Source organism: Oncorhynchus tshawytscha, linkage group LG15, assembly GCF_018296145.1.
Source record: "Oncorhynchus tshawytscha isolate Ot180627B linkage group LG15, Otsh_v2.0, whole genome shotgun sequence".
In the NCBI taxonomy this organism is placed as follows: domain Eukaryota; kingdom Metazoa; phylum Chordata; class Actinopteri; order Salmoniformes; family Salmonidae; genus Oncorhynchus; species Oncorhynchus tshawytscha.
Genome location: NC_056443.1, coordinates 25,819,552 through 26,107,909, shown reverse-complemented (window position 1 = coordinate 26,107,909; position 288,358 = coordinate 25,819,552). Strand labels below are relative to the sequence as shown.

Sequence of the window (288,358 nt, the reverse complement as noted above, 5' to 3'; positions counted from 1 at the left end):
CAGCAAGCCGAAGAACACCATCCCAACTGTGAAGCACGGGGGTGGCAGCATCATGTTGTGGGTGGGCTTTGCTGCAGGAGGGACTGGTGCACTTCACAAAATAGATGGCATCATGAGGTAGGAAAATTATGTGGATATATTGAAGCAACATCTCAAGGCATCAGTCAGGAAGTTAAAGCTTGATCGCAAATGGGTCTTCCAAATGGACAATGACCCCAAGCATACTTCCAAAGTTGTGGCAAAATTGCTTAAGGACAACAAAGTCAAGGTATTGGAGTGGCCATCACAAAGCCCTAGCCTCAATCGCATAGAAAATGTGTGGGCAGAGCTGAAAAAGCGTGTGCGAGCAAGGAGGCCTACAAACCTGACTCAGTTACACCAGCTCTATCAGGAGGAATGGGTCAAAATTCACCCAACTTATTGTGGGAAGCTTGTGGAAGGCTACCCCAAACGTTTGACCCGAGTTAAACAATTTAAAGGCAATGCTACCTAATACTAATTGAGTGTATGTAAACTTCTGACCCACTGGGAATGTGATGAAAGAAATAAAAGCTGAAATAAATCATTCTGTCTACTACTTTTCTGACATTTCACATTCTTAAAATAAAGTGGGGATCCTAACTGACATAAAACAAGGAATTTTTACTAGGATTAAATGTCAGGAATTGTGAAAAACTGAGTTTAAATGTATTTGGCTAAGGTGTATGTATGTAAACTTCCGACTTCAACTGTATGTTCTACAAAAAAAAGTCAATTATCATTTTTTTGTCTTAGTTAAGAACAAATTGTCATCCAATAGGCTTTGATTAAATTTCCAACAGTCGTGTCCACGTGGAAATTCTGTAAGAGTTAAATGGAGGCCATTTAGATGGTGGTCCGTTCACATTCGGACTTATATCAACACTTTTTAAAAACTTTTGATGCAAGCCAGAATGAAACTAGGAAGTAAATCAAGATGGCTAGTTTGATGAAGCCTCCATGTATATCTCACTAGGTCAGGGTTTTTCAACCTCCATATATCCACTAGTTTTATTGTATCCATGATCTTTGTGATCTCCTTGTGTGCGTGAGCGTGGTAGTTTGTAGAATGATTTCCTTTACGATCCATTGAGGTACTTAAAACCGTATTATAATCTCCCACCATATTAATAGATTATTTTGTTGCTTGTGATCTCAATAGATTATTATATTTATTTTCGAAAAAGTGTGGATCATCATTATTTGGCTCATATAGATTAATTAGCCAGATCTGTTTTTAGTCCAATAGTATACTTAAACTATTCCATCAAATATTTGACTTTACTTGATTTAATGTGATTTGGATAGGTATATTGTAAAGTCAGTCTGGCCAAAGATGGCTTGGTTCGGTTTGGCATTTCTCTGGACTTCCTGTATTGAGGGACCAATGAGGAGTTGATGCTAATTCATGGAGCTTTGGTTTGGCACCATGACCTCTGCCCCCTGCAATTGGTCACCTTTTTGTCCTCGCCTCCATTCTAGTGAAATTAAGAGCTTTCAGACCTGATCTGATCTTCAATAAAGTAATTGTTACCACTTGAACAATAATTAATGCGTTCAAGCAGCAGCAACATCAAGTTGCCACAGCAATGAGAGTAAAAACATTCGTTTTTCAACGGGGGAATGATGAACAGTTGGCAAATCCAACACTTCTTAGGTCCATATGGTGAGGTCTTTATTTTGCTGCTGGCACAACTGAAGAGCACACACCCATTGAAAGAAAGTGGAAACTGACACCTTGCATTCATTGATTTCTCAGTCAGAAATTGTATTTAACTCATTCAGATCATAGGTATGATACGAATTTGTGGGCTATTTGGAGTATAGTTCAAAATCAAGGTGTTTATTTACTTGGTTGTCACATTATGGGGGGAGATGATGGAATGGGCGTTATAGGAGGGGATGCTCAAATAAAACATGAATAGTTATCTATTTTGGGGCTCATAATATGTTGTTCGATTTGATAAGAATGGTGTATGAATCATCATGTTGACTCAATTACTATTTGGGGTAATGTTTGAATATATTGACATCCAGTTGTAGGCTAATTGATACTTTAAAAAACACCATCTAATAGCAGACTGTTTATCATGTTGGATATTTGGATAATGTTACAGTATCGAGTGCTCCACTCAAGTAAATGTATGTTGACTGTTCATGCTGGGAGCTGGGTCTAGTCATCAATGGTTTGAAGGCATGGGGTAATTATCCCTTGCCTATGTGGGGAAGTTGTGAGGTGGTTTTACTCGAGTCCATGCATTGGTTCTCTGCGCGTGTGCGTTGTCTCATTGGTTCTCTTCCCTCTGCTATGTCTGTCTCTTGTCAGTGCACAAAACAGCGCATGCGTCTTACTTTGCTCCTCAGTCTGAAACTCGGGGGTTGAGTTCAATTAGGAGAGACCATGTCCGCCATCAGCCATTTGCACTCCTATATCTTCTCATTTAGAACAAATTCTCGATGAAATAGCGGTTGCACGCGGCCTCAAGAATGGCCACGTCGGTGAGTACACTGCTCGCGACCATGCTTAGGCAGGGTGTGTTCTAGCGTATTGTTTTCTTTGCTCGAAGAAGGCGGTATTGCCCGGTGCGTCTGAGCCGAAGATGTCCAGCCATATTTATATTGATATTCAAGTACAGTAGAACTAACGTTAGTTGAGTAGCGAGGCGCGTCTAGAATGTAGCATATCTCACGTATAAAGTATGTTTGTGAAAGTGATGCTTGGATAGTAAAATCCTGAAAAAGTCTACCCTGGCAAATTACAGTCTCCTTGTAATAGTTTTTCGGCGTTGTTCAAAATTATTTGCCGTTTGTAGCCTAGGCTACTTCATGAACATAAATACATGACTGTCTTTATAGTGTAGGGAAGGCTATAGACACCTTGCTTTCTTTGCTGAAATGCAAAGCAGGATAGAGTGCAAGTGATTATGAGTAGACTTATCAAATCGAAACATGTTAACGTGTGTTTTATTTAATTTATTCCGCGCATTGAGGCTGGTACGGGTGTCTTGAGACAATGTATGGTTTTACTCGTGGATAGATTTAGGTAGGTTGTACAGCATGCAATGATGCCAGCCTCCGATTGGCAACAATATGTGATATGATTTTGGATGTTCTAGGGTGCTGTTCAGGTGAAACTAGAACTCGGACATCGTGCCCAGGTCAGAAAGAAACCCACCGTTGAAGGCTTTACGCACGACTGGATGGTGTTTGTCCGAGGACCAGAGCACAGCAACATTCAGCACTTTGTGGAAAAAGTCGTTTTTCACCTGCACGAAAGCTTCCCAAGACCAAAACGAGGTAGGCATATAATTTACCCTGCTTTTTGAGTTTTACTGTCATAAAATAATAGACTGCTTGATTTGTAAAGCAAAGCTTATAGCAATAGCCTACCACTCCGGACAAATTAAGCCTATTGAATTGTGTGCGCGACTATCCTTGGCGGTTCATTGAAAATATATATATTTTTTGTAATAGCCTTCACTTTGCAAAGTTTGTAAATGGACCCCCCCCCCAAAAAAATAAATAAATAAATAAATAAATAAACTTGCTTAATTCATGTGAACATGCCCACCTGTAGCGCATGCACAATTAATTAGATGCGCTATTGGATAAGTTATACTGTGAACATCTTTGATGGTCATAGGATAGAGTTCCCCTTATGTGTATCTCTACAATTAAAACTTAACCCGAGAGGTTAGATTAAAGTATTATTCTTTTAGTTTTTTTTGTAAACCAGCTTTAGTAGAATAGTTGACTAATTCCACCCTACGAGTTTTATAAAAGATTGGTCAACCAAAATGAAGGTGAGCTAAACTACAAACCGTAACAACGTTGCTAGGTGTGGCATTAAGAACTAGAAAGGCTAAATGTGACCACTACCCAGCATTTGGTGATGGTAAACATAAGAGGGCTTGTTCAAACAGTGGAGAGCATAGTGGTTGTTTAAACTTCTGGCATGGCTGGAAGGGATCAATTATAGTATTTGTTGGTTTGGTATTTTTACCTCCTTTCCTGCTGGTGTGTTTGAGTGTTGTTTGGTGTGACAAATGCAGGGAAATGTGCCAAAGTCGATGCCTTGGAGAGACCCTGTCATATTAATTACATGCGACTCAGATTACCAGGGAACATTTGCACTTTATTGGGAACAGTTGTAAGATCATGCTATTGTTTAACCATTCATTATTTACTCTCCTTTTTAAAACGATAACCCCAAACTACTATCAACAGTCTGAAGAATAGTCATTGCATCAAGAAAAATATGCATTATGCAATGTACAAAATGGGTCTAATACCAACGAGTTCATAGCCTACTGAGGTGCAGGAGAACCACTATCTGTTACTATATAAATAAAGTATTTTAAGTAGGCTATTCTTTAAAACTCTTATACTTTTATGCTTTCACCCCTATATATAGTATAAATATTAGTGACTTGATTGTCCATTTTTGTAGGCTGTTAAACATAACCTGCCAATGTCTTCTAGTATCACACAGTGATGTTGTTGCATGGGCAGTTGGACTAAATAGCCATCTCATAGGCTACACATCACATACCTGTTATGTTATCCAGGGAGTTTTACAGTTCACAACATGGTGTCATTGTGATGTTTACCAGTATCACCTGTCAGTGTCTGACGCGTTCCGTTGACAGCTGGCCCCTGTGTGCTTTCATGATGTTACCAATACCCTATAGAAGCATAGTGATATGATTTTTCACTCCTATTTCTAAAATTCAAAAATGTCACAGGAATTGTCAGTTTGACTGGATGAATGACAGCCTATTACAATATTCATTAAAAGGCTGGTAGATTTGAACACAAGACAACCATAGAACCAGCCAGCTACCACCATAAGGTTGTTTTGCTGGTGCTGCATATGCTTGGTCTCTGTTCACTGGTGCAGGTAGGCTACAGTCTGTCGTACATGGTTGACTGTACAAACCCCTCTGCCACCCCCCTCCACACACACACACACACACACAACCCACCAAAGGCTGCTTTTGAGTCTGCTCTTTGTGGTGCAAAGAGACAGAACAGCCTGCTAGACTAGTGCCAAGGAACGAGGTTGAAATCGGTTAAAAGAGAAGCTTTGTTTCTTTCACTGCGTTAATACTGAAAAAACAATGTAATTGTAAGTTGTCTTGCTACTGGACTTTTGAATACAAAGAAACAGTTGCTGGTAAATGTTGAGTTATTTTGTCATAACACCAATGTCATGTACTGTTTCATCTGTAATAGCTGAGCTACAGAGCTTCATTTGAACATGGTGGCAAGTGAAATAGAAATGTATGATGTACTTCATATGATGTGTTTGGTTACGAATCCACCTTGACCATCAGTTTCCTGCTAAGTCATTTAGCAAATCTGTGTTCTGTCAATAAACTGGAAAGTCTGTCCATTTACATGCGTGTTGAAAAGAGAACTTATTTTTCCCATTTCAACGGGCATAAATCTATAGTGTGTAAATAGAGGAGAGGGGGTCAAGGCAAGGGCTAGTATACAAAGTGTTGCTTGTACTTGACGCTCCAATGTGCTGCTGCTTGCATGCTTCAATGCATGCAGTGAATTCTTGAGGCGTATGCAACGGATCTCTTCCCTAGTCTGAACACCTGACTGGAGAGGAGAGTTTGTGGGTAGCGAAAGTACTTTATCATCCACTACTCTGATTTATAGCATAGGAATAGATGCATTTCAAAGCTCATGAGAACAGATGAGGTGTTTATTTCTACCGGTGTGTGTGAACTTCAAGCTAAACGCATTCCTGATATGGAAACGGCGCTGCGTGAGTGGTATGTTCTAGAGGTCGACCGATTAATCGGAATAGCCATTTAATTAGGGCCGATTTGAAGTTTTCATTTACAATCGGAAATCGGTATTTTTGGACACCGATTTTTGCAGTTTAAAATTATTATTATTATTTTTGTTACACCTTTCTTTAATCTTTATTTAACTAGGCAAGTCCGTTAAGAACACATTCTTATTTTCAATGACGGCCTAGGAACGGTGGGTTAACTTCCTCGTTCAGGGGCAGAAGGACATTTTCACCTTGTCAGCTCGGGGGATTCAGTCTTGCAACCTTAGTTAACTAGTACAATTCAATAACGACCTGCCTCTTGTTGCACTCCACAAGGAGACTGCCTGTTACGCGAATGCAGTAAGCCAAGGTAAGTTGCTAGCTAGCATTAAACTTATCTTATAAAAAACATCAATCAATCACTAGTTAACTACACATGGTTGATATTACTAGATATTATCTAGCGTGTCATGCGTTGCGTATAATTTGACTGTGCATACAAGTATCTGACTGAGCGGTGGTAGGCAGAAGCAGGTGCGTAAACATTCATTCAAACAGCACTTTCCTGCGTTTTGCCAGCAACTCTTCGTTGTGCGTCAAGCATTGCGCTGTTTATGACTTCAAGCATTGCAACTCCCGAGATGAGGCTGGTGTAACCGAAGTGAAATGGCTGGCTAGTTAGCGCGCGCTAATAGCGTTTCAAATGTCCCTCGCTCGCTCTGAGCCTTGGAGTGGTTGTTTCCCTTGCTCTGCATGGGTAACGCTGCTTCGAGGGTGGCTGTTGTCATTGTGTTCCCGGTTGGAGCACAGGGAGGAGCAGGAGAGTTCTTCCAGCCTGGCTTAAACTTGTGTTAAAATGAAAGCACATTTGGATGTTGTTTGCAAGGATGATGTATTTGCAGCTTATCACTGAATTTGACCAATTGGCACTCTCCTTTTAGGCTGAAACCTGCCTTGGCAAGTTCATGCTGTATCATGGTTAGCAAACTACCGTCTCACAGGTCTTGTTCTGAAACTTGGTGGTGTTTACCTGTGTTTTAATAGTACACCTACATTTGACAACAGTAGAAAGATACTCTTATGTTATGACAGGATACATTTAGCATATGTAGAATTGAATGAATCGAGCTTGAAGACTCTTCAGGAGCAGTGTGGCATCGTCACCCTCTCTCTGTTCTGTTGGGTACAAGAGACATCCACAAGCCGGCTGAAGCCCCCCACCCCTACCCCTCCGGTACCTTTGATCAACATTGGGCCCCTGACGGGAGAAGCCAAAGGAATTGAGGGGAAACCTTGTAGCATAGACAAGCATGTGTTTGACAGTTTTAATACTAACAGTCTCGCAGAGTGGTCTCATAAGGGCGCAGCTGCCTGCCCCTACTCCTGCAGAGACGCACAGACACTCCTTCCAAGGAGGTGCAGCTCGGCATTAGGTCAAGAATGTGCAGCTCTGCATTAGGTCACTCTTTCTTCCCTATTTCTTTCTCACTTCTCTCTTTTTTTGTGAGGCGGCTAAACGCTGGCTATACTGTTTTAATATAGTCCGTCTTGCAGCTGTTGTGGATTACACCGGTGCCTTTTCACTTGAAAGGGAATCTTTTCACTCACCTTGCTTTGAAAAATGTATTGTGGACGGTTATACTTTTTAGCCATCCTAAATGTGGCAAAAATGTAGAGTAAGGCAGGCTATATGTGAATTAGGAAGAAAAATAAAATGACTAACATTTGTCACAACAGGAGTGGTCACTTACTGTCCCCATTCTCCACTGTGCAGCTCTCCCGGTTAAAGCTTCCAATTTGGAGTTTTATGGCCAGCAAGACATTTAAACGGACCTGAAGAAAATGGCTATGATTGGCTGCCATGCTGTGTAGCCTTGGAAACCTGATATTCGGTGCTGTGGGAAGGAGTGTAAGACCAACCCCCCCCCCATAATAAATGGACTGGAACATGGTTTGGTCGGCCATTTTTACATTGGACTTCACCTGTCAAAGCATACATGACTTGATTCTGTCATTTGTATACTTCTCTGAACAAAATCATGGTAAAGTAGTCTATTTTTGCATAAAGAATGATAGGTCGGTGCGTCATGTAGGCATATTCATGATATTCATATTCAGAATGACGAGGGATTAATTTCTTTCACTGGCCATTTTGCCTGTCATTTCAGGTTCTGAAATGAGCACTTACTCTTATGCAGTGTTTGCTGTAAGGGTGCTCTCACCTGCTTCAAAGCCAGTGGGGAATAGCTGGCCTTTTCCCATTACTCCTCAGTCATAATCGTAATTCAAACCTCAGTGACAGTTTTAAGGCCTGATAGTAATATATCATGACTGTTGGCTCTATGAAAAGTTTGATTTATTGATTTTAGGGAGCTGAGCGGGTCACATTTGTGTCACTCTCTAAATATATTTCCCTGTGAAAAGATTCCAGTGAACTGATGGTTCACACTGGCAGAGATGTCAACAAGGTATTGGTCAAAACAGGCTCTCGGAGCGTTGTTCCGTATCTTAAATCTTATCCTCTGCTCCTATTTTTTTGCTTCACCAGCCTTTCATTTTCTACTTGTTTGGACGGTTCTAGCTCACATCACTTTTACTCCCCTGGCCATGATGTGGTGCTTAGGAAGCGAACGGGAGACTTTGCTGTAGCTCTCCTCTCACGTTCCCCCACAGCTGTACTGATTTTCAGTTTCTGTCCAGGAGGGGAAGCTGTGTCTTCTCAACACATTAAAATTAATGATGCAACAGTCTGTAAAGTCACAGTGCCGCTTCATTATCGCCGGCAGTTGGGTCCTGGCGTTCAGGTGTTGCCGTGGCGACGGTCGCTGCGAATGGCATCGCTGTCTTCTCGGTGGAGCTCACCAACCTCGAAGTTGGGTCTGGACTGGAACCGAGAATGGGCTATTTTTGTACTGCGACCCAATGTCACTCCATTTGGCACTAGCACTCTATTTTGTGCCATTTAATCAAATACATTTAGTCATGCTTTGTAAAAAAAAACGGTATTGACTAACAGTGACATGATTATTTACCGGTCCTTTTTCAACAATTCAGAGTTAAAGATGAGAGAAAATACACAACGAATAACAAGTAAAAATAACATGGCGATATATAGTGTACCAGTACCGAGTCAATATGCAGGGGTATGAGGTAGCTGTGTGTGTGTGTGTGTGTGTGTGTGTGTAGGGGTAAATTTGATTTGGTACAATAATGGGTCAATGCAATTTTATTGCGTTTTGAGATCATAAGATGTGCAGGTAATATTTAATGAATAGTGTCACTTAAAAGGGATACTTTGGGATTATGAAAATGAGGCCCTTCCTCAGAATCAGATGAACTTTTGGATACCATTTATTATGTCTCCGTCAAGTATGCAGGAAGTTAGAGGTGGTTTCACAAGCCAATTCTAACTAGCGTTACCCATAGACTTCATGTCAGAATGCTATCTGAAAGCAGATACCCATAGACTTCCAGACATTATGCTCACGCCAGTTTGCAATTGCGCTAGAGCTAGTTAGCAACTTGCTTCAAACTGCATGCAGAGGCATAAAAATGGTATCCACGAGTTCATCTGACTCTGGGGAAGAAGATAAAAGGCCTTTCGGCATTACGGGGGCAGAATGGGGAAGTTGACAGAAGCGTTAATGGGTCTTTCTGTGGAAACAGACTGACAGTGAAGGGCTCTTTTCAGGCTCTTTGTTATTATCCTGTAAAAGAAGCTCTCCGATAACCAGATTAAATAAACTAAGCGCACACACCTGCCCTATTCCCTCCATAGTGGTGGCTTAGCTAAATGATTGGGTCAGTATGTTGGCCCCTTGGGCCTCTCCTGAGCCCCTGAAGTTGTAGCATGAAGCCTTCACTTTCCACATCCTCTCTTTGTGTTTCCCCATCATTCTTTTGTGGCTTGTGTGTGTGCACATACCACAAGTCAAGTCTCTGGAGTAACTCATACATGATCTCCTCAGACTAAAACATGTCTTAGATGTTGCGTTCCTTTCCTCTCTTTGCTGAGGGTTCCCGAATGTGATCTTGTCTGGCTTTGATATTGATGGCCATATTGTCTTTGTCTGCAACATAGAACATTCTGATTTCGTTTAGGGGAGTCTGGCTTTGGAGATTGTGGTAGCCTAGATGTATGGTTCAATTTGTAGTCTAATTTAAATGTTCAAGTTTGTCAGGATATTGGGAGTGAGGGTGAATGTGTGCGTGACTATGCCTTTTTTACTACTGGTAATGACTTTCTGAAGGGGTATTACGAGACATGATTTTCAAAAGTGTTAATGGATGTTAACCCTCTAGAGTCTAAGCCGGGTGTTCAGTGGTATACTAAGCTAACATATGGAATTGTTTTAAGATGGTCATACCAAGGATAATTTAGATTAGATTTTTTTTTACCGCTTAAGGTATGAAATATATAATTATTTGATGAAACATTGAACCATACATCTAGGCTACCACAATCTCCAAAGCCAGACTCCCCTAAACGACTCAGAATGTTCTACGTTGCAGACTGCGTGGCCACGCACGCCTCCAACTCAATCATCAAGTTTGCGGACGACACAACAGCGGTAGGCTTGATTACCAACAACGACGAGACGGCCTACAGGGAGGAGGTGAGGGCCCTCGGAGTGTGGTGTCAGGAAAATAACCTCACACTCAACGTCAACAAAACTAAGGAGATGATTGTGGACTTCAGGAAACAGCAGAGGGAACACCCCCTATCCAAATCGATGGAACAGTAGTGGAGAGGGTAGCAAGTTTTAAGTTCCTCGGCATACACATCACAGACACACTGAATTGGTCCACTCACACAGACAGCATCGTGAAGAAGGCGCAGCAGCGCCTCTTCAACCTCAGGAGGCTGAAGAAATTCGGCTTGTCACCAAAAGTACTCACAAACTTCTACAGATGCACAATCGAGAGCATCCTGGCGGGCTGTATCACCGCCTGGTACGGCAACTGCTCCGCCCACAACCGTAAGGCTCTCCAGTGGGTAGTGAGGTCTGCACAACGCATCACCGGGGGCAAACTACCTGCCCTCCAGGACACCTACACCACCCGATGTTACAGGAAGGCCATAAAGATCATCAAGGACATCAACCACCCGAGCCACTGCCTGTTCACCCCGCTATCATCCAGAAGGCGAGGTCAGTACAGGTGCATCAAAGCTGGGACCGAGAGACTGAAAAACAGCTTCTATCTCAAGGCCATCAGACTGTTAAACAGCCATCACTAACATTGAGTGGCTGCTGCCAACACACTGACACTGACACAACTCCAGCCACTTTAATAATGGGAATTGATGGGAAATGTAAATATATCACTAGCCACTTTAAACAATGCTACCTTATATAATGTTACTTACCCTACATTATTCATCTCATATGCATACGTATATACTGTACTCTATATCATCGACTGCATCCTTATGTAATACATGTATCACTAGCCACTTTGTTTACATACTCATCTCATATGTATATACTGTACTCGATACCATCTACTGTATCTTGCCTATGCTGCTCTGTACCATCACTCATTCATATATCCTTATGTACATATTCTTTATCCCCTTACACTGTGTATAAGACAGTAGTTTTTTGGAATTGTTAGTTAGATTACTTGTTGGTTATTACTGCATTGTCGGAACTAGAAGCACAAGCATTTCGCTACACTCGCATTAACATCTGCTAACCATGTGTATGTGACAAATAAAATTTGATTTGATTTGAATTTGGCCTTACTGCTATTAGCCCATAAACGCATTGAATAACAGATTCATACATGGATATGCATATGGTAAAAAAAATTTTTTTTATATATATATATATATATATATATATAAGTTTGTTTTGAAGAGTCTGTCCTCTATCTGAGAGAGATGAGTTCAGTAAACAATTTATTTTTGACACCTGATTACCCCCCCCCCCTTTTTTTTAGGCGTTAAACTACTTCCATATACTTTTTACTCATACCGGGTTACCTTCAGGCGAGGCTTGTGGGCATCCATGTATGTGTTCGAGAGAGACTTCCCTTTCCATAGAGGGGTCATATGTGACTGAGCGGCTCGATTCGGTCTTATGTAGCAACATAAAAATGAAAAAAAATCACATTGGATGAAAGCTAGGAAATTGTATATCATACACTATAGTTGAGGAATAATGGGAAAGTAATTCTGCTTTGAAAGTTGATAACCTCACTTTTGAGAAAATGGCCCTTGGTACACCTACTGGAGAGCTCTTCTTTGTCTACAGTACACCCATTCAGCATCGTTCACACCCTCTTAAGCCTTAGCCCCACCCATCTCTTTAACTTCTTAAGGCTGAAATCAACCAGTGAAAGTGCAGGGCGCCAAATTCAAACAGAAATCTCATAATTAAATTTCCTCAAACATACAAGTATTTTACACCATTTTAAAGATAAACTTGTTGTTAATCCCACCACAGTGGCCGATTTCAAAAAGGCTTTACGACGAAAGCACACCAAACGATTGTCAGGTCAGTACCTAGTCACAGAAAAACACAGCCATTTTTCCAGCCAAAGAGAGGAGTCACAAAAAGCAGAAATAGTGATTAATTTTCTCTAACCTTTGATCTTCATCAGATGACACTCATAGGACTTCATGTTACAGAATACATGGATGTTTTGTTAGGTAAAGTTCAAATTTACATCCACAAATCTCAGTTTACATTGGCACGGTATGTTCAGTAATGTTTTGCTTCCAAAACATCCGGTGATTTTGCAGAGAGCCACATCAATTTACAGAAATACTCATAATAAACATTGATAAAAGATACAAGTGTTATGCATGGAATTACAGATCCACTTCTCCTTAATGCAACCACTGTGTCAGATTTCAAAAAAACTTTACGGAAAAAGCATACCATGCAATCTTGAGTACGGCGCTCAGACACAAAAACAAGCCATACAGATACCCGCCATGTTGTGGAGTCTACAGAAGTCAGAAATAGCATTATAAATATTCACTTACCTTTTGATCTTCATCAGAATGCACTCCCAGGAATCCCAGTTCCACAATAAATGTTTGTTTTGTTCGATGAAGTCCATTTATGTCCAAATACCTCCTTTTGTTCGAGTGTTTAGTTCACAAATCCAAATTCACGACACGCAGGCCAGACAAAGTAAAAAGAGTTCCGTTACAGTTCGTAGAAACATGACAAACGATGTATAGAATCAATCTTTAGGATGTTTTTAACATAAATCTTCAATAATGTTTCAACCGGAGAATTCCTTTGTCTTTAGAAATGCAATGGAACGCAGCTACCTCTCTCGGGCGCTCGCCTGACTGAGCTCATGGCACTCTGCCAGACCTCTGGTTGAAACAGCTCTCATTCTCTCCCCCTTCACATTAGAAGCCTCAAACAAGGTTCTAAAGACTGTTGACATCTAGTGGAAGCCTTAGGAAGTGCAATCGGACAAAATTTACACTCTTGGATCGGCAAAGAGTTGGAAAAACTACAAACCTCACATTTCCCACTTCCTGGTTGGATTTTTTTCTCAGGTTTTTGCCTGCCATATGAGTTTTGTTATACTCAGACATCATTCAAACAGTTTTAGAAACTTCAGTGTTTTCTATCCAAATCTACTAGCCATAAGAAGTTAAGGATTCACATGTGAGGCCATGTACTAAACAACCAAAATTTCAAGACTAAAAGCTGGTCTACTATGGGTCTGTTTTTATAAATTAAATCTGGAGTGCCAGAGTGTGCTCGGAGCATTTGTAAACTCTGTTGTCAGATTGTCTGTATGTAAATTTGGAGCGTTTCGCTCTCGGAGTGTTCATAGCGCGCACTGGACTCTCTGGCCGAGGAGTAGGGTTGATCCAGAGTGTTCTGACCTTTACAACGGGAGTCAAGCACCCAAGCTAACATTGGCTAGCTACTTCCAGAGAAGTAGAACAGTTGACTCTGACCATTTTACTCACCCTAGCAGTGCTGGTTAGACTGTTTTATGTTATCCAGAGCGTTGGTGATTGCAACTGCTGCTGGCAACATTTTAATGATGCTTTTTTGCCAACGTTTACTGACACTGGCCATATTCAATGGGTGTTGCACGTTTGTGAATTTGTCAGTTATTCTGCGCTCTGGTACACTCAAGACCAGAGTGCTCTGAAATCTGAGTAGATGGTCAGAGCAAATTTACCAGCTACGTCCATCTACAGTTGTCGCAGTGACATCCATGAATGTTCTATTGAAATGGTTACTTGCATAGTGGAGTCTTTTTTTGTTTAGACTAACCAACCAGGTTCAATGTTGGCTAGCTATTAGGCTATAACTAGCAATGCAAATAACTGAGATATGAATAATATTACTACGCAGATTATACACGTAACATTAGCTAGCGAGCCATCCAGCTAACGTTAGTTTGGTAGCTAACAGTATGCTTTAACTTGAAATGAAAACGACTTTCTGACAAAACAAAACGTGTAATATCTGCAAATGTAGCTAGCTAGACTACCTTACCCATATACATGCAAGGATGCTATTCTCTCTCACAGATGCCATGGTTGCCCTTAGTTTGAAGATGTAATCTGGAGACGGGTGTTTTATACCACAGCCTTTGTTCTCTTTTCTTTTTTGAATTTTACCCCTTTTTCTCCCCAATTTTGTGGTATCCAATTGTTTTAGTAGCTACTATCTTGTCTCATTGCTACAACTCCCGTAACGGGCTCGGGAGAGACGGAGGTTGAAAGTCATGCGTCCTCCGATACACAACCCAACCAAGCCGCACTGCTTCTTAACACAGCGCCATCCAACCCGGAAGCCAGCCGCACCAATGTGTCGGAGGAAACACCGTGCACCTGGCAACCTTGGTTAGTGTGCACTGCGCCCGGCCCGCCACAGGAGTCGCTGGTGCGCGACGAGACAAGGATTTCCCTACCTCCCATAAAGTGGAGAGCAACACTTTTCCAGTTCTACTATGAGAGATCTTTCAAAATAGCCACATTAGAAAGGATTACCTACACATACTGACCAGCTCATGTTAGACAGAAGCGGCTATTATCTCAGTCAGTCATGGCTAGCGGGAAGATTCCTGTCTTCATCCGTGGCTAAACCAAGTAGGCTCGTATTTAAAAAATATATATTTGTATTTGCATATGGCATACTAACTTGTTATTAAGGCACGTGAAAGTTCATATGTTCCATACAGCATTTCTGCCAAGAAACACATTTTGACAAAACCTCTCTTTCATATCGTCTGAGATCCCCAAGGATTGGAAAGCTGCCGCAGTCATCCCCCTCTTCAAAGGGGGAGACGCCCTGGACCCAAACTTTTACAGACTTATATCCATCCTGCCCTGCCTTGCCTATCTAAGGTCTTCAAAAACCAAGTCAACAAACAGGTCACTGACCATCTCGAATCCCACCGTACCTTCTCCGCTGTGCAATCTGGTTTCTGAGCCGGTCACGGGTGCACCTCAGCCACGCTCAAGGTACTAAACAATATCATAACCGCCATCGATAAAAGACAGTACTGTGCAGCCGTCTTCATCGACCTTGCCAAGGCTTTCGACTCTGTCAATCACCATATGCTTATCGGCAGACTCAGTAGCCTCGGTTTTTCTGATGACTGCCTTGCCTGGTTCACCAACTACTTTGCAGACAGAATTCAGTGTGTCAAATCGGAGGGCATGCTGTCCGGTCCTCTGGCAGTCTCTATGGGGGTGCCACAGGGTTCAATTCTCAGGCCGACTCTTTTCTCTGTATATATCAATGATGTTGCTCTTGCTGCGGGCGATTCCCTGATCCACCTCTACGCAGACGACACCATTCTGTATACTTCCGGCCCTTCCTTGGACACTGTGCTATCTAACCTCCAAACGGGCTTCAATGCCATACAACACTCCTTTCGTGGCCTCCAACTGCTCTTAAACGCTAGTAAAACCAAATGCATGCTTTTCAACCGTTCGCTGCCTGCACCCGCACGCCCGACTAGCATCACCACCCTGGATGGTTCCGTCCTAGAATATGTGTACATCTATAAGTACCTAGGTGTCTGGCTAGACTGAACTCTCCTTCCAGACTCCTATCAAACATCTCCAATCGAAAATCAAATCAAGAGTCGGCTTTCTATTCCGCAACAAAGGATCCTTCACTCACGCCGCCAAACTTACCCTAGTAAAACTGACTATCTTACCAATCCTCGACTTCGGCATCTACAAAATAGCTTCCAACACTCTACTCAGCAAACTGGATGCAGTTTATCACAGTGCCATCCGTTTTGTTACTAAAGCACCTTATACCACCCACCACTGCGACCTGTATGCTCTAGTCGGCTGGCCCTCGCTACATATTCGTCGCCAGACCCACTGGCTCCAGGTCATCTACAAGTCCATGCGAGGTAAAGCTCCGCCTTATCTCAGTTCACTGGTCACGATGGCAACACCCACCCGTAGCACGTGCTCCAGCAGGTGTATCTCACTGATCATCCCTAAAGCCAACACCTCATTTGGCCGCCTTTCGTTCCAGTTCTCTGCTGCCTGTGACTGGAACGAATTGCAAAAATTGCTGAAGTTGGAGACTTATTTCCCAAACCAACTTTAAACATCTGCTATCTGAGCAGCTAACCGATCGCTGCAGCTGTACATAGTCTATCGGTAAATAGCCCACCCAATTTTACCTACCTCATCCCCATACTGTTTATATTTATTTACTTTTATGCTCTTTTGCACACCAATATCTCTACTTGTACATGACCTTCTGATCATTTCACTCCAGTGTTAATCTGCAAAATTGTAATTATCCGCCTACCTCCTCATGCCTTTTGCACACAATGTATATAGACTTTTAAACAATTTTCTACTGTGTTATTGACTTGTTAATTGTTTACTCCATGTGTAACTCTGTTGTCTGTTCACACTGCTATGCTTTATCTTGGCCAGGTCGCAGTTGCAAATGAGAACTTGTTCTCAACTAGCCTACCTGGTTAAATAAAGGTGAAATAAAAATAAAAATAAAAACAAGGTTACATTTAAATGGCTCTCCTGTGAAGAAGTGATGCGCAACAAACACCTAGTTTCCTGAAACGAGACGCATAAGTGGTTGGACGTTACAGACTGAAGTTGGCAGATTGGCGGTACCGACTTCAGACCAGTCCCGTGACTTGTGGGAGTCATAGAGCGAAACCACTGACCTACTACCGTTCAACTTTTAACACCTACTCTTTCAAGGATTTTTCTTTATTTTCTACATTGTAGACTAAAAGTGAAGCCATCAACACTGAAATAATACATGGAATCATGTAGTAACCAAAAAGTGTTAAACAAATCAAAATATATTTTGTTTGAGGTTCTTCAAATAGCCACCATTTGCCTTGACAGCTTTGCACGGCATTCTCTCAACCAGCTTCATGAGGTAGTCACCTGGAATGGATTTCAATTAACAGGTGTGCCTTGTTAAAAGGTAATTTGTAGAATTTCTTTCCTTAATGTGTTTTGAGGCAATCCGTTGTTACACACAAGATGGCCCTTTTTGGTATAAGACCAAGCCCATATTATGGCAAGAACAGCTCAAATAAGCAAAAAGAAACGACAGTCCATTACTTTAAGATATTTAGGTCAATTAATACGGGAAATATCAAGTACTTTGAAAGTTTCTTCATGTGCAGTCGCAAAAAACATCAAGCGCTATGATGAATCTGGCTTTCGTGAGGACCTCCACAGGACTGAAAGACCCAGAGTTGCCTCTACTGCAGAGGATAAGTTCATTAGATACCAGCCCAAATAAATGCTTCTGAGTTCAACAGACACACCCCAACATCAACTGTTCAGAGGAGACTGCGTGAATCAGGCCTTCATGGTCGAATTGCTGCTAAGAAACCACTGAAGGACACCAATAAGAAGAATAGACTTGCTTAGGCCAAGAAACATGCGCAATGGACATTAGACCGGTGGAAATGTGTCCTTTGCTTTGGAGTCCAAATTTGTGTCTTTGTCTTTGTGAGACGCGGTGTGGGTGAACGGATGGTCTCCGCATGTGTATTTCCCACCGTGAAGCAGTGGTGTTATGGTGTGGGAGTGCTTTACTGATGACACTGTCAGTGATTTTATTTAGAATTTAAGACACACTTAACCAGCATGGTTACCACAGCATTCAGCAGCGATACACCATCTCATCTGGTTTGCGCTTGGTGGGACTATCATTTGGGAAACTCCTTCAAGACTGTTGGAAAAGCATTCCAGGTGAAGCTGGTTGAGAGAATGCAAAATAGTGTGCAAAGCTGTCATCATGGCAAAAGGTGGCTATTTGAAGAATCTCAAATATAAACTGTATTTTGATTTAACACGTTCTGGTTACTACATGATTCCATGTGTTATTTCATAGTTTTGATATCTTCGCTGTTCTACAAAGTAGAAAAGAAGTAAAAAAATAAAGAACACCTACTCATTCAAGGGTTTAACTTTTCTCCGGTAGTGTACGTGTTCGTAAAGTTCACCTTTCCATAGAGGTGTGATAATAGTTCATAGGCCAGACGTTTTCGTGATAAGATCGATTTTCGAGATGTCTCATGGTCTGACAAACACCACTGTAGCTCCGCCATCTTGTCCCACCAATGTGGAAAGCCGACATCGGGGGATGCAGTGGAATGAGACTCGGGCCATGCAAAAAAAAACAAAAACAGATTTCCTGCTTAAAACGACAGATTTTTATGGTGATAAAAATAAAATAAAAAGTTTTATCTGCGGGTCCGGTATGAGCTGAATCAGGAAGAAGTTTTAATCACTCAGCAAGCAGCGTGATGTCTTTTAAGCTAGTCTTTCCCATACAGGTATGGGATGCACACGCACACGAAGTATTCAGACCCCTCGACTTTTTCCACGTTTTATGTTACAACCTTATTTCAGAATTGATGAGGAAAAACTATTTAATCCATCTACACGCAATAGCCCACAATGACAAAGCAAAGACAGGTTTTTAGAAATGTTGACATATCAGTGTTTTTTTATTTACCTAAGTATTAAGACCCTTTACTCTGTCGAAGCACCTTTGGCAGCGATTACATCTTCGTCTTCTTTGGTATGGCGTTACAAGCTTGGCACACCTATATTTGGGGAGTTTCTCACATTATTCTCTGCAGATCCTCTCAAGCTCTGTCAGGTTGGATAGCTGCACAGCTATTTTTAGATCTCCAGAGATGTTCAATCGGGTTAAAGACTGGGCTCTGGCTGAGCCACTCAAGGACATTCAGAGACTTGTCCCGAAGACACTCCTGTGTTGTTTTGGTTGTGTGCTTAGGGTCTTTGTTCTTTTCGAAGGTGAACCTTCACCCCAGTCTGAGGTCCTGAGCATTCTGGAGCAGGTTTTCATCAACAATCTCTCAGTACTTTGCCTCTGTACTGACTAGTCTCCCAGTTTCTTCTGCTGAAAAACATTCCCACAGCATAATGCTGCCACCACCATGCTTCATTGTAGGGATGGTGCCAGGTTTCCTCTAGACGTGACACTTTCTTGGTTTCATCAGACCAGAGAATCGCATGGTCTGAGAGGCATTTAGATACCTTTTTAGAATAAGGTGCCTTTTTAGAATGTTAGAATAAGGATGTAATGTAACAATGTGGGGACGGGGTCTGAATACTTTTCGAATGCACTGTACACACCAACATTGCTGGTGCGCGCACACACTTTGCACACTATTTCTACACACACAATTCTACACACAACACATCTCAGCTGAGGTAATTGGGTCTCCAGCCCTGGGGCTTGACATGACATTCTTGGCCTCAGACTGATTATTTCCTATTTCCTATTGGAGATGTGCAGAGTGTAAACCATTGCGCTCCTCCCGATTTCCCCCTCATGATTTGGGAGGTCTGTCAGCAACACCCTCCCCTGCCAAAGCCTGTTTTCGTTTTCCCCTCTTCTCTGCCTGTATCCTTACCTCAGCGTCACCCCAAGACCACAGTCATGCCAGAAAGGCATACATTCTTCCCTCCTGCCAGCTAGCTGACTTTTGGCTCCACAGATTTGAGTTCATTTAGTTTAAGGGGGCACGAAGTTGTGATATGAGAGACAGGCTTTTGGCGAAGTTGAGAAACCGCAGAGAATACAGTGGTGTCAGCTGTAGTTTGGCAATTGACATCGGTCCTTCTTGGGTTTCGAGTGTCAACTGTTTGGATTTGAGGCAATATACCTTTTTCGGCATTGAACCCCTCTTTACTTTTTAAAGAGGTTGTATACATTTTACAATCCAAGAATGTTTCATAGTAAAGGTGTTTTATTAATCGGCAAGAGACAGGAAGTTGGTCAACGGTACTGGGCATTTGAAGACTGCTAGAGGTTAGCAACTGCTCATGTTTTGTTGGGACCTTCAGTTCATTCTGGAGGTCGACCGATTAATCGGAATGGCCGATTAATTAGGGCCGATTTCAAGTTTTCATAACAATCTGAAATCGGTATTTTTGGACGCAATTTAAAAAAAAAACTTATTTAATTTTAAAAATATATATTTTTTTTATACCTTTTTTTTATTTAACTAGGCAAGTCAGTTAAGAACACATTCTTATTTTCAATGGCGGCCTAGGAACGGTGGTTTTAACTGCCTCGTTCAGGGGCAGAAGGACATATTTTCACCTTGTCAGCTCGGGGGATTCAGTCTTGCAACCTTACAGTTAACTATTCCAACGCAATAACGACCTGCCTCTTGTTGCACTCCACAAGGAGACTGCCTGTTACGCGAATGCAGTAAGCCAAGGTAAGTTGCTAGGTAGCATTAAACTTATCTTATAAAATCAATCATAATCACTAGTTAACTACACATGGTTGATGATATTACTAGATATTATCGAGTATCCTAATAGCGCTTCAAACGTCACTCGCTCTGAGCCTTCTAGTAGTTGTTCCCCTTGCTCTGCATGGGTAACGCTGCTTCGAGGGTGGCTGTTGTCATTGTGTTGCTGTTTCGAGCCCAGGGAGGAGCGAGGAGAGGGACAAGCTATACTGTTACACTGGCAATACTAAAGTGCCTATTAGAACATCCAATAGTCAAAGGTTGAATGAATGAATGAATGAATGAATGAAATACAAATGGTATAGAGGGAAATAGTCCTATAATTCCTATAATAACTACAACCTAAAACATCTTACCTGGGAATATTGAAGACTCATGTTAAAAGGAACCACCAGCTTTCATATACTCATGTTCTGAGCAAGGAACTGAAACGTTAGCTTTCTTACATGGCAAATATTGCACTTTTACTTTCTTCTCCAACACTTTGTTTTTGCATTATTTAAATCAAATTGAACATGTTTCATGATTTACTTGAGGCCAAATTGATTTAGATTTATATTAAGTTAAAAAAGTGTTCATTCAGTATTGTTGTAATTGTCATTATTACCAATATTATAATTTTTTAAAATCGGACGATTTTAAATCTGTATCGGCTTTTCTGCTCCTCCAATAATAGGTATCGGCGCTGAAAAATCATAATCGGTCGACCTCTAGTTCATTCTACTGTTTCCTAATGACCATGGGATCTGCACTGTCACAAAGATCCAGTATTCCTTGATGTTCCCAGCGCTGGACAAAGCCCCCTCTGCCGCTACTTCCTTGTGCCCCCCCCCGCCCCTTACTGTATAGCAGAGGTACCATCAGCCGCCCCATGGCCCTTCCTCCTCCTCTTCGCCCCCTCCAGCCTCTGGCCAGAAATCAAAGAGCTGCAGGAATTTGCCAGTAATTGTTTTACGACTCGGCAGAAATCCTACCTACTTGTATAGGTGGAGCACAAAGGTCCCGGGCCGTGAAACTGCAGGCTGCCTGCCGCTGCTGCCGTTCTTGCTGGCATGAAAGGATTGGGAAAGAGGAGGAGGTGGTGGGGATGGAGAGGGGGGCAGCCGCCTGAAAAACAGGAACTGAGCCGTAAATGCTCACTCTCCCCTGGTTTTGTCAATGAAAGCGAGGGTGGCGGAAGTGCTTTATGGAAGCATAGTTTAAGGGCTGTCTGTTGGCAGGTCTTTCACTCTTGCTCCCTGCTCATGCTACATTTTTTTTATTTTTTTACAGCACCTCCAGAAACTAAAGCTGGAACATTTTAGTCCAGACTTGCTGCTGTTAGTGATTGCTTCTCATTTTCAATAATGAGCCAAATTGCTTGGCTGAACTGGGATATGAGCACAAGGAGTAATTTTAATTAGTGTGAGATTAATACACTCCTGCCATACTCTTATGGCAATTTGTTATTCTTGGGTACTGTCTTGATTGACTAAACTGATTAATTGTTTGAGAGTGGGGTCTAAACGAGTTTCCTCACGAGAAACGTTGATATGAAAATGGTTTCGGTTCCATTTTGGCTTCCAGGTTTCCATCAAAGACGAGGTTTTTCACAAGATGATTCCAAAGGCGTGCAATGTATAATAATCAAGAGGGGTGAGGGACTTGATATGTGGTGGGCACAGCAAGGGCAGAAATGCGACCCCGCTGCTTAAACAACGGGGAATCCTTCAGTGGCCGTTGTCAGTTTGGCAAGCAGTGAGAAGCTTAACTCTAAACATGGCTGGGAACTCAACTCCACTCAAATTGTTATAAATCCCACAAACTGCAGGCTCAATAATAATGTCAGAGGAAAAAGAAATAAGATGTTTCTTTTTAGTTTAACAGTTGCATTTTTGGCCAGAAAAGGGGTTTTCCCTCTCATATTTTTTTGCAATCGGTCACTTTTTCAAAGACCGGCCTGTCACTGCCTTTTTAAAATAGGTTTTATAAACGATTAGTCTGGGTGTTTTTTGCCAGTCCGTATTGAAGTCATCTTTTGTCATGCTCCTTTTTTCCATTCAGAACGGTTGGAAAGACTGTTTTTACTTGTAAAATATGAGAAGTGTACAAGTTGTCAGTTGGAAGTGTTTTCACACAGCAACTTGTGCCTAATTTATGAAGCTTTAATAATGAGTAGTCTTTTTTATAAAGGCATGTATAAAAAGACAATTGAAGATTCTTCTCTTATTTTATGCTTTGTTCGACTAGGTCTATCATGAGTAGGGCTGAGAATTAATACCAGTATCGCGACACTCGTTAGTATCGTGGCAAAGAAAAAAAACACGAAGCGGATTTAACTTCTTTCGGGAAACAGACCTAATGTTGTAAACAAACATTATGTTGTCATCCAAAGTCACACTTATTTTCCAAGCTATAGCACACTATTTTACACATAGGAGGTTTTTAAAGGAACAAAGAGTTTGGTCTGCTTTGTGATTTATTTTTTTGGCATCAAAAAAGATTGCGATACTGGTATAGTCCCAGCCCTAATCATGAGCATGACCACCTTGTCATTTGCTTTAATCAATCCCCATATGTATGCAGTGTAGGCCAATTAATCTTCCCCACCTGCACCGCAGGGGCCTTTTCTCAATTAGCTCAACTCCTTCGTCTTCACTGAAAAAAGTCCAAGGTAATCGAGGAGAGCGATGAAAATGAGCTTGTATGAAATGGGACTCTCCTTCGCCACTTGCGCGTCATCAGACAAATTACTTGTTACAAGGGGTGGTTCCCAAAATTAAATGTGATTAAAAACAAAGTTAGTTGTGCAAGGTATTTTATAGAACAATAAGTAGCATAGTTTTTTTAACGTGTGCATGCTTTTCTCAGAGGACAAAACAAAGCAGATTTCAAAACTCTTCGGTGAAGGACTCAGGTAGGATACATGACTATCCTCGATGAAAGGTGACTGTTGAGGTGGGGATGACACTTCCGTTCGCCTACTAACCAATTGTCATCTCCGCGACCACTTATCGGTTTCTGGGTCACTGAGGAGGAGAGCGGGTGGAGGATGGACTTTTATCCAAATGAGGAAAGGCCAGGGAGTTGAAGGTGAGTGGGAAATACTTCCTGGTCCAGAGAAGTTTGGGGGTAATCCTAAGGCAGGGTCCCCCAGAGAGCAGGCCTGAATGGAGGCAGCAATGCTAAACAGGTGATGCAACACCGGCTTTGTTCCATTTCACACGATGGCGATTGTCAACGTTTCCTAATAGCTTTGTTGTCCTTCCATGTAATGTCTTTTTAAAGGACAGTTCACCCTAATTACAGAATTATGTATTGGTTTCCTTACCCTGTAAGAAGTCTATGGACAGGGTATAACAGCAATCCATGCTTAGCTTTAGTTTCCCTGTTATTATCATGTTCAAGTCATCTAAGTGACTTTGAGCTTCACAATCAATTTTAGATACATCCGGATGATTCGGACATGGTGTGCAAAAAATGCTAATATCGGTCCAATGACAAATGCTAAAATGTAAGCATTTGGAAACTGTGCCAGAGAAATAAAACCAAAGCATGTATTGCTGTCAGTGTAAAGAAACTGATGTGTCATTTTGTAATTTGGGTGAACTATACCTTTAACCTCGATGACAATTTAGCCTTCAAAGAAGTTGCAGAATGGATGGCTATTTTAGAGGAAAATTGTAACATTCAAAAGCAGATTTTACGAGAATCCCCCAAAAATTGAAGATATTTATGAAATCTCCCATCATACCTTGGCTATTCCAGTGGGACCATACAGGACCAAGGTCAGTGGTTGTATAAAACCCACTGCATTTGAAGAAACTGAACACATGTGGAAGTCAATGGGATGGTGAAACAGAGGGCCAGAGGTTGAAGAAAGAAACATCCTTGTCTGAGAGTGCTTTGAAGGCTGGGGGAGCAGATTGAACTTGGAGAGTGATGGAGCAACCACCAACAGCCTTGCTGACTGATGGCCAGCTGGTGCGCTGACAGCATAGCACCCTGGGTAAAATATGGCAGAGGGGGGATTTTGTGTTCTTAAACCTTTTACAAGCTGGGGAGCTCAGTGAGTTGCACTGAAAACAATCCTGTACAGGAAATTAAATCACCTTGCAAGGAAGTGAGAATGGTCAGCGAGGCCACCATGAATGGGCTTTAATTAGAACCATAATGGAATTCTACCCAGCAACTGATCACCCTAGTATGGTGCCAATTACAGGATGTGAGTGCCCTGTTCCTAATAAATATCTTGCTGTAATTTGTTGATTGGGGATGGGGTCGATGTTGGGGGTTTTGCGAAAAAGGAATGTGGGGGTTTTGCGAAAAAGGAATGTGTCTCCTTACCATCTCCGCTCCTAATGGTCCCAGTGACCTGGGATGGCTGCTGGCATCGGAGAGATCACAAATCGAAGAGGTGCTTGGTGGGGCTATACCTAGTTCAGTCCAGGTCCCATGCAGACTGACTAACCCAATCTGTTTGCCCAGTAACATGCCATTGTTAGCGCAACGACATGCTGGTGGTGTTGCACACAAACTTCCATTCACAGTAAGACAATGCATTTAAGTGATTTTGAAAACATTTGAGAAATAATAATTGTTGTTTTTAATGATTGTAGTCTTTCCAATATTGATAGAAAACAAAAAAAAAGCTATTTTTTGGGGGGCTTACTTTGATAAGGTCAGCCATGGACTGTTAAGCAATCTCAACCACACTGCACACTGCCCTAACCCATCTGGACAAGAGGAATACCTATGTGAGAATGCTGTTCATCGACTACAGCTCGGCATTCAACACCATAGTACCCTCCAAGCTCGTCATCAAGCTCGAGACCCTGGGTCTCGACCCCGCCCTGTGCAACTGGGTACTGGACTTCCTGACGGGCCGCCCCCAGGTGGTGAGGGTAGGCAACAACATCTCCTCCCCGCTGATCCTCAACACTGGGGCCCCACAAGGGTGCGTTCTGAGCCCTCTCCTGTACTCCCTGTTCACCCACGACTGCGTGGCCATGCACGCCTCCAACTCAATCATCAAGTTTGCGGACGACACAACAGTGGTAGGCTTGATTACCAACAACGACGAGACGGCCTACAGGGAGGAGGTGAGGGCCCTCGGAGTGTGGTGTCAGGAAAATAACCTCACACTCAACGTCAACAAAACTAAGGAGATGATTGTGGACTTCAGGAAACAGCAGAGGGAACACCCCCATCCACATCGATGGAACAGTAGTGGAGAGGGTAGCAAGTTTTAAGTTCCTCGGCATACACATCACAGACAAACTGAATTGGTCCACTCACACAGACAGCATCGTGAGGAAGGCGCAGCAGCGCCTCTTCAACCTCAGGAGGCTGAAGAAATTCGGCTTGTCACCAAAAGCACTCACAAACTTCTACAGATGCACAATCGAGAGCATCCTGGCGGGCTGTATCACCGCCTGGTATGGCAACTGCACCGCCCTCAACCGTAAGGCTCTCCAGAGGGTAGTGAGGTCTGCACAACGCATCACCGGGGGCAAACTACCTGCCCTCCAGGACACCTACACCACCCGATGCTACAGGAAGGCCATAAAGATCATCAAGGACATCAACCACCCGAGCCACTGCCTGTTCACCCCGCTGCCATCCAGAAGGCGAGGTCAGTACAGGTGCATCAAAGCTGGGACCGAGAGACTGAAAAACAGCTTCTATCTCAAGGCCATCAGACTGTTAAACAGCCACCACTAACATTGAGTGGCTACTGCCAACACACTGTCAATGACACTGACTCTACATCAGCCACTTTAATCATGGGAATCGATGGGAAATGATGTAAATATATCACTAGCCACTTTAAACAATGCTACCTTATATAATGTTACTTACCCTACATTGTTCATCTCATATGCATACGTTGATACTGTACTCTATATCAGACTGCATCCTTATGTAATACATGTATCACTAGCCACTTTAACTATGACACTTGGTTTACATACTTATCTCATATGTATATACTGTACTCGATATCATCTACTGTATCTAGCCTATGCTGCTCTGTACCATCACTCATTCATATATCCTTATGTACATATTTTTTATCCCCTTACACTGTGTATGACCGTAGTTTTTTTGGAATTGTTAGTTAGATTACTTGCTCGTTATTACTGCATTGTCGGAACTAGAAGCACAAGCATTTCGCTACACTCGCATTAACATCTGCTAACCATGTGTATGTGACAAATAAAATTTGATTTGATTTGAAGCTTATTGTTAGGAGAGCATTTTTGCCCAGTGCTCGGCTGTGGTTGGTGGATGAGGATATGTGTTCACTGTTCACCCCTCTACATCAGCGTTGGCCTGGCCGCTGAATCGTCATTCAGTACGCTCCCATTCAGCGGTTTTGGATCAGTAGAGGGGTGTATGGGACTAGAAGTTGCACCTTCAAGATCTAGGCTAGAGATCAGTGGTCTATTTCTGAACCGGGGGGTCGGGTATAGGTGAAGGAACCATGGGGAAACAAAGGCAGGAGGGGGAACTTTTTTTAATGCTGTAGTCATGGAGTAGGCCAGCCTATTCTCATGAGAGCTCCAACCATCATGCCCCTAAAATACTCTCCTCACACCGTGCCCTTACTATAATCAGGTAGAATAGTGACTTGTGATTTTGTAGCGCTCGGGCTGTAAACCGAAAAATGATCGACATTGATCACTTATCGCAGGCATATTGCTGATTTCGCTCATTACGATGAGTAGCCTATAGGTCTACTACAGAAATTAGACATTTTAAATTAATGGGTTTTCTAATATGGGTGATTGTTAATGGGACAATTGATGGGTACAACTATCAAAGTAGTAGTTTAAAGGCTCATTTTAAAAACAATGGCGGTGCACATTAATGGTAAACTTATCATTATCGCATCAATTCAGGCGATTTTTATTTTTATCGCGATATGGATTTTTGTCCAAATCAACCAACTCTGATGCTGTAAGGGATGCTTGGGGAAGTCGTCCAGTGAATCTGAGTGGCAGATGTTTATGATTTGGTTACGAGGTTTGTATTGTTCATGTACTCCCCCTGAGAGCTGCTGCCATGACATCCTGAAGCTTCAGGGACACCACCCCCTCCCTGTCTTTGGTGTCTTCCCATGTGGTAGGCAGATTTACACCTTTGTGTTAGAGTTCCCACCCCCCATATGGTGAGGTGTGCTTTGTGGAAGGAAGTGCTCTCATCCCTGGATCTCCCCCTCTTTCTTGTTTTCCCTCTCCTCATTGCTTGTTTGTCTGAGGAGTGTGCCATTTGAGTGTCTCTCCACTAATCCAAACATCCACATTGGCAAATAGGAGCAAATTGCCTATAGAAAGAGTTGGGCACCGACCGGAGTCAGGAAGGAAACTGGGATGACTGGCTGAAATTGCTTTGATTAGCGCATGAGTTGCCAGGTCAGGATTGGTGGTGGTAGTATTTGTATACAGCGCTTTTCATTACAAACTAGAATCCCAAAGTCACTTGGTAGTAGAGGTCAAAACTACAAGTAGTAGTCAATCAAGTGGTTGAAAGAGTGGACAAAACTACAAACAGTTCTGGCTTAAACTAAAAGGTAAACTTTGACAAGGGTTGGCATGCTGCTGATGACTGTCAGATATTTGTGTAGCCACCTGCATGAGGAATTACACTGGTGTTTGATCCAAGCATAGATGATGATGATAGATATAGTCCTAGATGAATGTTAATGCCTATTCTTTTCAGATCACAATAGCGATATTCTACTTCCCTCGTCTTTTTTGATTGGACAGACAAATAGGTTGTGGCCATGAAGTCCTATTGAAAATGCTTAGATTTTCCTGTAATCAGTCTTGGGCTGCTCGTGGGCTTGTACAGCAGGCTGCAGTGCAGCCAGTCATATAGGTCAATAGTGCAAAAGAAAAAAGGCTGGAGCGAGAGCGTTGGGGCTGTGGTAATTAAGTAGTCCATGCCTGGGACCAATTATCGGCAAACCGATTTTGTAAATGGCTTGTTATTTCAGGTTGGCCACAGATCGGCCAAATGAAAATGAATGAGCAGATTTGAAGGCCTGACCACACTCCCCCGATGCACTTGAGCGTTGTACAATTCTGTCTGCACTCTTCAGTCAACTCCTTTGAGGCCATAACCTTCCACCTTCTGATGTTTGGCCCCGTGGCCCTTGCTTGATGAGGGGGATATCCTGGATGACACCTTTTTTGCAGTGTGTGCTGATCCTAAGCGCTTAGCGTATGGCCCCCTGCGTATTGATTCCCTTGCTAACTCGATTAGTCCAAAGAGGAGCAGGTGACCTCTCCTCGGGGGGGCCCCACTGGATCCTGTGTGGGGCACCATGACCCCTGTGTTCATTAGCGGATTGAGGTCTCACCCCTGCAGAGCGTCTAATCATTACTCTCCATAGGTTGAGCAACTCACACCCCTACTAAATCGTCTCGATGGAAGCAGACTCGCTGTTCCGCCACTGAAGTTTGTTTTTAGGAGATAAGCGGTGTTCCTTTTCACAACTTGTCTCTGTCGTGGGAGTTCACCATTTGGCATACAACCATTTGGACTCTTTGAGCAAAACATAACTTGTAGCCACGTGAAACAAAGCTTTTGTCAACACTTGTTGTGAGTATTGTTTATTGTAGCAAGTTCAAAAAGACCTATTGGAATGACAACCTGAAAGTTGCCTTGGAGGCATCTAAAACAAATATTCTGTGCTACCCCTTCCAGTTGGGAAGACGCTTGACCTTAAAGCATACATACCTTGCAATGTAATATTGTGGTATTATACACTTTTGTATTGTAAATGTGTAGTGATGTAATTGTTTACATCTTGTTTGGACCCCAGGAAGAGTAGATGCTGCCAATGGCGATCCAAATAAGTACTGCACGGTCTGTCATTCAAGACCTCGCGGCTGGGTCTTTTCAATTAAAAAAAATGGACATTGTTCACTGTGGCTTGATGGCCTTTTTCAGACACTAGAGTCTAGATGTTCTACTTAAACGACGCAGCACACAGTTAGTGCACCTATTATGTTTGTTTAAAGGCGACGCTGCTGAGTCATGGATAATGCAGTGTTTCAGCTGAGTCACAGACCAAATGTCGTCAACATGAAAGGGTCATACTGAAGACTAGCTGTAAAACGACTTGGGTTTTTAAACTGTTAGCTTTATTATTGTTGAATAAAGCTTGAAATTGAATTTTACCAGCATGTACCTGTTCCATCAATGGAGGCTACTCCCTTTTCTATTGTTCCTTAGGTAGACAGAGGTCCTGTCTGAGCTAGAAGCTCCCCTTTACCGTATTATGTACCATATGGAGTTTGACAGCATGTTTATGACAGTGTTTTATTCAGCTGCTTTGACCGATCGACTTGACAGATTTTAAAAATATATTTTCTCTTGAAAGAGCCTTAGGGTAAAGTCTTGCATAGTTTAAGTGGATAACTATTAGAATACAGTTGATCTTAAGATGTTAAGTGCATCTGTTAGAACTCAATTGCATGCAGATTCTAATCCCAAGTACAATACAGTAAGGGCACGTTAAGTTAATAAACGCTCACCATTCAAGGTGAAGGGGCGCAAATAGGGGAGGGCAGGGGTTTATAGGGAAATCAAAGATTTCATGGGCGGAAGGAGCTGTTGGCGAAGTAGACGCAAGACATTTTCTTGACGCTTTTATTTTTCCAACCTTTTTCTTTTACGGTTCAGTTGTGTGTCATCCAACTCTGGCTCATTACAACTCCGTCTCTGGGGAAAGGACAAATGCATTGTTCTTTGATTGGCATCTCAGCTTGATCTGCAGAGGGAAAAAGTGAGTGCCTCGGGCTTGCTCAATAAAAAGGCTCTCCCTTCCAAAACTTTGCTGTAATCGTTGGCAACGTTCCTGTTACAGGTCAATGAGTGTATTGTGCACCTCGCTCTTCCAGTCGCTCCTTTGCATGTACAGTGACCTTTTCAACTTTGACTAGGGAAACGTAGCCAAGATGGTACCGCAAAGCCAACTCCCCCCAGCCTTTCCTGTCTGATGTGACGCACACAGAGAGGGTAAGAGCCAATACATCGGCTTTCTCATGAAATTGATGAGTTCCTTCTAGGGTCACTTGTTTCTAGTATGTTGTAGGAGCACACTGCTTATAATGGTGCTCTACATTGCACAGGTTGCTGTCCAGTTTAGTTGCCACATGAGACTTACCATGCAACAGGGATCCTGCATTGAAATACTGATGTCTACTGATTTAGACTTCGAGAGCAAGTACACCATAACGGAAGGCCAAGTACACCATAACGGAAGGCCAAGTACACCATAACGGAAGGCCAAGTACACCATAACGGAAGGCCAAGTACACCATAACGGAAGGCCAAGTACACCATAACGGAAGGCCAAGTACACCATAACGGAAGGCCAAGTACACCATAACGGAAGGCCAAGTACACCATAACGGAAGGCCAAGTACACCATAACGGAAGGCCAAGTACATCAAGCGATAGGACGGCCACCTGCTGCTTTTAGCGGTTCGTCGTCGTGTGTTGGTGCCGTAATACTTTTTTAGTGGGTGATAAATGAGTTGATGAAATGGTTTCAAAACATTGGGGTTGTGGTGATTTAACAAAGCCTACAGAGTGAGTGGTTTGATTTGAAATGTTAGAAACCCCAACTGCTGCAATACAATAGGCAGGCTGTTCATTGGTTGATTGATCCATAAAATGTAAATTACAGCTTCCAATGGCTCTAGGGGATTTCAAGACTGGTGGATGGATTGTTGAGTTGTGCTGTGTTAAATGATTGGGGAGAACCTGCTTGGGCAATGAGGAGGGAGACACCAGGTGTTTGACGCTAGCTAACCCACCGAGGAACCACCCTCCAGACGGTCTCACAGGTCCACACACCTGCTTCTTCACTTGCTTCACACCCACACAGGAAAAGGAGCTAGAGGCTAAAAGAAGAGAATTGCTCAACACTATCCTACAGTGTGTCTGGGTGGTGTAGCTCATCTTGTCAACCCAGGTTCTACATAAATAAGGCCAGTTGGTTACTGTGAATGGAATCTTTTGGCCGCATGTAATTGAATCTGACCTGACCGCACAATTAATCATAACCCACAATATTTGCTTAGTGTTATTTAGTTCTTGGGCAGCACGTACCCCAGCGGTGAGGTCGACCCCCGTACCCCAGCGGTGAGGTCGACCTCTGTCTAGCCATCCGAGCAGTCAGTCATTCGGAGCTGGTGTAATGTGAGCAACTGGCTTCCTGTCTGTCACTGCAGTTTGGCTCCTTAGCTTTCTGTTTCTAGGCTACTTCCAGCCAAGACTCTTTAGGGGACGAGTGCTGTTTTGACCATTATGACAATGTTTTTATATTTACATTTTGTCTGGTTTTCTATGGGATTTGGCACATTTGAATGGTTGGCATACACTGGTGGAGAATGCAGTCATTTTTAAAACCCCTGTTTTGTTTATCCTTGTTGGTTGTCCATGTCATGCTGTGCCCTGCCATTTTACTGCCTTTAGTAGACTGTCTGACCTTGACAGTTTGACTGAAATGACAATGGCAAGCCCCAAATTGTTTATTTATATATATATGTATTGAAAGAAGTTCATTATCCAGGTGTTATACATGCATTATGATTGTAATATTATAAATACAAGTTCAATCTGTACTTCAATGCACATATGGTGAACTAGAGGTCGACCGATTATGATTTTCCAACGTTTATACCGATGAAAATATATATATATTTTATTTGTAATAATGACAATTACAATACTGAATGAACACTTATTTTAATATAATACATCAATCAATTTAGCCTCAAATACATAATGAAACGTGTTCAATTTGGTTTAAATAATGCAAAAACAAAGTGTTGGAGAAGAAAGTAGAAGTGCAATATGTGCCATGTAAGAAAGCTAACGTTTAAGTTCCTTGCTCAGAACATGAGAACATATGAAAGCTGGTGGTTCCTTTTAACATGAATCTTCAATATTCCCAGGTAAGAAGTTTTAGGTTGTAGTTAATATAGTACACTGCTCAAAAAAATAAAGGGAACACTTAAACAACACAATGTAACTCCAAGTCAATCACACTTCTGTGAAATCAAACTGTCCACTTAGGAAGCAACACTGACAATAAATTTCACATGCTGTTGTGCAAATGGAATAGACAATAGGTGGAAATTATAGGCAATTAGCAAGACACCCCCAATAAAGGAGTTGTTCTATAGGGGGTGAACACAGACCCCTTCTCAGTTCCTATGCTTCCTGGCTGATGTTTTGGTCACTTTTGAATGCTGGCGGTGCTTTCACTCTAGTGGTAGCATGAGACTGAGTCTACAACCCACACAAGTGGCTCAGGTAGTGCAGCTCATCCAGGATGGCACATCAATGCGAGCTGTGGCAAGAAGGTTTGCTGTGTCTGTCAGCGTAGTGTCCGGAGCATGGAGGCGCTACCAGGAGACAGGCCAGTACATCAGGAGACGTGGAGGAGGCCGTAGGCAGGCAACAACCCAGCAGCAGGACCGCTACCTCCGCCTTTGTGCAAGGAGGAGCACTGCCAGAGCCCTGCAAAATGACCTCCAGCAGGCCACAAATGTGAATGTGTCTGCTCAAAAGGTCAGAAACAGACTCCATGATGGTGGTATGAGGGCCCGCCGTCCACAGGTGGGGGTTGTGCTTACAGCCCAACACCGTGCAGGACGTTTGGCATTTGCCAGAGAACACCAAGATTGGCAAATTCGCCACTGGCGCCCTGTGCTCTTCACAGATGAAAGCAGGTTCACACTGAGCACATGTGACAGACGTGACAGAGTCTGGAGACGCCGTGGAGAACGTTCTGCTGCCTGCAACATCCTCCAGCATGACCGGTTTGGCGGTGGGTCAGTCATGGTGTGGGGTGGCATTTCTTTGGGGGGCTGCACAGCTCTCCATGTGCTCACCAGAGGTAGCCTGACTGCCATTAGGTACCGAGATGAGATCCTCAGACCCCTTGTGAGACCATATGCTGGTGCGGTTGGCCCTGGGTTCCTCCTAATGCAAGACAATGCTAGACCTCATGTGGCTGGAGTGTGTCAGCAGTTCCTGCAAGAGGAAGGCGTTGATGCTATGGACTGGCCCGTCCGTTCCCCATACCTGAATCCAATTGAGCACATCTGGGATATCATGTCTCGCTCCATCCACCAACGCCACGTTGCCCCACAGACTGTCCAGGAGTTGGCGGATGCTTTAGTCCAGGTCTGGGAGGAGATCCCTCAGGAGACCATCCGCCACCTCATCAGGAGCATGCCCAGGCATTGTAGGGAGGTCATACAGGCACGTGGAGGCCACACACACTACTGAGCCTCATTTTGACTTGTTTTAAGGACATTACATCAAAGTTGGATCCGCCTGTAGTGTGGTTTTCCACTTTAATTTTGATTGTGACTCCAAATCCAGACCTCCATGGGTTGATAAATTTGATTTCCATAATTTTTTAGTGATTTTGTTGTCAGCACATTCAACTATGTAAAGAAAAAAGTATTTAAGAATATTTCATTCATTCAGATCTAGGATGTGTTATTTTAGTGTTCCCTTTGATTTTTTGAGAAGTGGATTTATAGGACTATTTCTCACTATACCATTTGTATTTCATATACCTTTGACTATTGGATGTTCTTATAGGCACTTTAGTATTGCCAGTGTAACTGTATAGCTTCCGTCCCTCTCCTCACCCCTACCTGGGCTCGAACCAGGAACAGACCGACAACAGCCACCCTCGAATTAACGATTCCTCCACATAATCCGTGACCCTTGCAGAGCAAGGGGAACAGCTACTCCAAGTCTCTGAGCAAGTGACGTTTGAAACGCTATTAGTGCATATCCCGCTAACTAGCTAGCCATTTCACATCGGTTACACCAGCCTGGTCTCGGGAGTTGATAGGCTTGAAGTCATAAACAGCTCAATGCTTGAAGCATTGCGAAGAGCTGCTGGCAAAACACATGACAGTGCTGTTTGAATGAATGCTTACGACCCTGCGGCTGCCTACCACCGCTCAGACTGCTCTATCAAATCATAGACTTAATTATGACATAACACACACATACGAGCCTTTATAAATAAAAACGTTTATTTCAGTGAAATACGGAACCGTTCCGTATTTTATCCAACGGGTGGCATCCCTAAGTCTAAATATTGCTGTTTAAATTGCACAACCTTCAATGTTATGTCATAATTACGTAAAATTCGGGCAAATTAGTTCGCAATGAGCCAGGCGGCCCAAACTGTTGCATATACCCTGACTCTGCGTGCAATGCAATGAACGCAAGAGAAGTAAGAAATGCATTGATTATGGTTAGGTACACGTTGGAGCAACGAGTCCTTTTTCGCGAATGCACACTGCATCGATTTATATGCAACGCAGGACACGCTAGATAAACTAGTAATATCATCAACCATGTGTAGTTATAACTAGTGATTATTATTGATTGTTTTTATACGATAAGTTTAATGCTAGCTAGCAACTTACCTTGGCTTCTTACTGCATTCGCGTAACAGGCAGGCTCCTTGTGGATTGCAATGAGGCAGGTGGTTAGAGCGTTGGACTAGTTAACTGTAAGGTTGCAAGATTGAATCCCCGAGCTGACAAGGTAAAAATCTGTTCTGTCCCTGAACAAGGCAGTTAACCCACGGTTCCTAGGCTGTCATTGAAAATAAGTGTTCTTAACTGACTTGCCTAGTTAAATAAAGGTGTTTAAAAAAAGAAAAAAACAATCTGCCAAATCGGTGTTCAAAATACAGATTTCCGACTGTTATGAAAACATGAAATCGGCCCTAATTAATCGGCCATTCTGATTAATCGGCCGACCTCTATGTTGTACATTATAAAACGAGGAAGAAAGACAAGGTGGGGAGTGAGGGGTAGGAAAGAGGTAAGAACAGCGACAGACAGCATATGGTTCATGAATTAGTGCTACCCTAATATTCTCTCAGTTCATCACAATTACGGTGTCTCCTAACCTTCGGGCCAACTGAGAACCCCGTTCCGCTAGCGGAACCCCTCGCCAACAGCCAATGAAATTGCAGGGCGCCAAATACAAATCAACAGAAATCATAAATCAACTTTCTCAAACGTATTAGGCACCGTTTTAAAGATAAAATTCTCGTTAATCCAGCCACAGTGTCTGATTTCAAAAATGTTTTACAGCGAAAGCTCCACAAACGATTGTTAGGTCACCACCAACTCACAGAAAAACCCTGCCATTTTTCCAGCCAAAGGAGTCACAAAAAGCACAAATGGAGATAAAATGTATCACTAACCTTTGATCTTCATCAGATGACACTCATAGGACTTCATGTTACACAATACATGTATGTTTTGTTCAGTAAAGTTCATATTTATATCCAAAATCTTATTTTACATTGGCGTGTTACTTTCAGTAGTTCCAAAACATGCAGTGATATTGCAGAGCCACATGAATTCACAGAAATACACATTATACATGTTGATGGAAATTCAAGTGTTATGCATGGAACTTTAGATACCGTAATTGCTGGACTATTAAGCGCACCTGACTATAAACCGCACCCACTGAATTATAAAAAAATATGTATTTTGTACATAAATACGCCGCACATGTCTATAAGCCGCAGGTGCCTACCGGTACATTGAAACAAATGAAATTGGTCACTATCTTCCTCCTCCTGTGCACTGAAACCACTGAAATCATCTCCTTCGGTGTCGGAGATGAATTGCTTCATTCGATGTTGGATCGTTTTCATTGTCGCTCTCGTCACTTTCAACCGGAGGCAAATACCCCGCTGAGCTCATGTTGCCCCTTCAACACGCAGCAGTCCAGCCTTTTGAAACCCGTTGATGATAGTGGATTTTTTGACAATGCTCCACGCTGTCAGGACCCACTGGCAGACTTGACCATAAGTTGCTCTTCGCATGCAGCCTGTTTTAGTGAAGGATTTCTCCCCACTTGTCATCCAAGACTCCCACTGAACAAGGAGCGCCACCTTAAATGCACGATTTACACTGATGTCAAGTGGCTGCAAATACTTTGGGCCATCTGCTTTTCTTCCCTCTGAAAGCCTTTGTTGTCTTTTTGCACTGAGTCAGTTCCTCACGCTGCTGTTTCCAACGTCTTATCGACTCATTAAGGCCAAGCTCCCGTGCAGCAGCTCTTTCCTTTTCCAACAGCCAGATCGATCGCCTTTAACTTGAAAGCTGCATCATATGCATTTCTCCGTGTCTTTGCCATGATGAGGGTGACAAAATTACTACCGTAATCAGAATGATGGGAAGTTTGAGCGCGCTCGATTTTACATCACAGTATGTGACGGTGCTCAGTTTTTTGGCGGCATGAATCTTGTGAAAGCGGGAAAAATCCATAAATTAGCCGCGTCATTGTATAAACCGCGAGGTTCAAAGCGTGGGAATAAAGTAGCGGCTTATAGTCCAGCAATTACGGTACACTTCTCCTTAATACAACCGCTGTGTCAGATTTTTTAAAAACTTTACGGAAAAAGCATCATCTGAGAAACAGCGCTCCGAGGCCAAACCAGCCAGAGAAATATCCGCCATGTTGGGTAGTCAACATTATTCATAAATAGCATTATAAATATTCACTTACCTTTGATGATCATCAGAATGCACTCCCAGGAATCGCAGTTCCACAATAAATGCTTATTTTGTTCGATAATGTCCATTTATGTCCAATAGCTTCTTTTGTTAGGGCGTTTGCTGAACAAATCCAAAATTGTGTTCAGGTCCGGTTGGACAAAAAGTTGTATTACAGGTCAAAGAAACTTGTCTAAGTATAGAATCAATCTTTAGGATGTTTTTATCATAAATGTTCAATAATATTCCAACCGGAGAATTCCATTGTCTGGAGAAAAGCAATGGAACGAGAGATACCTCTCATGTGAAAGCGCGTGACTAAGAACGAGGCTGCAGGCAGACCCCTTAGTCAAACAGCTCCCATCTGGCTCTCCTTCACAGAAGCAGCCTGAAACAAAGTTCTAAAGACTGCTGACATCTAGTGGAAGCATTAACAAGTGCAAAATATCCCATATCCCACTGTGTATTCGATAGGGGTGAGTTCAAAAACGACAAACATCAGATTTCCCACTTCCTGTTTGGATTTTTTTCTCAGGTTTTTGCCTGCCATATGAGTTCTGTTATACTCAGACATCAATCAAACAGTTTTAGAAACTTCAATGTTTTCTATCCAATACTAATAATAACATGCATATATTAGCATCGGGGACTGAGTAGGAGGCAGTTCACTCTGGGCACGCTATTCATCCAAAAGTGAAAATGCTGCCCCCGATCCCAAAGAAGTTGAGTTCACCAAAACAGCTGATAAAACCTAGAGGATTTAGGGAGAAGGGGGAGAGGGATGAAGTGAAGAGATACTGAGTGTGGACACCAGGTGAGACCACACATAAAGTGGCTACTTAGTCATTTATGCTGAAAAAAAGACACTTGAGGACAAACAATAGAAGATACTGTATGTGACGCAGACACCTATCGGAGTGTACCTGAAACACTTAAATATAGAGGGCTATGTTTCTCACCACTTGGTTATTGCAAGGCTAACCCCTAGGGAAATCATGACTTGGCAGCAACAGATAGTCCAGTGAAAATGGCTGTGTTTATGTGGTGGAAATCTGAAAATTAGCAGCTGACATTTTAAAATTTTTTAAAAATTAATGCATGTGAGACAGGTTCCATGTACAACAAGAGAGGCAGAGATGGAGAAAAATAACACAAAAGTTACCTCTGCTTATGGACACTTGCTAGCAATAAAGTTTCCACGGCCTGTTCCTCGGACAGTGAACATCTGGCAATGTCTACATTTTCGACCCCTTGGTCAGCTCGCTCTCTGAAAGTAAAGGAAACAGATTATTTTTCTATAGATTTGAAAACAATAACTGAGAGATGACCGTACAATCTAAAGCAGCAGATGTCATTTTCAGGATACGTCAGTACAGCCCAGTGCTGCTTACCAGAGTCCTTCTTCGTAGGTGTCTGCTATGACTTCCTTTGTCAGAAAACAGTTGCTTTCAGAACAATTATTTTTGATTGACAAAAAAGCTTTTGCTCTCGATAAAAAGACACATATGTACCTCCATAGCATATAACAATTTGCCTGTGAATAACCACACCTTCATACAAACGTGCTACTGTATGCCGAATTCTTGACGCACAACCAAAGATGTAAATAAGAAATAAGTGCACTCAGGCTATCCGTTACTTTTAGGAGCAGTTCTCTTTCTGTGGGTCTAACCCCAAGAAGTTCTGGAAAACACTTAAAGACCTGGAGAATAAACCCTCACAGCTGCCCATGTCCCTTTATGTTGATGATGTGATTGTCACTTACAATAAGCACATGGCTGAGCTCTTTAATCACAACTTCATTAAGTCAGGATTCCTATTTGACTCAGCCTTGCCTGTCCAACATTTCCTCATCTCCCACCCCTTCTAATGCAACTAGCTCCAATTCTTCTCTTTTTCCCCTGCCAGGCTACAAAGTTTCGCCTTGCAGGCGGTCACTGAGTCCGAGGTGCTAAAGGAGCTCCTTAAACTTTAACCCTAAAAAACATCTGGGTTTAGGCTCTTAACCTCTCTGAACCACCCATCCCGGAGCCGGTATAACTGTCATCAGCAACGCTGAATAGCATAGTGCCACAGTCAAATAATATTACTAGAAAATATTCATATTCATGAAATCACAAGTGCAATATTGCGAAACACCGCTTAGCCTTTTGTTAATCCACCTGTCGTCTCAGATTTTGAAATGATGCTTTACAGCGAAAGCAATACAAGCGTTTGTAAGTTTATCGATCGCTCGACAAAACAATAAGTACACTTAGCATCAGGTAATTTGGTCACAAATCAGAAAAGCAATCAAATTAATCGTTTACCTTTGATCTTCGGATGTTTTCACTCACAAGACTCCCAGTTAGACAACAAATGTTCCTTTTGTTCCATAAAGATATTTTTTATATCCAAATACCTCCGTTAGTTTGGTGCGTTATGCCCAGGAATCCACCGGAAAGAGCGGTCATGACAATGCAGACACAAATTCCAAATTATATCCATAATGTCCACAGAAAAATGTCAAACGGTTTTCATAATCAATCCTCAGGGTATTTTTCAAATATCTATTCGATAATATATCAACCGGGGCAGTTAGCTTTTCACTAGGACCGGGAGTAACAAGGGCCGTCTTTCTCTTTTGCGCACAACTCACTCTGAGAGCCCCCACCTATCCACTTACGCAATGTGGTCGTTCACGCTCATTTTTCAAAATAAAAGCCTGAAACTGTCTAAAGGCTGACACGTTAAGGAAGCCATAGAAAAAGGAATCAGGTTGATATCCCGTTTAAATGGGCAATAGGGATGCATAACAACAGAGGTTTCAAAAACAGGGGCACTTCCTGATTGGATTTTCCTCAGGTTTTAGCCTGCAATATCAGTTCTGTTTAACTCACAGACAAAATTGACAATTTGGAAACTTTAGTGTTTTCTATCCTAATCTGTCAATTATATGCACATTCTAGCATCTGGGCCTGAGAAATAGGCCATTTACTTTGCGAACGTTATTTTTCCAAACATAAAAATAGTTCCCCCTAGCTTCAAGAGATTAAGGTTGCTGCCCCTATCATCACCAAGCCTATCTCTGACCGTTTTTAACCTGTCTCTCCTCTTTGGGGAGGTTCCCATTGCTTGGAAGGCAGCCATGGTTCATCCTTTATACACTGCTCAAAAAAATAAAGGGAACACTAAAATAACACATCCTAGATCTGAATGAAATATTCTTATTAAATACTTTTTTCTTTACATAGTGGAATGTGCTGACAACAAAATCGCACAAAAATGATCAATGGAAATCAAATTTATCAACCTTTTCTGCAGAACCACTCCTTTATTTGGGGTGTCTTGCTAATTGACTAATTTCCACCTGTTGTCTATTCCATTTGCACAACAGCATGTGAAATTTATTGTCAATCAGTGTTGCTTCCTAAGTGGACAGTTTGATTTCACAGAAGTGTGATTTGACTTGGAGTTACATTGTGTTTAAGTGTTCCCTTTATTTTTTTGAGCAGTGTATTTAAGGGGAGATCAAGCTGATCCTAACTGTTATAGGCTTATTTTTTATTTTTGCCCAGTTTATCAAACGTGTTGAAAATATAATCAACGGACTGGTTTTCTTGATGTCTATAGTACTCTCTCTGGTATGCAGTCTGGTTTCCGCTCAGGTTATGGATGTCACTGCAACCTTAATGGTCCTCAATGATGTCACCATTGCCCTTGATTCTAAGCAATGTTGTGCTGCTATTTTTATTTACTTGGCCAAAGCTTTTGAGACGGTCCACGCTGTTCAGGTTCATAGGCGCAGTACGAGGAGGCGTCACCAGTCATTCAAATTCAGAGGATGAGTATTGCTCACGCCAACGAGAAGAGAATGAGTGTTTAGTTCCGAACATTCATAGTAGCCGAAGTTGTGCCACGTTCTTTGCGAGTTTTAGTCAATTAACATTATTATTGGAATTTAGCTTCAATCTTCCATTCCATTCTTGTGGGCAGGCTAAGGAGTAGTGATGTCTCTGTCTCATTGGCCTGGTTTGATAACTATCGCTCTCAACGAGTGCAGTGTATGAAGTCAGAACATCTGCTGTTTCAGCCACTGCCTGTCACCAAGGGCGTACCCCAAGGCTCGATCCTAGGCCCCACGCTCTTGTCAATTTACTTCAACATTGCTCAGGCAGTAGGAATCCATTTATATGCAGATGATAGTCTTATATTCAGCTGGTCCTTCCCCGGATGATTAAACGCTCTACAACAAATCTTTCCTAGTGTCCAACAAGCTTTCTCTACCCTTAACCTTGTTCTGAACACCTCCAAAACAAAGGTCATGTGGTTTGGTTATAAGAATGTCCCTCTCCCCACAGGTGTTATTTACTACCTCTGAGGGTTTAGAGCTTGAGGTAGTCACCTTATACAAGTACTTGGGAGTCTGGCTAGACGGTACACTGTCCTTCTCTCAGCACATATCAAAGCTGCAGGCTGAAGTTAAATCTAGAGTAGGTTTCCTCTATTGTAATCGCTCCTCTTCCACCCCAGCTGCCAAACTAACCCTGATTAGCATGACCATCCTACCCATGCTAGATTATGGAGATGTAATTTATAGATTGGCAGGTAAGGGTGCTCTCGAGCGGTTAGATGTTCTTTACCATTCGGCCATTAGACTTGCCACCAATGATCCTTATAGGACACATCATCGCACTCTGTAAACTGGTCATCTCTGTATACCTGTCGCAAGACCCACTGGTTGATGCTTATTTATAAAAACCCTCTTAGGCTTCACTCCCCCTTATCTGAGATATCTACTGCATCCCTCATCCTCCACTTACAGCACCTGTTCTACCAGTCACATTCTGTTAAAGGTGTCCAAAGCGCACACATCCCTGGGTCACTCCTCTTTTCAGTTCGCTACAGCTAGCGACTGGAACGAGCTGCAACTACAAACTGGACAGTTTTATCTCAATCTCTTCATTCAGACTCAATCATGGACACTCTTACTGACAGTGGCTGCTTTGCGGGATTTATCATTATCTCGACCTTCTTGCCCTTTGCTGTTGTCTGTGCCCAATAATGTTTGTATCATGTTGTCATTTTGTGTTGCTACCATGCTGTGTTGCTATCTTGCTGTGTTGTCTTCGGTCTCTCTCTTTATGTAGTGTTGTCTCGTCGTGTTGTCCTTTATTATTTTTTTTATTATTTTTGATGTCCCCGCAGGAGACCTTTTGGTAGGCTGGACATTGTAAATAAGAATTTGTTCTTAACTGACTAGCCTAGTTAAATAAAATAGTGTACTTACCCCTCCAAAAGAGATGAAATGGGCAATGGAGCCCATTGTACATTGATAAAGCACTAAGTAAATGTCCAATCTGTACTGGCTATGGTTATGCTGCTCATACTAATCCGTGAAGACTAACAAAAGCTAAAAATGTAAATGGCGTTAGTAAGGCAGCTGAAAGGCGAATTGAAGAGAAACCAATATCAGTAAATACATATTGACTGCACATGCAGACTAGCTGGCAGTCTTGCTGCAAAGCCCCCTGAGACCCCCTCAAACAGGTGTCTGAGGGGGTCACCTGACCTTAAGCGCAGGTTGTTTGTCCTGATCAGCCTGATGGGACCTAAGTGTGTCGTGGTGTGCTGCTGGGTGGATCCAAGTCTTTGGGATGTGTATTTGTATCTAATATAAGTCCAGGGTTTCTGGTATCGACGTTGTGTCAGATTATTGGTGGAAATTGTCTTCATGTTTTATAATGAGATCCCATGAGAGAGCGCTGCATTTCATGTGGTGTCTTGGCACTGGCAGTGTTGAGTTATATTCAAGTTCCAATTCCCATTAGTGCCAATGTCTTAAACACACACCCACACAAAGGGCTTTCTGTTTGTAATCTTAAGGTAGCCTTGATGAATATGTATGGTAAAATACCTATTATATTAGAGCCATGCTAGCAAATGAACTGCTACCTTGAGACTTGGTGCTGTTGTCACATTCACATTACCTTTTTTTTATTAGAGGGGAGAATCACTCCCTTTCCTATTCAAGGCTTTATTGACAGACGCATTAGAAACAGTGGAAGATCGGTGAGAAGCACACGGGGGGACACGGCTCCCCAGATATTTTCTATATCCTTGAGGGACTCTGTGCTCAAACTGGCATTTGTTACATAGGGCACGTCACACCTTTACAAGTGACGCCTGCGCTGAGTGAAAAGCTGATTTTTCTCCCCTTCGTTTCAGTGTGTAAGGATCCACCCTATAAAGTGGAGGAGTCTGGATACGCAGGCTTCATCTTGCCCATTGAAGTTTACTTCAGAAATAAGGTACATTTTTAACAAGGTTTCGACGTGCATTTGCTTACTAAAGATCCCAAGCTGTGAACATATGGCTTAACCAGATTTATGTGCCATTGGTGACTATGATCATCCCACATTGGTAGTTTTTAAATAATCTCTGTTGAGCATTTGAAAAATGTCACACATTCTAATGTGGTCAGTGCAGATGTTGATCTTTATGAATTCCATATGGGTAACAACTTTGCCTTTTTGTATGAATGTTTACCATTTTGGACTTTAGTACGTAACTGACTTCTCTCCTTTCTTTTGTTCCTACGGATGTCCCACTGCTCTTCTCAGGAAGAACCTAAGAAAGTGCGCTTCGACTACGACCTGTTCCTACACCTGGACGGCCACCCGCCTGTCAATCACCTGCGCTGCGAGAAGCTCACCTTCAACAACCCCACGGAGGAGTTCCGCAGGAAGCTGCTCAAAGCCGGCGGGGTACGACAAGACTGGAGGGACACACACACACACACACACACACACACACACACACACATCTCAATGGCAGGTGTTTGTCCTATGGGTAGCCATACTGGATATACAGGCTTGCTCCATCCCTGCTTGAACACCTGATTGAGGTAATCATCAGGACCCGGGCTGGAGCAAAGCCCTGAACATCCAGTATGGCCATCCATGCTTAACGCTATTGAGCTAAACGCCACCTGGAAAGGTAAACGATTTAAATGTCAATTCAGAAGTCGAATGGAACTTAGACCAATGAGTAGCTCTTTTAAAAAAACATCCTTGACCTTGCTGGCAACTAGGTATCATCCATGTCAGTCACATCAGACCTGCCATTGGCAGGAAACTGGGCTTATCAGGTCAGCCGTTGGCAGGCAAACCACTCTGTCATGTTTTATGACTGGAATGAAGTACTTTTTTGTTCATACACACGTTTATTCTTTCTTCCCTGTGCCCTCCAGAAAGCCTTGTGTGCCCACATAGGAATGTCCATTTTGGAATAGATTTCTTAATTATTTCAGTGGACAATATCTTCAGGAATTTACAAGATCAGGGGTGTGTGTTTATTTTAGCAGGCCCTCCTGCCATGCTCATTCCAGTAACACACCAATGCTTTATGGCTGGGCGCACAACACCGTGCACCTTAACGTAGATTGGATGCCTTTTCAGAGGAAATGAATAAGATTGGCAACAGATGTACACTGAATGTGATGTGATTTAATTGAGAGACTGGTTTGTCAGTCACATTTCTTCAGCCCACTGGATGTTTTGAGGCCTTCTCCAATACAGCTGATTGCTGTGTGTATACTGAAATGCTTTTTGTGTGTCCACAGCAACGGGATCCTAGCAAAAGAAGTTTGGAAGACTCTAAAGTAAGACTTATGTGAACTAGTGTTCTCTTCAAATTGAAACATTTACTTATTAGGAATGTGTTGATATTGTAGCTTCCCCAATGCTATGACTCTCTCACGATGGCAATATAGACTTCTAAGCATGACCCACAGTCAAATTTGGGACCTGTGTCCAATACGCACAGTTGGATGAGCATCTATTATTTCTGAGACTTTCCGCATGTTGTTGACCCAGTGTGTATCCTCTGCCATTGTGAAGGCGGAACCCACCCCCGTGCCTTGCTCTATTGTCCCCCTCTTCTATTGGAGAAAGGGTAATGGAAAGACCGGAAGGTGGGGAATGTTGTATGAAAGGAAATGCTTACTAAGTTGTTTTGGTGCTGACTCACAGCAGCTCATTTCAACAGCAGGGCACTGGAGCTTCTGAGAAACAGGCCGCGTGTTCTCAGTGGCGTTTTAACCCTTTGTTAAAACCTCTTGCTGCTAGGCAAGACATGAAACATTCATTCTTCCCTCGGCGGCTATGTTGAAGTGACACCACAAACAAATGCACCCTCAAATTTAGACCCACAGTGAAGCAGCTGTGTTGTCTTTTCTTCGCGTGCTCACTGTCATTCCATGCAAAGCAATGACTGTCTGTGAGGGATTCCAGGAATAACGTGCAGTGTTAAGTGCTCGAATGTTAAGTTTGCTGCTCTTGGCATCGAAAAGACCACTACGATAATACGTGAGCCTTGCTTAAGTTTTTGTCCAAACAAAAGCAGTTTTAAGTTTCACACAGAATCCACTATTATAAGCAGGAATTAAGAAACTGTCCAATTGATGCAGTACTTTCAATTCAAATAGATTCATAAAGCTCTTCACTCCCAGACTGAGCGCACAATATGATACAAAACTCAGTTTTGCACATGCTGATCAGGACAATATAATTCTGTTAATGTCTTTTTTTATTGTAGTGGTTTATTGTCTTTACTGTTATGTTGCTTCTGTTGTTGGTTTGATTCCCATATGCGCTACATGTATATATTAAAATGGGTGTCACCTGTGATCTATGAGTCACTTTGGATGAAGGCATCTGTTTTAATGACCCCATTTTACTTCCAGGTGATGGTAATGCAGGAGGGCTCCACATCTCTATTCGGCCAGCATCTCAAGCTGCCTACACTCCCCAGCAGCTCCCTGACATTGACATTGTCTGATGCTAAGAAGAGCAAGGTCTTCCCGGGGTCAAAGGTCAGTGGCGGTCTCCAGGTACAGCCCAGGGCTAGACAGTCTCCCTGTCCTCCCTCTCTTCCCCAGAAATTCCCACTTCTTAGAAGTCTCCCCCAGCTTAATCTCTGCATAGTTGGCTAGGTTCAAAGATGCTGAGGGTATCTGAAGTCTGGATTTACAAGAGACGCTCGACTTGGGCTTATGCAAGGTATGCTACTGATAGCGGTTATAGCAACGGCCATAATGTATCCATTAGGCAGTATAAAGAAGTCACTAGTTTTAAAGCCTGTTGAAATTTGGTACGTATCAGTGTGATGCAATTGTTCTCTAGCAGTCTCAGAGAACCATTTTTAGAATCATGGATGGAAATGACATGTGTATGGGGTCTAACTGGCATGTTGCTTCCATTAAGAGTTATTTTTAGTCCCGTTTAAATGGTATCATTTACCACGGCCCGTCAGAGCCCACTCTGGCAGGGCTGGGTTACGAGAGGCCCAGTGCACATGCAAACGGTTTCCAATCCAAACAGACTGTGTGATGGATTACTGATGGAGCAGAGGGGTCACACACACACTTCCACTAACGTCCAATGGCAACCCACCTACTGTTGTCTCCTCTCCTTCCGGTTCACTTGTACCCCACATGGCTTTTTTAAGTGTTACTGAATGCTATGGCAGTCTGCCTTTTTATGCCTGACTGTAAGTGCATTTTTATATGCTAAACAAAACTGCTGAAATGCCGTTATTGCACATAACTCCAAAACAGCTCAACAAGTATGTTTTATTCATCTAAGCAGAACTGTTATGTACAGCATTGTAATATTCTCTGTACATACTGCTGAGTGGCAGGTCATTATTACAAGGAGAGTAGTGAAAGTACATAATGCACACATCTATATACTCAATTTAAAATGTTACCATCTTAAAGTAACATGGAATGTATTTGCTGGTGCTTGGCATGAAAAGTTCTTTAGAACAGTGAAATGCCTGAAGATCGTATTAACTTGCAAAGAATCCTGTGATACTCTTAGGAGTTTAGCCGTTTGACATTCAGCAAATGTTGACTTGTGTATTTACGGGGTACCTTAGATTTTGCTCAGTTCATTCACTTTCATGGCCTCTATTATAGGTTTACATGTTTTGGGAGCATCTACTAACGTGCCAGTCTTTTGGTATCGGGGGGGGGCTGTTATTGATAGAGCATCACTTTATCTCCACCTTTTACTGGTCTTAAACAGTTTTGTGTGAGCGGGTTAGCAGCTAGATGTCCAAAAGGTCAAGGGGTCAGGAGCAGATAGACAAAATCAAAGGGTTTGGGCAGGTCGTAACACACCCCTACCGTCTAGACGTGCTTAATGGCTTTAAGACATCTATGAAATATTGACTGGGGGCCAGAAGGTGTGACCCCGGGACACACGGGTCACGTCGTTTAGTTGGAGAAAAGGAAATGCACTCCGCTTCCACCTCCAGGTTTTTTTTCACCGTCTGCGCAAATTTTTAAGGTCGCGCTTACAGCTGCTGAGTCTTCTCTCCCTTCCCCCACATTCTTGACAAAATAAGTTCCCAGGTCTCTTCACAAGCAAACTGGAATCCCTTTTTTAAACTTTTATCTTGTCGTTCTAGAATAGACTCTTCATTGACACAGCAGTACAAGAGCCCCAGGGTGGCACAAGGGCTTTCTCTAAAATGAATGAACACTGATTATTAGGATTCCTTTGATATGCTATGGCCAGACTTAACATTGTCTTTGCTCATTTAGTTGTCAGGGGTGTATAGATTTGAGCATTGTAATCAGGCCCCCCCCATGTAGGAGGCAAGTAAATTGTCCCCAGTAGAGTGCTTTTGTTTTGATTTTGACCCCAACAAATCTCACTGTGACGTGGCAAACCTCTAATTTCATTATCCCTACACATTTCCCTGGAATATCTAGTCACCAGTCTAGACTCTAGACTAATTTCAGTGGTACGTACGTACAGTGCCTTCAAAGTATTCATACCCCTTGACTTATTCCACATTTTGTTGTTACATCCTGAATTCAAAATTAATTTAAAAAAATAATCTCTCCCATCTACACACACATAATGACAGGGAAAACCATGTTTTTAGAAATGTTTGCACATTTATTGAAAATGAAATACAGATATCTAATTTACATGTGTATCCACGAGTCCATACATGTTAGAATCCCCTTTGGCAGCCATTTTACAGCTGTTAGTCTTTCTGGGTAAATGTGAAGGCATTCCACACCTGGATTGTACAATACTCAAAGTGTCTGTGGGAAAGCAGATTGAACTAGGTTTTCCTCTAGGATTTGCCTGTTTAGCGCTATTCAGTTTATTTTTATGCTAAAATAAATCTGTAGTCCTTGACATTGACAAGAATACACATAAAATGATGCAGCCACCACCCCAAACACGACCATTTGTATCTAGGACACAGTTAATTTCTTTGCCACATTTGTTTTCAGTTTTACTTTAGTGCCTTATTGCAAACAGGATGCATGTTTTGAAATATTGTCATTCTGCACAGGCTTCCTCTTCACATTTGTCAATTAGGTTGTTTTTGTGGAGTAACTACAATGTTGTTGATCCATCCTAATTTTTCTCCCCTCATAGCCATTAAACTCTAACTGTTTTAAAGTCACTTGGCTTCATGGTGAAATCCCTGAGTGGTTTCTTTCCTCTCCGGCAACTGAGTTAGGAAGGACGCCTGTATCTTAGCAGTGATTGGGTGTATTCATATACCATCCAAAGTGTAGTTAATAACTTCATCATGCTCAAATGGATATTCAATGTCTGCTTTAAAAATGTTATCCATTACCAATAGGGGCCCTTCTTTTATTAGGCATTGGAAAACTTGGTCTTTGTGGTTGATTCTGGGTTTGAAATTCACTGATTGACAGAGGGACATTACAATTATCTGTGAGTGGGGTACAAAGATGAGGTAGTTGTTCAGAAATCATGTTAAACACCTATTGCACACAGTAAGTCCACACAACTTATTATGTGACTTGTTAATAATGCAGAGTTTTACTCCTGAACTTATTTAGGCTTGCCATAACACAGGGGTTGAATACTTATTGACTCAAGACATTTCAGCTTTTTATTCATTAAGTAAAAATGTATTAACAATTCCAATTTGACATTGTGGGGTTATTGTGTGTTGGCCATTGACATCTTAATTGAATCCATTTTAAATTCAGGCTGTAACAACACAAAGTCAAGGGGTGTGAATACTTTCTGAAGGCACTGTATGTACAGAAGGCCTTGAGGTCAAGAAGTTAGTTTTTGGCCCCTACCATCTGCTTAGGATCCCGGGAGTTACTATTAGCCAAGCTTTTTGACCCATGTTGTTGCTAATCGCCAGCGTGTCCAACAGACTAATTAGGTGTTTGCCCTGTCGTGTCCACTGACCCTGAAGTGGGATTTCTCCATTCATCAACTTCCCTCTTGCCTGTGCGTAATCCTTGGAGCATTAGTTAGGGCTGAACTGACCTTTTGTTATTTACAAAGCTTATGTAATGTTATATGTAATCCAAATGGTTTAAGATGTTTCACTAACTATCAATAAAATGATAAACTATCTACTAAACTTAAAGGTAGCGCAAAACCGAACTCAAGCAAGTTGTTGCAAATCAAGAGTCAAAGTTGATAGGATCCTATAACTTGATGATAGACCATCTATCTAAATAAATTGAGACCTAATCTTTGGCCTGTGCTTTTTGCCGCAGGACAGTTCCAAAGGAACTGGTGCCCTCCTCACCACCACCACCACCACCACTACTAATAGTAGCAGCTCATCCAAGCTACACAAACCCTCAAAGGACCACAAAGACAAGCCTTCAAAAGAGACCAAAAGTGCCTTCCGAGACTGTGGCAGGGAACCCAGCAAAGCCTCCAAAGATTTCTCCAAGAAACCCAAAGAGAACCAGCCTCTTCTTCGTGACAACCCCCCCATCCCCAAGATGGGCTTCAAGGAGCCCAAGACCATGTCCAAGGAGCACCGGCAGGATGGGAGCTACTTGCACGGGGCCGGGTCTGGGGCGGGGACTAACAAGCGACTGTCTGTCACTGACTGCGAGGACCACGTGACCAAAAAGAAAAAGAAAAACTTAGCGGAATTGTCGTTAAAACCGACAGGGGGCTCGTCCCTGTCGCACGCCCAGTCCCACCACTCGGATAAGAAACTGCTGAAGGACAAATCCCAGGTGCACCCCGCTAAACTGCGGGTGGACGGCCGCGAGGTGCTAGGGGAGCGCAGAAAGGCGTTTCCGGAGCTGATGGACGCCAACTACTCTGACATGGAGGACAATATGTCCACCAAAGCAGTGGTGAGTGAAGGATTTTTGTACTTGGTGTTTTTGTTGGTTGGTGTGGTCTCTCTTGACCACATTGGAAGTAAGTGTTGAATTATAGTTTCATGTCTTCTGGGCTCTACTCTGTAGCTCCTACAATTATTTTAGTTTAAAAAAAGGATTGATTCAGGGATGAGTAATTCCTGTCCTCGTGGCCAGTGTCTGATGGTTTTCATCTCTTCCTTCGAATCAGTGAGTGGTGAAAACCAGATGTAGATCTTGGAAACCAGGTGTACCTTTTTGAGCAATCCATGACATTAATGGATCGATGAATTGTTCCATGGATTTCTGCTACTGTTACGGCTTCACATGCAGGAACAACAGAGAGGAGGCAATCGTAAACATGGTGGGTATTCAGCTGCATATGGGCTGCTTTTGTTTGGATGATGGTAACAATAAATGGATGCCTCCTAAACCACCACCCCATCTCCATGAATTTCTCACCCGGTGCTCCATTTTGACAAAGCCCAAAAAGCTGTCCATGCCAAGCGACTATAATGTTGACAATTTGCTACTCTACGCAAAGAATTAGAGTTCTGGGAATGCTCTTTTTTTGTACTGCATTCTAGTTCCTTTGGAAACATCATGTTGCTGATGGAGTCAAGATGGGAAACAAATCTGAAATACCCCCCCCTCTCTCTCTCACATTGGCCATGTCCCAATACCTGTACTTGCATTCTAAACTGCAGGCATTTTGGGTATGCACATAGTTTTATATAGTATGTGACATTTTGAAAAGGTTTGCTTCTAAATGCCAGGATGTCATATTCATTTCGGCTTTTCATCTAGTAGAATTCGCTGCACACTATTTGAGAAGGAGAATAGTTTTTGGAGACCGACGTGTTGGACAACTGCTGATAATCAACTCTACCAAAAGGAATGAATGGCGGCAATCAATGCAATTGTGAATTAATTACACATTCTCAGTAGGATGATACTAGTATGCTGATATTTGTTGCTTACTGCATTTGTTTTTACTTAACAGTACGTTCTAAACAGTATGTAGTATGATTTACTACACAGTATGCAGTTCAAGTAGTAGGCAAGCCCAGATTTCGGACACGACTCCTGCCTCTAAATTTTAAACTTGAAATGAATCCGTAGGTCTTTCAGAGGGTTGCCAGCTCCTCACGTGTTCCGTGAAGAAACTCAACACAAAGCTGGGACTGTTTTATTAGCAGAAAAGCAAACTGGGTTTTACGACACCCAAGGAGAATGGGAAAAGGACTCCATGAATAGCCAAGAGTTCCTCTTTAATCTTTTGCCTTTAGAAAGGAGGGAAAAGGGGTCAAACATTCTGCATTTATGGCAGAAAGCATCTCATTGTCTTTCTCTGTTTGCTTTCAACTGTTCTCTTTCATGCACATGGCGTGTTCACTGGCCCCACTCCAAGTACATTACTACACACACACACACACACACACACACACACACACACACACACACACACACACACACACGCGCACTAATCTCCCTTAACCATTTCCCTGCCAGAACCAGCAGAGGCATTGCAACCCCAAGCCAAACGTGTCCACGGGGTGGTGTTGGTGGGAGATGTAGGAGCTGTGTGTGATGGTGGGGATTTACCCTACAGTGTACTGGTCTTAAATGGCAAGTTGGGTGGGTGCAGGGTGAGTGGAGACAAATGCCAGGTGCTCAGTCCTCTCCACAGGCTGCCGTGACGAACCTGGTGGCCCAGTCCTGGCTAGCCCTACTCGCGTCCTTTTGATCTGGGCTTCCATCGCTGGCCCCGCGCTCGCTTTCTCTCTCTCTCTCTCGCTGGCGCCGCGCTCGCTTTCTCTTTCTCTCTCTCTCTCTGGCGCCACGCTCGCGTTCTCTCTCTCTCTGGCGCCGTGCTCGCGTTCTCTCTCTCTCTCTCTGGCGCCGCGCTCGCGTTCTCTCTCTCTCTCGCTGGCGCCGTGCTCGCGTTCTCTCTGTCTCTCGCTGGTGCCGCGCTCGCGTTCTCTCTCTCTCTCGCTGGCGCCGCGCTCCCGTTCTCTCTCTCTCTCGCTGGCGCCGCGCTCTCTCTCTCTCTCTCTCTCTCGCTGGCGCCGCGCTCTCTCTTCTCTCTCTCTCTCTCTCTCTGGCGCCACGCTCGCGTTCTCTCTCTCTCTGGCGCCGTGCTCCCGTTCTCTCTGTCTCTCGCTGGCGCCGTGCTCGTTCTCTCTCTCTCTCTCTCTCTCTCTCTCTCTCTCGCTGGGCGCGCGTTCTCTCTCTCTCTCTCTCGCTGCGTTCTCTCTCTCTCTCTCGCGCGCCGCGCTTCTCTCTCTCTCTCGCTGGCGCCGCGCTCGCGTTCTCTCTCTCTCTCTCTCTCTCTCTCTCGCGCCGCGCTCGCGTTCTCTCTCTCTCTCTCTCGCTCGCGCTCGCGTTCTCTCTCTCTGGCGCCGCGCTCGCGTTCTCTCTCGCTCTCTCTCTCGCTGGCGCCGCGCTCTCTCTCTCGCTGGCTCTCTCTCTCGCTGGCGCCGCTCTCTCTCTCGCTGGCGCCGCTCTCTCTCTCGCTGGCGCCGCTCTCTCTCTCTCTCTCTCGCTGGCGCCGCTCTCTCTCTCGCTGGCGCTCTCTCTCTCTCTCTCGCTGCGCGCCGCGCTCTCTCTCGCTGGCGCGCTCTCTCTCGCTGGCGCCGCGCTCTCTCTCGCTGGCGCCGCGCTCTCTCTCGCTGGCGCCGCGCTCTCTCTCGCTGGCGCCGCGCTCTCTCTCGCTGGCGCCGCGCTCTCTCTCGCTGGCGCCGCGCTCTCTCTCGCTGGCGCCGCGCTCTCTCTCTCTCGCTGGCGCCGCGCTCTCTCTCTCTGGCGCCGCGCTCTCTCTCGCTGGCGCCGCGCTCTCTCTCGCTGGCGCCGCGCTCTCTCTCGCTGGCGCCGCGCTCTCTCTCGCTGGCGCCGCGCTCGCTCTCTCGCTCGCTCTCTCTCTCTCGCTGGCGCCGCGCTCGCTCTCTCGCTGGCGCCGCTCGCTCTCTCGCTGGCGCCGCGCTCTCTCTCTCGCTGGCGCCGCTCTCTCTCGCTGGCGCCGCGCTCGCTCTCTCTCTCTCGCTGGCGCCGCTCTCTCTCGCTGGCGCCGCGCTCGCTCTCTCGCTGGCGCCGCGCTCTCTCTCGCTGGCGCCGCGCTCGCTCTCTCGCTGGCGCCGCGCTCGCTCTCTCGCTGGCGCCGCGCTCGCTCTCTCGCTGGCGCCGCGCTCGCTCTCTCGCTGGCGCCGCGCTCTCTCTCTCGCTGGCGCGCGCTCTCTCTCTCGCTGGCGCCGCGCTCGCTCTCTCGCTGGCGCCGCGCTCTCTCTCTCGCTGGCGCCGCGCTCTCTCTCTGGCGCCGCGCTCGCTCTCTCTCTCGCTGGCGCCGCGCTCGCTCTCTCTCTCTCTCTCTCTCTCGCTGGCGCCGCTCTCTCTCGCTCTCTCTCTCTCGCTGGCGCCGCGCTCTCTCGCTCTCTCTCTCTCTCTCTCTCTCGCGCCGCGCTCGCGTTCTCTCTCTCTCTCTCTCGCCGCGCTCGCGTTCTCTCTCTCTGGCGCCGCGCTCGCGTTCTCTCTCTCTCTCTCTCGCTGGCGCCGCTCTCTCTCTCGCTGGCGCCGCTCTCTCTCTCTCTCTCGCTGGCGCCTCTCTCTCGCTGGCGCTCGCTCTCTCTCTCTCTCTCGCTGGCGCCGCGCTCTCTCTCTCTCTCTCTCTCGCTGGCGCCGCTCTCTCTCTCGCTGGCGCCGCGCTCTCGCTCTCTCTGCGCTCTCTGCGCTCGCTCTCTCTCTCGCTCTCTCTCTCTCTGGCGCCGCGCTCTCTCTCTCTCGCTGGCGCCGCTCTCTTCTCTCTCGCTCTCGCTCTCGCGCTCTCTCTCTCTCTGGCGCCGCTCTCTCTCTCTCTCTCGCTGGCGCCGCGCTCTCTCTCTCTCTCTCTCTTCTCTCTCGCTGGCGCCGCGTTCTCTCTCTCTCTCTCGCTGGCGCCGCGCTCTCTCTCTCTCTCTCTCTCGCTCGCGCGCTCTCGTTCTCTCTCTCTCTCTCGCCGCGCTCGCGTTCTCTCTCTCTGGCGCCGCGCTCTTCTCTCTCGCTCTCTCTCTCGCTGGCGCCGCGCTCGCTCTCTCTCTCGCTGGCGCCGCGCTCGCTCTCTCTCTCGCTGGCGCCGCGCTCGCTCTCTCTCTCGCTGGCGCCGCGCTCGCTCGCTCTCTCTCTCTCTCTCTCGCTGGCGCCGCGCTCGCTCTCTCTCTCGCTGGCGCCGCGTTCTCTCTCGCTCTCGCCGCGCTCACTCGCTCTCTCTCTGGCGCCGCGCTCGCTCTCTCTCTCGCTGGCGCCGCGCTCGCTCGCTCTCTCTCTGGCGCCGCGCTCGCTCTCTCTCTCGCTGGCGCCGCGTTCTCTCTCGCTCTCGCCGCGTTCTCTCTCGCTCTCGCCGCGTTCTCTCTCGCTCTCGCCGCGTTCTCTCTCGCTCTCGCCGCGTTCTCTCTCGCTCTCGCCGCGTTCTCTCTCGCTCTCGCTGGCGTTCTCTCTCGCTCTCGCCGCGTTCTCTCTCGCTCTCGCCGCGTTCTCTCTCGCTCTCGCCGCGTTCTCTCTCGCTCTCGCCGCGTTCTCTCTCGCTCTCGCCGCGTTCTCTCGCTCTCGCCGCGTTCTCTCGCTCTCGCCGCGTTCTCTCTCGCTCTCGCCGCGTTCTCTCGCTCTCGCCGCGTTCTCTCTCGCTCTCGCCGCGTTCTCTCTCGCTCTCGCCGCGTTCTCTCTCGCTCTCGCCGCGTTCTCTCTCGCTCTCGCCGCGTTCTCTCTCGCTCTCGCCGCGTTCTCTCTTGCCGCGTTCTCTCTCGCCGCGTTCTCTCTCTCTCTCTCGTTCTCTCTCGCTGGAGCTCGCGTTTTCTCTCTCTCTGGCGCCGCGTTTTCTCTCTGGCGCCGCGTTTTCTCTCTGGCGCCGCGTTTCTCTCTCTGGCGCTCTCGTTTTCTCTCTGGCGCCGCGTTTTCTCGCTCTCTGGCGCCGCTCTCGCTTGCTCTCTCTCTCTCTCTCTCTCTCTGGCGCCGCTCGCTTTCTCTCGCTCTCTGGCGCCGCTCTCTCTCGCTCTCTGCGCCGCTCTCTCTCGCTCTCTGGCGCTCGCTCTCGCTTGCTTTCTCTCGCTCTCTCGGCGCCGCTCTCTCGCTGGCTCTCTCTCTCTCTCTCGCTCTCTCTTTCTCTCGCTCTCGCTCTCTCTCTCTCTCTCGCTCTCTCGCTCTCTCTCTCTGAGGCTCTCTCGCTCTCTCGCTTTCTCTCTCTCTCTTTCTCTCTCTCGCTTTCTCTCTCGCTCGCTCTCTCTCTCTCTCTCTCTCTCTCTCGCTCTCTGGGCGCCGCGCGCTCGCTCTCTCTCTCGCTCTCTGGCGCCGCTCTCTCTCGCTTTCTCTCGCTCTCTCTCTCTCGCTGGCGCCGCGCTCTCTCTCTCTCTCTCGCTCGCTCTCTCTCGCTCTCTCTCTCTCGCTGGCGCCGCTCTCGCCTCTCTCTCTCTCTCGCTCTCTCGCTGGCGCCGCGCTCTCTCTCTCTCTCGCTCTCTCGCTGGCGCCGCTCTCGCCTCTCTCTCTCTCTCTCTCTCTCTCTCTCTCTCTCGCTCTCTCTCTCGCCGCGCTCGCCTCTCTCTCTCTCTCGCCGCTCGCTCTCTCTCTCTCGCTGGCGCCGCTCTCTCTCGCTGGCGCCGCGCTCTCTCTCGCTGGCGCCGCGCTCGCTCTCTCGCTCTCTCGCTCTCTGGCGCCGCTCTCGCTGGCGCCGCGTTCTCTCTCGCTCTCGCTCACTGGCGCCGCTCTCGCTCTCGCTCGCTTTCTCTCGCTCGCTTTCTCTCGCTCTTTCTCTCGCTCTTTCTCTTTCTCTCGCTCGCTTTCTCTCGCTCTCTGCTTTCTCTCGCTCGCTTTCTCTCGCTCTCTGGCGCGCTCTCGCTCTCTCTCTCGCTCTCGCTCGCCTTCTCTCTCTCTCTCTGGCGCCGCTCTCTCTGGCGCCTTCTCTCTCGCTCTCTCGCTGGCGCCGCGCTCGCCTTCTCTCTCTCTCGCTCGCTCTCGCTCTCTCGCTGGCGCCGCGCTCGCCTTCTCTCTCTCTCGCTCTCTCGCTGGCGCCGCGCTCGCCTTCTCTCGCTCTCTCGCTGGCGCCGCGCTCGCCTTCTCTCTCTCTCTCTCGCTGGCGCCGCGCTCGCCTTCTCTCTCTCTCTCTCTCGCTCTCTCGCTGGCGCCGCGCTCGCCTTCTCTCTCGCTCGCTCTCTCTCTCGCTGGCGCCGCGCTCGCCTTCTCTCTCGCTCTCTCGCTCTCTCGCTGGCGCCGCGCTCGCCTTCTCTCTCGCTCTCTCGCTCTCTCGCTGGCGCCGCGCTCGCTCTCTCTCTCTCGCTCTCTCGCTGGCGCCGCGCTCGCCTTCTCTCTCTCGCTCTCTCGCTGGCGCCGCGCTCGCCTTCTCTCTCGCTCTCTCGCTGGCGCCGCGCTCGCCTTCTCTCTCTCGCTGGCGCCGCGCTCGCCTTCTCTCTCTCTCTCGCTGGCGCCGCGTTCTCTCTCTCTCTCGCTGGCGCCGCGCTCTCTCTCTCTCGCTGGCGCCGCGCTCTCTCTCGCTCTCTCTCTCTCGCTGGCGCCGCGCTCTCTCTCTCTCTCGCTGGCGCCGCGCTCGCTCTCTGGCTCTCTCGCTCTCGCTGGCGCCGCGCTCGCTCTCTCGCTCTCTCGCTCTCGCTGGCGCCGCGCTCGCTCTCGCTGGCGCCGCGCTCTCTCTCTCTCTCGCTGGCGCCACGCGCTCGCTCTCGCTCTCTCTCTCGCTCTCGCCGCGTTCTCGCTCTCGCCGCGTTCTCGCTCTCTCTCTCGCTCTCGCCGCGTTCTCCCGCTCTCGCCGCGTTCTCTCTCGCTGGAGCCGTGTTTTCTCTCACTGGCGCCGTTTCTCTCTCTCTGGCGCCGCGTTTTCTCGCTGGCGCCGCTCTCGCTCGCTCGCTTGCTTTCTCTCGCTCTCTGGCGCCGCTCTCGCTTGCTTTCTCTCGCTCTCTGGCGCCGCTCTCGCTCTCGCTTTCTCTCTGGCGCTCTCTCGCTCTCTCGCTGCGTTCTCTCTCGCTCGCTTCTCTCTCGCTCTCTCGCTCTCTCTCGCTGGCGCCGCGTTCTCTCTCGCTCTCTCTCTCTCGCTCTCTCTCGCTGGCGCCGCGCTCGCTCTCGCTGGCGCTCGCGCTCTCTCTCTCTCTCTCGCTGGCGCCGCGCTCGCTCTCGCTCTCGCTCTCGCTCTCGCTCGCGTTCTCTCTCTCTCTCTCGCTCTCTCTCGTTCTCGCTCTCTCTCGCTCTCGCCGCGTTCTCCCGCTCTCGCCGCGTTCTCTCTCGCTGGAGCCGTGTTTTCTCTCACTGGCGCCGTTTCTCTCTCTGGCGCCGCGTTTCTCTCGCTGGCGCCGCTCTCTCTCTCGCTCTCGCTTGCTTTCTCTCGCTCTCTGGCGCCGCTCTCGCTTGCTTTCTCTCGCTCTCTGGCGCCGCGCTCTCGCTTTCTCGCTCTCGCTCTCGCTTTCTCGCTGGCGCCGCGCTCGCTCTCTCGCTGGCGCCCGCTCTCTCTCGCTGGCGCCGCGCTCGCTCTCTCTCTCGCTGGCGCCGCGCTCGCTCTCTCGCTGGCGCCGCGCTCGCTCTCTCGCTGGCGCCGCGCTCTCTCTCTCGCTGGCGCCGCGCTCTCTCTCTCGCTGGCGCCGCGCTCTCTCTCTCTCTCGCTGGCGCCGCGCTCTCTCTCTCGCTGGCGCCGCGCTCTCTCTCTCTAGCGCTGGCGCCGCGCTCTCTCTCTCTCGCGCTGGCGCCGCGCTCTCTCTCGCGCTGGCGCCGCTCTCTCTCTCTCTCTCTCGCGCGCTGGCGCCGCTTTCTCGCTCTCTCTCGCTGGCGCCGCGCTCGCTCTCTCTCTCTCGCTGGCGCCGCGCTCGCTTTCTCTCTCTCGCTGGCGCCGCTCTCTCTCTCTCTTGCTGGCGCCGCTCTCTCTCTCGCTGGCGCCGCGCTCTCTCTCTCGCTGGCGCGCTCTCTCTCTCTCTCTCTCTCGCGCCGCGCTCTCTCGCTGGCGCCTCTCTCTCTCGCGCTGGCGCCGCGCTCTCTCTCGCGCTGGCGCCGCTCTCTCTCTCTCTCTCTCGCGCGCTGGCGCCGCTTTCTCGCTCTCTCTCGCTGGCGCCGCGCTCGCTCTCTCTCTCTCGCTGGCGCCGCGCTCGCTCTCGCTCTCTCTCGCTGGCGCCGCGCTCGCTTTCTCGCTCTCTCTCGCTGGCGCCGCGCTCGCTTTCTCTCTCTCTCTCGCTGGTGCCACTCGCTCGCTCTCTCTCTCGCGCTGGTGCCGCTCGCTCGCTTTCTCTCTCTCTCGCTGGCGCCGCTCGCTCGCTTTCTCTCTCTCGCTGGCGCCGCGCTCGCTTTCTCTCTCTCGCTGGCGCCGCGCTCGCTTTCTCTCTCTCGCTGGCGCCGCGCTCGCTTTCTCTCTCTCGCTGGCGCCGCGCTCGCTTTCTCTCTCTCGCTGGCGCCGCGCTCGCTTTCTCTCTCTCGCTGGCGCCGCGCTCGCTTTCTCTCTCTCTCTCGCTCTCTCGCTGCGCCGCGCTCTCTCGCTCTCGCTCTCTCTCGCTGGCGCCGCTCGCTCTCGCGCTCTCTCTCGCTGGCTCTCGCTCGCTTCTCTCTCGCTCGCCGCTCTCTCTCTCTCTCTCGCTGGCGCCGCGCTCGCTTTCTCTCTCTCTCTCTCTCGCTGGCGCCGCGCTCGCTTTCTCTCTCGCTCTCGCTGGCGCCGCTCTCGCTCTTCTCTTTCTCTCGCTCTCTTTCTCTCTCTCTCTCTCGCTGGTGCTCTCGCTCTCTCTCGCTTTCTCTCTCTCTCGCTGGCGCCGCTCTTCTCTCTCGCTCTCTCTCTCTCTCGCTGGCGCCGCGCTCGCTTTCTCTCTCTCGCTGGCGCCGCGCTCGCTTTCTCTCTCTCGCTGGCGCCGCGCTCGCTTTCTCGCTCTCTCTCGCTGGCGCCGCGCTCGCTTTCTCGCTCTCTCTCGCTGGCGCCGCGCTCGCTCTTTCTCTCTCTCTCGCTGGCGCCGCTCGCTTTCTCTCTCTCTCTCTCTCGCTGGTGCCGCTCGCTCGCTTTCTCTCTCGCTCTCGCTGGCGCCGCGCTCGCTCGCTTTCTCTCGCCGCGCTCGCTCTCTCTCTCTCGCGCTGGTGCCGCTCGCTCGCTTTCTCTCTCGCTCTCGCTGGCGCCGCGCTCGCTCGCTTTCTCTCGCCGCGCTCGCTCTCTCTCTCGCGCTGGTGCCGCGCTCGCTTTCTCGCTCTCGCCGCGCTCGCTTTCTCTCTCGCTGGCGCTGCGCTCGCTCTCTCGCATCATGGATGTGTCTGTTTGTATTTGCCTAATTTTGCTCAACAGTAAACAAGCTGGTCCCTCATCTATATGAAATGTGTAGGCTGTGTGCATGTCACCTTCCATGCTGTCCTGACCCTTTCTCAGAGAAACAGTAGTAGTTTGTGGCTGGTTTTGTGTTTTTGGAGTGCTATATGTCAGAGTTAAATGTAGTTTGTATTAAATTGACCTACTATGCGACCAACTGAGAGCTCACAGAACCTTAATTCACAGCGAAACTAACTTGTTTGCTCAACCTCCTGCTGAATCGAGAGCAAATTAACAGACGTTTTGGCTAAGTCCAGTGACGTTCATCTTGTGCCTGTCTCGCACTTTGGGACCCTCTGAAAGAGAAGCGAGGATAGATTGATTGGAGCAACCTAATACTAAAGTCATGTTTATTGTCCTTTAAGAGGGCTGCTTTGAGCAAGGCAAGACAAAAGCCCCTAAAGCAGAGTGGCGGTGAGATTTACAACTTACTGAAGAAGCCTGGACCAATAAACCAAAAGACCAGCTGCATGTTTGTTGTCTAAGTTGACGGCCATTGAAGTTTCAATGCCTTTTGACCTCGCTCTGTGTCTCTGTACCTAGGAAGGAATTGTGGAAGTTTCTAAGGGGCCAACTGTCTATTGGAAGGCTCGCTCTCTCTCTCTTGCTCTCCTCTCCATCACTCCTTGCTCTCCTCTCCTCTCCTCTTCTCTCGCTCCTTGCTCTCCTCTCCTCTTGCTCTCCTCTCCTCTTGCTCTCCTCTCGCTCCTTGCTCTCCTCTCCTCTCGCTCCTTGCTCTCCTCTCCTCTCGCTCCTTGCTCTCCTCTCCTCTCGCTCCTTGCTCTCCTCTCCTCTCGCTCCTTGCTCTCCGCTCCTTGCTCTCCTCTCCTCTCTCTCTCGCTCCTTGCCTCTCTCTCTCTCTCGCTCCTTGCTCTCCTCTCCTCTCTCGCTCTCTTGCTCTCCTCTCCTCTCTCTCTTGCTCTCTCTCCTCTCGCTCCTTGCTCTCCTCTCCTCTCGCTCCTTGCTCTCTCTCTCTCTCTGCTCCTTGCTCTCCTCTCCTCTCTCTCGCTCCTTGCTCTCCTCTCTCTCTCTCTCTCTCCTCTCTCTTGCGCTCCTCGCTCCTTGCTCTCCTCTCTCGCTCCTTGCTCTCCCTCTCTCTCCTTGCTCTCTCTCTCTCGCTCCTTGCTCTCTCTCTCTCTCGCTCCTTGCTCTCCTCTCTCGCTCCTTGCTCTCCTCGCCGCTCTCTTGCTCTCCTCCTCTCTTGCTCTCCTCTCCTCCTCTCTTGCTCTCCTCCTCTCTTGCTCTCCTCCTCTCTTGCTCTCCTCCTCTCTTGCTCTCCTCCTCTCTTGCTCTCCTCTCCTCTCTCTTGCTCTGCTCTCTCTCGCTCTCTCTTGCTCTCCTCTCCTCTCTCTCGCTCCTTGCTCTCCTCTCTCTCTCTCTTGCTCTCCCTCTCTCTCTCTCTCGCTCTCCTCTCTCTCTCTCGCTCCTTGCTCTCCTCTCCTCTCTCTCTCTCCTCTCCTCTCTCTCGCTCCTTGCTCTCTCTCTGGCGCCTCGCTCTCTCTCTCTCGCTCGCCGCTCTCCTCTCTCTCTCTCTCGGCTCCTTGCTCTCCTCTCCTCTCTCTCGCTGGCGCCGCTCTCCTCTCCTCTCTCTCGCTCCTTGCTCTCCTCTCTCTCTCTCGCTGGCGCTTGCTCTCCTCTCCTCTCTCTCGCTCGCTTGCTCTCCTCTCCTCTCTCTCGCTCCTTGCTCTCCTCTCCTCTCTCTCGCTCCTTGCTCTCCTCTCTCTCTCTCGCTTGCTCTCCTCTCCTCTCTCTCTCTCGCTCCTTGCTCTCCTCTCCTCTCTCTCTCGCTCCTTGCTCTCCTCTCTCTCGCTCCTTGCTCTCCTCTCTCCTGGCGCTCCTCCTCTCCTCTCCTCTCCTCTCTCGCTCTCCTCTCCTCGCGCTCTCCTCTCCTCTCTCTCGCTCCTTGCTCTCTCTCTCCTCTCGCTCCTTGCTCTCCTCTCCTCTCCTCTCGCTCGCTCCTGCTCTCCTCTCCTCTCGCTCCTTGCTCTCTCTCTCCTCCTCTCGCTCCTTGCTCTCTCTCTCCTCTCCTCCTTGCTCTCCTCTCCTCTCGCTCCTTGCTCTCCTCTCCTCTCGCTGGGCTTGCTCTCCTCTCTCTCTCGCTCCTTGCTCTCCTCTCCTCTCGCTGGCCTTGCTCTCCTCTCCTCTCGCTCCTTGCTCTCCTCTCCTCTCCGCTCCTTGCTCTCCTCTCCTCTCGCTCCTTGCTCTCCTCTCCTCTCGCTCCTTGCTCTCGCTCTCCTCTCTCTCGCTCTCCTCGCTCCTTGCGCTCCTCGCTCCTTGCTCTCCTCTCTCGCTGGTGCTTGCTCTCCTCTCTCGCTCCCTGCTCTCCTCTCTCTCTCTCCCTGCTCTCCTCCTCTCTCTTGCTCTCCTCCTCTCTTGCTCTCCTCTCCTCCTCTCTTGCTCTCCTCCTCTCTTGCTCTCCTCTCCTCTCTCTTGCTCTCTCTCCTCTCTCTCTCTCCTTGCTCTCCTCTCCTCTCTCTCTCGCTCCTTGCTCTCCTCTCCTCTCTCTCTCGCTCCTTGCTCTCTCTCCTCTCTCTCTCTCGCTCCTTGCTCTCCTCTCCTCTCTCTCTCCTTGCTCTCCTCTCCTCTCATGGATGTGTCTGTTCCTTGCTCTCCTCTCCTCTCTCTCGCTCCTTGCTCTCCTCTCCTCCCTCTCAGAGAAACTAGTAGTTTGTGGCTTTTGCTCAGAGTCCTACTCTCTCACAGAACTCATTGCTCTCCTCCTGCTGAATCGCTCCTTGCTCTCCTCTCCATCTCTCTCGCTCCTCTGAAAGAGAAGCTCTCAACCTAATACTAAAGTCATGTTTATTGTCCTTTAAGAGGGCTGCTTTGAGCAAGGCAAGACCTAAAGCAGAGTGGCTCTGAAGAAGCCTGGACCAATAAACCAATAGACCAGCTGCATGTTTGTTGTCTCGCTCCTTGCTCTCAATGCCTTTTGACCTCTCTCTCCTAGGAAGGAATTGTGGAAGTTTCTCCTTGCTCTCCTCTCTCTCTCTCTCTCCTCTCCTCGCTCCTTGCTCTCCTCTCCTCTCTCTCGCTCCTTGCTCTCCTCTCCTCTCTCTCGCTCCTTGCTCTCCTCTCCTCTCTCTCGCTCCTTGCTCTCCTCTCCTCTCTCTCTCCTTGCTCTCCTCTCCTCTCTCTCGCTCCTTGCTCTCCTCTCCTCCTTGCTCTCCCTCTCCTCTCTCTCGCTCCTTGCTCTCCTCTCCTCTCTCTCGCTCCTTGCTCTCCTCTCCTCTCTCTCGCTCCTTGCTCTCCTCTCCTCTCTCTCGCTCCTTGCTCTCCTCTCCTCTCTCTCGCTCCTTGCTCTCCTCTCCTCTCTCTCGCTCCTTGCTCTCCTCTCCTCTCTCTCGCTCCTTGCTCTCCTCTCCTCTCTCTCGCTCCTTGCTCTCCTCTCCTCTCTCTCGCTCCTTGCTCTCCTCTCCTCTCTCTCGCTCCTTGCTCTCTCTCTCTCTCTCGCTCCTTGCTCTCCTCTCTCTCTCTCGCTCCTTGCTCTCCTCTCTCTCTCTCGCTCCTTGCTCTCCTCTCTCTTGCTCTCCTCTCTCTTGCTCTCCTCTCTCTTGCTCTCCTCTCTCTTGCTCTCCTCTCTCTTGCTCTCCTCTCTCTTGCTCTCCTCTCTCGCTCCTTGCTCTCCTCTCTCTTGCTCTCCTCTCTCTTGCTCTCCTCGCGCGCTCTCCTCGCGCGCTCTCCTCGCGCGCTCTCCTCGCGCGCTCTCCTCTCGCGCGCTCTCCTCTCGCGCGCTCTCCTCTCGCGCGCTCTCCTCTCGCGCGCTCTCCTCTCGCGCGCTCTCCTCTCGCGCGCTCTCCTCTCGCGCGCTCTCCTCTCGCGCGCTCTCTCATCGCGCGCTCTCCTCTCGCGCTCGCTCGCTCTCCCCTCGCGCTCGCTCGCTCTCCCCTCGCGCTCGCTCGCTCTCCCCTCGCGCTCGCTCGCTCTCCCCTCGCGCTCGCTCGCTCTCCCCTCGCGCTCGCTCGCTCTCCCCTCGCGCTCGCTCGCTCTCCCCTCGCGCTCGCTCGCTCTCCCCTCGCGCTCGCTCGCTCGCTCTCCTCTCTGCTCGCTCTCTCGCGCGCTCTCCTCTCCTCGCTCGCGCTCGCTCTCTCCTCTCGCTCGCTTTCCTCTCTCGCTCTCCCCTCGCGCTCGCTCGCTCTCCCCTCGCGCTCGCTCGCTCTCCCCTCGCGCTCGCTCGCTCTCCTCTCGCGCTCGCTCGCTCTCCGCTCTCGCTCGCGCGCTCTCCGCGCTCGCTCGCTCTCCTCTCGCGCGCTCTCCGCGCTCGCTCGCTCTCCTCTCGCGCGCTCTCCGCGCTCGCTCGCTCTCCTCTCGCGCGCTCTCCGCTCTCTCTCGCTCGCTCTCCTCGCTCGCTCGCTCTCCGCTCGCTCGCTCTCCTCTCGCTCGCTCTCCTCTCGCGCGCTCTCCACGCTCGCTCGCTCTCCTCTCGCGCGCTCTCCTCGCTCGCTCCTTGCTCTCCGCTCTCTCGCGCTCTCCTCTCTCGCTCTGCTCTCCTCTCTCGCTCGCGCGCTCTCCTCTCTCGCTCCTTGCTCTCCGCTCTCTCGCGCTCTCCTCTCTCGCTCTGCTCTCCTCTCTCGCTCTGCTCTCCTCTCTCGCTCTGCTCTCCTCTCTCGCTTGCTTGCTCTCTCCTCCCTCACGCTCTCCTTGCTCGCTCACCCTGTTCTCGCGCGCGCTCTCCCGGCTCGCCCTCCTCTCTCTCTCTCTCTCTCTCTCTCTCGGCTCTCTCTCTCTCTCTCGGCTCGCCCTCTTCTCTCTCTCTCTCTCTCTCTCTCTCTCTGGACTCTCTCTCTCTCTTGGACTCTTCTCTCTCGGACTCTCTCTCACTTGGGCTCTACTCTCTCTCGCTCTCTCTCTCTCTTGGGCTCTCCTCTGTCGCTCTCCTCTCTTTCTCTCTTTACAAGTGTCTACTTTTTAGCCGGACAACGACAGGCAGAGAGAAAAGCCTCTTGATTTACAACAGAGGCCTCTGACCATGCATTTGATGTCGATGAGACACCCAGACAGACAAACAGGCTGTAAAACGCTCCAGAGGGAGGGAGGGAGAGAATCAAAGATTCTCGCATGACCCCCCAGGACCACACAGGGGCTCGGTTTTAGTGCACCCCACTTGCCAGCCTGACACTTGGCAACTTCGGGGGGGTGTAGTGTGTGTGTGTGTGTGGTAATGGACATTTGTTGACACTTCCACAATTGGAATGGAGATGCCTTGCTGCACACCTCACAAGCCAGACAGGAAACGGAAGCCATGCAGTGATCAACACCTGGAAAAAGTCCAATCAAATTAATTACTTCCATTTGTGTCCTCTGGAAAATAGTTTTTCCTCTCCATTCAGGCTCTAAATCCACATTTTCTTTGTTTCAGCTGGTGTGTGTGTGTGTGTGTGTGTGTGTGTGTGTGTGTGTGTGTGTGAGAGAGAGACGGGCCTATCAAGCCCTTATCAGCTGCAAACATTTTGCACTAGCCATGTCCTGGCTGTAAATCACTGCTTTGTGCTGCCTTGGCTTGGTTTTTCCAAGGGGTCATCTGAGTGGAATGTAAACAAATTAATTCAGATTAACTTTAATGGCTCCTTCAAATGTCCTTTTGGGCCACCCTCCAAAGAGGATTAACTTAATGGTTAATTATTTTCTCTTTCTCCTGAAAGGAACCATCAGCTTTAGCCGGCGAACAACTATTTGTTGTAGAGCGACTTGGATATAGAAGTTGGTGTATTCAGTGAACTTCTGGTGACATTTGGAGTGCAGTACTCTATGCACACATCTTCCTCCCTGTACTAAAATGAGTGTCAGTCAGGATATGACAAGGTGTGCTCTCATGATGATCTATATATAGTTGAAGTCAGATGTTTACATACACCTTAGCCAAATACATTTAAACTGATTTTTTTCACAATTCCTGGCATTTAATCCTAGTAAAAATTCCCTGTTTTAGGTCAGTTAGGATCCCCACTTTCATTTTAAGAATATGAAATGTCAGAATAATAGAGTTTTTTTCAGCGTTTATTTCTTTCATCACATTCCCAGTGGGTCATAAGTTTACATACACTCATTGGTATTTGGAAGCATTGCTTTTAAATTGTTTAACTTAGGTCAAACGTTTGGGGTAGCCTTCCACAAGCTTCCCACAATAAGCTGGGTGAATTTTGATCCAATTCCTCCTGATAGAGCTGGTGTAACTGAATCTGGTTTGTAGGCCTCCTTGCTCGCACACACTTCAGTTCTGCCAACAAATTTCTATAGGATTGAGGTCAGGGCTTTGTGATGGCCACTCCAATACCTTGACTTTGTTGTCCTTAAGCCATTTTGCCACAACTTTGGAAGTATGTCCATTTGGAAAACTCATTTGCGACTAAGCTTTAACTTCCTGACTGATATCTTGAGATGTTGCTTCAATATACCCACATAATTTCCCTTCGGGATGGTGTTCTTCGGCTTACAAGCCCCCCCTTTTTTCCTCCAAACATAACGATGGTCATTATGGCCAAACAGTTCTATTTTTGTTTCATCTTACCAGAGGATATTTCTCCAAAAAGTACAATCTTTGTCCCCATGTGCAGTTGCTAACCGTAGTCTGGCTTTTTATGGAGGTTTTGGAGCAGTGGCTTCTTCCTTGCTGAGCGGCTTTTCAGGTTATGTCGATATAGGACTTGTTTTACTGTGGATATAGATACTTTTGTACCGGTTTCCTCCAGCATCTTCACAAGGTCCTTTGCTGTTGTTCTACATCTCTAGAAGACAGAACGTGTCTCCTTCCTGAGAGGTATGATGGCTGCGTGGTCCCATGATGTTTATACTTACGTACTATTGTTTGTACAGATAAACGTGGTACCTTCAGGCGTTTGGAAATTTCTCCCAAGGATGAACCAGACTTCTTGAGGTCTACAATTGTTTTTCTGAGGTCTTGGCTGATTTCTTTTGATTTCCCCATGATGTCAACTCAAATTGACTCAAATGATGTCAATTAGCCTATCGGAAGCTTCTAAAGCCATAACGACATTTTCTGGAATTTTCCAAGCTGTTTAAAGGCACAGTCAACTTAGTGTAACTTCTGACCCACTGGAATTGTGATACAGTAAATTACATAATCTGTAAACAATTGTTGGAAAAATGACTTGTGTCATGCATAAAGTAGACGTCCTAACCGACTTTCCAAAACTATAGTTTGTTAACAAGAAATATGTGGAGTGGTTGAAAAATGAGTTTTAATGATTCCAACCTAAGTGTGTGTTAATTTCCGACTTCAACTGTAACAGAGGTTCTCAAGCTGTGGGGCGTGGGATCAAAAGTCATCTTTCCTAGTGGAGACTAGTGATCAATATATTTGAATTGGTTTGTATTAAACTCTGGTAGCATGATGACATTTAGTCTGATGGACGATGGTCACAGAGAACTTGAGTTGTTGATTAACGTAATGTGTCTGCGGCATCTCCATTGGGATTTGTTTAGACTCTGTACTTGTCTGGCCCCAGAAACGTATTGCCTTTGCATGTGGGAATGGAACAGAATCCCCTTTTTATTGTGAGCCTGCTGCACAGTTTACCTGTTGTTGGCTGCCTTCCTGCCCAACTGTGTTTGTGAGGTGTGAATACTGTTCTCAGCCGAAAGCATTGTAAATCTATCGTCATTATGGTTGTGTGTGTGTGACAAGCCCAGATTTACGGGGGGGAAAGACTGTTAAGCCCATCAGGGACTAACTTTATTATCTCAAATCGCCTCACGGTGTGAAGTGACACTTACTCAGTCAATTCAATTTCAATTCAATTTAAAGGGCTTTATTGGCCTGGGAAAAATGTTTACATTGCCAAAGCAAGTGAAATTGGATAATAAACAAAAGTGAAATAAACAACATTTACAGGAAACATTACACTTAAAGAATAAAGACATGTCAAATGTCATTGTCTATATACAGTGTTGTAATGATGTACAAATATTTAAAAGTACAAAAGGGAAAACAATCAACATAAAAATAGGTTGTATTTACAATGGTGTTTGTTCTTCACTGGTTGCCCTTTTCTTGTGGCAACAGGTCACAAATCTTGCTGCTGTTATGGCACACTGGTATTTCACCCAGTAGATATGGGAGTTTATCAAAATTGGATTTGTTTTCTAGTTCTTTGTGGATCTGTGTAATCTAAGGGAAATATCTATCTCTATGGTCATACATTTGGCAGGAGGTTAGGAAGTGCAGCTCAGTTTCCACCTCATTTTGTGGGCAGTGTGCACACAGCCTGTCTTCTCTTGAGAGCCAGGTCTGCCTTTGGTGGCCTTTCTCAATAGCAAGGCTATGCTCACTGAGTCTGTACATAGTCAAAGCTTTCCTTAATTTTGGGTCAGTCACAGTGGTTAGGTATTCTGCCACTGTGTACTCTCTGTTTAGGGCCAAATAGCATTCTAGTTTGCTCTGTTTTTTTGTTAATTCTTTACAATGTGTCAAGTAATTATTTGAGTTCTCTTGATTTGGTTGGGTTTAATTGTGTTGCTGTCCTGGGGCTCTGTGGGGTCTGTTTGTGAACAGAGCCCCAGGACCAGCTTGCTTAGGGGGCTCTTCTCCAGGTTCATCTCTCTGTAGGTGATGGCTTTGTTATGGAAGGTTTTCTGGATTTTGATAATTAGCGGTATCGGCCTAATTCTGCTTTGCATGGATTATTTGATGTTTTACGCTGTACACGGAGGATATTTTTTGCAGAATTCACATTTCACATTTGGTGAATTCTTGGTTGGTAAGCGGACCCCAGACCTCACAACCATAAAGGGCAATGGGTTCTATAACTGATTCAAGTATTTTTTGCCAGATCCTAATTGGTATGTTGAATTGAATGTTCTTTTTGATGGCATAGAAGCTCCTTCTATGCCATCAGTAGACATTTGACTTCAGATTCTCTCCCTCTACACCTTTGTGGTAATTGTATGCTCTAGTAACTGGACTCATTGGCTGCTGATGGCATCACTGTCCTCTTAGTGTTTTGTGCACACTGTGTTTGCACCCTACGCAATGGGCTTTGTTCACTCTGCGATCGCTGGTGTTACCATGTAGTATATCTCTAATAGATTATGGGTATCTTATCCCTCTCTCCTTTTCCCAGTCGGAGCAGCCCAGTCCGGCCAGCTCCAGTTCCAGCTCCAGCTCAGGCTTTGCAGCCAGCCACAAACGGCAAGGTAACACCAGAACCTATAAATACACACTTTTCCCCAGATCACCCAGAAATAACTATACATTTTTGGGGGGATTGGTCACGACAAAAGGGGGTATTACATTTTGAATCACTTCCATGCATGTGTTTTTTGTTCCATGGACACAGTGGCCGAGTTCGTCCGCAGGAAGGTAGGGGCCGTCCCTGGCACAGCCCACACAGGTATACTCTCACTTAACTACAGTCCTTGGATGGAATCACAAGACTAAGCATGATGAGTTGACAGTGAAATGTGTATATAAAGTTGTGAGCTCCTCTTCACTGACTCTCTCTCTCTCACACACAGTGTTAGGTCCCCTTCGTTCGATAATCCATGACCTGCAGTCGGAAGACAATGAGGATGACTCGGAGGACGACGACGACATGGACTCTGACCTGGAGCGTCCGGTGCACACGCACATGACACACCGCCATCGCCGGTAGTTAGCGCCTGGCCATTGTCATGGCCCTTCTGGCCCCTCCCGTTGTCGTGTTCAATAGGGCTGTAATGAACTGGCAACTCGGGTACCACCTGCTATCGTTGTGCCCTTGGAGCAAGGCTCTTTATCTAAAATATAGTTTCAGGGACACTGCTCTGACCTTGTGCTGCTCCTAGGTGTGTGTGGTTGTACGATTGGATGAAGAACAACCTCAGACTAATTTCTATTTTGTATTCTAATTCTTGTCATCCTCTTTGTCTGCAGGGTCAGCTTGAGTGACGGCAGTGAGAGCGAGAACAGCTCAGCCCCCTCTCCCCACTCTCGACACGAGCCCCCGCCTTTACTAAAGACCAGTAATAACCAGGTAAGACCAGGGGAAATGATAAGCAGTTGTCAGAGGATTGTTTCTTACATGTTATCAGTAAACTGATATCAGTCAACTGGTATCCCTGATGTTGAATAGTTTCACATCCTAGAGTAGCCAAACAATAGTTCCCAACCACAATTAGTCCAACGAAATTGACCGAATACGCCCCCCCCCCCTTTTTATGTAAATATTTTTTATGTAAATACTGTATTAGCATAAACACTGCTGGGAGGAAACCTTCTAATGTGTAGTTTGCCATTTTGCTCCTCATTATGAAAGTGAACACGGCTGTTATTGTTATCCAATGCTGCTCGTAGGGAAACATCTGTCGTATTAGGATCCCGTAATTCCCACGATTCATTTCCCTCATACGCCAACCACACTGTTATGTAAATAATGACAGTTGTGTGAACAAATCAGCGGTTTTCCAGCGGGCACGTATGGTAATTCCTTATCTGGGTTGTATTCCTTATGAACAAAACGGAAGCAAACAGGTTGAAACTGGAATGGTCCTTCTTGGACTAGTCCAAAAGAAACACTTATTTGGCATTGCGAAATGTTTTGCTACGTTGTGTACTAATGAATACAACCCTGATGTCTCGCAGATACTGGAGGTGAAGCAAACGAAGCAGGATAAGAATAAAAACATTGACTGTGACAAGGTGAGTAGCTTCCTTGCAGTTGGGTCTTACGTAGGTTAGGTCATACCAGGGGAGTTACATTGGGTGTAATCTTACACTGAAGAAGTCTTCATGTTCACCAAGGCTCATGTAAATGGACAGGAGACAGACACTCTTCCTTGGCCATCCAACCTTTACTCTCTTTGTCATAGTCCCAGATGGTGTGACTAGTTAACAGGCCTGGGTCAAATACATACTTGAAGGTTTGCTTGATGTAGCTTGAGTTTGCACTTTTGGAACTATTCAATTGGTATCTCACTCACTCAGGCTTACCTGGATGAGCTGGTGGAGCTACACAGACGACTGATGACACTGAGAGAGAGGCACATACTACAACAGGTGAGGTTTAATACTGTGTGTGTGTGTGTGTGTGTGTGTGTGTGTGTGTGTGTGTGTGTGTTTTCAGAAAACAACCTGTTTGCAGTTCATGTTTGCATAGATGTTACTTGCTAGGGTGGTTTTGTTTGGGCTTGTATGTCCAACAACTTCATACTGTATGTTACTCGCCACATTATAGTCAAGGACTTCATCTATGTGTGTCTGGAAACGATAGATTATTTGGTTAACCTTTTTTCCACTCCGCCTAAGAGCAAACGTCCTCTTGTTTATGTTCACAAGGCCTATCATATGACCGCATTAATGGCGATTCCCAGCCGCAGTTGCCAAGGAGCGGTCTCGCTCTTCCTCGTTCTCCTAAAGAAAAGTTTGGCTCCGAGCATCGGTGGAAAAACTCATCCCCAAACAAAATTAGCAAGTGGCGCGCTGACTCGTGGCGTAATCAAACTAATCCTCTGAGCGTTTAGAGCGTTTAGAGTTCGGAGCGGCGTTCCACGTCCTCAGAAAACGAGACATGGGAATGATTAACTTTCCAACCTCCCAACACTATTTTTCCTCCCCAGTCTCTCTGTTTAGGAAAAACCACACATGTAAAAATGGGCTTATGTCATTGTTGAGTCTTTTTAAAGTAGATTGTCTGTCTGCCCATGGGAGATTTTTTGTTGTTGTTGTCATTGTGATGAAAACCGAAAATGGGGACTGTGTTTATATCCAATAGAAATTAATCTGTCATGGCAAATGGAAAATGGAAGTATCAGCCAAAATGCTGTCCTACATGACCAAAACCAGGTCTGAAGATCTTGGTGTGGTTCCATCTCTGCGGATACAAGCGGGGGGAGGGGGTTGTTGCGACTTGACTTGCAAGCATCTATCTGCTGTGTCATAACAATGGGTGGAGTCTCCCTGCACTCCTGAATCCGGTCTGCGCTCCGAGGGAGAAGGAGAAATGTGTTCCATCCGATAGTGTGAAACGGATCAGGTTTGGGTCCCCATTACGTTACAACACTGCTGTTGCTTCATCAACAAATACACACGAGTGCCTGTAATTACCACGAGGAAGATGCATGTACACACACACACACAGTCCTATCGGAGTAGAACTAGAACCAATAAGACACCAGCCAAGGAAAAAGTATAATTCCCATTTGGGTCTCTCCCTCTCTAATACAGGGTTCTGCATGTGAGGGATGGGATGGAGTGAATTAGGGGGGGTCCCCATTCCAAGTTCAACCGACACTAGCCCACCAACCGCTCAATGACATTTCCCACAAATGTGTTTTTAATAAGTATTGTGTGAGGTCCAACATTTGTCTATGACTAGGCTGCTCTCTAAGACAGTAGTGCACATACAAACTAACTCAGCTGCTGGTCAATATAGTTTAATACCAGCTGCTTAGACATACTATATTATCCAAGCAACATTCCTCTTTTGTTTTAGGAAGAGGAGGACATGCATGGAATATAATTGGTCTGTTTATGTTGAATGTGGAAGATTCAAAGAAAAAAGAAAAGAAATGTGTACACTTTCTCCATTCTTGCTGGGATTTGGGTTTACATACTGTAGTCTGAGTGTTAACTGACAGCTTTTCTTGTTGTGCCTTCTCTTGCCTCCCAGATTGTGAACCTCATCGAGGAGACTGGACACTTCCACATCACAAACACAACTTTTGACTTTGACCTCTGTTCCCTGGACAAAATCACGGTACGGAAGCTCCAGAGTTACCTGGAAACGTCTGGGACGTCATGAGGTCTGGAAGCAGCAAGCTGCCACGGTGAAGAACTTTGGATTCTTCCTCTTATTTGTTTTTTTTACTTGAACTTTCTCTGCGTTGCAAAAAAGACTACCGACCGGCCCCTGCCCTGGGTCCTTGTGCCTGGCGGTTATGGTCGCGCCACTCTACTCGTTGGAACCTGGCTCTCCACACGACCAGGGTAGCCCGCGAGCGACACAGACCTGAACGGCGTGTCGGATCACCCTTGAGATGAGTCCTGTCGACCAGGAATATCACCCAGAAAGCCTTGAAAGAATTCCACAGTTAACAAAACAAACCAGAGGAAAGAAACGGAGACCTTGCTCTTAAAAGGAATGTGCATATTATTATCATGTATGTGTGTCGAATTTTTTGTTCTTTGTGATGAATGATGCATGTTCAACACTGCCTTACCACATTTGTCAGTCTTTATTTATTGAGTTTGAGTTTCAGGTGTGCGTGTTAATAGTAGCAACACAGAATTAGTCTTGTGCAAGCACTTCACAATATGCATCTCTCTGGCTCTGGAAGGATGGTGGAGCAACGTTGAGATTTCAATTATCTCATGTGACGGATCAGTCAATCGTCCCTCTCTCTCTATGAGGAATTCTGCCTTCTCAAACGATATGTTATCAGTGCCCAATTGTACAAGCTGAGACCAATCGTGGACTCACAATTGTATTAATTGCATCAATTTATATTCCATTCTTGGTACCTAAACTTGAATTGATTTAGGATGATGACTAGGCAAATTTCAGAAGTGTGCTGCATGTTGTTTTTACAAGCTCTCGCTTGTATTCCGCAGCTCTTGCTGTCCACAAGTTAAAACCAAGTGTGTGTGTGTGTGTGTGTGTGTGTGTGTGTGTGTGTGTGTGTTTGACCAATCTATTGTCAGCAGGCCTGTGCTAAAAATGAACCATTTTGAATCCTGGAATTTTGATGGAAGAAATGTACTCAGACATTGAATCTTATTTATTTCACGGGGTCCTTGGTTGCCAAATCAAAGTTGCGCATTAGAATTGAGAAAAAATAGAACTGAGAAAACGACATGTTTTTGTTCACGTTGTTCTGGAGGACATTTTCCTTTTGCTAATCTGAGGAATTCATGTTGATTTGGTTTAGTCTGCCGAGCGACGCCTCAATGGGAATACCAGTGGTCGTAGCTACTCACTGGGCCACACAAAGGCAGTATGTTGTGTTTTGCTTGACCCATGTCTGCCTTAAGTTCTTGTGTATTCTTAGGACATACAATAAAATGTGTATTTTGTACAGATGAGGACATGTGCAACCTGTGGTGAAAGCAGTTATTGGCACGGTGTGATTTTTAAATTTGTCTTTTTGTATGTTGTTGCAAAGTCCTGTTGATTAACTCGCATTTTGTCCCTAATTTCTCCAGTTTAATTTCTAAGCCCAAAGATGTTTGTTTTGGTTGGGATGTCATGATGTAGTCTTTATTTGCATATAAACTGTATATGTGATAACAATGTCATCCTTCATTTTTTGGAAGGTTTGAAAGTATACCATCGTTTTAAAATCCCAACAAATGTGTGCTTTAGTCAAACTGCCTTCTGGTGCATCCACATCATGCAGCTAATTATTTCCTACCAGTTAATTTCATCAAAACACTTCACTTTCTTTCTTAGATAAAGTAATACAGTTCAAATGCAGACCCCACTAACACTTGTCCAGTTACATGTGGCCCAAATTCTGGTTGTTGCTTTATTTGGGAGAGAAACAAGACTACTTAAGGAGTATCCTGTAAAATACCTCCATTTGGTGAGAAGGGGGTGTTAGGAATGGACATAAACGCCAACCTTTTCAAAGGGCTATTTAATGCCTGGGTCTGTTCAGGAGGGTAAAATGTTACAGAACATTAAGATGTAAATATATTAGGCAAAACAGATATCGGTCCTCAAGTATAGGGAGTCAGTTCAGCTCCATATACATTGCATTCCTATCGGCAACATTCATAATGTTTTGCTCTACTAAATACACCCCAGTTACCCTCTGCATCTAGCAGTCATCTCCATCAGTCTCCTATCTCTTACCTATTAAGATGAACATGGTGAGGTTATTAGAGCAATTTGCAGTCTTGTTGGGTTGAATGTGGACATTATTTTCCTCAGTCTCTGTCAGTTCTACTTGATCAGACCCATTTACTGTGTGGTTTCTCAGACACCTTGCAGAGTTGCAATTCCAAATGCACAGTTGTAATTTCTTTGAGGACACTGGTTTTGTGTGATCCAAGGTTTCGCATTTGTGATGTTTCCTTCTAGTCACTGAATTCCAAGGACAACTTGGTAATTTGATGACAACCCCAGTTTTCTTCAACTAGCCACTGAATATAAATGTCACTATTCTTTTAAACCAAGTGTAGATGAATTCTGAGTGGGTGTTGATTCCCAGTGATTCATTATATTTAGATTCTTGGAGACCTAAAGTAGATAGGTAGCCTTGTCTGAGCCAGAATGGCCCGTTAGTGCAGGACTCCATCTCCTGTTTCTGTAGTCTACAAGTACACCCCCTTGACCGGATGCTGGTCTATCGCTGAGACATAAGAGCAATTGTACAAGGGGAAAAGTTCACAAACACAGTTTAATGATAACCGGTCTCAGGTCAGAATGTCAATCCCTTCTTCCAGAAGATGACAGGAATTGTGTAGCTTTTTTTTTTTTTTTTTGGTTTGATAATGTGGTGGTTGGACGGACCTAAACGTTTGGAAGGCATCCAAACTCCCCATTTTTGGTGATGGGAAGGTGAAGGAAGTATCATGCTCAGGCCTTTCATGAAGGAGGATGGCATTTGTCTCCATCAAACATGGATCAAACTGGTTGCTCGCCAAATCGAAAGCCTTCCAGGTCTCGCTGCCAAGATTCGTTGTACTGGGCCCTGTCCAGGAGTATGTAACGTCACAGAACGTTAAGATAGAAATGTATTGTTTCAAACATTATTCTGACATGTAGAATATGGAATCACATCAGCTCTATTCATTAGCCTATATTTCTATCTGCAACACACAATATAAACATGTTGATTTCAATCGATGTGGATGAGAGGAAAAGTGAAAGGGGATACCACTTTAGACTATTGAGATGCACCCCCTAACAACCTTCCTTCCTGTTCTCTCTGGAATCAGGGTTTCGTCCAAAATGACGCCCTATTCCTTGTGTAGTGCACTGCTTTTGACCAGAGCCCTGCACTATAATGGTAGTAAGGGGTGCTGACGCGTTACGCCATGGCCACTAACGGACGCATTACGCCATGGCCACTAACGGACGCGTTACGCCATGGCCACTAACGGACGCGTTACGCCATGGCCACTAACGGACACGTTACGCCATGGCCACTAACGGACGCGTTACGTCATGGCCACTAACGGACGCGTTACGCCATGGCCACTAACGGACGCGTTACGCCATGGCCACTAACGGACGCGTTACGCCATGGCCACTAACGGACGCGTTACGTCATGGCCACTAACGGACGCGTTACGTCATGGCCACTAACGGACGCGTTACGTCATGGCCACTAACGGACGCGTTACGTCATGGCCACTAACGGACGCGTTACGTCATGGCCGCTAACGGACGCGTTACGCCATGGCCACTAACGGACGCGTTACGCCATGGCCGCTAACGGATGTGCTAAGCCAGCCAACTTAACACAACATTTGTAGCAGCTGGACAGTGGGAATGATGGTGGTGCCAAGGTATTTTGAGAATGTGATACACCTCTAATCGTGTTAACATGGCTCCATCATACGCCGCAATTCTGATTTGTGTTAAGAGCCCGAGGCTATTCCCAATTGGCCATTCAATTATCACACTATTTGCAGGAGCGGAAAAAAGTCATTCCCAGCAGGAATCTTAAAGACATTACTCGTTACAGAAATAATTTACTAATATCACTATTGTTGCTGTTTTTTTGCCTTTGGGAAGTTACTTAATGCCAAGAATGAGACTGAGAAGGTTTAAATAACCAGAACATCTACTGACTATGTATTTCCTTTTGTCACATTTTTTAAAGACAATTTCACACAAGCAATTTTGTGTCTCTCACTCTGTGTGGAACTGGAAAGAAGGGGCTTGCATACACTTCACTTGTTTTGCTGACAACTGTTTCAGTAATATCTGAGAGCATTATACTCTGTCACACCATTTAAGAAGAGGATCTTGTTTGATTGTGGTCTGTCTGAGCAATGCTGAGTGCTGGCAATTGCATCACTTCAAAGATATTCACGTAAGCTTATTTTCAATGGCCTGGTTTCTGTATCGTGTACATATACACATGATAGTGCAGGCTACGAGGCAACAGGGCTGAGCTTCAGAGCTTAACCAGCTGCTTTTTGTCACTTGATAATTATGGATTTGACATGGCTGGATCCTTCAATCGTTTTCCCCCTCCTTTCTTCATGACAGTGTGTTTATATTGTCCACAAGTTAGTTTTTTCCCCAGCCGTGCTTCTTCTCAACTCGACACTCATTGGGATTCGCTGCAGCAGACACACTCCCGCAGCAACAACACCATCTGACGACGAGATCATAATCCTGAGAGAGACGGTGGGGACGAGAGGAGGAGGAGGAGGAGGAGGATGAAGCGATGTGTTTTCCATTAGTGTCTGCCTTGGGGATCCTGGATGACTATAAGCCATTGCACCGTGTTCAGCCACAGAGCAGGGTCAGTGGAAGCAGTTCACAGTCATGGCCAGCAGCGGGACATCCTGTTTGGGCTACCAAATACAATTTCCTCAACAACAACAAAGAGAGCAGGATGGGGAGAGACCTCTGAAATAAGCTCCCACAGAAGAGACATGGAGAGATATCTCTCCCTCCCTTCCGCCACCCCTCTGGAAGGCAGTCAAAAAGCACCTAAAGGAAGTAATTAAAGCTGAAGGTTGATGAAAAGTCTCCCCTCCCCTCTAAACCCCCCTCCTTCCCTCCCTAAAGGCATGCTCCAGACTGTTTGCGACAAAGGCCCCCTAAATGCTGACATCACAAAGAAAAGTGTTCCTTTGCATCCACAGGTTTACACTGGCTCCAGTGTTGTTCAGCAGGCAAGAAACATGACTAACTGTTTTTAGGATGACCACCTGTAGGTGTCCAATGAGAAGGCTAATTTGTGTTTTCAGTTTGACAAAGTGACTTACAATAGGTTGTCTGAATTATGCATTGTGTGCTTTGGGCATGAAATCCATTTTATCGATTGCATTATACATTTAACAGTTGGATATCATCTGTAGACAAATGAATTAACATCTGCTAAAATCGACTCAATATTCAAGTTGCAATAGGCCTACTGTTCACCTAAACTGAACCTAATGTGTGAATAAGCCATGTCAAATGTAATTCCAGTGTACCATCTATTTTCAGGGAGGAAAATGATGGTGAATGGCGACCACCGAAGCATCCCCGCCTCCCATTTGCCAAGAGATTTCATCCTCCCAGACTAATCTGCCATTGTCATTAAATTTGCCCCCAGTGACAATAATTCAAAGGCATTTATCATATGCTTTAGCTTAGTTGTGTCCCGGCTCTTTTTTCTGTGTGGCCAATCGCGTTGACCTTGCTGTCAGCTCTCCTGTAGAATTATGGGTGGCAGCTCTGTTGCCCTGAAAGCGGCATACAAATTAGCTTTTTAAAAATCAGATCGAGTTATGTAAAGAACAAAAGCAAGCAGACATCAAAGAGGATGGGGAGGGGAGCGCTGCAGGGGGTGGGGGGATCCCCCTAGCTCTCCATACAGACAGGGACCAGACGAGGGCTGCAGGGGGTGGGGAGGGGCGGGCTGCAGGGGGTGGGGAGGGGAGCGCTGCAGGGGAGCGCTGCAGGGGGAGGGGAGGGAGCGCTGCAGGGGTGGGGAGGGAGCGCTGCAGGGGGTGGGGAGGGGCGCTGCAGGGGGTGGGGAGGGGCTGCAGGGGTGGGGAGGGAGCGCTGCAGGGGGTGGGGAGGGGAGCGCTGCAGGGGTGGGGAGGGAGCGCTGCAGGGGGTGGGGAGGGGAGCGCTGCAGGGGGGGGGAGGGGAGCGCTGCAGGGGGAGGGGAGCGCTGGGGGAGGGAGCGCTGCAGGGTTGGGGAGGGGAGCGTTGCAGGGGTGGGGGAGCGCTGGGGGAGGGCTGCAGGGGTGGGGAGGGGAGCGCTGCAGGGGTGGGGAGGGGAGCGCTGCAGGGGGTGGGGGATCCCCCTAGCTCTCCGTACAGACAGGGGGACCAGACGAGGGCTGCATAAAAGGTTCCCAAACGGCCGGGTCCCCAGAACGCCCTGGATTTGATTATTTATCCAGCCCCCTGCCCACACCCTCCTCTTTCCACCCCCAAACCTTGTGCCATCCCTTCAAATGAGACCAGCTTTTTTGGAATGAGTTACTCCTAGATCTGGTTTTTGATTTCAGTGGCAGTGGGCCCCCCCCACCCCACCCCAGTCTGTGTGAGCCCGCAGACACTCCCTCACAAACGCGCGCACACACACACAATGCCCGCCACAAAACCCACAGAAAGGGAGAGAGGGGGAACACAAGGGAGAAAAGTAGACAAATCTGTTGGAACCCCAACTTTCAATGGAATCTCATCCACTGAAGACAGATTCCAGACCTGTTCTCTCATACTGCTGTCTGTCTATTCTGGTGACTTGGCCATGCGTCGTGTGCTGATGATATTAGGAAAGCTGAAACCAGCAGCACCTAGCCTGACCTGCTCAGCATTCAAATGCGACCAGCCAGCCACCTGCCACCAAACTGACCAAAGTGTTGAACTTGAAAGAGGAAGAGAAAACATCTCGAATTCAGTCACTATGCTTGTTGACCATCTTTCTCTTCCCTACTGTCTTGTCAAACCACACGTTTCTTTTTACTAATCAGTAAGCATATCCTCCTTCAAGATATATTGTACTGGGAAGATATTATACTTTAGCAATATGGCACGAGGAGGTGTGGTATATGGCCAATATATCACAGCTAAGGACTGTTCTTAGGCACGACGCAATGTGGAGTGCCTGGATACAGCTCTTAGCCGTGGTATATTGGCCATACACCACAAACCCCCTTGGGCCTTATTGCTATTATAAACTGGTTACCAACGTAATTAGAGCAGTAAAAATAAATGTTTTGTCATACCCGTTGTATACGGTCTGATACACCATGGCTTCAGCCAATCAGTATTCAGGGCTCTTACCACCCATTTTATAATATTGCATTACTATCATGTGAAGACAAAAATGTTCTGTGGGGAGTAATAACATACAATAATAAAATTAACAATGAGCTTTAACACCAGGATGAGTAGTAACAACTGTAATAGCATAAAGAAGTTAACCTATTCAGTTACTCCAGAGCCATATAGTAATATACTGTATATTTAGATATTTATCTATCTAAATATATAGTTAGGCCTACTCCTGTTAGTAATGATCTCAGTTCTGTAACACTGGATTCCAAGGTTCATAATAATAGTCCAAAGGAAATCCCTGTCTTGCACGGCAGCGTTTTCATCCAGTGACAGTAGTAAATTCCCATAATCTCGTGATGACACGCTGATATGCACGTTCCATTAAAACTTCATAAAGCTTAAATACTCCCTGTGCCTCTCTCTGAAGGCCCCAGATGTGGAGGATAGTTTCCAGCAGGATGTAGGGGAACTCCATGTATGCTTCCCAATGGCACCCTATTCCCTATATAGTGCACTATTTTTTTTTAAACAGAGCCCTATGGGCCCTGGTCAAAAGTAGTGCACTATGTAGGGAATAGAGTGCCATTTGGGATGCACAACAACTGTACAGCCTCAAGGTGTGCACCGCTTATTTCCTGCAATGTAATTGAAAACAAATGACCCTTTTCTTTCTCATCTTAATTAACTTAAAGCGGCAATCAGCAGTTGAAACAATTGCTAAGCGCTACCCCTGTTTTGGTAAAAAGCTAAAGAATGGGGCTGGAGAAATGTAACCACTCATAAACTGAGTTATGGATTGGACTGACCATCCATAATATCGCAATTATAGTTTGAACCATGTTTTCAGGCTCCATTCTGTGTTTGTTTAGATCTACTTTGTTTACAAACATTTGTGTTAAACAAGCTTATATTTTGGGTTCTGATGGGGTATGACAGTGGAATTAAGCTTATGTGGCATTTATAAGTTATATTCTACAAGCATCAATGGGTACATATCAATGTATATGTCCGAAAAATGGATGTAGCATCTACAGATTGGCCCTTTTAATAGTTCAATGCTGTGGTGCTTTGTTGGCCCGGTTCTCAGTTTGGGAACTGTGTAGACTGAAATGGTCTTGATCGGGGAAAAGGGCTCATTAACCAACTGCTTTTCATCATGGATACAAAAACAAATCAATAGGCCAATAAATCGACTGCCTTCGCAAAATAGGATTAATTGAAGAACAGCTATTTAAAGGAGTACATATTACCTTGATGTTCTTACAGTGGATATTAGAATGACCAAACATTGACTTGCCACAGTAAAATGCTTCACACTCAGTGTATGGGTAGTATGGGACTTGGTCTTCCATCATCCAATGAGATTGTGAGCTAACCTTATGAGCTGGCCATTTTATTCAACAGCAAATATGTGAAGCCAATTAGCCCGTCCTCCCCATTTCTCCTACCAGGTTCCACTGGCAGGACAAGAGAATCAACCCCTCATCCAACCTGCCCACAGGCTGACAGACAGGCTGACAACTTGCAGTCTTCCTGCCCTGACAGAAGAAAAGAGAGGATCATATCACTGATGATCCCGACAGTTTCTAGGCTGGCTGGCTCGCCCTTAAAGAAATGAGGGCGCCTGTCTGTGCTCATTCATGGTAATGAATCAGTTGAAATTCTGGAACCTTTAGAATTGGGGGCACTGCATCTCAGTGCTAGAGGCTTCACTACAGAGACCCTGGGTCGAATCCAGGCTGTATCACAACCGGCCTTGATTGAGAGTCCCATAGGGCGGTGCACAATTGGCCCAGTGTTGTCCGGGTTTGGCCGGTGTAGGCCGTCATTGTAAATAAGAATTTGTTCGTAACTGACGTGCAGAGTCATTAACAGAATTCCAATGCAGCGTAGTTTACAAGTTGGAACACTGGAATGTGAGATGGAATCTACACCTCCATTATGATGACAGAAACACATTATTTCCTTTAATGATTTTTCAATTTGAGTGTAATTATTTCTATATAGCCTACACTTTCTTGCTCTGAACTTCTAATGCGAGTGGGGCAGGTGTGGCTTCATGACAGTGGACGCAAGAGCAAACTGCTCACCGATTTGACACTCCAATGCAGTTCCATCCGCTATGCGGGAGCCAGCTATCGTCGGTTAGCACTGATCTGATTGAATCTAGGCCCAAGTCATGTTTGTCAATAAAATGTAGTTGAATGCCACATTACCAAGAATATAATGATTATTGTGAGTCAATCTGGTAATGAGCATATATCCCACTGCATGCCTTTTAATTTGCTTTCTGTTGACAAAGTTGTGTCAAATTTAGATTTTCAGGACACAAAGGATAAGGAGTTGTTTCCTTTTTCCAATGAATGGGGAAACTATAGCCCAGCTGTTAATTACTGCATGGAGATCTACTGAAGCATATCTTGGCAATATGTCACTCAGCATGTTATGTGGCTTCAAATGTCCGCTGTGATACCTTCCAGACAGTGTGGGAGAAAATACATTGGTGTATTCATTAGTCGCACAGTGTAGCAAAACATTTTTCACCATAGCAAAATCTTTGCAACGAAAACTGTTTCCTCTAGAAGGTAAACATTTTGCAATGAAAAAGTGTTTCTATTAGACAAATTCAGTTAGGGCCCTCCTGTTTTGTTCCATTTGCTTCCGTTTGTTTGCTAGTGAATACACACCTGGCATATCTTCATGCATCCTAGTGAATACACACCTGGCATATCTTCATGCATCTCTTACATTATCAAGCACTGTCAATTATCAATGTTCATTCTAATGACCGAGTTCTCTCATGAATCAAGAACAATAAAAAGTCAATGGACATTACTGTAACCACTAGCAAGTTATCTGGGGTGTATTCATTAGTGCACACCGTAGCAAAATGTTTTACATCGAAAATGTGGATAAATTCAGGTAGGTCCCTCCCCATTTGGTTCCTAGTGAATACACCCATGGTTTGTGAAAGAGGTAGCCAATATACACTGAATGTACAAAACATGAACAACATCTTCCTAATATTGAGTTGCAAGAGCAGGTATTCTTAAAACTTCTCTAGGGTAGGAGGCAGCATTTGGAATTTTGGATGAAAAGCGTGCCCAAATTAAACTGCCTTCTACTCAGGCCCAGAAGATAGGATATGCATATAATTGGTAGATATGGATAGAAAACACTCTAAAGTTTCCAAAACTGTTAAAATAGTGTATGTGGGTATAACAGAACTGATTTGGCAGGCGAAAACCTGAGAAAAATACATTCAGGAAGTAGGATTCTTTGTTTGTTTGTAGTTTTCTATTCAATGCCATTACAGTATCCATTGACTTAGGACTCAAATTGCAGTTCCTATGCCTTCCACTAGATGTCAACAGTCTTTAGAAATTGTTTCAGGCTTGTATTCTGAAAAATGAGGGAGTAAGAGCAGTCTGAATGAGTGGATCCTGCCGTGTCACAGTGCTTTTTCATGCGCGCGACCGAGAGAGTGCCTTTCTTGTTTACCTTTTTATATTGACAACGTTATTGTCCGGTTGAAATATTATCGATTATTTAGGCTAAAAACAATCTGAGGTTTGAATATAAACATCGTTTGACATGTTAAGTACTTTACGGATACAATTAGGATTTTTTTGTCTGCCTGTTGTGACTGCATTTGAGCCTGTGGATTACTGAATAAAACGTGTGAACAAAACAGAGGTTTTCGAATATAAAGAGACTTTATTGAACAAAAGGAACATTTATTGAATAAATGAATGTCTTCTGAGTGCAACCATATGAAGATCATCAAAGGTAAATGATTCATTTTATCTCTATTTCTGACTTGTGTAACTCTTCTACTTGGCTGGTTACTGTTTGTAATGATTTGTCTGCTGGGCGATGTTCTCAAATAATCGTAAGGTATGCTTTCGCCGTAAAGCATTTTTCTAAATCTGACACCGTGGTTGGATTCACAAGAAGTTCATCTTTAAACCTAGTTAAAATAGTTGTATCTTTTCTGAATTTTTATAATGAGTATTTCTGTATTTGAATTTGGCGCTCTGCAATCTCACTGGACGTTGGCCAGGTGAGACGCTAGCGTCCCACATACCCTAGAGAGGTTAATGTTTTTTACAATCTGTGTATGGTTTAGTTTATATAGTTCTTGACATAGTGTATGGCAATGTGCCACCACATTTAAATCTACAAAATGTATAATCATTATGAAAAAGCTAAATTGAAACTTGAAATTGTGGGGCGAAAACATTGATATTGTGCATCATTTTTATAACAAACTTATAACAATTATTCATCACCATATTACCCCATTAAGATATCTCCCTAAATATGTCAGACAAGTTACTTGATGAGGAATAATGTCAACACTCAAGCCAGGGCCTGCCTTTGTCGTACCGCACACCTGTATAGTTAGTTCACTCCCGGCCCAGTCACAACAGCTGTAGATCTCTATTGTCATTCATGAAGTGTTACTCCTCAAAAGGAATTCAGACTTTTCCCACAACTTGGGTGGCTGTGGCTAAAAAGACACACGGTTAAATAAGATCTAGATGTTGGTAGATGGTATTGATCTTCAGCAGCACGTCAAGAAGTGATCCCTTTCTTCAAACAAGCATACATTAAATAGATGCAAAGATCCAACCTGTGGTAACTGCTATAATCTTCATTTTTGCCAGAGATGGTCTTTGTTGCTAGTATCAAAAGACCAACATACACAGTGATGCAATAGTGACGCCTAGTGGCCATTATAAAATAGATCATTTACAATAATTTATATACCTGAACATGTCCATCATAGTTATCTAACAAGATAGAAAAGAGGCACTGTACATCTACTGACATCCATTTAAAAAAATCTGATGTAGTTTGATACATTGTGTCAATGTACCACTCAGATCAAACTTGGGCTTTTTGTAGATAGAAGACAATAATAGCCAAGACGTGCTGTCAGTCTGAGCTGGAAATGTGTTGAGGAAATGCGAGAGCAGAAAATTCCCACAAACATTTTATAGATATGAAAGTTTGCTTTCCTCAGGTTCTCTCTGGCTGTAGCATTCGTCACACTCACTGCAGCAATTTCTCCTGTGCAATACAGGCTCACTGAGATAAAGCCTTCCCTGCATATGAGAGAGTTTTAGGATTTCATTTCTGATACAGTGACAATAGCCTGACTAACACGACTCACCTGGTACACAGTAATGGAATGCTGAAGACCTCAATTTTGGTGTCAGACTGACAGGCACCCCATACTGGCTGAAGCATTTTGTCACTGTGCACCCATATGATTTCTCCCCTGTGTATATGTATGCCTGGATAAAGAGGTAACACTTCTAACTAGGGGGTTGTCGTAAGCAAAAAGCCCCCCCCCACATCTGCACTAAGTGTACATTTTGGATAAAAGTGGCCAATATATTTCAACGTTATAGCGCATCATTGTCTTGTTCCAGGCAGGTATGCATCAGTCACAGGAATCTATTGATGTCTTCAACTCACAATAGAACGAGAATAGTTTGTGACAGTTATCAATTAAAATGTTTAGTGACATGCTGATAGCAAGTTTTTTATTAACATAATTGGTGAAGCAAAGGGAAATTCTAAATTGATCTGGGAGAATCTAAAAAAGTTAACAGAAACACTTCAAAAAGATTAGAAATCATGGTGAATGACAATCTAACACAGGATGCAGTTGAAATAGCAATAGCCTTCAATTCCTACTTTGTTGACTCAGTCACAGAACCCCTCCACTGGTTTCTTGGACTCAGTGCTAGTGAATGACACTCAACCTGCCTTAATCATAAGGGAGGTTTCTGAGTCAGAGGTGAACAAGGTGATTAGCTCACTAAAGAACTCTAAAGCAAAAGATGTGTTTGGGCTGTACTCTACCTTTCTTAAAAACTACAAAGAGTCACTTATTGGCCCCATTACAAAGGTCACCAACATATCTGTTGGCGAGGGGGTGTTTCCAAGGGTCTGGAAGTCGGCCAGAATAACAGCCATCTTTAAATCGGGTGACCCTACTGAAGTGAGTAACTACAGGCCCATTAGTATACTACCTGTGGTGTTGAAGGTTGTTGAAAAGTGTGTAGTAGAGCAACTGATTGCCCACCTCAACAACAGCCAGCAGCATACCACTGCTGGCTTGCTTCTGAAGCTAAGTAGGGTTGGTCCTGGTCAGTTCCTGGATGGGAGACCAGATGCTGCTGGAAGTGGTGTTGGAGGGCCAGTAAGGAGGCACTCTTTCCTCTGGTCTAAAAATTATCCCAATGCCCCAGGGCAGTGATTGGGGACACTGCCCTGTGTAGGGTGCTGTCTTTTGGATAGGACGTTAAAAGGAAGTCCTGACTCTCTGAGGTCATTAAAGATCCCATGGCACTTATCGTAAGAGTAAGGGTGTTAACCCCGGTGTCCTGGCTAAATTCCCAATCTGGCCCTCAAACCATCACGGTCACCTAAATAATCCCCAGTTTACAATTGGCTCATTAATCCCCCTCTCCCCTGTAACTATTCCCCAGGTCGTTGCTGCAAATGAGAACGTGTTCTCAATCAACTTGCCTGGTAAAATAACAGATAAATAAATATTTAAAAAATATATATACTCTCCATGCATCTTGCCTTCAGAGCAAAACACTCCACTGAAAGATTCAACTGCTTTCTTCTGGATGATGTAAAGTCCAAGAAGGAGAAAGGGGCATTGTTGGGACTGTGTTTCTGGACCTAAGGAAGGCTTTCAATACGGTTAACCATGAGGTTATCACAAAATTGTTTCATTTCAACTTTTCCCTCTGATGCCTTGAGCTGTTGCCCATTTAGCTATGATGTGGGTGTGCCCCAATGGTTAATACTGGGGCCCCCCTCTTGTTCAGCTTGTACATTAATGATCTGCCTTGTCTGTACTGGTTCTGAAATTCAATTGTATGCAGATGATACTGTGATATGGGCATGTAACTGCAAACAAGCTGCACAGGATCTCACTACTGTAATGGTCCCGGTTACAGTGTCTCTGACTCATGTTTGTATCTCAATGTGAAAAAAAAACTCCTTCACAAAGAGGGCAACTGATGCTACGGAGCCAGATGTGTCAGGGGAGAGTCTCCAGGTGGTATCTGATTAAGTACCCTGGCATCATACTTTATTCCAACCTCTTAAAGCAGGTGAAGTGTAACTCATTCTAGCTAATTCCAGATGTGCAAAATTGGTTGACTACAGAGGTAGCAAAACTGTACTTCAAATCTATGATACTCCCCCACTTAATTGGGTCCAAGCTTGCTGTACATTAACGCTCTCAAAATGCTTGATAGGAAGCCCAAAAGCATCACTGTTACACCCTCAAAGCATAACCTCCCGAGTTGGAAAAATTGTGCAATAGACATCTTGTATTCAAGATCCTAAATGGCCTGGCATCCTCCCTCCACTCAGTACTTTTGTTCAGCAGATCCACAAGGTCTGCCATGAGGGAAATTCAGTTCCCATAAGAGCTTCCCATGTCTGGAACACTGCACCACCTATCACAAAAAAAACACATGGCTGAAGGGCAAGCAGCCTTTGAACATAATCCCTAGTTCTGTATTACAGCATGAGGTATACAAACACTTGCTTCTATGGATTTTGTTTTGTTAGTCTGCATACTACATTTTTTTTGGGGGGGGGGTTCTACATGTCCTGTTGTGCTGTGTGCTCATTATCTATTGTAATTGTTTTTAATAACCTGCCCAGGGACTAAGATTGAAAATTAGCCAGCTGGCTAAAACATTGATTAATGTGCACTCACCTTGTGAAAAATAACCCAGAATGCTGCATAATGGATTTATAGGGCACAACACCCGCTAAAAGATTAATGCAAGTAAGGAACCATAGGTGCACAATACCTTGGAGCTTTATTCAAAGACAACTTCAAAACATGGAAATGCCACAGGTATGCAAAAATGTACACAATACAAACCAAACCACAGTTGTACCAAAAACATACAAGCACAAAATAAAACAGCTTCTCTGAAGCCACTTTAAAAATACCACAGATGAGTAGATACAAGTTCATACATAAAAAAAAAGGTCCTAAAACACTACTAAGAAAATGATTTAAAACAATTGAAGCAGAATGTCCTGAGATGACATGACCCAATGCCACTGTTTCCAGGGTTATACGGTCTTCTGCTGTCCCTTCTTTCCAATCAGTGACTTATGGATATGAGGGATGACACCTGAAACAAAAGTAATTAGTGGATGCAAATAAATAAAAAACAGAAATTGGTACAAAGGCAATCCCAGTGGCAAAGACTACAAAATAACTTCTGCACTTACCACCACCAGCAATCGTAGCTTTAATGAGAGAATCCAACTCTTCATCGCCTCTAATGGCCAGTTGCAAGTGACGTGGGGTGATACGTTTGACCTTCAGATCCTTTGACGCGTTTCCAGCCAGCTCCAGAACCTGAAGTTGAGGAGCGCGTGGGTAAATATTTGGTTACCGACTCTCGCACGAGCACATCAATTAACTTCGATTGCATGCACAGTACTGTATGGTTTTAGTGTCATGAACCACCACAAAGTGTTGTAAACATACAATCACAGTCGCGATGTACATCACAACGTTACCTCAGCAGTCAGGTACTCAAGAATAGCCGCGCTGTACACAGCTGCAGTCGCCCCAACTCTGCCATGGCTTGTTGTTCTGGATTTCAGATGTCTGTGAATACGGCCCACTGGGAACTGGAAAGCAGAGCGGGAAACGTTAAGGCCAAGCCTGTACCCGTTCGTGCTATCCGTGATCCTTGATACGTCCCTACCCCACTGAAGTTGAAATGTAAAATCGTTAGGTAAGGATTGTCATCCCAAGGAACCCGAATAACACTGCCATGTGTTCAATCAAGTAGCTACTTAGCCAGCTAGTTAGCCATCAGTAAGTCAAAAAAAGTCAAGAGCCAAGTCAACAAAATTATTTTACGAAACAACCACCACCAAGTAACTCAACTAAATAGTATCGGTTTGCCAACATGTATACGTTCGCTACATAAGTTCCAAATTAACAAGTAACTGCGCTACCTTGCCACACGTTTACCAGAATTGTTGGCGCTAGCATTGTTAGCATGTAATGAATGACTGATGTATTCACCTGCAAACCGGCTCTCTGTGAGCGCGAAATGGCCTTCGTCTTAGTTTTCCCGGAGTCTTTTCCAGCCTTGCCACCAGCCTATAATATTAGAGACATTGATGAAGTATATTTATGTATTGAGAAATTGATCCAATATACATGTATTTTTAATTAGCCAGTTTATTCGGCAGCGCGTACTATGGTTGATAGCCAGGCGACTCACATTGCTAAGGTTAGTTACCTAACGTAAACTAGCTAACATTAGCTACAGAATAACTTCAGCGAATACATGTTTCTCGAATACAGGCTAATCCTCACGTTGCACTCGTTCAATAAAGTGATAGATTTAGCAACGAAGAATAATTTAAAAAATAATAATTAAAAATACCATTGTATAATTAAGATGTCCCTGCTATTTGCAGTTGCACAGATCTTACACGACTATTTGTCTAGTTTGAACAAGTAGTCCCGCCTTAGATTGCCATGTATTTATTGAGAGGACCTTGATCCGGGACTTTGCATGGAAGAAGCCAGCCAATCAACTCTCGAATAATTTTTTGGGCCATGGCTCTTAGCCAATCACACTGTAAAAGTGCTCACTGTGCGGGAATTTGACACGTAATTTCTCATTGCATGTTGGATAAAGTAGTTTCTATTTTATTCTCAATTTATTTAGCAGACTTTATAGCAGAGAATAACATAACTTCTGTTTATGCTATGTGTGGACCTAACAGTTTTATTGAAATGAAATAGCCCAAAAATATATCTTATTAATAATCAACCAGTGTAAAAAATGTCTTTATGAAACATCAGTTGAAAAATCAATTGATTTCTTGAGGAAAAAAAACATGATTGATTACAATTCACAAACTGAAATAGGCCTACTGAGAGGATAACAAAAAAGTCTACAGAGTGCTGGATATCCATCTCATTTAGATACAAACTCTCCGAACAATGCATATCTACAATAAAGGCAATGTTTATTAAAGTGCCCTTCCTTTCTATGAACAACTATACCATTGTCAAGTTATATATAGGGTTTGGGGTTAAAATAGTGTTAGGAGCTAAGCTTAAAATATGCTGAACAAAAATATAAAAGCAACATGTAACAATTTTGATGATTTTGATATTCATTAGGCCTTAATCTATGGATTTAATCTGGGTGGGCGTGGGCCTGGGAGGGCGTGGGCCTGGGAGGGCATAGGCCAACCCACTGGGGAGCCAGGTCCAGCCTATCAGAATGAGTTTTTCCACAAAAAAGGGCTTTGTTACAGCCATAAATACTACACAGCTTTTAATATCCCACACCTGTCAGGTGGATAGATTATCTTGGAAAATGAGAAGTGCTCACTAACAGGGATGTAAAGAATTTGTGCACAGCATTTCAGAGAAATAAGATTTGTGTGCATAAGGAACATTTCTGGGATCTTTTATTTCAGCTCACGAAACATGTACAACACTGTACATGTTTCTTTTATATTTTTGTTCAGTGTTTGTTAAGATGATTGAAGCTATGGTATACTAGAGATACCTAAAGTTTCTCATGCACTCTCCAACAATCAATAATTCAAGCATTCCTTCCTTTGTAATGCAGTAAAGCACCATTGTCCTAGACACATACCCTGCCCGTTTTATAAGAGGGAAGGGGACAGTTGATTCTCAATAAAGGTCAGTTAAATGCCTGCACACCTCTGAATAGGGTTTAAATGGCTACCCATTATCAACAGTGACCCCATAATGGTTCTGATGCCAACAGCTGCCATCATTGGATAAGGAAGGTATTGTGTAGCCATGACCAAACCCATCCGCTCAACCATCTGCCTGTTTATTTCTGTTGGATAAAGCTCTCTGAACTGGCTCCATTGGGGCTGTGCAGCAAAGTGTCCTGGCACACTGGGTTCCCTATGGGAGGAAGGAAAGTGGAGCCACTTCCTTCCCACTTCCTGTCCAGATTGGTAAAATTGCCTTAACATCAGACATGGGTGGAAACCATTTGGTGAAAGAAGCAAAGCGTATTGGTCACCCTGCTAGACAAGCAACACCTTGAAATGTTTGGGTTTTTTTTTTTAGAAAGAAAGTGGCACATCAACATTGTTGATGACAGAACACAAATAACTTTCCATTTGTACAATTACCTTCTAATTCAGGGATGTAATTTCCGTCATGCAATAAAAATAGATTTTATGCATAACTGTAATATTTCCCTTCCCCCACAAGATGGCAGTAGGTTAATAGTGTTTTCATTGCTGAGAATGATCTTTACTCTTTGCCTTTACTATCAATGGGAGGAGAATGCTTAGGGTCCTTACAGATAATTTGCCTTTACTGTCAGTTGGAGGAGAATGCTTAGGGCCCTTGCAGATTGTTTGCCTTTACTGTCAATGGGAGGAATGTTTAGGGCCCTTACAGATAGTTTGTCTTTACTGTCAATTGGAGATGAATGCTTAGGGCCCTTACATACCTCTTACAGATGGTTTGCCTTTACTGTCAATGGGAGGAGAATGGTTAGGGCCCTTACAAATAGTTTATGTCCCAGTACAGCACTAATACTGTAGTTTAAATAGTTTGTTGGAAACCCAATTCCGTATTTGAGATGTTTTTATTTCTATTCAGTTCTGGCTTCGTTCCACTCTGTCATGTATGGTCCAGTTGTGTAGTAACTGGGATATTGTTGGGATATTCCGATGACATTGAGGAATACACCACATCAGTCCCCACAGTGACTGTACGTACATACACGTACGTACATACCCCATATCCCTGTACATACGTACATACCCCAACCAGAAGCCATAGATTACAGGCAACATTCGCACTGAGCTAAAGGGTAGAGCTGCCGCTTTCAAGGTGCGGGACTCTAACCCAGAAGCTTACAAGAAATCCCGCTATGCCCTGCGACGAACCATCAAACAGGCAAAGCGTCAATGCAGGGCTAAGATTGACTACACCGGCTCCGACACTCGTCGGATGTGGCAGGGCTTGCAAACTATTACAGACTACAAAGGGAAGCACAGCCGTGAGCTGCCCAGTGACACGAGCCTACCAGACGAGCTAAATCACTTCTATGCTCACTTCGAGGCAAGCAACACCGAGGCATGCATGAGAGCATCAGCTGTCCCGGACGACTGTGTGATCATGCTCTCCGTAGTCGACGTGACTAGGACGTTTAAACAGGTCAACATACACAAGGCTGCAGGGCCAGACGGATTACCAGGACATGTTCTCCGGGCATGTGCTGACCAACTGCCAGGTGTCTTCACTGACATTTTCAACATGTCCCTGATTCAGTCTGTAATACCAACATGCCTCAAGCAGACCACCATAGTCCCTGTGCCCAAGAACACAAAGGCAGCCTGCCTAAATGATTACAGACCCGTGGCACTCACGTCCATAGCCATGAAGTGCTTTAAAAGGCTGGTAATGGCTCACATCAACACCATTATCCCAGAAACCCTAGACCCACTCCAATTTGCATACCGCCCTAACAGATCAACAGATGATGCAATCTCTATTTTACTCCACACTGCCCTTTCCCACCTGGACAAAAGGAGCACCTATGTGAGAATACTATTCATTGACTACAGCTCAGTGTTCAACACCATAGTACCCTCAAAGCTCATCACTAAGCTAAGGAACCTGGGACTAAACACCTCCCTCTGCAACTGGATCCTGGACTTCCTGACGGGCTGCCCCCAGGTGGTAAGGGTAGGTAGCAACACATCTGCCACGCTGATCCTCAACACTGGAGCTCCCCAGGGGTGCATGCTCAGTCCCCTCCTGTACTCCCTGTTCACCCACGACTGCATGGCCAGGCACGACTCCAACACCATCATTAAGTTTGCTTACGACACAACAGTGGTAGGCCTATAGGGAGGAGTTCAGGGACCTGGCCAGGTGGTGCCAGAATAACAACCTATCCCTCAACGTAACCAAGACCAAGGAGATGATTGTGGACTACAGGAAAAGGAGCACCGAGCACGTCCCCATTCTCATCGACGGGGCTGTAGTAGAGCAGGTTGCGAGCTTCAAATTCCTTGGTGTCCACATCAACAACAAACTAGAATGGTCCAAACACACCAAGACAGTCGTGAAGAGGGCACGACAAAGCCTATTCCCCCTCAGGAAATTAAAAAGATTTGGCATGGGTCCTGAGATCCTCAAAAGGTTCTACAGCTGCAACATCGAGAGCATCCTGACCGGTTGCATCACTGCCTGGTACGGCATTGCTCGGCCTCCGACCGCAAGGCACTTCAGAGGGTAGTGCGTACGGCCCAGTACATCACTGGGGCAAAGCTGCCTGCCATCCAGGACCTCTACACCAGGTGGTATCAGAGGAAGGCCCTGAAAATTGTCAAAGACCCCAGCCACCCCAGTCATAGACTGTTCTCTCTACTACCGCATGGCAAGCGGTACCAGAGTGCCAAGTCTAGGACAAAAAGGCTTCTCAACAGTTTTTACCCCCAAGCCATAAGACTCCTGAACAGGTAACCAAATGGTTACCCAGACTATTTGCATTGTGTGCCCCCCCAACCCTCCTTTTACACTGATGCTACTCTCTGTTTACTCTCTGTTTATCTTATATGCATAGTCAGTTTAACTATACATTCATGTACATACTACCTCAATTGGCCCGACCAACCAGTGCTCCTGCACATTGGCTAACAGGGCTATCTGCATTGCGTCCCACCATCCGCCAACCCCTCTTTTTTACGCTACTGCTACTCTCTGTTCATCATATATACATAGTCAATTTAACCATACCCACATGTACAGACTAACCGGTGTCTGTATATAGTCTTGCAACTCTTATTTTCAAATGTCTTTTTACTGTTGTTTTAATTCTTTACTTACTTACCTACACACGCACACATACTTTTTTTTCTCTCCGCACTATTGGTTAGAGCCTGTAAGTAAGCATTTCACTGTAAGGTCTACACCTGTTGTATTCAGCGCACGTGACAAATAAACTTTGATTTGTATGGCCCACTTGTGTAGTAACTGGGATATTGTTGACCCATGGACAGTTTCCTCCCATCCCAACTTTTGACTTCTCAAAACATCCTGACCCATTTACCCATTGTGCCGTGGTATTCAGCTTGTTACTTATTTACAATGGTTAAGTATTATCCAGGAGTTGGGCAATTATTTTACCATTTTTATATGGCACCAATTGCGGTATGGGTTCAGGACGGCCTAGATTCAGGTCCTCATTTTTTATGCCAAAAGAGACCGTACTGTATGACTCAAAATAATTGTTGCATTTATCAAAAGAGCTTCAATGGTGTGACATCCTGCTTGGAGAGAGAGTGCTGTGAAATTGACCTTTTGGCCTCCTAGCACAACACACCGACTTTAGGCATTTCAGGAAAGTAATGGGTTCAGAGGCAGATGCATGACATGCAAAAAATGTTGCACTCATTGCCAAATGTGATGTATTTGAATTGATTATTCATAAAAGAAACAATATCTTTCTAAATGTGGAGCGCACAATTGGATAAAACTGAGGGGGCCTGCGCAGTTGCAATGAGCATGACCCAGTTCAGAGGAACTCATGCAGCTGCTGGGTGGCAGGTAGCCTAGTGGTTAGAGTGTTGGGCCAGTAACCAAAAGGTTGCTGGATCAAATCCCGGAGCTGATAAGGGAGACTTATCAGCCTTTCTGCCCCTGAACAAGGCAGTTAACCCACTGTTCCTAGGCTGCCATTGTAAATAAGAATTTGTTCTTAACTGACTTGCCTAATTAAATATATACATATTTTTTAAACTAACATCTCCAGGCATAAGCAACATAAACAGTCAGGTTTTTTTTAGGAACTCAGTCAGGGTCTCAATTTACTGTTGAGAGTTACAATAGTAGAATACACCAGGTGCAAGTTCATCAACATGGCAAAATGGGTAAAATTGCTGGAAATTAGCTTTCAATTTTTTTATTTACTTAAAAAGTCTCCCTTAGGGCCTCAAAAAAGGTTAGGCGCAGCCCTCTCCAATCGAAAGATTAAATCAATATAGATCCTCCAGGAGCAAACACAGGTCGCCCCAATAAAATTAGGAAATAGAACCCAACATGCAACAATTTCAAAGATTTTACTGAGTTATATATATAAAATCTCTGACTTTTATTTATATATATATATATATTTTTACAGCTTTTTTGTTACATATACATACATTTGACATACATGGTACTTTTACATATAACAACAATACATTACCAAACAAACTCCTTAATCTCAACCCTCAGCCACTCTCAGCCCATCCTACCTATCACCATAGACCTCAGCTCTTTAATCCCAACCCTCAGCCACTCTCAGACCATCCCACCTATCACCATAGACCACCCTTGTTTGGTTTCCATGTGCCATATATTTTTAAATTGTACTATGATGTTTTATAACTTTTTGGAATCTTTCTAATCGTATATTATCCACAGATTGTGAGCTAAAGATGAAAACCTTTCCTATGAGTATTAGTATATTATTTATTAACTGACTATGGCTTTCCAAATCGCCCAACACTGCTATTTGTACGGTTAATTGTAAGTGCATGTTGTGACTTTTTTTTTAACCATTCCTGAACCTGTGACCAGAAACAAGCTACATATGGGAAATACCAGAATAAATGATCTATTGATTCTGTCTCTTCGTAACAAAATCTACAAACTTGAGATTGTTGTATGCCCCATATACTGAGTTATGGTTAATTTAAGGAAATAAGTCACTTGAAATAAATTATTTTGGCCCTAATTTTTTGAATTGCACGACTGGGAGTACAGATATGCATCTGTTGGTCACAGACACAGAAAAAAGGTAGGGGGGTGGATCAGAAAACCAGTCAGTATCTGGTGTGACCACCATTATCCTGCAGCATGACACATCTACTTCGTATAGGGTTGAGCAGGCTGTTGATTGTGGCTTGTGAAATGTCCCACTCCTCTTCAATGGCTGTGCGAAGTTGCTGGATTTTGGCGGAACTGGAACACGCTGTCGTACACGTCGATCCATGGCATCCCAAACGTGCTCTGGGTGACATGTCTGGTGAGTATGCAGGCCATGGAAGAACTGGGACATTTTCAGCTTCCAGGAATTGTGTACAGATCCTTGTGGCATGGGGCCGTGCATTATCATGCTGAAACATGAGGTGATGGCGGCGGATGAATGGCACGACAATGTGCCTCGAGATCTTGACACGGTATGTCTGCATTCAAATTGCCATCGATAAAATGCAATTATGTTCGTTATCTGTAGATTATGCCTGCCCATACCATAACCCCAAAGCCACCATGGGGCACTCTGTTCACAACGTTGACATCAGCAAACCGCTCCCCCACACGACAACATACACGTGGTCTGAGGTTGTGAGGCCGGTTGGACGTACTGCCAAATTATCCAAAACGATGTTGAAGGTGGCTTATTGTAGAGAAATGAACATTACATTCTTTGGCAACAGCTCTGGTGGGCATTCCTGCAGTCAGCATGACAATTGCACACTCCCTCAAAACTTGAGACATCTGTGGCATTGTGTTGTGACAAAACGGCACATTTTAAAGTGGCCTTTTATTGTCCCCAGCACAAGGTGCGCCTGTGTAATGATCATGCTGTTTAATCAGCTTCTTGATATGCCGCACCTGTCAGGTGAATGGATTAACTTGGCAAAGGAGAAATGCTCACTAATAGGGATGTAAACAAATTTGTGCACAACATTTGAGAGAAATAATATTTTTGTGCGTATGGAACGTTTCTGGGATCTTTTATTTCATCTCATGAAACATAGGACCAACACTTGGTCAGCCATGGGACAAAGGTCAGTCATTTGGGTCAGGGAGTTGGTCAATCATTGTTTGTCAGTGCTGTGATAAGATAGTGTGTAAAATAATGAATTTTAAGAATTTATCTGCACTGTATGTTAGCTAGCTAGCTAGTTTTAGAGGAAGGATTTTCAAATTAACTGCCAATATGCCAACATTACATTCAAACAATGCAGTTAATCCACAGTCAGTAGATGATGCATTTAGACTAATTGTTAATGCAACAAGTACTGATATTGTATCATATAATAGCACTCTCAGCTTTACAAATATTTTTTGGGGGGACTTTAATGTTGGTTTACATATATTTTAGAGGATATTTTTACATTTTTTTTTGCATAAAACCCACATAAACAATATTTATGATTATATGACAACATTTTAGGTTGCCAGTAATACCATTACACAATTTACAAAATATAACTTTTTCAGATCTTTCGGGGCCCCACGAAACTGTGGTACGCTACTAGGAGCAGAGAAGTAGAAGTAAAATCAAATTTATTTATATAGCCCTTCTTATATCAGCTGGAATCTCAAAGTGCTATACAGAAACCCAGCCTAAAACCCCAAACAGCAAGCAATGCAGGTGTAGAAGCACATGTAGAAGTGCTCTCTCATTCTCTCACCAGTCCCTTGACAACGGGCTCAATTCACTGCGTTACTCCTGGCTTCCCAACAGGGAGATGTGACTTTGTACACACGTGCCAAGCTCTGAATCTATTTTGGTGCTTTTGGAAAAGGTTAAACTGTCTGAAGGTTACATAGGCCAGATTTAGAAAATGAGTGATAAAATAGCAGTCTAGCACTACGGAGAATGGGAAGGTGTGCCTGCACAAGAGGGTTAACATGTTTTTAGTATTCAGAATATGGGGAAATGGATGTTCTATCAGTCAAGTATATGCAGGCGCCTTTTACAGGGTAACATCTTGGTGTTAGTTGTATCATGCCTCTAGCAAGCTTAAAGGGATAGCTCACCGAAATGACATTTGGTTTCCTTACCATGTGAGCAGTCTATGGTCACTGTTAACTAAATTTTCTCATGAAGTATGTTGTTGATTTACCACTTTAATCTTATATATTTCCAGGGATTTGGTAGGTCATTGTGTTTTAAGGTAAGTTAACAAATAGAATCTGTTGAAGGTGATCATCATCTTCACTTAGTAAACACTTCGTAGAATACTTAGAAACATTCCTCAAATGAACATTTACAAGGACAAATTGCTAATGTTATGTACCGATGTGCGTAAGCGAATGGTTATGTAACATTTTTTTTAGATGCAACTTATTTTGGTGTACTTGAGTCTTGGCAGCAGTGGCAGACAGTGCATTGGCAGGAACCATCCTAGCCCGAGGTGACTTTGGGTTGGACGACGACATACTTTCAGCATTCAAAAAAACGTCAACAGAGAGACAACGCCCCACTTGGGTGGCGCCAGAAAAACGAATGGTCCCAAGCCAAGGGCCTATTGTAGGGATGGATTTATTAGGTTCACTCGAACTTACTCTGATCGGTACGTTCCGGGGGGAACGTCCTGTAAAATGTCAGCCATTGGCCAATACAAGCTACATACCTGGGTGTCAATGTCCAAGCCAAGCCCCCCTCCCTCCCCAATGAAGAACGATCAACATCACCAGATGTTATTTCAATTTAGTTGGCAAGTACGTCTATGGGCCTCTTGGGGGCGGTAAAATTTTGAAGGGCGAGATTAGCTGACACTATAAAACAACACATTTCACTGCACCTATCCGGTGTATGTGACAATAAAACTTATTATTATTATTATTATTATTATTAGGTATACTGTATAGTCAGCGTTGGGTAACCAGGGCCTCAAAAGTGGATTAAAGTGCCTATAATAAGTAATATAATAAGTTTATTAATACTTGATTGATTAACCCTTTTCTTGGTGCTATGTACTATATGCAGAAGAAAAATGTCCAAATCTACCCAGAATGAAGAAAAAATAATAATATCTGAAGCACTTACGTCAGAGAGGTTAGAAATATAACTCATCATCTTTGTTTACGTTGTAAACATGTCACTCATTACTGTACTTGAAATGTTATATGTCTGACATTGTGAGGAATTAGACTGTATTTGGCAGAGAGTTGTTGTTTGAGGATTTAGTTTGCGTTGTATAGGTGGTGTGGTCTGTTATAGAACTGACAGTAGCTATGAAGTCTAGATTAGAAAGTGCATGCCATTCATTAGATTGAGTAAGAGTTTCAATCTTTTTCAATTGACACACGGCAAATCAATTTTAAACTAGTCTAGTTGGTGCATTTCTGTCATATCTAAAGAAGCAGTTGTTTAGAAAAAGAACTGTAAGATCTCTGTACAATTTCAGACAGCAACAAGTAGTAGGGTGTGTTGTGAGCTGTGTACAGTGTTTGAGGCTGTGTAGTAGTGTGTTTGGGCGGAGTGTTTTTTGCCTGTGGAGTGCATTTGGCCTTTGAGAGGAAAGAGTGAGAGTGATCTTGCTCCCCTGTGTGAGGACCAGCACAGCTCTGGCAGGCATTTCACTGGATCAGCAGACAGTCCTCAGCACCAGGGTCAGGCAGCTGCAGCTGTGCTCACACACATGCTTACACAGCCACACACACACTTACACTTTTACACACATACACAGACACGCACATGCTTACGTACACACAAACACACTTACAAAGGCACAAATGCATACACACACACACACAGGATGAGACTGCAAAAATAATTCACAATGGGATAACCATACACATTTCTGAATACATATCATTATACTGCTCACTGGGCACAACTCTGGTTGAATCAACGTTGTTTCCACGCCAGTTCAATGAAATTACGTTGAACCAATGTGGAATAGAAGTTGAATTGATGTCTGTGCCCAGTAGCTGGGTTGTCTTTAAAAAAATAAAAAAATAAAAAAATCCCAACAGCAGCTGTACAAGACTGAGTGAAGGACTGAAAAGTGGCCTGGTTGTGATTGGAGGAGGTATTTGCAACTGTACAAGGGGAATAGGGGATACCTAGTCAGTTGTACAACTGAATGCCTTCAAATGAAATGTGTCTTCCACATTTAACCCAACCCACTAGTCCACATCGAGCTATGCCTCACAGGGTGAGAGACAGAGAGGGCCTGATGATCACTCAGAACAAAGGGGAACGCCACGCCACCAGTAATGGACGACAGAGGCGGGTTCTTTATCGTGCCAATGAGCACCCAAGGCTTTTAATGTGGAACCCAAACAGAGACACCACCCTTTGTTCACAGCTATTAGCATGACGGTGACCTTCCGAGCCCTGGGGAAAGTGTCTGATAGAGCGGTTAAAGGCCTGGCTGATGCAAACAAACCTGCTGCACAGAGGGTTAGTCATATTGTTTCTGGTTACATCTCTCTAGCCCCATCCCTCAGCTATTTACCAAAAAAGTGTCGGGTGACCTCTTTTTTTGTTTGATTTCCCAGATTGCCTCTTTGTGCAGTAAGACATATCTGCTTTTGAAATGTAACTAAGGGATTCTTGAAAGTCAGGACATTCCTTGTCTGACAGTGAAACTGTATTTTTATAGTAAAAAAAAAAATTGTTGAATTATTTGAGCTTAAAAGTGACATTTAGGGGATTTTTATAAGGGAAAATATTTTTTCATGAATAGATATATTCATTTCCATGTCAGCTCTGTGCCAGGAAATGCCCTTGTCCAGAACAAAGGATCACAATTTCAAGCTCCCCCAAAAGTGTTTTAATTTAAAAAACTTGAAATAATTCATATTAACTGATAAAGGGTCTCATGTAGTGTCTTGCAATGGCCTTCTCCTACTTCAATACAACACATGGTCCTGAAAGTCCACTACTTTTGATAGATTTAAACAAACAATTTTGAAATCACCATGGTCACAACCATAACCTGTCAACTCCATCTCCCTTATAGATTAAGGTAGAATTAAGTTCTGGTTCAAATGTGTTAATTTTAATTCGATTTTAGAGTGATAAAGCAACTGAGGAAAAACTAAATTGCTACTAAGTATACCACTTGAATAATGTAGAAAATTATGCAATATGTCAACTCCGTAAACCATCAACTCTAAAATTTTTGTCAAACGTCAACTCCGTCAGAGTGCTGATAGAATGGTTATTTTTATTAGAGATATTCAAATTAATAATTTTCCATATTTTACAAATGTTTCTACAGAACATTTATTTTTAGAGGCAAATAGACAATGCTTTCGAAAGTATTCAGACCCCTTGACTTTTTCCACATTGCTATGTTACAGCCGTATTCTAAAATGTATTCAATTATTTTTTCCCCTCATCAATCTACACACAATACCCCATAAAGACATAGCAAAAACAATTTTTTGCTATTTTATTCAAATAAAAAAACATAAATATAACATTTACGTAAGTTGTCAGACCCTTTACTCACTACTTTCTTGAAGCACCTTTGGTGGCGATTACAGCATCGAGTCTTCTTGGGTTTGATGCTACAAGCTTGGCACATCTGTATTTGGGGAGTTTCTCCCATTCTTCTCTGCAGATCCTCTCAAGCCCTGTCAGGTTGGATGGGGAGCATTGCTGCGCAGCTATTTTCAGGTCTCTCCAGAGATGTTAGATCGGGTTAAAGTCCGGGCTCTGGCTGGGCCACTCAAGGACATTCAGAGACTTGTCCCGAAGCCACTCCTGCATTGTCTTGACTGTGTGCTTAGGGTTGTTGTCCTGTTGGAAGGTGAACCTTCACCCTAGTCCGAGGTCCTGAGAGCTCTGGCGTAGGTTTTCTTCAAGGATCTCTCTGCACGTTACTCTGTTCATCTTTGCCTCAATCCTGACTAGTCTCCAGTCCCTGCAGCTGAAAAACGTCCCCACAGCATAATGCTGCCACCACCATGCTTCACCGTAGGGATGGAGCCAGGTTTCCTCCAGATGTGACGCTTGGCATTTCAATCCTGGCATCATCAGACCAGAGAATCTTGTTTCTCATGGTCTGAGAGTCTTTAGGTGCCTTTTGGCAAACACGAAGCGGGCTGTCATGTGCCTTTTACTGAGAAGTGGCTTCTGTCTGGCCATTCTACCATAAAGGCCTGGCTGGTGGAGTGTGGCAGAGATGGTTGTCCCATCTCCACCGAGGAACTCTAGAGCTCTATCAGAGTGACCATCGGGTTCTTGGTCAACTCCCTGACCAATGCCCTTCTTCCCCGATTGCTCAGTTTGGCCGGGCAGCAAGCTCTAGGAAGAGTCTTGGCGGTTCCAAACTTCTTCCATTTAAGAATGATGGAGCCACTTTGTTTTTGGGGACCTTCAATGCTGCAGAAATGTTTTGGTGCCCCTCCCAAGATCTGTGCCTCGATACAATCCTGTCTCGGAGCTCTATGGACAATCCCTTCAACCTCATGGCTTGGGTTTTGCTCTGACATGCAATGTCAACTGTGGGACCTTATATAGACAGGAGTGTGCCTTTCCAAATCATGTCCAATCAATTGAATTTACCAAAGGGTGACAAGTTGTAAAAACATTTCATGGATGATCAATGGAAACAGGATACACCTGAGCTCAATTTTGAGTCTCATAGCATAGGGTCTGAATGGTTACAGTTGAAGTCAGAAGTTTACACACACAGCTTAGCCAAATACATTTAAACTCAGTTTTTCACAATTCCTTACATTTAATCCGAGTAAAAATTCCCTTTCTTAGGTCAGTTAGGATCACCACTTTATTTTAAGAATGTGAAATGTCAGAATAAGAGAGAATTATTTATTTCAGCTTTTATTTCTTTCACCACATTCCCAGTGGGTCAGAAGTTTACATACACTCAATTAGTATTAGGTAGCATTGCTTTTAAAATGTTTAACTTGGATCAAACATTTCAGGTAGCCTTCTACAAGCTTCCCACAATAAATTGGGTGAATTTTGGCCCATTCCTCCTGACAGAGCTGGTGTAAATGAATCAGGTTTGTAGCACACAATTTTTCAGTTCTGACCACAAATTTTCTATGGGATTGAGGTCAGGGCTTTGTGATGGTCACTCCAATACCTTGACTTTGTTGTCCTTAAGCCATTTTGCAACAACTTTGGAAGTATGCTTGGGTTTATTGTCCATTTGGAAGACCCATTTGCGACTGATGTCTTGAGATGTTGCTTCAATTCTCCTCCCTCATGATGCCATCTATTTTTGAAGTGCACCAGTCCCTCCTGCAGCAAAGCACCCCCACAACATGATGCTGACACCCCGTACTTCATGGTTGGGATGGCTTTCTTCGGCTTGCAAGCATCCCCCTTTTTCCTCCAAACATAACGATGGCCATTATGGCCAAACAGTTCTATTTTTGTTTCATCAGACCAGAGGACATTTCTCCAAAAAGTACGATCTTTGTCCCCATGTGCAGTTGCAAACCGTAGTCTGGCTTTTTTATGACGGTTTTGGAGCAGCAGCTTCTTCCTTGCTGAGTGGCCTTTCAGGTTATGTTGATATAGGACTTGTTTTTACTGTGGATATAGATACTTTTGTACTGGTTTCCTCCAGCATCTTCTCAAGATCCTTTGATGTTGTTCTGGGATTGATTTGCACTTTCCGCATCAAAGTACGTTCATCTCTAGGAGACAGAACGCGTCTCCTTCCTGAGCGGTATGACAGCTGCGTGGTCCCATGGTGTTTATACTTGCGTACTATTGTTTGTACAGATGAACGTGGTACCTTCAGGCGTTTGGAAATTGCTCCCAAGGATGAACCAGACTTGTGGAGGTCTACAATTTTTTTTCTGAGGTCTTGGCTGATTTTTTTAGATTTTTACATGATGTCAAGTAAAGAGGCACTGAGTTTGAAGGTAGGCCTTGAAATACATCCACAGGTACACCTCCAATTGGCTCAAATGATGTCAATTAGCCTAACAGAAGCTTCTAAAGCCATGACATTATTTTCTGGAATTTTCCAAGCTGTTTAAAGGCACAGTGTCACGTTCATCATATTGATGAGACCAAGGCGTGATAAGCATACATTCTTCTTTTAATTAACAAATAAACAAAAACGACCCTGACGCTATATCACACAAGTGCTGACAGGCAACTACACATAGACAATAACCCACAAAACCAAAATGGCAAATGGCAACTTAAATAGGATCCCCAATCAGAGACAACGATAAACAGCTGTCTCTGATTGGGAACCAACTCAGGCCACCATAGACCTATATATACCTAGACAAACCAAAACCCCATAGATATACAAAAAACCCTAGACAAGACAAAAACACACATACCACCCTCGTCACACCCTGACCTAACCAAAATAATAAAGCAAACAAAGATAACTAAGGTCAGGGCATGACACACAGTCAACTTAGTGTATGTAAACTTCTGACCCACTGGAATTGTGATACAGTGAATTATAAGTGAAATAATCTTTGTGTAAACAATTGTTGGAAAAATGTCTTGTGTCATGCACAAAGTAGATGTCCTAACCGACTTGCCAAAACTATAGTTTGTTAACAAGAAATTTGTGGAGTGGTTGAAAAACTAGTTTTGATGACTCCAACCTAAGTCCATGTAAGCTTCCGACTTCAACTGTATGTAAATACGTTTTTTATTTTTTTTATACATTTGTAAAAAAAAATATAAAACCTGTTTTCGCTTTGTCATTATGAGGTACTGTGTGTAGATTGCTGAGATTTGTATTTTATTTAATACATTTTTGAACAAGGCTGTAACGTAACAAAATGTGAAAAAAGTCAAGGGGTCTGAATACTATGTCTGTTTTGAGATCTGTTGTCAAGTCCATAAGAGGCTTGTCAACTCTGTCACTGATCTCTGACCCCCGTAAGATATATTATTTTGTCAATATTCTAAATAAATATTTTAAAAGCTGTTCTGCAACATGTGCTTCAACTATTTAATAATTTGCTGGGCTAGTTGACCTACGGGATAATGTTTGCTTTATAAATGTTGTTTTATGTTCTGAATCTAGAAAAACATGCCAAAATGCTAAAGAAGTTAGCCCTGAAGCATTATATAGTGCTATAAAACAAAACAAAAAGAAGTGTGGATTCGTATTACAAATGTGAAAAATCTGATGTTAGAATGAAACAATCAAGTCCTCCAAACACTTGTTAAAAATAAATAGCCTTTATAGTGTCTGGCGGAGTCCAGTTTATTGCATTTTATGAAAGATAACAAAAATTAAGTTGTTTGTTTACATGGCGTGATAGCTGATACTTTGGTCTATCAAAATGTACAATACTCGTCAAAAGTTTGGACACACCTACTCATTCCAGCGTTTTTCTTTATCTTTACTATTTTCACACGGCAAACGGTACCAGAGCACCAAGTCTAGGTCAAAAAAAGCTTCTTAACAGCTTCTACCCCCAAGTCATGAGACTCCTGAACAGCTAATGAAATGACTAACTGGACTATTTGCATTGTCCCCACCCCACCCACCAGTTTTACGATGCTGCGACTCTATTTATTATCCATGAATAGTCACTTTACCTCTACCTACATGTACATATTACCTCAATTACATGATTCAAACAGTTTTATAAACCTCAGAGTGTTTTCTATCTAAATATATTAATAATATGCATATCTTATATTCTGGCATGAGTAGCAGGAAGTTCAAATTGGACACGCTATTTATCCAAAAGTGAAAATTCTGCCCCCGAGGTTAATGCATTTGAGCCAATCAGTTGTGTTGTGACAAGGTAGGGGTGGTATACAGAAAATAGCCCTATTTGGTAAAATACCAAGTTCGTATTATGACAAGAACAGCTCAAATAAGCAAAGAGAAACGACAGTCCATCATTACTTTAAGACATGAAGGTCAGTCAATCTGGAAAAGTTCAAGAACTTTGAAAGTTTCTTCAAGTGCAGTCGCAAAAACCATCAAGCGCTATGATGAAACTGGCTCTCATGCGGACCGCCACAGGAAAGAAAGACCCAGAGTTACCTCTGCTGCAGAGGATAAGTTCATTGGAGTTACCAGCCTCAGAATTTGCAGCCCATATAAATGCTTCACAGAGTTCAAGTAACAGACACATCTCAACATCAACAGAGGAGACTGCATGAATCAGGCCTTCATGGTCGAATTGCTGCAAAGAAACCACTACTAAAAGACACCAATAATAAAAAGAGACTTGTTGGGCCAAGAAACACGAGCAATGGACATTACATGTGTGTAAATCTGTCCTTTGGTCTGATTAGTCTTTGTCTTTGTGAGATGCAGAGTAGGTGAATGGATGATCTCCACATGTGTGGTTCCCACTGTGAAGCATGGAGGAGGAGGTGTGATGGTGTGTGGGTGCTTTTCTGGTGACAATGTCAGTGATGTATCTAGAATTCAAGGCACACTTAACCAGCATGGCAACCACAGTATTCTGCACTGATACACCATCCCATCTGGTTTGCGCTTAGTGGGACTATCATTTTTTTTTCAATGGGACAATAACCAAAACACACCTCCAGGCTGTGTAAGGGCTATTTGACCAAGAAGGAGAGTGATGGTGCTGCATCAGATGACCTGACCTCCACAACCTGACCTGACAATCAACTCAATTGAGATGGTTTGGGATGAGTTGGACTGCAGAGTGAAGGAAAGCAGCCTGCATATGTGGGAACTCCTTCAAGGCTGACCTTCATGAGGAAAAGCATTCTTCATGAAGCTGTTTGAGAGAATGCCAAGAGTGTGCAAAGCTGTCATCAAGGCAAAGGGTGGCTACTTTGAAGAATCTCAAATATAACATATATTTTGATTTGTTTAACACTTTTTTGGTTACTACATATTTATTATTTCATCATTTAGATGTCTTCCCTGTTATTTTACAAGTTTGAAAATAGAAAAAATTATGAAAAACCCTTGAATGAGTAGCTGTGTCCAAACTTTTGACTGGTACTGTATATTTCAAATTTAGTTAATATTAAGAAAAATATTTGTGAAAGAAAAGTTGAGATCGTACTGTCTTTCAAGAATCTCTGACCTACAGACAATAATTATATGTTGAAACAAGACAGAACTCACTTTTGTATTTAATTGAGTAATTTTCTCATCAGAAAAACAAGACCAGATGCTGTGTACATAAACGTTCAAATAGACAGTACGTGGATAGACAGTACGTGGATAGACAGTACGTGGATAGACAGTACGTGGATAGACAGTACGTGGATAGACAGTACGTGGATAGACAGTACGTCAAAAAGCTATCAAATTAAGAGCACAGATACATACTGGTTCTAGGGGCGCAAAACACAAGTTGTACTGCCAGAGCCACAAACGTCTCCAGCTCAGATTGTCCTGGTGTTTACAAAGATGATCTTGATCATTCTCCACAAGACAGACAGCCAAGACTTAATACCATGTTTATGTACAGTATGACGTATGCACACTCTGGCCAAGTTCATCAAATTTCAATATTCCTGGAACGGGGCCCCGATCTGAGTCCGGGGTGATTCTATGGCCTTAGGTCCTACCCCTCTCCTAAGACTCCTAAATACCCATATCCAATGACTTGGGAAGAGAGACTACTAGTGGGAAACATTGTGTAGGAAGCAGTCACGTTGACAAAGAGCCTGTGAGTGCTCGAGAGAACATCCATCAGCCTACAAAACATTTGGGGGGGGGGAGATATGAGATATGTGTGCGGTATATGAATTTTTGTTCCATTGAACATAGTTTTTAGAGGTTTGGCCTTGAGGCTAAGTATTTTAGGCCTCAGTGTTGAGTGTTTTCACACTAGGACTTCAACCTGGCTTAAAATCTGTTTTCCAGGCATGGCATATCCAAACCTATGCTTATGCTAGTGGACATTATATTCATTGGTTTGGGTTGAGGTAAGAGGTGTGGAAGGAGAGGAAAGGACAGTTTCAAGTATTTACTGTCTTCAATAAACACTTCGGAAACTCCAGCTCAAGACTATGTATGGCTACGACCACACCACAATTAACCACAGGGAAGGAGCAGGTCAGAGAGAAATATATGCCAAGATAAAACATTTGATGTATACATTGCAAACTCAAATCAAATTTCAAGAACTTAAGGACAAGAAATCTAAGGATAGTTCACCCAAATGACAAAATGACAAGTTTGTTTCCTTACCCTGTAAGCGTTCTATGGACAAAGTAAACAAAACAATTGACCGTGCTACAGACAGTTATATATGGGTCTACTAATACTGGACTTTAAAAAAATAACAGATCTGATTTGTCAGGGGTTGCTGCAGCACCCTCAGCATCCCTACTTCCCGCTGCTATGGATCCAAACCTCTCTTCCAATAACAGCAAATGTTCTCCCCTCCCCACTCAAACCACGCCTCGCTAAATTCTTGCTTGAGAAATTGTTCTTTCCTAAGAAGCTATTTGTTTCTTTTTTTACCATATTAAATTTAAACATTTACAGTAAGGTACTTAATTTTTACACAGAAATGATTTAATATTGAGAAAAAAAATGGCTGCATTGACCTGTAAGTGTGTTCAAGGCTCTGTAATGTTAAGGATACATGTTGCCCCATGTATAATTTCTGCTTACAAATGACTGATTAATAATTTGATCGTAAAAAACATTCTAACTTTGCAATAGGTCTGGTACTGTAGTGGCCATACATTCTAAGGCCTAGAATCTAGGCCTTATCTAGACCACTGACCCTAAACCCTTTCATCATAAAGCATTCAAAATGGTGAGAAAGTTCATTAGAGTATTCATACTCTGTGTTGTGACACCTTAGTGAATGTCCCACAAAAGTGACATAGTTACAGCCCTCAAATTTGACACCTTCTCATTAAGTGTCCAGTCGAGTCCAGCAACGTTGTCCTCAGATCAGTCTAGAGGCCCCCCCACCATTAAAGAGTCAGCAAGAAATGTCACATGCTCTCTGCCGGTTATTAGCCAGGGGTCATCCGGTCATCTGATGTATTTACATCCCTCTGCGCTATTTACGCACAACCTGCCACCTCCGAAACCGCTACGCCATCTTGACCCATTATGGAATGCCAGTCGCCTGCCCTAGAGCGTGTTTACCTCTGCCTAGGCCCTACAGAACCAGCGTTTTCGTTAAGATCATGGACATGATGTGATTGTTCAATGTATCATCATAGCCACGGGAAGTAGGGGTGCTCATAGCCACGGGAAGTAGGGGTGCTCATAGCCACGGGAAGTAGGGGTGCTCATAGCCACGGGAAGTAGGGGTGCTCATAGCAACGGGAAGTAGGGGGTGCTCATAGCCACGTGAAGTAGGGGTGCTCATAGCCACGTGAAGTAGGGGTGCTCATAGCCACGGGAAGTAGGGGTGCTCATAGGCACGGGAAGTAGGGGTGCTCATAGCCACGGGAAGTAGGGGTGCTCATAGCCACGGGAAGTAGGGGTGCTCATAGCCACGGGAAGTAGGGGTGCTCATAGCCACGGGAGGGGTGCTCATAGCCACGGGAAGTAGGGGTGCTCAGCCACGGGAAGTAGGGGTGCTCATAGCCACGGGAAGTAGGGGTGCTCATAGCCACGGGAAGTAGGGGTGCTCATAGCCACGGGAAGTAGGGGTGCTCATAGCCACGGGAAGTAGGGGTGCTCATAGCCACGTGAAGTAGGGGTGCTCATAGCCACGGGAAGTAGCACCACCTAAAAAATCGTAATGAAAAAATTATATTAAGAAGAAAGAAAAAAATTATCACAAAAGTAGTGCACTGGGCCTTTACTTGTATTAGCGGAACAATATAGATGTCTGTAGTGCTGGAAAAAAACTTTTTTAAGCATCTCTACTCTAGGTAACTGTATAATAAAGAACAGTATTTTGCAGGATTCAATAGTTGGAATTGTAAGAGTTGTTGTCCTGTCATTTTCTCTGGGATTGTCATTCTAATGGAATCAGAAAGAACAAATCCCTGTCCTCAAACATTTACATCAAAAGGTGCAAAGTTAGTTGAAGTTGGAAGTTTACATGCACCTTAGCCACCTACTTTTAAACTCAGTTTTTCACAATTCCTGACATTTAATCCTTGTAAAAATTCCCTGTTTTAGGTCAGGATCACCACTTTATTTTAAGAATGTGAAATGTCATAATAATAGTAGAGAGAATGATTTATTTCAGCTTTTATTTCTTTCATCACATTCCCAGTGGGTCAGAAGTTTACACACACTCAATTAGTATTTGGTAGCAGTATTTGGTAGCAATGCCTTTATATTGTTTAACCTGGGTCAAACATTTTGGGTAGTCTTCCACAAGCTTCCCACAATAAGTTGGGTGAACTTTCGCCCATTCTTCCTGACAGAGCTGGTGTAACTGAGTCAGGTTTGTAGGCCTCCTTGCTCGCACACGCTTTTTCAGTTCTTACCACAAATATTCTATAGGATTGAGGTCAGGGCTTTGTGATGGCCACTCCAATGCCTTGACTTTGTTGTCCTTAAGCCATTTTGCAACAACTTTGGAAGTATGCTTGGGGTCATTGTCCATTTGGAAGACCCATTTGCGATCATGCTTTAACTTCCTGACTTATGTCTTGAGATGTCTTCAATATATCCACATAATTTTCCATCCTTATGATGCCATCTATTTTTTGAAGTGCACCAGTCCCCCCTGCAGCAAAGCACCCCCACAACATGATGCTGTCACCCCCGTGATTCACAGTTGGGATGGTGTTCTTTGGCTTGCAAGCAATCCCCTTTTTCCTCCAAACATAACGATGGCCATTATGGCCAAACAGTTCTATTTTTGTTTCATCAGACCAGAGAACATTTCTCCAAAAAGTACAATCTTTGTCCCCATGTGCAGTTGCAAACCGTAGTCTGGCTTTTTTTATGGCGGTTTTGGAGCAGTGGCTTCCTCCCTGCTGTGGCCTTTCAGGTTATGTCGATATAGGACTTGTTTTACTATGGATATAGATACTTTTGTACCTGTTTCACCCAGTATCCTTACAAGGTCCTTTGCTGTTGTTCTGGGATTGATTTGCACTTTTCGCACCAAAGTACATTCATTTCTAGGAGACAGAAAGCGTCACCTTCCTGAGCGGTATGACGGCTGCATGGTCCCATGGTGTTTATACTTGCGTACTATTGTTTGTACAGATGAACGTGGTACCTTCAGGCGTTTGGAAATTGCTCCCAAGGATGAACCAGACAAGTGGAATTTAAAAAAATAGTTCTGAGGTCTTGGCTGAATTCTTTTGATTTTTCCATGATGTCAACCAAAGAGGCACTGAGTTTGAAGGTAGGCCTTGAAATACATACACAGGTACACCTCCAATTGACTCAAATGATGTCAAGTAGCCTATCAGAAGCTTCTAAAGCCATGACATAATTTTCAGGAATTTTCCAAGCTGTTTAAAGGCACAGTCAACTTAGTGTATGTCAACTTCTGACCCACTGGAATTGTGTTACAGTGAAATAATTTGTGTAAACAATTGTTGGAAAAATTACTTTGTGTCATGCACAAAGTAGATGTCCTAACTGACTTGCCAAAACTATAGTTTGTTAAGAATTTGTGGATCGGTTGAAAATCGAGTTTTGATGACTCCAACCTAAGTGTATGTAAACTTCCGACTTCAACTGTATGGGCAAAGACACAAAACATCCACATCAAAGTGCTGAAGCGCGTAACGCGTAAAAATCGTATATCCTTGGTTGCAACACTCACTACCGAGTTTCAAACTGCCTCTGGTAGCAATGTCAACACAAGAACTGTTCATCGGGCGCTTCATGAAATGGGTTTCCATGGCCTAGCTGCCGCACACAAGCCTAGGATCACCATGCGCAATACCAAGTGTCGGCTGGAGTGGTGTAAAGCCTGCCGCCATTGGACTGGAGCAGTGGAATCGTTCTCTAGAGTGATGAATCATGCTTCACCATCTGGCAGTCAGACAAATCTGGGTTTGGCGGATGACAGGAGAACCCTAACTGCCCAAATTCATAGTGCCAATTGTAAAGTTTGGTGGAGGAGTAATGGTCTGGGGCTGTTTTTCATTGTTCAGGCTAGGTCCCTTAGTTCCAGTGAAGGTGAATCTTAACTCTACACCATACAATGGCATTCTAGATAATTCTGTGCTTCCAATTTTGTGGCAACAGTTTGGGGAAGGCCCTTTACTTTTCTAGCATGACAATGCCCCCGTGCACAAAACGAGGTCCATACATAAATGGTTTGTTGAGATCGGTGTGCTAGAACTTGAGTGGCCTGCACAGAGCCCTGACCTCAATCCCATCGAACACCTTTGGGATGAATGTGAACGCTGACTGTGAGCCAGGCCTAATCTCCCAACATCAGTGCCTGACCTCACTAATGCTTATGACTGAATGGAAGCAAGTCCCCGCAGCAATGTTCCAACATCTAGTGGAAAGCCTTCCCAGAAGAGTGGAGGCTGGTATTGTACATACGCTGGTCATCTGGGTTTGTACCTGTAGACTTTCCATCACCATAAAGAAAAACTATGCACAATACAGTAATTGAATACATTGAGACATCAAGTGGTTTATGATGTGATGTGGCTCAGTTGGTAGAGCTAGGGTTGTGGGTTCGATACCCACGGAGGTCCAGTATGAAAATGTATGCACTCACTACTGTACGTTGCTCTGGATAAGAGTCTACTAAAATGGAAAGGCATGAATAGATCATTTCAGTTTGAGAAATTAGTTGGATTTGCAAAGTATTTCAAGAAACTGCAAAACACATCAAGCATGTATTTTCAGATGGACTTTGGTACAGATCACTCATTACAAATGGTAAACACTTTTTTTTACAGAAGTAGTGCACTGGGTCTTCACTAGTCCTGTATTAGCAGATAGACATCTTCAGCAGGCTTTTTTCTGCATCCCCCCCCCAAAAGTGTAAATTCAATCCCAATAAAATATTTTCAGAACACCAGTATGTGAAATTTGAAGAATTTGGAAAAGGAGATTAGGCAAATCTAGAAAATGTTTAAAGCTGCTTCTGTACTTCTAGTGAAAACATCCAATGCTGCGATGTTGCAAATGTCAGACAGCCAAGGTTATACAAATCTCCGCTGTTGAAAACAAATGTTAGTCTAGATGCTTTTTATAGTGAACAAGTTTGAAGTGCATGGCTGGGCTGATGAGTGGATTGTGCAGTCAGATGGAACAGAGCAGAGACCTTTCAACGTCACACGGTAAATTTAGCCGGTGGTATCTTGTGGAATAGACACCGGCTGAAATGCAGTTAACCAACCAGCATTAGACCCACCTGTTGTGGGTCAACCAGCATTAGACCCACCTGAGGCAGTCAAGGACCAGTAGTTTTTCCCCAGTTTCATGCATAGGAGACTGAAATGGGTATTTCTAGACAGACTACTTCAGTAATGCACCATGCTGAAAAATCTGTGTTATGCCAGCCCCCCAGCACAAAGAGAATCCCACTGGTCAACTTCATATTGCTATGTTTTGAGAAGCCTGTATTGTGCAACTTTTCATGTCGGTCTCATTCATAGCACCAGAAGAGCCACCACAGCTGGCTAGGTGATGGATTAGCCAAAAGCTCTTGTACAAAACTAGTGGCAAGTCAATTTCTTACCATTAAAACATTTGCAATCTGTAGTCAAATTCCAATTTTTCAAAATTAGTCACCAACTTGAGTTGCGTGTAATGCAGTTGAACCCAGATTGGAAAACATTTGAATTCATATTTAAACACTTGACAAGTCAGTTTAAAATGTTTTATTGTCAAAAATACACGATTCCCACTTCCTTCAAAAGGAATTTTAAAATCCTCAGTTGCTTAAACAGCACTGCAACAGTGAATTGAGAACAGCATTGTAACAACAAAATATGGTATTAAAAAGGAAAGCTCTACAGAAATCCCGTGGAGCTTGGATCTAAACAAGTGCAAAAAAAATGAACTGATTAACATTTTCTAAATGGCAGTTTAAGGCATCGAGGTTGGAGAGCCTGCGCCATTGATGAGCAGCATGTTCACAAGGACAAACATTCAATGACTCGCTAACACACATACCCGCAAATCAGCATTGAACACTTACATTATGGCCCCTGACCACTTTCCAGGTCCTGTTCCTCTAGGAGTGTTTACTTTGCTGAACACAGTGGACAAATCTGGAAACAACTCCAGACTGATGCAACTTCAAAGTGGCTAGTGACTGAACAAACACATACTTACTAAAATGTGGAAAACCAGGACATCAAAACATTAAACATGAATTGCCAAATCTTTATAATTTTGAATTATGAGTAGGACAATTGATTACCAAAGACTCTAAAGGGCAGCAGGTAGCCTAGCGGTTAGAGCGTACAGCCAGCACTGAAAAGGTCACTGGTTTGAATACCAGAGCAGACAAGGTGAAAAATAAAAGCTGTCAATGTGCCCTTGAGCAAGGCACTTAACCCCGTAAAACATTTCACTGCACCCGTCTGGTGTATGTGACAATATAAATATATTCAGAATGTTACATTTAACTTCAGCTGATTGGAAAAGCTTGTACAAATATTGTGAAGTCAATGACAGTTATGCTAATCTTGTTCAGGCATTAGACCATAATCCATTACAGTAACCAAGCCTGTCCATTTTGAATATTAAGCTGTACCATTCTGGACATTGGAACAGACAGGCTGGTTGACCGGCCTTTGGACACCTCCGATAACCTTCATATACCAGCACTTGACAAACTGTAGTCATACAAAACAAACCCTCCAGGAGTGATTTTTACATTCACACTCAAGTGTAGAAGTGCATTGTACCCTTACACACACCCCCCCCCCCAGAGTCCCACCTTCCACCATTGCCTCAGTACTCTTCTACCACGGTACCAGCCGAGGAGGAGTAGAGCTTCTTTTTGATGAGCCGGAAGCCCGGACTGAGTTTCAGCACATGCCTGAAGCCTGGAGTGAAACAGGCACCAATGTGCAGGAAGTCTCTGAGGCTGGGCCAAGCGCTGCCATCCTGTTTGAACACCAGTGTCAATTCAAAGGTGGGAACCACATCTGCGTTGTACACAATGCGCTCCAGCTGCTTGCAGCACTTCTCCTGTTCCAGGTGCACGTAGAGCACACAGCCACATGGCTCGCCCGATGACAGGCGCAGGACATCACGCGCTATCCTCCGAGTGAGCTTCTCTGGGACCAGCACCTTTGAGCAGTGCAGCGTGGTCTTTTTGGCCCGCGACAGGCAGGTCTCGAACATCTTGGCCAGCTGCTGACATGTCCTGTCCTCAGACACCTCCACATTTAGGTGGGGTTCAGCCAGACAGTGGTCCCAGAAATCCAGCTCTAATTGAAGACAAAAAGATAATAGTTGAGTGAAGGTGCAAGGCAAAAGCACATTATGGAACAAACACTGAACAACATTTGATGCATCTCCATAAAGTACAACTTTCATTAACAAATAAACTAAGTCCTGTAGGCTAGCACAGAGCTGATGAGAAAAGATGACTTCATCTTTTGTTGACTTCACCATCCACTCCCCTCCCACCCTCCTGCGCCATTCTTCCCTGCAGCTATGCACCAATATTGAAGTAAACAAGCGCTGGAGACTATAGAAATAACCAGTTGCAAAATAGGCCTACACATGAAAGTATACATTGTAGAATAATAATACTACTTCCAAGCTTACCATTGTCGATACAAGCCTGTTCGTATCTACGGTCAACCAATTCTGATATGCATTCAGCGTTTTTACTGTTCAGTGTGCTTGTAGCAACAACCATAGTGACACACCGTTTGTTCCTTTTTAAAGTGCTGTAAAAAAAAAAAAAAAAAAAAAAAAAAAAGGGAAAATGTTCAATAATAATTTAGCAACAATTTGCAAGCCAACTTGGCATAGATAGTCTACATAACTTAAAAGCTTTGTTTTGATGACAAGTTGACGAAAGTTGGATGGAATCAAATTGTTAACTTGCATCTAGATAACGTTACAACCAAGTTAACGTAACCTAGCTAATGTTTCGAAAACTTTGTATAATAACATTTTTGAGTAGTCCTCATGGTGTAGCAGAACATTTGCTTGCAGAGTATTACATGATTATCGCATAAAAGAGATGTCTTACCTTGATGTTTGCCCAAAATAAATAACTTTGTTTTTTTATAAAGGTTCTCTTACATAAATACTTCCCCTACATAGGGTCAACAACAATATTTTCTCCACCACAACCACACTGACATCAACAATGTCTACAGCTAGAGAAAAGGTTCGGGGAATATTTATACCGTTCTCCTGACAGCTGACGCCGCTTTGACCAATCGGAATCATTTTATCATTCTGGTACTGGCTGAAGTTTACCAAGCAACACACCTCGCGCTTGTCAGGGCGCTCAGATAGCGTCTGCCCAGAGGCACATGATTGGCCACGGAAAAAATTGCGTCAACCAATAATCAAGAAACATTACTTTGTTGCTAACTGCATTTTGCAATTACTCGCTCACCTGCGATAATTCATCAGGGAAAAAGTGTTAGTAGTCAAATTATTACCATAAGGACCATATTCAACAGGTAGTCTCTTAAACTCATGTATTTTTTGTACTTCATTGTTCAGAATTGAATGAGATGTGTGCATATCCATGGTTGCTACCTTACTTTTTGTGTCTATCTATAACATGATATTATTAGTGGCTGAGAAATGTATGATCGGATGGATTGCACATTCATTTTGCACTCTGGGTACATTTTAGAGGTGGAGTAATGGATCTAAAATGGTTTGACGCTCTCCTAAATTTAATTAAGAAAACTGAGCATAACATTTGACGAGACAGTTGCTTCCAGACACCTCTGGAAATGGGATCTGGGGAGCCTCATGGAGCAGCTTCCCAAAGTCATGGATTGAAATTGGTGGAAAGTATAATAGAACACATGACGACTCACACAAAATTATTCCGCTGCTCTGTCATTCACTACATACTTTAGTCTGAGACAGCCATCATTGAAGTTGTTTGTATTAATGAGTACAACAAGGGGTATTTTACAAACAAAGTCCTCAGTGATTGGATCATCTCTAACCAATCAGAGTATCAAAGCCAATGATGAATTTTCAAACTGCCGCTTTAGCCACGTGTGTTCTGGCTTTAGCCCAGCCCATCGGGTTCGGGATCAATCAGATAGCCCCGAATGTGTTAACATTCGTTGAAGGATCAGGGAGGTACTCAGATCCAGACTCATTGCGGAGAAGAAACTAACGTCTGTGGGCATGGTGTAGCGTTTGGCTGGAGCAAGGAGTCTGTGTAGCCAGGCAAATCAAGATAAGTGCAGTAAGGTATGTTTTCTTTGGTCTCCTGTGCATCAGACGACTGTTACTCCACTGAGCTAGCCTAGCGTTGCCTTGGGGAATTTACACACGTTTTCATTAACTCATCACATGAGCATTACTCACCAAACCACCTAAATTACACTTCACCCCCGTTTGCTATCCTCTTTCCCAGAGACCCATGCCGGTCACGGAACCAATGTGACAGACTGGGCTTGAACCCAGGAGTCCTGTGTCAGAACGATTGGGAACTATTTCAAGCTGGGATGATTCTTACATGACATTCTGCACGGCACAAGACTCTGAGCTAAATCCCCAGCTCAGGAAGCAATCACTAGTCTTCAGTTCTCAGGCAAAGTTACTCATCACAAACTTATGCAGTATGGAGAGACACGGGCAGGTTTGTGTGCATTGTTCAATAAGATGTTTGAAGAGTGATGTTTAACTGTAGCTGCAGTGCAACAGCCACACTCTGGGAATCCATTATCAATCCCTCTCAACAGCCATTTGATTTCCCCCATGCAATCTGACTCTCCAGGCCTGGCCCTCCCTCTTTACAGCTGAGGGTAATGGAATCCAATGCACCAGGGAACTCTGGCTGTCACATGGATAGAACAAGATACCCCTAAAAAAACACAGTCACATGCATTGCCAGTGCAACTGGAGACTAGAAGAACAGTTAACATTGCTAATGTTTTAAATTTAATAAGGGCATTACACAACAGCCAGACTAATATTCGCTGATAAGGATGCCACTTTCACATGCTAATCGCAACTAGGAAACTTGGAAATGTCCGACTTGCTAACTGGTTGTAGTTATACACGTACCGTGTTCGTGACTCACAAACAGGGTTGCCAGGTCCCTCTTGCAGAATTCCCAAAAATCCCCTTCAAGGCCATTTCCCCCCACATCTGTATAAAGTCAAGTTCCGCCCTCTTTAGTTACCAATGCGAGGTCAGACAGTTTTCCCCAAGTGAATAATAACAAAGCAAAAACAGGTTTTTAGAAATATTTGCAAATGTATTAAAAAAAAATGAAACATCACATTTACATATGTATTCAGACCTTTTACTCAGTACATTGTTGAAGCACCTTTGGCAGCAATTCGAGTCCACTTGGGTATGACGCTATAAGCTTGGCACACCTGTATTTGGGGAGTTTCTCACATTCGTCTCTGCAGATCCTCTCAAGCTCTGTCAGGTTAGATGGGGAGCTACTCCTGCAGTATCTTGGCTTTGTGCTTAGGGTCGTTGTCATGTTGGAAGGTAAACCTTCACCTCAGTCTGAGGTCCTGAGTGCTCTGGAGCAGGTATTCATCAAGGATCTCTGTACTTTGCTCCGTTCATCTTTCCCTCGCTCCTGACCAGTCTCCAGTCCCTGCCTCTGAAAAACATCCCCACAGGATGATGCTGCCACCACCATGCTTCACTGTAGGGATGGTGCCAGTTTTCCTCCAGATGTGATGCTTGGCATTTCAATCCTTGTTTCATCAGACCAGAGAATCTTGTTTCTCATGGCCTGAAAGTCTTTAGGTACCTTTTGGCAAACTCCAAGCGGGCTGTCATGTGCCTTTTACAGAGGAGTGGCTTTCGTCTGGCCACTCTACCATAAAGGCCTGATTGGTAGAGTTCTGCAGAGATGGTTGTCCTTCTGGAAGGTTCTCCCATCTTCACAGAGGAACTCTAGAGCTCTGTCAGAGTGACCATTGGGTTCTTGGTCACCTACCTGACCAAGGCCCTTCTCCCCCAATTGCTCAGTTTGGCCGGGCTGCCAGCTCTACGAAGAGTTTTGGTGGTTCCAAGCTTCTTCCATTTAAATATGATGGAGGTCACTGTGTTCTTGGGGACCTTCAATGCTGTAGAAATGTTTTGGTACCTTTCTCCAGATCTGTGCCTCGATACAATCCTGTCTTGGAGCTTTACCGACAATTCCTTCAACCTCATGGCTTGGTTTTTGCTCTGACATGCAAGGGTCAACTGTGGCACCTTGTAAAGAAAGGTGTGTGCTTTCCAAATCATGTCCAATCAATTTAATTCATTGCAGGTGGACTCCAATCAAGTTGTACAAACATCTCAAGGATGATCAAACAGGATGCACCTGAGCTCAATTTCAAAGGGTCTGAATACTTTAAAAAAAAACGTATTTACATATTTAAAAAAAATGTGCAAACATTTCCAAAAACCTGTTTTCCCTTTGTCATTGTGGGATATTATGTGTAGATTGATGAGGACAAAAATGTATTTAATCCATTTTAGAATAAGGCTGTAATGTAACAAAATGTGGGAAAAGTCAAGAGGTCGGAATACTTTCCTAATGCAGTGTATCTCCCTGTATCTCTCTGCAGGCCTACAGTACACAGGCACACCCTCTCCATCTATCTCCTACAGCCCTCTTGCGCCATTTGGGGATCTTTACAACTGGCCACCTCCTTCTCTCTTCTCCTCCATCTCAGCCTTCACCCTGGCCACTTCCTTCTCTGAAATGAGCAGTTATTGAGAGGCATTGTGGTTATACCAAAACAACAATGTTTATCTCTGCCCCCTGCCGGTTCAGTGTTCAATTTCAATCGAATCATGAGCAAATTGGGTTTGGGTGTACTCTGCACTGCACTTCCTCATTCAAGCAAATTACTAGCAATGTCTTAAATTCCAAACCACATTTTGTGTAAGAGCTAACATTGTGTGATAGCATTTTTCAAAACATAGTTTTGAATCAAATTCCGGTGGTTGCAGTATCGATAACCCCAACTCATAAATTGGAGAATCCGGCTTTAGAGGCCTGGTTGAATAAAATATATTAACAAAATAAAACTTTTTAATAGACAGAACTGTATTGGGCACTATGGTCTGTCAAAGACTTTGAAATGGCTGTAATAAGGGCAATAGTCTTCAGTCCCTCAGTTTGCCTGTGTGACCTTCAGGGTTAGTGAGTAAGGCGAGCGCTGCCAAACGCTGCCTGTGAAATATTCCCATTTGTCGAATAAGCTTCCCTGAATGAGGCAAAAGTATCCCTGGTTGAGCTTCACATTACTAATCCAGTGCAATGGAGGCGGATCCTCTTGTTATCTCCCTGCCCAAGGGGTCTGGTATGCTGGCACCCATTTCTTCTCAGCGATTCATGACTCCTATTGCATCCCCTGACCTTCTTGTAGAATCTAACAGGAGACCCAGCATGCCTCTTCTGTTGGGTTGCATTTCTCTTCTACGGTATAATGGCTTTTGCAACAATCAAATCAAATTGTATTTGTCACATACACATGGTTAGCAGATGTTAATGCGAGTGTAGCGAAATGCTTGTGCTTCTAGTTCCGACAATGCATTAATAACCAACGAGTAATCTAACCTAACAATTCCACAACTCCTACCTTATACACACAAGTGTAAAGGGATAAAGAATATGTACATAAAGATATATGAATGAGTGATGGTACAGAATGGCATAGGCAAGATGCAGTAGATGGTATCGAGTACAGTCTATACAGTGGGGCAAAAAAGTATTTAGTCAGCCACCAATTGTGCAAGTTCTCCCACTTATAAAGATGAGAGAGGCCTGTAATTTTCATCATAGGTACACTTCAACTATGACAGACAAAAAAGAGAAAAAAAAAATCCAGAAATTCACATTGTAGGATTTTAAATTTATTTATTTGCAAATTATGGTGGAAAATAAGTATTTGGTCAATAACAAAAGTTTATCTCAATAATTTGTTATATACCCTTTGTTGGCAATGACAGAGTCTTCACAAGGTTTCCACACACTGTTGCTGGTATTTTGGCCCATTCCTCCATGCAGATCTCCTCTAGAGCAGTGATGTTTTGGGGCTGTTGCTGGGCAACATGGACTTTCAACTCCCTCCAAAGATTTTCTATGGGGTTGAGATCTGGAGACTGGCTAGGCCACTCCAAGACCTTGAAATGCTTCTTATGAAGCCACTCCTTCGTTGCCCGGGCGGTGTGTTTGGGATCATTATCATGCTGAAAGACCCAGCCACGTTTCATCTTCAATGCCCTTGCTGATGGAAGGAGGTTTTCACTCAAAATCTCACGATACATGGCCCCATTCATTCTTTCCTTTACACGGATCAGTCGTCCTGGTCCCTTTGCAGAAAAACAGCCCCAAAGCATGATGTTTCCACCCCCATGCTTCACAGTAGGTATGGTGTTCTTTGGATGCAACTCAGCATTCTTTGTCCTCCAAACACAACGAGTTGAGTTTTTACCAAAAAGTTATATTTTGGTTTCATCTGACCATATGACATTCTCCCAATCTTCTTCTGGATCATCCAAATGCTCTCTAGCAAACTTCAGACGGGCCTGGACTTGTACTGGCTTAAGCAGGGGGACACGTCTGGCACTGCAGGATTTGAGTCCCTGGCGGCGTAGTGTGTTACTGATGGTAGGCTTTGTTACTTTGGTCCCAGCTCTCTGCAGGTCATTCACTAGGTCCCCCCATGTGGTTCTGGGATTTTTGCTCACTGTTCTTGTGATCATTTTGACCCCACGGGGTGAGATCTTGTGTGGAGCCCCAGATCGAGGGAGATTATCAGTGGTCTTGTATGTCTTCCATTTCCTAATAATTGCTCCCACAGTTGATTTCTTCAAACCAAGCTGCTTACCTATTGCAGATTCAGTCTTCCCAGCCTGGTGCAGGTCTACAATTTTGTTTCTGGTGTCCTTTGACAGCTCTTTGGTCTTGGCCATAGTGGAGTTCTGAGTGTGACTGTTTGAGGTTGTGGACAGGTGTCTTTTATACTGATAACAAGTTCAAACAGGTGCCATTAATACAGGTAACGAGTGGAGGACAGAGGAGCCTCTTAAAGAAGAAGTTACAGGTCTGTGAGAGCCAGAAATCTTGCTTGTTTGTAGGTGACCAAATACTTATTTTCCACCATAACTTGCACATAAATTCATTAAAAATCCTACAATGTGATTTTCTGGATTTTTCCCCCTCATTTTGTCTGTCATAGTTGAAGTGTAACTATGATAAAGATTACAGGACTCTCTCATCTTTTTAAGTGGGAGAACTTGCACAATTGGTGGCTGACTAAATACTTGTTTGCCCCCTTTGCTATGCCACTCCATATTGAGCTGAAAGGTGCATCCAATTTTATTTTATCATCCTTGAGATGTCACTACAACTTGATTGGAGTCCAACACTGGCCAATTCAATTGTTCGGAAATGATTTAGAAAGAAACACACCTGTCTATTTAAAGTCCCACAGTTGACAGTGCATGTCAGAACAGAAACCAAGACATGAGGTTGAAGGAATTGTCCTTAGAGCTCCCAGACAGGATTATGTCTAGACATAGATCATAGATCAGCATTGAAGATCCCCAAGAACACAGCAGCCTCCATCATTCTTAAATGGAAGATGTCCAAGAACTGTCTGTAAATCCCTGAGATATAATTGTGATGAGGCATGTATCTAGGGAAGGGTATAAAACAATTTCTATAGTGTTGACATTTTCCAAGAGCACATCATTGGGAAATTGAAAAAAATATGGAATTACCCAGACTATGCCTAGAGCTGGCCATCCAACCAATTTGAGCAACCGGGCAAGAAGGACCTTGGTCAGGGAGGTGACCAAGAAACCAATGACCACTCTGAGAGAACTACAGAGTTCCTTGGCTGAGATGGGAGAACCTGCCAGAAGGACAACAGTCTCTACAGCACTTCACCAATCTGTGCTTTATGGGAGGGTGGCCAGATGGAAGCCACTCCTGAGAAAAGGGCATATGACAGCATGCCTGGATTTTGCAAAAAGACACATGAAAGACTGTGAGAGCACAAGTCAAAAGATTATGTGGTCTGATGAAACAAAAATTGTACTCTTTGTCCTGAATGCAAAGTGCTATGTTTGGAGTAAACCAGGCATAGCTCATTACCCATCCAACACATTCCTACCGTGCTTTTCAGTGGGAGGGACTGGGAGACTGGTAAGGACAGAGGGAACAATGAATGGACCCATATACAGGCAAATCCTTGATGAGAACCTGCTTCAGAGTGCAAATGACCTTAGACTGGGGCGAAGATTTTACATTCCAACAGGACAATGACCCCAAACATGCAGCCAAAGCAATGGAGGTGACCCAGTGCCATGTTGAGATGGTTGAGGGTTGACAAGAGATTAACTACTTCTCTTCTAGTTTTTATGATGAATATTACTGTGACAAATTCCAGATTGTTTGCATAATCGAATAACATTCAGCTCAGACACCTGTACATTCCCCACAAGACATGCCACCAGGGGTCTCTTCACAGTCCCCAAGTCCAAAACAAAAATTCACGGCAACACACAGTTTTATACAGAGCCATGATTCTAATGGCACTCCCATGTCCAATTACTCAAGCAAACAATGAAATTACCTTTAAAAAAATGGATTAAACAACTCATGGAACGGCGGGGACTGTGACACACACACACACACATACTTTTTCAGTTGTATTGTTTGTATTCCTTTTTTAGTTGTATTGCATATCGTTGTATTTAAAATGTGTTTTGTTACTTTTCATGTTTTGTGGACCCCAGGAAGAGTAGCTACTGCTTCTGCAAAACCTAATTAACAAATGGCAATGAGTAGCTAAGCTCCATGGGTAGGGAGTTATAGTAGTCTATGAAGTGTCCTCTGGGGTCATTCCCTGGCTCATATCTTTGAATGTTTTAATACATATTAACGCTGTATCATGGTCTTTTTTGTTGAGGAGTCAGTGTGATTGTTGGTCTGGCTGGTGTATCATAGTGTTCCTAGTCAGCATTCTCGGAGAGAACTGGAGTACATCCGAATAGTCTCTTATGTTCCACCTGCCCAATAAGAGAGTATTCCTTGGAGTCTGTCCACCCTTTCTATCAGGGCCTGCACTGAGAGGTTGAGTGTCTGGATGGACAACAACTCTATGCTTACCTTTGAAGACCTACATATCGCAGATGCTCCTTCCTCATCATCACCAGTTGCACTAGCAGCACTCTTCAGTTTTTCACCACCCTCATCACCGCTTCCTCCTTGTTCGCCCCCCAGTGAGGGTAATGTCTCGTAAAGGGACAATACCCTCTTTGGTGTGCTATTCTTCGGCTGTGCAGTTCTGAAAGGTTACCAGGCTACTTTAGCCATGTTGTTTATTTTGATAAATTAGACATTTTACAGGTGGCAAATCAAGTAGACTCTAGATGCTGCGCATCTCAGAAGATTACTAAGCCTGTGTTATAATATAGCCTATTCAAATGGTTTCTCAGACAAATCATTGTGAGATCTGATAATCTGTGCAGTTTGACGACAAAGAAAGACAACCTGGTTGGAACTAAACCCTCCAGGAGTGATGGGAGCAGCTGGGCCTGGACTTTGCTGTCCATTAAAAACGTGTTTACTATTTGGGAATACGATATGCTTATAAGGCCTGCTTATTTGCATACCGTTAAGAACCAATGGTGCATTATATAACTCAACACATTCAAATCAATCAGATATGGTGTGTAGCCAGGTGTAGTCAACATCTAAAATCAACATGAACTTTATTCATTGTATAATGGCGCCAATGTTTTGTTAGCATGTACGGGTGCAAAACAACAAATATTCAACCAATGCCGATCAGTAAAACAGCGCTGTTCTGTATTTGAGAAATTCAAATAATCTTTGACCAGAGGGAAATCTTATGGATTTGCTCCATTACAAAAAATAAACACATTTAGTTTTATTTGCTTTAACCCCAAATGTTGTAAAACATACATCTGTGATTTAAACAAACCCAACCCTCCCTGGGAAACATACATCTGTGATTTAAACAAACCCAACCCTCCCTGGGAAACATACATCTGTGATTTAAACAAACCCAACCCTCCCTGGGAAACATACATCTGTGATTTAAACAAACCCAACCCTCCTTGGGAAACATACATCTGTGATTTAAACAAACCCAACCCTCCTTGGGAAACATACATCTGTGATTTAAACAAACCCAACCCTCCCTGGGAAACATACATCTGTGATTTAATCAAACCCAACCCTCCTTGGGAAACATACATCTGTGATTTAAACAAACCCAACCCTCCCTGGGAAACATACATCTGTGATTTAATCAAACCCAACCCTCCTTGGGAAACATACATCTGTGATTTAAACAAACCCAACCCTCCTTGGGAAACATACATCTGTGATTTAAACAAACCCAACCCTCCCTGGGAAACATACATCTGTGATTTAATCAAACCCAACCCTCCTTGGGAAACATACATCTGTGATTCAAACAAACCCAACCCACCTTGGGAAACATACATCTGTGATTCAAACAAACCCAACCCTCCTTGGGAAACATTTGACAAAAGTTTTCTGACAAGCAACAGCTAATATACAAAATAACTTGTTCAAAAGCAGGAAACATACTGGTAAAAAAGCTCATCTTTACAATCCTGGCATTTACACTGAAAACTAAATAATTATTTTAAACAGATTTAAAGCATACAAACACTTGTTAACCATGTGTACTGGTCACTAACTGGTTTCAATCGAGGAATTGTGTGTTGAATTCAGGTTCAGTACATTTGGATTTTGTGCATGTTTGGGTGATTTAATCAAATCAAAACCAGTATCTTGAATACAGGGGTGAGACAATCATCTTACACTCAGACAATGAGAATTTGGGTTAATTTATTCATGTTAATTCAGAATCCAGCATCGTTTTCCTGACTAAAATGTCTGTATGTTGGTCTTGATTAAATTAAAAACACAATTCCTTCTTGACTAAATTACCATCAAAATAGGAATACACAAAACAATGAATTACATAATAAAACATGCTATACCTTCTAACAGACACGTGTTCAGTTAAGAGCCCCATATCCTACAATACTCACAAACCATATACAAATGTTCCCACTTTAGTAACTTTTGTGATTCTGTGATGCTGTATTTGATAGTCCATAAGGTTTAGATCGTTGAAGGTGAAGGGATCTGGACCATTTTTTGGTTGTAAGAGCTCGTCCTCATCCATTGGTCCTTTCAAATGGGATGGCCTCCCTTTTATCTTGCAGCAGCTGGATGGAGAGTTCAAAATGAACAAACTGGTTATGTATTATAAAACCCTAACCCAGGATCTAATTTGACAGGTGTGGTTATATTACAACATCCCTCGCATTAGAATAGGAATATCCAGAGCCACGATCAGTAGCCAAAGGTTGTCGAACGTTGCAGATAGAAATGCTAAGAATAGAGACAGCGTGATTCCTTATTTTAAATGACAGAGGCATCCTTGTTCTGTATAGTACATTTCTATCTGAATGTTCCATAACGTTGCGTCCTGTTGAACTCAGCCCTGGCGTGTTTGCTTCGTGGTTGCTCAACAGAACAGTAGAGTTCAGTGTTGTATTATTGTCCAGATATCAGAGTTTACCAGCAAACAGATAGAGGCTCTGATTACAGTGAAAAGGGAGGAAGGTAGGGATTTTAAGCCAAATTCCCATTTTGGGAGGTAGGCCTATTTATGCCTGATGTGCAAACTACACACAGGGTCTGCCCAGGGCACATTGACATTTGCCGGCCCAGGGAGCCACACAATAGGGCCCGTCCAAAATAATCTGTGTTTGTGTGAGGAAGTCCCCATCTTTCATCCTCTGCTGGTCTTTCAAGGGTGGGGATGAGAAATCACAGGAAACACCTTCCCCTGTTCTCTGCAGCCCAAGCTCATTTACTGAATGTGCACAATGAGATATTAAAAGCTCCAGGCTTCACTGCAATAATTGCAGGTCCACGCCTGATGAAACAGTTGTAATGTAGAGGGATGGTGGAAATGAGTGCGAGAACTTGGGAAAGTTAAGTAGAAGACTATGATTCTCTTGAACTTTTTACAGTTTTATTGAAGTGTTCCTCCTGGTCTTTACTTCACATGAAGGGGAGGAGTCGTGGGAACTGAATAGACTAATTGCTTGTTATAATATTTTCACACTACTGAGCCGAGCCGAGCTTTACTGCAATGGCCTGGTTATGCATTCACCAGAGCTGCTGGAAGTTTACAGTCTAACAGCGCCTCACCGTTTGACGATGCTAAGTAAGTAAACAGTTTAAACATACCATTGTCTTCACCGCCTGAAGACTTCACCCCGAGAAGCATGACACCGTCTTTGGCGTTGTCCGGCCTGCTCTGGAAAGAGGCACTGCAAAGAGGAGACAGCACGGCATATTGGTGGTAAAATAGTATTTTTGACAAGATCACAGTATATTTAAACAATAAGGCCTGAGGGGGTGTGGTATATGACCAATACACCACGGCTAAGGGCAGTTCTTAAGCACAACGCAACGCGGAGTGCCTGGATACAGCCCTTAGCCATGGTATATTAGCAATATACCACAAACCCCAGAGGTGCCTTGTTGCTATTATAAACTGGTTACCAATGTAATTAGAACGGTAAAAATAAATGTTCTGTCATACACGTGGTATACGGTCTGATATACCACAGCTTTCAGCCAATCGCCATTCAGGGCCTGAACCACCCAGTTTATAATTGAACTGTTCAAATGGAGTCCTATCTTTATGTACAACGACTATACTTACTTTTCTGTTCCATTATCAGTTATCTCTGTTCAGGGACAAAAAACATGGAATAATGAGTGCTATTTAGTTTGTAATGAGTATGTAGACATAATGCTGTGTAGAGTCACAGCTGTTTCAGTCATTGAGTAGTACCTGTGTGATCGTGGTCCTTCATGCATTTACTTTTCAGAAGGGCCACGACAGCAGCCCCCACAAGTGCCAGGACTGGCAAAAGAATCCACAGCAGGTTCTTATCTGAAGACAAAGAGGAGGTATATCTTTTAGTGTGGCAGACAAAACTGTTGTTTTTCACATCCCATGAGAAGTTGGATTAGTACCATTGTTTGGACAATGTGTAATGTAGGCAATTTATGATGATTTGTAATCAAACATGGCACACGCACATGCACGCACACACACACACACACACAACCCAGTCAAATTTGAAGTGTGTGCACCCTCTGGTGGGTGTGGTAGAACATTAGATGCTGAGGTAAATGGGTCCATAAAGGTTCTACATTAATTGATTTAGGAGTTTCCGTCTCTCACCTCCAGCCTGTTGACCTGGTAGAAAACAATAACATAACGTAAAGCTCCATATACTCTGCAGTGTGATTCATGCGGTAACTGAACTTTCGATGACCACGAGAAGGAGATGCTAGTTGCATAATACCCTACATACCCTCAAGTATGTGGACACCTGCTCGTCGAACATCTCATTCCAAAATCATGGGCATTGATATGGAGTTGATCCCCCCCTTTGCTGCTTCACTACAACAGCCCTTACAGTTGATCGGGGCAGATCTAAGCAGGGCAGAAATGTGACTTGTTGGAAAGGTGGTGTCCTATGACGGTGCCATATTGAAAGTCACTGAGCTCTTCATTAAGGCTGTTCCACTGCCAATGTTTGTCTATGGAGAATGCATGGCGGTGTGCTCGATCTTATACTCCTGTCAGCAATAGGTGTGGCTGAAATAGCCGAATCCATTAATTTGAAAGGGTGTCCACATACTTTTGTATATATGGTGTAGGTAACTTGTCATCTGGATAATGTGTCCATTTAAAATGTTATGGTTATTTTGCGGACTGTGTGTTTTTCAGTGCAAGGAAAATGGAGCACCATTCATGACAATGTGAGTTTATTCCTATACAGATGATGGTAGTAGAGGACGTACCGACATGATCCGTATTCTTATTGTCCTTGACTCTATCTTGATCTGGGGGAAAAAATTGTCATTTTTATCATTATACCATCGTGTCTTCCTACACAGGTAGTAGACAAAATAGTGCACTGAGGGACAGTGATGGTGCTTTAGACTTACCTGTATTTTCAGCCTCTGAACCTGAAGACAACATTCATGGCAAAACATTGTTATGGGGTCATGGTATCATTAACCCAATGCAGTACTTGCTATCCTCTAGCCTCTCTATTGTGATTTGAGAGAGGGTAAACAAATCTTCTCCTACCTGGGAGCTTTTTGGTAAGGTCAGAAATGGTGGTTTTGTTTAGTGAGTCACTCTTGGTAACAGTTGTTGGGGCCTGGGTCCCTTGTGTTCCTGTGCGAACGAGGTAGAATGCACTCGTTCAGAAAATGTCTAACATTTTAAAAGATCTGGGCCAGTATTAAGCTTGTCAGAGTAGGAGAGCTGATCTACAGTAGGATCAGGTCCTCCCTGTCCATGTAATCTTATTCATTGGGACCTGAAAGACAAGACTGATCCTAAATCAGCACTCCGAGATGATGTGTATATATGTTCGAACCCTGGCTATTATCTGTTTTTTTACATCTGAAGAGCTTATTGCACAATCACATGTGAGCACATCAGACCTATTGTATGATGTAGGACCTCTGTCATAAAAATAAAGTTTACAGAGAAGACAGATTACATTTCAATAGCCAATTTAAAGGAAATGTCTATGAAGTCTCACCATTATCCTTAGTATATGGAGATGCGGAATTCACTGGGACTTGGGGTGAGGATGACATTTTTGTATTTTCTGTTACTGTTGATGTAGCAAGCGCTGTGGTAGAATTCCAGGTAGAATTCTCTGGAATGCAAAATCGGTCTTAAAGGAAAATTCCACCACAAAAACAATATTTTGGTGTTTGTTTCATTAGTCCATTATTGATATAGTCCAAAAAATGTTTTGCATGTCAGCAATCAAGTTTACAAGATATATCACTTTCAAAATACAGAAATACAGCCGGTATGATGCATTTTATGATGCTGTGTTAACAGCAGTTTCTAAACCAGCATACTGTACCTATCTCTAAAGATTGAACACTTTTTAATGTTACAATGTCCTAATGTTCTGACACTTATTTGAACTAGAACATTGTAACATTAGACCATGTTTTTTTATTTGACTTACTGGTTGGGGTCACACTGGTTGGGGTCACACTGGTTGGGGTCACACTGGTTGCAGTAACGCTGGTTGCAGTAACATTTACACCAAGGTTCTTTACAGTGGAAAGAGGAACAGTCGTGACGGGTGTCGTAGTTTCTGTGATGACAGATCAAAGATGTTCTAACTCAGTAGTGTACAATAAGATTCAAATCACAAAACTTAGCAGCAGGATAAACATATGTGATGCGTAAATCTTTCAGACTTTAAAATGCAACCAGCCTCTTGAGTGTTCATTTTTTGTTTGTAATAAAAAAGAAAACAAAGAATCCCTGAGATTTTTTCGAAATTACTATCGCTGTCTCTTGAAATATTACCTACCTGATGGTTTGCCTGTTGTTGAATGTTCTGCTGATTTTTGTGTGGTAACACAAGAAGCATCTGAACAACAGGCGAGAGGCAGACAAAAACAATTAAATCATTCAGTGAGTTTAGTTTTTTTTTTACAGATGTAATATAATATATTGTAGGCGGATACTTCCTGCTAAGAGAACTCTTTATCAATTTAGTTTTGTATATATTATGGTGGGACATATTTGCAAGGGAAAAAAACTAAAATGTCTATGTCCACTCCATAGAGGCTTGCACTGTAGTCACTAGGGCTTTGCTTAGGTGTTTCCTGCAGATGTTTACATTCATGCAGGAAGGAGATTTGCTGCCGATTGGATCATTTCATTTCGAAATGGTCAGGACAATGATCTCTCACCCTCTGTTAGAGAAGGAGCAGTTTGGTTCCCACTGGCTATCTACAGCTCCAATCACCTTTCTGGGCAGCGCAGGTCCTGGATCTGTGCCCATGCTCCAAGCAAAACAACAAATCAGGAGACTCCCTCTTTATTTTTTCCACAAGCCCAGTAACCACATTCATTTGTCTCGGCCTGGACGTCAAACAATGTTTTTTATTCCTATAGGTCCTGTTTTATTATCTGTGTTGTCCGATGCAATATGTCTCATGAAAAGATTGCCAAGGATGGCTAAGTGAATTTGTTGCATGAATTCAGAGACTTGAAATATACACGGAGAGTACGTAACATTTTAAGAATACCTTCCTAATATTGAGTTGCAACCCCCCTTTTCCATCAGAACAGCCTTAATTCGTCGGGGCATGGACTCTACAAGGTGTCGAAAGCGTTCCACAGGGATGCTGGCCCATGTTGACTCCAATGTTTCCCATAGTTGTGTCAAGTTGGCTGGATGTGCGCCTGGCACATACTACCAGACCCTGTTCAAAGGCACTTCAACATGGTGTCTTTCCCATTCACCCTCTAAATGGCACACATACACAATCCATGTCTCAATTGTCTCTAACCTTAAAAATCCTTCTCCTTAATCTACACTGATTTGAAGTGGATTTAACAAGTGACATCAATAAGGGATCATAGCTTTCACCTGGTCAGTCTGTCATGGAAAGAGCAGGTGTTCTTAATGTTTTACATTAGATTCCAATCGACAACAACAAAAAACAATGCTGCTCTTATCTCAGGCTCGTACCAACGGAAAAATGCACATAGGCATCATTGGACGTCCCTGGAAAAATGTTCAAAGTGTGAGCCTCTCTTAGTTCAACTCACAAACACACTGTTCTGGATATCTTGATTGTGATCGCCAGTTGTGTTTCGTGTGTTATTATGTAAGATATTTAATGAACCATGTCCATATGCAATATTTTTTTATGTGCCTACCAAGTCTGATTAAGACAATAAGTAAATACAACAGCTAATAAAAGCAATTATTCTACTCAAGACAAAATAACATAAAACACTATACAATGCAACTACTGGCGAGTCTTTTTGCCTATTTTTTTCAAGCATCCATTTTGCCTGACTAAAACTCGCATCTGTCCAACAGTGTTAAACACTTCGTTACTGTGTAACTTTTAAAACCCATTATTAATTGAATTCGACATTTCTGTCTGTGAGACAATCCTTTGTCACCTTGTGCGCTCTCCTATCCAAGCCACTTAGTAGTCATTTTGGACTGCCAAAAGCAGGTCTAAATATCCCTGTAGGCTTACCTGTTGTGAGGAGCTGGAGCGAGGTTAGAAGGAAGATGAGTAAGGCTATCTTAACGGTCTCCATGGTGGTTCTACTGAGCGTTCCCCTCCAGGCTGCTTCTTAGGGTTCTTCAGAGCTGTGTGAGCCACTGCTATCAACCAGTGGAAAAGGTGTTCATCGTCTGGCCCATAGCTGCTTATTTTGGCACATCCTTTAAAGAAGGGGAGGAAGTAGAGCAGTTTCCCTCGAGGGCGGAGGGTTGGGGGTTGGAGAGGATGGGGAGGCTGCTTCGGCCAGTGGGAGAAGTCTTTCTGGGGCCCCAGCCTGGATAGGGACACCGGCCCTTAAGGTTGTTTGTACTCCATCGCCAACTCCTGTGACTTATTTTTTCCTGCCCTCACGTTGCAGGAGCGGCGTACTGGTGTGAAGGAGTGACTAGGATGGGCTGTGAATGACCCGAAACATGTACAGTATCAGTTCAGAGGGTACAGGAGGATCAAGGAGTTAACCAGCTAATATTCTTAAATAGCTTATTTAGTAGAAATATAAGCTTGAAATTAGCATGGTCTAATTGACTCAACAACCAACAACATATACCTAAGTTTATCTTAATGAACCAGAACATCAATAGTTATTTCTGGTTGTTTATCAAAGTTGCTTTGTAGTATACCCTTCAGGATGGGCTTTCAGGAAAACAGTGTTGTCTAAAACTTAACATGTTCAGCTCACCCTTGAGACACCAACATTTTCAAACATACTCATTTAAGCTAACATTTGTTACACTTATGTGAACCACAGTAATTGAAATCAATATAGTGGTCAGTCGCATCTCTCATTTGACCATTTTATTAGCTAGGACTTGGCCCCAAACTCTAATGAGATGGTGAGAGGCACACCCCATCGTCTTCGTTCCAGTTTGTTTTAATGGACAGTTATGCAGGATAAAGACAGGTCAAGGGCAGGCCGTGGTCGGTAATCCAGGCCAGAGTCAGAAAGGTACAGAACGACAGGCAGGCAGAGGTCAGTAATCCAGGGCAGTGTCAGACAGGTACAGAACGGCAGGCAGGCAGGGTCAAAGCAGGCAGAGTGGTCAAAACCAGCAAAACTAGGAAAAACAAGGGCTAGCGCAACACAGGCGTACAGGAAAACCACGCTGGTCGGTTTGACAAGACGAACTGGCAACAGACAAACAGAAAACACAGGCATAAATGCACAGGGGATAATGGGGAAAACAAGCGACACCTGGAGGGGGGGTGGAGACAAACACAAGAAAGGTGAAACAGATCAGGGTGTGACAAAAAACTGCACATTTTAGAGTGGCCTTTTATTGTCCCCAGCACAAGGTGCACCTGTGTAATGACCATGCTGTGTTATCAGCTTCTTGATATGCCATACATGTCAAGTGGGTGGATTATCTTGGCAAAGGGGAAATTATGATACATTTTAATCAGTCCTTCCCTCAATAATCAGGTCAGGCTTGGTCCCTCTCTACCTTTTAGAATCATCATGGTTCTCCTACCCTGCCTCTCTTCTGAGATGAGAGTCTTCCCTAAGTCGTTGTAAATGAGAATCTGCTAAATTAAAATAAGGCCTAAACAAATACAGTACCAGTCAAAAGTTTGGACACACCTACTCATTCAAGGGTTTTTCTTTATTTGTACTATTTTCTACATTGTAGAAATAGTGAAGACATCTAAATTATGAAATAACACATATGGAATCATGTAGTAACCAAAAAAGTGTTAAACAAAACAAAACATATGTTATATTTGAGATTCTACAAATAGCCACCCTTTGCCTTCATGACAGCTTTGCTCACTCTTGGCATTCTCTCAACCAGCTTTATGAGGTAGTCACCTGAAATGCATTTAAATGAACAGGTGTGCCTTGTTAAAAGTTAATTTGTGGAATTTATTTCCTTCTGGATGCATTTGAACCAATCAGTTGTGTTGTGACAAGATAGGGGTGGTATACAGAAGATAGCCCTATTTGGTAAAAGACCAAGTCCATATTATGGCGCGAACAGCTCAAAGAAGCAAAGAGAAAGGACAGACTATCATTATGTTAAGACATGAAGGTCAGTCAATGCGGAAAATTTCAAGAACTTTGAAAGTTTCTTCAAGTGCAGTCGCAAAAACGCAGAGTAGGCGAACAGATGATCTCCGCATGTGTAGTTCCCACCGTGAAGCATGGAGGAGGAGGTGTGATGGTGTGGGTGTGCTTAAATTTTTTTTTCAACAGGACAATGACCCAACACACCTCCAGGCTGTGTAAGGGCTATTTGACCAAGAAGGAGAGGGAGTGCTACATCAGATGACCTGGCCTCCACAATCACCCAACCTAAACCCAATTGAGATGGTTAGGGATGAGTCGGACCTCAGAGTGAAGGAAAAGCAGCCAACAAGTGCTCAGAATATGTGGGAACTCCTTCAAGACTGTTGGAAAAGCATTCCAGGTGAAGCTGGTTGAGAGAATGCCAAGATTGTGCAAAGCTGTCATCAAGACAAAGGGTGGCTACTTTGAAGAATCTAAAATCTAAAATATATTTTGATTTGTTTTACTATTTTTTGGTTACTACGTGATTCCATGTGTTATTTCATAGTTTTGATGTCTTCACTATTATTCTACAATGTAGAAAATAGTACAAATAAAAAAAAAACTTGAATGAGAAGGTGTGTACAAACTTTTGACTGGTACTGTAAATTGTTCCCATAACTCCAAAATACACCTAAAACAATTATTAGGTGTATTATGTAATTATATTATTATGTAAACTATAATTGCAATGAAAATGTAATCAATTCCAATGAAATGTAGTCAATATTGTTTGATAAATCAATTTAAAGTACTAAGTGTCAAAGTTTTGTGTCAAGTGTTACATATAAAAAAAAAAGTAAAAAAAAGGTAAATGTCAAAATGACTCAAAATGTATTGCACTATAGAGATCACCTAATACTCTATTGCAACAATGCCTAATAGGCTACAGCTCAACGTCATGACCTGTAGCAACTTAAAGCCATCAATATGATCATTTTAACTTATTATTTGACAAATACAATGTAGGAGCAGAGACAGCACATCTCTTTGTGAAGGGGTCTCATTCTTAGATGGGCAGTGAACAACTGCATGTTTCATATATTCAAATACACAAATGATTCGTTTTTTCGATGGGATTCGTGAAGTCAGCTCATTGTTGAAGAAATGCAAGAAGCGGAAGAGTGCGAAGCAGATCGAATATTATTGATGCTGTTTTCCATTCTTCTTTGTTTTCAAACGAATGTCACGCACGCAGAGGACCTTACACTGTTTTCTTGGGAATGTAATTGTGTTTGTATTGAGGGTGACATTCACTTCACTCTTATGAAGAATGCATGTAGTGTATGTAGCCTAGCGGTTAGCGCGTTGGGCCAGTAACTGAAAGGTCGCTAGTTTGAATACCCAAGGTAAAAAATCTTTCGATGTGCCCTTGAGCAAGGTACTTAACCCTAATTTAATCCAGGGGTGCTGTACTACTATCGCTGACCCTGGAAAAGAACACATTTCACTGCACCTATCCGGCGTATGTGACAATAAAACATTTATTTATAATGCTATCCCTAAACAGGATGTTAGAACCCGCTTCCTTCCAGTGTGCATTGTGACTCACGTACTGAACACATTTGACAAGGGCCATTGGGAGGGACTCAAAATCTGGCTAAAGCTTTACCTCAGACTTGTAAGTGACACTGTCAGAGCCCCACCAAAGCTTAATGTTGATTTCCTTCTTCTTGATAACATTGCTCAGCATACAGTATAATTTATTGAATGAACCGAGCTTCAATCTTTTGACGAATTACTATCAATGATCATTATCATTGTTGTTACTATTATTATTATGGTCCATTGAATAACAATCTGTTTCCTGGCATGTTCTATCTAGCAATTTCTTGGATTTCTATTCCCAGAATGGCTCTTATCACAATAAGGGGAATTCAGAGAAATGTAAAGGGACTGGCCCTATTGTAATTTTACTTTGCTCTGTGGGAATACAGCCATTGATCAAAGGTCAGAATTAGGGTGGGAATGTGTGTGTTAAGGAAATATCTAAAGCATCCCAGGCATTACACATCTTCCCAAAGGAACAGGCTTTCTCTGGGAAAAGGGTTAAAGGGTTAGGGTCACATTTCCCCACATCATTCAGTGGGGACTGGATGCATAACACTGGGTAAAGGTTGTGGATAAAGTTACTTTGTATAATACCTTCTAACGGATTCATTAAGGGCATTATATTTGCAATGAACCACACTTATGTAACCCCTTTAATAGCAAAATAGACATTCACATCCACACACACAAAGGTGTTTTGATACTCCACCTAATGTTTTCCTACTTTAATCAAAGACGTTCATAATGTGCTCCAAAGTAAACACCTTTTCTACTTGGTGCTGCCAAGTCCTAATTTCCCGTGCACTTATTTATTACCGGTCAAGGCCACATTCCCTTGTTGAAATAACCTGTTCATTACTCACCTTAAAGTTGGCCTGCTAAGACATTGCTGTAGACCTTTACACTCGTACTCGTGTACAGGTTGAAAATGGCAGATTTGGGCACTGATAAGTGCCTAAATTGGAGCACTGTGGCTGTACAGTAACACGCTATACATGATATCAGAGCTCTGGCTATGCACTTCACAGCGCTGTATGGGTTTTTGACTGTCAGCCGTTCTGAACTTGAGTGAAGAAAATGCTGTAAATTAACTTCTTATGGCTGGGGGCAGTATTGAGTAGCTTGGATGAATAAGGTGCCCAGAGGTGCCCAGAGTAAACTGCCTGCTACTCTGTCCCAGAACCTAAGATATGCATATTAGTATATTTGGATAGAAAACATTCTGAAGTTTCTAAAACTATTTGAATGATGTCTGTGAGTATAACAGAACTCATATGGCAGGCAAAAATCTGAGAAAAAATCCAACCAGGAAGTGGGAAATCTGAGGTTTGTAGGTTTTCAACTCATTGCCTATCGAAGATACATTCGTCATATTGCACTTCCTAAGGCTTCCACTAGATGTCAACAGTCTTTAGAACCTTGTTTGGTGCTTCTACTGTGAAGGAGGGGCGAATGAGAGGGGAATGAGTCAAGAGGTCTGCCAGAGAGCCACGAGCTCAGTCTCGTGCGATAACGTGATAGTTAGCTCTGTTTCATTGCATTTGTACAGACAAAGGAATTCTCCAGTTGGAACATTATTGAAGATTTATGTTAAAAACATCCTAAAGATTCATTCTATACTTCGTTCGACATGTTTCTACGACCTGTAATATAACTTTTTGGACTTTTCATCTGTACTTTCCGCTGGACTTGCACACGCGTCGTGAGTTTGGATTTGTTTACCAAGCGCGCTAACAAAAGGAGGTATTTGGACATAAATTATTAACTTTATCGAACAAATCAAACATTTATTGTGGAACTGGGATTCCTGGGAGTGCATTCTGAGGAAGATCATCAAAGGTAAGTGAATATTTATAATGCTATTTCTGACTTCTATTGACTACACAACATGGCGGACATCTGTTTGGCTTGTTTTGGTCTCTGAGCGCTGTACTCAGATTATTGCATGGTATGCTTTTTCCGTAAAGTTTAAAAAAAATCTGACACAGTGGTTGCATTAAGGAGAAGTTTATCTAAAGTTCCATATATAACACTTGTATTTTCATCAACATTTATGATGAGTATTTCTGTAAATTGATGTGGCTCTCTGCAAAATCACTGAATGTTTTTGGAACTACTGAACATAACGTGCCAATGTATACTGAGATTTTTTGATATAAATATGAACTTTATCGAACAAAACATGTATATATTGTGTAACATGAAGTCCTATGAGTGTCATCTGATGAAGATCATCAAAGGTTAGTGATACATTTTTATCTCCATTTGTGCTTTTTGTGACTCCTCTCTTTGGCTGGAAAAATGGCTGGGTTTTTCTGTGAATAGGCACTCACCTAACATAATTATTTTTGGTGCTTTCGCCGTAAAGCCTATTTGAAATCGGACACTGTGGTGGGATTAACAAGAAGTGTATCTTTAATATGGTGTAAAATACTTGTATGTTTGAGGAATTTTAATTATGAGATTTCTGTTGTTTGAATTTGGCGCCCTGCACTTTCACTGGCTGTTGTCATATCGATCCCGTTAGCGGGATCTCAACCATAAGAAGTTTTAAGAGGACTCTCTGTATTTTGAAAGATGAGACGTTGATGATTATAATAAATACCGCTTTGATGTCATATAAGCAGGCCAAACACCCGTGAGTCCAAATATGCATTTTTTATACATTTTTTATTTAAATGTAACCTTTATTTGACTTTATATCCATTTCACATTTCCATATCATAAAACTCATGTCATATACAGTGTCGACGTTTATGATCACTATGTTTGATGTAGTTACAAGATGACATGGCGTCATACCAATGGTTGTTCTGAACAGAATTAACCTATGTCTATTGGGAAGAACATTTGCATAGGACACGCACCTGAATGCACTTATGACTCCTTTCTATGGTCACCAAAATGATCTGTTTCCCTGAATTGCATTGTGAAAGCCTAACACTGTACAATTTTATAACTTAGCTTGGCAATTAGAATAAGGTCTCAAATGATGCCTGCCTGAACCGTGTATTCATGGGTTCCAAGGGAAGCCAGGCTTCTCCCAAAAATGTACCAAGGAAAAAATACATACAAAATAATGGATCTTTCATCGCTCTGTGTTTCATCAATTTCCTTGAATTCGCAAGAGAAAGCATTCGAGCGAGCAAAACCGCACCCCTCTGTCTCTGTATGTGTAGGCCATCTATCTTATGCTGTCTGGTCAAAAAGAGTTTGACATTGTTGCCGCCTGTAGCATTGAACGCAAGGGAAGCCAGAGAGCATTTGGCCTTCCTTGATAAAAAAAAGTATAAAATAATAGTTTAGCTCAGCATTGAGCTAAACTGAGTGAGCACAGCTGTGAATGGTCCTGGAGCACAAAATAAAGTGAAAGGGAAGGCAGTTTGAATTTAGCTTCAGACCAATCAGATCACAAGTCAAATGAGATTGTTGACAGAAAAAAACTTGAATTGTTGCATTTGTGTTATGTTGTTGTCTTTCCTAAATTAGCCAACAATGGAGATAGGGATTTGGACTTGTGGTTTTACTTAATTCTCTGTACTGGCCAATGATTATAACGGTGATTCTGATCCAACAACAAATTCATACATTCATTGTGCCTGAGAGGATGAAAATTCAACATGTAGCTAGATGTTGTATTATGCTAATGTTAACTAGCTGGCCTGGCATTTAATTGCCTATGAAAGGAAGTTAGTTTAGTGAGCAAGTATTTTAGCTAGGAAGCCTAGGACAACAAAACATAAAAGTGTGTAATGTATGACAGTCATAGACTGTTTAGACAACATGAAAGAGAGGAGGATGGCATTGGCGTTCCTCTACAAGTAGGGTGAGTCAACATGCACACACACGGAAAAATCAGTACCATGGACACCGACATCTTATTTAGATTAAAGGCGGTATCAGAGGAAGGCCCTAAAAATTGTCAAAGATTCCAGCCACCCTAGTCATAGACTGTTCTCTCTGCTACCGCACGGCAAGTGGTACCAGAGCGCTAAGTCTAGGTCCAAGAGGCTTCTAAACAGCTTCTACTTCCAAGCCATAAGATTCCTGAACATCTAATCAAATGGCTACCCAGACTATTTGCATTGCCCCCCCACCTCTTCTACGCTGCTGCTACTCTCTGTTATTATCTATGCATAGTCACTTTAATAACTCTACCTACATGTACATATTACCTCATTTACCTTGACTAACTGGTGCCTCCGCGCATTGACTCTGTACCGGTAACCCCTGTATATAGCCTCACTATTGTTATTTTACTGCTGCTCATTAATTATTTCTTACTTTTATTTCTTACCGTTTTTTAGGTATTTTCTTAAAACTGCATTATTGGTTAAGGGCTTGTTGATTGGGCTAAATAGTTGTTATCTTTTATACTGAACAAAAATATAAACGGAACATGCAACAATTTCAAGGATTTTACTGAGTTACAGTTCATATAAGGAAATCAGTCAACAGAAATGAATAAATTAAGCCCTAATCTATGGATTTCACATGACTGGGCAGAGGCGCTGTCACAGGTGGGCCTGGGAGGGCATAGGCCCACCCACTGGGGAACCAAGTCCATCAAATCAGGGTTTTCCCCACAAAAGGGCTTTGTTACAGACAGAAATACTCCTCAGCTGTCTGGGTGGCTGATGAAGAAGCCAGATGTGGTGGTCCTGGGGTGGCATGGTAGCACGTGGTCTGTGGTTGTGAGGCTGGTTGGATGTACTGCCAAAGTCTCTAAAACAATGTTGGAGGTGGCTTATGGTAGAAAAATTAACATTAAATTCTCTCGCAACAGCTCAGGTGGACATTCCTGCAGTCAGCATGCCAATTGCACGCTCCCTCAAAACATGAGACATCTGTGGCATTGTGTTGTATGCAACTGCACATTTTAGAGTGGCCATTTATTGTCCCCAGCACAAGGTGCACCTGTGTAATGATCATGCTGTTTAATCAGATTCTTGATAGGTGGATGGGGGGTGGGGTGTAGGGTTGTGTTAAAAACAAAACAACTACAAGCGTGATTGCTTTACTACCTCAACGGCACAGCTAGGAGAGCTCAAAAAAGCACCTTATAGTTGAAAACTACTAAATGTATCCAGAGTATTTTAAGATTTCGTTATCAACAAATTCGGCAAAAAGTATAGTAAATGTAAAATGCACATAAGATCAATGATGTAATGTTTGGATTCAGTCTTGTGAACTGCTGTGTCCTCACCTTTTGAAGAGAGATACATACTTGTTGGGAAACAGCGGTGAAATCCAATTTATGAAATAAATATTATGATATAAATAATAATTTATGAAGAGCTCATTATGAATGTTTTGGCGAATGCTGTGTCATCACTCACAGTCATCATGCAAAAATGTCCAGAAGAGTAAATATTTAGAATGCAATACATTTTTATTTAATATGTTTACATTGATTTTCAGTTCGCAGACTTGAAATCTGAGAAGGGGAAATTCTGGCTATATCACACACAAAAAAAAACTGTTTCGTTAAGTTGAAATTCATGCAAATTTTTTATTGAACAGTAATATAAAATACTTTTTCATAGTTGCGTGTGCATGCTTCATCTGCCAACTGTTTCAAAGTTAAATTACAAAAGCAAAGCTTCATGTCATGTAGTGAAATACTTGGGCATATAAGTTTTTTTTTTTTTAAAAGGTCATGGAGTTTTTTGTTTTATTGATATACAAAGCAGAGTTCCAAATAATAACAATAATCATAATAATCAAATGACACTTTCTGTGGCACGTGTACAAAACAGAACGACAATGTCTTAACCGTTATATGACATTAACAGCTATCATGCATTTTGAGTTCCACATGCAACCACAAACCTCACAAGAATGGTCAAACATACTAAATTTGACTGTGTGCACTTACAAGCACATGTTAAAAATATGATCCCTCCTCCATGTCAGATAATCAAATGCATCAATTTTAAAAGAAGTTGAGGGAAAAAGCATTATCATGATGTAATTTAATGAATGCCAGTATATGTTCACTAAGTGCACTACATTTCAAAACAGGCCCCGGCAGCCAAGGTATTCAATTCATTTATTAATTTCCTTTGTTTGAGTTTATAAAACATGCATAGGCAGACACTTTTAGTTTGTCTTTTTTTTTTTACACAATATCGGTTCTTTACGGTTACTTTGTTCGCAATACTTTAAAAAGAGAAATTAACATTCACAGAATTCCAGCAAGACACAATAAAATCTCTATCCCCAAAAACATTTTTTTTATATTTGCAAATTATAGATAAATGTAAATTCCAGTTGTGAAATTTCCCCCAAAATAGATATTCATCACCAAGGTAATAATTAGCCATTATACAGAAATCCGGGTCAAAAGCACACACCAAATGAACCTGGGGTAAGCATAATCTGTACAAAACCATAAAACTTAAAAATGTTTGGCATTTCAACAAGGTTGCAACATTCTTTTTAAGACTGCCTAATTTATCTGAGAGCTATTTTATAAGAGTAGCAAAAAAAGTTATCAATAAATATTCTTTACTTAGTTTGTACACCCTTATGTTAAAAACATTTTTTTAATGTTCTGTCCTTTTTAGTGATGTATTTTGTAAACGTACAATAGTGAGTAAGAAGTTACACCACATTTTCATATCCAGTAGAACAGGGCTCTCCAACCCTGTTCCTGGAGAGCTACAGTCCTGTTGGTTTTTACTCAAACCCTAATCTAGCGCACCTGATTCTAATAATTAGCTTGTAGATGAGCTGAATCAGGTGAGATACAACTGGGGTTGTAGCGAAAACCTAGAGGAGGGTAATTCTCCATGAACAGGGTTGGAGAGCCCTGCAGTAAAATGAGTGAGGGGCTTTCATAAAACATCTCCTTTAGGATCTCTTTCTCTTGGTCTCTCTCAGTCTTTCTCTCTCGTACTGAAGTACAGAATCAAGCACGTCATCACCAGCTTCGAGGAGGCCAAGGGCCCAAAAGAGTGAACAATGCGAAAAACTTTGTCGTTTCTACAAGTTTTTTTTTTAATGGTGCTCACTTCCTGTGAGCACCACTTCCTGTAAGCGCATTCCTGATCTCGTCCCTCCCTTTTCTCCTCCACCCTGCTCTCTCCTCTATTCCGCCCTGTGGCAGACTGCGACGAGGAGGATGGTGGTATAACACCCCACCCTGGTCGCCACAGGCTGCCACCACCACCCGCTGCGGTGGAGTGTGCCCCTTCACTGGATGCTGCTGCTGCTGTCCTTGGCGTCCGTGCCATTGGTCTCCGAGGACAGAGCCTTGTTAAGGGAGTTGAGGCTGGCGTCGGAGGGGAGGCCGTCCCGCCTCGGGGGCATCCGCTCGTTGATGCGGTCCAGGCCCTTGGCCTCCTCAAAGCTGGTGATTTTGTGCTGTGGCGAGAAGCCCTTGATGGCTGGAGGATGGAGAGAGGGAGTGGGGGATGAGGGGAAAATTGATGGAGAGGTGATTTAGAGGTAGAGAACATGTAAAATATGAGGTTAGTTATTTCTGGTTCACATGCCGAAACACAGACACATCAATGTTTTGTTCAGCGTCAAGAATTCAACGTGAATCAAGTTATGTGATGACAGAATAACGAATGAAAATCTGTTTCTGAATTGGTTGGTTATATAAACCATTGCACTGAATGGAAAAGTCACTTGATGGTTCGTAGCTGAGCAGAGGTCTAGTGGGTCAACCAACAGAAACCACACCATTTTAACATTATAGATAGTTATTTGTCAGGGGGAAAAAAAAAAAAAAAAAAAAAAAAAAAAATCGATACTATTTTATCTACTTAGTGTTTTCATAGAAAGAACTACAGTATGAATGCAAGCTGAGTGTGTGTACACTGAATGTACCAAACATTAGGAACACCTTCCTAATATTGAGTTGCACCTCCCCCTCCCTTTTGCTCTTAGAACAGCCTAAATTCATCGGGGCATGGACTCTACAAGGTGTCGAAAGCGTTCCACAGGGATGCTGGCCCATGTTGACTCCAATGCTTCCCAGAGTTGTGTCAAGTTGGCTGGATGTCCTTTGTGTGGTGGATCATTCTTGATACACATGAGAAACTGTTGAGTGTGAAAAACCCAGCAGTGTTGCAGTTCTTTATACAAATGGTGCGCCTGGCACATTCTACCATACCCTGTTCAAAGGCACTTAAATATTTTGACTTGCTCATTCACCCTCTGAATTACACACATACACAACCCATTGTTTCAAGGCTTAAACATCCTTCTTTAACCTGTCTCCTCACCTTCATCTACACTGATTTGAAGTGGATTCAACAAGTGACATCCGTAAGGGATCATAGCTTTCACCTGGATTCACCTGGTCAGTCTATGTCTATATAGAGCAGGTGTTCTTAATGTTTTGTACACTCAATGTAACTCTAATACAAGGCTAACTTCTTTCTGCTGAGAAATTTAACTTAGGTTAATAAATTATATTTGACTTTCACATACAATGTATAGGTGCAGTTAAATGTGTTGTTTTACAGGGTCGGCCACAGTATTTACGGCACCCCTGGAGCAAATGAGGGTTAAGTGCCTTGCTCAAGGGCACATCGGCAGATTTTTCACCTTGTTGGCTCAGGTATTCAAACCAGCAACCTTTCGGTTACTGGCCCAATGCTCTAACCACTAGGCTACCTGCTGCCCTTGTAAATGATGAATAACATATCCTATGTAGTTCATTCTGCCTTTTGAAGACAGCAGAGAACTATAATACAATCAATATGAACAATTCATTAGAATAAATTACAACACAATACCAACACCAATTATCATAATATATCAATTTTATAACCCGATTGACAAAAGCAATACATAATCCGACTGAACTATAGGTGAGTGTCTGGTGCTGGAGGACAATAGGTTTTCATTGTGCCATTGCCTTTCAATCAAGGACAGGAAGGAAATAGTGTAAAACAGTAAAAAGAAAGAGCTGATGCTCTCTCTTAAAATAAACCTAAAGATAACTGAGTGAATATTGAATAAGGGCACGATTAAAACACCTGAGGATCCCCAGGACCAGACCTCCCCACCACTGTACTATACAAATAAAACAAAACGAAATGGAAAAAAATATTTTTTTTTAAATAAGGAAAATAGAGAGTGGGGCCCACTAGACTGAAACATACAGTATAGCACAAAAAGACTACGCTCACATACATAGACACCAGAGGAGGCTGGTGGAAGGAGCTATAGGAGGACGGGCTCATTGTAATGGCTGGAATGGAATCAATGGAATGGTACTAAACACATCAAACACATGGTAACGATGTGTTTGACTCCGTTCCATTGATACCATTCCAACCGTTACAATGAGCCCGTCCTCCTATAGCTCCTCCCACCAGCCTTCTCTGATAGACACTACTACAGAGGTACTTGGTGCTAATCACTTGTTAAGCCTGCTCAGAACATGCAGCAAATTACTAATAAGGGACAAGGGGGGTATAGTGGTTGTGGGCAGCTACATTTTCAGGAGATCCTTTTTTCGGATCAGGGGGCACCATTTTGGAGGAATTACCCATATTATGGAATTATGGGTGTAGAGAGAGGGGGCTGATGGGACTTGTAGTTGTGTTGCTGCATAGCACAGGTCAGTCACAGGTTATTAGCAGCTCAACAAAGAGAACAAGACACAGAGGAACCACAAGGAAAAAGAGGCAAAAAGAGTCTTGGGACTGATGCACGTAATCCTCTAGGGGGTGCTCAAGAGGAGTCGCTGAACAATTCCAACGTAAATAGCAGCTAGCCAACAAACCGCTATTTACTGCGTAGTTGAGGTTGTTCTTTGTTGCGTGGGTTTGTTTGACAATTTGCTTCTGGAGTTAAAGTCCAATTTGGCTTTCAAAGCTTTTGTTGGAAAAGCACATTTTGTTCCGATTTGTTTCTATCGAACGTACTGTATATTAGTGAAAAAACAAAGCACAACTGCATGTTGTTTCAAAGGGGAAAATCGAATGGCAAGACTGAGTCGGTGGGTGAGTGGGTGCAATGGCATGGGGTGTGAAGATGCAGGTGTGCCATAATATCCTTGGTTGGTGTTTTTTTTAATAGAAACTTATGATTGGGCACTATTTAGTGGAGGGGACCAAGACTCAATTCAGTCTGTAGCGCGGAAAATCTGCGTTTTAGCGCGGTTTAAAATTCATAGGTCATTTCCAATAGAGCAGACACATGCAGCATTTACCGTGAATGCAGTCTCGGCGAACATGATAGCATTGCCTTTAAATGTCAATCACGCTACAACACAGATCTTCTACGCTACGGATTGAATCCAGCCCTAAACTAAAAACTTTGTGAGAGGGAGGGAGGGGAAGGGGGGCTACTGTATATCCTAGCAGGTTTAAAGAAAAGTCATGCACTTAATGTCTCACCACCTGACTGATATGAACTTTGTTCCCCTTTAAAACAAATGTCGCTTTTTTGTACTCCCCCCGTATATTTATTTGTAATATTTTTGGTTTGGTTTTGGGGAAAATTATTGTGTCACAATTTGTTAGACCAAACACCCAACACACTCTGTAACAAGCTACGGCAAAAAGGATGAAAACTCCCATGTCTATTGCGATAAGAAGCAACAGAGAGGGCTGCCGGCCTATTTACCTTCATCTGCCTCAATAGCCTCAATAGTAGCTGAAGAGAAGAAGACGGGGGTTGCAAAACGAATGAGAAGGAAGGTGAGCAGCGAGGAATTCATTTGGTTTTCCCAACCGGTCAATGAGCAGCAAAAAGAGAGAGCCAATGCAAAGACAACAATGTTAAAAAAAACTCTCCGTGTTTTTGGGACAGAGGCAACACATGGATGGAAGCAAAAAGAGGGGAGGAGGAGGAGGAGGGACTAGGCGGGTGTGTTAAGACGGACAAAGGAGGAAGGGGGCAAGAAACAAGAAAGGGTATAGACGGAATGGAGCCAGTCAAATACCCATTGTAGACAAATGTGTGGTGTGCTGGTATTTTGAGCTTTGTAAAAAACGTCACCCTTGTTTGACAAAGGGACAAGAAGCGGTGCAGGACGAATATAGACAATGGACGTCTGGAAGGGGGACACCGTGACAAGTAGGACTGGAGTGGGTTACAATAGTGATTATCAAAGGGGAACAGTGGATGTCTGACATATCTTCACTCAACAAACTACACACTTGGACGGGGGTGACATGAGGGGTGTTTAACAGGAGTTGGGGTACAGTACATAAGGACGTGTGAGTGAAAACAGAGATAACTCTGCCAAAGTCAAGAATGCGGCTGCAACTGAACAACCGAGACCAAGTAAAATAAAATAAAAAAGGTGAAGAACTCATCAAATGTTCTCGGAAACAGCTATCAGCTAGAACTGTAGCACAGCCACGTCTTCTGATATGAACCGTCACAAGAGCAGACGCCAATGATGCATTTAAAAATTTGCAGAACTTTGATACACTTACCACTTACCGTACAAATCCTTCTGTTTTATAGCAATACTTATCACCAGAAATACAGAAATGACTCTGTAGTCAGGTGGTGCACAAACAGACAAATAAATGGGTACGAGTTGCACTGCAAATAAACAAATACTCAGCTGGCTACAGCTCTACACTTGAACAGGTGTGTGTTTCTATTGAGTTATAACACAGTACATAATACACAGGAGAGACGTACACACACAGGTAAGTTATAAGGAGGTCCAAATGAAATCAAGTGGTTGATGGATTGCACAACATTGCAGTAGAAGCACATTGCAGACTGTCTTAACAATAGGAGCCTATGGTGAGCTGTGATTCTACCAATGCCGCGACAGAAAATCTCTCGAACGTCACTCTGCCTCCCAAAATGGCTCCTCCTCGCTGCTGCCTCTCCATTGGATGGCTTTGGCCCATCGTTGCCTCACTGGGAACTACATGGTTGCTCCTATGCAGTCCGAATCAACAATAGCGGTATATGCATCGGTGTACGCGTGTGTTTGAGATAGAGATATAGACTACTGGTTAGAGGGCAAACATGTAGAATTTCTGTGGTCAACTTCAGGAAAAGTGAACCCAGAAATAGTGAACCCAGAAATAGAGTGTCAGATGAGAGCAGTAAAGGTTAGAAAACAATACCCTGAAGGCCTACAGTGATTCCTCTTTTAAAAGTTGCTAGCTTACGCCGTGGGACTTAGAGGTCATTTGTGGTTTAGTACGGTACCCTGCGTCACCACTTCATTGCTCCAGACCAGCGCAAGGGGGAGTTAGAGCACTGATTATGTTTTTGGGTCCTACGGTGTCTCTAACTAACGATGAATGGGCGACATAAACCTAAATAGAAACTGATAATTGTGCACGACTTCAGTATTACTTACTAAAACTGTTGCTACACTAAGGTTTAAATTATTTTATTTTGTTAGGATTATTTTGCTCTTACTGTAGTACTGTAGGCCACTCATGACCGGTCACGTTGTACAGCGCCTGAGTGGTGCAACAGTCTGAGACACTGCATACTGTAGCAGTGCAAGCTGTGTTGTTACAGGTTCAATACATGTGCCGGGCTCGACTGGGAGACCCATGAGATAACTGTAGGTTTTTGGTTTTTCTCCCTCTAAAAACAGAAATAAATCATTCTAAATAACAAACTGGCTTTATTTACAAATTAGTAACAATGTCTCACCACATGTTCAAAAATTGCCTTTTTCTCTGCCTTTTTCTCACTCATTTTACGTTATTTGAAAACGAAATAATCTCCAAAATATTTAAGGGGCATTGCACTAATAATGGCGGTGACTAGGGAAACGTTCCCGCGGTCCCGTTCTTAGTACCAGTCTGCACGTTCTAACTAATAATGGCATCTTTATGCTTTCATTAATAAAATAATGAAAAAAATACTCTTTCAAAATGCCAATGTTTATTTAGTTATGGATCCATAATGAATTACTATGGGAATAAATATCACTGAATTATAGAAATCTCCTCCAATCCTCGGAGTCACGTTATATTTTTCAACATACTGTAGGCCTACCGTAGACTTATTTATTTAAAGAGCATATTGAAGTTAGAAGCAAAAGCCTACAACTAATTTAGCACCATTTCACACAGCTCTGAGAGAAGCATGGGGACTGGTCTTGATAAATCAATGAGATTTTTATTTTCACTTAATCTCCATTTGGGTATTGGTTAGACTTGAATAAAAAAATGAGGGTGCAGAAATGTTATGCTCTTAATGTAAACGTAATTTAACTAGGCAAGTCAGTTAAGAACAAATTCTTATTTACAAGGACAGTCTACTCCTTCCTCCCCATCGGGGAATTGAACCCCGGTCTCCCACGTGCCCTGCCTGCATGACATGGGGATTCTGTAGCTAAATAGCCCAGTACTGTACTGCCGACTGACAAGCTGTCCAGCGCCATATTTTCCGTTCCATCCTAACGGAAACCCAGAGGGTTTTTTCGTTTTCCTTGGAATAGAAACACCATAATATTAATCAAATGAATTAAGCAAGTACCAATCAAAAGTTTAGACACACCTACTCGTTCCAGGTATTTTCTTTATTTGTACTATTTTCTACACTGTAGAATAATAGTGAAGACATCACAGCTATGAAATAACACATATGGAACCAGTTAAGAACAAATTCTTATTTACAAGTACAGCCTACTCCTTCCTCCCTGTCGGGGAATTGAACCCCGCTCTCTATTACAGCCATTATTGAAGGTACTTGAAGTCACCGAGAAAGTCTGGACATGGCCTGCTCCCCCTTATGTAAGGAATTAAGCACTTTCCCATGTTTACTACAGTATGTATTGCTGGCTATGTTTACTTGTCAGACTGCACAGTAGCCTTATATCTGCAAAATGCTCATCAGCATCTTTATGCTTTCGTTAATAAAATAATGATAAAAATACTCTTTCAAAATGCAGATGTTGATTTAGTTATGGATCCATAACGAATTACTATGGGAATAAATATCAAGGAATTACAGAAATATTGGAGCAAAATTGTCAAATGAAGGCAAATACTCTTTTAAACACACATGGTCATGATGTACAGCGTCATTATGGCTATTAGCAGGGCTATATTCTGGCCTTTATAAATATTATTTTGGCCTTTAGTCAGATTACAATCACTCACTGTTGTTTTTTTAAAAACAAAATAATCTCCAAAATATCTTTGTACATAGCCTTCCCGCTGTGAACGTCTATTTCAGCACTGCTCTGAGACAAGCATGGAGAAATGAAAATGCTCAATTATATTCCATGATATTCTTAAGATACATGAATTGACTGAATATAAGCATGTGATGTCTGCTAAATAATCAAGTTAGGTTTCTCCAGAAATAAATCATTCTAAATAACAAACTGGCTTTATTTACAAATGAGTGAGAATGGCTCACCCAATGTTCAAGAATTGCCCTTTTCTCGCTCACTCTATGTTAAATAAAACAAAATCTCCAAAATATCATTACTTTTTAAACAAAGCGATTATTATTATTATTAATGAATTTAGAATTATATAAAAGCCCCTTAGATATTCTCACAGATCCAAATGGAAAATGCCCCTTGGATATTTAATTTAGAATCTTCCAATCCTCTAAATGTAATTATTGGCGGAGATTCACGTCATTGAAAAAAAAATATTTAGATACAGTGGGGCAAAAAAGTATTTAGTCAGCCACCAATTGTGCAAGTTCTCCCACTTAAAAAGATGAGAGGGGCCTGTAATTTTCATCATAGGTACACTTCAACTATGACAGACAAAATGAGAGAAAAAAATCCAGAAAATCACATTGTAGGATTTATAATGAATTTATTAGCAAATTATGGTGGAAAATAAGTATTTGGTCAATAACAAAAGTTTCTCAATACTTTGTTATATACCCTTTGTTGGCAATGACAGAGGTCAAACGTTTTCGGGAAGTCTTCACAAGGTTTTCACACACTGTTGCTGGTATTTTGGCCCATTCCTCCATGCAGATCTCCTCTAGAGCAGTGATGTTTTGGGGCTGTTGCAGGGCAACACGGACTTTCAACTCCCTCCAAAGATTTTCTATGAGGTTGAGATCTGGAGACTGGCTAGGCTACTCCAGGACCTTGAAATGCTTCTTACGAAGCCACTCCTTCGTTGCCCGGGCAGTGTGTTTGGGATCATTGTCATGCTGAAAGACCCAGCCACATTTCATCTTCAAAGCCCTCGCTGATGGAAGGAGGTTTTCACTCAAAATCTCACGATACATGGCCCCATTCATTCTTTCCTTTACACGGATCAGTCGTCCTGGTCCCTTTGCAGAAAAACAGCCCCAAAGCATGATGTTTCCACCCCCATGCTTCGCAGTAGGTATGGTGTTCTTTGGATGCAACTCAGCAATCTTTGTCCTCCAAACACGACGAGTTGAGTTTTTACCAAAAAGTTATATTTTGGTTTCATCTGACTATATGACATTCTCCCAATCTTCTTCTGGATCATCCAAATGCTCTCTAGCAAACTTCAGACGGGCCTGGACATGTACTGGCTTAAGCAGGGGGACACGTCTGGCACTGCAGGATTTGAGTCCCTGGCGGCGTAGTGTGTTACTGATGGTAGGCTTTGTTACTTTGGTCCCAGCTCTCTGCAGGTCATTCACTAGGTCCCCCCGTGTGGATCTGGGATTTTTTCTCACCATTCTTGTGATCATCTTGACCCCACGGGGTGAGATCTTGTGTGGAGCCCCAGATCGAGGGAGATTATCAGTGGTTTGTATGTCTTCCATTTCCTAATAATTGCTCCCACAGTTGATTTCTTCAAACCAAGCAGCTTACCTATTGCAGATTCAGTCTTCCCAGCCTGGTGCAGGTCTACAATTTTGTTTCTGGTGTCCTTTGACAGCTCTTTGGTCTTGGCCCTAGTGGAGTTTGGAGTGTGACTGTTTGAGGTTGTGGACAGGGGTCTTTTATACTGATAACAAGTTCAAACAGGTGCCATTAATACAGGTAACGAGCGGAGGACAGAGGAGCCTCTTAAAGAAGAAGTTACAGGTCTGTGAGAGCCAGAAATCTTGCTTGTTTGTAGGTGACCAAATACTTATTTTCCACCATAATTTGCAAATAAATTCATTAAAAAGCCTACAATGTGATTTTCTGGATTTTTTTTCTCATTTTGTCTGTCATAGTTGAAGTGTACCTATGATGAAAATTACAGGCCTCTCTTATATTTTTAAGTGGGAGAACTTGCACAATTGGTGGCTGACTAAATACTTTTTTGCCCCACTGTATACTGTAGGCCTACCATAGGCAAAATGAGTATTGGTTACACTACAATTAGGGTGTAGAAATGTTATGCCCCTTACATATTAATTTAGATTTCTGCAATCCTCTTATGCTGTAGCCTACTCCCGACTGTCACGTTGTACAGCGCAATATTTCCCATTCCATCCTAACGGAAACCCTGAGGGTTTAGTTTTTAGTTTTTCTCTGAATAGAAACATCATGATATTAATCAAATGAATTAATCCAAATTTCTTACAATCAATCCCATGTACTATGTTATTACAAAAAAGGTTTTAAATTGTCTAGTAATGTCAATATGGGAGATTATCAAATGCTTATCAAAGTTGCCCTCTGCTGGTCAAACTAGCATTGATGTAAAAAATGGCTGACAATTAAATAACGTGCCATAGAATGCTGCAGCAGCCCGCACGGTGTGCTGCAGTACGACGCAACATTTAAAGGAGGAACCACTGTACATACTAAAACAACTGACAGAAAAACTGACAGAGGAGACAAACTGGCCAAGAGAGCCTGAAGAGAGGAGAGTGAAGTTGTTTGGATTCCTGCCTTGTTTGTGGATGACAAGGTGGACAATATTGATCCCCTTACATCCACAGTTGTTTATGTCAATTCCAATTCATCTGAATCGTAGTCGATCCTTAGCCTCCCTGACTTCTTAAAAATTACTTACAATTTGTAAAATCAAGGTCCACGCTTTTGTTCTATAGAACATAAATAGAAATTCTAAATTGGCTATGTTGTAGCCCGATTCAGTGGGTAGATTTTTCAATTCGACTCATCATCTTTGGAAGAAATGTCTTCCCTGTGGAAAAGCATATTTTAATGCTAGTCTGTCACGTAAAGGAGATCGATCGATCGTCAGACTGGTTTTGGGAGTGTTTGGAATTCAACATGGGAGGGTGAATTCTACAATATTCTCACAAAACACTGCTGACAGAATACTTGCACAACAGATTATACCTGTGGTTTCTAGGGAGAGACGAGAAAGAAGAAAACACAGACAATATTTGAGATATAACCAGTAGATTGCAGAGAGAAAGGTGGAGAGGGGGTAGGAAAGCAAGAGAGCATTAGAAGAGACAATGGGGACACAGAGGGTCAACTTCTAACATTTAATATCTGTATTATCTAAAGCCACTCCAAGGGGTGCACATTTTGGTTTTTGACCTAGCACTACACAGCTGAATCAAATAAAGCTTTATGATGAGTTGATTATTTAATCAGCTGTTTAGTGCTAGGGTAAATAACAAGATGTGCACCGCTTGGGGTCCCCAGGACTGAGTTTGAGGAAATGCTGACCCACAGGTAGTTACATAGTATTTACCACTGCTGCAACTGTGTTCTGTGACATAAAAGTCATATCAAATATAGCAGGTTTAATGATAGACACCCCACCCCACCCAAAAGGCTCAATAAGTTTCAGGTCTTTAAAGTACTGCTAATAAAATCTTATATATAACAGTGTGAGGGGTGTTGTGGGCTGGACATGAAGGTCCAGGGCGTGTGTTGTGGGGTTTACCATTCTGGAGCTTCTCCTTGCCCCCGGACAGCACTCCACTGGGCAGCATGCCGGTGGGGGTCAGCCCCTTCAGTGTCAACACACTTTCACTCTCCTCCCTGCAGGGACAACAAACAAACAAATGACACAAAGTTCAGATAGAAATATAGCCCCTAGAACATGTAGGCCTTATAGCAAGCTCATTCCTGCACGTGAAAAACACATTAAGCAACGTTCAGATGGAAATATAGCATGCAGAACTGATGCGTTCATGTGAAATAGTGTTTCTCAACTTCTCAAAAAAGTGTTTCTCAAGTCTCACGTACTCCCAACATTGTTGTTCTAGCCAGTGGAGGCTGCTGAGGGGAGGACGGCTCATAATAATGGCTGGAACGGATTTAATGGAATGGCATCAAACACATGGAACAATGGTATTTGATACCATTCCACCTATTCTGTCCCAACCATTACCATGAGCCCGTTCTCCCCAATTAAGGTGCCACCAATGTCCTGTGTTCCTAGCCCTATACTAGCACACATTATTCAACAAATGTATCTGATTTCTCAATGTTTATGAAAGTTACTGCTCCTATTGCTCCCCAATTGGTAGTTATAGTCTTGTCCCATCGCTGCAACTCCCGTACGGACTCGGAGATGCGAACGTCGAGAGCCGTGCATCCTCCAAAACACAACCCAACCAAGCCGCACTGCTTCTTGACACAATGCCCACATGACCTGGAAGCCAGTCGCACCAATTATGTTGGAGGAAACACTGTACACCTGGCGACCGTGTCATCCTTGACACCCTTGCCAGCCGAACCCTCCCCTAACCCGGACGACGCTGGGCCAATTGTGTGCCGCCCCAGTCGCGGTTGGCTGTGACAGAGCCTGGACTCGAACCCAGAATCTCTAGTGGCAGAGCTACTGTCCCATACAATAATCTGTATTCTTAAGTCTTTGTTCTTATAAAAATGTACACAAGACAAACAAATTGCATACCCCACTGCAGTTCACTGGTGACCCCCCCAGGGGTCACGGCACCGACTTTGAATACCACTGAGTAAGTTATACTGTATAAATAAGCCTTTGTTAAAAGCTTTTCATTGCAGCCTTATTCTCAGCTGTGAGTTTCCCACTGGGCACACACTGGTTGAATCAACGTTGTTTCCACGTCATTTCAATGAAATGTTGGTGAACCAACGTGGAATAGACGTTGAATTGACATCTGTGCCCAGTGGGTTGTTATTAAGACCTGTTTATGTAGACATTTTTTATGTAAAACGGCATTCCTGTAATGTACAATGACTTCTGCCTAGGATCATGTAACTGGGCACATATGATAAAATACATAAACATTGGTATAATGGAAATGCACACCCAGACTTACAGCGATGATTCCTAATAAATACCTTAGGACAGAGAATACCCTCGCCATCTTGCCAATGGCACGGATCTTGTTTCTGATGACCTCCTTGCGTGCAGAGGCTGTGGCACCTATAACACACGCACGCACGCAGTTCTCAGGGTCAGACAGTCAGGCTGTTTCAAACCATCACAACATGTCTGCTTATCTGGGTAAGGCATTTTCTTTAAGGTGTGTTCATTACCAGACATGAGCTAGTAAAACTTAACACTAAGTTGTGTTTTGTGTGTCTAAGTAGAGTACATGTTTGAGTGACAACCACTGATACAAAGGAATTGTTTCCTAAATGTTTAGTTGACATTTATTTGACACTTGAATCATTTAGCAAATGTTTTTTGCACAGGAGTGTCATATCACATCAAAATACACTATGTAGTATTGAAGTTCAAAGTAAAACCAACCCGAACCAGGACTTTGAATCTCACTCCACCACTGCGATTCCCTGGTTATGTCTTAGTATGAAAGGCATTCTGAGAAAGAGGTGAAGCTTGGTGTTCGATGCATCAGCACCAATAGCCTGTCTAGAGGGACCCTGTAGGCACCAATCGATAAAGTACTCCCTCAAACACTCTGCCTCGTCTAATCAGACATTGACAATCTAAAACTGTCATCTTACATGGTCGTGTTCTGTTGGCACGGACTGGAAGAAAACATTTCAACAGAGATAAATGGGGAGGTACTATTTGAAAGAAACACTTGTTTTAATTTTCTGTTGCAAAAAGTGTTTCTACGGTGTGTCCTAATGAACATGACCCATGTTTCTATTTCTGCTTGGAGAAGAAGAATATAGCTTGGTCAAGAATATAGCCTGGTAAAGAATATAGCCTGGTGAAGAATATAGCCTGGTCAAGAATATACCCTGGTCAAGAATATACCCTGGTCAAGAATATACCCTAGTCAAGAATATACCCTGGTGAAACATATAGCCTGGTGAAGAATATTGCCTGGTGAAGAATATAGCCTGGTCTAGAATATAGCCTGGTCTAGAATATAGCCTGGTATAGCCTGGTCTAGAATATAGCCTGGTGAAGAATATAGCCTGGTGAAGAATATAGCCTGGTCTAGAATATAACCTGGTCTAGGATATAACCTGGTCTAGAATATAGCCTGATGAAAAATATAGCCTGGTCTAGAATATAGCCTGGTCTAAGAGCTTGTATGTTGTGACAGGATGACTTGTGTTTGACACTAGGACCCTTTTGTGACCCAGCTTGGAAAGTGGTAGTGAGGTGGAGTGTGAGAGACGGAAATGAATACAAGTGCTTAGAAATATATGGAGAGAGAATAATGAGTATGCAGATAACAGTGAGAGACTCTAGTGGAGTGTGTTCCCTTGGTCGGACCACTAAGGACAGTACTGAGTATCCCATCTTCTCACATTGAGCTACAGCTAGCTGGACTTTTGGGCATTCTACACAGGAAAGAGGCGAAGCATATCGAGGACTGACTACCCTGCACTGTTTCTATTGAAGCTATAGGCTAACGCTAATTCACTCAAGTGCAGATAACCGTACTGCAGGTTCGCCGAAAATGTTTAAGCTATGTTTAAGTTACCAGTATTGAAGCCAACACACCGTGCAAGCTGTTCACCACTCAAAACTATACCAGTCTGTTAAAATACTGTGTAACACTTTATTTGGATAGTCCATCTGTAGATGCCCTACAGACTATCAATAGCATTTACACTAACTATCTACTAACCCTAACCTTAACCTTTATCCTAACAGTAAACTTAACCCTAACCCATATTCTAACTATAACCGTAACCCTATCAAGCAGTTGCTTATCAACAGATAGTTTGTTAATATTATAACCATCGGTAGACCATCAATAGATGGAACATTTGAACTATCCAAAAAGTGACCCAATACTGTATAGTGTCAACATTCTGAGTGAACCTACAGTGCAGTTGACCTTTACCTGCAATTGATTGAATTTTGGTGCATGTCTACATTCTATATTTTTATAGATTGATTATATATTCTATTTTTACTGATAAATATCAATAACCAAACTGAGCATAAATGTTACAACACATTTACGTCTTGGGTTAGTTAATTGGCTCCCAAAATGCAGGTGCAAGAGCAAGCACCAGCACAAAGGTATATTGGCGGTAGAGCTGAGGGTTGTACCTTTCTTGGGGACATATATTAGTTGTTCTTCTCAAGAACACCCCCAGAAGAGAACAGAAAAGACAAGAGAGATCAGTGAATGGCAGAAGAATGACAGAGGAAGCCAAGGAGGAGGAAGAGAGGAAAGAGAGAAAAGGCAAACACACACCCATCAAGCATAAAGAAAAGCAATGGCTTAAAACAAAACTCTGAAAAACAGAAAAGAAGAGAGACAAATTAGATGAGGTAACCACAGAAATAATGAAATGACACAGCATCGGCGAGGGAGAGAGACATGAGAGAGATACCTAGATGAGAGAAGAGAAACAAATAAATAAATAACGCAAAGAATATGAACATCAACACAATGAATATTAAGCTACTGAAGAAAGACCGTGAAGGAAAGAAAATGAGGAAATGATGAGATGTTAGTCACCAAGGCTGTGAGTGACTAAGAAGTGTCTGTCAGCTATCAACGTTAGGGTCAAGGGTTCGAATCATTCTCCTATAACACACCACTTCCTGCCATACAGGAACAGGATATGACCTATGTTCACTGCTTTATGTTCACTACATACTTCAGTCTGAGACTGCCATCATTCAAGTCATTTGTAGTGACGTCAAAATGAGGGGCGTTGTTCAAATCAAAGTCATCAGCGATTGGATTATCTCTAACAAATCAGAGTATCAAAGCCAATGACACATTTTCAAAACGCCGCTTTACCCACATGTGTTCTGGCTCTCGCACAACCCATCGGTTTCTCGGACCAATCAGAATGGTCAGAATGTGTCTGTGTTCTTGAAATCTCCGGGGAGATACTTAGGTTGATGTGGTGCAGCGTTTGGCCGGAGCAGGAAGTTTTGGCAGTCAGGCAAACCAGTGTTAGAGTCAAGGGTTAGAAGCCATTTTCTATAACACGCCACTTCCTGCCATACAGGAACAGGATATGACCTAAGCATTCCTTCCCCCTCCCTATAGAGTTATGGTAACGTGTGTGACTTTGGTAAATAAGAGACGGGATGGAGTATTTAGGGCTTATCTAGGAATGGGTGTTCCAAACCATCTCTACCATCTCTACCTAGACAATGCCATTATGTTTTACAACACTGGTCACCAACCTTTTCTGAGCCAAAATCACTTTCGCAGTTAAAAAGAAAGCTGAGATCTACCGCTCAGATTTCTTTTCAACATGACTTAAACAATGTCACATTAACCTAATAAAAACTGTTCTGTAGGAATTGTTTGGGCAGTAGGCCTAATATACAGTACCAGTCAAAAGTTGACACACTTACTCATTCCATTTTTTTTCAATTAAAAAACAACAACTATTTTCTACATTGTAGAATAATAGTGAAGACATCAAAACTATGAAATAACACATGGAATCATGTAGTAACCAAAAAAGTGTTAAACAAATCAAAATATATTTTAGATTCTTCAAAGTAGCCACCCTTTGCCTTGATGACAGCTTTGCACACTATTGGCATTCTCTCAACCAGTACACTGATAAGCTGTAGAAAGAATATATACATTTATAAGACTTGTTCATAAAAGAGAGAATTGTTCATAACCCTGCTATGTGCGGATAGTACGCATCCCCTTCCCCTCAAGAATGGTCTACCACATAGCCAGGGTTAAACGAATCTTGAAGGCAATGCTAAAAAAAAAAAAAAAAAAAAAAAAGAGGAGGAGATAGCTTGGTGAGATCAGACATGCCCCCTGAGTCCACTCAGACACTCTCGACACCAATTCCAAATGGGAACTACAAATTTGGCTCATACGCACAGTGCAATAGCACTATAAAAACATCCTTCTTCAGACACCCACATACAGGTCGAAAAATCACTGTTAGGGTTATCATCTCATGCAAGACCAAGGGAAAAATCTATCTCATCACCTGATCATGTGGGAAAGCCTACGTAGGACAAATGAAAAGACAATTAAAACAACGCATAGCTGTATACCGCAGCTCAATCAGGTGTAAGAACATTGACTATCCAGTAGCAGCTCACTTTGTTGAAGCTAACCATCCAATCTCCTCCCTCAAATACACAGGCATTGAGCATGTTGCTCTATCAAGGAGAGGTAACATCGAGATCATCCTACTACTAAGGGAGGCTAAAACATTGACCCCTAGTGGTCTGAATATTGACTTTGATCTCAGGCCCTTCATACGAACAATTGTCTCTTTTATGAACAAGTCTTATAAATTGATATATTCTTCCTACAGCTTATCAGCGTACACCCAACATGTTCCCCTGTTGTTGATGCTTATTATTCATTATGGTTGAACCAAAAGATTACATGTAACAAAACAAAATAGAAAACAATTAAATATGTGAAATTTAATTAAACAATAATGTATGTTGAGGCTAATATTATGTACAATATTCAAATCTGTTTCCATATGATAACAATAGCCAATATATTCAATATGCCATAAACTATTGTTTAACAGTTTCCCTCAATTCATTCAAATTAACTTAATAATTATGACACATCCCTCACTATTGTCATTGGTTGCACTAATTGCACTGTTTGTCTACATAACCCGGTTCAAGCATTCATGACATTACCCCGAAGAAGACACAGTGATGCCCAAATGTTGCTGATTTACCCAATAGATTACTGGGAGTTTATATATTGAGTGTGCGACTCTTTATTTTTTTTATAGTTTATAGTTAATTTGCCGTTAGTCAGCACCTCCACCTAAAATATTTTTTTCTGGGTGTGCGCCAGCTCATATTTTTTTTATTCGAATAGTGTTGAATAAAAACAGTGACAGTGTAAAATAAAAACTTAAACATGAACTCACTCATAAAAACTGCAGCTCTTTGCTGTATTCTTTGACAGTCTCTCTGTGGTCATGGTTTTAAAAGTTATTCTGTTGGCTAGTATCAAACTTTGCTGTAGCCAGGGTCGTGGAAGCTCTGTAGGAACAGTGATGTGTGTGTGTGTGTATATATATATATATATGTGTGTATATATGTGTATATGTGTGTGTGTGTGTGCATCCATGCGGGCATCTTGCACTGTCATGTTTCTACTGTGGATCCAAAGAAAGTAAATGCCAAATGTATGTGTTGAGCTGATGATGTTCCATTGGTAGATTTTGCCCTCTAGTGGAAGTATAGTCAATCACAGAGAGAAAGTCAACGCTCATAATGACCCATCCTTCCTCCCTTGCCCTATAGACTACCACAGTATGAGTCATAATACCCATACAACCTAGCGGTCTAACAGGGACATTGTCATTTTTAGTTTTTCCACTATACATTTTTCCAATAGGGGATTTTAGAGACACAACATGAGGGCTGTGTTCTGTGTAGGCTTATTACCCTGGCGTGACATTTTGATAACCATTTAAATATATCTCAGACAAGGTGACTTTTAAAACAATTGGAACCATTTCCCTGTTTGACCACTAGGTTTTATGGGTATTATGACAACTCAACATTGGAGCTCTATTCCCCATTCTCCAATCAAGCTTTTTAGCTTTTGCTTAAATTATATTTGAACACAGTTTTGGAGTGAAACAGAGAGGGGAGGGAGCACCTGCGAGAAAGGGAATTGGGATAATCTAACCTGTCGTGGCAACATGAGAGGAAATAGTACCAGTCAATGGCACACTACACAGACTTACCATCGATCTCCTCGTCTGTCGTCAGCTCATCATTGGAGCAGATGCTTAACACGTTAACCAGCATCTCAGTGACTAGAGAGAGAGAGAGAGAGGGAGAGAGAGAGAGAAAGGAAGGGGGGAAGAGAGAGAGAAAAACAGGAAGGGGGTGGGGGGAGAGAGAAAGAAACAGAGAGAGAAGACATAAGGGAGAGAGGAAGGAAGGGAGTGTGAGGGAGAGCTAGGACTAGCTGCTAGAATGTGAGCCATGTCTAAAATGTGACATCCAACTACAGTGTTTGGGCAATGGTTTGGGGTGTTTCCACATTTAACTACACTCCAGTGGTGAACAGAGAGATGGGGGGAGGGTTGTGTAAGTGGGAGTGGGGTCTTGGATAAGATAACTCATAGTTTACACATTGATTAAATTAAACAGAGAATGTAAATTGTAACTTGTCATGCTACTTTAGTACAGTAGATGTCAGCAGCATGTAAAGGAGGGGTGACTGGGTGTGCTGGAGATTAAAGTTGATGTATGTCACCTTCAGCCTTATGACACATTATACTAAAATACATGCAGTCAAAGATACCGTAAATTCCTTTTGACAACCTTGTGGCGTTATGCTGAATGACATTTGATGTGATAATTGTTAAGGACATATCTCATTTGATATTTTTGGCTGATACGTTAGGCATGACTATATCCACATATACCACTGGGTGTGATAATTGGTCATCTCAATTGCTATTTCTAGTTGTTGTGTTGTTAGGCATGTTTATAGCCACATATAACACTGCATGGGAGTCCTAATAACAGCCACAACAACAGTTTCCAAAATGTATTAAATTGACTTGAACTTCACATTTGACAGGGTTGTCAATGTGTGCGTGTGTCCCGCTCACCTTTCTCCCCGACAAACGGGAGGGACCAGGTGAAGACATCCATGAAGTTGGGCAGCCAGTAGGGGTGAGGTGAGCAGTTGAACTGCCTGATGTTCATCACGTTGTTCTCATACTTCAGTACTGCAGCTGTAGGGAACAGGCAAAGACATCATTTAGATGAACTTTAAAAAAGATGTACTGGTTACTTAAGCCATTTAAGATTCATTACAAAAAAAAAAAATGGGGTAATTGATTTCCTCCACATTTTTGAGTGAGTACTTATTCAGGGATGTGAAACACTGTATGTTGCAGACAGAAATAGAATGAATAGAGATGACATGATTCTATTCTATCTGATAGACAATCATTTCGGTTCTACTTGATACATTTCTTTCTGTAATTTTACATCCTACGGAACAGGCCCATGGAGAGGTGTTCTAAAGGAACATTTCAAACATTTACAACTTCATATTCATCATTTCTACTACTACCCTAACATCAACACATGTGAAAATGGCACGTTTCTATGTTTTGAAGTAAAAAACAGGAGGAAAAAAAGTGTTTCCGATGACATCGGTGTCCATCATGTGATTTTAACCAATTATGAGTAGGCGTTGCCTACTAATAGCCTGCTAACTGGTTGATGATGTAATTGGAAACACGCATCTTCCTTTATTTTCTTTACTACAATACATAGAAATGTGCCATTTTCATATACCCTATATTGGTGTTGGGGTGGTGCTGGAGATTATGAATATGAAGTAGAAAAATTGTGAAATTTCATCTGACACAACCCATGTCGGTATCACTTTACTTAAAGCATCCAGTGTTCTTGTCCCATCGCACATTAGCGACTCCTGTGGCGGGCCGGGCGCAGTGCATGCTGACAGGTCACCAGGTGCACGGTGTTTCCTCCAACACATTGGTGTGGCTAGCTTCCGGGTTAAGTGGACAGTGTGTCAAGAAGGACGCACAGCTCTCGACCTTCGCCTCTCCCGAGTCCATACGGCTGTTGCAGTGATGAAATAAGACTGTAACTACCAATTGGATACCACGAAATTGGGGAGAAATTTTTATATATATATATATATATACTGCTCAAAAAAATAAAGGGAACACTAAAATAACACATCCTAGATCTGAATGTTCATATTAAATACTTTTTTCTTTACATAGTTGAATGTGCTGACAACAAAATCACACAAAAATGATCAATGGAAATCAAATTTATCAACTCATGGAGGTCTGGATTTGGAGTCACACTCAAAATTAAAGTGGAAAACCACACTACAGGCTAATCCAACTTTGATGTAATGTCCTTAAAACAAGTCAAAATGAGGCTCAGTAATGTGTGTGGCCTCCACGTGCCTGTATGACATCCCTACAACGCCTGGGCATGCTCCTGATGAGGTGGCGGATGGTCTCCTGAGGGATCTCCTCCCAGACCTGGACTAAAGCATCTGCTAACTCCTGGACAGTCTGTGGTGCAACGTGGCGTTGGTGGATGGAGCGAGACATGATGTCCCAGACGTGCTCAATTGGATTCAAGTCTAGGGAACGGGCGGGCCAGTCCATAGCATCAATGCCTTCCTCTTGCAGGAACTGCTGACACACTCCAGCCACATGAGGTCTAGCATTGTCTTGCATTAGGAGGAACCCAGGGCCAACCGCACCAGCATATGGTCTCACAAGGGGTCTGAGGATCTCATCTTGGTACCTAATTGCAGTCAGGCTACCTCTGGCGAGCACATGGAGGGCTGTGCGGCCCCCCAAAGAAATGCCACCCCACACCATAACTGACCCACCGCCAAACCGGTCATGCTGGAGGATGTTGCAGGCAGCAGAACGTTCTCCACGGCGTCTCCAGACTTTGTCACGTCTGTCACATGTGCTCAGTGTGAACCTGCTTTCATCTGTAAAGAGCACAGGGCGCCAGTGGCGAATTTGCCAATCTTGGTGTTCTCTGGCAAATGCCAAACGTCCTGCACGGTGTTGGGCTGTAAGCACAACCCCCACCTGTGGACGTCGGGCCCTCATACCACCCTCATGGAGTCTGTTTCTGACCGTTTGAGCAGACACATGCACATTTGTGGCCTGCTGGAGGTCATTTTGCAGGGCTCTGGCAGTGCTCCTTCTTGCACAAAGGCAGAGGTAGCGGTCCTGCTGCTGGCTTGTTGCCCTCCTACGGCCTCCTCCACGTCTCCTGATGTACTGGCCTGTTTCCTGGTAGCGCCTCCATGCTCTGGACACTACGCTGACAGACACAGCAAACCTTCTTGCCACAGCTCGTATTGATGTGCCATCCTGGATGAGCTGCACTACCTGAGCCACTTGTGTGGGTTGTAGACTCCGTCTCATGCTACCACTAGGGTGAAAGCACCGCCAGCATTCAAAAGTGACCAAAACATCAGCCAGGAAGCATTGGAACTGAGAAGTGGTCTGTGTTCACCACCTGCAGAACCACTCCTTTATTGGGGGTGTCTTGCTAATTGCCTATAATTTCCACCTGTTGTCCATTCCATTTGCACAACAGCATGTGACATTTATTGTCAATCAGTGTTGCTTCCTAAGTGGACAGTTTGATTTCACAGAAGTGTGATTGACTTGGAGTTACATTGTGTTGTTTAAGTGTTCCCTTTATTTTTTTGAGCAGTATGTATATATATATATATATATATACACACACATATACATACACATATATACACACACACACACACACACACACACACACACACACAAAGAAAAATGAAAAAAAAAAAAAGCATCCAGGTATTATGCATTACAACTTGTTATAAGCATGTATGTTATTCATGTTTTATAGCAAGGTAAATATAGAATGTTTTGTCTATGATTTTGTCTGGATCATTTCGAGATGATTAGAATACATCATACTGGGCTAATAACTGCATCATAATGAATTATACCTGGATGCTTTAAGTAAACTACTGTAAAAACTACTGTAACATGTTGAACGAACCACTGGTGTACATAGCATTATGAATACATTCAGAGGGCCTTCTATCCTAGAACATCCATAGAGTGCATTACAAAACTATCCATAAAACTGTAAATCCAGCTCGTCACTAAACCCCAATAAACCTGTCAGTGTTACACCACAAGGGACATTGTGTCTTGCAATTAAAACAGCGGTATTAACTAAAAATACCTAGTCTGACTCCGCTATGTCCTGTTCAACACAGCTGGCCTTTTAAATCCATCCTCGGCTCTTCCAGAATGTTCTTTCGTCTTAATTCCAAGCCCTCAACCCCCACCACTACAGTCCCAGCATCATTTAAAGGGATTTAAAACATAAATTAAACCAAGAAAAACACCTTGCTCAGCATATGGGCCATCCCTCCCTCTATTCCTTAGTGAAAGAACTTGAATTTCTGGTGAGGGATGGATGGGAGGGAGGCATGGAGGGAGAGGGTGAAAGGAGAGAGTGAGAAAGAGGCAGGGAAGAGGGGGAGGGAGGTGAGAGAGATGAAGTGAGGGAAGAGGGAGAGAGAGAGAGAGAGAGAGAGATGATTAGAGAGAGAGAGAGTAAGATGATTATAGAGAGCGATAGAGAGAGAGATGATTGGAGAGTCAGAAGGAGAGAGGATGGCGGTGGAGGGACGTTGAAAGGTAAAGCTGGTGCAGAAAAATACGCTGAAACACAGCAAATCTACTTGTAAGTTCCACAGGAGATAAAACAAAGGGAGAAAGTTTATTGGAGAACCAAGAGGAGTGCTTTGGTTCGCCACAGTATGCAATACTGCTCCAGAGGTCTAGTGCAAACAGGGGTCTCCAGAGGTCTTGTGCATAGTTTTTTCTGTGCCAATATATGCATGGAATATTGGATCTGTGGAAAACACCAAATTCTCTGGGAGGCAATTGTAACATACCAAAGATGGGGTCAGAAACCGAGGCTGTATCAAGAACCAGTTTAACCCTCAGTGTTTATCAGAGAAACACACAGTACCAGACAAAAGTTCGGACACACCTTTTCTTTATATGTACAATTTTATACAGTAGAATAATAGTGAACACATCAAAACTATGAAATAACACATATGGAATCATGTAGTAACCAAAAAAGTGTTAAACAAATCAAAATATATTTGAGATGAGATTTTTCAAAGTAGCCACCCTTTGCCTTCATGACAGCTTTGCACACTCTTGGCATTCTCTCAACCAGCTTCATGAGGTAGTCACCTGGAATGCATTTCAATTAACAGGTGTGCCTTGTTAAAAGTTAATTCGTTGAATTTTTTTCCTTCTTAATGCGTTTGAGCCAATCAGTTGTGTTGTGAGAAGGTAGGGGCGGTATACAGAAGATAGCCCTATTTGGTAAAAGACCAAGTCCATATTATGTCAAGAACAGCTCAAATAAGCAAAGACAAACGACAGTCCATCATTACTTTAAGACAGGAAAATGTCAATAACTTTTAAAGTTTCTTCAAGTGCAAAAACCATCATGTGCTATGATGAAACTGGCTCTTATGAGGACTGCCACAGGAAAGGAAGACCCAGAGTTACCTCTGCTGCAGAGGATAAATTCATTAGAATTAACTGCACCTCAGATTGCAGCCCAAATAAATGCTTCACGGATTTCAAGTAACAGACACATCTCAACATCAACTGTTCATAGGAGACTGTGTGAATCAGACCTTTGGGGTGGAATTGCTGTAAAGAAACCACTACTAAAAGACAATTATAATAAGAAGAGACTTGCTTGGGCAAGAAACACGAGCAATGGACATTAGACCAGTGGAAAACTGTCCTTTGGTCTGATGTGTCCAAATTTGAGATTTTTGGTTCCAACCGCCATGTCTTTCTGAGATGCAGAGTAGGTGAACGGATGATTTCCGCATGTGTAATTCCCACCGTGAAGCATGGAGGAGGAGGTGTGATGGTACTTTGCTGGTGACACTATCAGTGATTTATTTAGAATTCAAGGCACACTTAACCAGTATGGCTACCACAGCATTCTGCAGCGATACGCCATTATTTCATAGTTACTATTGCTGTACAATGTAGAAAATAGTCAAAATAAATTAAAACCCTTGAATGAGTAGATGTGTCCAAACGTTTGACTGGTACTGTATGTAATACAGTAAGAAAACATATAATCGCGGTCCCAAAAAAAAATCCAATCCTTTTTTGTATCATGAAAAATCTATAGATTCTCATGGATGTTTTAGAATGATGATAAAAAAAAAACATTTCCAAATACATTATGTATGACTTCAACTTGTATTAGAATACTTTGCTATTTTGGCTCACACAGCAGCCCTATTAGTATTAGACCTGGGCCTGGGCCAATGACCTAGTTGGTCTAATCAGGGTAAGGTGTTATCACGTTGCAACAGGCCAGGGAACCACACAGGCAGACACTGCTGCCTAACCCCCTTTATACAGCAATCTGCTCCCCCTCCCACCCGCAACACCCAGCCAATGTGGCCCAGATTCGTTGAGGGGAAAGCTGACACCGAGGTCGGGTCCCGGTGGGGACTTTCCTGCCTCAGGGCGTCTCCTGACTGGGTTTGAGAATAGCCAGTCATCAAACGTGGCATGCCAGCCATCTGCATGTCATGAGTCTGTACAGCTACAGCCAGACTAACATTCACTTGGAGTGGGCTTGGTGAGGGTTGGGGTTGGTGATACAGTGGTGAGACGAGCGGGTGGGGGAGCAAGCAAACGGTGCAGCCTTGAGTATCAACAACCATTCTTATGAGCTGCTGTGCCTTCTCTTAGATACAGACACACAAACTCAGAAAGCACAAATCCACTTGCAATGTAGGATCTACGCAGTTAGTGGCTTATAACAAGTAACCCCTCATGCCACAAGGCTCAGCTCGTTGTCGTTTGTGACACCAGCGTTCTGGGTTTGATTCCAGAAAGGACCAAATATTCCTAACACGTGACTTGCTTTTCATAAAATAATAAAATGTTTAAAAAAAACAACTCACAAATCAATACATTTTCAAAAAAAAAAATCATAATATTTTCAGAGGTTCCTTGCAGTTCCTCAGATGACCACCAGGGGTCTCTGTTGCTCTGATAAAGCTGCATGCTCCTCTAGTGCTTCTTAGGGGAAAACACCAGATTCTGTGCTTCAACACACACACACACACACACACTACCACGGTCAAGTCATCCCGACGCCTACACACCGGTCTGTCTTCTCCTACATTATTTACAGAGGAGTGCCTGCTGAGAAGGGTTTTCCTCCCTTCGTAACGAGGACGGCTCTCTGATCCCCTTTGTCTGGAGGGATGGAGGGAAGCGGGGCAGAGGGATGAAAGTTCCTCTCTACCTCCTCTGGCTTAATTCTTCCTCCTGTACTGTCTGTCTGCCCATCAGACTCTACTCACTCTACGGTCTACCTATCTGTATTCATGTAACAGAGGCAGACAGGAAATAGAGGGAAATGGGCTGTTTTGATTTTTCACTTCACTTCAATTTATCATCCCACACATATTTGATCCGAGTAGATCACTGTTGCAGTGCAATACAGTAGACTACACAGTACAGTGTTAGTAATAATTCAGATTGAGTTGTCATTGATCAATAATTGAGGTCTTGATCTTAACTATTGTTAAGTCACAGAAGGAGACTAAATAATAACAATGGAATGTTTATTGGTTAACTGGTCCTCTCTTGCCAAGAGTCCCATCCAACTTCCCACCCAGAAATCCAGAGAGGAAAACAGAACCTCCCCATTCTGCTCTGATGTGCTCTGGCTGGAGGGGGTGGGAATCCCTGCAGAACATCCAGACAAGGTCCCCACGCTGTCATCCGTGACGAGGCGGAAAATTCCCTTGTTCACTGTCATCATTCCTGCCCCGGGGATGCCAACGTGATATTTTTTCCACGCCAGCATGCCATCTCTTTCCACCCCTCGTACGATCGCACCGCCACATGCCAACCTCACAGGAAACTGAACCAGAGGTCAATGAACAATGGCCTCGGCCATATCTCTGAGCCTGTCCTCTCTAGAGCAACAGCAATTTCAATCCATCTCTAATTTCACTATATCAACGAAAAACAGGAGAGAGAGAAGGGGAAAGATGGCTGTTTAAGAAGCAGGTAGGCTAAATGTTTGTGCTGATTAAGAAGCAGGTAGGCTAAATGTTTGTGCTGAAGTTTGACCTGGTGATTAACACAGCCAACTTCTCACCACACATGCCTGAATCCCCAGTCTGACACTTTCAAAGCCGTCCATCTACTTCTGTCTCCCCGTCACACTTCCAACTGTCTAAACACAAGCACCAACAACATACGGCAGGGGAAAAACAGGTAAATGCCTTATATGTGTTTGAATATGCGTAATTGCCATCACTGTCCAAGAGGCAGGCCCAGCGACCGAAGGGTCTTGTTGAGTTGGGAGATCTTAATTAAGCAGCTAGACAATATAGCATGCACAAATATTATTTCCCCCTTGGAGTCCTCCAACCTCCTCTATATTGTGTTGCAGCAGCCAGTTTTCATGTTTACAGCTCATGGAGAGAAAGGATAAAGAGAGAGAGAGGGGGTGGGAGAGAGGAGGGTGAGAGTGAGAGAGAGAGAGGGAGCGAGAGAGAGCAATCATGGCGGTGTGTTTTCATTTGAGTGCAGGGTGTACCATAGTTCATCTCTCTCTACACACCAGTGTAATGTCAGGGAAGTAGCAGGAGGAGCAAAACACATTAGCCTGAGTGACCATCAGTGACAATCCAGCTCCAGCTCATGTGACCACAGACAACTTGACCCCTGACAGGAGACCCTGTAGAGTAGTAGACCCTTGTCTCAGGGGTGGAACAATCTGATTCTACAATTTATCTTATCCTTAAAAAAAGGAGCTATGTGGCCTTTACATTTTATCCACTCAGCAATGTTGGCCTTTGTGTTTTGGTTTTTATTTCTTTGCCTGTGAAACCACCGGCTAGGGGTTTCCTGGCTCTGACGGCATCCCCTCTCTGATAAGGGTTACACTGTCCCAGGACCGCAGAACATTGGTGAGGGGCCCCGGTTAATTTGAATCTGGCAACGTCTTCATATTGAGACGACGGGCTCCTTTTAGATTTACAGTGGCCATCGACCGGCCATCAATCACTAGACTGCAGCGCTCGCAACCGAGGCCCCAGTCCAAGATGAGAGAAGATCAATCTATTACGGTCACTTGCGTTTCAATTGGGCGCCCTGCCCCTGCCCCCGCCTAATTTAATGATCAGACAGATTCTAACCATATGTGTGCCTCATTGGGCAGTTTTTAACAGAAATAACATAGAGAATGTTCTCTTCTTACCTCTTCATTTAGAAGCTCTATCCCTTGTTGTTTCAAGAGAATAGAAAAGAATCCTAGAAAACGACATCGCCTGAGTCAAACTCTTTTTAACCATAAAAAAAACATTTGAGGAAATATGCAACCGATGTTAAATGCATCATAAAACTACAGTGGGAAGTAGAATCTAACAGGGCTGAGTAATTGCCTGCGTTCCTGACTGTGCTCCACAAGGCTGGCTATTTAAAGCTCTTTACCTTTGAGTTGGCAAAGCTGGGATTAGATATCAAAGTGTGCCGAGAACAGGGAACATCAAGGTTAAAACAACAACCTGTAAACATAGCCCACTGTAAGACTGACGAAAATACTTCAAAACATCTCAACACATGCCCTCAAGTAAACTCACTGGCTTTGCCCCAATTCACACCTATGCGAAAATATGCCCCCATGGGGAAAATGGCAGTCTCTTTCTCTGTGTCTGTGTGTCAAAAACAGCCCCATCCCCTTCTCCCTGTCCTGGAAACTCCCCTTTGGTGCCCCTATTGGACAAAAAGAGTCGCTCTGAGACTTTTTGTGCTGACTCACTTCACAAAGGTCTGTCTGTGTCCAGCCTCCTCCAGAGTGTGCATGCCAAATGGACCGCAGTTAGTCCAGTCCAGCCCATCCCCATCTAAACCAACCCAAGAGACGCAAAATAAACTAATACAAAGTCGAGGTAATGAATACTGGGGACTCTGTGATTACCTTTGTTATTGTAGACGTCTAGGTAGTTGGGTGCTGAGAAGATGGTGATGAGAGAAGGAAACCCTGTCGTCTGGCTCTTCCTGTACATGCGGTACCTAGAGGGAGAGACGGCATCATGATTACCGTCGCCGTTACAACAACACTACCTAATACTCTGTAGCTCAGTGTGGTAGAGCAGCGGGTTCGATTCCCAGGACCATCTGAAATGTACGCACGCATTACTTTAAAATCGTTTTGGATAAAGGGGCCTGCTAAATGGCATATATTACAACAGGTTATATAACAATGTAACATACACATTGTGCATGTGAATGAAGTCAACAGTGCCCTGAGGAGTCATTTCATTGATTTGGACACGGTAATCTGATCCTAGAGCTGTGCCTAAGGCTGACTTGTACGTCAAGCTGTCCTTGCTCTTTGAGTGGGACCAGACGGTCTGCGTGGACAAGCAGCGGGAGTGCAGAGAAAACAAACAGGGCGACAAGCCTTCGGTCAGTTTGGGCGCTCCCCTCTGCCTCAGCCTTTTCTTCAACGTTTTGACATGCTTGCTATCAAAGTCCTTTGAAGGGGCTCTGATGGCCAAAACTCTAACTTTTAATACAGCACAATTTTTTAGTAAATAACAGGTTCAAATGTTTACTTGCGTAAACTCAAGCGACATAGTTGTCCAAGGAGAAGGGCTGTAGCAGTCAGCGGTGGGTAAAAAGAGGACACTTACCCAGCGTCCTGTGCTTCATGGGCTCGAATGACAGATAACAAGTTATTGTGTTGTAGAAAGTCGCAGACAGCGGGGTAGCTGTTGGAAGACAAGATGACACATGCTTGATTAACGGGTCTAATTTGATCTAAAGACAGTGATTAGATTTCGTTGACACATAATTGAAATAGATATTCATTCAAATGTATTTTAATACATTTGTAAATATAGCAGATGCATCTTCTATCATGTTACCATCAGAAAGGGTAAACAAAATAATCCAGCAGGTGTGTGGTTTCTCAACAAACACTATCATTATTTAGTGTGTGTGTGTGTGTGTGTGTGTGTGTGTGTGTGTGTGCTTTGCATACTCATGCGGTTCTGAACAGGCTGAGATGAAGGTGGCCAAAACAAACTGACAGTAATTACAGTATAGGACAGTTGCAGTATTTTCCATGCCATAACCTTTCCTTACCAAAGACACCAAAAGTTCACTGGAAATGTCCTTTCGCTCTCAGTGAGGTAGGCCCTAGTCACACAGCCAACAACCCCCTAAAAACCAGTTACGTTGAAAACATTCCTAAATCACCTACCAGAGAAGGAACATTTAGTAAGTGAGTGACCTTGGGAAACAGAATGCAACTGTGAGTCCAAATCCTTCCGTAACTCCCGACCACAACAACTTCTAAAGGCTATTCCATGAACAGCTGATGTCACATGAGAGCCATCCAAGGATAAATATGCAATATTCTCAGACTGTTTACCAATCGTTCAAAGAACCACACTCATTGTGCAACCTACTCATGTTGGTATTTTATTGTAGGCTTCAAATAATCAACCATTTCACATTGAGAAAAATACACATCAGCTGTACATTAGGAAATGCATGACGTACGTGAGATCATTTAGCTCTGTGCAGGAGGCTAAACTCAAGTGCTTGTTGCTGGATATAGCTCATTTGCATAACAATGGTCATGCTCTTTGCTCAGTACGAGTCCCTATTGCTGAATGCTTTTGGAGCTAGAGGGTAGCTTACTGCTCTGTGTGATAGGTAGATGGATTTTTTTCGTGAAGCCTTGCACTTCTGGCCACTGGGCACTTCTGGTAACATCCAATGTCCTCACCCTACAGTTAATATCCAGGACAAATAGTAGACAAGATAACAATAACTCTCACTTCACGAAAAGTAAACAAATGTGTCTCAAATCACATTTCCTTGTCAGACGGGTAACAGGATACGCTTTGAGTGGCACAGTTACACATCAGGCTTCTCAGCTGAGAGTACTTTGCTTTGTCACTCAAGGTGGACTTAAACCTAGAAATAGGTCTAGGTTTAAGTTCATTCTGTTACTGGTCACATGAGAGAAAATACAACTGACAGAGGAACATTGCCTAAGTGTGTGTACGGTTTCTTTGTGGTGTGATCGCATTGCGTCGAGGATAATAAAAAGTGTGCATCTAATATCCATCTCGATTCATTATTTTAATCCATTATTTCTTTCCATGCACCTGTCACTGTTTAGCAGATGCTGTTGCTAGGTATTTCTCAGAAGACTAAACACATTTTGTGCTGAAAGCATTTGACATCTGTTCTGGGACACAGATGTCAGCCATCCAACAGTTGTGCACTGTCCCTAACAAATAAATAAATACATGCACACCATGTCTACCTCAAATCTGACAGTATACTCTGTGAATCAATTGTACAGCCAAAATCCAATTAAGGGCTATTTTCATAAAGCAACGAAAATACCATGCAATTACCTGCTTAGGCTACTCACAAATAGTAATCAAATGGTTCAAAAAAGAAAACATATTTAGTGAACAAGTAAAGTGTCCACTAGGCTATAGCGGGCTAGAAAAGATGGGGCCTGTATTCAAAAACAACATGCAATTTCACACCTCAGTAATGTGTGTAAAACAGTTATGAGGGGGCCTATGGTGCTGGAATAAGACACAGCTGTCAGAATCAGGAAAAGGGACTAAACTGAGTCTTTTTTCTCCGATTGGCGAATTGTTCTCCTTTTAGTCTGGAGCTTGAAGCTGGCCCATAAACTCAGCATGCAAGTGTGCTGCCAATTACAATGAGCCCTGCAGGCAGATCCAGCCTAGGGGAAAACAACAAGGCTACATGTCAAATGGCATCCTATTCCCTATATAGTGCACTACCCATAAAGGACTCTGGTCAAAAGGAGTGCACTATGTAGGGAAATGTAGTGCCATTTGGGATGCAGCCCCAAGGCCACAGAGGAATGTAAGCCAAGCCAAGAAGACACAGGAGGCTGTTGGGCTAGGGTACAGGAGGAAGCACCTAACCTGGGTTGGAATTTTACCGTCCGATCCTGTTTGAGTGTTTATACTACAACAGCCATTGACAAGGGCCCTCTTCAAACAGACACCTTGACTTTTTCCACATTATGTTACGTTACAGCCTTACTCTAAAATATACACTACCGTTCAAACGTTTGGGGTCACTTAGAAATGTCCTTGTTTTTGAAATAAAAACACATTTTCTTCCCATTAAAATAACATTATATTGATCAGAAATACAGTGTAGAAACAGCTGATTTTTAATGGAATATCTACAGTCATGGCCAAAAGTGTAAAGAATTACACAAATATTAATTTTCAAAGTTTGCTGCTTCAGTGTCTTTAGATATTTTTGTCGGATGTTACTATGGAATACTGAAGTATATTTACAAGCATTTCATAAGTGTCAAAGGCTTTTATTGACAGTTACATGAAGTTGATGCAAAGAGTCAATGTTTGAAGTGTTGATCCTTCTTTTTCAAGACCTCTGCAATCCACCCTGGCATGCTGTCAATTAACTTCTGGGCCACATCCTGACTGATGGCAGCCCATCCTTGCATAATCAATGCTTGGAGTTTGTCAGAATGTGTGTTTTTTTGTTTGTCCACATGCCTCTTGAGGATTGACCACAAGTTCTCAATGGGATTAAGGTCTGGGGAGTTTCCTGGCCATGGACCCAAAATATCAATGTTTTGTACCCCAAGCCACTTAGTTATCACTTTTGCCTTATGGCAAGGTGCCCCGTCATGCTGGAAAAGGCATTGTTCATCACCAAACTGTTCCTTGATGGTTGGGAGAAGTTGCTCTCGGAGGAAGTGTTGGTACCATTCTTAATTCATGGCTGTGTTCTTAGGCAAAATTGTGAATGAGCCCACTCCCTTGGCTGAGAAGCAACCCCACACATGAATGGGCTCAGGATGCTTTACTGTTTACTGCTGACACAGGACTGACTGTAGAGCTCACCTTGTCTTCCCCGGACAAGCTTTTTTCCGGATGCCCCAAAAAATCGTAAAGGGGATTCATTAGAGAAAATGACTTTACCCCAGTCCTCAGCAGTCCAATCCCTGTACCTTTTGCAGAATATCAGTCTGTCCTTGATGTTTTTCCTGGAGAGAAGAGGCTTCTTTGCTGCCCTTCTTGACACCAGGCCATCCTCCAAAAGTTACTGTGCATGCAGATGCACTCACACCTGCCTGCTGCTATTCCTAAGCAAGCTCTGTACTGGTGGTGCCCCGATCCCGCAGCTGAATCAACTTTAGGAGATGGTCCTGGAGCTTGCTGGACTTTCTTGGGCGCCCCGAAGCCTTCTTCAGGCTCAAAATGACCAGAAACAAAGAACTTTCATCTGAAACTCATCAGTCTATTCTTGTTCTAAGAAATGAAGGCTATTCCATGAAAGACATTGCCAAGAAACTGAAGATCTCGTACAACGCTGTGTACTACTCCCTTCACAGAACAGTGCAAACAGATTCTAACCAGAGTAGAATGAGGAGTGGGAGGCCCCAGTGCACAACTGAGCAAGAGGACAAGTACATTAGTGTCTAGTTTGAGAAACAGACGCCTAACAAGTCCTCAACCGGCAGCTTCATTAAATAGTACCTGCAAAACAACAGACTCAACGTCAATAGTGAAAAGGCTGGCCTTCTAGGCAGAGTTCCTCTGTCCAGTGTCTGTGTTCTTTTGCCCATCTTAATCTTTTATTTTTATTGGCCAGTCTAAGATATGGCTTTTTCTTTGCAGCTCTGCCTAGAAGGCCAGCATCCCGGAGTCGCCTCTTCACTATTGACTTTGAGTCTGGTGTTTTGCAGGTACCATTTAATGAAGCTGCCAGTTGAGGACTTGTTAGACGTCTGTTACTCAAACTAGACACTAATGTACTTGTCCTCTTGCTCAGTTTTTTAAAATTAACTCAATCTACACACAATACCCCATAATGACAAAGCAAAAACAGGTTCTTATAAATAAATCACATTTACATAAGTACTCAGATCCTTTACTCAGTACTTTGTTCAAGCACCTTTGGCAGTGATAACAGCCTCGAGTCTTCTTGGGAATGATGCTACAAGCTTGGCACACTGTATTTGGGGAGTTTCTCCCATTCTTCTCTGCAGATCCTCTCAAGCTCTGTCAGGTTGGATGGGGAGCATCGCTGCACAGCTATTTTCAGGTCTCTCCAGAGATGTTCGATCGGGTTAAAGTCCAGGCTAAGGCTGGGCCACTCAAGGACATTCAGAGACTTGTCCCGAAGCCACTCCTGCGTTGTCTTTGCTGTGTGCTTAGGGTTGTTGTCTAATTGGAAGGTTTTCAGCAAGGATCTCTCTGTACTTCGCTCCATTCACCTTTCCCTCGTTCCTGACTAGTCTCCCAGTCCCCGCCGCTGAAAAACATCCCCCCCAGCATGATACGGCCACCACCATGCTTCACCCTGGGGATGTGCCGGGTAACCTCCAGACGTGACGCTTGGCATTCAGGCCAAAGAATCCAATCTTGGTTTCATCAGACCAGAGAATCTTGTTTCTCATGGTCAGATTCCTTTAGGTGCATTTTGGCAAACTCCAAGCAGGCTATCATGTGCCTTTTACTGAGGAGTGGCTTCATTCTGGCTACTCTACCTTAAAAGGCCCGATTGGTGGAGTGCTGCAGAGATGGTTGTCCTTCTGGAAGGTTCTCCCATCTCCAGAAAGGAACTCTGGAGCTCGGTCAGAGTGACCATCGGGTTCTTGGTCACCTCCTTCACCAAGGCCCTTCGCCCCCTATTGCTCAGTTTGGCTAGGCGGCAAACTCTAGGAAGAGTCTTGGTTTTTCTAAACTTCTTCCATTTAAGAATTGTTAGGTTCTAAATGAACCGAGTAAAAACTCAGACGATTATTAAAGCTCAAAACAAGTTTCTTTACCCAAAAGGTTAGACAGCTGAACAGACAAAGACATGTTTCCACCAGCACAAGGATATACACCCCAATTTCGGTGCAGTCTCCTCCTTCCCTCTAAACATTACATCTTTATCGCTAGGCAGGAAGTTAAGTGATGTGGGTAATAAACTGTTCCTTCTCCCTTAATGTGACTTGAGCTGAACTCAGTGACTGCAACCATGTGATTGCCTTTCTTTTACTCGGTACACTCCAAGCCTCTGGCTCATATCCACCCTTAATTGACCACACCATATACATTCCTCCTACAGATAACCATTCACTTCTGGTGTAGAAACCAGACTGTAGCACTCCTCATTTCCATAGGATACGTAATGATTAACACCATTTCAAGTTTAGGAGTCAGAACGCATCAGAATGATGGAGGCCACTGTGTTCTTGGGGACCTTCAATGGTGCAGACATTTTTTGGTACCCTTCCACAATCCTGTCTCAGAGCTCTACGGACAATTCCTTCAACCTCATGGCTTGGTTTTTGCTCTGACATGCATTGTCAACTGTTGGACCCTAGATAGACAGGTGTGTGCCTTTCCAAATCATGTCCAATCAATTGAATTTACCAAAAGGTATACTCCAATCAAGTTGTAGAAACATCTCAAGGATGATCAATGGAAAAAAGGTTCTGAATACTAATGTAAATAAGGTATTCCTGTTTTTTATTTGGAATACATTTGCTAAAATGTTTTTAAACCTGTTTTCATTTAGTCATTATGGGATATTGTGTGTAGATTTATTAGGAAAACAAATAATTTAATACATTTTAGAATAAGGCTGTAACGCAACAACATTTTGAAAAAGTCAAGGGGTCTGAATATTTTCCTAATACACTGCATTACTTTTAAAATGCATCCTTCCTTCCTCGAAGTAATCACTGATCTGATATGCCATAAAACCCATGCAGTGATGCCAGATTAGGGATTGCTTCAAGGAAGCCTGGAAGGAAATATGTATTTTAAGTGTACGAACAGTGCCCATCACCTTTAAATCACTGTCCCTCTGTCAATAGTCGATCCTACTGGATTTAGTATACTGGGACCTTGTAACTGAGATATCAGAGATGGCAGGGACATACCATGGAAATATCACTAGCAGCCAGAACCCGAAAGCGACAACACAGCGCTCTTATGCTCTCTCAAGTGACAGGGGTGACATTTCTCTCCCTGACAGGGTCCCTGTTGTCTGGCAGATAGTCAAGCGAGGCCATTTACAGCAAAAGATTGGGTCATATACAAATCTAAGTCAAGCCAAACCATGTACAGTAAACTGTTGGGACATATACAAATCTAAATCAGGACCATTAACAGCAAATTGTTGGGTCATATTCAAATCTAAGTCAAGCATGACCATTTACAGTAAACTGTTGGGACATAAAATCTAAATCAGGACCATTTACAGTAAACTGTTGGGACATATACAAATCTAAATCAGGACCATTTACAGCAAATTGTTGGGTCATATACAAATCTAACTCTAGCAGGACCATTTACAATAACCTGTTGGGACATATACAAATCTAACTCAAGCAGGTCCATTTACAGCAAACTGTTGGGTCATACACAAATCTAAGTCAAGCAGGAGAATTTTAGCAAACTGTTGGGTCATATACAAATCTACACTGAACACAATTATAAATGCAACATGTAAAGTGTTGGTCCCATGTTTCATGACCTGAAACAAAATACGTATTTCTCAAAAATGTTGTGCGCAAATATGTTTATATCCCTTTTAGTGAGCATTTCTCCTTTCCCAAGATTATCCATCCACCTGACAGGTGTGGCATATCAAGAAGCTGATTACACAGCATGATCATTACACAGGTTCACCTTCTGATGGGGACAATAAAAGGTCACTCGAAAATCTGCAGTTGTCTCACACAACACAATGCCACAGATGTCTTAAGTTGAGAGAGCGTGCAATTGACATGCTGACTGCAGGAATGTCCACCAGAGCTGTTGCCAGATAATTTAATGTTAAATTTCTCTACCAAAAGCTGCCTCCAACATTGCTTTAGGGAATTTTGCAGTACGTTCAACCGGCAGACCACGTGCATGGCGTCTTGTGAGTGAGCGGTTTGCTGATGCCAATGTTGTGAACGGAGTGCCACATGGTGGCGGTGGGGTTATGGTATGGGCAGGCATGAGCTATGGACAACAAACACAATTGCATTTTATCTATGTCAATTTGAATGCACAGAGATACCATGACAAGATCCTGAGGCCCATTGTCAACCCATTCATCTGCTGCCATCACCTCATGTTTCAGAGTGATAATGTCGCAAGGATCTGTACACAATTCCTGGAAGCTGAAAATGTCCCAGTTCTTCCATGGCCTGCATACTCAACAGACATGTCACCCATTGAGCATGTTTGGGATGCTCTGAATCAACGTGTACGACAGCATGTTCCAGTTCCCGCCATAATCCAGAAACTTCACACAGTCATTGAAAAGTAGTGGGAAAACGTTCTACAGGCCACAATCAATAGCCTGATCAACTCTATGCGAAGGAGATGTGTCGCGATTCATGAGGCAAATGGTGATCACACCAGATACTGACTGGTTTTCTGATCCACGCCCCTCTCTTTATTTCAAGATATCTGTGACCAACAGATGCATATTTGTATTCCCTGTCTGTGAAATCCATAGTTTAGGGCCTAATGAAATTACTTTAATTGACTGATTTCCTAATATGAATTGTAACTCAGTAAAATCTTTGAAATTGTTGCATGTTGTGTATATATTTTTGCCCAGTATAAGTCAAGTGAGACCCTTTACAGGGTCTTTCATTGTGTTAATTAATTTTATTTTTTACTTCAGTTTATTTGAGTAAATACTTTGACACTTTTGTGTCTTAAAACTGCATTGTTGGTTAAGTAAGGTCTACATCTGTTGTATTCGGCACATACAATTTAATTTGATTTGATTTACTGCAAACTGTTGGTTCATATACAAATCTATGCACAGCTATCACATAGTCCTGACCTACATCAAATATTGAATGCAAATAAGCATCATTGTTCCCACATCCTGTTAAGGATGATGCGAATATTCGCAGCTTTTTGTTAAAAATCGCGCAACATTTCAAAGTCCTGCTACTCATGCCAGGAATATAGTAAATGCATATGATAAGTATGTGTGTATAGAAAACACTCTGAAGTCTCTAAAACTGGTTAAATCGTGTCTGTGGCTATAACAGAACGTGTTTAGGAGTAAAAATCCCTGGTAAAACTGTTTACCAAAAACACAAAAAAAATATTAATCCGCCATTCAATGTATTGTCTAAGGCGACAGAAAATAAATGAGGATCCCCTGTAAACGCCTACAGCTTCCACACGATGTCGCCAGTACTGGCATTTCATGTCTGCTTTATCCTCGGTTAGATCACGTATAGGCCCTTCCTGTCTTGAGGCGGACCACAGGATGTTGTGAAATTGAAAACATGGACGATGATTTCAAGACTTGCTGCTATCGAATACAGATCGCCCCGTGATCAATTTGATAGATTATTAACGTTTATTAATACCTAAAGTTGGTTTAGAAAAGTAGTTTGAAGTGATTTGTAAAAGTTTATAGGCAACTTTTGTAATTTTAAAAAGTGACGTTGCGTCTTGTAAAGGGGCATTTTCCAGGATCAGACTGGCCTTCAGCAAATGACATTTTGGGTATACAATGACGGATTTAATCGGGAAAAAGACCCAATTGTGATGATTATGGGACATATAGGAGTGCCAACAAAGAAGCTCGTCAAAGGTAATGAATGTTTTATATTTTATTTCTGCGTTTTGGGTAGCGCCGGCTACCGCAAAATCTGTTGTTTAGGTGACGGTCTGCTATTCTGGGGGGTGCATGCTATCAGATAATAGCTCCTCATGCTTTCGCCGAAAAGCATTTTACAGATCTGACTTGGTGGCTAGATTCACAACGAGTGTAGCTTTAATTCAGTACCTTGCATGTGTGTTTTAATGAAAGTTTGAGTTTTATCGAAAACTATAGGTGGCGCTCTAAAATTTCCGCTGATTTGATCCCGCTACAGGGACCAAGTCCCTAACAAGTTATAAAATACCTAAGCTAATTCTTCATTCTTTATTTGGATCCCCTTAAGCTATCGCCTTATCTCACTGTGACTCCCTGTTAAAATAAAAGTTAAATCAAAATAAAAGAAATGACGTTTACGACAAGCTTTACGCACAAGCAAGATTCGGAGTGTCGCAATGTAGTTTACCGGTATTTCAACGTGGTTTTTTTACTACCTGAAAATTGAGACAGGCCGTGGAGGCTGTGTTGTCACTTGGTTCTATAGGCTATTCATCAAATTAGCCTATTTTTCATTGATAACCAAATGTAATCTCAGCTATTGTTCAAACAGTAAACCAAACAACAAGAATTCACCCCAAAATATATTTTGTATAACATTAATAACTACTGATTACAGGCTAAAATTGTAGAACCTGCTGCAGCCACCTAGCAATCCATGTGCTTTTTTTCTTGTGAACAAAACATGACGGTCTATTTGTAGCTGATATGGGAATGAATACAGAAGCAGCATATCAAACTGGGATAATGTTTTAGGTTACACTGGCAAGTATAAGAATATTTGCCAGGGCATATTTCATTTTTTTTTAAATCAGATTATTTCACATGGCGATGTGGGAAGCTAAAAAGGCTAGCTGGCTTGCTATGTTTTTAACCAGGCTAAGGCTAGCCCAAAGTCCGGCAGATGGCGATATTGAACTGATATTGATGGTTTCATTTTCATTTTCATTTTACCGTCCAAACGCATTGTATGCAGCCGTAAATACACTCGTATCCCCCGTGGACCGGTTTGTACCTAAAACTTTATCCATTCAGGCTGCAAAGGCGTCAATTTCCTACTAATGGCAAGAAGGCAGAGAAAATGTGGAAAATACACATACTCCCTTTATGAAACACCATTTGGCTAATGCTACTTCCTGATGTTGTGCCCTGCGTTCAGCCAAGGGTAAACATCAGACTGCTGCAAATTGATTGGCTGAAAGCGATAGGCAACATCCGGGAATAGCATTCCTAGGCATTAGCCCCTTTAGCATGGTGGTGGAAAATGGTGTTTCATAAAGAAAGTATGCATATTTTCCCCCTTTTTCTCACTATTAAATATAGTTAAGGAGGAAATCGACACCTTTGCAGCCTGAATGGAGAATGTTTAGGTACAAAGCGGTCTGCAGGGGATACGAGTGTCAAATGGAAACGACTCAATATCGCCCTCTGCTGGCCTTGGCCTAAGCTAAAGCCAGCTAGCCAGGCTGCCAGCTAGCTACTACTTGCAAGGGAAGGCGACTCTTCCTTGTTTTCACAAAATGAAAAGACCTTTAGAGACCGCTAGTCTTCCTGGGGTCCAAAGAGCAAATATTACGTTTGTACGCTCGTGAAATAAGAGGTCTTTGAAATAGGTATTATGGGTACAGAAAATAAGACTCTGACAAATATGATATATGCAATCTCTTTTCAAATTATATCAATATACAAATTCTAAGTAATGCCTTGAGAACAACCCTACCCAATCCACTGCCTTCAGTTGGATGGACTGCATTTCGAAGGGGAATCATATCTACAGTCTCTAACCCAGGAGAAACATTTGACAGCTTGGGCTGCTTCAGGCTGGCTTTGCCACTAGCATGCCAGGATCAAATGAGCGTCTGTCCACCTGTAATGACTGGACACTGGAGCACTAAAGCTCACATTTGGAGAAGACTCTGGCCCTGTGCTAATGCACAAGTTCATTACATTCAGGACAGCGTGAGCTCCTGCAGCACTTCCAGCGTTTCCTTTGTATGCTCTGCCTGTGACTGGGCTCCTGAGTGGCGCAGCGGTCTAAGGCACCGCATCTCAGTGCAAGAGGCATCACTACCGTCCCTGGTTCGAAACCAGGCTGTATCACATCCGGCTGAAATTGGGAGTCCCATAGGGTGGCGCACAATTGGCCCAGTGTCGTCCAGGTTTGGCCCGGGGTAGGCCGTCATTGTAAATACGAATTTGTTCTTAACTGACTTGCCTAGTTAAATAAAGGTTAAATAAAAATAAATTCAAATGGGAGTTCATATATGTGTTACATAAACACTTGCGACAGGGTAATGAGAGAAAAGTCAGTTTTCCTGGGACCATGACAAATGCAGGTTACAAAGCTACTATGATGCAGACAGTAGAAAAGGGACTGAGGGGCTTCGATGGGGACCGAATGAAGATGAACATTTGCCAGAATAACGTGGGTTGGAAGGATTTGGCAAAGGAAGGTTCATTGATGCTTCAATGGCACAAGTTAACTGTTTTATTTGGAGGGTTATATTACTGTAGATGCCAGAAGTGTTACACTAGATTAATGTCAAGTCCATTGTATGATACATCAGCAATTTAACAAAGTCAGCAATGGTAACAAAGCAAGATATGGCCAACTATTACAAAAGCCAAGACACACACACACACACACACACACACACTTAATAATGTGCACTGTCTCTGTCAACTAAATGAATACATTCACAGCCTCTTTTTCACACTACACAGCTTGTGAAGGAGGTGACGGCCCACCTGTAGAAGTAGGAGCAGCCTCTCACTGTGTTGTGTGTGAAGTGTTCTTGGCTCTTCTCGTTCCCAAAGTCCTCCAGGGGGTCTGACCACAACAGGTCACACATGGGCCCGTACGCAGGGGGCTCTTTGAATCTGTCTAACTACAAAGACAGAGGTACACAGAGTTAGGAGAGACAGGGAGAGACAATGTCAATCAGTCAGGAAAATGTCTTATCTATGCGGAAACAGAGTCAGTTTAACTTCCTCAATAAGTTGGTGTAGTGATACCTACTGTATAGGAAAGGGAAAATGACTTGAAACTAGAGGTCGAACGAATATGATTTTTCAACGCCGATACCGATTATTGGAGGACCAAAAAAAGCCGATACCGATTAATCGGCCGATTTTATTTATTTATTTGTAATTACAACAATACTGAATGAACACTTGTTTTAAATTAATATAATACATCAATTAAATCTTTTTAGCGTCAAATAAATAATGAAACATGTTCAATTTGGTTTAAATAATGCAAAAACAAAGTGTTGGAGAAGAAAGTAAAAGTGCAATATGTGCCATGTAAAAAGCTAACGTTTAAGTTTCTTGCTCAGAACTTGAGAACATATGAAAGCTGGTGGTTCCTTTTAACATGAGTCTTCAATATTCCCAGGTAAGAAGTTTTAGGTTGTAGTGATTATAGGAATTATAGGACTATTTCTCTCTATACCATTTGTATTTCATATACCTTTGACTATTGGATGTTCTTATAGGCACTATATTATTGCCAGTGTAACAGTATAGTTTCCGTCCCTCTCCTCGCCCCTACCTGGGCTTGAACCAGGAACACATCGACAACAGCCACCCTCGAAGCATCGTTACCCATCGCTCCACAAAAGCTGTGGCCCTTGCAGAGCAAGGGGAACAACTACTTCAAGGTCTCAGAGCGAGTGACTTCACCGATTGAAATGCTATTAGCGCGCACCCCGCTAAATAGCTAGCCATTTCACATCGGTTACACCAGCCTAATCTCGGGAGTTGATAGGCTTGAAGGGATAAACAGCTCAATGCTTGAAGCACAGCGAAGAGCTGCTGGCAAACTTACGAAAGTGCTGTTTGAATGAATGCTTACGAGCCTGCTGCTGCCTACCACCGCTCAGTCAGACTGTTCTATCAAATCATAGACTTAATTATAACATAATAACACACAGAAATACGAGCCTTAGGTCATTAATATGGTCAAATCCGGAAACTATAATTTCAAACAAAACATTTATTCTTTCAGTGAAATACGGAACTGTTCTGTATTTTATCTAACGGGTGGCATCCCTAAGTCTAAATATTGCTGTTACATTGCACAACCTTCAATGTTATGTCATAATTATGTATAATTCTGGCAAATTAATTACAGTCTTTGTTAGGAATAAATGGTCTTCACACAGTTCGCAACAAGCAAGGCGGCCCAAACTGCTGCATATACCCTGACTGCTTACACGGAACGCAAGAGAAATGACAATTTCCCTAGTTAAAATAAATTCATGTTAGCAGGCAATATTAACTAAATATGCAGGTTTAAAAATATATACTTGTGTATTGATTTTAAAGAAAGGCATTGATGTTTATGGTTAGGTACACATTGGTGTAACGACAGTGCTTTTTTCGAGAAAGCGCTTGTTAAATCATCACCCGTTTGGCGAAGTAGGCTGTGATGAGAAGTCTAGTAATATCATCAACCATGTGTAGTTAACTAGTGATTATGTTAAGATTGATTGTTTTTTACAAGATAAGTTTAATGCTAGCTAGCAACTTACCTTGGCTTCTTGCTGCACTCGCGTAACAGGTAGTCAGCCTGCCACGCAGTCTCCTCGTGGAGTGCAATGTAATCGGCCACAATCGGTGTCCAAAAATGCCGATTACTGATTGTTATGAAAACTTAAAATCAGCCCCAATTAATCGGCAATTCCGATTAATCGGTCGACCTCTACTTGAAACGGATCTTGAGTTGACAATTAGGTCTTGCTACATTGAACTGTGGTTACAGTAAAACTTTGAATGAAATCCCGAGTTTAACAAAATTGCGAAACAGCGGCACTGCATTTTGGCAGTTATGCCTTCATCAGAGCATGTTACAGTAAAACTGTTGGTAGGGTCTCACATTTGTGTGTGAAAGAAACCCACAACATGAAATTGGATGGACTGGATGACAATTTGTGCCTTTTATGACTATGAAACATGAATAGATATTTTCAATCTTGACTATACTAATACTTCCTCCTGGGAAATGGAATGAAAAGCTACAAACTAAAGTGATCATCCAAAAGCTCATGACAGTCATTTCTCAGAGAAAGTATATACCAGGGCTGGAGTAAATTCCATTTAAATTCTAGTCAATTCAGAAAGTAAACCAAATTCAAATCTTTGCAATTTGAGTTGTACGGCACTTTGAGATATCAGCTGATGTACGAAGGGCTATATAAATAAATTTGGGTTGATTTGATTTTGAGTTGGAATATCATTGTACTTCCTGAATTGACTGGAATTTATATGGAATTGAGCCCAAGCCTGGTACAGTATATACTGTAGCATAACGCACACTTCAGTAGTGAAGATTTTATTACAGAGACCATCTGATTGCAGCCACAAAATCCAATTGTCGTTATTGAATTTGAGAAAAAGCAGGATCCAACTATTCAAAAGGTTTAATCAGAGGGCCAGATTGCAAATCTCTGTTAGTTTGGGGCATTGTTTGAGAGGGAGGTAGTCCATGTTGTGTTATCAAGGACATCATTTTCTAAATAAATATTTCAAGAGAAATTGTAAAGACTATTTCCTTGAACAGCAAAAAGGAGAACTTAAACAGGTTTTAACGAAGGTCTGTGTAAACCTAATTGTATCCTAATTGATGTGCCTTTCACAGAATAAAATCCACTTGAATTAATGTTTGTTACAAGGGAAAATGCATGAGCCTTCTTATACTGAACATCCATTACACTTGAATGAAACATGGACATGACTGGAGTCATGACTGGATTTGAGTTTGCTATTCACAAGAAACATTGCCTGATGTGAAACATGCCTCGGACAAAGCTTGTATAAAGCTGGAAAGGGTTACAAAAGTATCTCTAAAAGCCATGATGTTCATCAGTATACGGTAAGACAAATTGTCTATAAATAGAGAAAGTTCTGCACTGTTGCTACACTCCCTAGGAGTGGCCATCCTGCAAAGATGACTGCAAGAGCATAGTGCATAATGCTCAATGAGGTTAAGAAGAATCCTAGAGTGTCAGCTAAAGATCTCTGGAACATGCTAACATTTCTGTTATGAGTCTACGATAAGTAAAAAACTGAATAATAATGGTGTTCATGGGAGGACACCATGGAAAGAGCCACTGCTGTCCAAAAAAAACATTGCTGCACGTCTGAAGTTTGCAAAAGAGCTCCTTGTTGTTCCACAGCGCTTCTGGAAAAATATTGTGTGGACAGATTAAACTAAAGTTGAGTTGCTTGGGAGGAACACACAACACTATGTGTGGAGAAAAAAGGCACAGCACACCAGCATCAAAACCTCATCCCAACTGTAATGTATGGTGGAGGGAGCATCATGGTTTGGGGCTGCTTTGCTGCCTCAGGGTCTGGACAGCTTGCTATCATCGACGAAAAAAATGAATTCCCAAGTTTATCAAGACATTTTGCAGGAGAATGTAAGGCTATCTGTCCGCCATTTGAAGCTCAACAGAAGTTGGGTGATGCAACTAGACAACAACCCAAAACACAGAAGTAAATCAACAACAGAATGGCTTCAATAGAAGAAAATACGCCTTCTGGAGTGGTCCAGTCAGAGTCTTGACCTCGGCCCGATTTAAAATGCTGTGGCATGACCTTGAGCAGTTCACGTCAGACATTCTAAGAATATCGCTGAACTGAAACAGTTTTGTAAAGAGGAATGGTCCAAAATCCTCCTGACCGTTGTGCAGGTCTGATTCGCAATGACAGAAAACATTTGGTTGAGGTTATTGCTGCCAAAGGAGGATCAACAAGTTATTAAATCCAAGGGTTCACATACTTTTCCCACCCTGCACTGTGAATGTTTACACTGTGTGTTCAATAAAGACACGAAAACTTAGAATTGTTTGTGTTATTAGTTTTAGGCAGACTGTGTTTGTCTATTGTTGTGACTTCGACTTAATTTTATGACTAATTTATGCAAAAATCCAGTTAATTCCAAAGGGTTCACATACTTTTTCTTGCCACTGTACATGTGATATATTCATACACTATAGAAACAATACAATATCCCAAGTATCCATGATTTTAAGGGAAAAAGAGGAGATCATTCCGAATGTAGTAGTCTGTGTAACATGTACCAAAGTCAGCACAAATTAAAAGCATATTGCATTGGGCTTTGTCATGCAAGGAATGTAGTTTGGGAAATCACGTACTTTCCTGATGTCGTCAAGGTTTGAGATTTCTGGGGAAAGTCCTCCGTGTACACACAGGAACTGCTGGTTCATAAGGGCGGCCAGGGGAAGGCAGTCGAAGGCATCCATACACTCATCGTACACCCGCTCCGAATACTTAATTCTACCTGTCAGGGTGGAAATAGGGTGAGGACTGAAGAGTGTTGCCAGGCCAAACACCCCTAGCTCTTACACACTAGGGCAGTGTGCTGGGCCTGGGTCGGAAAGCTCAAACAAAGTGTCAGAAAACATCCAAAAGACATAAAAAACTAACTCTGCCCATGGTATTTTGGTTATACTCTAAGCCTGAATCCAACAGCAATAGCCCTGACATATGTAAATACATATCAAGGCGAGAGCAAGAATTTGATTTCATACTATGCCAAGAAGCACTTTTCCGCGTGAACATTTGAAAATCAAGCGTCATGTTCAATGTAAAATGCTTCAGAAAGAAAAACTCAAAACCACACTTACATTCCTGCTTAAATGTGAAATACTCTGTTAAATGTCTACATTCGTGGTTCCCACGGAGCAAAAATAGTGTTTTGGGGTATAGGATCTTTAAGGCCCACAAGTACAGCACACACTGGAAGACAATAACAAAGACATAGGAAATGAATTAGCATATTTTCAGAGAACATATACAATACACAATGACTAATAGGAGTCTCAGATGTACGAAAGCAAAAGCATCAAGCACTTCCTTCTTTAACTTAAAGGATTATGCAAGACGCATCATACTGTGACACTTTCTGTATTTTTAAAGTTCTACAGTCCATTTGGGAAGTATTCAGACCCCTTGACTTTTCCCCCACATTTTGTTACATTACAGCCTTATTTAAAATTATATTGTTTTTCCCCCTCATGAACACAATGAACACAATGACAAAGCAAAAAATGGTTCAATTTTTTTTATTTTTTAAATTGGATGGGTCTCTCTCTGTACTTTGCTCCGTTCATCTTTCCCTCGATCCTGACTAATCTCCCAGTCCCTGCCTCTCAAGAATATCAATACAGCATGATGCTGTTGGTGCCAGGTATGCTCAAGACGTGAAGCTTGGCATTTAGGCCAAAGAGTTCAATCTTGGTTTCATCAGAGTCTTTAGGGGCCTTCTGGCAAACCCCAAGCAGGCTGTCATGTGCCTTTTACTGAGGAGTGGCTTTCGTCTGGCCACTCTACCATAAAGGCCTGATTGGTGGAGTGCTGCAGAGATGGTTGTCCGTCTGGAAGAGTTCCTCCACAGAGGAACTCTGGAGCTCTGTCCGGTTCTTGGTCACCTCCCTGACTTAGGCCCTTCTCCTCCGATTGCTCACTTTGGCCAGATGGCCGGCTCTAGGAAGAGTCTTGGTGGTTCCAAGTTTCTTCCATTTAAGAATGATGGAGGCCACTGTGCTCTTGGGGACCTTCAATGCTGCATACATTTGTTGGTACCCTCCCCCAGATCTGTCCTTGACACAATCCTGGCTCAATGCTCTTTGTACAATTCCTTCGACCTCATGGCTTGGTTTTTGCTCTGACATGCACTGTCAACTGTGGGACCTTATATAGAAACGTGTGTGCCTTTCCAAATCATGTCCAATCAATTGAATTTACCACAGGTGGACTCTAATCAAGTTGGAACATCTCAAGGATGATCAATGGAAACAGGATGCACCTGAGCTCAATTTTGACTCTCATAGCAAAGGGTCTGAATGCTTATGTAACTAAATAAAATAAAATAGTTATACATTTGCAAAAAAACAAACAAAAAAACTTTTCACTTTGTCAGTATGCGGTATTGTGGGTAGATTGATGGGGATTTGTTTTAATGTAATCCATTTTAGAATAAGGCTGTAACGTAACAAAATGTGGAAAAAGGGAAGGGGTCTGAATACTTTCCGAATGCACTATATATCTTGAAAACTTGATTGTTGACATGCAAAACACTTTGGGACTGTTTCAACAGTGGACTAATGAAACAAATACCAAAATATTGTTTTTGAGTGGTATTTTCCTTTAATGTTCTTAGAACAGGTGAAACACTTACTTCAATACTGAAATATCCTCTGTCAACGTAGTCGCCCAAGAAAAGGTAGCGTGTGCTAGCCGGTGACCCTCCTACTTCAAACAGCTTCATCAGGTCAAAGAACTGGCCATGGATGTCTCCGCAAACTACAGGAAACACACAGAGGAGGAAATAGTGAGAAACAAAACAGACGTCATACAACTCGACTGTCTCTTGACCACACATCTGTGCGGTAAAAAATATGAATATGAATTTTAATATCCATTTCTTATTACACTTTTGTTTGTGGTATCATAATTCATGTACATAGACCCAGGACAAAAATAGGGCATTGTGACAATTGTTCCTCCTAATACATAAACATCATCATGACATTTATCATGATCATAAACCATCCTCTGAAGCCAAGTGGCACAATAGCTTTTATTTACGGGGGCAATTATGTGTTAATATATACCCAGTTCCAATACACAATGCAACTGCTACTCTCACCTAACAAACAGAAAGGGTTAAACTCAAAGCATATTTTATACAATTAGCCTGGAGAAGATTTGCAAGTGCGAAGTGTCTGGTGTTTCTGTACTGTATGTCGCCAGCCAATTGAACCTGGGCCAACTGGTACAAAAATGTGTTGTCTCGCCTGCATCCCTCCATAATACATGCATCATGCATAAAACATGTGAACCGAGACACTATGTGTTGTATTACACAGTGAGTTTTGCTTTGCATAAACAATGTAAGCAGGCCCAGGGCAGAATCCCACTCGAGAGACCCTCTGACCAATAACTAGCCTGCACCACAAATCAACATGACCAAACCAACTATTATATTCTACTTTTTGCATCATCTATTAGCATGAGAGATATGACTTTGTCAGACCAAATATGTTGTTTCAAGAATGGTTCTTTTTTTCCCTAGACAAACGCAACACCTCCCCAAAATGTTGGACCCATCTCAAACCAAGAAGGACCACTGTAATGTAAAGGGAGATACAGCAAGACTGGCTATCAACAAAAACAAAAACGGGGACAAATAAAGTCCATACTATTTCTGTTACAGTGGATTTTAGAGTAGCCTAATGTTTTACGTCACAGTAAAATTCTTATTCTCAGTGTATGATTAGTATGAGAGTCAGTCTTCAATAACTCAATAACCTTTTGAATTTGCCATTTTATTCTTACAAGCATCTATGGAAACACTGATGTGCATTGATATCCCATTGATGTACATTGATATCCCATTGATGTACATTGATGTACATTGATATCCCATTGATGTACATTGATATCCCATTGATATCCCATTGATGTACAATGATATCCCATTGATGTACATTGATATCCCATTGATGTACATTGATATCCCATTATTAGCGTGTACATTGACATCCCATTGTTACGGAGGTGGTATCATGAGATAACATGAAAAATTTATCAATAAAGCTGTTCAGCCATAGATCCTGTCAAAAAAATTCTCAGACTGAGTGGCATCTTTAGTAGAATAGAATGTCTCACTATGACATGCTTCACTTCCCTGTGCTTTTTGTTCATAGAACACTACTCACTGAAATCTACGAAAGGAACGTAATTTGTACAGCCTATTATTCTATTGCTAAGGAACAAAATTCTGCTATTATTATGTTATTATGGAGGAACAAAATGTATCCCAATGCCTGTATAGATATCAACTCTACAGTGTTGTTGTCCGCAATTGTAGGGCAATGTGCTGTATCGAAAATGTACTGTTCTCTCCACTCCCTCCCCTCTTTCGTAACAGAGGGACTTTAGCAAATGTCTTTCCTTTGACGTTAGTCACATCCCCACCCCACCCATCCATTAATCACTACATTCAACAACCCAACATGACCCACATTGTGACTGGGCTGACTCAATCCCTCCATGAAATCAGGGATTACCATTTGCCACTCAGTGAAATAGGATCGGTTTTCCCATTGCCCCTCTGACCCCCGTTCACCACTGCTCCCGGAGAGCCAAGGAGCCATAGCCCACAGTGCCTTCAGACATTTGTCACCCGCTGGCCACACACTGTAATCGCTGGTACTGTGATTAAAGAACCCAGACCAGTCCTACCTAGTCCTAGTCATTTTTTTGCAATGCAGTGACCTGTGTTGAATGTCATATCCAGCTGCAAGTCAGAACCTTCATGACCAGCCAATCATAGTTTATATTATTATACAATGAATTCCCTGATTGATTTGATCAAAACATGTTTTTTTTTATTCTGAGTGTGTGTGCTATTCACAAATATTGGTAGATAATTCCCTCTCCATTTTTCTAACCTTACATTTCAGTGAGAAAATGTTCAACAACATTAACATTCATGTTAACAATTGATACACTGATACTCAGTAGCAAAAGATAACGTCAGCCAACTACTCTGGCTCAAACACAGTTGCTAAAGCACTGATAGGCCTACTAATTTGGTCCCTGGCAATGAATATCAACACCATCCTTTGCAAACGCTATCCACTTATTTGTTTACATGTGTCTTTAAGCCTGTATCTAATGACAGAGAGTAAACTCGTAGCAATATCTTGAAGACAGTTCCAATTATCATATGTTGGATGACTGCATTGGAAAGTAATTAGCTTGAGTTACAAGCCCCTCGAGTTACGGGGAAGAGAAGAGAGAATCTGTTCTCCGCATATGCATTGTAAACTCTCATTTTGTCTTTGAAGAATCCCACTCTTTTCAAATGGTTTAATTCCTGGATTTAGACTTAGGTTTGGACTCAAAGGGTTCTCATTTCTAATGTGCTCCCTTCCCCTCCCAAAATCAACTGTTGATTGGGTCACAATTTATTTGGATAGTCCAGATAGTCCACCTGCAGATCTACAGATGGTCGTACAATCAACAAACTATCTGTTGATAAGCAACTGCTTGCTAAAGTTACATTTAGAGTTAGAATAAGGGTTAGGGTTATAATTCAGTTTAGGATAAGGATTAAGGTTAGGGTTAAAGCTAGGGTTAGTAGATAGTTAGTTGAAATGTTACTTTTAGTCTATAGAGCATCTACAGATGGACTATCCAAATAAAGTGTTACTGTACGTTGTTACAAATGATATTCCATTCAAATAGTCTATTCATGCTGTCTGAGAAGCAACTCATTGTGCAAAGTGGATGTTCATTCTCACTTTCTACAAAAAATGTGGATATTTGTAAGGAATTATAGAAAGTAAAAATCCCTCTCATTCATAGCTTATTGGTCTTTGGGGGGTTTTCAGCCAGCATGGTACAGACCATGATCACCATTATATTGCATTTTCTAACCTACAGGACTATTGTAAGCAACAGAATAACTGTAAATCAATGCAAGCAAAGTCTATATGATGATCTTGCGATAGCACATACTAAAGTCTCAAAACCATGTCTGGTGAATTACTGGTTAGTTTCTGGTCAATGAAGAATGAATATACACCAGAACAAAACCAGCCAGGTCCCCCGTGATACAAGTCAGTATTCGAGGTCCATCCATGTCTGAGGACTTTGGTGAATGACGTGGAAACTGGCCACTAGGGGCAAGAGTGAGCGCTGTTACCTTCAAGTAGGTTTCTATTTTTCTAGGGTGCTGTGGATGTGGATGGTGGATGGGCGTAAGCGTTGGCAAGGGTTGCATGTTCGAATCCAGCGATAGAACATTTGTATTTGTTAAGATTCCGCAGTTAATGCCTAAACTCCACCTTAAACTAGAAGTCGACCGATTAATCGGAATGGCTGATTAATTAGGGCCGATATCAAGTTTTCATAACAATCAGAAATCGGTATTTTTGGGCGCCGATTTGCTGATTTAAAAAATGTATACCTTTATTTAACAAGGAAAGTCAGTTAAGAACACATTCTTATTTTCAATGACGGCCTATGAACGGTGGGTTAACTGCCTTGTTTAGGGGCAGAACGACAGATTTTCACCTTGTCAGCTCGGGGGATCCAATCTTGCAACCTTACAGTTAACGAGTCCAACGCAATAACGACCTGCCTCTCTCTTGTTGCACTCCACAAGGAGATTGCCTGTTACACGAATGCAGTAAACCAAGGTAAGTTGCTACCTAGCATTAAACTTATCTTATAAAAAACAATCAATCATAATCACTAGTTAACTACACATGGTTGATGATATTACTAGATATTATCTAGCGTGTCCTGCGTTGCATATAATCTGACTGAGCATACAAGCATCTGACTGAGCGGTGGTAGGCAGAAGCAGGCGCGTAAACGTTCATTCAAACAGCACTTTCGTGCGTTTTGCCAGCAGCTCTTCGTTGTGCGTCAAGCATTGCGCTGTTTATGACTTCAAGCCTATCAACTCCCGAGATGAGGCTGGTGTAACCGAAGTAAAATGGCTAGCTAGTTAGCGCGCGCTAACTAGAGGGACGGAAGCTATAGTGTTACACTGGCAATATTAAAGTGTCTATAAGAACATCCAATATAATAACTACAACCTAAAACTTCTTACCTGGGAATATTGAAGATTCATGTTAAAAGGAACCATCAGGAACCATCAGCTTTCATATGTTCTCATGTTCTGAGCAAGGAACTGAAACGTTAGCTTTCTTACATAGCATATATTGCACTTTTAATTTCTTCTCCAACACGCCAACACTTTGTTTTTGCATTATTTAAACCAAATTGAACATGTTTCATTATTTACTTGAGGCTAAATTGATTTTATTGATGTATTATATTAAGTTAAAATAAGTGTTCATTCAGTATTGTTGTAATTGTCATTATTACAAATATATATTTTAAAAATCGGTCCGCCAATAATAAAATTTGGTCCGCCAATAATCGGTATCGGCGTTGAAAAATCATAATCGGTCGACCTCTACCTTAAACACTTTTGCCATTTCGAAGAACATCCAAATTTGATGTTTGAGAAAGATGGATGAACATCTAATTCTGACATGAGACTTTGAGACCTAGTTGCAGAAAATATTGTTCTATCAAAAAAGCTGGGATACATTCTATTCAAATGTCTTATTCAACATCACACTGTTACAAGACATAACATGAGAATAACAAGCAATCCAAGAACACAAGGAACATGATGAAGCAACAAACGGTTACACTAAACGCTCCAGCCCTAGGGATGTGCTCTCTCTCGCTCTGTGTGTGGGTGGATCTGGACAAAACCCACCTTTGTGTTTCTCTGTGATAACGCCATGGTGACAGAAGTGGCCGTGGGGGTCACACTGGAATAGATCGACCTAGGGGTCAAGAAGACGATATGATGTATGGCCAGCCAAGCCAGGCCATGGTGAGTTCTAATCAGCTGTGCACACTAGACACACTGGATAGTAGGCAGTAAGGCCGTATTCATATCAGATACAATGCTTTCCTCTGGGCTTTGTTATAACACAGCACACACATGCAGGCAAGCACATACAGACGCATGCACGGACACAGGCAATCCCCAGTCACGACAAGGCCCACATAAGATGAGCAGGTGGGAGTACATTATCTCAAGTGAGATAGATTTTGTTCTCGCCATCCATCGCCCCGCGCTACTGTGCGAGACTGATCAAAACCATATCGCCAGTCAGGCGGCAGCAGCTAGTATGTGTGGGTGGCTGACTTACACAAGCCAGCTCTGCTCGATAACCTACACAGGCCACTCCAGAGGCAAGCTCATTGAGTTGGTGAGATCTGCCGAGTTCAAGCCCGGAGTGAAATAGTAGTGCATATAGGAGTGCAGCTTGCAAATCTGTTCAGTATTCATATGTTGTATGTGACAGACCGGGATCTGAAGGTCTGGTAGATGAAGGCTCTTTTCTCTCGTTGGTTGTAAAGTTAAGTCATTAGTGCAGTGTGTTTCTGGAAAAGCAAAACGTAGCTACAGGTTGTTCTGAATGGTACAGCAGTGAGCTGTGTCGGGAGCAGTTTGGGCCTGATGGACACAATCAGGAAGTGTGTGAGAGTCGCCCAAGACACATCACATAGACAGAAGAGATGAGAGAATGAGGTGCAGAATGAATGAGTGAGTGAGTGAGAAACAATGGCTTCTTTTCAACAGAACATCTGGCCTTGTGAGGCACTCAGTGTGTGTGTGTGTGTGTGTGTGTACACTTGTGCGTGTGCGAGTGTGTGTGTATCATTGCCGTAGAACAGGACTGTTGAGTAGGAGGGGTGGGTGTAGGAGTGTCTCGTGTTAACTCCTACCCCTGGCTCTACAGGCTGATTCACAACCAACACACCACCAAGCCTTTTCTCCGACTCGCCATTCTACTTCACAACCAATCACATACAACTGATTTCTCTGGAAGATAACAATGATGAATTGCAGCTCCAGGCTTTTTTCTTTACTATCGAATGAGAGGTATGGCTTGCATGCTATCCGCAGAGAATGAGATAGGGACCACACATACAGCATTATGGAGCTATCAAGCATATTCTATGAGCACAATCAAAAAAACACAATCATAGAATGACATAATTAAAAAGGAACAACCACAATGACATGATGACACCAACTTGTGTGGTATGACAAAAGTAACGTTCTCAACCTGCTACCACTGTGATTTAAAGTGGAACTGACAAAATATGACACCTTCATAGAATGTTTGGGAATGACGTATAGTAAGGCATTTGTGAAAATTCTATAGCAACAGCTGGAAAGCTTCAGTGCGTTAGGTCAATGAATAGACACTGCAGTAAATACAACCAAATAAAAACATCTGTCCTGTCTAGGACTGGAGTCTGCGCAGACCGGTACGCCAGAGCAAATCAGAGCTATAGTTGGCCTATACGCACATAAACCACACATGGGCCTGCCATCATTCACTTTTAACTGGACTGTGTGTTTACAGGCAGCAGCGCGACTTTAGAGCATGAGAACGCATTCGCCCAAAAAAATACACCGTAAATGGATTTCTGCAAATATGTAAATACCACGGGAGTCCACTTACATTTGGGAACTTCACAATCCTATTGATCAAACAACCATGAAAAAGGTAGGCTCTCTTCCCCTCAGTTGCCAATGCACATCATCAACAACTAATGCTAGCCAGAGCGGGATGAGCTAAAATCTAATGAGGGAACATTAGATAAACCCTCTCAAACTTTTTCAACTAGTTGGCAGTCAACATTTCACCGATAAACAATGGGGAATCGTAGCCTGCACGTCCTTCTGCAGCTTGCCTGCCAATGCATGTTTGTCCCAACCCTCGTTTTGACAATTGAATGGGAACTTGCCTGCACGCCCAACACATTTGATTGACAACTAAGAGATATGCTAACTGGATAACAATCGTTCAAGTTCAGCATAGCTAGCTAGCAAAGCGATTCACATTTATTGCTAGCTAACCAAATGAAAACGGCAGCATCTCTAGCTGTAGCCGATGGAAAACGATATGAGGGAAAACTAGGTCACTCACCCACTCCTCCAATGACATGACATCCTCCCAGCAGCTAGCTAACGGTAGGCTCCTTGTTTTTAGTTTGCTAAATAAATAGTAACAAATATACCGAACAAAAATGTAAACGCAACATTTTCGAAGATTTTACTGAGTTACAGCTCATAAAGAAATCAGTCAATTGAAATAAATTCATTAGGCCCTAATCTATGTAATTCACATGTCTGGGAATACAGATACCTTAAATAGTCTGATGTGACCACTATTCGATTCCTGCAGGGCAAAGCATCTCCTTCGCATAGAGTTGGTCAGGCTGTTGATTGTGGCCTGTGGAATGTTTTCCCGCTCCTCTTCAATGGTTGTGCGAAGTTGCTGGATATTGGCGGGAACTGGAACACGCTGTTGTACACGTCAATTCTACCATCCCAAACATGCTCAATGGGTGACATGTCTGGTGAGTATGCAGGCCATGGAAGAACAGGGACATTTTTCAGCTTCTAGGAATTGTGTACAGATCCTTGCGACATTGGGCCGTACATTATCATGCTGAACAATGAGGTGATTGCTACGGATGAACAGCACGACAATGGGCCGGATCTCGCCACGGTATCTCAAATTGCCATCGATAAAATGCAATTGTGTTCGTTGTCCGTAGCTTATGCCTGCCCATACCATAACCACACTGCCACCATGGGGCACTCTGACGCCATACGGTTGTGTTTGTGTGACAGGTTTGACGTACTGCAGGTTGGACATTCAGCCAAATTCTCTAAAACGACGTTGGAGGCTGTTTATGTTAGAGAAATTAACATTCAGTTATCTGGCAACAGCTCTGGTGGATATTGCTGCAGTCAGCATTCCAATTGCACACTCTCTCAAAACTTGACATCTGTGTCATTGTGTTATGTGACAAAATTTGATGTGCAAATTTGAGTGGCCTTTTATTGTCCCCAGCACAAGGTGCACCTGTGTAACGATCATGCTGTTTAATCAGCTTCTTTATATGCCACAACTGTCAGGTGGATGGATTATCTTGGCAAATGAGAAATGTTCACTAATAGGGATGTAAACAAATGTGTGCACAAAATTTGAGAGAAATAAGCTTTTTGTTCGCATGGAACATTTCTGGGATCTTTTATTTCAGCTCTTGAAACATGGGACCAACACTTTACATGATACTTTATATTTTTGTTCAGTGTAGATACGCTAGCCCAGGGCTGTCAAACTCAAACAGCACACGGACCATCTTAAAAAAACACAATGAATTCTCGGGCCAGACAAAAAAAATGTACAACTGCTACCCAAACTGGCTATTGTTTTATTAAGAAAATACAGCCCTTTATAATGTCCACTTATGTACATAGGATGCTGTATATATAATTTTTAATATATTAAAAAAGAGAGAAATAATATTTGTCCAACCTTTGCTACCATGCTTACAGAGGTGCATAATCTGCTGCAAACTCATTCAAGGTTTTTTATTTATTTGTAATTGTGAAGACACCAAAACTATGAAATAACTCATATGGAATCATGTAGTAACCAAACGTGTTAAACAAATCAAAATATATTTAATATTTGAGATTCTTTAAAGTTGCCACCCTTTGCCTTGATGACAGCTTTGCACACTAGGCATTCTCTCAACCAGCTTCATGAGGTAGTCACCTAGAATATATTGCAATTAACAGGTGTGCCTTGTTAAAAGTTAATTTGTGGAATTTCTTTCCTTCTTAATGCATTTGAGCCAAACAGTTGTGTTGTGACAAGGTGGGGGGTATACAGAAGATGGCCCTATTTGGTAAAAGACCAAGTCCATATTACTGGCAAGAACAGCTCAAATAAGCACAGAGAAATGACTGTCCATCATTACTTTAAGACATGAAGGTCAGTCAATACGGAACAGTTCAAGAACTTTGAACGTTTCTTCAAGTGCAGTCGCAAAAAACATTGAGCTCTATGATGAACCTGGCTCTCATGAGGACCATCACAGGAAAGGAAGACCCAGACTTACCTCTGCTGCAGAGGATAAGTTCATTAGAGGTACCAGCCTCAGAAATTGCAGCCCAAATAAATGCTTCAGAGTTCAAGTAACAGATATATCTCAACATCAACTGTTCAGAGGAGATTATGTGAATCAGGCTTTCATGGTCGAATTTCTGCAATGAAACTGCTCATAAAGGACACCAATAATAAGAAGAGACTTGCTTGGGCCAAGAAACACGAGCAATGGACATTAGACCGGTATAAATTTGTCCTTTGGTCTGGATTTCAAATTGGAGATTTTAGGTTCCAACCGCCGTGGCTTTGTGAGACGCTGTGTGGGTGAACGGATGATCTCCGCATGTGTAGTTCCCACCTTGAAGCATGGAGGAGGAGGTGTGATGGTGTGGGAGTGCTTTGCTTGTGACACTGTCTATGATTTATTTAGAATTCAAGGGGCACTTAACCAGCATGGCTACCACAGCATCCTGCAGTGATATGCCATCCCATCTGGTTTGGGCTTAGTGGGACTATCACTGTTTTTCAACAGGACAATGACCCAACACAGGCTGTGTAAGGGCTATTTTACCAAGGAGAGTGATGGAGTGCTGCATCAGATGACCTGGCCTCCACAATCCCCCGACCTCAACCAAATTGAGATGGTTTGGGATGAGTCAGACCACAGAGTGATGGAAAAGCAGCCAACAAGTGCTCAGAATATGTGGGAACTCTTTCAAGACTGTTGGAAAAGCATTCCAGGTGAAGCTGGTTGAGAGAATGCCAAGAGTGTGCAAAGCTGACATCAAGGCAAAGGGGTGGCTATTTGAAGAAACAAATCCAAATATATTTTATATTTGAGATTAACACTGTTTTGCTTACTACATGATTCCATATGTGCTATCAGTTTTGATGTCTTCACTATTATTCTTCAATGTAGAAAATAGTAACAAAAAAAAATACTTGAATGAGAAGGTGTTCTAAATCCTTTACTGCTCAATTGTTGCTGTAATAGGCCTAGATGTTTCTGTTTTACATGGTGTTTGTTGCAGGTTTTGTTTTTTTGGTTATAAATGGTCAAGCTTTAAAAACCGACTGCAACATTTTAGTAGACTAGCTCAGACTGTGGCATGTGTCTGTACACTTTCTCTCCGCTGTTACCGGGACACACGAAAGCAGCACTATCGAAGTTGAATTTAACAATGTGAGCGCATCTGGCTGTACTTCATTAAAGTAGCTGACTCAAATGTTGACTCATTTATACTTACTTTGGTGTCCTATTCGGCCCATGGGCCTTGTGTTTGACACATGTGCGCCAGCCTATTAGCCACATTATGAGTGACTTGTGATCATTGCCCATGCTAGTGTGATTGTATTGACATTCCCAGCCTTAGTTATAGTCGTCCGTTTTGAAACTGAAACTGTGCATTCTGAATGGTTGTGGCGGCAAACAATGTACCAGGCCAGCTGAGATTTACAACCTGACAGCAATATATTTTGGTTACAAGATCGAATCCCCAAGCTGACAAGGTAAAAATGTTAACGGCAGTTAACCCACTGTTCCTAGGCCATCATTGAAAGTAAGAATTTGTTCTTAACTTGTTGGGGATAGGGGGCAGTATTTTCACTTTGGATGAATTTTGTGCCCATATTGAACTGCATCCTACTCTGTCCTAGATTGCTAATATATGCATATTATTATTACTATTGGATAGAAAACACTCTGAAGTTTCTAAAACTGTTTGAATTATGTCTGTGAGTATAACAGAACTCATAGGGCATGCAATATTCCAAACAGGAAGTGAAATTCTGAATGCGGGTCTAATTTTAAGTCATCACCTCTTCACTTCCAAACCAGATATTGATCTGTTAGCACTTCCTACGCCTTCCACTGGATGTCCTCATTCAGTAGAACGTGGAATGGAGCCTCTGGTGTGAACTTTGACTGAATGGGAGGGGAATGCATCACTGTCCTGGCAGAATGCAATTTCCCTGTTGCGCATTTGTCTGTTGATATCGCCATCATTGGCTGCAGATGAAAACGTATGCGCCGGTTGGAACGTTATTGGATATATATGAAAATAACATCCTGAAGATTGATTCTCTACTTAGTTTGACCAGTTTATTCGACTTGGAATATATATTTTTGAAGTTTTCGTCAGCTTTTGGGCACGTGAGCTAAAAGTGGTAGCAAATGCAGCTAATTGGACACTAGTACTGGACATTATGGAACAAAACAACGATTTATTGTGGAACTAGGACTCCTTGCACTGCCTTCTGATGAAGATATTCAAAGGTAAGTGAATATTTATCGTGTTTTTTGTAGCTTCTGTTGACGCCAAAATGGCGGCTATTTCTTTGGGTTCTGAGCGCCGTTCTCAGATTATTCTTTTTGCGTAAAGTTTTTTAAAAATCTGACACAGCGGTTGCATAGAGGATACGTTTATCTTTAATTCTGTGAATAACACTTGCATCTTTTATCAATGTTCATTGTGAGTATTTCTGCAAAATCACAGGACGTTTTGGAATCAAAACATTACTGCACGTAACGCGCCAATGTAAACTGAGATTTTTAAAATATATATATGCACATTATTGAACAAAACACACAATACATGTATAACATGATGTCCTATGAGTATCATCTGATGGAGATAATCAAAGGTTAGTGATTCATTTTATCTATATTTATGCTTTTGTGACTGAAAAATCGCTGTGTGTGTTTTTGAATTTGGTGGTCATCTAACATATGTTGTGTTTTCGCTGTAAAACATTTTAAAAATCGGACATGATGGGTAGATTAACAAGATGTTTATCTTTAATTTGCTGTATTGGACTTGTTATTAATGTGTGAAAGTTAAATATTTCTATTTTTTTCAACTGAATGGGAGGGGCTGTTCCCTTTAGGGAACTGCTTATGCCCCTAGCCCCAACATGTTTTAACTGACTTGCCTAGTTAAATAAAGTTTTTTAAAATTTTAATTATTATTATTTTTTTTTACAAATGGTGAGTTATATGAATCATGCATTGAACTGCATCCATCTATTCTGCCAACAATGCCTTACTGTAATTCATGGAATTTTGAGTAAAATATAACCCATTTTTAAAACCTCTTAAAGTTGGTTTTGAAGCATAAACTGGGAATTTATGTTTTTGACTGATATGATTGTCTGTTTCATATCTGGAATGTAGTTAAAACACTGTCAGTTCCACTTTAATGAGATGTACACCAAAACAGACACCGTTTTGTTATAACACAACACCTAACACATAGCAGTCATTGCCCTTCGCTCCCTTATTATCTAATAAGTGAAAACCTCGCATGACACTCTGATTTGCGATCGTGGCAGAGACAGTGGAGACATTTTTTACAGTACATTGTGCAACACTCAGCCACAGAGGGACAGCAGCACCACGTCTACAGATGTAGGATCTTAATTCGAACCAGTTTGCTTCAGCAGGAAAATAATCCTACAGCAACAGGAAGTGTGAATTATAATGAGTGGACTTTTTATAGGGGTTGATACATTTTTAGGGCAAATCAAGTCAGACAGTATTAACTGGAAATTACAAACTTTAGATGCCTTTTTAAACCTCCAATACACTACAAGTTTGCACTTCCTGTTGTGCAGGAACGTTTTCAGCAACAAAAGTGGTCAAATTAAGATCTTACATCTGTAGCACCTTGCCATCTTACATCATCACCTTAATAAGGCAATGGGTTTGAGTCACATGATATTATGGGTTTGTTATATGCAAGAAAATCGGTTTGAGTCTAATTAAATTAGTTACATTTGTCACTTGCACCGAATACAAGAGTTGTAGACTTTACTGTGAAATGCTTACTTACGAGCCCTTTAGCAGCATATGTAGCAGCAGCATATGAAGAGTGAAAGTGTGTTTCTGTGAGTGGTGTCAATATCCATGTGTGTGTGTATGAAGTGTGTATGTTGGGAGAATCAGTGTAGTGTGTGTGCATAGAGCTGGTGCAAGAGAGTCAGTGCAAATAAAAGGGGTCAATGCAAATAGTCAGGGTGGCCATTTGATGAAATGTTCAGAAGTCTTATGGCTTGGGAGTGGAAAGAAGCTGTTCAGGAGCCTTTTGGTACCAGACTTGGCGCTCCAGTACCGATTGCCGCGTGGAAACAGAGGGAACAGTCTATGACTTGGGTGGCTGGAGTCTTTGACAATTTTTAGGGTCCTTCCTCTGACACCGCCTGGTACAGAGGTCCTGGATGGCAGGGAGCTCGGCCCCAGTGATGTACATGGCTGTACGCACTGTCCTCTGTAGCGCGGATAGTGATGTTGTGCATCAATATCCGCGATGTTGTGCACAATGTTTTTGGAATGTTATTCTAATGTTATATAAAAACCCTAGCTTATGTTCTGGGAATGTTCCCAGTTTGCTGGGATGGCAATGTAAGATCATGGGTTTGAGTCTCGTCTACCAGCCCGTCAGCTGTACCCAAGCTAATGCCTTGGCTTTAGCTTAAGGGGCTAACACATCTTTGCTGTGCACCGGAGACCCGGATTCAAACCCAGTCAGTCACATTTCCATTAGCCAGGGCCAAATGGTAGAATAATGACTTCTGGTGTGGGGACTAGAGAGAAAGAGAATATCTGATGTGTTTTCTTGAAGGCTGCACAATAGTAGCCTTGTAAGTACCAGACTGATTACTGGTGAATGTAAGCTCGCGAGACTTCCAGATGGTTCTACGATGTTAGCACAATAGAGTCTAAAACAAAACATATAAAGGAGATGGATGAAGGCCATTTATCTTTGGACTCTTCCTGGAAATGTTCCTGGAAATGCTCTATTGCCATTAGTTCCTAGGACTGGCCCTCTGCCTCTTATTAAATCAATATCAAAGAACCTCATTAAGAAGTCTAATTGGGGTATTACTGAGACACTTGACTTAAGGGAGTGAAAGAGAATAGGTTTGCATCTATACAAATGGATCAGCACATCTCCTGACCAGTCCTTATCAGTGTTAGAAATCATCCAAAAAGGACAGGTCATGTAAAAATGAAATGATTCAACAAAAATAACCAACTTAAAAATCAACTAAGGTTTAGTGTATCTCCTAACAAATGTTTAGGAATCATATTGAAGTTCAATACATTTCAATGGCTCACACAATATGCTTTATGAAATATACCCTCCATTAATTTTCCTCAAGAGGGCCAAAACGTTGATTGTGTGTGTGTGTGTGTGTGTGTGTGTGTGTGTGTGTCAGAGTAATTGACTTTTTCAAGTCTGTATGTACCAGAAGGGCATTTGAACACACAGTGACGCCTTGGTTGGTCAGACTGAACGAGTTGAATTGACTCTTGGCCCTGTGCTTGTTATAGTGTTCTGGTGTTCGGCAGCAGAGCCCACGCACGTCCCTGAAAGCCCGGCGGTATCTGACGTACTCAGGGGATGTGGGAAAAGGTAGAAGGTTGGGTAAGGGCTCCCCAGAGAGAGGGAGGGATAACATCCAATCAAACCGGCATTGCAGTATTTAGGCTACACCGTTATTTTCCCCATGATACTGTAACATCACAGTATGACTTTGGGTACTGTAAAATTCAGCGACCACACAACCCAGTATCCCAGATTATTGTGAAACAGACACAAATTACTTATTGCAGGCTGTCACGTTGTATAAAGGATTGAAGACAGGCGCAGGAATACGTAATAGGTGGTTTTAATACTCCAAACAAAAATACAACATGCCATGAAAGGCACAGGGACGAAGCCCAAAACAAACAGGTATACAAAAACACAGGGATGTAACTAGAGGTCGACCGATTAATCGGAATGGCTGATTAATTGGTGCCGATTTCAAGTTTTCGTAACAGTCGGAAATCTGTATTTTTGGGCGCTGATTATTATATATTTTTTTAAATAAATAAATAACACATTTATTTAACTAGGCAAGTCAGTTAAGAACACCTTATTTTCAATGACAGCCTAGGAACGGTGGGTTAACTGCCTTGTTCATTGGCAGAATGACAGATTTTCACCTTGTCAGCTCGGGGGAACCAATCTTGCAACCTCAGTTAACTAGTCCAACGCAATAACGACCTGCCTCTCTCTCGTTGCACTCCACAAGGAGACTGCCTGTTACACGAATGCAGTAAGCCAAGGTAAGTTGCTAGCTAGCATTAAACTTATCTTATAAAAAAACTATCATAATCACTAGTTAACTACACATGGTTGATGATATTACTAGATATTATCTAGCGTGTCCTGCGTTGCATATAATCTGACTGAGCATACAAGCATATGACTGAGCGGTGGTAGGCAGAAGCAGGCGCGTAAACATTCATTCAAACAGCACTTTCGTGCAGCTCTTCGTTGTGCGTCAAGCATTGCACTGTTTATGACTTCAAGCCTATCAACTCCCGAGATGAGGCTGGTGTAACCGAAGTGAAATGGCTAGCTAGTTGGCGCGCACTAACTAGAGGGAATGAAGCTATACTGTTACACTGGCAATACTAAAGTGCCTATATGAACATCCAATAGTCAAAGGTTAATGAAATACAAATGCTATAGAGGGAAATAATCCTATAATTCCTATAATAACTACAACCTAAAATATTGAAGACTCATGTTAAAAGGAACCACCAGCTTTCATATGTTCTCATGTTCTGAGCAAGGAACTGAAACATTAGCTTTCTTACATAGCACATATTGCACTTCTACTTTCTTCTCCAACACTTTGTTTTTGCATTATTTAAACCAAATTGAAAACGTTTCGATTTTATTGATGTATTATATTAAGTTAAAATAAGTGTTCATTCAGTATTGTTGTAATTGTCATTATTAAACCCCCACCCCTCCTAATTGGCCGATTAATCGGCACCGGCTTTTTTGGTCCTCCAATAATCGGTATCGGCGGCGAAAAATCATAATCGGTCGACCTCTAGATGTAACCCAAACAAAAGAGTGAGGTTAAACCTCTAATAAATACATGGGATGAAACCCATAATTAGCGTTGTACATTTTGGGGAATAATCAGAGGTGGAAACCTTCCATGGGAATTAACGTGAATATATGGGAATTAACCGTAATTAATGGGAATTAACGGGAATATATGCAAATTAATATTAGTACCATTTAAATGTAGTTTTCTGCATTTTATATATTTACCCTATCATATGGAATCATAAACATAAACATTTTACCTTATCATAAGTAGACATAATTGCAAATTATTAAATCCTTCTAATAGAAATGTTTAACTATTTGGTTACGAATTGAACTTTAATTAAATGAGTTGACTCTTCACATGGGATGATTTCACTGAACAACAAAAGGGAATATTGAATGATCCATCGCATCTTTCAAAAACATTTTCAGCATTCATCTGTGAAATGATAGTCTAGAAACTAAAGCTTTGGTTGTCTTCCTCTCAGGCTTCCATGTCTTCTCCCTGGAACTCCTCAATGTCCACCTCTTGAACATCAGACTCTGAGACCTCATCTTCACTGTCACTTTCCAACCTAGTTGAGGATGGCTCGTTGTCAGGCTCAAAAAGCCTCAGATTTGCCCGGATGGCCACCAATTTTTCAACCCTTGTATTGGTCAGCCTGTTGTGTGCTTTGGTGTGTGTGTTCCCAAACAAGGACCCGTGGCGCTCTGAGGCGACTGATGTTGGTGGGATTTGGAGGATGATGGAGGCAAACTGGGGAAAGAGCCTCAGATACACAAAGTCCCTTCCAACAGGTGGCTGATGAGATATGTTTGCACGACTGCCATATTTCATCTCCATCCAGAAGCCCTTGCTTGGAAGTGTACTTCACCAGACTGCTAAGAACCTTGCCCTCATCCAGGCCAAGGTGGTGAGACACGGTAGTGATGACACCATAGGCCTTGTTGATCTCTGCACTAGACAGGATGCTCTTGCCAGCGTACTTGGGGTCCAACATGTACGCTGCGGTGAGTATGGGCTTCAGGCCGAAGTCTTCACACTTTTTGATGTATTTCAGAACTGCAGTTTCCTCTGCTTGAAGCAACAGTGAAGTGGGCAGGGCAGTATGGATTTCTTCTCTTACATCCAGCAAATGAGTAGATAAAGGGCTGTTGATATCGATAAGGTGTCTGATTCATCATTTTCACCTCAAATAGAAGTAGAGGGACTTGTGTCAGAAGTTGCTTGTTGTGAGCGCTGAGAGAACTTTATACACTTGGCCAAATTATTCTGCATCTTTGTTGAATTCTTCACATATGATTTGGCACAGTATTTGCAAATGTACACAGCTTTTCTTTCTACATTCGCTGCAGTGAAATGTCTCCACACATCAGATAGTGTCTGTGGCATTTTCCTGTAAAGATTAGGAAAAAAAGAGTAAAAATAACAAATACAATTCCATGTACAGATAAATAGTTAAGCAGTTAGATTAAACAACTCCTTTGTAAGATAAATGTTTTAAAATGAAACATGTATGGAAACAGGTGAATTAACACTCCTCAGTTAGCAGGCTCAAGCAAGCTAAAAACCCACATGCAAAAACTAACTAGCAGAAATTGTTAACAAGTTAGAAATGATTTAAACACACTTTCCTGTAGGCTACTAATTTACCAGTTAACAAAAAATTGTGTGTGATTAAAATATAGTCACCCACAATTAAAATTAAAACCTACCAGAAAGCATGTCGTCCTTGGCTCAGACAGTGTAGGCACAATTGCATCTCATTAGTGTGCAAGATCTTGGGAATCAGCTGTATATGTGATGGAAGAGTACACTGCACATGTGATGAAAGAACACACTGTGCATGCAGAGGGTTTGAATTCCATTGAATTGGGGATAGTTTAACCAAAATTGTCTTGTGTATCCCACAAAAAAGGTTCACTGTTATAAGCTAACTTTGAATGAATTTAAGCAAAATTCCCCAAATTCCAGGGCTCAACCTCCCATGGAAAATTTCTGGAAAAATTCCGGAAATTTACCAAAAAGTTTCCGACCCTTTGCAACCCTACCCGTAATAACAATACATGGAGCGAGACCCGTAATAACAAATGCAGAACAATACACGGGACGAGACCCATAATAACAATAACAATACACGCAGCACGAAAGCCGAAATGACAAAGCACAGGTACTCACTGACCAACGGACATGGGAACAATAACAGACAAGACAATGGTGAACAGAGGGCACTTATATACAATAATTAATCAGGGGAATTTGAATCAGGTGTGAGTAATGAGACAGTTCAGTGATTCCTAGAGGGGTGATGTAGACCCACAGGTACTGAGCAGCAGTACCGGGGGAATCCGTGACACAGGCACACAAAAAAGTAATTGTATACAGTGCACTTCAATCACAGATACAGACTGAGGTTACATAAGACAGAAATGATAGGAGGGATGTTGGCCGGGGAAGATGGTTGGGCGTGTAACGCAAAGGTCTAGTAACACAAACGTTGCATGTTTGAATCACATCATGGACAACTTTAGCATTTTAGCAACTACTTACTACTTTTTAACTACTAAGCTAGCATGTTAGCTAACACTAACCCTAAACATTTAAATACTTAGCTAGCATGTTAGCTAACGCTAACCCTAAACATTTAAATACTTAGCTAGCATGTAACCTAACCTTAACCCTTAACCCTAATGTTAGCCACCTAGATAACCTAGCTAACATTAGCTACAAACAAATTGGAATTCGTAAGAACTGTGTAAAGTACATTATGAAGAAAATTATGTAATACTTTTAGAATAACACGTGAGCAGGCAGTAGGGGGGGTATGTGTGTGTGTGTGTGTGTGTGTGCGTGCGCGCGCACGTGTCTACTGTATATCCATGTGTGCGCTTTACTCACTAACCTGTCACGGGTGCCTCTATGTCCAGCAGGTTCTTCTCAGCCCTCAAGATGGCCGCTCCCTCTCCGATGAGTCTGAGGGCTACGCTCTCCTCCACGCGGCCCTCCTTGGTCAGGTGGCCTTTGAGCACGTCCACTTTGGGCTTCCCATCACTGTCAAACACCTCCTTGGCTGTGAGCCGGTGACTTGGCGGGAACGGGACAGCTGGAGAAGAAAAAAAGAGGAGAACAGTTAGCTACAACAAACCCACAGGTACAAAAGACCTTGCATGGAAAAGAGTGAGGACGGGTGCAATGGTGGACACCCTATGATCCCAAAAGGGGCGAAGAGGATTGAGTCAAATAAGTCACAGGTACAGTTGTATCACTGAATAAGGTCCTCCTGTGTTTTAGATTAATTCTCTGTGAAAATGGAACAAAAGTGCCTTTGAAATTAGTGTATTTTCATGACATTTTGTGCAAGGAAATCTCTTTTGGAGGAAAGATGTTTGTCACATATCTGGGCAGGTGTCAAGGGAAACATAACACCTCTCATCACATGCAACAAAACATGTTGGTGCTCACAACTAAATGTGTGAATAAATCTATTTTACAATTTATTCAAATAGTAAACACACTTTGATGTCAATAGGAAAATAACTTAAGACCGTAAAATGTCTCCCTTCAAAATAATGTAAGAGTGCTTTCAGCAATTTATCAAACTGAAAACCAACTGCCGGTGTAAAATACACAAATTAGCACTTTGAAATGACAAAAATGATCAATGCAAACATTTGGTAGCATCTACCTAGCAGTTATTGTGTGTTGCTGCTGCCTGCCGCCTACACATAATCCTATCAAATGCTCACTTTCCCGGCTTAATGGGGAGCATCTTAATTATTGACTAATTACAGTCACCCACAACAATACCCTTCATTTGAGGAAAGCAGAAACATGGAATTCTTTGAAAACACATTTTGACATGGCTTAACAGCTGTACAGTACAAAGTAGGTACACCACCCTGATAGTCAATTGCAAATTAGCCACCAAAATATGAAGTGGATTCAATAACTCAGCATTTTCACACTATCAGAAAATAGGAAATCATGTTAATTAAAATCCCAGAGAAGCATCATGTCTAAAGAGAGATTAATGTGCTGTGCAAGTAGGGGTGGGGGAGATCCCACAGACGGGGCAATGATTTCCCTAAGGTGACATCATCTGTAATCAGACCTCTAACGCACCTCTGTCACACTGTAATGAATGAAAGAATAGAAAAAGGTAATTCATTATCGGGCTTAATTCTATATACCAGGTGTGCTACCTAAGACTGCACAGATCTATTGGGTAGCGTCCATGTTCTCAACCCCTCTCCTGAAGTGTGCACTTGAACACTTCCCGTCGTGGTGGAAACTCCCTCCAGCCTATACTTACACCAGTCTAATGCTTTAAAATCAATGACAGGAAGTGTGCAAGTGCACACTTTGGGAGAAGTGTGGGCGAACTGGGAAGCAACCTTAGACTCCTCTTTCAGTAGTCTCTCGACAGACATTCATAGACTCCTCTTTCAGTAGTCTCTCGACAGACATTCATAGACTCCTCTTTCAGTAGTCTCTCGACAGACATTCATAGACTCCTCTTTCAGTAGTCTCTCTCGACAGACATTCATATGATACAAGAAAGCAGAGCAAGATTCCCAATATGGCTCGCAAAATTAGCCTTCTCTTTCACTACCTCTGCTCATTCAGCTTTAATCCAGACAGCTATCATGGACACTGACTGAAACAATTGACAAGCCAGTCAGACAAACTATTCCTACCCCACACCTTCAGTTCAGTAGCCTACATCCCTGCACAGTCAACACTCATCTGTGTGGGTGTGCGTCAAACCCCAGCCAGTGCCTCAGATAGGGTTACCAGAGGCCCCCGGCTGGGCCACTTCTAAGCACCTGCTGTGCAACTCTAGCCCTGGGCTTAAAGTGACAGAGTGTCTACATGCAGCTTCCTGTCTGTCATGTTGAGCTGTTGTACACAGGCTCCTCCGCCCCAGGCTCCTGTCTGTCATGTTGAACAGTTGTACACAGGCTCCTTCGCCCCGGCCTCCTGTCTGTCATGTTGAGCTGTTGTACACAGGCTCCTTCGCTCCAGCCTCATGTCTCATGTTGAGCTGTTGTACACAGGCTCCTCCACCCCAGGCTCCTGTCTGTCATGTTGAACTGTTGAACACAGGCTCCTTCGCTCCAGCCTCATGTCTCATGTTGAGCTGTTGTACACAGGCTCCTCCACCCCAGGCTCCTGTCTGTCATGTTGAACTGTTGAACACAGGCTCCTTCGCTCCAGCCTCATGTCTCATGTTGAGCTGTTGTACACAGGCTCCTCCACCCCAGGCTCCTGTCTGTCATGTTGAGCTGTTGTACACAGGCTCCTCCACCCCAGGCTCCTGTCTGTCATGTTGAGCTGTTGTACACAGGCTCCTCCACCCCAGGCTCCTGTCTGTCATGTTGAACTGTTGAACACAGGCTCCTCCACCCCAGGCTCCTGTCTGTCATGTTGAACTGTTGAACACAGGCTCCTTTGCTCCGGCCTCCTGTCTGTCATGTTGAGCTGTTGTACACTGGCTCCTCATAACTTTACAGAGTGGGAAGGTATGCTGCTTCCTGGGAACAGTCTGTGTGTGTGTACTAGCGTTCATGCATGTGTGTACTCATCAGTGCAACTGTACAGTGATTGTTGGATAGTTGTAATCTTACAGGCATCTATATACCAGGTGTGCTACCTAAGACTGCCAGATCTCTTGGGCAGCGTCCAGGTTCTCAACCCTTCTCCTCAAGTGTGCACTTGGAACACTTCCCACCATGGTGGAAACTCCCTCCAGCCAAAACTTACACCAGTCCAATGCTTTAAAATCAATGCGCCCTTGTAAACAGCTTTGAAGTTACACTTACAGTGGGGAGAACAAGTATTTGATACACTGCCGATTTTGCAGGTTTTCCTACTTACAAAGCGTGTAGAGGTCTGTAATTTGTATAATAGGTACACTTCAACTGTGACAGACGGAATCTAAAACAAAAATCCAGAAAATCACATTGTATGATTTTTTAAAAGTAATTCATTTGCAATTTATTGCATGACATAAGTATTTGATCACCTACCAACCAGTAAGAATTCCGGCTCTCACAGACCTGTTAGTTTTTCTTTAAGAAGCCCTCCTGTTCTCCACTCATTACCTGTTTGAACTGCACCTGTTTGAACTCGTTACCTGTATAAAAGACACTTGTCCACACACTCAACCAGACTCCAACCTCTCCACAATGGCCAAGACCAGAGAGCCGTGTAAGGACATCAGGGATAAAATTGTAGACCTGCACAAGGCTGGGATGGGCTACAGGACAATAGGCAAGCAGCTTGGTGAGAAGGCAACAACTGTTGCCGCAATTATTAGAAAATGGAAGAAGTTCAAGATGACGGTCAATCACTCTCGGTCTGGGGCTCCATGCAAGATCTCACCTCGTGGGGCATCAGTGATCATGAGGAAGGTGAGGGATCAGCCCAGAACTACACGGCAGGACCTGGTCAATGACCAGAAGAGAGCTGGGACCACAGCCTCAAAGAAAACCATTAGTAACACACTACGCCGTCATGGATTAAAATCCTGCAGCTCACGCAAGGTCCCCCTGCTCAAGCCAGCGCATGTCCAGGCCCATCTGAAGTTTTCCAATGACCATCTGGATGATCCAGAGGAGGAATGGGAGAAGATCATGTGGTCTGATGAGACAAAAAAATAGAGCTTTTTGGTCTGAACTCCACTCGCTGTGTTTGGAGGAAGAAGAAGGATGAGTACAACCCCAAGAACACCATCCCAACCGTGAAGCATGGAGGTGGAAACATCATTCTTTGGGGATGCTTTTCTGCAAAGGGGACAGGACGAATGCACCGTATAGAGGGGAGGATGGATGGGGCCATGTATCGCAAGATCTTGGCCAACAACCTCCTTCCCTCAGTAAGAGCATTGAAGATGGGTCGTGGCTGGGTCTTCCAGCATGACAACGACCCGAAACACACAGCCAGGGCAACTAAGGAGTGGCTCCGTAAGAAGCATCTCAAGGTCCTGGAGTGGCCTAGCCAGTCTCCAGACCTGAACCCAATAGAAAATCTTTGGAGGGAGCTGAAAGTCCGTATTGCCCAGCGACAGCCCCGAAACCTGAAGGATCTGGAGAAGGTCTGCATGGAGGAGTGGGACAAAATCCCTAGTGCAGTGTGTGCAAACCTGGTTAAGAACTACAGGAAATGTAGAATCTCAAATATATTTTTATTTGCACTTTTTTGCTTACTACATGATTCCATGTGTTTTTAATCATTTTAATATCTTCCCTATTATTCTACAATGTAGAAAACAGTAAAAAGAAAGAAAAACCCTTGAATGAGTAGGTGTCCAAACTTTGACCCCACGGGGTGAGATCTTGCGTGGAGCCCCAGATCGAGGGAGATTATCAGTGGTCTTGTATGTCTTCCATTTCCTAATAATTGCTCCCACAGTTGATTTCTTCAAACCAAACAGCTTACCTATTGCAGATTCAGTCTTCCCAGCCTGGTGCAGGTCTACAATTTTGTTTCTGGTGTCCTTTGACAGCTCTTTGGTCTTGGCCATAGTGGAGTTTGGAGTGTGACTGTTTGAGGTTGTGGACAGGTGTGTTTTATACTGATGATAAGTTCAAACAGGTGCCATTAATACAGGTAACGAGTGGAGGACAGAGGAGCCTCTTAAAGAAGAAGTTACAGGTCTGTGAGAGCCAGAAATCTTGCTTGTTTGTAGGTGACCAAATACTTATTTTCCACCATAATTTGCAAATAAATTCATAAAAAATCCTACAATGTGATTTCCTGGATTTTTTTTCTCATTTTGTCTGTCATAGTTGAAGTGTACCTATGATGAAAATTACAGGCCTCTCATCTTTTTAAGTGGGAGAACTTGCACAATTGGTGGCTGACTAAATACTTGTTTGCCCCACTGTATATACACACACAAATCGATACTTGGGGTCAAATATCAATATAATATCATCCCAAAAGAATATTGTAACTGTATGGATCCCCCCCCAATGATGAACCCCCCCAATCATTGGCAACTGATTTAATGTTGGCCTAACTGCTTTTGACATACTTTATGATGATTGACATTGAAGTCTGTCTTTTATGTATTGCCCATTTCTAATTATCAATCCTGTCCTTTCTTAATCCACCCTCAATAGTTGATTCAGAAGTTTTTCAAAATCCAATTAATTAGGGCATATTTCAATTTCGAAGACTGTCATTCGGAATGGCACACACTCCTGAAGTGCTGGAACACAGAACTGAGGGAGTACAACAGACTGAGTTGGTCGAGCCTGCCTGCCTGGTTGCCTGCTTGCCCGCCTAGTTGCCTGCCTGTACGCCTGCTTGCATGGTTGCCTGGCTGATTACTAAGTACGACTCAAAACTGGGCTCCATTAGCTGATAGCTTTAATTCATTTCATCATTACTCAGCCCCCCGCCATGTAACTAGGTGATTGCTGCTCTGCCAGCTAGTCTAGAAGGAGTGAAATTGGTCTGCATTCATGAGAAGTCTGAACATGCCCTTTAACCACGACTTAAAGGGGAATTTCAATGAATCATTTGATATTGTACATTAGGTACAGTAATTCATTAATTCAGTGAAGGACCATCAAGGATCAGACCTCATTTATCCAGCACCAATCAACCCACCAAACTTGTCTTGCCCCGGCCTTTTTTAACCCTCACGTTTAAGTAAAATAGACCAACCCCAGGATTCAGTCCCCTGTTCACGAGCAGTCAGCTTTCAAGACAATAATCTACTGGACCAAGAGACTAGCCTGTTGCTCTGGAGGACAATGCTGTCGTTGCCGTCAAATCTCATTTGCCTAACTTTAAGTGCTATGAGTAACTTTTCTCCTGATGGATATTTCTCCCATCACAATGCAGTGGGACTGTGGGAGTAGAAAATGGCTTTTGGCAATCATTGAAAAAGTAGGTGCTTAATTGGTAAAAAGACCAATAACTGTTTAAACTCAGGAAAGCAACAGGCATGCTTAAGAGCCATTGCTCCAATCAGAGCCATTTCCACCATTAGATAGAAACGCTATCCATCTCCCGCTTGCGTAGCAAATTAATACTATGCATTATTCAAACGACACCCCCTCATGTATTTTGAATGCATTATCTATCTCCCCCTCATGCATTATTTGAGGCACTCCAGGGAACAGTAACTAATTCCTTTCCACGGATTAAAAGTATCATTCAAAAGGCTGATTACAGGAAGCCATGTTGGTTACACTGGGGGTCGGCACTTTTCACATTGTGTAACAATCACTTCAGCTCTAAGGTAGGAGTTTAATGACGTTGCAGAATAATGATTAATCAGAAGACAGGATGGAAGACTGGCGGATCACTGGTGCATAAATTATGATGCATGACATTTGGGGTACATCTCAATAGTGTGAAGTCATGTGAAGGATACCAGACAGATTTCAGCAAGTTGAAATTGCAATGCATTATTATATTGCAGCACATAAGAGTAATTGACATTTTTGGCCAATAAAAAAAATCAAAGCTGCAAGATTTCTTGTCTAGAGCTCTATAATGACATTAGTCAGATGACTACTTTCACTCCATTACCTCTGCTACTTCCCAAGCCTAGTACATATCATTAATTTATAAGTCCAAAACTGGATGTAGCAGCTACTGATTTCCCCTTTAAGTGGTATATGCTCCAATTACAAGATGATGGGTATGTAGTTGTTCCTAGAATATTTCATCTCTAACTGGTCAAACTGCTTTCTTCTCCAGAACCCCTATACTATATAAATTGATGCATATGTAGCCATATAATTACATATAGAATGTGAATTAAAGGATCTCTATGCATGTAGCCTATATGACTCAGTAAATATGGCCCAAGCTCACCACGTTTCAGTGCACACAGTGAGACACATAACATACACGTCTTGAGGGGGGGAAGAGTCTTGATCGACATAACATAGTGGGACTCGATCATCTGGCCCTATGGGGAAAAATAGATTTCCCACAGGGCCAGATCTTTCCTCGATTCATTTTCCCAGGAGCTCAGCAATAGTTCTGTACAAGCCCCATAGGAGAGACCCGTGAGGATAATTTGCTCCCAAAGCAACTACTATAGAGCACGTCATTCATATGGGAGGCAGACTGAACTGTTTTTAATCTATAGGATTAAATAATGGATGGAACAAACAAATGATTCTGCCATAACAGTAGATTATATATTGTATGTACAAAGAATGCTTTTTAGCTTTATGATCAGTCCAAGCAGTACATTTTCCTTTTTCTAAAATACAGGGGTTTGTCAGTACTTGAAATTATTAAATGAGCAACATTCAGCGTTCATGCTCAGTACTAGACACGCAAATGGGAGAACCCCCCCCAGTTCTTCCACATTAAACTGAAATATCTGAACCTGTCCAATAAGAATGTTATGCCCTACTGAACATGGACCAGATGTCTACACCTCCCTCCCTCCCCTTTTCAAATCAAAATCAAATCAAATTTTATTTGTCACATACACATGGTTAGCAGATGTTAATGCGAGTGTAGCGAAATGCTTATGCTTCTAGTTCCGACAGTGCAGTAATAACCAACGAGTAATCTAACCTAACAATTTCACAACAGCTACATGATACACACAAGTGTAAAGGGATAAAGAATATGTACACAAAGATATGAATGAGTGATGGTACAGAACGGCACAGGCAAGATGCAGTAGATGGTATCGAGTACAGTATATACATATGAGATGAGTAATGTAGGGTATGTAAACATTATACTAAGTGGCATTGTTTAAAGTGGCTAGTGATACATTTTTTACATGTATGGCAGCAGCCCCTCAATGTTAGTGGTGGCTGTTTAACAGTCTGATGGCCTTGATATAGAAGCTGTTTCTCAGTCTCTCGGTCCCTGCTTTGATGCACCTGTACTGACCTCGCCTTCTGGACGATAGCGGGGTGAACAAGCAGTGGTTCGTGTGGTTGTTGTCCTTGATGATCTTTATGGTCTTCCTGTGACATCGGGTGGTGTAGGTATCCTGGAGGGCAGGTAGTTTGCACCCAGTGATGCGTTGTGCAGACCTCACTACCCTCTGGAGAGCCTTATGTTTGTGGGTGGAGCAGTTGCCGTACCAGGCGGTGATACAGCCCGACCTCGATTGTGCATCTGTTCACCAGCCCTGGTAGCACAATCAATATGCTGATAGAATTTAGGGAGTCTTGTTTTCAGATTAGCCTTGTTAAAATCCCCAGCTACAATGAATGCAGCCTCAGGATATGTGGTTTCCAGTTTACATAGAGTCAAATAAAGTTCAGGGCCATCGGTGTGTCTGCTTGGGGGGGAATATATGCGGCTGTAATTATAATAAAAGACAATTCTCTTGGTAGATAATGCGGTCGACATTTGATTGTGTGGAATTCTAAGTCAGGTGAACAGAAGGACTTGAGTTCCTGTATGTTGTTATGATCACACCACGCCTCGTTAATCATAAGGCATACCCCCCCGCCCCTCTTCTTACCAGAAAGATGTTTGTTTCTGTCGGCGCAATGCGTGAAGAAACCAGCTGGCTGTACAGACTCCGATAGTGTGTCTCGAGTGAGCCATGTTTCCATGAAGCAAAGAACGTTATTCTCTTATGTCTCTCTGGAATGCTACCCTTGCTCGGATTTCATCAACCTTGTTGTCAAGAGACTGGACATTGGTGAGTAGTATGCTCGGGAGCGGTGCGCGATGTGCCCGTCTCCGGAGCCTGACCAGAAGACCGCTTCGTCTGCCCCTTTTACGGCGTCGTTGTATTGTTTCGCCGGCTGGGATCCGATCCATTGTCCTGGGAGGTAGGCAAAATACAGGATCCGCTTCGGGAAAGTCGTATTCCTGGTCGTAATGATGGTGAGTTAACGTTGCTCTTATATCCAGTAGTTCCTCCCGCATGTATGTAACAAAACCTAAGATTACCTGGGGTACCAATGTAATAAATAACATGTAAAAAAAATAAAATACTGCAGTTTCCTAGGAACGCGAAGCTAGGCGGCCATCTCTGTCGGCGCCGGAAGTCACCAGTCTCACTCCCTTGTTGTTGACATCTGACTGAAAGCTGTATTCAGTAGGCAATAGCAATGGGTTAGGCCCTTATCTCAAACTCAAATGATATTGAATATATATTGAAACCACTGCACAGGCACCCACTTCTCTCACTCACTTCCAGCATTACATCTGCTAATGCAGTAGCACACAACCACATCACACATACCTCTCATGTTTCTATTTCACCTTATATGGGTGATGGAATGGGCCATGAACTATTTTCTTTATAAGCTGCAGGCCTACTTATTGTAGGTTTCAGAGGCAAATATAAGCACAAAAATACCCATGTATTTAGGCAGAGTGTGTAGATGAAGTCAGCATTTTGCTCTCTGTACACTCACTGCACAAGTAACATGAGCGAGCATCAGGAAAAAATGAACGCTCCCATTGTTATCGACTAGGGAACCCTGACTGTCTGTAGGTGTCAATCAAATTACAGTTTACAGCCAGTATCCAGCACAGGAAGCAGCTTCATTCTATGGGTCTCAAACGAAGCAACATAACTGTGGCTACACCACCTTCACCACAGATGCCTCAGGCAGAGTGTCTGAGCAGAAAGATACCACTTGGCAAAAAGACAAATTGGCTGCAAAGACAGAATAGAGAAGGATAATAATAATGGGCATATCTTGGGCAGATGGAGCATGTGACTTTAAGAAAATTATCAAATTAAACACTGTAGGCTAGGCCTATATGTAAAGACGAAGAAAGTGTTGCCATGAGATAGCCAATGTGATTTGTCGCAACCATTCCATGTACACAACATTGACATTAAAAAGTAATATTTACAAAAATATAAATGCAACAATTTCAAATCAGTCAATTGAAAAACACTACATCACCAAAAGTATGTGGACACCTGCTTGTCGAACATCTAATTACAAAATCAGGGGCATTAATATGGAGTTGGTCCTCCCTTTGTGGCTTTAACAGCCTCCACTCTTCTGGGAAGGCTTTCCACTTGATGTTGGAACATTGCTGCGGGGACTTGCTTCCATTCAGCCACAAGAGCATTAGTCAGGTCGGGCACTGATGTTGGGCGATTAGGCCTGGCTCACAGTCGGTGTGCCAATTCCTCCCAAAGGTGTTCGATGGGGTTGAGGTCAAGGCTCAGTGCAGGCCAGTTCAGTTGTTCCACACCGATCTCGACAAACCATTTCTGTATGGACCTCGCTTTGTGCATGGGGGCATTGCCCCAGGGCAGTTTATATGCATGATCATCGTCCTCACCAGGGATGTAAACAAATTTGCGCACAGAATTTGAGAGAAAAAAGCTTTTTGTGCACATGGAACATTTTTGGGATCTTTTATTTCAACCCATGAAACATGTGACCAACACTTTACATGTTGCATTTGTATATTATACTGAACAAAAATATAATCTCAGAAAACAAAGTTGATAAACAAATGCTTAAATTCAAGTGTTTTGGCATCTAAAGGATTTCACAATGAAATCTTGCAGAGCACAGTGCCTTTCAATCCACTATGGGATTTGACCTGGGAAAATGGCTGACAGTGCACAAACAGGGCACTACCCTCAGAGTGTGGGTGATGATTTGGCTGGCACTACCCATCTACACACTGAGACAAGTTACCACGCCAGCACTTTCACTGCCCCCAGTCTCTGCATGACCACCAGAAAAAGGAAGAACAGGAGAGAAAAGAGTGTGAAAGAAGTGCAGCGAAGAAGACATAGTCAACGATAATGGCGGCTAAGAACAGCAATATTGATTATCCTCCAATAGTCTTACTTTCATAGACAATATTTCAAGTGGGGGGACAAATGTTGCCCCCCCCCCCCACGCTGCACCACCCACAACACAGTAAAAGCTGCAAAGCTAAATCCCATTATGAATCATGACTGAACTGTTGTTTGAATGGTTCCTACAAAAGAAAACTATGGAGTCCATGAACCAAGACATGACTCAATAACAGAGAAGAACGCTGCCATTCCTCAAAGAAAAAGTCACCTCTATTCAGCGTGACTACAACCAAGGAGGGACATGCAAACCAGCACTCAAAAACCCCTTCCCATCTCTCAACATATTCCCATAAAAAGGCTCTCAGCAGAGTTGGGTTTCCAGTATATTTGGAGCAGAATTGCCAAGTGTTGAACAGGATACAAAGAGGGTGCATCTCATTCCCAAAACAACATTATCAGACAGTGCTTACTAATTAAATTACATAACCACAATGAGATGGAGAAGAGAAGACCGTATGCTACTGGGTAATTGGTAGAAAATGTTGAAAGGGTTCAAACATGTCAGGTTATTTGGAAGATGAAAGGGATGGAAGAGGCATTCCAAACTTAGAACACCAACTAGAACTTCTGGTTCCCCCACAAAATTCTATACAGTTTATATGGACAATGTTGTCTGCCACATCCAAAGATGCTGAATATTAGTCTCTCCCTTCTGATACTTCTGTTGAAACACTTCACCCATAGCTCAAGTTTGTAACATCTGAGCTGCGTCCCGTCACAAATGGCACCCCATCTCCTATATAGTGCGTTTTTTTTGGACAGGGCCTACATAGGGAATAGAGTGACATTTGGGACACACCCTGGATAAATTAGCCTAGTTTCCCTACGGAACGCCTCAAACTGCATTTGCGCTACTTCTCAATAGAGCTCCCCCCCATTTACAATGGCTACAAAGCTGCCCATCAATAATTCATTAGTCGGCACTCTGCCTAGGAGATGCAATCTTCAGATACAATTAAGGCGTAATAAATTTGAGGGTGAGCCCTCCATATTTAAAACCCGCCTACGGTCCCTTTGCAGCAGCATGCAAGGCTATGCAATATTATAATATGGACAGGGGATTAAAAGAACGTTTAAGTCTGGGATTATGGTTGCCAACTTCATTTAGGGATGATTCGAAAGCAAAGAAAGCCAGAGTCAGACAGGAATAGTAATCCCACCAAAAATCCTCTTTCTGACAAAGTCAGCCTGGGTTACCAACTCCTTTCTCTAGCCTCCTCTCTACTGGCCAACTTTCAATAATTTCTCTCAGTGGTTCCCACACAGGTTTTCTTGACCAATTATCTGGTCTCGTGTTGAATCAACCACACATCCTTTCAGGAAGTCGTATGAAGATCTGCGGCTTGAAATCCACACATTTCTGAGACTGAACAAGCTTTCTAATGAAGCTGCACTGGTCAATACTAAATGGTAGACTACAATCTGTTACCCACTCTAACACCGACATCATTTAAACCCACTGACACTACCGGGAATGAGGAAACAGTTCTGGTTTTTCTATATTGTGTAATATGGAGATGAAGCACTAGAACAATGGCAGTCATGACAACCAAATGTGCTTTTGTCAGCGTTGGAGGAGTTTAGGCTTCTGTTCTATCTACTAAGTAAAGCAGAGGCCCTGGTCATTTAGAAATTTGTGACTCGTTTCAGGAAACTAGGCGTATGTCACTACTTTACAGGAGCGCCATTTGAATGTAAACTTTTTTTAAATATCTAAATGCATTTTTGGGCAGAAATGCCTTCTGGAACATGTGAACTTTCATTCGCCTTAATAACAAACTTGTATGCCATCTGTAAACATGGATAAAATAGTTAAATTATGAGCCTAGTTGGTTTAGCCATGGAAAAAGAGGGCAACCTTCCCACTAGCCATGATCAGCTGAGATAATAAGTGGGCTGGACATACTGATAGAGGAGTTCAGATTGGTCTGCCATGTAGCACGCTTCTGTCTATAATATGAGCTGGTCAATATGTGTAGGTAATCCTTTCTAACGCAGCTTTTTGTTTTTAAATACATCTTGTAGAAGAACTGCATAAGTGTTGCTCTCCACTTTCTGGAGGACTGAGTTTTGAAATCAGTGGAAATAGAGTATGATAGCTAAAGAGATTAAGAAAATTCTGGCATTTGATTGCAAATATGCAGACAGTCAAAAAGAGAACACACAGAAGTCTATTGTATAAAACACCTGACTCTGGATTACATCTTCAAACTAAGGGCAACCATGGCATCCGTGACAGAGGGAGAAGCATCCATCCATGTATATGGGTAAGAGAGTCTAGCTAGCTACATTTTCAGATATATTATACATTTCAAATTTAGTCAGAAATTAGTTTTCATTTTAAGTTAGTGTACTGTTAGTTAGCTAGCTAACGTTACGTGTATGATCTGTATCTCAGAGCCATTTGCATTGCTAGTTATAGCCCAATGTTAGCTAGCTAACATTGAACCTGGTTGGTTAGCTTCCTGCAGATTCATGCAGGGTAGTAACATTCTGAGTTGGGATTATGGTTAATTGTTTAGCTAGCTAGCTACATGTCTAAACAAAAGATTCCACTATGCAAGTAACTATTTCAATAGAATGTTCATGATGTCACTGTGACGAATGTCGATAGACGTAACTGGTAAATTTGTCAGAATACCTGATGAATTTACGAACGCTCAACACACGTTGAATATGGCCGGTGTCAGTAAATGTTGGCAAAAAAGCATTAAAATGTTGCCAGCAGCACAGTTGCAGTCACCAACGCTTTGGATAACATAAAAACAGTCTAAGCAGCTCTTCTAGGGTGAGTAAAATGGTTAAAGTGAGCTGTTCTCTCATTTGCGTCAGGAAGTAGCTAGCCAACGTTATCCAGTTAGCTTGAGTGCTTGACTGCTGCTGTTAGGTCAGAACGCTCGGATCAACCCTACTTTTAGGCCAGAGCGTCCAGTGTGTGGTCTGACTGCTCCGAGAACGAAAAACTATGAATTTACGAACAGCCAATCTGACAACGCTCTGAGTTTACGAACGCACAGAACACACGCTGGCACTCCAGATTAAATTTACGAACAGACCCGTAGTATAACGCAGACCTTAGTCTTGAAATCTTTGCTTGTTTAGTACATAGCGTCAAATGTGAATCCTTAAAGAGATGGGTGGGGCTAAAGCTTAAAAGGGTGTAAACGATGCTGAATGGGTGTAGACAAAGAAGAGCTCTCTCCAGTAGAGTCAGTAGGTACCAAGGGCCATTTTCTCAAAAGTGAGGTTACAAATGTATCAACTTTAAAAGCAGAATTACTTTCCCATTGTTCCTCAACTGTAGGGTATGACATACCATTTTCTAGCTGAGTCTACTTTTATCCAATGTAAAAAAATATTGTTAAAAATCTCATTTTGCTACATATAGCCGAATCGAGCCGGTGCGGTCACATTTGTCTGTGCCTCTTTAGCATGCGTTAGTAGGAGGGAAGCTGGTTTGGGACAAGACCCTTAGCAGAACAAGGTTTTGAAGCTAGTGCCTGAGTACCACAGGCTCAGCCTTGAATTGAGCTGCCTGTATTTGAAAAGCAGTGAGGAAGATGGAGAGACAGGGGGATATAAACTGAATGTGGTGGACCCAGGGGCGGCAGTCACGGTCACACACACACACGGTTGGTGCCCCTGGCACTCTGGTCCAAAGTGGAGAATGCAAAGTTAGGGTAAAGAGAAGAGCTGCTAGTTGAGTGTCCAAATGGGCACCGTCAAAATCTAACCCCTCTATAAGGACAAGCATATTTTAGTAGTTCATCATGTTTTCAGGTCACAAGATCATTGGTGAGTGACTTCTACTCCAGTTCATAGAATGTTCTGATAAAATATTTCTGAAAAAGCACACACACATTACTCAGGTGAGAATTGTAGTCTGCAATGAAAATGAAACCAGTGTTCAATTGATTTTTTAAATAACTACTCCACATTTACAGTATTGCATTTTCAATTCTCTTAATATTTAATCATTTTTCATCCCTGGGGTATTTCCCTATGGGCTGTTTATATTAGTTATTCAACAAAATCATATTTTAATACCCACAGTATTTTTTTTAACCTTTTATTTAACTAGGCAAGTCCGTTAAGAACAAATTCTTATTTACAATGACAGCCTAGGAACAGTGGGTTAACTGCCTTGTTCAGGGGCAGAAAGACAGATTTTTACCTTGTCAGCTCGGGGATTCGATCTAGCAACCTTTTTGTTACGGGCCCAACGCTCTAACCACAAGGCTCCTGCCGCCTCTGTGTACACAGTCAGGGGACTGAATAACCCCTCTACACGCCCCATGGTACACATAATTGCAAAAAAAAAAAGAGACTTAAATCACATCATAGAAAAATGTATAAAAAAAATTGTAAAGGGGTTGCCACGGAAACAGAGCAGCACGGCTCGGCCTGATCTTTTATCCATCATAGCAAAAACTGTTTTTTGAACGGAGATGATTTATATGAGATAGTGCTTAGAGTTCACACACATAGGGTTGCTAGGTCCTACTAACTCTAGAGAACTCCTACAGTGCCATGTCACATTGTGCGATATCTATGGTGGTTTGGAATGAGATGGCGAGAGCATGGGACTGTAAGGTTCTGCAAAAAGATAATTCTGAGATAATTGGCTTCAAAGTTCTGATCCCTCATTCGTTTGAATGGTGTCAGCAATTTTTATCTAGTATTATTTTGAATTTAACATGAATTGGGGTATTTAGAGTACTATGTAGGTAGAGAACATTGAACAGAACAAGGCTATGCCAATAACTACATTTTGACAAGAATGCTGAAAGAACATTATAATCCCAAGCAAAAAAATTGCTTCTGAAGGAGACACCTACGGCTATAGTACTCAGAAAGCTCTTCACACACAGGGCTCCTACAGGTCCTCCTAAAGTCATCAGCATGCTTCAGTTTGGCTGGCGGCTAGTCGAAGACAGCTAGGTGAACCAAACTAGTGTGTTCGCATACAACCGAAAAGGATGTTCACTTGTAAAAAAAGAGGGAAAAAAAGGGAAAGCGGCAATATTACCCCGGGACAGTAGAGGGCGATGAGCTGGTAATAATCATCTACGGCCAAGCAAGGAAGTGACGACACACCCAAACAACGAACACAAGTGTGGGAGAATAAAAGCGTACACAGAGACATTTGACTTATGAGAAAATGGAAGTTGTGCAAATTGCCTGGGATCTACTAGATTTTATGTACCCAGCAACACATATAATAGGTGCGATACGGAGACAGAGAAGATGGTTCACAATGGTGGATGTAGGGACATACGGCCAAGAGAGCTATGGTGGAGTGTTTCAAGAGTCATTTCGGGTCCAAACTGGTGCAAAAGACCCTCGATTTACCACTGCCAGCTGTCCTGCCAGGTACCACAATGCCAAGTCCTATGTTTTCCTGCGAGATGCAGCTTTCACCCTGCATGAGAATCTCAGGTATGTTGATAATATAATTTTCGTTTCTAATTTCCCTTGTTACTGCATACATGTATGCACCTCTATATGAGAAATGCCATATTTTTTTCAAGGCTTTTTGAAAATTATATGGTGTTTTTTGGGGGATGGGGCGCGAACAATACCAGTCAAAGGTTTGGACACACCTACTCATTCAAAGGTTTTTCTTAATTTTAAATATTTTCTACATTATAGAATACCTCAACTATGAAATGACACATGGAATTATGCAGTAACCAAAAAAAGTGTTAAACAAATCAAAATATGAGATTCTTCAAAGTAGCCACCCTTTGCCTTGATGAGAGCTTTACACACTGTTGGCGTTCTCTCAACCAGCTTCATGAGGAATATTTTTTGACACTTACATGATTCCATGTGTTATTTCATAGTTTGTCTTCAATATTATTATACAATGTAGAACTAAGTAAAAAAGAAAAACCTTGGAATGAGTAGGTGTGTCAACTTTTGACTGGTACTGTATATTTGACATTTTCTTGTTACCTCATTGACAGGTGTCCATCTTAATGAACCTGTGCATACCTGGAACTACCGCCACTCTCGTTGTCGGAGAGTCCGAATTCATTCGGCATCATGGCTGCAAGGATGAGGATTCTTGGTCGTGCAATCGAGTGTACCCCTGAAAAAGGCTAAGGGCAGGTTTGGCCCTCCACGGAGGAAGCTCATGAGCCAAACACAAGATACGTGCCTCACACTTTTGCTGAGACACCCCATCCCTTCTGGCAACTACCAACATGGAGGCTTGTGGCAGGGGGACCCTCTCGTGACAAGGCTTGCAAGTTAAACGACTCCCTCTGCCCCCAGTCATGTGCCATGTCAGGAAGACCTTGTTAGGAGAGGACAACAACCCAAGGCCAGACAATCATGCAGAATAGGCCTTTCTTTGGACTACTGACACACACACCTCTTGATGGACACACAGACTCAGTTCTTTGTGTGTAATGTGAACCAAAGTACTTTTTACAAAATGTATAGTTTTAATCTTGTTAATAAAATTAAACCTGACTCTGATGTGTGCAGTCATTTAGAGAGACTGTCACACAGCTCTTCTCAATGTTGTCAGCACTTGATGTTCAAATATAATGCATTGAAACATTTATATATGAAGAAATGCCAACGGAGCTTTTTTAGCACACAAAAATAAACCTTTATTCTTTCTTCTGAAAGTAAACCACAGTACAAAAGTGTCTGCTGAGAACAGACATGTAAACAAGTGTCTATGGAATAAAATGTCAGTGTTATAAATATTTCTGTACAACAGTGTCTGCTATGAACAGACATGGAAACAACAAAAGGGTCTAATGTTTGACTGCTGAGATGTCTGAAAAACAGAACGTGTTCATTTCACTGTGGTCCATGTCCTCTTCTTGAAGTCATGCACAAACTCATACAGCTGGTGATCAAATTCCTCCCAGAGTTTTTGGTGAGAGTTCATCCATGAAATCAGCTCTAGGTGCCAGGGCCCTGGGGGGGACAACAGAAGAGAGTAAAGGAGAAGATTCTGAAATTATCTGTATTTATTCACCTCTGGGACAAGCTCGGTGCATGGCGTTCTTGAGATCTGTCTTCATTCATTTGCAATGCCTTTGCGAGTGACGTGTCGAGCTGAGTCTGCAGCTCTTTTCTACCTTCTTCTCACACCCTTGCTACTACTGGGCCGGTGAACAGGCAGTGCTGGGGCGCAGAGAACAAAAAACAGGTGCTGTCTCCATTCACTGATGTTTGTGCCTTGAACAATTTAGAAAGTAGAGGGCTATTTAGTACACATATCCAAAACATGAATGAACATTAAATTTCATTAACCGAGACTACAATAGACTGTTGGAAATGTTTGAGCAGAGTTATTAAGTAGGCCTGGCCTAGCTACTCAACTCTGTTCAAATGTTTGCAACATTTTGACAAGCTGGACCTTGCAACCAAATATGACTTTGGTGTTACCAATGTGGGAAGCTTATGATTTTCTTTCTCTAACAAAATTGTGTTTCATAAAAAGTTGTAAAGATCATTAGTTTAGTTGATTGGCTTGCTTTCTCTGGATGAGTATTCTGCTAGGCTAGCTAGCCTCTAGTCAGCCAAGTAGCTAGCGCTAGCTGCCTAGCTATTGTTAGCAAAATATGGGTACTCTTTTCGTAGACTACAATAGAAAATAGAACATCATACCTCATCCTTTGGTGAAGACGGCATGTTGCTTTCAGTTCTCCCATGCTTCATGTGCTGAACAAGTCCACCAGCAACATTTCTGAAGTAGCCTTTCCACCGGCATCTCCACTGAGGCCCTTGTTTCTTTTCTTTGCCTTGACGAACTTCTCGCAAACCCTACTCCACTTTTCCAAACATGACTCATGGTCTGATAAACACAGCTCTGGCTCTGCCACATTTCACTGCAGATGCAGAAGTGCAACTTGTGGATGTGGTGGATTGAGACGCATCCAATACAAAAAAATTATCTTTAGCTTAAACTGACGGATTTTGATGGGGATTTTTTTATTATGTTACTTATATTGACGCACCGGTGCATCAATCGTCTCTAGGGGGGTAATGGAAATTGTTGTAGGGGTTGATACATTTTTCGTAAGGGAAAGGCTTTTTAAACCTCAAATACACTACAAGTTAACATTTCCTGCATTGCATAAAAGTTCAACTGCAACATGGTGATCAAATTAAGATCCTACATCTGTATGGTACAGCATCAAAATAAACATGATACTTTGAAAGTGCAGTGTGTGGGAGCTTCTTTCCTTTGAATGACACTATGTGTATAAAGTGACAGTGAGAGACAGTAGCTGGTTTCAAAACAGCTATCGAGTCCGCCCGTATCGCTAAGACAATAGCATTTAAAGCACTTTTCAGAGGGCTGTAGGAGATTGAGTAATGAGCAAACTGATTGTCCTCGTTCGACAGATGTAAAGGTCACGCTGGGGCTTTGTGGCAACATGGAAATCAAAACACGTGTAAACTGTGAAAAGAGAGGGGCATATGTATGTAACGTGTGGTTAACCAATTCCTGACGAGCTTGGGCAGATGGGTGGTCTCCCTCCCTCTCTCGCTCTCTCTCTCTATCGCCTTCTCTCAGGATGTCCCCTTCCTGCATTGGCTCCCTTGGCTCCTGGCCCACAGTGTGCTGCTGGTGGCTGGCATGTGTCGGCCCATTGGAGGCAGTAGAGGAGGATCGATGAGTGGCCAGTGGGGACCTGGCCAATTCACAGCTGCCTGGCGGATGGCGTCGGCCATGCAGGGGATAGGGGGGAGGGGCGTAGGGCAAGGATTAGTCAGGGCCAGCCGAGAGGACCAGTGGGACGGCACAATACGTCAATGAGAACATGGAGGGAACTGGAGGGGGCTGGGGAAATCAGTATGCTGGTGAAGGCCTGTCAATCTGTCAAAACACCCACTCTCTGACTGACTATCGACTACTCAATGACAGACAGCCTTTGACGCAGACTGCCTCACGCAGACTAAATGCTCATATGAGAAGCACCATATCGACATGAATAGATCTTCTCATTAGCATTGTTTAACGTACAGTGACTCACCATCTCAATGGGAGAGTGAAGAACTCTCCCATTGGTGGGCTCAGAAAGCCACTTTGAAAAATGTTGGTTGATTCAATAAATTATTCAATTTCTTAAGTCATGAATTGAAATCATGTTAAAAGATACGAGCTGAAGGCTGATTCTACCAAGGTCGGTTCAGAACTCTGCGATCCAGACCAGAGCTGCTCTTTAGCTAAACATGCAGCAGTCCCGACCTCTCTCAAACAGTGTTCTGTTTTCACTTGGAGTACTCCTGAGCCTCCCAGATCTCCACAGTCCACACACACAGACCACCTTTTCAAGACCCCTACTTTACAAATACTTACCCATGTTTCCTGTCTTGAAATGATGGTGAATGCATTCCACCGCTATCTACTCTGTCGTTCCCCCCAAAATATAGCAAATTCTGCCCTCAGACAAATACATCACCAATCACAGATACTATTTCACCTTTATTTAACCAGGTAGGCTAGTTGAGAACAAGTTCTCATTTGCAACCTGGCCAAGATAAAGCATAGCAATTCGACACATACAACACAGAGTTAAACATGGACTAAACAAAACATACAGTCAATAATACAGTAGAACAAAAGAAAACAAAAAAAGTCTATATACAGTGAGTGCAAATGAGGTAAGATTAGGGAGTTAAGGCAATAAATAGGCCATGGTGGCGAAGTAATTACAATATAGCAATTAAACACTGTAATGGTAGATGTGCAGAAGATGAATGTGCAAGTAGAGATACTGGGGTGCAAAGGAGCAAGATAAATAAATAAATACAGTATGGGGATGAGGTAGGTAGATAGATAGATGGGCTGTTTACAGATGGGCTATGTACAGGTGCAGTGATCTGTGAGCTGCTCTGACAGGTGGTGCTTAAAGCTAGTGAGGGAGATATGAGTCTCCAGCTTCAGAGATTTTTGCAGTTCGTTCCAGTCATTGGCAGCAGAGAACTGGAAGGACGACCAAAAGAGGAATTGGCTTTGGGGGTGACCAGTGAGATATACCTGCTGGAGCACGTGCTACGAGTGGGTGCTGCTATAGTGACCAGTGAGCTGAGATAAGGCGGGGCTTTATCTAGCAGAGACTTGTAGATAACCTGTAGCCAGTGGGTTTGGCGACGAGTATGAAGTGAGGGCCAAGCAACGAGAGCGTACAGGTCGCAATGGTGGGTAGTGTATGGGGCTTTGGTGACAAAACAGATGGCACTGTGATAGACTGCATCCAGTTTGTTGAGTAGAATGTTGGAGGCTATTTTATAGATGACGTCACCAAAGTCGAGGATCGGTAGGATGGTCAGTTTTACGAGGGTACTAGACGCGCATGTCGCAAAAACCCTTACCATGACTTCAGCAACCCTCTAGAGAGCAGTGACATCCCAAACTCAGAAGTCTTCAGAACTCTTAGCCCATGACACTAGTCATCTCATGACATGACATTGCAACTTGCTAGTTGCTAAGTGTGGCATGATCTCCTGCACTGTAGCATCTCCCTAACTGTAGCATCTCATGCGCTAAAAAGCCTAGCCAGCTGACTGACAGCCACTGAAGAAGATGTTAGTTCCCTAGTTGTGGTGCCATGTGTAGGCCTGTCTCCCCCCATGCCATGACACAGGATTAGCTTTCATTAGAGCTGGGGAAGTGTAAATCAGCTTCAGAGCAGAACCTCACATGATGGCGCCGACAGAGATGGCAGCATGGTGACTAGCTCTTAAGGAACTCTGCAGTATTTTGTTTGTTTATATACTATTTTTTACGTTATTAGCTCAGGAATTGTTTCATGTCATTACATACAGCCGGGAAGAACTTTTGGATATTAGAGTGGCGGTAACTCACCAGAACTTCCAGCATTACGACCAGGCTTACGAGCGGATCCTTTGTTTGCTCTCTCCAGAGCAATTGAACTTACTCCAGAGGCTGACCCAAAGCAACACCGACAGAGAAGAGGTACTCGAGGCTGTCATGTTCGTCATCTTCCTCTGATGAGGAGTAAGATAGATCGGACCAATTTGCAGCGTCGTAAGTGTCCATAATTTAAAGAAAAAATGAACACTACAAAATACAAAACAACAACGTGAAACAGTCCCGTGTGGCTCAAAAACAAACACGGAAAAGAAACACCCACAAATCAAAAGTGAAACCAGGCTACCTAAGTATGATTCTCAATCAGGGACAACGATTGACAGCTGCCTCTGATTGAGAACCATACTGGGCCGAACACAGAAATCCCAAATTATAGAAAAACGAACATAGACAACCCACCCAACTCACGCCCTGACCATACTAAAACAAAGATATAATAACAGAACTAAGGTCAGAACGTGACAGAGGCGGTCTTCTGGTCCAATTTAGGAAGCGTACACACCACCCACCGCTCCCGAGTATTTTACTCGCTAATGTCTAATCTCTGGATAATAAAATTGATGAGCTCAAGGCGAGCGTTGCTTTTCAAAGAGACACCAGGGATTGTAACATACTCTGATTCACGGAAACATGGCCCTCTCGAGATATACTGTCTGACTCTGTAAAGCCAGTTGGTTTCTCAGTACATCGCGCCGACAGGAACAAACATCTCTCCGGGAAGCAGAAGGGTGGAGGTAGATGTTTTACGATTAACGACTTATGGTGTAACTGTGATCACATACAGGAACTCAAGTCCTTCTGTTCACCCGACATAGAATATCTCACAATCAAATGCCGACAGTACTATCTCCCGAGATAATTTTCATCAATAAGTCACAGTGGTCAATATCCCCTCCCCCAAGCGGATACCACGACGGCGCTCAAAGAACTTCACTGGACTTTATGCTGTCTATCGTTGTCTCTGATTGGGAATCATACTTAGGCATCCTTTTTCCCACCTGTGTTTGTGGGTAATTATTTAATGATTTTTCTGTGTGTTTGTGTGCGCCACAGACCTGTAACTTCTTCTTTAAGAGGCTCCTCTGTCCTCCACTCGTTACCTGCATTAATGGCACCTGTTTGAACTTGTTATCAGTATAAAAGACACCTGTCCACAACCTCAAACAGTCACACTACAAAGTCCATGGTCAGATGAAACCAAAATATAACTTTTTTGGAAAAACTCAACTCGTTGTGTTTGGAGGACTCAACTCGTTGTGTTTGGAGGACAAAGAATGCTGAGTTGCATCCAAAGAACACCATACCTACTGTGAAGCATGGGGGTGGAAGATGAAACGTGGCTGGGTCTTTCAGCATGACAATGATCCCAAACACACCACCCGGGCAACGAAGGAGTGGCTTCGTAAGAAGCATTTCAAGGTCCTGGAGTGGCCTAGCCAGTCTCCAGATCTCAACCCCATAGAAAATCTTTGGGTGGAGTTGAAAGTCTGTGTTGCCCAGCAACAGCCCCAAAACATCACTGCTCTAGAGGAGATCTGCATGGAGGAATGGGCCAAAATACCAGCAACAGTGTGTGAAAACCTTGTGAAGACTTACAGAAAACGTTTGACCTCTGTTATATACCCTTTGTTGGTAAAATGACAAAGTATTGAGATAAACGTTTGTTAATGACCAAATACTTATTTTCCACCATAATTTGCAAATAAATTCATAAAAAATCCTACAATGTGATTTTCTGGATTTTTTTCTTCTAATTTTGTCTGTCATAGTTGAAGTGTACCTATGATGAAAATTACAGGCCTCTCTCATCTTGTTAAGTGGGAGAACTTGCACAATTGGTGGCTGACTAAATACTTTTTTGCCCCACTGTATGTATATATATTCTTAATCCATTCCTTACTTAGATGTATGTGTATTTTGGGTATATGTTGTGAAACTGTTAGATATTACTTGTTAGATACTACTGAACTGTTGCAGCTAGGAACACAAGCATTTCGCTACACCCGCAATAACATCTGCTAAATATGTGAATGTGACTAATACAATTTGATTTGATAGGGTCCTACTGGAGGAGGCACATTTAACTAAATTGCTGCCGAAGTCTTGATAGGGAGCTTCCATTCATCTGGAAAATGCTGCTGCAGATTACAGCAAGAACCACTTGCAGGACACACATACTCAGAACCCAGTGTTAACAAATGAGACATGTATATCCGCCAACCCTCCATTTCAAAATGGATTTGAAGTGTTTGTGTTTCAACAGTATGCTATAAAATGTCCAAAGTCTAAAAAAAGCTATATACTGCTACGCTAATAATGTCTATTGGTGTCCGTGGTCAGTTTGTTTATCCTTAATCTACAAGGTAACTTGATTGAGACCACACCCCTCTGAAGGACTAGAAGGGCATGTTTTGGTCCTCTTGCCTCTCCCGCCAGACCAAACGGTGAACATGAAGGTCAGGCTGGAAGGAAACTGGAGAGTATGTTTGGATTTCGCACTTGACGCAAACCTGCACACAAGAAGCATCTTTGTCTCCCTCCACTGCAACTCTCCATCATTCTGTCAGCTCGACCGGCCTGCGTTTACGGAAAGCTGACGACACCTGTCTGTAGAGGAGAACACGCAGCCACACTAACCCCGCTGGAGAGTTCCCCTGTGGCCAGACGGCCACTTTACAAAGCGGCCCTTGTTGTTGGCGGGTTGTTCTGAGAGCCGACATTGACATTCTGAAGGGCGGCAACTCGCCAAAGAACAAGGTGCAGTTAGGGTGCCGATGCTTCTGCATGGTGTTGATTAACATTTAGAAGAGAAGTTTGAGTTAATTTTATACAGTGTGGGGCTCCAAAATGTGTTCTGTGTTTATTTTGGAGGGGTACCTGATTATGGAGCCTGTTTCATTGACCCAGATTATAATTTTTTAGTTGTGGATTTTAATCCAGATTCAATTGGTTTCATCCTGGCCTAAAGTAGGATTGGTGGATATCAGACAAAAGGAACGCGTGGCTTTTCTCTGCAACGTCACTATTATTACACTCAGTTATTATCCGTAGCATTTCATTATTATTATTTAAGATATTACCTCTAAATATTAGTCTAGTATACAAATTAAGAAATGTCAAATTGGAGAGGAATTTCAAAGAAAAACAAAAAACATTTCCCCCTCCACTTTTCAGGACAATTCGCATTTCATGATTCATTCAGTTGCACCCCATTTAATAAGAGAGGAAACTCAAAACTGGCACTTGTCATCATTCCTCACACATATGCTGACCCTGCAACAAGACAACATTTTTTTTAAAGAGATGCAGTCCAGACAGGCTATGCCTATTTGAGGAAACTTTCTGAATTGACATAGAGAGTTACTGAACTCCTACACGCACACCCACCCACCTAAAGGACCCATCAATCAAAGCCGCCTGCAGGACATCTCACTCAGACAAATCACATTTGTTCTTTCCCAAAAATGTATTCAAAACCGTGCCTTAGCTTTAATTCCTTTCTGTAGGGTATCAAATAGTCTACATTACAGGATAATGCTAAATCAATGTAACCTATCAGATAAATTGACGAGAAAAGTTTTAAGAGGGATATATAGAGACAGTCGTGATACTGCATTATAGGCTGCATGAAGATGAAATGAACAACCATTACAAAATAGTAACATATGCACGCAACCTGTCCATAGCCTAATGATCAGCCGTTGATTTATTTTAGTTAAGCGGTGGGTGGTTATGTTGACACTACATTTGAATTAGTGCTTTATCTAAATCTGTTCAACCACTTATTTTTCTCAGTCTTTTGGGGTTGCCTATAGCACAGATGGTCGCCTAGATTCACTTTAGCAGGCCAATAATATATAGGCTATACGAATGATGCATTCATATAATATTAATTTGTTTCTAACTTGCACATTTCTCATCTTCTTCACTGTTCCCTTCTTGAGAAATTCACACATCTCTGCTGGCAACTCCACTGGCCTCTCTTCCCCCCTCTCTAGCTCTTGAACGAGTAGCCTGTATATACTGCATATAGAAGGAACAGCAATATAGTTTGAAACTTATTTTGAGCAATGTTTTTTCTTTTTACTAATAGGCCTATGCCTATTCGAGGAGAGAAGCATTGATCGATCCTCTTGATTGCTGATTGGCTAATAAATAGGCTACAGAGTTGGCAATGAACTGGCGGGGAAGTTTGAATGGCGAGAGCGATGTGTAGCCTAGCTCTGGTGTGATATGATCACATTGACTAAATTGCGAATGTAAAAAACAGGCAGAGAGAAATTCATGAATTCTCACAATGAACCCACAGACCTGTCAGTGGCAGTATTCCAGATAACAATTTCTATTGGTCAACAGGTTATTTTTGAATGTGAAAATGAGCAAATAGGTGTAAACGGCATGGTAAACATGACATGCTCGTATTTTTTTGTATTATTATTTGGATGAAAATAACGGACTGGGTGGGAAAGGGCCTTTACTGAAAATAGGTATTTTTTACAAGATTAAATCAGGAGCATTTGATTCTTATTAAAGGGACAGAGTTCAGACAGGCTAAACTCTTAGAAAAAATGTTTCCAAAAGGGTTCTTAAGCTGTCCCCATAGCAGAACCCTTTTTGGTTCCATGTAGAACTCTTTTGGGTTCCATGTAGAAGCCTCTATGTAAAGGGTCCTACCTGAAACCAAAAGGGTTCTACCTAGAACGTAAAGGGTTCTACATGGAACCAAAAAGGGTTCTTTAAAGGGTTCTCCTATGGGGACAGCCGAAGAACCCTTTTTAGGTTCTAGATAGCAACTTTTTTTCTAAGAGTGTACTTTAGGAAACTTTCACACGCACATTCACGAAAAAGAACCCGTCAGTCAAAGCCACCAGCGTATGTCAGAGACGAGCAAATATTTCTCCTTTCCTTAAAACGTATTAAAAAATCTAGGCCTACCTTAAAGTAGGCTATGAGATAATGAATTGACAAGGAAAGTATAATGGGGAGAGAGACAACTATGCAATATTATGATAATGAAATTGACAATAATTTAAATAGAAACAAATAAACGCAACATGTCCATAGCCTATTTATTGGCGTATTGATAATAAAATGTAAATAATAATAATTATCCTTTATTTCATCTTTATTTAACTAGGCAAGTCAGTTAAGAACACATTCTTATTTACAATGACAGTCTACCATTAGGACTCCTGCAGGGACTAATAAATAAATATAGGACAACAAAATAAAAATATAGGACAACACAAACACCACGACAAGAGAGACACCACAACAATACATAAAGAGAGACCTAAGACAACAACATAGCATGGCAGCAACACATGAAAACACAGCATGGTAGCAACATTGATTAGTCTATAAATTAAGAAAAGATTTCTTATCAAATTATACCATGCCTGGTTGGATAGGATTGGTGTATTGTTCATTTGACACAACATTAGCACATTTTACTGTTGGCATCAGAGCCAGAACAACCTTGTTGACTGCTGTTGAATAATTAATGAATAGTCATACACATCCAACCGTTTTTATAAGAAGACCAAATTATTTATTTACTAGCAAGCAATGAAAACGTGCATTGTATAAAAGAGTCCGCATATCAAAAAATTGTCTACCCTGCTAGCACAGTGGATCTGGGCCGATTCCGGCTGAGAGTCAGACTCGGCTGATGTCATGTGGCCTGAGTCTGGGCCGCCTTTAGCAGTATTACTTATGGCTAGGATTCGGAGATTGAGCTCAGGCCGATTCTGGTGTGAGTTATCTAGCACAAATGTACTACTTGGGGCTCGGACTGATTCCGGTGTGAGTTATCTGGCCCAAATGTACTACTTGGGGCTCGGACTGATTCCGCTGTGAGTTATCTGGCCCAAATGTACTACTTGGGGCTCGGACTGATTCCGCTGTGAGTTATCTGGCCCAAATGTACTACTTGGGGCTCGGACTGATTCCGCTGTGAGTTATCTGGCCCAAATGTACTACTTGGGGCTCAGTTGATTGGGTCTACTCTCTGGCAGATGATTACACAGGCTGCATTATATAATTAACATTTCATTATTTATTTTCTCATTGTTTCTGTGATCAAAAAATACAACTAACATTTAAATTAAATTCTTTAAGAGTACTGTGTAGTATTTTAGGATTTTGATACTTTCTGCAAGGCAATTGATAAGCATTTAAAGCTTTGTGGATGGAGCCTCCCGAGTGGAGCAGCGGTCTAAGACACTGAAATGGCCTGATGCCGATTCTGGGCAGTCATTCATTTTGAGTCCAACTCCCGATTCCGGGCCGATTCAATCAGTTCCGGCCCCCCGGGAGAGGGCCGCTTCTGGGCCGATTCCTCATTGCTAACTGGGTATAGTCTAGAGCTTCTACAACCCTGCACATATAGCAGATTAGATGCCGGAGCATAAAAAGACAGGTGGAAAGAGGAGGATATCTTGACAGACTAAGTTAGCGTTGCTTATAATCATTATTTAAAAGACTCCCGCTATTTGGTAACATTTATCTACATGAAAATAAGGTTAATAAAAATAAATACAAAAATAATGTAGCCCTATATAAAAGGTTTCAAAGGTTATTTTATTTTCATGGCTGTCTTCATCCATAATGTCAGTTAAATAGTTATTCAATTACCGTCACAGCACTACCCTCATACCTTTATTACCGTCACAGCACTACCCTCATACCTTTATTACCGTCACAGCACTACCCTCATACCTTTATTACCGTCACAGCACTACCCTCATACCTTTATTACCGTCACAGCACTACCCTCATACCTTTATTACCGTCACAGCACTACCCTCATACCTTTATTACCGTCACAGCACTACCCTCATACCTTTATTACCGTCACAGCACTACCCTCATACCTTTATTACCGTCACAGCACTACCCTCATACCTTTATTACCGTCACAGCACTACCCTCATACCTTTATTACCGTCACAGCACTACCCTCATACCTTTATTACCGTCACAGCACTACCCTCATACCTTTATTACGTCACAACAGTACCCTCATACCTTTATTACCGTCACAGCATTACCCTCATACCTTTATTACATCACAACACTACCCTCATACCTTTATTACCGTCACAGCACTACCCTCATACCTTTATTACGTCACAACACTACCCTCATACCTTTATTACCGTCACAGCACTACCCTCATACCTTTATTACCGTCACAGCACTACCCTCATACCTTTATTACCGTCACAACACTACCCTCATACCTTTATTACCGACACAGCACTACCCTCATACCTTTATTACCGTCACAGCACTACCCTCATACCTTTATTACCGTCACAGCATTACCCTCATACCTTTATTACGTCACAACACAACCCTCATACCTTTATTACCCTTACCCTCATACCTTTATTACCGTCACAGCACTACCCTCATACCTTTATTACCGTCACAGCACTACCCTCATACCTTTATTACCATCATAGCACTACCCTCATACCTTTATCGACATGGTGAGATTTCTATTTTATGAAAAGATATCGATTTCATATGGTTGATGTTGTCAGGTGGTCATTTTTATTCAGCATACAACTCACAATCACGTAAATGTTTATAGGTGTGTTTTTACCATAATCATGAACAATAACATGCAAAAAAAGTCTCAATGATCAGAAAACTGTATCAAAGAACATGTCTGATCCAAAAGTATAAAACACTGAAATTAGTAGGCCCTTATGCCAAACAACTCTAACCCGCTTTCAATTATTTTATTTTTTAAACTAATTCACAAGCTTGCCTTCCAAAAAAATATGTCTCAACAGGTGTGACGATCGCACCACCCGAGGAGAGGAGCGCTCCACACGCTGGCAGCCCTAGATGTTGGCATTTCTCGAATGCAATTACTAGACGGATACCGAGGGGATGAGTCTGGTCTGTTGGCTAAGCCAAGATTACAGCCCCGGCCCCAACAGTACCACTGGTGCAGTGAGTTGACCCAAATACAACTGGGCCTGAACTGTAGATGACATTCCTCATCATTAACTAAAGTTCCTGCCCCACACCAAGCACACAAGAAGTAGTAGGAAGTTTATTTTATGGGCTTTAGGAATAAATGGAGCGCTATGGCTATATTGGGGGCAGGGGTTGTGTAGGTTGGGGACGGTGAGGGAAATAAGCATGTAATCTATGCAAAGATGCCTGATCTACCTGCGCCTTCATCACTGAGACTGCCTGTGTCTGCAACGGCTGTGCTGACTCCAACTACGCTGACTCCAGCTGTGGGTTGGTCATCATGTTCGGCTCCTTTCCTTCTCTCTGGATCTGTGACGGGGCTATCCTGCTTCTCGTGGGCCCGTGAAAGGTTCCACAAATTGTGTGAGGGCTAGGAATCGGCGGATTTCTCCATCCCCTTCTCGGGCAGTTAAATTGGGCTGTTCAATGGTGAGAAAATATTTCAGTCCCTGGAGCAAAAACGTTGTGCTATCCAGGAGCACGAGTATATCAATAAGCTGCTCCAAAACATATTAAACCTGCATCAGGAAATTGAGTCTATCATAGTTCATGTGGGATTCAATGACATTATGAAGGGCAGCTCAGAACAGCTGAAGATGGATTTTAAAGAACTGATTGGATCTCTGCTTGACCAACAAACACCCCATAATATCTGGCCCTGTGCGCTCCGTAAATCGTGGCATTGAATGGTTCAGCAGACTTTTAACCCTCCATAACAGGCTACGAGACTATTGCAGCTCAGTGAGTGTAACATTTATTGACCATTTTTATACCTTCTTGAAACAAAGCATGTTTTATAAGGAGGATGGGATCCACCCAAATAATTTGGGTTCCTGGATCCTTTCACACCATTATAAGGCTGCGTTGAGACAATGACTTATCAAATGAACCAAGCCCAGTTCAGTCTCAGTTAATCCCTACCATTGTGTCGCTGAGTTGTCATAATGTGTCAGCAAATGTACATTATCCCAGGGGAGCTGGAAGACAGATTGTAAGTAACCTAATTTATGTCCCTCTAACTGCCCTGAAAGCCTCTGCTGATCTTATATATATTGTATGCAGTAATGATATGCCTATGAACCAGAGTTATACTGTTTGCACTGAGGCGGTGTACCCTAGTAGGAAGTCCACTGTGTGCAGCTCACTCTGCACTAACATAAATCACATGAACATGTCTACTTGTGCTAAGCTTACCAGTAAAGCAATGAAAACAAACAAGCATACCAGAAAAGTGCGAGAAAATAGCCCACGTTAACATATGTAGCTTAATGAAACAAGGTTCATGAAATCAATAATTTGCTAGTAACAGATGACATTCATATTCTGACAATCCCTGAAACCCACTTAGATAATACCTTTGATGATACAGTGGTAGCAATACATGGTTATAACATCTACAGAAATGCCAAGGCTGGACGTGTTGCCGTTCATATTCAGAACAACGTCTAAACTGAATAAAAAGAAGAAGCAACTATACTATGAAACAAAGATAAATTACAAAACAGAATGACAGTAAAAGGCTTTGGAGCACCTTAAATGAAATTCTGGGCAAAAAGGCAAACTCAGCTCCCTCATTCATTGAATCAGATGGCTCATTCTTCACAAAACTCACTGATGTTGTCAATTACTTTAATGATTTTTTTAATTGGCAAGATTAACAAACTTATGCATGACATGCCACCAACAAACACTGACACTACACATCCAAGAATAACTGATTATGAAATTATGAAAGACAAGCATTGTCATTTTGAATTCCGTAAAGTGAGCGTGGAAGAAGTGAAAAAGTTATTATTGTCTATCAACAATGACAAGCCACCAGGGTCAGACAACTTGGATGGAAAATTGCTGAAGATAATAGCGGAGGATATTGCCACTATTTGCCATATCTTCAATCTAAGCCTACTAGAAAGTGTGTGCCCTCAGGCTTGGAGGGAAGCAAAAGTAATTCCGCTACCCAAGAATAATAATGCCCCCTTTACTGGCTTAAATATCCCACCAATCATCCTGTTACCAACCCTTAGAAAACTTTTTGAAAAAATTGCATTTGACCAGATACAATGCTATTTTACTGTAAACTAATTGACAACAGACTTTCAGCATGCTTATAGGGAAGGACATTCAACAAGCACAGCACTTACACAAAAGACTGATGATTGGCTGAGAGAAATTGATGATAAAGGTTTGTGGGAGGTGTTTTGTTAGACTTCAGTGTGGCTTTTGACCTTATCGATCATAGTTTGCAGATGGGAAAACGTATGTGTTACGGCTTTACACCCCCTGCTTTATTGTGGACAAAGAGTTACCTGTCTAACAGAACACAGAATGTGTTCTTTAATGGAAGCCGCTTTCATAACAACACTATCAACAGGGCAGGTCCTACAGGCTCTGGTTTTGTCGCACCTGGACTACTATTCAGTCGTGTGGTCAGGTGCCACGGAGGGACATCGGAAAATTAAAATTGACTCAGAACAGGGCAGTACGCCTAGCCCTTAAATGTACATGGAGAGCTAACATTAATAATATGCATATAAATCTCTTATGGCTCAAAGTGGAGGAGAGATTGATTTCGTCACTACTTGAGAAGTGTTGATATGCTGAATGCACCAAGGTGTCTGTTTAAACTGCTAGCAAACAGCTCAGACACCCATGCATGCCCCACAAGATATGCCACCAAAGGTATCTGCCACAATCCCCAATCCCCAGACTATGGGAGGCACATACACATGATAAGACACACACTTTGTGGCCTTATTAATTCAGCCACTTAGATAACTAGTAAGTTAAACTTAGAGGTCGCCTTAATGCAGAATTGTTTTGCACCCAGGAAAAAAAATGCATAAGAAATATCTTTCTGTGTTTTGTAAACACAGATCTAAAATGCTTCTTATTGTAATTTCTGCTCAACATCAAACAAATTGTGTGCTTGAGATACACTTCTCCACTTGGATGAGAATACACGAACGGGCATTCTATCAAAAGACAGCGCTCTGGCTGATGTGTAGCTACTTTTCTCTGGTACTTTTCTTGGTTAACTCTTTTGGGATAGGGGGCAGCATTTTCACTTTTGGAAGAATAGCGTGCCCAGAGTAAACTGCCTCCTACTCAGTCCCAGATGCTAATATATGCATATTATTATTAGTATTGGATAGAAAACACTCTGAAGTTTCTAAAACTGTTTGAATGATGTCTGTGAGTATAACAGAACTCATGGCAGGCAAAAACCTGAGAAAAAATCCAAACAGGAAGTGGGAAATCTGAGGTTTGTAGTTTTTGAACTCAGCTCCTATCGAATACACAATGGGATATGGGTAATTTTGCACTTCCTAAGGCTTCCACTAGATGTCAGCCGTCTTTGGGACGTTGTTTCAGGCTTCTACTGTGAAGAGGGGCCGGATGAGAGGGGATTGAGTCAGAGGTCTGGCAGCAGCCTCGATCTCAGTCACACGCGTTCACATGAGAGGTATCTTCCGTTCCTTTGCTTTTCTACAGACAATGGAATTCTCCGGTTGGAACATTATTGAACATTTATGATAAAAACATCCTAAAGATTGATTCTATACTTAGTTTGACAAGTTTCTACGACCTGTAATATAAATTTTGAGCTTTTCGTCCGACGTTCGGCTGGACCTGAACGCGCGTTTGGATTTGTTTACCAAACGCCTTAACAAAAGAAGCTATTTGGACATAAATTATGAACTTTATCGATCAAATCAAACATTTATTGTGGAACTGGGATTCATGGGGGTGCATTCTGATGAAGATCATCAAAGGTAAGTTAATATTTACAATGCTATTTCTGACTAATGTTGACTGCGCAACATGGTGGATATTTATTTTGGCTGGTTTGGGCTCTGAGCGCCGTACTCAGATTATGCTTTTTCCGTAAAGTTTTTTTTTTAAATCTGACACAGTGGTTGCATTAAGTGTTGATGTGACTCTCTGCAAAATCACAGCATGTTTTTGAACTACTGAACATAACACACCAATGTAAAATGAGATTTTCGGATATAAATATGCACTTTATCGAACAAAACATACATGTATTGTGTAACATGAAGTCCTATGAGTGTCATCTGATGAAGATCATCAAAGGTTAGTGATTAATTTGATCTCTATTTGTGCTTTTTGTGACTCCTCTCTTTGGCTGGAAAAATGGCTGGGTTTTTCTGTGACTTGGTGGTGACCTAACATAATCGTTTGCTTTCGCTGTAAAGCATTTTTTAAATCAGACACTGTGGCTGGATTGACGAGAATTTTATCTTTAAAATGGTGCCTAATACTTGTATGTTTGAGAAATTTGATTTATGATTTCTGTTGATTTGTATTTGGCGAGGGGTTCCGCTAGCGGAACGGGGTTAAATGCAAGATTAACTTTAAGCAAAACATTAGGAAATGTTGCTGGCTACATTCTTTCTATGTTAAACATTGGAAATATGATGGTCATGCATAATTTATTGCAAAAAAGACCTTGCTTTTTCATTGTAAACTCATTTACTTGTGTGGCTGCCAGCCAAATAGTGTTCTGTTGTCATCTGATGGCAATCAAGCTATTTTCTGCCAAATGTGTTGCACCTATGTATTTTCTGTGAAGGAAAACTATAATGCATGTCCATGATCACTCTATTGAAACATAACACCCCCCTGCCAATACACAGCTGGACTCACCTGCTACCGCTTTCTCCTGTTGTGCTATTTACAAACAGACACGTGACTGGCTCAACTGTTCTGGGGAACTACAGTAAGCATCATAATGCTAAATAATGTGACAGGTGAAATGAAGAACGCCATCTGCTTTAACTCCTCTCATATTGCACAAGTTGACTACAGGTATTAACTTACAAAGTAGCTACTAAAAGTAGCTATTAGAGGTCGACCGATTAATCAGAATGGCCGATTAATTAGGGCCGATTTCAAGTTTTCATAATAATCGGAAATTATTTTTGGGCGCTGATTTTGCCGATTTTTTTATACCTTTATTTAACTAGGCAAGTCAGTTAAGAACACATTCTCATTTTCAATGACGGCCTAGGAACGGTGGGTTAACTGCTTTGTTCAGGGGCAGAATGACAGATTTTCACCTTGTCAGCTCGGGGTATCCAATATCTTGCAACCTTACAGTTAACTAGTCCAACGCTCTAACCACCTGCCGCTCGTTGCACTCCACAAGGAGACTGCCTGTTACGTGAATGCAGTAGAAGCCAAGGTAAGTTGCTAGCTAGCATAAAACTTATCTTATAAAAATAATCAATCGAAAATCACTAGTTATAACTACACATGGTTGATGATATTACTAGTTTATCTAGCGTGTCCTGCGTTGCATATAATCGATGCAACGCTGGGGGATGATTTAACAAAAGCGCATTTGCGAAAAAAGCACAATCGTTGGACGACTGTACCTAACCATAAACACCAATGCCTTTCTTAAAATCAATACACAGAAGTATATATTTTTAAACCTGCATATTTAGCTAAAAGAAATCCAGGCTAGCAGGCAATATTAACCAGGTGAAATTGTGTAACTTCTCTTGTGTTCATTGCACCCAGAGTCAGGGTATATGCAACAGTTTGGGCAGCCTGGCTCATTGCAAACTAATTTGTCCGAATTTTACGTAATTATGACATAACATTGAAGGTTGTGCAATGTAACAAGAATATTTAGACTTAGGGATGCCACCCGTTAGATAAAATACCGAACAGTTCCGTATTTCACTGAAATAATAAACGCTTTGTTTTCGAAATGATAGTTTCCGGATTTGACCATATTAATGACCAATGGCTCGTATTTCTGTGTGTTATGTTATAATTAAGTCTATGATTTGATAGAGCAGTCTGACTGAGCGATGGTAGGCAGCAGCAGGCTCGTAAGCATTCATTCAAACAGCACTTTTGTGCATTTTGCCAGCAGCTCTTCGCAAGCACAGTGCTGTTTATGACTTCAAGCCTATCAGCCTAATGGCTGGTGTAACCGATGTGAAATGGCTAGCTAGTTAGCAGGGTGTGCGCTAATAGCGTTTCAAACGTCACTCGCTCTGAGACTTGGAGTAGTTATTCCCCTTGCTCTGCATGGGTAAGCTGCTTCGAGGGTGGCTGTTGTCGATGTGTTCCTGGTTCGAGCCCAGGGAGGAGCGAGGAGAGGGATGGAAGCTATCCTGTTACACTGGCAATACTATAGTGCCTATAAGAACATCCAATAGTCAAAGGTATATGAAGTACAAATGGTATAGAGAGAAATAGCCCTATAAATACTATATTAACTACAACCTAAAACCTCTTACCTTGGAATATTGAAGACTCATGTTAAAAGGAACCACCAACTTTCATATGTTCTCATGTTCTGAGCAAGTGTTACGTTCCCCAGATTATGTGTTGTAGTTTGTGTATTTGCATGTGTTTATTTCAGTAAATGGCTTCCTGAAATCCCTCAAGCAGCTGATTGGTCGACTCCATGGCTAATTGGAGAGCTGACCCCGCCCCCTCGTCAAGACACAGCTGTCTCCAATTACCCATTCATTCTGAAGCTATATAAAAGCCAGTGTTCTGTTCAGGAGAGAGATATTTGGAGGTAGTCATTGCAGAGAGGTCATTGCAGAGAGGTCATTGCAGAGAGGTCATTGCAGAGAGGTCATTGCAGAGAGGTCATTGCAGAGAGGTCATTGCAGAGAGGTCATTGCAGAGAGGTCATTGCAGAGAGGTCATTGCAGAGAGGTCATTGCAGAGAGGTCATTGCAGAGAGGTCATTGCAGAGAGGTCATTGCAGAGAGGTCATTGCAGAGAGGTCATTGCAGAGAGGTCATTGCAGAGAGGTCATTGCAGAGAGGTCATTGCAGAGAGGTCATTGCAGAGAGATTGAATGTGATAGAGAATCATTGCTGAGAGAGGAGGCTGATGGCTGTGGATAATTTACTATGTTAGTTGTTGGTAGCAGTTGGTATGTTCAGTGAGTTTGTTGCTCAGATAGAGCTTATTTGATGTCCTTTGTTTCTTAGTTTGTTTGAGAAATTATTTGTTCTCCTGTTTCATTTGTTCCCAGGGGGGAAGGGGAAGGCACCTAGGGAGTGCTTAGGCAAGAGGCCTGCGGGCATACATATACCCGTAGTATATTCATTGTCTAGGCACACTAGGTAAGACCTGGGCGGACCACCCCCTGTATTTTGGTTAGGGCACCAGGTGGTGCTAAATTAGGTAAGTAGCGGGTAGGCAGGTAAGATAGGAGAGGGGGGGGGCTTTGAGATTTACTTTCTTTGCTTTGGTTCCGTCCAGCCCCTTTTCCCCATATTACCGTGTAAAGGAATAAAGTCCTTGTAAACGGTACCACATTCTGCCTGTTGTCATTCTTACTTGCACCTACAGTCCATACCTTTTTCACTTCACGGAGAGTTTAGTTGTAGCAGGGTGTTGTGTTCCCTCTTCATAGAGGCGTGCGTAACAGCAAGGAACTCAAACGTTAGCTTTTTTACATGGCACATATTGCACTTTTACTTCTCCAACACTTTGTTTTTGTATTATTTAAACCAAATTGAACATGTTTCATTATCTACTTGAGGCTAAATTGATTTTATTGATGTATTATATTAAGTTAAAATAAGTGTTCATTCAGTATTGTTGTAATTGTCATTATTACAAATAAATCAAAATCGTCCAATTAATCGGCATCGTTTTTTTTTTTTTGGTCCTCCAATAATTTTTTGGTCCTCGGTGTTGAAAAATCATAATCGGTCGACCTCTACTACAAATATTACAATTTATTGAAAAACTTTTTAAAAAACGGTTTCAAATGTTAGCAGTTGATGTTATTCTTTAATAACACAGACCCCAAAGCAAATCAGGGGGAGGATAATAGGTTTATTCAAATAGGACAAATCATGCTTGGAAGTAGATGGTCATTCTCCCCTGTCCTCAGTGATGCTCTCCAGTGATTCTCTCCAGTGGTTCTCTCCTGTGATTATCTTCCCAGAACAAAGGGACAGAATCTAGTTTTAGAACCCAGCCCTAGGCTGTGGTTGACCAATTAGAAGTCCTTGCAGTACAACTGAGCCAATAGCCAAATAACAAGTATCCTATTTCAGGCTCACTGTATAGACAAATTCCTCCGATGTCTCTGACCCATTGATAAATAATTCCATTACAGAAAAAAACGTATTTCCATTGATCGTTATTACTCTATTGACTTCTCGTCCTCTGTCTCTCGCACTGTCTCTGTGTTGTGTATTTATCTTAAAAATATTCTTAAACAAATGGTATTGACGGAATTGAAAAACTATCCTGTGGCTTTTTCCAAATACCCCCGTGTACGGTATACCGCCGAACCCTACTCATTGCAATAATAAATTATCACACTCCAGACTCCTTGGGTAGACCTTTAGGAAAATTAATTTTTTAACCCCGGCCAAACCCGGACGACGCTGGGCCAATTGTGTGCCGCCCTATGGGACTGCCAACCACGGCCAGATGTAATACAGCCTGGATTCGAACCAGGGACTGTAGTGACGGCTCTTGCACTGAGATGCAGTGCCTTAGACCGCTGCGTCCATGTGTGTGTGTTAACTATTTAACACTACTAGAATGCTTAAAAGGCCACTCAAATTTTAAATATCGGTTAACGGTATCTGATTTTCTTTTGCCAAAGAAAATATTGGATATCGGTATCGGACAAAAATGTCATATTGGTGCATCACTAATCTTAAGTGTGTACCTTGCCACAGAATATATTTATTTCAAGAATCAAAATATGGACTGGTTTGAGGTATACGGCAAGATATAAACTGGGTGGTTCCAGCCCTGAATGCTGATTGGCTGACGTATACCACGGGTATGACAAAACATTTATTTTTACTGGGCTAATTACATTGGTAACCAGTTTATAATATCAATAAGGCACCTCGGGGTTTGTGATATATGGCCAATATACCAGGGCTAAGGGCTGTATCTAGGCACTCCGCGTAGCTGTGGTATATTTGTCATATACCACACCCCCTCGGGCCTTATTGGTTAAATAAAAGAGCCCATAGCCTCGTGCCTTGAACTACTTCCTATATTATTGTGATCCACGAACACTGGGCTTCCTTTGGCCTACCCTGCTCCATACTCCATTAGAATGACCACAATTGGGGGTCGGCAACATGGCAATGAGGGCAGAAGAGAGGAGGCGGTGGGGGATATTATCCCGGCTCAGATGCACTAAAGAGATATACTATCTGCCAGATGGAGTGGCTGATTTGTATCTCGATTTGGCCATCCCAAAAGGCCTGGCAGAATTCCTCCTGAGGGATTGGGTAACGGTCTATACAGCGAGGCAACAGGCCTGACCAAGGCTTCATGGGAGGTTTTTCCCCAGATGCAACATGGGGGCTAGAATAGAGGTCTATGTCAATACAGGGATGCAGGCTTATGGTATGATGGGAGCCCCCCACATTAGGCCAGCATTCAGTCATAGAGCAAAGAAGTGACTCAATAAACAACAGTACGAGAGGCAGATGGTAACCCAGGGGGATATCTAGCTCAGCTGTTTGAACAAGGGCATCCTATAATCACAGAACCCCTCCACCAAACACAAATACAAAAATAGCGGAAGAAAGAGAAACAGCCTTGGAACAAAACCGAGACATAATGAGAGCAAGTTTGACAGACACAAAAGTCTACGTCGCTAGCAAGGATTGTCAGAGAGCTTGTTATCACACTTCAGTTAGGTGACTGACGGAAGGACACAGACAGACGGTCGTGTTCACGGTAAATGCGTGGCAAGCCGCAGTGCCATTCCCTCAGCCTTCCCAGAGACTGGGTGGGGGCTGGGTTAATGTGACAGGCTGCACCATACAGCGGAGCCACACGAGAGCTACCAAGAAGAATGACAAATATTAAGCATGTGTGTGTTTGTGTGTGTGTGTGTGTGTGTGTGTGTGTGTGTGTGTGTGTGTGTGTGTGTGTGTGTGTGTGTAAAAGAGAAAGAGAGAAAGAGAGAGACCGAGAGAGACAAAAAGAGACCCGGAGAGAGGGACAGACAGACAGAAGTACATAGTACTTCCTGGATGTTGAAATCAACAACATGCCCCATGATGACCAAAAAAAAACACACAATTGACACAGGCAGCACCACGCTAGACAACATCAACATGCAGCTTGGGTGGTAGTCATTAAGGCACATAACAGAAAACTTTTAGCAACAGAAAACAAAACAGAGTGTTTGTTATTGGACAAGTCCAGGTAGTCCCTCCCTGTTTCAGTCTGTTTTCTTCTGTTTGGTGCCTAATTAACACACCCTAGGATTTAGGGGACAATGCCACTCCTTTTAACCATCTCCTTTAGGGCAGTAGGATGATTTAAAGGCTATGCTGATTGGTCAGTCAAATACATGGCTCCCCGTCTCTCACTCTTTGGACAGTCACAAAATCAATGGGGGCAACTGGGACACAGTCAGATAGACAGGCTATCCTCTTTAACAGTCTGGCTGGCCTTCCTGTGTTAGGTAACAGCTGATAGTATTAACATCTGTTTGTGTTCTGATTGCACCTGACTAAGCAGTGTTTTAGCTTGGCCACTTTTATTTGTACAACAACTTGACTTGGATGTTTATGAAATGCATGCTAAAGTCTTTTGTTGCATTAAGGCAGCATCCTCATCCCTTACAAATGTTGGCTTTGAGTAAAATGTTACCAACATTTTTATGCAGTATCTTTGTTTACGAACCACTGCCAATGCACAAGTAACTACATAGTCTAAGGACTGGAGGCATCAACCTGTGAGACGAGTCTACCTGATTCTGTGAAAAAGAAGAGACGTTTACAGAGTAGACACTGCTGTACAGAGTAGACACTACAGAGTAGACACTACTGTACAGGGTAGACACTACAGAGTAGACACTGCTGTACAGAGTAGACACTACAGAGTAGACACTCCTGTACAGAGTAGACACTACAGAGTAGACACTACAGAGTAGACACTGCTGTACAGATTAGACACTACAGAGTAGACACTGCTGTACAGAGTAGGCACTACAGAGTAGACACTGCTGTACAGAGTAGACACTACAGAGTAGACACTGCTGTACATAGTAGACACTACAGAGTAGACACTGCTGTACAGAGTAGACACTACAGAGTAGACACTACTGTACAGAGTAGACACTACTGTACAGAGTAGAGACTACAGTACAGAGTAGACACTACTGTACAGAGTAGACACTACTGTACAGAGTAGAAACTACAGAGTAGACACTACAGTACAGAGTAGACACTACAGTACAGAGTAGACACTACAGAGTAGACACTACAGTACAGAGTAGACACTACAGTACAGAGTAGACACTACTGTACAGAGTAGACAGTACAGAGTAGACACTACAGTACAGAGTAGACACTACTGTACAGAGTAGACACTACAGAGTAGACACTGCTGTACAGAGTAGACACTACAGAGTAGACACTACTGTACAGAGTAGACACTACAGGACAGAGTAGACACTACAGAGTAGACACTACAGTACAGAGTAGACACTACAGTACAGAGTAGACACTACAGAGTAGACACTACAATACAGAGTAGACACTACAGTACAGAGTAGACAATACTGTACAGAGTAGACACTACAGAGTAGACACTACAGTACAGAGTAGACACTACAGTACAGAGTAGACACTACTGTACAGAGTAGACACTATAGTACAGAGTAGACACTACTGTACAGAGTAGACAGTACAGAGTAGACACTACAGTACAGAGTAGACACTACTGTACAGAGTAGACACTACAGTACAGAGTAGACACTACAGAGTAGACACTGCTGTACAGAGTAGACACTACAGAGTAGACACTACTGTACAGAGTAGACACTACAGTACAGAGTAGACACTACAGTACAGAGTAGACACTACAGTACAGAGTAGACACTACTGTACAGAGTAGACACAATAGTACAGAGTAGACACTACTGTACAGAGTAGACAGTACAGAGTAGACACTACAGTACAGAGTAGACACTACTGTACAGAGTAGACACTAGTACAGAGTAGACACTACAGTACAGAGTAGACACTACAGAGTAGACACTACTGTACAGAGTAGACACTACAGAGTAGACACTGCTGTACAGAGTACACTACAGAGTAGACACTACTGTACAGAGTAGACACTACTGTACAGAGTAGACACTACACAGTAGACACTACTATACAGAGTAGAGAGTACAGAGTAGACACTACTGTACAGAGTAGACATTACAGTACAGAGTAGACACTACAGTGTAGACACTACAGTACAGAGTAGACACTACAGAGTAGACACTACAGTACAGAGTAAACACTACAGAGTAGAAACTACTATACAGAGTAGACACTTCAGAGTAGACACTACTGTACAGGGTAGACACTACAGAGTAGACACTACTGTACAGAGTAGACACTACAGTACAGAGTAGACACTACAGAGTAGACACTACAGTACAGAGTAGACACTACAGTACAGAGTAGACACTACAGAGTAAGACTGTAAACAATGGCCTGCATTCGGCTTTCAAAAGGCTTTCAAACAGACAGGCGGAGAAGTGGACAGACAGCCCAGCCCGCCCCAACCACACAAACTAACAAACAGTGCTCAGTCACGACTCTGGCTCTGGTCAGACGCCTCTGCAGTAGGTCTTTCACAGAGCAGAGCGGGCTGGGCAGCTAGCCTCACTCCCCTCCCCTCCTCTCTTCTCCATGTGGGTGTGTGTGACTGAGTGGCCTGCCTTGCAGCCACAGCTTTAACCTCTTGTTCAGTGACTAAACGCTGGTCAGCTCTGTCTCTGTAGAGTAAAGCCTGGCCAAAGCTGATTCTTTGACATTATTGAACGGTAAATGTGATCAATTCAGGTAGCTTAAACTGTGTGTATCATACTGTTCTGAAGGGTCAATCTTCCACAATGCAGACTATTTTTTATTACATTTTTTATTTAACCTTTATTTAACTAGGCAAGTCAGTTAAGAACAAATTCTTATTTACAATGACGGCCTACCCCGGCCAAACCCGGACGACGCTGGGCCAAGTGTGCGCCGCCCTATGGGACTCCCAATCACGGCCGGATGTGATGCAGCAAAACCTTTTATGAAATGACAGAAAACAAACAAAAAAATTACGTGGGTCTTTCGTCTAGACCTGACACAGGCCTTTTCAAATGAACATAACAAAATACAATCTTGTCCAATGAAGATACAGTAATAACATTATGAACTGTAAGTACTGCCTATACAAATGTGCATAGTCAAGCATGTAGAGTATAGACCTCAACACATCTACATGGGGTGGGGGGGTACATTTTCAGCCAGGCGGTCCATAATTAACATGTGTGTGTAAATAAAACAAGAGGTCCCGACTCACTAGCTGAAGTGTCTAGCTGAAGTCACTAGTCTTGTCCAGGGGTTCCCAAACTTTTTCACTCAGGGCCCACTTACCAGCATTGGGGAACATCCCCCTGGTTTAAAAACAGAAAATGTTTTCCTGGGTTGTAGTTTCACTGCAGAATTCGATAAGTAAGCCAGCTAGCATTGGTAAACACTCATGTAGCTAGAACTCTGTATTTCGTGGTTAATGAAGAAAGCTTATAAAGTTGAATAAGGGTTATTGAGACTATTGGGTCATGTTGCCATGACTACTTTAATACCCCTTTGTATGACCAGGAAATTTGAATAGTTGCTGTGTCTATACTATCAATTGCTTTCTATCAGAAAAACAAACTAACAATTGTGATTCAAATTTATATGGATATTTTGTAATATATCTGACTCAATCGAAACTCATCCGGCACATACTGATGCATTTCCTAAATTACTATGGTATACAGACAACCAAGTCCTAGCATATTCCCCTTCGTCTAAGGACCTTCGAAGGGATCTTATTTCATAATGGAAACCTGAATGTGACCTCGGGTGAAATAAAACATATACACTAGTAAAACATCCCAGCGAGAGCCTAAGGGTCTGGCACTGCCTAAGAAACCGCTGGCAACCCCAGGACCGTGTAGAGCGTGACACCATCTTGGAATGCTCTGGTGCCAAAACCAGGCCTTAACGACATGCCAAACACCACCCTCTCCTTTACCTCATCCAGGTAGGAAGCACACTAACAAGGAACCTCACAACTCGCCCTCTTTCTCCCATGAATTTAAAGGAAGTGAAGCAAATTCAATTTTGAAATGTTCCTTCAATGCTAACACTTTCCCTCCCTACAGTCGGAAGAAACCAGCAAGGGGTCTCCTTACATAATCCTCTAGGGGGTTTTCGATCTCTTCAGGTCCTAAGGCCTTACTAGCAGACATTTTTGTTCCAGCCCAACACTTTTCACACCTGCTTCCCACTACCTGCTTCCCACTACCTGCTTCACACTACCTGCTTCCCACTACCTGCTTCCCACTACTCGAAGGGCTTGAGGATTGATATATGGCAAGAGTATGAGAGGTAGTATACTCCCTTCTGTGTTTAACATTCCACAGCCGTGCCAACATGGTGCTGGAAGCCTGGAACATCTCTCTCTCTGACGTAGAGCTTTCCCTTTCTCTGCTAATCCTCTGTTTACAGGCATGGTACAACTGTCTTTTCACATGCCCCTCGCATTATAAACTAATGGGAATGGAGGCCTTTCGGAGCAGACCCGTGTGTGTGCGTATTTGTACAGTGTGCGCGTATGAGTGAGCGAGTTAGTGTGTGTGTGTGTGTGTGTGTGTGTGTGTGTGTGAGAGAGGCGCTGAAGCATGCCGCTTACACTGCAGGAGCTTGTCCCATCCATCAGGGGCTGCGGCCCAGGTAGAAAGAAAGCGCCGTCTAGCGTAGTGGTGTGTTGTCACCACATAACCCATTTCAGAAACAGTGAGTATTGCTAACACTGCAGCATTAGAGTTAGCCTAGAGGTAGACCTTGGCTTGCAGCACCAGTTGGCCTGGAATCCCCCATTCCACTTGCAAGCAAAGTATTGTTTGAGTTTTTTGGTCTGTGGGTACTCTTGCTGCCAAAGCAAACTGACATGATGCCAACTGACGAGTCATGTTCTACTAGGCCTCAGGGCATATTAGATGTTCCATGAAAATGAAAAAAGGAGTGTTGTCTTATGTGTTGAGAGGGAAGTCCATAGAACACTTCAAATACCTCAGCTGGTATTGTGCCATGCATTCTCAGGGCTTTCTCACTTCAAATACCTCAGCTGGTATTGTGCCATGCATTCTCAGGGCTTGCTCACTTCAAATACCTCAGCTGGTATTGTGCCATGCATTCTCAGGGCTTGCTCACTTCAAATACCTCAGCTGGTATTGTGCCATGCATTCTCAGGGCTTGGTCACTCAAGCTCATATCTGGGGGGAAGGGGGTGCAACCCTCCAATCCGCATGTTAACACATAACACCAACACAAATTAGCACACAACGTTAGGTGGCATTGAAGAGGCTTGTTGTGTGCATACTGTGTGCATACTGTGTCCAGTGTAGTCAGAGTCATCCAGATAAGGCAGAGAGGGGATGCAACCTTGACGTTTTCATGTGGACTCGCACAAATATTTACAGTATGTGTGTTTGTGTGTGAGAGAGAGAAGACATCACAAATATGAAATAATACATATGGAATCATGAAGTACCCAAAAGGTGTTAAACAAATCAAAATATATTTGAGATTTGAGATTCTTCAAAGTAGCCACCCTTTGCCTTGATGACAGCTTTGCTCACTCTTGGCATTCTCTCAACCAGCTTCATGAGGTAGTCACCTGGAAATAATTTCAATTAACAGGTGTGCCTTGTTAAAAGTTCATTTGTTTAATTTTTTTCAACTGAGCCAATCAGTTGTGTTGTGACAAGGTAGGGGTGGTATACAGAAGATAGCCCAATTTGGTAAAAGACAGAGTACATATTATGGCAAGAACAGCTCATATAAGCAAAGAGAAACAGTAGTCCACCATTACTTTAAGACATGAAGGTCAGTCAATCTGGAAAATGTCAAGAACTTTGAAAGTTTCTTCAAGTGCAGTCGCAAAAACTATCAAGCGTAATGATGAAACTGGCTCTCACGAGGACTGCCACAGGAAAAGAAGACCCAGAGTTACTTCTGCTGCAGAGGATAAGCTCATTCGAGTTACCAGCCTCAGAAATTGCAGCCCAAATAAATGCTTCACAGAGATTAACAGACATCTCAATATCAACTGTTCAGAGGATACCATCATGGTCGAATTGCGAAATTAGACATTAGAAAATTTGAGATTTTTGGTTCCAACTGTGGTGTCTTTGTGTGACGCAGAGTAGGTGAACGGATGATCTCCGCATGTGTGGTTCCCACCGTGAAGCACGAAGGAAGAGGTGGGATGGTGTGGGGATGCTTTGCTGGTGACACTGTCAGTGACTGTTACGCGAATGCAGTAAAAAGCCCAGGTAAGTTGCTAGCTAGCATTAAACTTATCTTATAAAAAACAATCAATCAATCATAATCACTAATTAACTACACATGGTTGATGATATTACTAGTTTATCTAGCGTGTCCTGCGTTGCATATAATCGATGCGGTGCACATTCGCGAAAAAGGACTCTCGTTGCTCCAATGTGTACCTAACCATAAACATCAATGCCTTTCTTAAAATCAGAACATAAATTGATTTTATTGATGTATTATATTAAGTTAAAATAAGTGTTCATTCAGTTTTGTTGTAATTGGCATTTTTACAAATACATTTTTTTAATTTACATTTTTTTAATCGGCCGATTGATCGGCATCTGCTTTTTTTTTGGTCCTTCAATAATCGGTATCGGTGTTGAAACTGGACGTTCTACATAAGCGTAATAATCACACCGGTTTGAGCATACGATACATGGACCACTGTATAATGATCCCACCCGTGTGTTGGTACGTGTCAAAGGGTTAAAGCCGGCAAGTATTTTGCCCAGGCTTTTAACCATTAGGGGCGCTTGCTTGAAACCCTCCTGGCTCCAATAAGGCTTCCGTCCATTGGGTTAGCCTCTGACCTCCCCCTTGCGAGTGTGTGCCCGCTGTGTAGTTACACTTGTGGTAGATTGCATCCCATTGATTGCTCTAGAGGGGGATCTTATGACATGCAACTGCCTCTGTTCCAAACGGACTGCTGCTGTTAGCCAGACAAAGAGCGCATGACACCCTGCCAGCCATGGTAACAGGAGACATTAAACGCAAATATCAAAAGAGGACAGCAACTCATACCACATCAAGCGTAGTGACTACAGTACACGGGAAGGGAGATAACTGCTCTTGGGTATGACAAGCAAGGCAAGCAAAGTGAGCATAAAAGTAGGGCTTTCACAATATCACTGATTCCATGGAGTTTAGTGGTAGAATAGAGTTATCGATAAAAGTATAAATATCATCAGCAAGAAAACCTCAGTGATGAATCTGTGTTTAAGAACACAGTCATGTTGTCACAGAAGACTGGTTGAGAGGTAGGAATGTCAGAGACAACTTTGCAGGACTCTATCTCGATCTACACAGCTGGAATGTAATGTTTTAACAACAAAAAATGTCTTAACCCCACTAACCTAAATTGTTAAGTTGTATAAACTTGTATATTAGTATGAATGTAAGTTATCTTTTTGAGTTGAAACAACATGTGTATGGTGTATCCTGGGTTCTATTTCTATTGGTGTAGCCATGTATGGCATTCCTTAATGTGGAGTTTGACTGGGTTTACTTTGTCAGCTCAGGAACAAGGAAAAGTCTTGTGAGGTAAGGTGGCATCCATGACCTTCACATTATGAGGAGAACACGCCTTCCTTCAACATTTGAATCACACGGCACGAGTTGCCAAGACAATCAAGATCCCCCTGCCCTATGTTTTTAAGAATTACTGAATAACAGGTGGCCTCGTATAAACAAATGTATGTGATCAATTGAAATTCAAAAGCCATTGTCTCGTACAGTGTGTGTGTGTGTGTGTGTGGGGGGGGGTATCCATTGAACTACAAGCTTAGCTAGCGACAATCGAAAATGCTAGCTAGATGAACAGTTTTGTTTTGGGTTGCTGTTATCAAATCTACGCTATGCTAGCTACACTTGTTTGGCCTGAATTAGCAAGAGCACAGACTAATGCATAGAGTCAGATTACATCCCTTGATTACAGAGTACATCCCTTGAGCCTTTACCCCTTTATATGGAGCTTAATCTGGCCAAATCAACCACTTTGCTGTGTCCTAAATCCAAAACAGAGACTAATTCTTCTGTAATCTTATACACCATAGGCATTCTGACTGGGGTTCTATCCACATGCCAAAGGGACACCATGAGGACTAAGGGACACACAGGTAGGCAGGCGCCTTTGACTTCTTTAGTCGTTATTTTGAGACACTCAAGTCTTTTGTCGGGCATCCATCCATGATGAATTGAACAAATGTCAAGCAATACTTAAGCTTGAAATTGACTTGATTTTGACTCTGATTCAAATTACAAAGTAAAGAGAGAACAGGTTCAGTAGCCAGTTTAATGAATACAATCTGTCAGCATATACTGTCTTCCATCTCAATTTGTTCAGCAGGCTCCTCTGTCCTTCAAACCACTCAGTAAATGTTGACTCTCTCTCATGCGTTTACCCTCTCTTTTCATTGGGGTTAGACTTAAAAGAAAAACACTAAAGTGTTCCAATCAATGACTGAGGGTGGACAATGGTGTACAGCAGCTAATGACAAGTAGCGAGCAGGAAATATGTGTCATCCAAGAAGCTATGGCAACAAGCAGTTCTTCGAACCAAAACAGAGATTTTTTTACTTTTTACAGGTGGAACCGTGGTTCGTTTCAGGGAGCAGTGCAGCTCTGTCTACAAAAACAGTCTCTGGGTCTGCAGACACTGACAAGAGAGTGAGAAAGAGCCCACTTGGTTAATTCTTTGTGAGTAATAACAACACGTTCGCTTGCAAACAGGCCTGCTCCGGGCCATAATGCTGTCTTTATGCCCATGAATAGCTCATTGACTAGCTCACTAACTGTGGCTGGCTGCTTTGCACCCTCAAGGCTTGTAGGCCCCAAATCCACAGCTCGAACAAAATGAGCTCCGCTTGTCTGACCTTTATTTCCCATGGTGCACTGTTCCCCAAATCCTACTGCAAGAGAGTATAGTGCGTTGTGAAGGGCAGACATAGATCGAGCAAAAGGGTGCATGTGGGTTAGACTTTGAGAGAAAGGATTTGCAGGGCCATAGAAATTGGAATGTATGTGTGTGTGTGTGTGTATGTATGTGTTTGTGCGTGCATGTTTAAGAGACAGAGGCCATAGAAAAATGTATACTGAACAAAAAAAATGTAAACGCAAGATGTAAAGTGTTCATCCCATGTTTCATAAGCTGAAATAAAAGATCCCAGAACTTTTCAATTTGCACAAAAAGTTTATTTCTCTCAATTTTTTTGCACAAATTTGTTTACATCCCTGTTAGTGAGCATTCTCCATCCACCTGATAGGTGTGGCATATCAAGAAGCTGATTAAACAGCATGATCATTACACAGGTGCACCTTGTGCTGGGGACAATAAAAGGCCACTCTAAAATGTGCAGTTTTGTCACACAACACAATGCCACAATGGCATGCTGACTGCAGGAAGGTCCACCAGAGCTGTTGCCAGAGAATTAATTGTTAATTTCTCTACCATAAGCCGCCTCTGTAATTTTTGAGAATTTGGCATTACGTCCAACCGGCCTCAACTGCAGACCACGTGTAACCACGCCAGTCTAGGACCTCCACATCTGGCTTCTTCACCTGTGGGATGGTCTGAGACGATCCACCCGGACAGCTGTGGGTTTGCACAAGCAAACAATTTCTGCACAAACTGTCAGATACCATCTCATCTGCGTGCTCATCGTCCTCACCAGTGTCTTGACCTGACTGCAGTTCGAACCAACTTCAGTGGGCCGTGGCTCACCTTTGATGGCAACTGGCATGCTGGAGAAGTGTGCTCTTCACGGATGAACCCCGGTTTCAACTGTACTGGGCAGATGGCAGACGTGGCGTCGTGTGAGCGAGCGGGAGTGCCCCATAGTGGTGGTGGGGTTATGGTATGGGCAGGCATAAGGCACGGACAGCAAACACAATTGCATTTTATAGATGGCAACTTGAATGCACAGAGAAACCGCACAAGATCCTGAGGCCCATTTTTGTGCCATTCATCCACAGCCACCACCTCATTTTTCAGCATGATAATGCACGGCCACATGTCACGAGGATCTGTACACAATTCCTGGAAGCTGAAAATGCCCCAGTTCTTCCATGGCCTGCATACTCACCAGACATGTGAGACATTGAGAATGTTGGGGATGTTCTGGATCGACATGTACAACAGCTTGTTCCAGTTCCTTCCAATATCCAGCAATTTTGCACACAATTGAAGAGGAGTGGGACAACATTCCACAGGTCACAATCAACAGCCCGATCAACTCTATGCCAAGGAGATGAGTCGCACTGCATGAGGCAAATCGTGGTCACACCAGATACTAGAGGTCGGCCGATTAATTAGGGCCGATTTCAAGTTTTCATAACAATCGGAAATCTGTATTTTTGGACACCGATTTAGCCGATTTTTTTATTTATTTATTTTATTATTATTATTATTTTTACACCTTTATTTCATTTTTATTTAACTAGGCAAGTCAGTTAAGAACACATTCTTATTTTCAATGACGGCCTAGGAATCGTGGGTTAACTGCCTCGTTCAGGGGCAGAATGACAGATTTTCACCTTGTCAGCTCGGGTGATCCAATCATACAACCTTACAGTTAACTTGTCCAACGCTATAACGACCTGCCTCTCTCTCGTTGCACTCCACAAGGAGACTGCCTGTTACGCGAATGAGGTAAGCCAAGGTAAGTTGCTAGCTAGCATTAAACTTATCTTATAAAAAGCAATCAATCAATCATAATCACTAGTTAACTACACATGGTTGATGATATTACTAGATATTATCTAGCGTATCTTGCATTGCATATAATCTGACTGAGCATACAAGCATATAAGTATCTAAGTATCTGACTGAGCGGTGGTAGGCAGAAGCAGGCGCGTAAACATTCATTCAAACAGCACTTTCGTGCATTTTGCCAGCAGCTCTTCTTGTGCGTCAAGCATTGCACTGTTTATGACTTCAAGCCTATCAACTCCCGAGATGAGGCTGGTGTAACCGAAGTGAAATGGCTAGCTAGTTAGCGCGCATTTATTGCGTTTCAAATGTCACTCGCTCTGAGCCTTGGAGTGGTTGTTTCCCTTGCTCTGCATGGGTAACGCTGCTTCGAGGTTGGCTGTTGTCGTTGTGTTCCTGGTTCGAGCCCAGGGAGGAGCGAGAAGAGGGATGGAAGCTATACTGTTACACTGGCAATACTAAAGTGCCTATAAGAACAAAGGTTAATGAAATACAAATGGTATAGAGGGAAATAGTCCTATAATTCCTATAATAACTACAACCTAAAACTTCTTACCTGGGAATATTGAAGATTCATGTTAAAAGGAACCACCAGCTTTCATATGTTCTCATGTTCTGAGCAAGGAACTGAAACGTCAGCTTTCTTACATAGCACATATTGCACTTTCACTTTCTTCTCCAACACTTTGTTTTTGCATTATTGAAACCAAATTGAACATGTTTCATTATTTATTTGAGGCTAAATTGATTTTATTGATGTATTATTTTAAGTTAAAATAAGTGTTCATTCAGTATTGTTGTAATTGTCATTATTACAAATCAATTAAAAAACGCTTAAAATCGGCAGATTAATCGGCATCGGCTTTTTTGGTCCTACAATAATCGGTATCGGCGTTGAAAAATCATAATCGGTCGGCCTCTACAAGATACTGACTGGTTTTCTGATCTACCCCCTACCTTTTTTTAAAGGTATCTGTGACCAACAAATGCATGTCTGTATTCCCAGTCATGTGAAATCCATAGATTAGGGCCAAATGAATGTATTTCAATTGACTGATTTCCTTATATGAACCTTAATTCAGTAAAATCTTTGAAATTGTTGCATTTATTTCTGTTTTAGTTTGTGTGAAAATAAAAGACAGTCCTTACAACAAGCTGATAATGAAAAGAGACAAGGACTTTCCAAAAGAATATTCATTGACGTTCTCTCACCTTGATGCTCACTAACATTATGGAGACAATTATGGCAGCAGAAAAATACTTCACTTCAGAACCCTTAAGATTCCACAGGTTGCTGTCGCTAGCTGATACAAGGACGTCCGCAAAGCATTTCTCCTTTGCCAAAATAATCCATCCACCTGACAGGTGTGGCATATCAAGAAGCTGATTAAACATCATGATCATTACGTGTGTCTACATCTGCATTGCTTGCTGTTTGGGGTTTTAGGCTGTGTTTCTGTATAGCACTTTGTGACATCTGCGGATGTAAAAGGGGGTTTATAAATACATTTGATTGACTGATTGATTGACAGGTGCACCTGGAGCTGGGGAAAATAAAAGGCCACTCTAAAAATGTGCAGTTTTGTCACACAACACAATGCCGCAGACGTCTCAAGTTGAGGGAGCCCTGCAATTAGTATGCTGACTGCAGGAATGACCACCAGAGCTGTTGCCAGAGAATTGAATGTTCATAAACCGCCTCTCCAACGTTGTTTTAGAGAACCTAGCAGTATGTCCAACCGGTCTCACAACTGCAGAAAACGTGTAACCATGCCAGATCAGGACCTCCACATCTGGCTTCTTCACCTGTGGGATCGCCTGAAGGGATGCTGAGGTGTATTTCTGTTTGTAATAAAGCCCTTTTGTGGGGAAAAACTCATTATGATTGACAGTTCATATAAGGAAATTGGTCAATTGAAATCAATTCATTAGGCCCTAATCTATGGATTTCACATGACTGAGCAAGGGTGCAGCCCATGGCTACGCCATCATGTGAAACCCATAGATTAGGGCCTAATGAATTTATTTCAATTGAATCATTTACTTATATGAACTGTAACTCTGTAAAATCTTTGAAATTGTTGCATGTTGCGTTTATATATTACATTATCAGCTGACAATCCATGTATGATAATACCATTATGTTCTCTGCGGCTGCCGTTATCAGTCACAAATGGTGCTCTTCATCCCGTCTTTCCCGTCTACCCGATTATCCCATCTAGTGCTGCTGTTATCACTCTGACATAGGAATAGTAAGGATAAGGACATCTGAACATCTTTGGAAAACACTAATAATAATAAGCTATTTCTCAGTTGAAACCTTCAGACTGTACATTGGAGGGGAAAAAAATAGGCTACAACCTATTTGAAAACCATATTATAGGGGTGTCAAACTCATTCCGTGGAGGGCCTAGTGTCTGCTGGTTTTAGTTTTTTTGTTTCAATTAAGACCTAAACAACCAGGTGAGGGGAGTTCCTTACTAGTCAGTGTTCCTCGGTGTCCACATCACCAAGGAATTAACATGGTCCACACATCAACACAGTTGTGAAGAGAGCATGAGCCCCCAGATCCTCAAAAGGTTCTACAGCTGCACCATTGAGAGCATATTGATTGGCTGCATCACCGCTTGGTATGGCAACTGCAAGGCGCCCGACCGCAAGGCGCTACAGAGGGTTGTGAGCAATGTTCCCTCGAAGCTGCAAGCGCACACCTCCTCCAGGACTGCCACGCAGAAGAAATGCCAGGCCGCACAGAGACGTGAGGGATTGAACTTCAGAGTTCACCCCATTACTTTGCACTCTATAGTTAAAAGTTTTTTATGTGATCGAATCAACATTATATCAGCCCCTTTTCAATGCAACAAACCAAAACAAATCTAACTTCGCAAGACTTGAGTCTGTGATTTTGTTGAAGGCAGAGCCGGAGCGCAACGAAGAAAATTTCTATCGGGTAGCCCACGTGTGGTCTTTCAACCACCCACGAGTGAAATCAGAGCGCAGAGCCTCTCGTGTGCACATTTGTTGATATTCTTTGCTAGTTAGCGAGTTATTAGTCCAGTTATAGATAAGTATAGGTCAGCAATGGGGAGTTACTGCTTCTTACAAGAGCAGAAAGCGCGTAGGCTACATTTCAAGCAGTCTTTGGAAAGCCAGTCGGGTAAAAAGCTCAATTAAAGGGGCAGTGTTGTATTTTGAGAAAGGCTTGAATATGCAAATAAGCCAATAGGCAGAGGCATAGCCTACATTGTCTAATTCTCTATATTGTAATAATAATTAATTGTATTTTGTAAAGTGGTTTCTTGCATCATACAACACAATACATTGCAATTTACAGACACATATTTGGCCCACGGTGTTACAGACCAGGTAAAAAACGAATGAATTAATGTCAAGCCCTTCATAATGTAAAAATGCTTTTAAAAGTCTCATGCAATGTAGGCCTGCATTGAAAACCACATATAGGCTACTGTAGGCTATATCGTAGAAATCAAAAGCTAAGTCCATTAGAAAATATTATGGGATTTGTTCAATTGGTTTCGTTGGTAGGCCTACAGCACATTATGCTGAAATAGTAGCCAATAGGCTATTGTGGCTGTCTAAAACTGTAAGGGTGCAGCCTGTAAACGCGTGCTGGAAGTTGCACAAAATTCTCACAACAATCAAGTTTCCGCTCACAAGTTCAAAGATTTGCTCAGTGCCCCCAAAAATTAGAGGGAACGTTTGTGGTGAGTACGAGCTCCCTGCCATCCAGGACCTCTATACCAGGCGGTGCCAGAGGAAGGAAAAACATATTTTCTAAAATCCCAGCCACCCATGCCATAGACTGTTCTCTGTGCTACCGCACGGCAAGCTGTACCAGTGCACCAAGTCTGGAACCAACAGGAAACTGAATACCCCAAGCCATCAGACTGCTAAACAAGCTAAATAGCTAATCAAATGGCTACCTGCTGCTGCTACTGTCTATTATCTATCCTGTTGCCTAGTCACTTTAACTCTACCTATATGTACATACTGTAGCCACCTCAATTACCTCATACCCCTGCACATCGACTCTGTAACGGTACTCCATGTATATAGCATGTTGCGTTTACTCATTATTGAAATTCACTATGCATTTATTCCTCGTATCACTATTTAAAATACCTTTATCATTTTATTTATCTTTAACTCTGCATTGTTGAAAAATAACCTGTATGTAAGCATTTCACTGTTCTAAACCTGTTGTTTACGACGCACGTGACAAAACGTAATTTGATTTAATTAATCAATCAAGTACAAGGGAGGAGCGAAAACCCGCAGACACTCTGCCCTTCTTGGAATGAGTTTGACCCGTGCCAGATTATATCCACTTTCAAGATATAAGATATGCCTTAATTTACTTATCCAAATAACACCTGATGATTATCCTATTAACCAGATTTAAAGATAAACCAATTCAAATGTGTGTATGGAGAGACCCTGTAGGCTGTGCACGCATGCACGCACACACACACACACACACAACCGCCCAACCCCCCACACACAGCAACCTGAAAGCAGGTGAAGGCCGGGGCTTTGGGCAGGTGATTACATAAAGCTGGAGTGAAGTACGTGGCGTTACTTAAATGTTCCGTTCTAAAAATGACTCATCTGTCTAGCTGGGATCAGTGGCCCTGGTGGTGGACCCCCACACGTCTTAAACACGGGACACAGGCCTCTACGAAAAAGTCAAACGTCAGATACTATCGATTCAAGTCAAAGGAAAGGCCTCTGCAAGCAGGGGAATGCTGCAGCACATGCTCTGCTATGGGGCTTTCCTTCCCAGCTGGAGTCAAATAAAATACACAACAACTGATATTCACTATCCTCTTCGTATTAATATGGTCACCATCTTGCCATGCATGATATTGAGCTGGTAGCAGCAGTTACAGTGCCTTGCGAAAGTATTCGGCCCCCTTGAACTTTGCGACCTTTTGCCACATTTCAGGCTTCAAACATAAAGATATAAAACTGTATTTTTTTGTGAAGAATCAACAACAATTGGGACACAATCATGAAGTGGAACGACATTTATTGGATATTTCAAACTTTTTTAACAAATCAAAAACTGAAAAATTGGGCGTGCAAAATTATTCAGCCCCTTTACTTTCAGTGCAGCAAACTCTCTCCAGAAGTTCAGTGAGGATCTCTGAATGATCCAATGTTGACCTAAATGACTAATGATGATAAATACAATCCACCTGTGTGTAATCAAGTCTCCGTATAAATGCACCTGCACTGTGATAGTCTCAGAGGTCCGTTAAAAGCGCAGAGAGCATCATGAAGAACAAGGAACACACCAGGCAGGTCTGAGATACTGTTGTGAAGAAGTTTAAAGCTGGATTTGGATACAAAAATATTTCCCAACCTTTAAATATCCCAAGGAGCACTGTGCAAGCGATAATATTGAAATGGAAGGAGTATCAGACCACTGCAAATCTACCAAGACCTGGCAGTCCCTCTAAACTTTCAGCTCATACAAGGAGAAGACTGATCAGAGATGCAGCCAAGAGGCCCATGATCACTCTGGATGAACTGCAGAGATCTACAGCTGAGGTGGGAGACTCTGTCCATAGGACAACAATCAGTCGTGTATTGCACAAATCTGGCCTTTATGGAAGAGTGGCAAGAAGAAAGCCATTTCTTAAAGATATCCATAAAAAGTGTTGTTTAAAGTTTGCCACAAGCCACCTGGGAGACACCAAACATGTGGAAGAAGGTGCTCTGGTCAGATGAAACCAAAATTGAACTTTTTGGCAACAATGCAAAACATTATGTTTGGCGTAAAAGCAACACAGCTCATCACCCTGAACACACCATCCCCACTGTCAAACATGGTGGTGGCAGCATCATGGTTTGGGCCTGCTTTTCTTCAGCAGGGACAGGGAAGATGGTTAAAATTGATGGGAAGATGGATGGAGCCAAATACAGGACCATTCTGGAAGAAAACCTGATGGAGTCTGCAAAAGACCTGAGACTGGGACGGAGATTTGTCTTCCAACAAGACAATGATCCAAAACATAAAGCAAAATCTACAATGGAATGGTTCAAAAATAAACATATCCAGGTGTTAGAATGGCCAAGTCAAAGTCCAGACCTGAATCCAATCGAGAATCTGTGGAAAGAACTGAAAACTGCTGTTCACAAATGCTCTCCATCCAACCTCACTGAGCTCGAGCTGTTTTGCAAGGAGGAATGGGAAAAAATTTCAGTCTCTCGATGTGCAAAACTGATAGAGACATACCCCAAGCGACTTACAGCTGTAATCGCAGCAAAAGGTGGCGCTACAAAGTATTAACTTAAGGGGGCTGAATAATTTTGCACGCCCAATTTTTCAGTTTTTGATTTGTTAAAAAAGTTTGAAATATCCAATATATGTCATTCCACTTCATGATTGTGTCCCACTTGTTGTTGATTCTTCACAAAAAATACAGTTTTATATCTTTATGTTTGAAGCCTGAAATGTGGCAAAAGGTCGCAAAGTTCAAGGGGGCCGAATACTTTCGCAAGGCACTGTATGTAGCTATCTAGATCACAGGAGGTTGGTGGCACCATACTTGGGGAGGACGAGCTAGTGGTAATGGCTGGAGTGGGATAGGTGGATTGGCATCAAATACATCAAACACATGGTTTGATGCCATTCCATTGGCTCCATTCCAGACATTATTATGAGCCGCCCTCTCCTCAGCAGCCTCCACTGGTCTAGATCTATAGCTCTTCCACAAACTGAATATGTTGGTTACTTGTGTTATTAAGACAAACCTGGATATTTAGTGAAACTGAAACGGTTGTTTGCCTCATCAGTTTTATACTGGATTTGTTTTCAAAACAGGTGGGAATGAGTGATGCACATTGTATTGAAGGTGAGAAACAGCCCATATGGTGAACTGGGAGGATTGGCAACAGATGACTTCCGACATTTTGCCTCCAAATATTTGGAGGGATGCTTTGTACACAATACAGGCATGATGTTGACACAGAGCTAAAATGATAACTACTCTGAGTCTGATATCATAAAAGCTGTTGGAGGAAAAAATGTAAAACAAGAATTGAATGAAAAACTATGAAAAATACTGTGAAAACTGTGCTATTTCCATTTTATAGACATTTGTGCATGCATGGTAGCATTCAACAACCTAACAGCATAATCAATATCACCGTTTGTTGTCAAGTTAAAAATCATATGATTTTCAGGACATTAATTGTGATTCCATCTGATGTGGGTTGTGAGTAGTCTAACATTAGCAATTCATGAGCTAATGGGATGTGTAGTACAATTGGATTTCCACGATTCTCAATTTCTCACTGAATCCATTTGGACCATGTAATAATTTTCCCATTACTGAGCTTTAACCCATTATGTTGATACATAGTACGCATCCCACACGGCACCCTATATTCCCTACATTGTGCATTACTTTTGAACAGAGCCCTATGGTCCATGGTCAAAAATAGTACACTATGAAGCGAATAGGGTGCAATTTTGGAGTGAACTATAGGGACAGTCTCTTGAAAATATTTAACAAAACCACCCAAGACCTTACCAATCACCCATACAGTTCTCAACCTTATTCACAAAGACCTGAACCACAGCCGTAAGCATTACTTTAAATTAATGTGGATATTGAGCTAACATATGCACATTGATCATGGTACGCTTACATGAAGACTGTGCAATCAGTAGTGTGAGCAGGAGAAAGACATACAAGCAACTATTGAGAACAGAATTCTATACTCACTTAGGTATGAAAAGAAAATGCAGACCAGCGCATATACAAAGTCAAGGCTTTCCTGTGTCATGTCCTCTGGTCATAGTTGAATTATTAATCTCTTTACAATGTAGCATCAGTCATTATTGATTATAGACCAATGTCCAATTTGTTTTTAATTGAGATATTATGGCCATGATGTCGAGAACAGATATGTATATGTGGTTGCTGATATTGCTATTGGCAAATCATTTCACCTGCATATCAACATTTAGACTCCATTTATGATCCCAATCTGAATGCATAAACTCAGGTTGTACGATCAGTCTATTGTTACAACACTGTTGCGGAGCTAGTTAACACAGCCACAAAGTCATAAACTCCGCCTATTTCTACAATTGATCTTCTTCAAATCTGATTTTAAACAAAACCTTAACCACACTGCAAACCTTATGCCTAACGCTAGGGTGAGGGGGGAGCATGCATTTTTACGATATAGGCAATTTGGATTATTATCTAGTGGAAACCATGAAACCATGTGGTCGCAGAAGAATTAAGTTATTCTCTTGTTTTAGAGCACACCTATAGGCCTACTAGCAGAATATTGTGAGCATCAAGTTTAATAGAATGCAGTTTGAGTACATACCAGCTACTAACACAAAAAACAGGACAACTGTTCTTAAAGGATTATTGTGTAAAGGACCATGAGGTAAAATAAATAGTCCTCTACTGGGTAACTACAGAGACCTGGTGTGTCAAATAAATGCGATGACATACCAAACATATGCTGTCATTGCAAGAGGCTACGGGAGTATCTTTGATAGCGAGAATGTCAACATGTGTAACTGTGATGTCATGTGTCAAGGGATGAGTTGCCCAACAGTCGCCTTTATAGTCAAATTAAGGTTCTGATGCACTATTTACACCATGTGTGTAGAGTATAAAGACGAACCTAACTAAGTTTTTAATAAATCAATAGTGATTTAATGTATAATAAAAAATAAAGGAAATTAGTCCTGATAGTTTTAGCCCCCATAGGCTACAGTACCATGGGGGCAAACATCAAACATGCGGGCTAGACAAGAACAGACATGTTTATTACTAGAATAAAACACACCGTGTCACACTATTATGTATGTGTTCCTAATGAAACCAAAATAAGGGGAAAAGTCTAACTTTAACCGTGGCATAATAGTTCTGCAATAGCCTACATGCTTCGTACATGCTCGTTAATTTTGCAAAAGTGAATACAGAATAAATGTGTGGCTACAAAATAATGTATTTTAAGGTAATACATTGTTTAAAAATAGATATTATTGTATGTGCAGATGATAAACAATAGGACTATATCCAACAAGCACGTTGTGAGACATGGACATTGATTCAAACCTTGAATGCCTACAACTATTGTAATAACACCCTTACTTCCTACTTTTACTGATTAGCCAGCCGGTGCCATATCTCACGGCTAACACCCTTTTTCTCCATAACCAGCTTTCCAATTGAGCAGACCATTAGGGCGCAATACGACTAGGATTGCAATGTGTTGAGGGAGACACATTCGTCTATGGCAGCAGTGTCACTTCATTATCCCCCCACCACCCCCCCCCAAAAAAGCAACGTAAATAACAGTTTATTTTAGAGACATTTAGAAACGTAATTAATTTGACACTTACATTTTACTACCCTGTCCGTCGTAGATAACTTCGGATCATCATTCGGCTTGTTTTCGGACATTTCCAGGGTGTTAACGTTATATATTCAAATATATTTGAACTGTGCCTGAAAAAGAGCCGATGCTGTCCTTGCCCAACACCTCAACTCTATCCAAATGGGAGATCTCGGTGATCTCACTTGCTCCTATCACTCGCCAAAGATACTTGCAACAAGGTTACAAATATCACCACCCCTAAACTGTAGGTCCGTGTGATTTCTGTATCAAGTTCTTTCTCCCAACGCTGTGCGCGCGCAACCTAGCATGCATTTGGTAAGATACGCCCCCCCCCCATATATTTGCTCTTCTATTGGTGCCAGAGACCTATTCCCCTTCACTGGTATTTTTTATGCTTAGATGACATTCGTAAATATCAAAAATATGAATATTAGGCTATACTTGCAGTGCTGTGTGTTGCAACAAATCAGTTCCCTCTCCTGTATCTTGCAACATCAATCATGCGTGTGTGAAGCGTTGGCCTGCAACTCCACAGTTGTGCGCTGGATCCTGCCATTTCTGCTTCTTCAAAGACAGTATCTAAACTTCACTCAATCTCTCTCGAAGGGTTTAGAGTTGTCATCATGCCATGCAATTTAGAAAGCCAAATATTCACTGTTTTGAGTGAGCACCACGAGGCTAGAGAGTAGGTGCATTCGATTTCACTCCCCTGGCACACAGGGTGGGTGCAGAGCAATATTACGGTTCTGGTTGGGTGGAATCAAGTACATCTATTCTCTAGTTTCGTGGTGGTGCAAGTATTCAGCGTAACCGCTTTGTGAACGATATAAGGGTGGTTGTAAAGGGAAGGTTATAAGTAGTTGATAGACAGTCCACCTTTTAGGATTTATAAGTAGGCTAGTTTAAACTGTTATATTTGGTTGTTATTACAGCGCCACCATGTGGATATTTAGAGACATTCTAATAGAGGAAATAGAATATACTAGCCCCAACCAGCCTACAGTTTGGTGACTGAGGTTCAATCCCAAATCGACCCCTAGGCTGCTGCTATTCTTCTTATTTATGGCACCATCTAATGTGCATCCTGCCACCTAGTGTGCTGGACTGGTTTACCATGGTAAAGTTGTGGCCATTTTAAAGGCACAAAATAGTAATCCCACCAATTACAATAGGGTTGCAGCATTGGATCCCTGTAATGGAAGTTTGTATTCTTTATGTGCAATAGAAATTAAAAAAAATAAAAAACATTCAGTTAACGTGACAAGGTAGGAACCATAGTTTTAGTCAGTGTTTCCCAGGGAACTCTATTTAGTGAACATGTAAAATGGTACAAAAGCACCCCCTCGCCCTGTGCAGGTGAGAGTGTTATCCCATTGTGTAGAGACAGCACAGCACAGCACCTGTTGCTGTATTTGTTTGATGGAAACTATTTTGAGACAATGGGGACCATGCAGTCTGTTTGGGAAGAACTGTTGGGAAGAACTATTTATCTGTATCGGTGTTTTGTTTATTTAAGTTAGAAAATATTCATTGTTTATTGTAAAAAAAAAAATGTATGCCACTGCAATAATGTTTTGTTTTGCAGTTGATTTCATGTGTTTAGAGATGCTTTGGGGTTCAATTTAATCTGTTTAAAACGAGTTAACCTGAAGCCTTTAATAAACTTTAGTAGTTTGTATTTTTCTGCCTCTGTTTCCCTGTAAATGGGCCTAGAACTTAGATGTAACAGTAAGTATTTTGTGTGTTTGCTATCAAGGGTAAAGTTTGTACAGCCTTAGCCCTATGTTTGTTAGATAATGCATGTTCCTCTGTAGATCAGGTAAAGGCAAGGCACTTGTCCCTAAACTCTTCTGGAAATGGAGCCACCATGTACTGCCCCATCTCTGTCTGATCTTGATAAGCAGGAAGCTCTCTGCCCTTAACTACTTATCAGACCAATGGCATACAATCAATAGAGCCAGTGTGTGGAGAGCTGTTTTTCCTTGTCACAGCAGTCAGGACTTGCACGCAGACAGATGTGGGAAAAAATTAGCTCAGGTGAGTAGCCTAGACCTTCAGAACTTTTTGAACAAATTCTCATGTTTGCGTCTCTTGTTTAGTGCTGTGTTATTACATGAAATTCATTTTTTGTGTGGAATTGTGTTGATTTTAGAGATTGGTATTGGATACTTATTACATTTTGGTTTGACTTGCAATATGTGGCTTTACATATATTAGCAGGCATTGCACCTGTGAAAATCTCCCTATTTCCACTATCCTCTTGTAGCCGAGGACCTGCTCATCATCTATGAGGCAGAGCAACGGGCTTCATACCTGCGCTCTATCTTCACCGGACCACAGTGACCAGCCGGCGGGAGGACTTACTGCAACTGGGCCGGTACAAGGTCAAGCTGTTGAGCCTGTCTAGGAGCATGTTGAAGGGCCTTTCCCAGCTCCGACGCTTCTTCCTGGCCCGCGTGCTGAACCCTGCGGTCCACGTGGTGGTGGTCTTGTGTGAGGTGGACAGCCTGGCACCCCTCCTGGAGGTGGTGGCCCTCAAGGGGGACGAGTGTCTGCAGATATCCAGTGAGCAAGATGCCCACGACTACCTGTCGGAGGTGACTGACATCGTGCAGAGAGGTACAGGGGTAGGGGGAAGGGGAGGTCAGAGAAGGGGATTATGGGAGGATGGGTGCAGTATAGAGGGTCGTCACTCATTTTATTTCATGCTTATTCAATAATGAATGATATACAACTTTCAATGAATTCCTGAGGCAAGTGCGAGGTTGGGGTCAGGGCAAAACATAGATTTAATGTAGGCTATAGACATGCAGAGTTCCCACATATGCTGAACACTTGTTGGCTGCTTTTCCTTCACTCTGCGATCCAACTCATCCCAAACCATCTCAATTTGGTTGAGGTCGGGTGATTGTGGAGGCCAGGTCATCTGTTGCAGCACTCCATCACTCTCTTTCTTGGTCAAATAGCCCTTACACAGCCTGGAGGTGTGTTGGGTCATTGTCCTGTTGAAAATCCAATTATAGTCCCACTAAGAGCAAACTAGTTGGGATGGCGTATCGCTGCAGAATGATGTGGTAGCCATGCTGGTTAAGTGTGCCTTGAATTCTAAATGAATCATTGACAGTGTCACCAGCAAAGCTCCCACACACGACACACCTCCTCCTCCATGCTTCACGGTGGGAACCACACATGAGGAGATCATCCGTTAACCTACTCTGCGTCTCACAAAGACACGGTGGTTGGAACCAAAAATCTCAACTTTAGACTCATCAGACCAAAGGACAGATTTCCACCGGTCTAATTTCCATTGCTCGTATTTCTTGGCCCAAGAAAGTCTCTTCTTCATATTGGTGTCCTTTAGTAGTGGTTTATTTGCAGCAATTCAACCATGAAGGCCTGTTTCACATAGTCTCCTCTGAACAGTTGATGTGTCTGTTGCTTGAACTATGTGAAGCATTTATTTGGGCTGTTATTTCTGAGGCTGGTAACTCTAATGAACTTATCCTCTGCAGCAGAGGTAACTCTGGGTCTTCCTTTCTTGTGGTGGTCTTCATGAGAGCTAGTTTAATCATAGTGCTTGATGGTTTTTGCAACTGCACTTGAAGAAACTTTCAAAGTTCTTGACATTTTCCAGAGTGACTGACCTTCATGTCTTAATTAAAGTAATGATGGACTGTCGATTCTCTTTGCTTATTTGAGCTGTTCTTGCCATAATATGGACTTGGTCATTTTCCAAATAGGACTATCTTCTGTATACCACCTCTACCTTGTTATAACACAATTCCACAAATGTAACTTTTAACAAGGTACACCTGTTAATTGAGATGCATTCCAGGTGACTACCTCATGAAGCTGGTTGAGAGAATGCCAAGAGTGTGCGAAGCTGTCATCAAGGCAAAGGGTTGCAACTTTTAAGAATCTAAAATATATTTTGATTTGTTTTAAACTTTTTTGGTTACTACATGATTCCATGTGTGTTATTTCACAGTTTTAGGTGTGTCCAAACTTTTGACTGGTACTGTATGTGTATATATCTATAGCCAACATTAAATCTATGCATTCGGAAAGTATTGACACCGACATTTTGTTACGTTACAGCTTTGTTCTAAAATTAATCAAATAGTTCAATCTTCAATCTACACACAATACCCCATAATGACAAAGTAAAAACAGGTTTTTAGAACATTTTGCAAATGTATAATAAACTGATATCACATTTTACATAAGTATTCAGACACTTTACTCAGTACTTTGTTGAAGCACCTTTGGCAGCGATTACAGCATTGAGTCTTCTTGGGTATGAAACTACAAGCTTGGCACACCTGTATTTGGGGAGTTTCTCCCGTTCTTCTCTGCAGATCCTCTCAAGCTCTGTCAGGTTGGATGGAGAGCGTAACTGCACAGCTATTTTCAGGTCTCTCCAGAGATGTTTGATCGGGTTCAAGTCTGGGCTCTGGCTCGGCCACTCAAGGACATTCAGAGACTTGTCCCAAAACCACTCCTGTGTTGCCTTGGCCATGTTCTTAAAATTATTCCCACAGCATGATTCTGCCACCACCATGCTTCACCGTAGGGATGGTGCCAGGTTTCCTCCAGACGTGACGCTTGGCATTCATGCCAAACTGTTCAATCTGGGTTTCATCAGACCAGAGAATCTTGTTTCTCATGGTCTGAGATTCTTTAGGGGCATTTTGACAAACTCCAAGCGGGCTGTCATGTGCCTTTTACCGAGGAGTGGCTTCCATCTGACCACTACCATAAATGCCGGATTGGTGGAGTGCTGCGGAGATGGTTGTCCTTCTGAAAGGTTTTCCTATCTCCACAGAGGAATTCTGGAGCCCTGACCAAGGAACTTCTCCCCCATTGCTCAGTTTGGCCAGGCGGCGAGCTCAGCCAAAAATGTTTGGTACCCTTCCTCAAATCAGTGCCTCAACACAATCCTGTCTCGGAGCTCTACTGACAATTACTTCGATCTCATGGCTTGGATTTTGCTTTGACATGCACTGTCAACTGTGGGACCGTTATATAGACAGGTGTGTGCCTTTCCAAATAATCTCCAATCAATTGTATTTACCACAGGTGGACTCCAATCAAGTTGTAAAAACATCTCAAGGATCATTGATGGAAACAGGATGCACCTGAGCTCAAATTTGAGTCTCATTCTAAAGGCTCTGAATACTTATGTTAATAAAGTATTTCTGTTTTTAATATATTTGCAAACATTTCTAAAACTGTTTTTGCTTTGTCAATATGGGGTATTGTGTGTAGATTGAGGATATTGTTTTATTTTATTTAGAGTAAGGCTGTAACAATGTGGGCAAAGGGAAGCCATGTGAATACTTTCCGAATGCACTGTATCTATAGGCTACATGACCCCAACCTCCCATCTGACCCCAACCTCCCATCTGTTGCTTCAGGAATTGATCAAATAATTATATCATTCATTACTATGGTGGGTGATTGGTATGCATTGTTGGAATTGTTGAATGCACAATGGTCACAATAAATCCCACACACAATCATGTTATAGAAGTGAACGCAAAAGGCAGTAATTGAAATAAACCAAATGGAGAAGCATTTTATGAGTCCTTGCCTGTTAGTGGACTTGCTGGTCTCCGGTCATACCGGTTAGGTGAAAACTTGTGGCTACCTACGTCTATGTTGAATCGTATTATTTTTCAAGTAATTGCCTCAGAAACAAATGAATGAACTTGCTGCACAAGTGACCTCCTGCCTCGGCGGACTTGCCTCACAGGCAATTTCCATACAACTAACTGGGCATTGTCAAACCACATATACCTGTAGCTCAAGTCAACACTGAAGAGAAGGCTAGTAGAGTAGCAAAAAATGGGAGGTCAGATACAAACAGTGCCGGATTATTTAACAGGCACGCAGGGCCTTCCCAGATTGCATATGAACATGTTGGTTCTGGGCCCCCTGGAGGTCGCCCATATGGTATGTGAACACGTCATAAGCCATGGCAAAATGTGTAGAATTGCAGGAAAATTAGCTTTTAAACTGCAACTTTTTTTGTCTGCCCTATGGCAAAATGTGTAGAATTGCATAAGATTAGGTATAAAAATACAAATTTCTCTGCACCATGGCAAAATTAGCAGGAAGAATTGCAGGAAGTTAGCTGTATGGAGGGCCCACTAGAGGTAGGTGCCCTGGGGCTCCAGTTGTGGTAGTCCGGCCCTGGACACAAAGTGTAGGAACACAATGTCCCTGACTCTAGTTAAGTGCTGCAACAATTGGACAGTAGCTAGGTGTTCAGTTTGGCCTCGGTTTCCATGAGAACACTACGTATTCTGAGGAATTTGACAGTTATTATTTCTTGAGTCACACTCTACTCTCTGCTACACAGTTCGTTTTCTGAGAAATTCGAAACCATTTGCTGTCAGCCATATATTTGTATTAAAACCTTTTACTGCATTGGACAAAATCAGGACCACACAGAGTGATTCTTCGTAATCTTAAACAAATCTACTGAGAAACAAAAGTATACATCTCACAAGCATGGTCATGGGCTTTAAAGGGACCATGTCAGATATAGAGTTGAAATGTATTCGATGTTGAGTTTACATCCCAATATTACATATCACAGAAGACTGAAATATAACAAAACTGTTTGACATAGAAACACCAGATTTGTATCAGTAAAAAATAATAATAATAAACACGTTATTAATTATGGAAAATGTTAACAACATTCCACCCATGAGGCCAAAGAGGGTGCTTTTGGTTACATGATCTACGTGATCTAAAATGGATGGGAGGTCCAAAAGGTATGTCTCTCTGCTAGTGTGTGTAGGTGGCCTAGCTCATGTAAATTGCCTCCCTTTCCTCTTTCATCATCAGTGGCCATTATCTCTCCTTATGCTAATCTGAATGTACACTACAAAGGCTCCTCCTGCTGTGACCCACACCGCCAGTTCGGTAGCAGTACTGGCTAATCTTTGTAAACTACTGTTAAAAAATTACTCAGAAACTGAGATTTTGACAACAGAAATGTAGATGTTACTATTGGGATATTTGAATCTCACCAATTGCCAAACAAAAGTGAAACACTTGAGTCAAGACTATTTTCCACGTGAGGCACAAAGGCCCAAAGCAATAACCAGGCACTCTGGCACCAACATTGTTAATACAGTGGTAGGAAACACAAAATATTTCATTTGGGCTTGACTCTTCCACAGGGCACCAGGCTGCAGCAGGTAACATCAGTGATACGCCTGGGAAGTTGACCGGACCGGCTCTAAACTTAAAGTTGGAGAGCAGGCAGTCAGTCGACTGGAACCTCGAGTATCAAACCCAACAACATGCGGGTGGTCCCCTCCAGAGTTCCCTGTGGGGTGAGGCATCAACACACGTCAGGAGGCCACATCAAAGCATTCAGTGGCATGACATATCCAGTTAGAACGTACTGTAACAATATAAACTCAGCAAAAAAAGAAACGTCCTCTCGCTGTCATCTGCGTTTATTTTCAGCGAACTTAACATGTGTAAATATTTGCATGAACATAACAAGATTCAACAACTGAGACATAAACTGAACAAGTTCCACAGACATGTGACTAACAGAAGTGGAATAATGTGTCCCTGAACAAAAGGGAAGTCAAAATCAAAAGTAACAGTCTGTATCTGGTGTGGCCACCAGCTGCATTAAGTACTGCAGTGATCATGGACTGCACCATATTTGCCAGTTCTTGCTGTGAGATGTCACCCCACTCTTCCACCAAGAAACCTGCAAGTTCCCGGACATTTCTGGGTTGAATGGCCCTAGCCCTCACCCTCCAACCAATCAGCTCTGGAAAATATCTGATGTGATTGGTCAAAAGACCAATTAGTGGGAAAAATGTCAATTGGGTTGCCTGTCTAAACAAAATTACTCCTGGTCATTTGTTGTTTCTTGACTAAAACAATACTTCACTGGAGTTTCAAGTTTTAATTTCATACGCACAAGTCAGTGACATGTCTTTTTTGCAAACTTAACCCAATCAATAGCAATTTAATACAAAAAATAATACAAGGTAAACAAAAACGCTCAAGAAATAAAACTAAGAAGAGTACAATAAAGTACGTGAGAATACTATATACAGGGTCAGTTCCAGTTCCATATTTACAATGTGCAGGGACACTGGAGTGATAGAGGTATATATGTATAGGGTTAAGGTGACTAGGCATCAGGATATATGATAAACAGAGTAGCAGGAGCGTACATGAAGATTGTATGTGCGAGTGTGTAGAGTCAGTATAAATGTACAGTGGGGCAAAAAAGTATTTAGTCAGACACCAATTGTGCAAGTTCTCCCACTTAAAAAGATGAGAGAGGCCTGTAAAATCCAGAAAATCACATTGTAGGATTTTTTATGAATTTATTTGCAAATTATGTGGTACGTCTTCCGAAACATGACCCACCTGTCATGCCTGCCTCCGCTCCCCCTCTCTGGCGCTCGAGGACACCAGACAGCCCATCTTTACGCACACTAGTCGCCATTGTTGCGTGCATCAGCGCTTCATGGGACTCACCTGTACTCTATTACCTTATTGATTGCATTCCTTATATCTGTCACTTCCTCAGTGAGGCTCAAAACAGGTGGGGCTCCACGTGCCCTGAATTTGTTTAATTCATTAATTAATTTTTATTTCACCTTTATTTAACCAGGTAGGCTAGTTGAGAACAAGTTCTCATGACGGGTCACCACTGGAATTGAGTGTCAGTGTGCATGACTGTGTAGGGCCCTGTGAGTGTCCATAGAGACTGTGCATAAAATACAAGGGTCTGGAGGATTTGGATTCTCTTCAGAGAGGAATATAAATGATGAGCATACATTTAATTTAAACCCATTTGATTAAGTAATCTGCATATTCCTGCAGATTTTGATGTTTACTTCCTCTCTTTGAAAGCCAGCTGACTGCAACTCTAATTGATTATGCACCTGAACACTTAGGTTGAGTAGACCTATTTTGCAGAAGTTTCAACCCTTTGAATCAGTCCTGTTCAATCTGCCAAAATGGGGTTTTATTTTTAGACAAGCAATAAATGAATGAATGAAACATATTAGGGTGTCATTAAGACAGAATGTGTTGCTTGTTAGTATCACCCACTTTGCCTCTGTTAGTTTAAATAGCACTTCTATCCCTACAGACAGGTAATGAAATTATGCCGTACATCATTTATTAATAATTCACTTCTGTAGCACTTAATTTAACATAGTTGCAATGCCTTGGATGTGACCGTCTACTAGGGTTACAAAATTCCGGAAACTTTCCCAAAATGTACAGGTTTCTCTGGAATTTAGGTGGGAATATTCCCAGAATCATCAGGAGGGAATTAGCAGCAAAACTTGAGAATTTTGTGTAGTCATGCCTCCTGTCTCAGGTTCTTCAGGTGTCCTCGGTGGAGAAACTGGACCAAAGGCTGTTCTCCATGCTGTTGAAAGCCATGCCCTCCGCAGGCTTCCAGGGACTGCAGGGAGATGACCCACCTGAAGGGGGTAAGTTCTGTTGTGTCTACCCCTCGTTCTGTTGGCTCTACCCCTCGACAATCCATAGTCAATTGAATGATCTGCTGACATTCATATTTTATGTAATATTCTTACATAAATGAGGGAATACATTTACCATCCAATACAGTAGTTAAAAGTAACGCTATTAAAATGTTCTGAAATGTGTGAGCTGATAATTAATCAAATACTGTCAGGCTGCATTTACACAGGAAGTCCAATTCTGATCTTTTGCCACTAATTGTACTTTTGACCAATCAGATGTGTTGCCTATAATTGTGCAAAAGATCAGAATTGGGCTGCCTGTGTAAATGCAGACCGTTATAAAGGAGGCCATAATTACAGTCCTTCAATGTTGACTTTTAATATTTTAATTGGATGCAGGTGTTAAAACACAGAATAGACATTCTGTTCACCTGGAGTATCATGCCAATTACAGGAGACTATAACCGTGATGTTGTCAACGCTATCTGTGGAAAATAACTGCAGAGCAATTACTCTAGCACTGAACTGCAGAGATAATGTAAGAGACTAATGAGTCAAATGTATTCGAAGTCATGTCTTATGTTTGGTAGGCTAACTCATTAACAATTCTTAGATTAACAGCTTTACATACCATGATGTCCAACATCTCAACACGTTTAAAATAGTTCATACCTCTGTTAATGCATTCATGTTGCTATCGTATATTCTGTTATTTTGACACTTGGCTATATCATGGATCCATGTGTCTTCATCCACCTTTGGAGGTGATCCTCCACATCTGATCATGATTAGATCATAGTGGGTCTCCTTCCTTAACCGTGCCGGTGCTGCACAAAATGTGCGTATATTTCAAAGGGTTTGGTTCAATTCAGGAAGTACACTGACGTTCCAATTCCCTTCAATGAGTTTCAATGAGGAAAATTTGGAATTGGAATTTGGTTTACTTTCTGAGTTGACTGGATTTGAAATGGAATTGACCTCAACCCTGATATTTCATTCATCAATCTTGCAGGTGCCACACAGTTGTGTATATTTCAATCATTAGGGCGATTTTTTTTTTAAACACTTCAGCATTTATAACAATTGGCCTAGTTTGGATACAGTGGCAATTTTAGCATGTACATCTTGGTGGGACAACCCCCCCCCCCCAAAAAAAAATTGGGGGGATGCATGCCAGCAAAGCCACTACACAACACCTACACAAAGCTGTCTCAACAGCAGAGTCCCAACAGCAGTCCCAACACCTTACCACCGCTACACATGGCTATCAGTGGAGCCGTGTCTGGCAGCAAAACAGTTCATTCAGCCTCATTTAGTGTCTTTAAATAAAACAGCTGATATGGCTGACTTGCTTAAACAAATGTGGTTTTTACTGACTATTGAGATGTACAAAATGTGGCAGAAGGGGACGACAGGCAGATAAGAGGCAATCCGTAATTTCGATTAAGACATTAATGAGCGAGCAAGGATGGACGTAGTCAATATAACTACTTGTTCAGCACTTTTGAAATGTACAGCGACAGAATTCAGAACATGGGCCGTTCTTACAGTGTTCTCCCTGTACACCAAGTCAGAACCATATGATAAATAAAGGGGTCATATAAGCAGACATTGAAAGCTCATGTAATATTCGATGATTACATTTCTCTAAAACAAGTTATAGACTACATGTGCACCACCAAGTCAGAACAGTAGGCGTAATTAAGAAAGGAAAATATACCAAATTATTAGGTTGAGGCACGTTGGCTACTAACAGTTAACTACACAACATACACTTAGTATTATTTTCTTAGCTGCAGTATACATATCTCCCTAGCATATTACATCATTTATGCAGCAACATGCAAGACATTTTTGGACTCACCTTGTTGTGCTATACTCACTTGAACAGGAAGGTGGTGTGGCGGTCCTTCGTGGGCAAACTTTGTCATCAAAGTCTGTCATTCTCTGGATTTATGGTGCTTTCAAGACAACTGGAAACTCTGGGAAAATAACAAGGTCGAATCATGATGACGTCAGTGATCTTCAGGTCGTAGCTCTAGAAAGAGGCCCTAGTTCCAAACTTACAATTTCCGAGTTGGATGACGGTTCAAAACGTTTTTTTCCCAGTTGGAGCTAGTTTTTTCCCAGTTGGAGCTAGTTTTTTCCCAGTTGGAGCTAGTTTTTTCCCAGTTGGAGCTAGTTTTTTCCCAGTTGGAGCTAGTTTTTTCCCAGTTGGAGCTAGTTTTTTCCCAGTTGGTGCTCGTTTTTTCCCAGTTGGAGCTAGTTTTTTCCCAGTTGGAGCTAGTTTTTTCCCAGTTGGAGCTAGTTTTTTCCCAGTTGGAGCTAGTTTTTTCCCAGTTGGAGCTAGTTTTTTCCCAGTTGGAGCTAGTTTTTTCCCAGTTGGTGCTCGTTTTTTCCCAGTTGGAGCTAGTTTTTTCCCAGTTGGAGCTAGTTTTTTCCCAGTTCCCAGTTGTCTTGAAATCACTGAAGTCAGATTTCCCTGTTCTGAGTTAACTGTTGTTTTGAGCACGGCAGAAATAATACTGGATTGACAGCATGGCCAATGTTGAATAGTTATCATTTTAAGCTTGGAAAATAGAACTTTCAACTGAGAATTCAGACACACTCCACTCCACTGAATAGCAGGCTAGTGATTGCTTTGCAATGTTTGCAGTTAGCCACTGATTACTTCCAAACCACTCATTGTTGAATTTGCGATTTCCAACTTGTTGTGTAATGTTTATGTCCAATGGCCGATGAGCACCGATATGTTTTATCTGTAATTTCTCTTCATTATTTCTCTTTATATGACAAGGATTAAAAAGGATTTGCCAGTAGATTGTCGACTTGATTCATGATGATGACTGCTTGCTAAGATTTTGAAAGTTTGATGTTGACCAATCAAAGCTACTGTAGATATAACATGATTTTACGTCATTTTATCTGTGGCCAATGACCTTCAGCCTTCTTGGATGGGCACTACTAATGTAACACTATGGCAGCACCCAAGGGGCTTGAATTTTAGAGCTCTACCCTTATATTTGGCAGTGACATAGTGTTCCCATGACTGACCGAACACTGAGCCAATCAGGGTCACAGCGCAACTAGAGAAAATGACCAATCCCTACGCTCAATATGTTCCGCTAGCTGCCCCACCACCACAGAAAGCACTGAACAAGGCTGAAACACCTGCTTTTTGGAGCTGCCTTAATCAAGAAAGCAAAAAAGAGACCATGTTTGTATGGAGGCTTTATTAACTCAATGATTTACATTCGATTTTTACATTGTTTGCAAACTGATTTGTGACCCGTATTAATGTCAAAATAACATGCAAAACAGGCAACCCCAATGACGGGTCGCAACTGCTCAGATATATTCTTTAAGTGCAATATATTTAATTAGTGGGGAAAACTCCCAGGTCATACAATGATTTACAGCAACAAGTAATTATGATATCACTTGTCGTGCCCATTGTGCATGTTTTGTGTTTTCAATGTAATACATTGACTTTGGTCAGTTTAGATCAAAGGGTCTAATTACAAAGTATGTGTAACCTGTAATATAATTTATGAATTCATTTTAATAGTCCGGTTAAATGATTCATCATACCATTCGTATCTGAACACCAGTTTGCATTGGTATTGACTCAAGGTATGTTTCTCCATTTTGTTCCTTTTACACATTCCCAGTGGCCTGTCGTCTTCCCCGGGCTATGCTCATTATATGGTAGATTGATGGCTTAATCAGTCTCTAGTATTGACTCGCTACTATTTGTTGGGGTTGGGGGGGGTTTAATTTTCATGAGAAAGAGGTCAATACATGCCCTGAATCTGTCTTTAAGCATTAAACATTCAGCGTATGCTGTTAGTCAGAAATTTACATACACTTAGGTTGGAGTCATTAAAACTCATTTTTCAACCACTCCACAAATTTCTTGTTAACAAACTATAGTTTTGGTAAGTCGGTCAGCACATCTATTTTGTGCATGACACAAGTAATTTTTTTAACCATTGTTTACAGACATTATTTCACTTATAATTCACTGTATCACAATTCCAGTGGGTCAGAAGTTTACATACACTAAGTTGACTGTGCCTTTGAACAGCTTGGAAAATTCCAGAAAATGATGTCATGGCTTTAGAAGCTTCTGATAGGCTAATTGACATAATTTGAGTCAATTGAAAGTGTACATGTGGATGTATTTCAAGGCCTACCTTCAAACTCAGTCCCTCTTTGCTTGACATCATGGGAAAATCAAAAGAAATCAGCCAAGACCTCAGAAAAAAAATAGTCTGGTTCATCCTTGGGAGAAATTTCCAAACGCCTGAAGTTACCAAGTTCATCTGTACAAACAATAGTACGAAAGTATAAACACCATGGGACCACGCAACCATCAAACCGCTCAGGAATGAGATGCGTTCGTTCTGTCTCCTAGAGATGAACGTACTTTGGTGCGAAAAGTGCAAATCAATCCCAGAACAACAGCAAAGGACCTTGTGAAGATGCTGAAGGAAACAGGTACAAAGTATCTATATCCACAGTAAAACGAGTCCTATATCGACATAACCTGAAAGGCCGCTCAGCAAGTAGGAAGCCACTGCTCCAAAATCGCCATAAAAATGCCAGACTACGGTTTGCAACTACACATGGGGACAAAGATCGTACTTTTTGGAGAAATGTCCTGAAACAAAAATAGAACTGTTTGGTCATAATGACCATTGTTATGTTTGGAGGAAAAAGGGGGAGACTGGCAAGCCAAAGAACTCCATCCCAACCATGAAGCACAGGGTGGCAGCATCATGTTGTGGGGGTGCTTTGCTGCAGGGTGCACTTCACAAAATAGATGGCATCATGAGGCAGGGGAATTATGGGGCTATATTGAAGAAACATCTCAAGACATCAGTCAGGAAGTTAAAGCTTGGTCACAAATGGGTCTTCCAAATGGACAATGACCCCAAGCATACTTCCAAAGTTGTGGCAAAATGCCTTAAGGATATTATTGGAGTGGCCATCACAAAGCCCTGACCTCAATCCTATAGAAAATGTGCAGGCAGAACTGAAAAAGCATATGCGAGCACGGAGGCCTATAAACCTGACTCCTGACTCAGCTCTGTCAGGAGGAATGGGCCAAAACGTTTGACCCAAGTTAAACAATGTAAAGGCAATGCTACCAAATACTAATTGAGTGTATGTAAACTTCTGAACCACTGGGAATGTGATGAAAGAAATAAAAGCTGAAATAAATCTCTCTATTATTCTGACATTTCACATTCTTAAAATAAAGTGGTGATCCTAACTGACCTAAGACAGGGAATTTTTACTAGGAGTACATATCAGGAGCTGTAAAAAAAAAAAACTGAGTTTAAATGTATTTGGCTAAGGTGTATGTAAACTTTCGACTTCAACTGTATATACAGTATGTTTGAATATGGTTATTTGAACAAAGGTCTGAGGTTGTATTCAAGGATATCCTTTGAGTGTATTTGCAGTTTTAAATCTGCATGTTTTACTTGAACCTTTAGTTTGTTAGAAATCCTGAATCCTAACTGGACATCTGAACAGTAAATTCAATTAGTGTGCACATCTCCAATTAGAACCCTAACTCCAATTATTAACCCCAACCCACCCAAAAAATCTCCCACCATTACTAGAGTTGCACCTAGAGGACATATCGTCACTTCTTCACTTTGCTGCCCAGAACGGGTTTAAGGATGTCTCCAGTGTGTTGCTACAATGTCCAGGGGCAAAGAGAGCTTTATGCACCGCTAACCGCCAATGTAGGGGCGACAGGTAGCCTAGTGGTTAGAGCGTTGGACTAGTAACCGAAAGGTTGCAAGATCGAATCGCGGAGCTGACAAGGTAAAAATCTGTCGTTCTGCCCCTGAACAAAGCAGTTAACCCACAGTTCCTAGGCTGTCATTGAAAATAAGAATTTGTTCTTAACTGACTTGCCGAGTTAAATAAAGGTTATAAATGTTGTTGTTTTTTAAAATCAGATGCCCGCTGAGATCGCCCAACATAATGACCATGCTGAGGTCCGTGCCCTGTTGCAGCAGACACTGGTTAGTGCATGTCTCAGAGTAGGAGTGCTGATCTAGGTTTAGGTCCATGTAACCTTATTTATTGGGATCTAAAGGCTAAACTGATCCTATATCAGCACTCTACTCTGAGATGCTTTGGGAATACAGGCCCAGATCTCCTCAGCTCTGCTAAAACATGAAGGGGTTGTAACATTTTGTGTACTGTACTGTGCCATTACTGTCCTGCATGGGCAATGTAGTACAATGGGTACCCTGCATTTCCAGGACCAGGAGTCATTACATTCTCTTCAACACATATGAATGATTACTACATTATTTAATGATTTATTCACTTTGAAAGTAGCTAGTGGCTCTGAAGTGTCCGCAGCCCACATTTTGGGTTTCTCTTCCTAACAACAGCCATTTTCATAACAAAAAACAATCTGTCAATGCTTACTGGAAGAGCTTCTGAAAACCATTATGTCAAGAAGCTGAAAAACAAAGAGAGATGTGTTCGCAGGAATGTACTTAAGCAGATGTGGTACAGAGTACAGAGATGCTCCATATAAATAATAAACATGGTGGAAGTGGGAGGAAGAAGGCTGGTGGAAGCCTTAAGAGTATTGAGTCAACAGGTTCTCCTCATTCTCCAGGACAGCCGATATATCTCCATTTCTCCATCCCCCGACCACGCCACCTCTTTCCAATACCCATGTTTATGACCAGGGGCAATGCGGTAAAGCATGCACCTCCAGTTCACCCTTTTCCTCCCCCTCTCAACTCTTCATGCAGTCACAATGGTTTTGGGGAGAGTAATGTGGGTCGTCAGCATACATTAGGACCATTATGCGATGCCTAATGTGAGATTTCTTGCAAAATGTAGATGTTTTTCCTATGTTAATATGGTGAGAGCCTCACCCCGCTTGTCCCCCCTGTCTCCCAGCGATATGAAAGGACAGGGAGGTGCAGGGCGTTCGCCGTTTAATGCCATGCAATCCAAATGTGATGGGTAGGCTACAAATGTGTATCTGTATATCCATTAGCTAAACCCAGAGCAGATGACTGTGCCATAATGTTGCATGCTTTCCACAATGCAAATCCCATTAGTCAGCGAAGACAGCAAATCATTTAGAATATGCTGCACTGTCTGGAGGTAGGTACCCCAATGGTGCAAGATCTTAAACGATAAAGAGATGCAGCATTTTCACTAAAGCCTCTCCTCAAAAGGTCTATTGGGATCTACGGTATTTGTATAGCAATTCCATTGTTGATTTTGAAAAATATATATAATATTCATTCACTCTCATTCTCAGGACAATAATGAAGCCCTTGCCAGTAATACCAGCATGCAAGAAGCAAACAGAAAAACCAAAATGAGAGCTATAGATGGGTCTGTGTTTAGAAGCTCAGTGAGTAGCAACCAGGGACCCAACCTAGGCCAACCGTATCCACACCATATGTGCCTTCCCGGATATATCCTTTTTAAAACGACAAGTATAACAGTGATAAAATTACAGTACACCAACATAGTAGTGGTTCATTGAAACTGTACATTTCCATCCTCTTCTGAACTGTAATAGTAAGAGGAAACAGCCTTGCCCTCTACCTACCCTAGCCTTTATCCTTGTCTACCAACACTAGTCTTGTCAAAAAACAGTTTCCCTCCAGGAGCCTAGCTGCTTCTCTCCATATCTCCAAAGAGCAGTGGATTCCCCAGTGGGAGACTTAGACCCTCGACAGCTGCTCAGAATGTATTTATCCTCTGGCAATGCTGCTAATTGCGAGAGATTGCAGATGGAGCCAAGGCTGATCACCCGAATGGGATTGTTCCAGGCAAAAACTCTCTGATGTCTTTGAGTTTTAGGAAAACTGACAGGAGAGACTGAGGAAGAGCAGGGCATGGGTGTCCAACAGAGGTCACTTCCTTGGGAATACCCGGAATTCCGTAAACTGCTGGCGGCCATGTTTTTGCAGAATTGTTACGCACCGGCAAGAATGGATGTTTCCTTTCCTCACAACTCAATATTAGGAACGTGTTCTTAATGTTTTGTACACTCAGTTTAATCAAATTGTCAATCATCATGTAACATAATACCGTTATTTTTATGTAGCTTTGAATGACACATTTCAGGTAATTTAAGTAAAAAGGTCAGGGTATTTCAGCTGACTCCCAGGGCTGTTATGGGGTTACTAAGCTCAGGTAGTATGGTGGTTTCATTACAGTTAGCCATGTGTCAGCCCCTCTCTGGGCCAATTAATCAGGTTATGAGTGCTTTGGGGGAACAGTGTAGTGGCTCTCTGTCAATACAGTCAAGACGAATGGCCCCTCTGCGCCTGAATGCAGCTGTATCACTCACAGAGCCTACTTAACTACAATATCACCGTTGATCTGCCACCCCTGATCTCCAAGGCACCACACTTCTCCAACGGTAATGAGCGGTGAACTGCTCTACAGGGGAAATCTGTGCCAGTTAGGGACAGGAGAAAGAAACTTTAGTATAGAGGATCTACCTATTTTAAATACAGATTATGTTAGTAGCTCCAATGACTTTCTAATTGTAATATCAAATCAAATGTATTTGTCACATACACATGGATAGCAGATGTTAATGCGAGTGTAGCGAAATGCTTGTGCTTCTAGTTCCGACAATGCAGTAATAACCAACGAGTAATCTAACAATTCCACAACTACTACCTTATACACACAAGTGTAAAGGGATAAAGAATATGTACATAAAGAAAAATGTCACGTTCTGACCTTAGTTCCTTTTTTATGTCTTCACTTTAGTTGGTCGGGGCGTGGGGTGGGCATTCTACGTTGTTTTTCTATGTGTTTGGCCTAGTATGGTTCTCAATCAGAGGCAGGTGTCAGTCGTTGTCTCTGATTGGGAGCCATATTTAGGTAACCTGTTATCTATTGTGTTTTGTGGGTGGTTGTATCCTGTGTTAGTGTTTTCACCATACGGGACTGTTTCGGTTGTTTGTTTGTACTTTTGTTCAGTGGTCTGTTGATTTATTAAATATATCATTATGGACACTTACCACGCTGCACATTGGTCTGATCCTTGCTACTCCTCCTCTGAAGAAGAGGATTCCGTTACAGATATATGAATGACTGATGGTACAGAACTGCATAGGCAAGATGCAGTAGATGGTATAGAGTACAGTATAAACATATACACATGAGATGAGTAATGTAGGGTATGTAAACATTATATTAAGTAGCATTGTTTAAAGTGGCTAGTGATATATTTTTACATCAATTTCCATAAATTTCCATTATTAAAGTGGCTGGAGTTGAGTCAGTGTGTTGGCAGCAGCCACTCAATGTTAGTGGTGGCTGTTTAACAGTCTGGTGGCCTTGAGATAGAAGCTGTTTTTTAGTCTCTCGGTCCCTGCTTTGATGTACCTGTACTGACCTCGCCTTCTGGATGATAGCGGGGTGAACAGGCTGTGGCTCGGTTGGTTTGTTGTCCTTGATGATCTTTTTGGCCTTCCTGTGACATCGGGTGGTGTGGGTGTCCTGGCAGGTAGTTTGCCCCCGGTGATGCATTGTGCAGACCTCACTACCCTCTGGAGAGCCTTACGGTTGTGGGCGGAGCAGTTGCCGTACCAGGCGGTGATACAGCCCGACAGGATGCTCTCGATTGTGCATCTGTAGAAGTTTGTGAGTGCTTTTGGTGACAAGCCAAATTTCTTCAGCCTCCTGAGGTTGAAGAGGCGCTGCTGTGCCTTCTTTACGATGCTGTCTGTGTGAGTGGACCAATTCAGTTTGTCCGTGATGTGTACACCAGGAACTTAACTTACTACCCTCTCCACTACTGTCCCGTCAATGTGGATAGGGGGGTGCTCCCTCTGCTGTTTCCTGAAGTCCACAATCATCTCCTTTGTTTTGTTGACGTTGAGTGTAAGGTGTTTTTTCCTGATATTATAATGTAATCTCAGTTTAATGGTAACCTTTATCGAGGCCTTTCTTCCTAAATGAAACAGTGTTTCTAGTTGCACAGCATGCTATTTTCTTTTATTTCTGAGATGAAATTGCCAAAGTGTAACTGAGGTGGTTCCAGGAACCAGGCTTGTGTAATGTGCAAACGTCTTTTAACTCAGCGGTCTGACAGACTCGTGGCGTGCAGAAGTTCTGGGTTTGAAACACAGTTGATTACGCATGCACAAGAAAGGGGACTCTACTATGGAGAGAAATTTGGCCCAGTCAATAAAATGTATTTATAAAGCCCTTCTTACATCAGCTGATGTCACAAAGTGTTGTACCGAAACCCAGTCTAAAACCCCAAACAGCAAGCAATGCAGGTTTAGAAGCACGGTGGCTCCCTAGGAAAAACTCCCTAGAAAGTCCTAGTAAACAGCGAGGAGATTCTTTACAGTCAATTTCATTTTTATTTAACCTTTATTTAACCCGGAAGGGCTCATTGAGATTAAAATCTCTTTTTCAAGAGCGCCCTGGCCAAGATAGGTAGCACCAAGTCATAACAAAAAAAATACAGACAGACAACATAAAAAACTACAAGTAATCTAGTAAAAAACATTGAATTCACAAGAGGAGAAAACAGCAAATTAAAAACATTGACAGGTCAGAGAATCAGCCTCAAAAACCTCCAGTGATTTAAAAACACCAAATCGGGACAAGTTCTTCCAGTCAATGCGTTTGTGTTTGAGTGGTAGGTTAGAGTAAGGGGCGCTCCGGATAAGAGTGTCTGCCAAATTACTTACGTTTTTAAAAATATATTTAAAAAGAAAGAGGAAGGAATGACCCACTGATTATATTTACTTTTGGTCATAGATCAGTCCTACAGAGGAAGCGGTAATAATTTTAAATGATTTAAACACATCCTCCATGCACTCCACTGATGGGCACCATGTTGACTGTTAAATTGCAGTTTAAGTATAGTTTTTTCCCTGCCATTGGATCTTTGTTTCGTTTACATGCAAACTTGTTTGAATAAAGTCCAGA

General features: G+C 42.8%; 5 protein-coding genes across 21 annotated transcripts; 1 reads left to right on the top strand and 4 right to left on the bottom strand.

Moving 5' to 3' along the window:
- Positions 1 to 2,333: 2,333 nt before the first annotated feature.
- LOC112214721 (protein AF-9) lies at positions 2,334 to 73,804 on the top strand. 4 transcript variants are annotated; one of them, XM_024373685.2, is made up of 14 exons: positions 2,334 to 2,517; positions 3,135 to 3,315; positions 43,330 to 43,412; positions 43,704 to 43,868; positions 44,726 to 44,764; positions 45,848 to 45,994; positions 49,685 to 50,284; positions 68,660 to 68,732; positions 68,876 to 68,929; positions 69,054 to 69,186; positions 69,451 to 69,550; positions 70,159 to 70,215; positions 70,501 to 70,572; positions 72,185 to 73,804. In XM_024373685.2, the coding sequence occupies exons 1-14, from the start codon at positions 2,506 to 2,508 to the stop codon at positions 72,314 to 72,316; spliced, it is 1,848 nt and encodes a 615-aa protein (XP_024229453.1). In that variant the 5' UTR covers positions 2,334 to 2,505; the 3' UTR covers positions 72,317 to 73,804. The 4 variants fall into 4 exon arrangements, with proteins under 4 accessions (XP_024229453.1, XP_024229456.1, XP_024229454.1 ...); XM_024373688.2 differs by having other exon boundaries at positions 2,336 to 2,517; positions 43,725 to 43,868; XM_024373686.2 differs by having other exon boundaries at positions 2,336 to 2,517; positions 45,848 to 45,976.
- A 13,522-nt stretch (positions 73,805 to 87,326) lies between these two features.
- LOC112214968 (histone H2A.Z) lies at positions 87,327 to 89,067 on the bottom strand. Its single transcript, XM_024373998.2, has 5 exons — positions 88,948 to 89,067; positions 88,581 to 88,658; positions 88,064 to 88,177; positions 87,770 to 87,899; positions 87,327 to 87,669 (listed from the first exon to the last, which is right to left on the bottom strand). Exons 1-5 carry the CDS (start codon positions 88,948 to 88,950, stop codon positions 87,608 to 87,610), a joined length of 387 nt encoding a protein of 128 aa, XP_024229766.1. The 5' UTR covers positions 88,951 to 89,067; the 3' UTR covers positions 87,327 to 87,607.
- A 23,880-nt stretch (positions 89,068 to 112,947) lies between these two features.
- On the bottom strand, positions 112,948 to 115,446 carry LOC112214720 (DNA damage-inducible transcript 4-like protein). Its single transcript, XM_024373684.2, has 3 exons — positions 115,302 to 115,446; positions 114,869 to 114,993; positions 112,948 to 114,525 (listed from the first exon to the last, which is right to left on the bottom strand). Exons 2-3 carry the CDS (start codon positions 114,960 to 114,962, stop codon positions 114,044 to 114,046), a joined length of 576 nt encoding a protein of 191 aa, XP_024229452.1. The 5' UTR covers positions 114,963 to 114,993; positions 115,302 to 115,446; the 3' UTR covers positions 112,948 to 114,043.
- Positions 115,447 to 123,983: 8,537 nt separating this feature from the next.
- LOC112214718 (cell wall protein DAN4) lies at positions 123,984 to 131,703 on the bottom strand. Of its 9 annotated transcripts, none has more exons than XM_024373681.2 (12): positions 131,433 to 131,691; positions 129,740 to 129,799; positions 129,416 to 129,517; positions 128,942 to 129,079; positions 128,479 to 128,568; positions 128,334 to 128,354; positions 128,187 to 128,228; positions 127,561 to 127,575; positions 127,165 to 127,266; positions 127,033 to 127,057; positions 126,552 to 126,634; positions 123,984 to 125,518 (listed from the first exon to the last, which is right to left on the bottom strand). In XM_024373681.2, the coding sequence occupies exons 1-12, from the start codon at positions 131,494 to 131,496 to the stop codon at positions 125,505 to 125,507; spliced, it is 756 nt and encodes a 251-aa protein (XP_024229449.1). In that variant the 5' UTR covers positions 131,497 to 131,691; the 3' UTR covers positions 123,984 to 125,504. The 9 variants fall into 9 exon arrangements, with proteins under 9 accessions (XP_024229449.1, XP_024229446.1, XP_024229451.1 ...); XM_024373678.2 differs by having other exon boundaries at positions 129,386 to 129,517; positions 131,433 to 131,689; XM_024373683.2 differs by having other exon boundaries at positions 128,942 to 129,061; positions 131,433 to 131,685.
- Positions 131,704 to 140,430: 8,727 nt separating this feature from the next.
- On the bottom strand, positions 140,431 to 268,185 carry LOC112214716 (serine/threonine-protein phosphatase 2B catalytic subunit alpha isoform). Of its 6 annotated transcripts, XM_024373671.2 has the most exons (16): positions 267,901 to 268,185; positions 207,881 to 208,081; positions 188,736 to 188,860; positions 187,183 to 187,294; positions 186,691 to 186,836; positions 182,276 to 182,415; positions 170,503 to 170,580; positions 169,785 to 169,879; positions 160,811 to 160,936; positions 159,932 to 160,003; positions 156,309 to 156,335; positions 154,163 to 154,247; positions 152,775 to 152,872; positions 152,216 to 152,224; positions 145,651 to 145,680; positions 140,431 to 142,448 (listed from the first exon to the last, which is right to left on the bottom strand). In XM_024373671.2, the coding sequence occupies exons 1-16, from the start codon at positions 267,959 to 267,961 to the stop codon at positions 142,255 to 142,257; spliced, it is 1,599 nt and encodes a 532-aa protein (XP_024229439.1). In that variant the 5' UTR covers positions 267,962 to 268,185; the 3' UTR covers positions 140,431 to 142,254. The 6 variants fall into 6 exon arrangements, with proteins under 6 accessions (XP_024229439.1, XP_024229441.1, XP_024229442.1 ...); XM_024373673.2 differs by lacking the exon at positions 152,216 to 152,224; XM_024373674.2 differs by lacking the exon at positions 156,309 to 156,335 and having other exon boundaries at positions 267,901 to 268,184.
- Between the last annotated feature and the right edge of the window lie 20,173 nt (positions 268,186 to 288,358).

Coding starts and splice junctions, on each gene's coding strand:
- LOC112214721 (XM_024373685.2), top strand. Junction 45,995..49,684: donor AGGTCAGTGGCGGTCTCCAG/GTACAGCCCAGG, acceptor TTTTTGCCGCAG/GACAGTTCCAAAGGAACTGG. Junction 69,187..69,450: donor ATGACACACCGCCATCGCCG/GTAGTTAGCGCC, acceptor CTTTGTCTGCAG/GGTCAGCTTGAGTGACGGCA.
- LOC112214968 (XM_024373998.2), bottom strand. Junction 88,178..88,580: donor CACAGAGAGCCGGTTTGCAG/GTGAATACATCA, acceptor TCTGCTTTCCAG/TTCCCAGTGGGCCGTATTCA. Junction 87,900..88,063: donor TTGAGTACCTGACTGCTGAG/GTAACGTTGTGA, acceptor CCTCAACTTCAG/GTTCTGGAGCTGGCTGGAAA.
- LOC112214720 (XM_024373684.2), bottom strand. CDS start 114,962: ATGGTTGTTGCTACAAGCACACTGAACAGTAAAAACGCTGAATGCATA. Junction 114,526..114,868: donor ACAGGCTTGTATCGACAATG/GTAAGCTTGGAA, acceptor GTCTTCAATTAG/AGCTGGATTTCTGGGACCAC.
- LOC112214718 (XM_024373678.2), bottom strand. CDS start 131,496: ATGGAGACCGTTAAGATAGCCTTACTCATCTTCCTTCTAACCTCGCTC. Junction 127,058..127,164: donor GAAGGACCACGATCACACAG/GTACTACTCAAT, acceptor GTCCCTGAACAG/AGATAACTGATAATGGAACA. Junction 126,635..127,032: donor ACTGATAATGGAACAGAAAA/GTAAGTATAGTC, acceptor TCCTCTTTGCAG/TGCCTCTTTCCAGAGCAGGC.
- LOC112214716 (XM_024373671.2), bottom strand. CDS start 267,961: ATGTCCGAAAACAAGCCGAATGATGATCCGAAGTTATCTACGACGGAC. Junction 170,581..182,275: donor GGCTGCTCCTACTTCTACAG/GTGGGCCGTCAC, acceptor GTCTTCCAACAG/CTACCCCGCTGTCTGCGACT. Junction 160,937..169,784: donor AGACGTCTACAATAACAAAG/GTAATCACAGAG, acceptor TGTTCCCTACAG/CTGCAGTACTGAAGTATGAG.